Source organism: Dasypus novemcinctus, chromosome 23 (assembly GCF_030445035.2).
Source record: "Dasypus novemcinctus isolate mDasNov1 chromosome 23, mDasNov1.1.hap2, whole genome shotgun sequence".
NCBI classification, from domain to species: domain Eukaryota; kingdom Metazoa; phylum Chordata; class Mammalia; order Cingulata; family Dasypodidae; genus Dasypus; species Dasypus novemcinctus.
Genome location: NC_080695.1, coordinates 69,061,739 through 69,344,235, shown reverse-complemented (window position 1 = coordinate 69,344,235; position 282,497 = coordinate 69,061,739). Strand labels below are relative to the sequence as shown.

The following is a 282,497-nucleotide window of genomic DNA, read 5'->3' as shown; positions in this document are numbered from 1 at the left end:
AGAAAGAGGAAAAGCAACCTGATTCAAATAGCAGGGCCTCCAAATTTTTCACTGATTGATAACAACAGCTACCTCTGGAAATGGGGCTAAGGTGGGACCTGTTTAAAAAGCAGGTGGACTTCCAGATTTCCTCTCCATTTTACGAAACCTGAGCTGTGCCTCCCGTAACCCAGGCAGAGGCTGGAGATTTATTCTCTTGCTAGGCAAAAAGAGAGGGTCCTCAGGACGGGGGGACACAAGGCACAATTTAGGGCAAAGGCAGAACACTGAAAACAGAGAGGCTCAATGAAAGCTGACCAACTAATCTGGAGACTCCCTGCTCCGATCCCAGGACTGTGGTCACCAGGCTCACACCCTCCAGGCAGGAGACGGGAAAGGCCGCTCTGGGCAACGTGACCAGCCCGGGATAAAAGATCTTAAGGTGCCAGGTTTTGGCATGGAAAACTCCCACCTAGATCAACAATCACGGAAGGCGACGAGGCCCTCCCACACGCACAGAGCTTACAATCTGCTTTCAAAACTTAAAAAAAAATTGTGGTAACATATATACACCATACAATTTCCCACTTTAACCACTTTCAAGGGTATAATTCAGTGGGGTTAATTATATTCACAATGTTGTGCTACCATCACCACCACCCATTATCAAAACGTTTCCATCATCCCAAACAGAAACTCTGTACCAATGAAGCATCAGTTCCCAGTTCCCAATTGCCCATCTGGAATCTGCTCTTAGCAGCCCGCTCTCAAACACGGTGTGTGGTCAAGGATAGGAAGACATTTGAGAAAAGCATCTGATAATTGCATGGGCCAACAATATAGCAACAATTAAGCAAAAAACCAAAACCAAAAGAAGAATAAACTGGAGGAAATATAGATCATTCAGGGAGAAGAAAGTTAAAAAATTTTTTAAATCACTTCAGAGAAAGAAGATAAATTTGCTTGTTAAATGAAAAGAAGAGGTTTCATTAAACAAGCAATACTCAAAGAACATAAAAGAGCTTTTGGAAACTGAAAAGATGATAGCAGAAATGAACAGTTTTAATTGGAAAGGGTGGAGGAAAAATAAGGAAAGAGAGAAGAAAAACAGGAAGGGAAAATATGCTAAAGTTAGGGAAATGAAAAGACTCAAATAGGTGGTCCAACACACAACTAATCAGAGTTCCAGAAAGAAAGAACGGAGAAAAATGGTATAGAGGAAATCATCTAAGAAATAACTTAAGAAAATTTCTCAGAACAGATGGATGTGAATTTCCAGATGAGTGGACACTCACCAGTGCCCAGTGCCAGGGTCTGGGGCAGGAGGGTAAATGCAGCCAATATGTCTATGGTTTTAAAAGTATAAAAAACTAACAAGCTATTACAAACTTCCTTGACAAATATACCTACATGAGTACCTGAAGGCCAGGCTCTAATATAGGATGCTGAGGGCCCTTGGAGTTCTGCTCTGGAGTGTGGAGGTGTGGGGAGAGCTGCCCCCGGCCCGGTGGTCCACCCTCGTTCTCCTCCCACAGCCCAAGGGGCCTCATGGGCATGCAGGTGGACATCCGCCCCATGCCCTCCAGCTCCATCCTCACATGCCACAAGCGTGTCCCTTGGGCACCCCCTAAGAACAGGATGCATGTGGTGGTGATGGGTCTGCTCCCAGGAGGACAGACCTTGGGGGGTGACCGCACAGGTCCTGGAGTGGGCTCACAGGTGAACACACCTCCAAGGCTTCCTGAACATCACCTGCCCTATCCCTGGTACCTCTGTGTCCACTGATAGGACCCTCCTTCTCTGGCTTCCATCTCCACCCCAAACCTGCACCAATATTTCTTGGGCCTGCGCATCTGCCCAACTTTTCAAGCTGGAAACATGGAAATGTCCTAGACACCTCGCTCCCCTTCACCTGCCTTTATCCTCTCTAATTCAATCTCTACACCGCTCCCAGAAAGATCCTTCAATCAAAACAAAACAAAGCAAAAATTATGGGTTTAAAACTCCTTTAGGCTCTTCTGGTTGCTTGAGGGATAAGATCTAAAATTCTTTGCACAGCACACTGGTCTTCTGGCCTTTTTTTAAAAAAAGATTTATTTATTTCTTTCCCCTCACCCACCCCCTGTTGTCTGTTCTCTGTGTCTATTTGCTGTGTGTTCTTCTTTTATCCGCTTCTGTTGTTGTCAGCTGCACGGGAATCTGTGTTTCTTTTTGTTGCGTCATCTTGTTGTGTCAGCTCTCTGTGTGTGTGGCACCATTCCTGGGCAGGCTGCACTTTCTTTCGCCCTGGGTGGCTCTCCTTACAGGGCGCACTCCTTGTGCATGGGGCTCCCCTACGCAGGGGACACCCCTGCGTGGCACGGCACTCCTTGTGCGCATCAGCACTGCACATGGGCCAGCTCCACACGGGTCAAGGAGGCCCGGGGTTTGAACCGCGGACCTCCCATGTGGTAGACGGATGCCCTAACCACTGGGCCAAGTCCGCTTCCCCTTGTGGGCTTCTTATATTCTCACCAACCATTCCCCTACATGTAACTTGTGTGTCAGTCAATCCAACCAAGCTCCCTGAAACCCTCTCAGGTCACCTTTTTCCTCTTCCATACCTTTGCAGTAAAGTTCCATTTGCCTAGAGCGCCCTTCTCCCTCTCCATCTGCCCAGCAAAGTCCTGCTCTCCCTATAAAGTTTAAGTTGTGTGCGGCAGTTTCCTCGGCACAAGGGAGAACCCGGCAGCCAACCCCTTACCCTGCCCCACACCTCAAGCCTGCAGAGGCCGGTGCATCCACCGCCCACTTCTCTTACAGTCCCATGAGCTCCTGGAAACCAGAGAGCGGGTTTCATTGGAGCCTGACCCTTGGAAAATGCTGGCCGAATGAATGAACAAAAGTGACTGGGAGATCCTTATCAGTTAGGATTCTTTGGGTCGCAAGTGACAGAGAACACATCCAAACTGCCTTAATACGAAGGGAATCTTTGGGCTCACTTAAGCTGAAAAATCCAGGCAGTTTCATGGGCCTGTGACTTGTGCTCAGGAGGTCCCTGCCCTGGGTGGGCTGCTCTGCTGCCACCATCCTGAACTATTTTTCCATCTGAAATTCTTAATGATTTATCTTTGACCTTGTGTTTTGTCAGTGAAGTCCAATGGGACAAAACGGAGTGCGCACGGGCATGGAGGAGAGGCGTGTATCGGGCTTGTCTGCTGCTGGGCCCTCAGGCTTCATGCACATGTTGGGTTTGTGATGCCCGACGAGCACAGAAGCCGTGTAGGCCCATGAAAGGAGGGAATTCAGTGAGACTCAAGGCAGGTACGAGGTAAGTGTGCTAGACCTACCACGGAGTAGCTGAGGGACGCTGATAGCCCTGAGCTTACACGGCCCATTCAGACCAGCTCATGCTGAAAGCAGAGAGAAGGTAACAGGATGCCCAAGGCACCTGCCGCGCACTCTCACCTGCACGTTAACACCTGCCTTCGCCAAACGCGTACGAGGAAAACGACGGCACGGCAGGGAGAGACAGTGCACCCCCAGGTCCCCGTCTGCTCAGCCCCTCCTCACGCATCAGTAAGCCGAAGGCTGGGGCTGCTGATAGAATGTGCTCATATCAATAAATGAATAAAAACGGCCGAGTGAGTTTTGTGCAGTGTCTCCACCATCACGGTAGAAACAAAATGCATATGAATGTACAAGCTACAAAATCCAAATCGTGTAGTTTTACCGATTCTGTGTATGAGTTAGATGCACTCATTTGCATTTAAAATGGGCACAACATAAAATTAAAATTGCACAACATAAAGATGAATGGTAAAATTCAGGCTAATAGTTTAAAACTGTAATTTTTCTTCACTTAGAATTAAATAGCAAATAAAACATACCACAGAAGAGAGGAAAAAAGGTACATCAGTACCTTTCTTGCTTTTGTTCCTGCGTTCAGAAGAAGGGGCCCTGTGTTTTCATTTTGCTCTGGGCCTTGCGAACGATGGAGTCCACGAGCAGGTCAGGCTGCAGGCGCCCTGGGCTCCCGATTTCTTTTTTCTTTGTAAGAGAATTTGTAAGTTTACAGAACAATCACGCATAAGACACAGGATTCCCATATACCACCCCACCACCAACCCTTTGCTTTGGTGTGGAACCTTCATTACAATTGATGATAATGCATTTTTATAATTGTACTATTAGTTAAAGCCCGTGGTTTAACTTAGAATTCACTGTTCGTGTAATATAATTCTATGGATTTTTAAAAAATTTTTCGATTCAGTTATCATATATACAATCTAACATTTCCCCTTTAAAATCATATTCGGATACCTATTTCAGTGCTGTTGATTGCATTCACAATGTTGTGCTCCCATCGCCACCATCTAAAACCTAAACGTGTCCGTCATTCCAGATAGGAGCCCTGTATTGGCTTCCGAACGTTAAATGACAAATGTGGCGACCCTCCGGCCCTCTGCCCTGGCCCTCCTTGCGCTGGTTTCCATCTCAGGCCTCGTGTGGCAGCAGCTCCAGCAGCGGCAGGAATGGCTCGAGTCTCTTCCCTGGAAGCCCAGCAATGCCTCCTTGCTTTTCTTTTTCTTTTTACTATTTTCTATTTTTCCTCCTTGTGTCTCTGTGTGCCTTGGGCTCGTCCTGAACCAAACACTCTCGGGGAACGTGATGCCCTGATGAACTTCATCTGATTCATGGACTTAGCCCGAGCTGAGCGCAGAAAGGGAGAGGGGTGGTTCCCAAAGGAATATCAGGGAACAGTGACCGGAGGATGAGCGACGGGCGGCAGGTGCACCAACACTGCCCTCCGCCTTGCCTCCCTGGAGGCCCCTTTCCTCTCACATGCTCTTTTCTTGCTTACAGTTACAAAGGTGCCCTTGTCTGTATCAGATGCGGTTCCTGTCCCTCAAATTCCATCCAGGCATAGCCTCCCGCTCCAAGATCGGAATCTGTGGGTGATGTGGCCCCCTCTCTGCTAAGTAGAGTGCATGACCTCATGGTCTAGCCACCGAAGGCTGAAGGAGGACTCTGACCAACCCAGAACATCAACAAGGTGTTCTAGAAAAAGATCTGCAGGGAAGCGGAGGTGGCTCAAGCAGCTGAGTGCCTGCTTCCGAATGGAAGGTCCCGGGACCGGTTCCCGGTGCCTCCTAAAGAAGACGGGCAAGATGGTAAGCTGATGTGACGAGGAAACACAAGGAGAGACACAACAAGCAGGGAACGGAGGTGGCTCAAGCAAAGGGGGCAGAGATTAAGAAAATAAATCTTTAAAACAACAACAAAAAAAGAGATCTGTGAAACTACTCAAAGTGACTTTTACTTTCCCTTGGGAGAGGGTGGTCACCAGTCCATGGCACATGCCTTCTGCAGTCTGGAAGGGCAAGTGCTCTGGTCAACCCTTGCCCTTTGTCCTTCCTGGACCCTGGTGGTTGGTCCTTCCAGGTAGCATCTGAGTTGGGTGTTGGAGAGAATACTCCTTCTGGAGCTGTATATCTTCAGCAGCCCGCTTCTTAGTGGCACGAGAGAGCGCCTAGTTAATGAGCAGTCATTCTTTTTTTTTTGCGGTACCCGGGTGGGAGGGAGATTTAACCAGGGACTTCCCAAGTGGGAAAGAGGAACTCAACCACTGAGCCACATCTGCTCCCCTAAGCTGGTTTTCTCATTTGTTTTGCCTGTTGGTTTTTGGGTTGGTTGGTTGGTTTTAGGAAGCACCGGGAACCGAACGTGGGATCAGTCATGTGGGAAAGTTCGCTTCTGTTTGCCAGCTCCAGGGTTTCTCTGGCGGGGCAGACCCGGAAGACGCAGGCCTGTGTTCTTTCTTCTTGCTTCCTGCCAGTTCCACGGGCTGGGTACTGAATCCAGGGGTCCTGCCAGCCAGGCTCGGGCTGGGAAAGGAGGCTGGGGAAGCAACAGGCCTGCATTGCCTCTGCCCCTTGACTTGGCTTGAGGGCCGCTGTCTTGGCCTGGGTGCCCCAGGATTCCTGCCCTGGGGAAATTGGGAACCACAGCCCCGGCCGTGCAGAGGCACTGCTGGCCTGCGCCCTGCCCTCAGGCTGCACCCAGCTGCATTTTCAGGAAACCCAAGGGGGACCTTGCGCAGAGCCATGCTGCAGCGCTGACCCAGGAGGAGCCCGAGTTACTCCTCTGTGCCTGGGGTCAAACAGTAGAGAGAGGAGGGGATTTTAAAAGAACAAATGGATGGATCCCTTGCATCATTTGAAGAAATTAAGTTTTTGAAGTCCTGAAATGAACTCAAGGACTAAAGGCACCATTGTCAAGTAAAGATTAAACCTGCATGAGCCCCACGGAAGGGCGCAAGGAGTGGCTTAGGTGCCCCCAGAAGATTCATGTTCCGGGAAGGCTCATGGGGGTGGGGTGGGGAGTGGGATAAAGATCTCAGGGTGGGCTGGGCCCTCAGCAGCGATGTCGTGACTCCAGCAGGTCTCAGGCTAGGAAGAGCAGGGCCTCCTCTCCTCGGCTGTTGAGAGCACATGGCCATCCACGCACTTGGGAGGCAGAGCCTGCGGCATGCTGTGTTGTAAGCAAATGAATGTGCAACAAGATCCACCCTGTTACTTGACCGCATGCATCAACCTAATTGTGTAACCTGGCAATCAGGCCCGCGCGGCAAGCGTATGTAATTAACATCGTCGTGTTGTCAGCCAGTGTTTCCACGGTCAGCCTCGCGGGGAGGGATCCGGTGGGAGGAGCTGGCTTCTTAAGTCTTTGCACCCATTACCCAGTGTGACTCAGGCCTGTCTCCCAGCCTCGGCAGGGAATGCCAGCAGGCTTCGGCTGACAGCCGTGCCTGTCCCCGCAGGCTGGGACAGGACACACGGGGGACACTGAATTCCAGAGCTCATCTGGACAGGGCTGGGGCATCCCTCTTCCTCTGGGGTGGGAGAAGCCCTGTTCGCTGCTCAACTAACACAGATCAGCGTTTACTCATAAGTGCCAAAAAAGGAAAGCAACCGAGATTTCCTTCTACAGGTGGATGGGTAGATATACCATGGAGGTTATTCAGGGATAGAAAGATATCGGCTTCCAAGCCACGGAAAGGCACGGAGGAAGCTTAAATGGAAATTGCTCAGCGAAAGAAGCCAGTCTGAAAAGGCCACATACTGTATGATTGCAACCTTGGGACATGTTGGAAATGGCAAAACTATAGAGACAGTAAAAAGATGCGCGCGTGCCGGGGCTGGGAGGGGGGAGGGGGTTTCAGGGCAGTGGGACTCTGCTTGGTTCTTAGCGGCAGGTGTGTGGCACTGCGCACGGCCAGGACCCCCAGAATCATACAACACAGTGACCCTCGTGAAACGGGGGTCGTGCGCTGATCACAGTGATCGATATTGGCTCATCAGTGGTAACAAACGTCCCACACGAATGTAAGATGCTTATAGTGGGGAAACTGAGGCAGGAGAGGGTGGGTATATGGAACTCTCTGCACTTCCCGCTCAATTTTTCTGTAAATCTAAAACTTCTCTAAAAACTAGTCTATTAATTTTTTTAAAGTGACCCGCCTCTTCCCCCCCCCACCCTCCAACCTCTGCTTTTTGGACTGAGGGGAAGACTTAGCACCCCAGCTGCTGGGAATGCTCTGGGAAGTGCCCTCCACCCCAGAGAGCTGCCTCATCCAAGTCCATGCCCCTTTTTGGGGGAGTCTGCACCCCACGACTGGGCGATGTAGGGGTGGAAAGGCCCAGCCCCCTCACCCCACCCCAACTCTGAAGGGCCACCCCAACAGCCTGCTTTCCTGATTTCCCCACACATGGTCATCCCAGGAGCACCCCCTCGTCGGCCTCCTGCGTGCTCATCTCCACCTGCCCGGGAACCCCACCCTCCCTCTCCAGGTGTATCGTATTCAGAAGGGCTGGCGGCGTGAACACACCCACCTGTCACTGCCGGGGACCGACCCCTAAAGGGGGTGCCCAGAGCTGTGCGCAGCCATGCAGGCACCCACGCAGACCCCACCTCCCATGCCCGCACCCCAGAGCTGCAGCCAGCAGGAGCTGCTCTGGGCATAGCCTTTTCCACCTGTCCTTCCTGCAAGCTCAGCCAGGTGGCGTTGGGAGTGGCCCGCGGAGAGGGAGAAGCGCATATAGCGTGTGATACGTCCCACTGGGGAGAGAAGAAAAAGTTTTCCCCCAGAGAAGCCAGGGACAGGAACCCAACGTTGACGTGGCCCTGGGGTGGCCAGCCCAGGGACTGCTGCCAGGGACACCGGGACACCGGTCAACGCAAACGTCCTGAGCGGCATGGGGTCAGGTGCTCTTTTTAAAGGAGCCGTTAGGCACGTCCCTTGTGATGTCCTCTCATCGGTCCCTATTCTGATGTCTTAGAACGGGGCCCCGTGTGAGCCGGCGCTTGGATGCCAGCCCTTCCGCGTGATCCAGGGAGCCCATGGTGCTCAGAGGACAAACCTGAGCCGAGATGGAGAGGACAGCCAGACGCCCGTTCGTCCCGTTCCCTCCTCGAAAGCCAAAGTATGTCTCTGGGGGGCGCCCAGGGGACAAGGACACGTGAAATACTGAGACCTCAAAAGGCGGTGAGTGAGAGGGGCAGGACCCCTTAAAGGAGGAGGGAGGGATGTGCCCCCAGGAACTGGAAACGGGCGCTCACCAGCTCCTCGTCCGCCAGCGTTCACGGCAGCACAGCCACGCTCACCAAGGGGCGAAGCCACCGGGGTCCGCCGCGGGCGTGGGCTCTGCGTACAGGAACATACGACTCCAGGTAGAGGGGGACGAAGCCCCGGTCCACGCTACGACACGCCGGACCTCGGAAACGCGCCGAGTGAAACGGGCCAGACACAAAAGGACAACTACTTAGGACGTCTCTTAGAGGAAATAGTTAAAATAAGTAAATTCATAGAGACTGAACGTAGAGTAGAGATGACCGGGCGGGGGGAGGGGGAAAGGGGGTTATGGCTAAATGGGGACGGAGTCCTGTTGGGAGTGATGGAACAGTTTTGGTAGTGGATGGTGGCGGTGGGAGCACACCACAAAAGGTAGCGACGCTGCATTGTATCCTTAAAAATGGCAAATTTTATGTTATATATATGTTGCCACAATAAAAAATCAATTGAGGGGTGGACGTGGCTCAAGTGGTTTAGCACCTGCTTCCCACACGAGAGGTCCCGGGTTCAGTTCCTGGTGCCTCCTAAAAAGAAACAAAAACAAACAACAAGCAAAACAGGTGAAAGGACCAACTCAGGGGAGCCAATGTGGCTCAGTGGTTGAGCGCCGGCTTCCTTCCCAGGAGGTCCCAGATTCAATCCTTGGCTCCCAGTACCTCAAAAAAAAAAATTAATTAATGAAAATAAAGGGAAGTAGATGTGGCTCAAGCAGTTGGGCACCCGCCTACCACACGGGAGGTCCCAGGTTGGTTCCCAGTGCCTCCTAAAGAAGACGAGCAAGACAGCGAACTGATACAACAGGCTGGTGCAGCAAGCTGATGTGACAAGATGACACAATGAGGAGACTCAGCAAGGAAACACAATGAAAGATGCAACAAGCAGGGAGTGGAGTTAGCTCAAGTAACTGGGCACCTCCTTTCTGGGTTAGGTTCCCAGTGCCTCCCAAAAGAAGAAGATAAGCAGACACAGAGAGCACTACAAACAGACACAGAGAGCAGACGGCAAGTGCAAACAACAAGGGGGGAGACATAAATAAAAAATAGCAACAGCAAAAAAAAATTAAATAAATATCCTGCTACTGCAAAGGTGTGCTTTGGCCTGCAGTACGTGGGGGTCTCCTAACAAGTGGTTTCCCAGAAAACATTTGCCCTGCCGCCCCTCTGGGGTTCACGGGCCTGGGTGGGTGGGAAGGGAGGGCTGGAGGAACGGGGGGTGAGTTTGAGTGCCAGTCAGGTGCGTCTCCTCACCTGTCGCGTGAGGCCCAACCCTCCCTCTCCAGGGGCTGACCCAGGTGCGGGTCCAAACGGGATGATGGGGAGAAGGAGGAGGGGCTGAAGCTGAGCCTGGGGCTTGGGCCCGGCTGGGCAGCTCATCCCTCAGCTTCGGGCGAGGTGGGTTCCCAGCACCTCCGTTTCCTCGGGATAAAATACCGTGCCATCCGAGGAGCAGAGCAACGCTCCCAGCCGGCGGTGCTCAAGCTCCCACGAAGAGCCAGCAGCCGGGCGCCTGGCACGTGGCAGGAGCTCCCAGCGCCGGTTCTTTCCCTCTCTAAGGGCCCCCGGCTGCTCAGAGCATGCAGGAGGCGTGGGAGGGAATCGGGGGCCCCCAGGGTTGGTGGCCACGGGCGGGCTGGGGGGCGTCCCAGGGCGGGACGGCCCAGGGCAGCCAGCCTTGCTAGTGGCTTCCCTGCACGTTTAGGGGTTTACTCACCTGGATGTTAATGGACTGCCCGAGGCTAGCCCCCACTAACCCTGCAAACACGTTGGCTGCACCTGACTCACGGAAGCCTTAAAACGCAGCACCGGTGGTTTGGTGTATCCACGCCGACGTGCACAGAGGCTCAGGCTGTCTGGGAAGCCGGGAGGAGCTGCAGGGCCTGCTCCACGGAGGCGAACAACGAGCCTCTGCGCCGGCGGCCTGGCGGCCTCTTCTTGTCCTTTCTGTCCTCCCGCTCCTCTTCCCAGTTTTCTTTACCCCCTTCACGTGTTCCTGTACATGATTAGCCATGACCTTCCCCGGGTGCCTTTGTGCGTGCGTGTGTGTAGCATGGTGAAATACACGTAACACGGCATTTGCCGTTTTAGCCGCTGGTGAGTGCCCGGTGCGGTGGTGCATGACATTCAGTGTGCTCCTGTCACACTGTCCGCTTTTAAGGCTCTTTCATCACCTTGAACGGAAACTCTGCACCCATTAAGGGACAACTCCCTGTTCCCGCGCCCTGCTGGGGACCTCGAATCTGCTATTGCTGGGATCCGCCTCATTTAAATGGAATCATACAATGCTTGCCCTTTTGGCTTCGGTCCCCGAGCGCGTTTGCAAGATTCACCCGTGCCGTAGCACGCACCGGCGCTTCGCTCCTGTTCACGGCTGAGTAATAGTCCACTGGACGGACAGTGGCCTATTCACCTGAGGGCGGGCACTCGGGTGGTTTCCACCTTTTGGCTCGCGGGGATAGGGCTGCTGTGAACGAGGGCGTGCAAGTCTCTGTTCAAGCCCCTGCTTTCAGTTCTCTGGGGTTTACGCTCCAAGAGGGGCTGGCAGTTCACAGGGTAGTTCTTTTTTTTTTTAATGGTCAAACAATCTTATGTTTAGAATTAGCCAGCTGGCCTCAGTTTACATGATCCCAATTTTGTTGGCGACATCCAAAGCAGCATCAAACACAGGTGACCGCCCCTCAGGCCCGATCAGGGTGTTGACAGGCCCGGCAATGTCCAGAGCTTCCCCTCTGCCCCTCCGACCTGGCGCTGGTTGGCCTTGACCTCCACAGCAGACACAAGCGCGTCGCTGACTTCGGCCTTCTTGATCACGGGGTAGTTCTGTGCGTAACTTTTCGAGGACTCGCTGAACTGTTCTCCGCAGCAGCCGCCCCCCTTTCCCTCCCCCCAGCAAGGCACGAGGCTTCTGCGCGTCCTCGCCAGCACTGATTCTCCTGGTTGTTTTTTAATAACAGCCACCCTAGCAGCCTTGGGGTTTAGGCCCCCTAACATTCCCGAATAGCCCACGTGTAAGCCGTGACCCTGACGACAGCAACACTTGACCTGTCTAAAGTGAGACGCTCCTGCAAGTGGGAACGTGGCTGCAGGGCCCACACGAGCAAGGGCCGCTGCGCAGCCAGCAGGCTCACGGCGAGCACCCAGGCATGCGGGCGCCGTGCTCTCCTGACCCGCAGAGGGGCCTGTCCCCAGCGGGGGCCCTGGCCCCCATCCCTCTTCCGCATCCAGGCCCTCTTAGCGGGTCGGTTTGTTGAGGGTAAACTGAAGGCCAAATTGGAACGGGAATTGAGAGGAAACCAGAGCGAGGGCGGAAGAGGGTCAGGCAGAGCCAGGGCTCTGCTGGAGAACCGTCCAGACCCCTCCGTGGCTGGCACTGACAGGGGCACCGCGTGCTCGGAGCAGGGACACCCCTCTGCACGAGCCGGCGGGTTCAGACCGCGGCCCCCGCTGAGCACCCGCCGCGCGCCAAGGCCTGCGCTCTGCGCTTCGCCTCCACTGTCTCGTCCAGCCTCACTGCCGCCCCGGGGAGGAGCTGCTGCCGTGCCCGTTCCCCTGCCAGGTGGCTCACCCACTGTGCGGCGGACGAGGATGCTGGGCATCCCACGGCTCCCCGGGCAGGCGGCGCCCCCAGGCCCAGCGCGTGGGGCATTACGGAGTTGGCGGTGACCCGACAGTTTCTGTCGCAAGCCAAGACCGAGAGGCCCCTGCAGCTCTCTGGGGAGCCAGCCCCTCCCTCGTGGACAGGGGGCTGGGAGAGGAGGAGGAGGAGGCCGGCTGGACCTGCTTCCCCAGCCCCACTGGGCACCCTGAGACCCGCACCCTGGGTGCGCCCCCGGGCCCAAGCCAGACAGGCGGCTCAGTCAGGAAGCTCCTGGGTGCGTCCCTGTCTCGAGCCTCCTAGCGCACCGGGCCCCAGTCCCCTCCCTCTGCCTCCCTGTCCGGGGCTCCTTCTGGGGGATTCCAGACTTGGGCCTGGGCTGGGCCCATGGCTGCTCTCAGGCAGTTTGGGGAAACGGATCCCCAGAAGCTAGAGACCAAGGAGCCTCTGGGAAACAAGTCCCCTAGGCAGGAAGGAGCTGGGCACAGCAGGATACCCACGCGGTCGTCCACCTCCTAGAACACGCATGTGAGGTCCCCGAGAGCTGGGGGCAGGAGGGGCACGTGGGCTGCAAATACAAGCTAGGGGAACTTCCTGAGCCCGTAAAATGGGGTGGGGGCACTGCTCTGGCCGTGAGAGCCGCCACCAAGCCCAGAGAGCGCGGACGGGGCCTGGGGCGGGAGCAGCCAGCTGGACGGCGAGCACGCGCGGTCACGGCGTTTGGTGACATTGTTGCAGGGTCTGCAGAGGCCTGGACTTTGATCCCGTTCCCGCCACTTCCTTGGAGTGTGACGTTCGCCAAGTGCCTTAACGGCTCAGCCTGGGATGGGAAGGGTGCGCCCTGTATGGTGGCTTTAAAAGGCACCCGCTGGGAAGTTGACTTGGCCCAATGGATAGGGCGTCCGCCTACCACATGGGAGGTCCGTGGTTCAAACCCCGGGCCTCCCTGACCCGTGTGGAGCTGGCCCATGCGCAGTGCTGATGCGCGCAAGGAGTGCCCTGCCACGCAGGGGACTCCCCACATAGGGAAGCCCCATGCACAAGGAGTGCACCCCGTAAGGAGAGCCGCCCAGTGCGAAAGAAAGTGCAGCCTGCCCAGGAATGGCGCCACACACATGGAGAGCTGATGCAGCAAGATGACGCAACAAAAAGAAACACAGATTCCGGTGCCGCTGACAACAACAGAAAGGGACAAAGAAAAACACGCAGCAAATAGACAAGAGAACAGACAACTGGGGCGGGGGGAGGGGTAAGAAAGAAAGAAATCTTGAAAAAAAAAAGACACAGCTTCCCGGTGCCATTGACAAGAGTATAAGCAGACACAGAAGAACACACAGCAAACAACGGGGGGGGGGGGGGGGGGGGGGGGTTGGATGGGGAGAGACCTAAATCAAATCTTAAAAAGAAAAAAAAAAGGCACCCACCGATCCCTTGCCACTCTTCCCTTCAGGATGTGGAGCCTAAGCCCCGTTCCCCTGGAGGAGGCTGGACCTCGTGGCTCGCTTCTAACAGAGAGGGTAGGCAGACGCGGCGGGTGCCAAGGCACGCGGCTCCCGGCCTGTGGCCTCCCTCGCTCTCGCGTCCCTCGCCCTGGGGGAAGCCGATGCCACATCCTGCAAAGGGGCTCGAGGTCGAGGGTTAAGCAGCAGGCCTGGGCCGTCCAGAGCCTACACCTTCCAAGGCAGGGCCGGCCTCGCCCAGATCCGGCAGTAACCTCTAAGCCAGGGGAGTATCGCCCCCGGTGAGAGCGTCGTTGCATACCTGGGGCCTTGGGCCGCGCCAGGTACGTGTATCCACGCTAACGGTGTGATTTAGGGGGGACCTCCAGGGGCGCTGCATCGGCTTGACCTCTGGAGGGACAGGAGACTGAGGAAGGCCAGACAGGAGGGCGCCCCCAGGAAACAGCCCGGGCTCCGAGCCTCGCGGGTTGGCAATACTTTGCGCAGGTCGTGGGAGAACCAAGGGCTGTGCGTAGACTCCACAGAGACCCCACTCCTGGGAGCCCCTGGATTCCGCCCTCCGTGCGTTTTCCCTGGGCCGGCTTTAATGCGCATCCTGTGCTGGAGTGAACCACGCCTGGAAGTAGGACGGCTCTTCTGAGTTCTGTGAGGGAGTCCTCTAGAAAGTCACGGAAACTAAGGATGGTGTTGGCGATCCCCGAGGCTTCCACCCGACACCCACGTGAACGAGCCGTGAACGAGCCGTGAACGAGCCTTCCTGGACGCGGGTCCTCAGCGCCAGGCAAGTCTTCACGTTTTCCGTAGCCCTGACCGATGTCACAACTGCAGCCTCCTCGTGGGAGACCCTGCTTGAGGACAACCTAGGAAGGCCGTTCCTGAGTTCCGGACTCATGGAGAGACTAAGCGGTGAGATGATGTGTGTTCTTTTTAAGCCGCTAAATGTTGGGGTGATTTGTTACACAGCAGGAGATGACGGATGCACCCATCTCAAGGCATGTGTCAAAATTCACTGAAATAACATGAAAGGCTGGGTGCCCAATGAGCACCCTTACCCCTCTGAGGTCTCAGCAGTGCCCTCCCAGGGGAGCTAAGGTTTTAATCGTGGGTTAGGCCTGCTCAGGTGCCAGCCCCCCACCCAGGCCCTTTTCCCCAGCAAGGCCCAGCATGCCTCTCAGCCACGCACACAGAGACATGTCACACTGGAGGCGGCCCGCTCGCTCTTTTAAACAAAGGATCGAGGTAGCATCCCCGTGGCAGCACAGCGAAGCAAGCTCCTAACCCGGGTTTGTCTTCCCCAAGGCAGCGTGATTGAGGTGTCCCTACTGGAAATCAGTGCACGTCCCATCTGGCTCAAAACCCTTCAATGGCTTCCTTTTACCTTTAGAGTAAAAAATCCCAACCCGTTTCTGTGGCGACAAGACTCATGTGTTGCCCCCCCGCTGTACGACCGTCTTCTTCGTGCGCCTCCGACACGCCAAACCTCTGCACTTGGTTTATTTGACGTGGACGTCACCCGGGGCCGGGCGCAGCAGGACGTCGCCGAGGATGGTCCTTCCCAGCACAGATGTCTCCCTGGGACTCACCTGCACGCGGGCGCGTCGCCTGGCCCCACAGCATGTGGGCGAGAGCCACAGGTCTGAGACGCAGTGGGCACCGCCACTGGGCAAACCGCCCCCTGATGGGTCTTGCCGGCCTGTTTGCCCAGGATGTGCAATCTCTGTTGACGGGCTGCAGAAGTGGTCGACCCTCCACCACCGCCACCCAAAACAAGGCAAAAGGGAAGTGAACGGAAGACTAAGAAGACTACTGGCTAAATGAAAGCCTTGTGATGGTCCTTCTTTTTCTTTAATACATAACCAGCTTAGGGCAGCGGACTTGGCCCAGTGGTTAGGGCGTCCGTCTACCATATGGGAGGTCCGTGGTTCAAACCCCGGGCCTCCTTGACCCGTGTGGAGCTGGCCCATGCGCAATGCTGATGCGCACAAGGAGTGCCCTGCCACGCAGGGGTGTCCTCCGCGTAGGGGAGCCCCACGCACAAGGAGTGCACCCCGTAAGGAGAGCCGCCCAGCGCGAAAGAAAGTGCAGCCTGCCCAGGAATGGCACCGCACACACGGAGAGCTGATGCAGCAAGATGACACAACAAAAAGAAACACAGATTCCTGTGCCACTGACAACAACAGAAGCAGACAAAGAAGACAATGCAGCAAATGGACACAGAGAACAGACAGCTGGGGGGGGGAAGGGGAGAGAAATAAATAAAATTAATCTTAAAACAAACAAACAAATATAACCAGCTTAGGCGCGTGCTAAGGGTGGCCGGTGAGATGTTTCCCTGACTCGACTATTCCGCCGCCTAATCTGGGCATGTCCTGGCCAGGTGGCCCCTGGGACGGAGCCTCCTGGGGCTGAAAGCCGTTCTCGGCTCGGCAGCTGCTTGAGGGGGGCTCACCCCCGGCTTTGCCTCTCCTGACCTGCTGGACAACGCGGCCGAGACTCACCCGGCTGTCGGGCCCCTCCGCGCTCGGTCCTGGGCACGGCCGCGTGTCCGGCTCGGCTCACAGTTCCTGGTCCGGGCGCTGCCGGTCACCGGGAGATGAGCCCGCCGGCCCGACCCCCTGCGCACATGCCCTGGAGCTGCAGCCCGAGCCCCCGGCGTGGGGGGGTACAGCAGGGAGGCCGGAACACGCACCCAGGAAAGCTGTTCAGGCGTGGGGGAGGCTGTGCCGGGGCAGGGAGCCCAGCAAGGGGGGGGGCTCGGTGCGGGGACCGAGTGGCCTCTGGCCTCCTGGAATGGCAGCGAGATTTTCAAAAGCATTATGTGAACTGGGTCAGGTGGGCTTGGTTAACGGGGCAGGATGGGGAAGAGGTGGGGCGGAGGGCTGCAACGGTGAAAGACCCACCTGTCCAACTTGCCCGTTACAGGAAAACCTGAAACGGAGGGAGAATTCTAACCCAGATGGGAAGGAAGCCTTTGCCAGTCACATCACAAAGGGTCTGGCAGAGTCCTGCCTCCTGAGAGGGCTTGTCCCCTCCAGCTTTGGTGGATGACGGAGGTGCAGGGGGACTGGAAAGCCAGGGGAGAGACAGAACCAGGCGTGACAAACCAACGGCAGCCCTGCTCTTCCGCCTCGCCAGCCGCCAGGGAAATGCAGCCTGAACCCCCAGTGAGACGACACCGCACCGCCCCCAGGACAGCCTTCGGCAAAAACACAGACACTCGCAAGTGTTGGCGCGGAGGTGGAGCGCACTGGTAGGCGTGTAAAGCGGTGTTGCCACGTTGGAAAACAGCCTGGCGGGTCCTCCGAAGGTCAAGCACGGAAGACGCTGGCGCGAGACGCCTCAGGCGCCAGCCCCCCACGGGAGCCGTGACAAACTGGCAAGAATGGCAGAAAAATATTCCTCGAAGCTCCAGGAAACAGGGACAAGGCCAGCGCAGAATCAAGAAAAAGGCCACTGAAAAGCGGCAGCCCCCCCGATGCCCTGCCTGGCCCTGCCTTCCCCCCCGGCAGGGCGAGGACTGGCCCGCGGCCCGTGTGGAGCCCTGGACGGAGCAGAGTGACCTGGCACACACACGGGGGCAGGTAGGTCTGGCGCGGTCTGGGGGTGGCGGGAGGGACTGGCCATCCTGGACCATGCCCTGTGTGTAGAAGGCGGCTCACGGAGCTCCCCGACAGGTGCAGTGGGACAGCAGTCGAGTGGCTGCCTGGGGCAAGGACTCCGGCTATAGGACGACTGCCTCCTAGGGAAGAGGGGACACTCCTGTCCTTGTAAGAGGACTACCCGTGAACAGGTGCTTGTGCCGCAGGGCCAGGGAGGCCTCCACTTTGGCCTGGAGCCAGCCTCCAAACCCAGGGCACAGATAAGCCCTGAAGGAGCGCGTTCCCAGAGGTCAGGCTGCAAAGACAGGGAAAAGGGTTTTCCTTGTATCCTCCTCCCCCTCCCCTTCTTTTTTGTTAGTCCCTGGCCATCAAGCAAAGCACCATCAGAGCACTAGCTGGATACGAGCTTGAGGAACAAACGCCTCAGAGTCTAAATTCCATCGTTAACACATTAAAGCATCAATGTCCAAGTTTCAACGAAGATTACAAAACATACAAAGGAAGAGGAAGTGAAAGCTCAGACAAAGGAGAAGATGAACGCATTAGAAACCATCTATGAGGAGGAGCAGACGTGGGATATTCCAGACAGAGACTTTTAAAAAATGGTCCTAAATATGCTCAAAGCACTGCAGGAAAACATGGACAGAGAACTAAAGGAAATTGAAAAATAAAAGATGAACTCAAAGAGCATATCAGCAGAGAGATGAAAATTATGAAGGAACCAAACAGTGCTGATGACCACAGTAACAGAAATTAAAGATTTCCTAGAGGGGTTCCACAGAAGATTGGAGCTGGCAGAAGAAAGAATAAATGAACTTGAAGATAAGACCATTGAAATCATCCAGTCTGAGGAGCAGAGAGAAAAAAGAGTGAAGAAAAGTGAACAATGAAATTGAGAACAGAAAAGCCACAATTGAATCAACAAAACAGAAAGTTGGTTCTTTGAGAAAATCAACAAAATCAACAAACCCTTAGCTAGACCAACAAAGAAAAAGAGAGAGAAGACACAAATAAATAAAATGAGAAATGAGAGGGGGGTCGTTACCACTGACCCTCTAGAAGTAAGAGAGGTCGTAAGAGGATACTATGAACAATTGTACAACAAAAACTAGAAAATGTAGACGAGATAGACAAATTCCTAGAAGCACATGAACCACCTACATTGACTCTAGAAGAAACAGAAGACCTCAACAAAACAATCACAAGTGAAGAAATTGAAACTGATATAAAATACCTCCCAGAACCAGATGACTTCACAGGTGAATTCTACCAGTCATTCAAAGAGGAACTATTAACGATCTTGCTCAAGCACTTCCAAAAAAAGTTGAACAGGAAACAATGCTGCCAAACTCATTCTATAAAGCCAACACCCCCAAAATACCAAAACCAGATCAAAATACTACAAAAAAAGAGAAAACTACAGACCAATATCTCTAATGAATATAGACACAAAAATTCTCAACAAGATACTTGCAAACAGAATCCAAAAGCACATTAAAAGAATTACACACCTGTGATCAAGTGGGTCTTATCCCATCTATGCAAGGGTGTTTCACCACAAGGAAACCAACTGGTGGAATAAACCACACTGATAAGTTGAAGAAGAAAAATCACATGATCCTCTCAATTGATGCAGAAAAGGCATTTGACAAAATACAATACCCTTTCTTGATTAAAAAACACTCCGAAAGATAGGAATAGAAGGAAGTTTTCTCAATATGGTAAAGTGCATATAAGAAAAACCTACAGGGAAGCAGATGCAGCTCAGGTGACTGGGCTCCTGCCTACCACATGGGAGGTCACGAGTTCTAATCCCAGTGCCTCCTAAAGAAGACAGCAAGCTGATGTAATGGGCAGGCACAGCGAACTTACACAACAAGACATGCAGGGAGGAAAAATAAGGAGAGACACAGCAAAGCAGGGAGTGGAAGTGGCTCAAGTGATTAGGCACTTCCCTCCTACATCAGAGGTCCTGGGTTGGCTTCTGGTACCTCCTAAAGAAACAAGGAAGACAAGCAGACACAGCAAGTGCCAAATAACAAGGGGGTGGGGAGAAATAAATAAATCCATAAAAAACAAGACAAAAACCCCTACAGCTAGCATTTTACTCAATGGTGAAAGACTGAAAGCTTTCCCAGGAGATCAGGAGCAGGGATGCCCACTGTCACCATTATTATTCAATATTGTGCTAGAAGTTCTAGCTAGAGCAATTAGGCTAGACAAAGAAATAAAAGGTATGTGAATAGGAAAGGAAGGAGTAAAACTTTCACTATTCACTGATGACATGATCCTATCTCCAAAAAGTCCTGAAAAATTCACAATAAAGCACTAGAATTAATAAATGAGTTCAGCAAAGTGGTGGGGTTAATATGCAAAAATCAATCGCGTTTCTATACACTACTGATGTGCAACATGAGGATACCAGAAAGATAATTCTATTTATAATGGTGACAAAAACAATAAAATATTTAGGAATGAACTTAACCAAGGACATAAGGCACCTGTATTCAGAAAACTACAAAACAATGCTAAAAGAAACTAAAGAAGACTAAATAAATGGAAGGACATTCTGTGTTCATGGATTGGAAGACTAAATATCGTTACAATGTCAATTCTATCAAAACTGATTCATAGATTCAATGCAATCCCAATAAAAATCCCAACAGCCTTTTTTGCAGAAATCAAAAAGCTAATAAATTTATTTGGAAGGGCAAGAGACCCCAAATAGCAAAAAATGTCTTAAAAAAGAACTAAGATGGAGGACTCTCGCTTCCTGTCTTTAAAGCATATTACCTAGCTTCAGTGGTAAAAACAGCTTGGTGCTGGCATAAGGACATACAGATTGACCAATGGAACTGAATTGAGAACTCAGAAATTGACTCTCACATCTATAGTGAAGCAATTTTTGACAAGCCTGTCAAGTCCACCCAGCTGGGCCAGAACAGTCTATTCAACAAATGGTGCTGGGAGGAATAGATAGCCATATCCAAAAGAAAGAAAGAGGGCCCCCATCTCACACCTTATACAAAAATTAATTCAAAATGGATCAAAGACTTAACTATAAAAAGAAGAGCCATGAAACTCTTAGAAGAAAATGTAGGAAAACATCTTCAAGATCTTATAGTAGGTGGTAGTTTCTTAAACCTTATGCCCAAAGCATCAGCAACAAAAGAAAAAATAGATAAATGGGACCTCTTCAAAATTCAACACTTTCGCACCTCGAAGGACTTTGTCAAAGGGTGAAAAGGTAGCTGACTCAATGGGAGAAAATATTTGGTAATCATATATTGATAAGGGTTTAAAATCCATAATCTATAAGGAGATCATACAACTCAACAATAAAAAGACAAAGTATTCAATTAAAAAATGGGCAAAATACTAGAAAAGATAATCATCCAAAGAAGAAATACGAATGGTGATGAAACACATGAAAAAGTGTTCAAGATCACTAGCAATTAGGGAAATGCAAATCAAAACTACAATAAGGTATCATTTCACACTTATTAGACTGACTGCTATTAAATAGTCAGAAAACTGTAAATGTTGGAGAGGATGTGGAGAGATGGGAACACTTACTCACTGTTGGTGGGAACGCAGAAAGGTACAGCCACAGTGGAGGACTGTTTGGCAGTTCCTAACAAAGTTGAATATAGACTTGCCATGGGACCCTGCAATACCATAGCTAGGTATATACCTGAAAGAACTGAGAGGAGTGACATGAATAGATATCTGCATACTGATGCTCATAGCAGCATTATTCACGATAGCCCAAAGCTGGAAACAACCCAAGTGTCCATCAACTGATGAATGGATAAACAAATTGTGGAGTACACACACAATGGAATATTATGCAGCAGTAAAAAAGAAATGAAGTGAAACATGACAACATGGATGAACCTCGAGGATATTAGGTTTAGTGAAGCAAGTCAGACACAAAAGGAAAAATACTGTATGATTGCCCTACTATTATTAACTAAATATATTATGTGAAATAAAAATATATTATGTGAAATATGAATATGGGTGGAATTGTATATATAAGACCATTTTTCCTTGGAGCTGAACAAATGTAAGTTAATATTACACAATGTTAATATCAGACCAAAAAAAAAAATTATATGAAGTAAAGGAGGCCAGATATAGAGTACTACATATTATATGATTCCATTTATATAAAATGTAAATATACATCAACATAAAGATAAAAGATGTTATGTAGGTCTGTGGAAAGAATGCTAAAGGGTTTGGAGTCTTTCTTCTTGGAGTAATGAAACTGTTCTATTAGTAGAATTTTTAAGATGATGAACGTACAACATTGTGATTATACTAAAAGCCATTGATTACATACTTTGGATAGAAGAGCCAGAAACAGCAGCTACATACAGTGGGGGAAGCATAGAGAGATTGAGATGTAATGAATTTTCTTTTTTCTTGCTTTCTTTATTATTATTAATATTGAAATAATGAAAATGCTCTAATAATCAATGAAGTAATGAATACACAACTATGTGATTATAGCAAATTCCACCTTGGAGGAATTGTATGCTTTAGCAATACGTATCAATAAAATTGATTTTTTAAAAAGTGAACAGAGTCTGAGGAGCCTGTGGGACACCATCCAGCATACCAAGAAAGAGAGAAAGGGGAAGAGAGAATATTCAAAGAGATAATGGCTGAAAACTTCCCAAATGTAACAAAAGACATGAATATACACTATACACATCCAAGATGCTCAAAGGACTCCACACAGGATAAACCAAATAGACCCACACTGTCTGTTATAGTCTAACTGTCAAATGCCAAAGATAAAGAGAGAATTCTGAAAGCCTCAAGAGCAAATGCTCCGTACACAGGAACCTCAACAAACTAAGTGCTAAGTTCTTATGAGAAACCATGGAGGCAAGGAGACAGGAGGATGAGGTGCTTAAAGTGCAGAAAGCAAAAAATTGCCAATCAAGAATTCTGTATCTGGGAAAACTGTCTTTCAAAAATGAGGGAGCAATTAAGACATTCTTGGGAAAACAAAAGCTGAGGGAGTTCGTCACCACTAGACCAGTCCTACAGGAGATGCTGAAGAGAATTCTGCAGATTGAAAGAAAAGGACAATAGACAATAGATCGAAGTCACATGAAGAAATAACAATCTCCAGTGAGGGTAACGACATGGGCAAATACAAATGCCAGTATTATCGTATTTTTGTTTTGTAACTCCACTTCTTACTTCCTAAGGGATCCAAAAAGCAAATGCATAAAATGTATGATAAATCAGTGGTTTTGGACCCATAACATATAAACATGTAATTTGTGACAAAAACTACATAGAAGTGGGGGGACAGAGAGGTATAAGATATAGTCTGCGTATACTATTGAAGTTAAGTCGGTATCAAAGCAAATGAGATTGTTAGCGGTTTAGGGTGTTTAATTTTTAGCCCCATGGTAACTACAAAGAAAATATGAGAGAAGATACCAGCTCACAGAGACAGATACTGGAAAATAAGTTAGCGGGCTTGTGGGCGGGCAGGAGGAATGGGCAGTTAATCTATAATTGGAGTAGGGTTTCTGTTTGGGGAGATAGGAACATTTTAGTAAATGATGGTGGTGAGGGTACTGCAATATTGTACAGGTGATAATCCCATTAAAAAGTACGCCTGGGAGTGGTTGAGATGGGAAAGTTTTGTTGCATATATATTCCCACAATTAAAAAAAAAGAAAGAGCAACAAAAAAAACAAATTAAATTAATGCCAATTAAATGCAACACATGTTCCTAGATGGGCTCTTACAAAAGAGAAAAGGCTCAAAAGGACATCATTGGGACATGTGAAAAAATTGGAATATAGATTGTAATCTTTCTATCAATGTTAAATTTACTGAACTTGATAACTGCACTTAAGGTGGTTACATAAGGGAATATCTTTTTTCTTAGGAAACAAAAACAGAAGTATTAAGTGTCAAGGAGCATGATGCATACAACCTACACTCAAGTGTTCAGAAAGTGGATTGCTAAAATAAACGAAACAGACAGAGAGACAGATAAATTGGTAAATGGATTTATGGATATATGGATGTATGGACGTATGAATGTCTGTATGGATGGATACAACAAATGTGGGAAAATGTGGATCTGGGTATCTGGATGGGTAGGCGTATGTTGGAGTTCTCTGTTTGGGACTTGGATTATTTTTGTAACCATCATGTTAAGTTTCAAAGTACTTCAAAAATACAAAAAAAAAAATCATAGAGGGAAGCAGATGTGGCTCAAGTGATAGAGCTTGAGGCTACCATATGGGAGGACCTGGGTTCAATCCCTGGGGCCTCCTGGTGAAAAAGAAGAGGAGAAAGCGTACCCATGTGGTGAGCCAGTGCCCACACGAGTGCCCACGTGGTGCGCGCAAGTGCCTGCGCAAGTGCCCGCGTAGTGAGCCAGTGCCCGTGCAAGTGCCTGCACAGTGAGCCAGTGCCTGCGCAAGTGTGTTACGCAGCAAGATGATGATGCAGTGAACGAGAGACAAGGGGAAAGTCAAGGTGAAGCGCAGCAGAAACCAGGAACTGAGGTGGCACAATTGATAGGACACCTCTCTCCACATCAGGGGTCTCCAGGATCGCATCCCAGTGAATCCTAGAGGAGAGAAAATGAAAAGAGAAGACAAAACAGACAGCAAAAATAGCAGGGTGGAGGAGGGGAAGGGGGGAAATAAATCTTTAAAAAGAAAGCATAGAACTAAACACTTTTTAAAAAAAGTCAGTTTTACTGTATATTAAGTAAAAAAAGATAGCCGGGGGAAAAGAAAGGTTAAACACAGAGTCACCAGCAGACTAGATTATGTACCCTCTCAAAAACATGTTCTTATTTTGAACTTGCATTCCCGTGGGTGTGACAAGGACCTAGTTGTAATTAGGACCAGTCTGAAGATGTTACTTAATCCACATTACTGGAGGTCTTATAAAGAGATTTCACAGGGGAGCAGATGTAGCTCTCAGTGGTTGAGTGCTTGCTTCCTCCATACAAGGTCCTGGGTCCAATCCCAGTATCGCCTAAATAAAAAAAGAGAGAAAGAGATTTCAGAGAGAGCGAGAGAGGAGCCAGAAGCTGGAAGCCAGCGGAGAAGACACAGGAGACAGAGCTCCATGTGATGGGAGGCAGGGGTGCATCCAGCGCCAGTGTGCCAAAGACTGGGGAGAAATCATGGTCTTGCTGATACCTTGAGTTTTTGACTTCTAGTCTTCCAAAACCAGGAGCCACTAAATTCCTGTTGTTAAGCCAAACCATTGCATGGTATTTGTCAAAGCAGCCCAGCAAACACAACACAAGATGACCTAGCAGTTCCATTCTAGGTATAAACCCAAAGGAATGAAAACCTACATCCAGACAAACCCCGAACAACAAATGTTCATAGCAGGATTTTTCATAATAGCCCCAAAGGTCCATAAACTGGTGAATGGATAAATTGTAGTGTATCTGGGAAGTGGATGTGGCTCAAGCAACTGGGCTCCTGTCCACCATATAGGAGGTCCAGGGTTCGATGCCCAGGGCCTCCTGGTGAAGGCGAGCTGGCCTGTGTGGCAACGTGGCCCACACGGAGTGCTGGCTCACACAGAGTACTGCCCCCCGCGGGAGTGCTGGCCCATGCGGAGAGCTGGCACAACAAAAAAAGACACAGAGAAGATAGAATAAGAGACGCAGCAGATCAGGGACCTGAGGTGACGCAAGAGAATGATTGCCTCTCTCCCACTCTGGAAGGTCCCAGGATGGTTTCCAGAGCCACCTAATGAGAATGCGAGCAGACACAGAAGAACACACAATGAATCGACACAGAGAGGAGACAAAGGGGCTGGGGGGAGAAATAAATAAGTCAATCTTTTTTAAAAATTGTAGTGTATCAATACAATGTAGTACTATTCACCCATCCAAAGGATGAAGTACTGACAATACTACAACATGGATGGACCCTGGAAGCCTTATACTAAGGGAAAGAAGACAGACACAGAAGCACAAATATTATATGATTCCACTTATGTGAAATGTCCAGAATAACTAAATCTATAGAGACAAAAGTAGATGAGTGGGTGCCTGCAGCTGGGGTGGATGGGATGATGGGTGAAGCGATGGCTAAGGGGTGCAGTTTTTATTTTGGGGGTAGTTAAAATGTCCTAAAATGGATTTTTGTTAGGGCTGCACAACCCACTGAATATACACGTTAAATGGGTGAAGTTTTTGGTAAATGAATTATATCTCATTAAAGCTGTTGAAAGCAAGATGAGTTTTAGTAGCCCAGGGAGTCTCTTCTCGGCCTGTGTGGTGGGATCTTCTAGAATCTCTCTAGCCATCACTGGGTCTGTGAATTGACTGACCTGGGCAGACAGGGCTAACAATAAAGGATTTTTATTATTATGATAATAAATGCATAAGGTAAGGGGTAAAGATTCTACCCTGAGGAACCCACAGAATGTAAGGACCAGGGAAGAAAATGGCACCCTGCAAATCCACAACTAAGAAACTGCTGGACTCTGGCTTTTACTGCAGGCCCTGACCCGTGTGCCCTTTCTTCCAGGAAGCCCTCCGGATTGCTCTGTTCCCTGTGTACTCTTGCCACAGAATCTTTGCACACCCTAGTCTCTGGCTTGTGGATTAGCCACCTGAACATACAGAGGCTTTCCCCATGAGGCTCTGAGTTCCTTGAGGACAGAGATCTCTAGTTTATTTATCTTCAAACACTTGACATATTTAAAATAGTCAATTACACATAGTAGGTACACGATAAAAAAATACATATATTTTTTGTTGTTTTGTTCTGTGGAAAACAAGGTGGCAGTTCCTCAAAACATTCAAGGTAGAATTTCCACATGACCTAACAATTCCAACTCTTAGGTATATTGACCAAAGGAACTGAAAACAGGGGTCCCAACAAATCCTTGCACATGAATGTGGAGCAGTCCTCTTCACAGTAGCCAAAAGGTGGAAGCAACCAACAGCAAACGTGTGGATAAACAAATTGTGGTCTATCCAGACGATGGGTTATTATTCATAGATGTTCAAACGATTCTCCTTAATAAATTCCGTGAGATGGCTAAAGAGATGAAGGATATTAAGAAGACATTAGATAAGCACAAAGAAGAACTGAAAGCATACATAGAAAAATAGCAGATCTTATGGGAATGAAAGGTACAATAAATGAAATTTAAAAAACATTGGAATCATATAATAGATTTGAGGAGGCAGAAGAAAGGATTGGTGAGCTTGGAGAAATGGCCTCTGAAAGTGAACATACAAAAGAACAGACGAAGAAAAGCAGAAAAAATTGAACAAGATCTCAGCAAACTAAATGACAGCAACAGACATGCAAAATATGTGTCACGGGTGTCCCAGAAGAAGAGAAGGAAAAAGGGACAGAAGGATTATTTGAAGAAATAATGGTAGAAAAGCTCCCAAACCTATCAAAGGACATAGATATCCATGTCCAAGAAGCACAATATACTCCCATCCGAAAAAATCCAAATAGACCAACTCTGAGACACATACTCATCAGAATGTCAAATGCCAAAGATAAAGAGAGAATTCACAGCAGCAAGAGTAAAGCAATGCATAACATATAAGGGCTACCCAATAAGATTAAGTGCTGATTTCTCACCAGAAACCATGGAGGCAAGAAGACAGTGGTATGATATATTTAAAATACTACAAGAGAAAAACTTCCAGCCAAGAATCTTATATCCAGCAAGACTGTCTTTAAAAATTAGGGTGAGTTTAGAATATTCACAGATAAACAGAAACTGAGACAATTTCTAACCAAGAGAGCAGATTTTTCAGGAAATACTAAAGGGTGTGCCAGAGCCTGAAAAGAAAAGAAAGGAGAGAGAGGTCTGCAAGAGAATCTAGAAATGAAGATTATATCAATAAAATTAACTAAAAGCGTCAAAAGAGTGGTGAAAATAAAATATGACAGATAAAACTAAAATAGTCAGGGATAAACTTAACCAACAATGTAAAGCACTTATATTCAGAAAACTGTAACTCAATGTTAAAAGAAATCAAAAAAGCCCTAAATAAGTGGAAGAACATTCTGTGCTCACAGATTGGAAGACTAAATATCATTAAGATGTCAATTCTATGCAAATTGATATACAGATTCAATGCAATCCTGATAAAAAATCCACCAGCATTTTTAAAAATTGAAAACACAATTATCAAATTTATTGGAAAGGGTAAGGAGTCCTGAGCAGCCAGAAACAACTTAAAAAGGAAAAGCGAACTCTCCTCTCCATACCTTAAATCATATTACCTAGCTATAGTGGTAAAAACAGCATGGTACTGGCATAAAGACAGACACATAGACCAATGGAACCAAATTTATGGTTCAGAAATAGACCCACAAACATATGGTCAAGTGATTCTTGATGAGCCCGTCAAACCCACACAACTCAGGCAGAACAGTCCATTCAACAAATGGTGCTGAACGAACTGAGATCCATAGTCAAAAGAAGGAAAGAGGACCCCTATCTCACACCTTGTCCAAAAATTAACTCAAAATGGATCAAAAACCTAAAAATAAAAGAACCATAAAGCTCCTAGAAGAAATTGTAGGAAAATATCTTCCACACCTGATGGTAGGTGATGGATTCTTATAGGACAGGACTGAGATGGACTACGATGTTTAATGTATGTAGAAGTTTTAATTAGCTTTACTGTAAAAGTGTGGAAATGTATAAAGTGGATGTAACACATAGTGAATAACAGCTACTTTATAAAGGAGGATGTGGCTGAAATGGTAGTCTAGGTATGTAAATGCCAATTGACAGATTGCTGGAGAATAATCTAGGAACTGAATAGCACAGTAAACCAAGAGGTGGATGAGAATTGTGGTTGATGATACAGATGCAAGAGTGTCCTTTGTGAGCTAGAGCAAATGTACATTAGTACTGCAGGGTAGTGGAAAAGTGGAGAAGTATGGGAAAATACAACTGGAGTAGCTTATGGACTGTGGTAAGCAGTAATAATATAATATTCTTGCATCTGTGCCAAAGATGTACTGTGTTGATAATGGGACGGTATGGAAAATGTGCCAAATGTACTCTATGGATGTGGTAACAATCAGATGATGTTATCTCATCTGTAACAAACATCCCACCACAATGTGGTGTGTTGATAGAGGGGTGTTGTTAGGGAATTCTGCACATGTGCATGATTATTTTATAAGTTTACAACTTCTGTCATAAAAAATATATTTAAAAAATAATAATAGGGTGGGTTGGGGGAAAATACACCAATTGTAAGATAAGGACTATAATTAGTATTAAGATTTTGACAATATTCTTTCATAATTTGTAACAAATGTCTCATGACAATGCAGGGTGTTTGTGGAGGGTTGATGTATGGGACCCCTATATGATGTTATGCCTGTTTGCTATGTAAGTTCACAACTTTTACTATGCACTTATTGTTTATATATGTTCATATACAAATGATATAGAGATAATAATAATTGGGTGGGTTCGGGGAAAAATACTTTGGTAAACAGTAATATTTTGACAATGCTATTTAACCATTAGTTAAAAATGTTTAACAACAATGCAAGGTATTGATGATAGGGTGAGGTACGAGAGTCCTGTATGATGCTATATATGTTTGTTTTGTAAGTTCACAACTATTACTATACACTTTTTGTTTATATATATTTATATGAGTGATATACTTCAATACATTTTTAAAAAGCTTTTAGGAGTAATAAATGAACTTAACATGTTCATAGGATACAAAGTTAATATATAAAATCAGTTGTATTTCTATAGATTAGCAATAAACAACTGTAAAAATGAAATTAAAAACACCAATTACAATCATATTGTGAAATCTTATTTAGAAATAAATTTAACAAAATATGTGTAAGATTCCTGTGTTGACAACTATACAACATTGCTGAAATTATAAAAGACCTATGTAAAGGCAATATTTCACACTCATGAATTGGAAGACTCAGTATTGTTCAGATGTTATATCTCCCTGAAATGAACTATAGATTCCATGTGATCCTAATAAAAACCCTAGCAGGATTTTTTTTGTAGAAACTGGCAAGCTAATTATAGAATTTATATGGAAATGCTAAGAATTTAGAAAAGCTAAAACCATTTGGAAAAAGAAGAACAAAGTTGGAGGACTCACATTAGCTGATGTTAAGACGTTATATATACATATATATATATAGACATACTATAATGCTATGGTAATCAAGATAGTGTGGGGGACTTCCAGGAAGATGGCAGATTGGTGAGACACAGGACTCATTTCTCTCCCAGAAAAACAGCTAGAGGACAGGTAGAAACAGCATGGGAAAAAGTTCTAGGATTTAGGACACCAGGGGAAGGTGGACAGCACCCAGAAGAGAGGGGGGCAAAGGGCAATGAGAAAACTGTGAGTAAAAGCTGCAGCTGCAGCTGCCGATGCCCACCCATGCCCCCACCCCTGGGGCAGACACTTTGGATTTTCTGGCCCTAGCTGGTGATGACTGACAGAGTGGTCATCGGGGCCCAGCTCTCCAGGAAGGCTGGTTTAGCTTTTGACCAACAGGTTTGATCCGTGTTCCTGGAGCACTTCCATGCTGGGTGGGGCCATCGTTTGTCTCCAGAGCCAGCGGGGGCTAAAGAGATCCCACCCTCTCAATCACCTCCCTAAGGACCTGGACTGGATGTTGAGGATATGGAGGGGAATGGAATTATTTTCTACCAGGGAAAAGGGAGGGGGCTGCCAGCAAAGGTTGAAGAGCCTCTGAAAAAGTTTGATTTCCAAGGTTCTGAACAGCCTTGAGGCAGAATCCTCTGTTACAAGGTTGCTGTCAGTGTTGACCAGGGTTTCAGCTGGGAGGACTGCTGAAGAGTGCCATCTGCTGGCCAACCAAGGAAGTGCATGTGAAGAAATTAGTAAATAAGAGAGGCTTTTTACAGTCTTTACAATCTCCCTCCCGAAGGCCCTTGGAAAGTGTCTGCAATCCATTACTGCATCCCTGGCTTAGATTTGAGCAACTAAACAGGGGCAATCCTAAAGACCAGAACATGTTGAACCAAGAATCAAAGAATGGCAGTAACACACAGCCTACAGCCACTAAGCCCTTTCCAAGAAAGAGAAATTGAGCATCAGAGTAAACTCACCATCATAATCAGATGCCTAGGTATAAGCAAAAAATTACAAGCCATACTAAGAAAATGGAAGAAATGGCTCAAGCAAAGAAATTTATCAAAGTCCCAGATGAGACACAGGATTGGAGACAACAAATCAGAGACGTTCACACAAATTCCCTAAATTAAATCAACTTGAAAGACAATATGGCCAAAGAGATAAAGGACATCAAGAAGACACTGGGTGAGCACAAAGAAGAATTTGAAACCTGAACAGAAAAATAACAGAGTTTATGGGAACAAAAGGCACAATAGGTGAGATTTAAAAAAAACACACACATACATACATTAGAGGCATAAAACAGCAAACTCAAAATGATAGAAGAAAGAATAAGTGATGCAGAAGACAGAACAGCTGAAATTGAAGGGAGAACAGAACAAGAAAAGAATGGAAAAAGGTGAGCAGGGACTCAGGGAGTTGAATGATGACATGAAGCAGAGCAACATACGTGTCATGGGAGTTTCAGAAGGAGAAGGGAAGGGAAAAGGGGCGGAAAGACTATTTGAGGAAATGATGGCTAAAAATTTCCCAACTCTCATGAAAGAAATGAATTTACATGTCCAAGAAGTGCAGCATACCCCAATCAGAATAATTTTAGATCGACCTACTCCAAGACACATACTACTCAGAATTTCAAATGCCAAAGATAAAGAGAAAATTCTCAGAGCACCAAGGGAGAAGCAATCATCACATACAATGTACACCCAGTAAGACTTAGTATGAATTTCCCATTAAAAACCATGGAGGTGAGAAGGCAATGGTGTGATAAAGTTAGGACATTGAAAGAAAAAAAATTACCAGCCAAAAATTCTTTATTCAGCAAAATTGTCCTTTAAATACTAAGTTGAGTCTAAAATATTCACAAAAAAACAGAAACTAAGAGTTTGTAAAAAAGAATCTGCCCTTGAGGGAAGTATTAAAGGGAGCCTTACAGCCTGAAAGAAAAAGACAGGAGAGAGGCTTAGAGGAGAATGTAGAAGGCAAGAATAGCAGAAAGGATAACCAAAATAGTAAAAAGACAGATAAAAATAAGATATGACAGGGAGGCAGATGTGGCTCAACTGATAGAGCATCTGCTTACCACATGGACAGTCCAGGGTTCGATACCCAGGGCCTCCTGACCCATGTGGTGAGCTGGCCCACACGCAGTGCTGCTGTGCTCAAGGAGTGCCAGGTTATGCAGGGGTGTCCCCTGTGTAAGGGTGTCCCATGCACAAGGAGTGTACCCTACAAGGAGAGCTGCCCCGCACAAATAAAGCGCAGCCTGCCCAAGAGTGGTGCTGCATACATGGAGAGCTGAACAGGAAGATGACACAACAACAAAGAGACACAGATTTCCAGTGTTGCCTGACAAGAATGCAAGCAAACACAGAAAAACACAAAGTGCATGGACACAGAGAGCAGACAACGGGGGTGGGGGTGAGGGTGGAGAGAGAAATAAATAAATCTTTTTAAAAAACATATGACACATGAAAGCCCAAGAAGAAAGTGATGGAAATAAATAATGCATTTACAGTAATATCAGAGAACGTGAATGGATTAAATTCCCTAATCAAAAGATTTAGGCTGACAGAATGGATAAAAATCATGAGCCATCCATATGCTGCCTACAAGAGACTCACTTTAGACCCAGAGATACAAACCAGCTGAAAGTGAAAAATTGGAAAAAGGTACTCCAAGTAAACAGTAACTGAAAAAGAGCAGAGGTAGCTATAACAGTATCAACTAAAACAGACTTTAAATGCAAAAAGGTTATGAGATACAGAAGGCTATTATATATTAATAAAAGGGACAATCCTCCAAGAAGTCATAAATATCTATGCCCTTAACCAGGGTGCCCCAATATACATGAGGCAAACTCTGGCAAAACTAAAGGAAGAAAACAGACATTTCTACAGTAATAATTGCAAGTTTCAACATACCATTCACATCATTAGATAGAACAACTAGACAGAAGAGCAACAAGAAACAGGTAACTTGAACAAGATCTAACAAACATACACAGAACATTGCACCCCAAATCAACAGGTTATACATTCTTCTCAAGTGGTTATGGAGCGACCATATGTTGGGTCACAAAGCAGGTCTCAATAAATATAAAAAGATTGAAATTATATAAAGCACCTTCTCAGATCACAATGGAATGAAGCTGGAGATTAATAGTAGGCAGGAAAAGGGAAAATTCACAAACATGTGGAGGCTAAACAACACACTCCTAAACAATCAGTGTGTCAAAGAGGAAATTGTAAGAGAAATTAGAAATGAAATTACATGAGAGGAATGAAAATGAGAACCCAATTAATCAAAACTTATGGGATACAGCAAAGGCAGTGCTGAGAAGGAAATTTATAGCCTGTAAGCCTATAATAAAAAAAGAAAGAGCTTAAGTCAAAGACCTAACTGAACACCTGGAGGAACTAGAAAAAGAACAGTAAGCCAATCCCAAAGCAACCAAAAAGAAAGAAACAATTAAGACTGGAGCAGAAATAAATGAAATTGAGAACAACAACAACAAAGAAAAAATCAACAAAACCAAAAGCTGGTTCTTTGAGAAGATCAATAAAAGTGATAAACCTCCAGCTACACTAACAAAGAAAAAAAGAGAATATGCAAATAAATAAATCAGAAATGAAAGGGACAAAGTTACAACTGACCCTACAGAAATAAAAAGGATCGCAAGAGGATATTATGAGAAACTGTATGCCAACAAACTAGACAACTTAGATGAAAAGGACAAATTCCTAGAAATGCCCAAACAACCTACATTAACTCTACAAGGAATACAACAAACCAATCACATTTAAAGAAATTAAAGCGATTGAATCAGTCATCACTGATTTTCTCCCATCAAAGAAAAGGCCAGGACTGGATGGCTTCATAGGTGAATTCCACCACTAATTTCAAGAAGAATCAACACCAATACTGTTCAAACTCTTCCCAAAAATTAAAGAGGAGGGAAAACTACTCAACATATTTTATGAAGCCAACATTACCCTAATATGTATTATCAGATAAAGATAATAAAAGCAAAGAAAATTACAGACTAATCTTTCCAATGAACATAGATGCAAAATTTCTCAGTAAAATACTTGCAAATAGAATCCAACAGCATATCAAAAGAGTTATACAACATGGCCAAGTGCAATATTTATTCTTGGTATGCAAGGGTGGTTCAACACAAGAAAATCAATGAACATAATACACCACATTAACAAATTGAAGAGAAAAAACCACATGATCATCTCAATCAAAGAAAAGACATTTGACAAAGCCCAGCATCCTTTCTTGATAAAAACATTTTGAAAGATAGGAATAGAAGGAAAATTCCCTCAATATGATAGAGGGCATATATGAAAAGCCCACAGCCAACATCGTACTCAGTGGGGAAAGGTTGAAAGCTTTCCCTCTAAGATTGGGAACAAGAGAAGGACGCCCTCTGTCACTACTGTTATTCAACATTGTAACAGAAGTTCAAGCTAGAGCAATTAGATAAGAAAAAGAAATAAAAGAAATCCAAACAGAAAAAGAGGAGGCAAAACTCTCACTATTTGTGGATGACATGATCCTATGTTTAGAAAATTCTGGAATGTGAAGGACAAAGCTATTTGAGCTAATAAATGAGTTCAGCAAAGTGGCGGAATACAAGATCAACACACAAAAATCAGTAATGCTCCTGTACACTAGTATTGAACAATCTGAGGAGGAAATCAGGAAAAAATTCCATTTACAATAGCAACAAAAAGACTCAAATACCTAGGAATCAATTTCACCGAAGATGTACAGGACCTGTATTCAGAAAACTACAAAACAATGTTAAAGAAGATCTAAACAAATGGAAAGATAGTCCGTGTTCATGGATTGCAAGACTAAATATCATGAAGATCTCAATCCTACCCAAACTGATTTATAGATTCAATGTAATACCAATCAAATTAAAAGTACAATGAGTACATTTATGCACCCACTAGAGTGACTAAGATTTTTAAAAATTACAGTATGAAGTGCTGGTGCTCATGTGGAACAAATGGAACTTTTTAGCATTGCTGGTAGGAATGCAAAATGGTACAGCCACTTCGGAAGACATTTTGGCCATTTCTTATAAGGTTAAACATATACTACCTTTGACCAACAATTTCATCAGTGGGTATTTATCTCAGAGAAATGGAAACAGAGTCTACACAACATTTGTACATCAATGTTCATAGCACCATTATTCATAAGAGCCCCAAACTGGAACTGACCCAAATGTCCATCAACATCAAACTGGGATATGTCAATATAACAGACTGTTATTTAGCAATAAATGGAAAGAAGAGATGATACATGAAAGAACAAAATTTAAAACTTCTAGGCATCAATGAGCATTATCAAGAAAATAAAGAGGCAGCCTACACGGTGGAAGAAGTATTTGGAAGCTGTATATCGGATAAGGATCCAAAATACATAAAGAACTCCTACAAAAAGACAAATGGCGTACTTAAAAAATGGGCAAAGAGCTTGAAAAGACATTTCTCCAAAGAAGGTATACAAACAAGCACATGAAAAGATCCTCAACATCATGGGTTATCAGGGAATTTCTAATCAAAATCACAATGCTATAGCACTTTGCACCCACTAGAATGGCATTATTTTAAAAAATGAAAACAAACTAGTGTTGGCAAGGATGCAGTGAAATAGGAACTGTATTAGTCAGCCAAAGGGGTGCTGATGGAAAGTACCAGCAACCTGTTGGCTTTTCTAATGGGTATTTATTTGGGGGTAGAAGCTTACAGTTGCCAGGCCCAAAAGAGTCCAACTCAAGGTACCGTGAGAGGTACTTTCTCACCCAAAGACTGTTGCCATGTGTTGATGCAAGATGGTGGCCGATGTCTGTGAGGGTTCAGCCTGCCTGCTTCCTCTTAAGTCTCTGTGGTCCCAGCTTCTTCTGATCTCAGCTGTAGGCTGCATAAGGCTTGTCTCTTTCCCCAGGGCTCGGTTCTTTCTGGGCTCAGCTGCTCTGGTCTCTTCACAAGGTCAGCTGTGGACTGTCAGGCTCATCTCTCTTCCTGGGGCGATAGGATCCTCCGTGTACCTTCTCTGTGTCTGCTTCTCTGTGTGTTTACTTCCATGTGAGAGCCTGTTTCATCTCCAAGGGGACTGGGACTTGACACTGAGTGGCACTTTAATGCTGTGGTTGGATCACAGCCATAATCTTAACATAATTTAATCAGACATCTCAGCTGAATCTAATACAATCAAAGGGTTATCATGCCAGAAGAACTGACCAGTTTACCAACACAATCTAATACCTATTTTTGGAATTCATAAACAATACCAAACTGCTACAGGAACCTGAATACATTGTTGGTGGGAAGGTAAAATGGTGCAGCTACTGTGGAAACAGTTTGGTCGGTCCTCAAAAAATTAAGCATAGAACTACCAAATGACCCAGCAACCCCACTTCTAGGTATATACCTAAAAGAATTGAAAACAGGGACTTGAAAAAATACTAGTACACCAATGTTCACAGCAGCATTAGCCACATTAGCCAAAAGGCAGAGGCAATCTCAATGTCAAGACAGATGAAAGGATAAAAACATGGTAATACATACAATGGAATATGAATCAGCCGTGAAAAGGAATTCGGTTCTGACACATGCGACAGCATGGATGAAGCCTGAAGACATCGGAAATAAGTCAGACATAAAGGGAGAGATGTACTGTTACAATTCCACTTATGTAAAATAACTAGAATAGGCAAATTCATAGGGACAGTGGAGGGTTATGGTGGAGGAATGGTGAGTTACTGCATAGTGGGTGCAGGGTCTCTGTTTGGGGCAATGGGACAGGAAAGTTCTAGTAATGGATGGCGTGGCGGTTTGATACGGTTATGAATTCCAAGGGTGGATATTGACTGGCTTGTGCTTGTGGTCTGATCTGTACCTGGGCCCGATTGAGTTGTGACTGGGGCTTTGATTGAGCCATGTCATTAGGGCATTGAGTCCCCGCCGCTTGGTGGGTGGGGACTCACAGATAAAAGGCAGGGCAAAGAACAGAGCTGCGGGCTTTCACGGTGGGAGTTTTGATGCTGGAGTATGAGGCTGAAGACTTAAGCTGGAGCCCCGGGAAGTTCAGCACGCAGAGGAAAGAGAAGCCAGCCCCAGGAAGGAAGGAGCCTTGAACCTTGAAGGCAGAGTAAAGCGAGCCCCAGGAACGTAGGAGCCCAGGAAGCCTGAGCCCTCGCAGCCGTCGGCAGCCGTCTTGCTCCAGATAGACTTTGGTGAGGGAAGGAACTTACGCTTATGGCCTGGTATCCGTAAGGCCCTACTCCAAATAAATACCCCTTATAAAAACCAACCACCTTCTGGTATTTTGCATCAGCACCCCTTTGGCTGACTAATACAGATGGTGATGAGAATAGCACAGCATAGCGAATGTGATTAAACCCAATATTCATTGGGGTTGTGCTTGGGAGTGGTTTGATGGAAAATTTTTATCTTTTGTATGTATTTCCATAATTTAAAAAAGAGAGACTAAATAGACAATAAAAATTAAATATACTACATGCTCATGGACTGATTCTAATAATGGAAGAGAAAATGCTCAAAAGGACATTATTGGGACATAAGAACAAATGGGAATGTCGATCATGAGGCTTCCTTCCAATGTTAATTTTCTTGAACTTGTTGACTGTTAAGGTGGTTCCATAGTGGATATTCTTGTTCCTAGCAAATGTACATGGAAGTACCAAGTGTTCAAGGAGCACTGTATATACACCTACTCTCAAATGTTTAGTAAATAGATAAATAGATGGATGGATGGATGGACGGACGGATGAATAGAGTGATTTGGAAAATGTGACAAAATGTTAAAAGTTGGATCAGGGTAACTTGGGGGTGGGGGTGGGGGTACCTTGGAGTTCTCTGTATGGTTTTTACATAATTTTGCAACTGTCCTGTTTGAAATTATTTCAAAATAAATAGTTGAAAACTAAGGTCTGCATAACAAAAAAAAAATGTGGTAGGCAGATTATTTCAAAATGAAAAGCTGAAGAAAATGGCAGGGCAGATCTCTATAGCTGTATATAAGAAAAAACCTCCTGAGCACCTTACTGAATACAGGAAGCAAATTCCACCTCTGACGCATGCCAATCTGTGTGTGATTCTTACTTAATTATTCCGGAGCCAGACTCAGGCACTGGTATTTAAGCCCAAACCAGCTCAAAGCAAACAAACAAAGCAGGTCATTGCAACACACAGCCCAGTAATAAAAACAGCTCACTCTTATTTTGCCCTGATTATGCAGCAGACACTATTCTTAGCACTTGGTGGATTTTAATCCCTGGAATCCTCACAACAACGTCTGAGGTGGGTACTATTTGCTCTCCTCATTTTACATTCGGGAGGAGGGAGGCACCGGAAAGTCAAGGCGCTTGTGTATGACCACACAGCTCGCAAATGGCAGCGGGCGGATTTGAACCCAGGCAGGGTGGTTCCAAGAACCTGGTATAATTCCAGGGAGTAGGGGTGGGGATGGAAGGGAGCAGAATTCAGGAAATCTGAATGTGTAGGGGAGGGTGCCAGGAATCTAATGATCAGCCAGGTTTGGAAATCTAGCGCAGCGGGTCCCCAGTCGCTGATGAGAACTGCCTGGGTCCTCTTTAAATACAGACTCCTGGACATCATTCCTGGGGATTCAGAGTCACCGGGATTGGGGAAGAACCCAGGACTCCATCTATTAGCAAGGGTCCCGGGCAGGGACCACGTCATAGGCAGGGACTGGTGCAGGTACACAGAGCCCTACACCCCAAAAGTTTGAAGCTCTGCTCTTCCCAGCTGGAAATGCTTAATAACTGTATTTTATCTTTGAACTTGGCTTTTCTAAGCAAGTCCAATGAGACAATGGAGTGTGCCCTGCAGGCTGGAGCCTCAGCTCACCGCGACCTCCCTAGGAGGCTCCCCCACCTGGTCCTGCGCTGTGACCACCGCCGCCTCTGCCCATTGCCCTCCGAGCCTGGTGGGGTCTGGACAGGAGCGCGGAGGCCTGAGTCGGGTGAGCTGCCCCCAGCATCTGGGGGGCTGGCCGTCCCCAGTGCCTCTCAGCCACCTCCATTCGTGCACTGAGTGTCTTAGCAGGGATTTTACAGATCATAGGGGTCACCGGGTCAGGGCAGAGGGCCTCTGGGAAGAAGAGGCCCCTGGCCGGCCGCCCCAGAGCCCGTCCCCGGCCAGGCGTGGGTCCAGTGGCTGGGGGGTCGGCAGTGACCTGCAGGTCGGTACATCCACCCCCACCCCTGCTTTTACCTCCAGAGAAACTGAGGCCTGGAGATGAAAAAGGCCTGAGACTGGTCTGGGTCCCCTCCCTGCTCCTTCCCTCCCTGATGCCAGCTCCTGCCCCACGACTCTTCTCCCTCCAGCCTTGCATTTGCCTCTTCTGGCCTGCTGGGGCCCCAATGAAACACAGAAAGTCTAATTCCAGAGACTTAAATTCGGCGAGTTAAACACTCTTAGATTTGCGTTTACAACTGGCATTGCACAATATAAAGACGAATGGTAAAATCCATGCTAATAACTGAAAGGTTGATTTTTCATACATTAGCAATAGAAACACCTTGACGAGGCAGGAGAGACAGACCATGGAAGGAAGGAAAATACACCTTTCATGGCACCTTGTTCCTGTTTTTGAACAAGGGCCTGAATTTTCATTTCGGGGATTCTTAGCACTGAGGAAATGCCGCCCTAGCCTCCGGAGAAGGGTGGGCGAGCAGATAAGACACGGGACACCCGTTACACGTGAATTTCAGCTAAACAATGAATCATTTTTTTACTGTGTGTCCCAAATATTGTATGGGGTGGGACATACTAAAAGTAATTCATTGTTTAGCTGAAATTCTCATGTAACTGGGCACCCTGGGTGTTTTGTTTTTGTAAATCTGGCCGCCCCAACTAGGCAGTACCTTTATTTATTTATTGTCTTATTTATTTTCATTTTTTATTAAGCTGTAAATTCAAAGACCTGTTCTGCCACCAGCCAGGTGTCTCACCAAGACAGGTTACTGCTCCTTGGCCCCCCGTGGCTCTCAGCAAAACGTGGCATGGCAGGAGGGTACAATTACAGACCGCCAGAGTTGAGCCCCTAGGACACGTTTTCCACGTTAAGTTAATTCAGAGAAGTGACGTTGTGGAGGGAAACCGGAAATGGGCGGCGGGGCGTGAGAAGTGGGGGGCATGCGGAGAAGGGACAGAAGCTGGGACTCCACGCTTCTCGGGGCTTCAGAATCTCCTGGGAAGCCGGGGAAATAGCGAGCCCCAGGCCCAGGGAGCGGTCCCACGGCTGTCGGGGCGGGCCCGGAGGCTGGTCGTCTGCAGGGTTCCTCCGGTGGCTCCAGGGAGCCCCTGGGTCAGGAGTCCGCGGGGGAGCCTGGACCCTTTCCAAGGATGGGTGACGGCTGGAGGCGCCCCGTTCCCTCGGGCTCTCAGAGCCAGAAGAGCCGAAACGAGGCCTGGAGGGGCGGAAGGCTCGAGGCGGGCCTGGGACCCCACCCCAATCCTAGCCCGGCGCCCTTCCCACCCCCGCACCACGCCTCCACGGGGGCACCTGGCGCCCGCCAGCCGCGGGCCCTTCGCGCCCCGCACGATCCGGCGCGGCTGGGGGCTCGGGGCTGCGGGGCGGGCGGCAGGGGGCTGTGAACCCCACGTTTTCCCTGCTGCGTTACCTTGATGCGGGGGCCGGCGGCTGCCGGAGCTGCAGGGGCCACAGGGGCAGGCCCCGGGGGCGGGCTCGGCCCCGCCGCGCGTCCCGGCGCCCGCCGCGAGGTGGCGGCCGAGAGCGCGCGCTGCCCGCGTTCTCCCCGCGCTCTCGGGCCCGCGGCGCCGCTCACCTGCGCCTGCCTCTCGGAGAAGTCACTTTATTTTCTTTCTTCTAAGGAAATTGGTCAGAACGGCTTCACACTAGTTTGTTTCCACACTGGTGCTCGGGGAAGGGAGAAACACGAAGATAACCTGAGCCGTGGGCTGGCCCTGCTCCCCGAGGGGCCCTGAAGCCTCCGCCCCCCGACGCCACACGTGCCTGGAAGTGAGACGTGCTCTCTCGCCGCTCTGAGTACTTAGAAGATTTCCTTTCCAGCAACTTGAGTTACCTTTTGAAAAATGGTCTTGCCCATGTTTCCAGTCAATTTCTTTCTCCCTCCCCATTTTAATTTTTTAAAAACACGTCAGTTTTATTGATACATATTAATAAAGCATACAGTTCATCCCAAGTGTACAATCAGTGGTATCTGTATAATCACATGGTTGTGCATAGTTCACTCATTAATAGAGCATTTTCATTATTTCAGTAATAATCATCAACAAAAAAACATACAAGAAAATCTTCACCTCTCAGTCTCTCTGGGTTTCCCCTGCAGTACATAGCTGCTATTTTGGGCTATTCTTGCATAATTATTTATTTGTTTATTAAGCAGTTTTATTGAGATATATTCATATAGCATACTATCTATCCAAAGTGTACAATCAATGACTTTTAGTATAATCAGTGTTGTGCATTCATCACCACAAAAAAATTTTAGAACAATTTCATTACTCCAAAAAGAAACACTCCTCACCCCTTAGCAGTCCTTCCCTACATAACCACTAATCTACCTTCATCTTTATAAATTGATTTATATTTACATTTTATCTAAAGGGAATCATACAGATATTGCAGGGACAGATGCAGGACATTATATATCCTTCCATAACCCACTGAATGTATTGGGGGAGAGTGTGAACTATAATGTAAACTGTTATCCATGTGGTGCAGCAGTGCTCCAAAATGTGTTCACCAAATGCAATGAATGTGCCACAATGATGAAAGAGGCTGTTGTGTGGGAGGAGTGGGGGTGTGGGGAGTGGGGTATATGGGAACCTCTTACAGTTTTTAATGTAACATTTTTTGCGATCTATGTATCTTTTGAAAAAGACAAATTTTAAAAATTAAAAAATACAAATGGAATCATTCAATATGTAGTACTTTGGTTTCATTCACTTAGCATAATGGGTTTTTTTGGTCTGATATTAATCTTTCGTAGTATTAACATTTGATCAGCTTCAAAGAAAAAGTCATATATTCAGTTTTACCATGCTGTACAGTCCCATTACACTATTTAGCTTTCCTTTTAGTAATATACATGGCCTTCCCACTTTTATTTCAAAAGTGCATTCAACTAACATTTATTCAGGACCCACCATATATATGTCAGGGTCTGAGTCAGATCAAGACAGAACACAGGGTGCTCAGAGGTTTCGTGGAAATGTGCGTACCCAGAGAAATGGAGGAGCACACCGGGCAACTTTTCCATTAAGACAAAATGTAAACATAAACAAAAGTGAAACGGAGTAGCATAACGAACCCTCCTTACCCAGCAGACAACATCCCAAACCATCAATATACTGCCAGTCCTGTTTCACCTATGCCTTACTTACCTCTAACCCTTCCTGGGTTTTTCTGGTTTTTTGTTTTTCACACTGCTATTAATACCATAAAATTCATCCATTATAAATACAGAACAACGATTTTCAGAAAATTTATAGAGTTGTGTGACCATCACCACAATCCAATTTTAAAACATTTTCATCACCCCAAAAAGAAACCCCATATCCATTGGCAGTCAGTCCCCATTTCCCCTTTCCCCTGGCCCCTGGCCACCACTAATTTACTTTCCATCTTTCTGGATTTGGCCATTCTGGATGTGTCACGTAGAAAGAATGATACAATATGTGGCCTTTCAAGACTGGCTTCTTTCACTTAGGATAATGTTTGCAGAGTTCATACATGTTGTAGCATGTATCGGTCTTTCTTCCTTTTTATGGACAAATACCATTTTATTTATTTGGCTAGACTATATCTTAAAATTTATCCATTCATCAGCTGATGAACTTTCGGGTTGTCTCCACTTTCTAGCAGTTTTGAGTACTGCTTCTTTGAGCTTCACATGTAAGTCTTTGGGTGGACATAGGTTTTTATTTCTCTTTGGTGGACACCTAGAAGTGAAATTGTTGGGTCCTATGGTAAGCTTAGGTTTCACATTTTAAGACTGCCAAGCTTCTTTTTTTTCCAAAGTGGCTGTACCATTTTAAAACCCAAAGCATCAGTGAATGAGGGTTCTGCTTTCTCCACACCCTTGACAACCAGTGTCTTTTTTATTACAGCTACTCTTGTGGTAGAAAAGTGGCATTTTATTGCGGCTGAATTTGGGTTTCCCTAATGAATAAAAATGCTGAGAATTTTCTGTAATTATTAACCATTTGGATATCTTTTTGTTGAAATATGTATTCAAATCTTCTATTTTTTAAATAAACTTTTAATTTTAGAGTACTTTAAGATTTCTTTAGAATGAGTTAAGAAAAATTATGAAGACAGCACAGATTCCCATATAGCCCATACTCTATTAACATCTTACATTGCTATGGTACATTTGTCACAATTCATAAGCCAATATTGATACATGATTATTATTTGAAGTCCATACTTTATTCAGATTTCCTTAGTTTTCACCTAATGTTATTATTATTTTTTTAAGGTACCAGGGATGGAACCTGGGACCTCATACATGGGAAGCAGGTGCTCAACCACTGAGCTACACCTGCTCCCCATAATGTTTCTTTTTTAAAACATGTATTTTGGCATCATGTCTCCTTGGGCCTCTCTGGGCTGTGGCATTTTCCCAGACTTTCCTTGTTTTTGATGACCTTGACATCTTGGAGGTGGACTGGTTAGGTATTTTGTAGAATGTCCCTCGACTGGGATTTGTCTGACATTTTCTTGTAATTAGACTGGGGTTTTGGGTTTTGGGTGGGAGACCCCAGAGGTCAAGTGCCATTCTCATCACATCGACTTGTCACTGTTGATGTTGACCGTAACCATCCGGCCGAGGCAGTGTTTGTCAGGGGTCTCCACAGTACAATTACTCCCCAGCCCCCACTTCATACTGTCCTCCCTGGAGAGCATCACTGTGAGCAGCCTTCACTCAAGGAATTGCCCATTTTTAAATTGGGTTGTTTGCCCTCTTTTATTCAGTTAGAGTTCTTCAGATATTCTGCATACAAGTCCTTTATCAGATATATTTTTATTAGATATATGAGTTGCAAATATTTTCTCCCAGTCTGTGACCTGTTTTGTTGTTGTTGTTTTTTTTCATTTTCCCAATGGTGTCTTTTGAAACAAAAATTTTTAATTTTGATGAAGTCCAATGTATCAATTTTTAAATTTTTTATGTATCATGTTTTGTTGCCCTATCTAGAACACTTTGTCTAGCCCAAAGTGATGAAGAGTTTCCCCTAGGTTTTCCTCTAGAAGCCCTATCGTTTAACGCTTACCATTAGGCCTATGGTCTTTTTTGAGGTAATTTTTGTGTGGGAAGTGAGATAAAGGTTGAAATTCATCATCTTGGCATGTGGATATCCAATTGTCCCAGCCCCATCCTTTTCTCATTGAATAGCCTGGGCACCATTGTCAGAAATCAACTGACCAGAATTGAAAGGGTTTATTTCTAGAATCTCCAGTTTGTTCCATTGATCTATTTCTATCCTTAATCCATCACCACACCATGTGGATTACTATAGTTTTATTGTCAGTTTTGTTTTTTTTAATTAGAGAAGTTGTGGGTTTACCAAAAAAAATCATGCAGAAAATACAGGCTTCCCATATATCACCCTATTATTAACACCTTGTGTTGGTGTGGTACATTTGTTAACACTGATGAAAGCACATTTTTATAATTGTATTAGTAACTATAGTTTGCTGTCAGTTTTGAAATCAGGTAGTCTAAGTCCTCTGACATAGTTCTTTTTCAAAATCATCTTAGCTCCTCTGAGTTCTCTGCATTTCCAGATAAATTTTAGCATCAGCCGGTCAATTTCCACAAAAATATCTACTTGGATTTTGATATGGATTGTGATGAATCTGTAGATCAATTTGGTGTGAACTGCCATGTTAACAAGCCATGAGCATGAAGTCTCTTTCCATCTATTTAGATTTTCTTTAACATCACTCAGCAGTGTGTTCAGTGTACAAGTCTTGCATACCTTTTAAAATTAAATTTATTCCTAATTTTTTTCTTTTTATGCTATTGTGAATGGAATCGTTTACTTAACTTCATACTTGTTTGTTGCCAAGAAAAAGAAATAAAATTGAGCTATATTATTGACCTTCTAACCTGTGTCCTTTCTGAACTTGATTATTACTTCCAGTAGTTTTAAGTAGCTCAGTGGTTGAGCACCTGCTTCCCATGTACAAGGTCTTTGGTTCATTTCCCGGTACCTCATAAATACATATATATATAAAACTTAGGATTTTCCACATACAGAATCATGTCGCCTGTGATTAGACAGCTTCACTTCTTCCTTTCCAGTCTGGCTGCCTTTACCTGCTGCCTCGTTGCACTGGCTAGAACTCCAAATCCAACAGACTGGCCAGCGCAGGCGTCCTTGCCTGGCCGGCAGGCTTAGGGCAGGCATCCCTTCCCTCACCCGCCGCGCGCCATGTCGTCTGGAGTTCTTTTGCAGGTGCTCGATCAGCTGAAGACATTCCCTTCCATTCATATTTTGTTGAGAGCTTTTAATCCGGAATGAATATTGGATTTGTGAAATGCTTTTGCTGCCTTTATTGAGATAATCATGTAACTTTTATTTATTTTTGTTAGAGAAGTTATAGCTGGTGATTTTTCTATCCTCAACTCTAGTAAATACGGTTATTACATTAATTGGTTTTCACATGTTAAGTCAACCTTACATTCCTGGGATAAATCCCACTTGTATATAAGCCTTATTTAAAAAATTGTGACAACATAAATACAGCATAAAATTTCCCATTTTAACCTTGGACCTCCCATGTGGTAGGCGGATGCCCTATCCATTGGTAATTTATGTTTTTCCAGGAATTTGTTCATTCATCTAAGAGGTCTAATATGTTGGAATAAAGTTGTTCATAGTATTCAAGCCTTTTTATTTCTGATTTTAGTAATTATTGTCTTCTTTTTTTCTCTTTCAGTCAGTCTAGCCAAGGTTTGTCAGTTTTTCTTTCCCAAGAACCAGCTTTTGATTTCGTTGATGTTCTCTACTGCTTTTCTGTTTCATTGCTTTCTACTTTAGTTTGTTTGTTTTTTTTTTTTTAAAGATTTATTTTTATTTAATTCCCCTCCCCTCCCCCGGTTGTCTGTTTTTTCTGTGTCTTTTTGCTGCGTCTTGTTTCTTTTGTCTGCTTGGTGTTGTCGTCAGTGGCACAGGAAGTGTGGGTCCTGCCATTCCTCGACAGGCTTCTCCTTCCTTCGCGCTGGGCGGCTCTCCTTACGGGGTGCACTCCTTGCTCGTGGGGCTTCCCTACGCGGGGGACACCCCTGCATGGCAGGGCACTCATTGCGTGCATCAGCACTGCGCATGGGCCAGCTCCACACAGGTCAAGGAGGCCCGGGGTATGAACCGCGGACCTCCCATGTGGTAGACGGACGCCCTAACCACTGGGCCAAAGTCTGTTTCCCCTACTTTAGTTTTTATTATTTCTTTTCTTTTGCTTATTTTAGGTTTAGTTTACCTTTCTTTTTCTAGTTGCATAAGGTGGAATCTTAGTTTATCAATTTGAAATCTTTCTTCTTTATTCCTAAGCATTTAAAGCTATAAAATATCGCTATGCTGTATTTTTATTCAGTTCAAAGTATTTTCTTATTCCATTGAAATTCCTTCTTTGACCTGTGGTTTATTTAGAAGGGTATTGTTTATTTTTCCCCAATAATTGGGAATTTCTCAAATGCCTTTCTGCTATGAATTTCTAATTTAATTCTCTTGTGGTTGGAAAACATACATCATAGGATTTCAGTCCTTTTAAATTTATTGTAATTTGTTTTATGGCCTAGCATAGTGAATGTATTAGGCTTTTCCGGCCACATCCAGTGTCTGTTGCATATTCTTTGTTTCTGTCTTTGTTTTGTTTTGTTGTTTACAATACTTTTAAAAGGCAAAAAATATACTTAGTTCAGGCTGTGGGCTTGATTTGGTCCACAGGATGTATTTTACTAACACTTAGTGTAGGATATGACCTATCTTTGATGAATAAGGGCTTTGTAAAGCTCTGATATATTCTTTGGAATCTAGAAGACCATACGTATGCTCAGAATTGTGAACATGATCAGGAAAGACTTAGAAGGCCCTAAGCTCTCCCCTATGGCTGATGTTAAGGGCCTTCACATGTAGGAAGTGAAGGTTAAGGCATAACTGTAAACTGTTTGGCTGAGTGTTGTCCAAGGCATGCTACCACACATACACAGAGCTCTTTTGCAAAGACTGGGAGATTTTTTTGGTTCAGGAATTTAAGGTTATCTCTGTTGAATCATTAACTAGTCACTTAGCTAATATAACAGAGATTTCAATGACCACATACAAGAAATAATACAGACTTTATGGGAAGCGGACTTGGCCCAATGGATAGGACGTCCACCTACCACATGGGAGGTCCGCAGTTCAAACCCTGGGCCTCCTTCACCCGTGTGGAGCTGGCCCATGTGCAGTGCTGATGCATGCAGGGGTGTCCCCTGCATAGGGGAGCCCCACATGCAAGGAGTGCGCCCCATAAGGACAGCTGCCCAGTGCGAAAGAAAGTGCAGCCTGCTCAGGAATGGTGCTGCACACACGGAGAGCCAACACAACAAGATGATGCAACAAAAAGAAAGACAGATTCCCGGTGCCACTGATAAGGATAGAAGTGGTCACAGAAGAGCATACAGCAAATGGACACAGAGAGCAGACAACTGGGGCGGTGGGGGAAGGAGAGAGAAATAAATAAAAACTAAATCTTAAAAAAAAAATACAGAGTTTACTAAACTAGTTCAGAAAGGACATTGAACACCCTTCAACTACAAAATATGTCAACAAAAATCCCTGGGGTGAGAGGAGAATCCAGAATGTCCACATTATAACATTCAAAATGTCCTGGTTTTAAGAAAAAAAATGGGAGATCTTCAAAGAAGCAAGAAAGCACATACCATACATGGGGGGAGGGGAGGGGACAAAAAGTAGAAACTATTCTTGAGGAAGTCCAGACATTGGACTTACTAGACAATAGCTAAACGAGCTATTTCAAATATGTTCAAAGACCTAAAGAAACCATGTCCAAAGGAAAGCATGAGAATGATGTCATACCAAATAGAGAATATCAATAGAAATAGAAATTATAAAAATTATAAAAAGGAAACAAATAGAAATTCTGGAGTTTAAAAGTACAATAGCCGAAATGAAAAAATTCACTAGAGGATCTTAACAGCAGATTTGAGCAGGCAGAAGAAAGAATCAGTGAACTTGAAGACAGGTCAACTGAAGTGATCCCAACTGAGGAACAGGAAGGAAAAAAAAATGGAAAAAAATAAACAAAGCCTAAGAGAACTGAAAGACAAGATCAAGTATACCAACGTGTGTATAAAGGGAGCCTCAGAAGGGTAGGAGGTGGAGAAAGGAGTCAAAAGAATATTTGAAGAATTAATGGATGAAAATTTCTCAAACTTGATGAAAACTGTGAATCTACACATTGAAGATAAACTAACTCCTTAATTTTTAAATAAGTTTAGAGTTCTGAGGCTGTGAAAATGTCCAAATCAAGGCATCATCAGAGATGCTGTCTCAGTGAAGTTTGGCTGCTAGTGATTCTGAACTCCTGTCATGTGGCAAAACATAATGGTGGTTCTGCCAGTCTGGGTCTCTGCCTCCTCCTCCAGACATACTTCTTTCCCCAGCTCAGCTGTGGGCAATCAGGCATATAGCTTGTCTCTGCCTTCTCCTCCAAACCACGTCTCTTGCAGTCTCTTGGGGTTTCTCTGTCTCTACAACTTCCTCTTTGTGTGTTTCTGCTTCCAATCCTCTGTTTATAAAAGACTCCAGCAAGAGGACCAAGACACATCCTGGGTCACATCTCACTGAGGCAATCTAACCAAAGACCCCTCAACTGTATCCAATCCAATCAAAGGGTCCCACACCCATAGGAATGGATTAGCTTCAAGAACGTGATCTTCTCTGGAGTCCACAAAAAGCTTCAAATTGTCACAGAGCGCTACACTAAAATGCATCATAATCCAATTGTTGAAAGTCAGAACCAAAGAGAGAATCTTGAAAGTAGCAAGAGAGAAGCAACTTATCACGTATAAGGAATCCTCAATAAGATTAATGTCTGATTTCTCTTCAAAACTCATGGAGATCATGAGGCAGCGGCAAGACACATTTAAACTGTAGAAAGGAAAAAAAAAAAACCTGTTAAACAATAATTATATATCTTGCAAAAGTATCCTTTAAAAATAAAGAGAAATTAAGACCATACCAGATATTAAAAAAACCTGAGAGTTCATCACTAGCTGACCAGTCACATGACAAATGCTAAAGGGAGACTTTCAGACTGAAATGAATAAACACTAGGTAGTAACTCAGATTCATTAGTACGTGAATGAATAAATGAAGAACACTGGTAAAGGTACATACACACATATATAAATAGCAATACTAATTTATTTTTGTTTGTAAAGTCTTTTTTATTATCCAATTTAAAAGACAAGTGCAAGGGGGTGAATGTGGCTCAAGCAATTGGGTGTCTCCCTTCCACATGGGAAGTCCTAGGTTCAGTTCCCAGTGCCTCCTAAAAAAAGAAGACAAGCAGACAGTGAGCACAAACAATGGGGGGTGGGGGAAAGGAGGAAGAGAAATAAATAATCTTTTAAAAAATTAAGAAAGACAACTGCATAAATCAATAATTATAAACCTATGTTGATGGGCACAGGATACACAAAGACAAAATTTGTGACAATAACAGCGTAAGGAGGAAGGAAAGAGAGCTACATAGAAGCAAAGATTTAGTACATTATTAAAATTAGGTTGGTACTCATTTGAACTTGAATTTTATTAAGATGTTAATTGTAATCTGAGGGCAAAAACTAAGACAATAACTCAAAAATATATATTAAAATAAAGGAGAAGGGACTTAAACTGGTGCACTAGAAAATATTTATCTAATACAAAATAAGGCAGTAGTAACCAAGGAACAAAACAGATATAAGACATGTAGACAAATAGTGAAATGGAAAAATAAGTCTTTATCAGTAATTACATTAAATGTAAATGGATCAAATTCTAGAATTAAAAGGTAGAGATTGGCAGAACATATTAAAAACCATGATCCAACTATATACTGTCTACAACAGACTCCTTTTGGATTCAAAGACACAAATAGTTTGAAAGTCAAAGGACTGAAAAAGATATTCCATGCAATAAGTAACAGAGAGAGCTGGAGTGGCTATACAAATACCAGACAAAATATTGTCTGATATTAAGATAAAAATTATTATGTGAGACAAAGAAGGACATTATATTTTGATAAAAGAGGGTCACTCCATCAAGAAGATATAATAATTATAAATTTATATGCACCTAACTACAGACACCCAGAATACATGGAGCAAATCTGACAGAATTGAATAAATAGACAATTCATCAATAATAGTTGGATACTTTAATACCTCACTTTCAATAATGGACAGAACAATTAGAAGATCAGGAAGGGAACAGAAGACGTGAGTGATACTATAAACCAACTAGACCTAACAGACGTCAATAGGACACTCCACACAATAACAACAGAATACACATTCTTCTCAAGTGCACATGGAACATTCTACAGGATAGACTACATGTAAGGTCATAAAACAAGTCTCAATAAATTTAAAAGGATTGAATCATACAATATATGTTTTCTGAACACGGTGGAATTAAATTAGAATCAATAACAGAGCATTACTTCTTGGTCTTTTTGCTAAGACCAAGTGTAGAATCAATAACAAAGCAGCATTTGGAAAATTCACAAATATGTGGAAGAAGAAACAAGAAGATGGGTGAAAATAACAAAATTTAGAGTGAAAATAAATGAGAGAAAACAACAGAAAATAAACAAAACCAAAAGTTAGTTCTTCTGAAAGATAAACAAAAATTGACTAGTTTTTAGGAAGACAGACCAAAGAATAAAGAGAGAAGATTCAAATGACTAAAATCAGGAATTTAAGCATGTATGCTACCATGGCACTTACAGCTTACATATGTTTAAAGGATTATAGGATAATACTATGAGCAATTGTATGCCAACAAATTAGATAACCTAGATGAAAGGGACAATTTTCTAGAATCACAAACTACTAAAACTGGCTGAAGGGAAGCGGATGTGGCTCAAGCGACTGAACTCCTGCCTACCACATAGGAGGTCCTGGATTCAGTTCCCAGTGCCTCCTGGAGAAGGCAAGCTGGCACAACAAGATGATGCAACAAAGAGACAAAAAGAGGAAAGACAATGAGATACACAATAACGCAGGAAGCTGAGTGGCTCAAGTGATTGAGCATCTCTCTCCCACATGGTTGGACCCAGGTTTGGTTCCCTGTGCCTCCTAAAGAGAAGACAAGCAGACACAGAGAGCACACAGCAAACAGACACAGAGAGCAGACAGTGACCAAAAACAATGGAACGGGGATGAACAAATAAAATAAGTCTTTAAAAAAATAGAAAAATTAAAAAAAAAAAACAGACTCAAGAGGAAATAGAAAATCTGAAGAGACCTATAACAAATAAAGTGATTGAGTCAGTAAAAATAATAATTTACAAAAACTTTCAACAATGAAAGTCCAGGACTAAATGGCCTCACTGATTAATCCTAGGGAAATGTGTAAACAACAGTTAACACTAATCCTTCTCAAACTCTTCCCAAAAATTGAAGAGGAGGAAACACTTCCTAACTTATTCTATGAAGACAGTATTGCCCTGATATCAAAGAAGATACAAAGACATCACAAGAAAAGAAAACTGCAGACCAAAATCCTTTGTGAATATTGATACAAAAAATACTTAAATACTAGCAAACTGAATCTGGCAGCACACTAAAAGGATTATATACCATGACCAAGTAGATTTTTTCCAGGAATGCAGGTGTGATTCAACATATGAAAATCAGTCAATGTAACGCACTATATTACAGAATAAAGAAAAAACACATGATCATCTTGTTAGACACAGAAAAGCATTTGACAATATCTAACACCCTTTCAAGACAAAAACACTCAACAAACTAGTAATATAAGAGAACTTTCTTAATCTGATAGCCATGGAAAAATCCATGGCTAACATAATACTTAGTGATGAAAGACTGAAAGCTTTTCCCCTTAAATCAGGATCAAGACAAGGATATCTGCTCTCACTATTTCTATTCACACTGTAGTTCTCGTCAAGGCCATTAAGCAAGAAAAAGAAATAAAAGGTATTCATATTGGAAAGGAAGAGTAAAACTATATCTACTTGCAGATAACATATACAGAAAACTCTAAAAAATTCACAATAAAATTATTAGTGCTAGTACAAAAGTTCAGCTAATTTGCAGGATACAAGGTCAATACACAAATATCAGTGGTATTTCTATACACTAGCAATGAATAAACCAATAATGAAATTAAGAAAACAATTTCATTTACTATATCAAAAAGGATACAATATCTGAGAATAAATTTAATAAAGGAGGAAAAAAACGTGTTCACTGAAAACTACAAATCATTGCTGAAAGAAATTAAAGAAGACCTAAAGAAATGGAAAGACGTCCCATGTTCATGGATTGAAAGGCCTAGTGTTGTTGATGGCAGTACTCAGCACTCCCCTAAATTGATCAGCAGATTCGATGCAATCCTTATCAAAATTCCAACTGCTTTTTGCAGACATGGACAAGCTGATTCCAAAATTCATATGGAAATGTAAGGAACACAGTATAGCCAAAACAATCTTGATAAAGGACAAAGTTGGAGGACTCACACATTCTGATTTCAAAACTTTCCACAAAGCTACAGCAATTAAAACAGTGATGCAGACACAAGGATAGACGTACAGGTGCTCGCTGCACGGCGGCCCTCCACACTCCTGCGAACGCGGCGTTGTGCGTGGCGCGGAGCCTGCCCCATCCTGCCCTCCGTGGCCCTGGGGGCTGGGGGTGGGAGCCATTCGGACACTGCGTACCAGCCTGGCTTTGCTCTCGATGCGAAAATACACAGACAAACATGAATGGTAACAGCAAAAAATAGTACTGGGACAGGGGGCACCAGCAATTTTGCACAGGAAGCATTGGGAGATATTGCTTACTGTAGTCTTCCTGAAGTTGGGACAAAGTTGAACAAAATGAATTTGGTGCTTTGGAAAGTGTGAAAGCTGCTAGTAAGCTTTATTCTCCTGTCAGGAAAAGTAACAGAAAGTAATGAAGCTCTTGCAGAAAATCCAGGACTTGTCAACAAATCTTGTTAAGAAGATGGTTGGCTAATCAAGATGACACTGAGTAATCCTACAGAATTTGATGAACTAATGAGTGAAGAGGCATATGAGAAATACATAAAATCTATTGAGGCGTGAATGTGGAGTGCCTAAGTAAACTAGTCTGAAATAACTTTTTTAAAAAAGGCTAGACATATAGATGAATGGAATGGAGTTCTTTTAGTTCCTGAAATAAACCCTTACATCGGTGGTCAATTGATTTTCAACAAGGATGCCACGCCCATTCAGTGGGAAAAGAACAGTCTCTTCAATAAGTGATGCAGAGGGAAGCGGATGTGGCTCAAGCAGCGGGGTGCCTGCCTACCACATGGGAGGTCCCAGGTTTGGTTTCTGGAGCCTCCAAATGAAGATGAGCAAGGCAGTGAGCTGATGCAATGGGCTGGTGTGGTGAGATGATGCAATGAGAGGACACAACGTGAAAATGCAATGAAGAGACCCAACAAGGAAACACAGTGAGAGACGAAGCAGGGAGCAGAGGTGGCTCAAGTGATTGGGTGCTTCCCTCCCACATGGGAGGTCCCAGGTTCTGTTCCAGGTGCCTCATAAAAAAAGAAAAGGCAAGCACACAATGAACAGACACAGAAAGTAGAAAATGGGTGTGTGTAAATAAATAAATAAAATCCTTAAAAAATAATAATAATAAATGGTGCAGGTACAACTGGATATCTACATGCAAGATAATGTATTTGGACCCTTACCTCACAGCATAAACAAAAGTGGGTCAAAGAACTAAATTTAAGAGCTAAAACTATCAGGAAGAAACAGGAGTAAATTTTCATGACCTTGGATTGGCAACAGTTTCTTAAATAGGACACCAAATCACAAACACATGCAACAACAAGAAAAAGGAATAAATTGGATTCAGCAAAATAAAAAACTTGTGTGCATCATAGTATACTATCAAGAGAGTGAAAGCACAACCCATAGAATGGGAGAAAGTACTTGCAACTCATATATATGATAAAAGTTTAATAATCAGAAAATTAAAACACTTCTTACAACTTGACAATAAAAAGATGAACAATCCAATACAAAAATGAGCAAAAACTTGAATAGACATTTCTCCAAAGGAGACACATAAATGTCAATGGGCACATGAAAAGATGCTCAACATCATTAGTCATTTTGCAAATCAAAACCACAATGAGAGCCCACTTTACTTCCAGTTGTATGACTCCTATTAAAAAGAAAAACAGAAAATAACAAATGTTGGTGAGGATGGGGAGAAACTGAAATCTTGCACACAGTTGATGGGAATTAAAAATAGTGTAACTACTGTGAAAAATAGTTTGGTGTCTCCTCAAAAAGTTGAACATATGACCCAGCAACCCCATTTCTAGGTACATACCCAAAAGAACTGAAAACAGGTGTTCAAATGAAAATTGTATGTGGGGAAGCGGCTGTGGCTCAATCAGTTGGGCTCCCGTCTACCATATGGGAGGCCCGGGGCCTCCTTGTGAAGGCAGGCTCGCCCGCACGCCGTGGAGTACTGCCCGGCTCGCGGATGCCACGGAGCGCCACCCGGCCTGCAAGCGCCACCCAACCCACAGACGCCACAGAGAGCTGACCCAGCAAAAAAAGGTGATGCGCCAAAAGAAGGGAGACAAGCAAGGACACAGAAAAGCCGGCAGCAAATGAACACAGCGAGCAGAAAGCAAGCAGCAAAGGGGGAGGGGAAAATAAATAAATACAGACACAGAAGAATGCACAGCAACATGGACACTGAGAGCAGACAGCACACAAAAAAATCGCAAGGGGGGATAAAAAAACTGTACGTGAGGGTGCATAGCAGATTATTCACAATAGCAAAAAGGTGGAAAAAACCCAAATGTCCATCAACTAGATAAACGGAGAAACAAAATGTGGTCTACCTATACAAAGGAATATTATTCAGCCACCAAAAGGAATGAAGTGGGAGTGGAGGTGTCTCCAGTGGTTGAGTACCTGCCTCCCACACGGGAGGTCCCAGGTTCAGTTCCTGGTTCCTCCTGAAAAAATAAACAAGAATAAACAACAAACAAAACAAATAAAAAGGTAACTCAGGGAAGCTGATGTGGCACAGTGGTTGAGCGCCAGCTTCCTTCTTACGAGGTCCCAGGTTCAATCCCCAGTCCTTAGTATCTAAAAGGAATGAAGTTCTGATACATGCTACAACCCCTAAAAACATGATGCTAAGTGCAGTAAGTCAGACAAAAAAGGACAAATATAGTATGACTCAACTTCTTGAAATATTCAGAACAGGTAAAATCCATAGAGACAGACAGTAGATTCGAGGCTACCAGGGACTTGGGACAGGTGGGAATGGAGAGTTATTGCTTAATGGGGACAAAGTTTCTGTTGGGCTTGATGAGAAATTTTGGAATCACAGTGTTAGTGGTTACACAGCATTGTGGATGTAATTAATGCCACTGAATCATACACTTAAAATAGATTAAAATGGCAAACTTTATGTTCTCTAGGTATTTTACTATAGTTTAAAAAGAAAGAACAAAGTACTCATACATGCTCCAGCAAGGATAAATCATGAAACATTATGTTAACTGAAAGAAGCCAGACACAAAAGACCACGTATCGTCTGATTCCAGAACGGGAGAATCTACAGGCAGAAAGTAGATTAGTGGCTCCTGGCAGAGGGGGGAAATGTGGGGGCAGGGGAGGGGGGTGATGGGAAGGGACATAGTCTTTTGGGGAGGGGTTGATGGACGTGTTCTGGAATTAGACAGTAGTGACGATAGCCTGCAATTGTGAATGTCCTAAAAGCCACTGCATTGTACATTTTAAAATGGTTTAAAGAATGAATTTTAGGCTATATGCATTTTGTCTTAATTTTTTTTTACTTGCTCGTTTTGGTGGGATGAATATGCATGTGGTTATAAAAGAGGAGGGGGAGGGCTATTCCTTCCACAGCCCTTGGTCCCTGAGTCTCCCCTCCCCAGATGGAGCCACCGTCACTGGTTTCTTTGTTTTGGGGGAAGAGGGTTCAGACACATGCAAGGATATATGCAGTTTTCTTTTACACCTGGAGGCATGCCGACTGTCTGAACAGTCTATCTTAGTAAACGCAGATCTTACACTTTTAAGTTTCCGTAAGTGGATTAGCCAGCCTGTTATCGATGGACCCATAGATTGTTCCCTATAGTTTGTTATTGTAGAAGTACTGGATTGTTGAACAGCTAAAAACTGGGAACAGCATAAAGGTGCCCTAACAGGAGAAGGGAAAGATTCAAGGGACTTGGGGGTCAGTTTCCGGGGAAGGGATAGTTAAACCACACGCACACTTCACCTACTAAAATGAATCTGTGCAGTGGAAGGGGGAGGGAGGTGCAGGGAAGTTATTGCTAAATGAGCATGGGTTTTGGTCCGGGATGAGGGAAAGAGTTTAGAAATGGGTAAAAGTTACACAGTTTGTCAACATATCTAATGTCAAAGAATTGTCCACTTAAAATGTTTAAAATGATTTTTTATGTTATATATATTTGGCCATAATAAATTTTAAAAAATGAATTTTTGAAGCAATAGCATTCCTGTGAATTTTGTATAAGAAGGGATGAACCAGATATGTGTAGTAGTATCACTGCTTATTAATAAAATACATCCATTGGATTGTAGTGGATTGAGCAATGCCCCCCCCCACACCCCCCAATTCACGTCCGCCTGGAACCTCGGAATGCGGCCTCGGTTGGAAGCGGGCTCTTTGCAGATGTAATTAGTGGGGGGAGATGAGGTGAGCCCGGGCCAAGGCGGGCGCAATCTGATGCCTGCTGTTCTGGGAGAAGAGAGGAGACCCAAGGGAGAACGCCCCTGAGGACGGAGGCAGAGGTGGGAGCCAAGGACGGGGGCGCACTCAGAAGCCAGCGAGGCCGGGAAGGATGCCCGCCCGAGCCTCCAGAGGCAGCCTGGCCCGGCCCGCGCCTTGGTTTCGGACTTCCAGCCCCCGGAACTTGGAGGGGAGGCACTTCCGCTGTCTGAAGCCACCGGTCTGTGGTGCTGTCACAGCAGCTGCAGTAAACTGAGGCCCTGACGCGCCTGTCGATGGGAGGAAGGCCGGGAGAGGAGAAGTTCTTCAATGGTACCGATAATGTTTTAGCCCTTAAAGAGGCGACTGCAGAGAAGTATGGTAAAATGTCTGCATGCTTTACACGGAGAGCCTGAGGAGCAGGGCATCGGCCATGAAATTCTTTGAGCCTCTCTGTGTTTTCTGTTCCACTTTTCTGAGTTTTACTTCAAAAATAACAAATAAATAAATGAAAAGATGAGTGGAAGGAAAGACATGCTGGAGGGCAGGTCGGGTTAGAGTCTAACGAGCCTTTAGGGTTTCAGCCATTCTAGGTTGAGGCTTTCTCCCAAAATCAACAAATGGGGTGTCACTGTCAGATTTATAGGGTTCCGACAGCTGAGAGGTGACAGAAGCTGGGTGTGAGGCCCCCGCAGAATGAGAACGCCTGTGCCACGTGTGAAGTTAAAAAAACGTGGAGGTGGGAAGCGGCTGTGGCTCCATCAGCGGGGCTCCCGTCTACCATAGGGGAGGCCCTGGGTTCGCGTCCCGGGGCCTCTTGTGAAGCCAGGCTCGCCCGCACGCTGCAGAGAGGCGCTGGCCCGCAAGCACCACGGAGTGCCGACTCAGCAGGGTGATGCAACAAAAAGGGAGACAAGCAGCAACGCAAAAGAGAGCGCAGCGAATGGACACAGCAGACAGCAAGCGTGGCGAGGTGGGGGATAAAAATAACAAAAACAAAAACGTGGCGGTGTTGCGTGGGCCGGGGGCAGCAGGCCTACAGGAAGATCTGGCCCATGGCTTCAAGCCTGCATCCCCTGTCTCAACACCTGAGCAGATGTGTGTCGGGGGCAAGTGGGGGGCGAGCTGGAGGGCAGGGGGGGCAGCGGCGGCGGAGCGGGCGTGACTGAAGGCCAGTCTCTGCGTCCGCCGTGTGCTGGCCCGGACGAGGGCTCCGGTCCTCTCCTGCTCCCAGTTACCTTCCCATCATCCAAACGTCCAGCCTCGTCATCTGTCTCCCCTGTAGAGACGAACGCCGTGAGGTGTCCCCAGCCTTGTTCCGCCAAGCGCGGGGGGCGGAAGCCCAAGCGGGGCCCTCCACGAGCCCCCGCCAGGTTTCTCTGAAAAAGCCACAGAATCTTTTCCTCCTCCCTGAGCTTCAGTGCTTGAGCCGGTCGTGTATACTCCACCGTTCAGGAATGCGCTTGAACGTCAAGGAATTTAAACCACAGGCTTATTCCTGGCCTCCGTCCAAGGAAGCAGAACAGTCGGGAAGAGCTGAGAAGCGGGGTGTGGGGCCCTGGCCGGCGGAAGCCGGGGACCCCATTCCTCTTCCGAGCTCTGGAAACAGAGGTGCGTTCTCCAGTAATCGAGGCACCGAAGGAAGAGACCCTTGGCCCGGTCCCAGGGTGGCCTGGCTCCCGGGGTGCCTTAGGTACCTCCAAGCCTTCGCGTGCCTTTTGCAAAATGGGGTTCCTTGCCTTTGGGGGGATTTGAGAACCACTGATTAGTTTTAATATCCTGGTTGCCAGGAGGTTGTTGGGGTGGCAGGAACCCATCACCGGGAGAGCATTATCCCCGCAGCGCGAGCCTCGGCCAGGTCTGCTGTGGGCCACGTGCCAGGATCTCCGGGCAGGGCGCGGGTCGGGGGGCCCGGGGCCCCGGGGGCCTCCCCACCGGGTCGGTGGCCACGCACTCCTGGAGGCCGGGCTGGAGCGGCCTCGCCACAGGCCCGGGCAGCCCGTCCCAGCGGCCAGGAGGCCGGCCTCGGCGTGGCGACCCCAGGAGGGATGCGGCCAGGGGCGTGTCCCCAAAGTCCATGCCGTCCCCCGGGCTGCCCTGTTTGGCTGCCGGCAAGAGCAGGGAGCGTGTACCTCTGGAGGCTGAAGAGGCGAGCGAATGAATGAACAATGAATGGATGCCAGGGGCAGTTTCGGGACTGCCCCAGGCAGCGCCCGGGAGAAGAGCAGCCGCTCCTCCCTTACGTCCTGCTCCCGCCGGCGCCAAGAAGGACAACATGTGCCTGAGCACGCCCTGCCCGCCCTCTTCGCCCAAACGTTAAAAAAATCAGGGAGCTGTAATTTACATACCATAAAATTCACCCTTGTAAGGGGTACATTTCAATGGCTTTTGGCATATTCCAATACGCTAAACTTAACTTTGGAATAGATAAAGCAATTCATTTAACACAAAGAAATATACCCCAACAAATCAGCCTCCCGCCCGGCCCTGGTATGCTCCCCTCCGACAACCGTTATCCATGTCTCCACTACACTCCTGTAGCTATTTTACATAAATACAAGCAAGTATATCCCCCCTTTTTATATCCCTGGTAGAAAACTCTAGGCACTGTTCTGCTTCTTGCTTTCCGCACTTCACCTGCCTTGGGGCTCACCTCACACGGGTGCTGAGCTTTCTCACCCTTTCTATGGCAGCATCGTTTTCTACTCTATGGATGGGTCATTTATTGATGGTCATTTAGGTGGTTTCCAAACACTGGCTTTTACAATGTAATGGAGAACCTTGTGCATAAGACGCTTCGCGTGTCTGAGCTAAGTTCTCGGAGGGCATGTGCTTTTCTAGTTTTGACGGCTATTGCTAAATTGCCCTCCGATAGGGACTGTGACCCAGTGGCACTAGCATTTCTCAACCTACTTCAGAAGACACTAACCCTGACAAGAATCCTCTCGACAGCATTATTTGTAATAGCTCCAAACTGGAAATGACCCAGCGGATCCTCCACAGAAGAATGGGTAAATAAACCATGGTCTCAGTATACCGTGGAATAGTATGCAGCAGTGAAAAGGCACAAACCTTCACTTTGCACAACACGGAGGAATCTCACAGGCACAGGGGTATGCGAAAGAAGCCAGGAACAAAACGGTACTCGCTGTGTGATTCCATGGACATGAGGTTAAAAGGAAGAAGGATCGGTGGTGGCACCCCAGTCAGTGGGGGTATGGACCAGAGGGGCAGGAGTGGCCACTGAAGTGCCAGAAGTGTCCTGTTCTTGATCCAGGCGGGAGTTTCAGAGGTGTAAAAATTCACCGAGCTACGTGTACGTCACTAAATTACACTTTGATAAAAAATATTTTTTAAATCTGCCAACCCTGGCGTGCAAAGCCCACTGGCAGAGCAGTGGGCCATCTCCTCGGTTGTGCAGGGGCAGGCAGCAGACTCTGCCTTCAGACCGATGTGGGTTCTGGGTGTAAGGAGGGAAGGGGTAAGGAGGGGAGGCCCCAGCCCCTCCTGCCGCCTCTCGGGCCGCCCCGGATTCCCCTTGAGCTGCCGAGAAGCCTTGCTCGTCACGTCTGCAGGGGAGCGCGGGCCGGGCGGCTCTGCCTGGCCAGCCTCTGCCCCCCTTCTCAGTTTGGATTCCTGGCGCCGCCTTCCCAGGCCAGACAGCTCTCTGCGCCAGCTGTTGAGCGGCTGCCTGGTTATTTATAGCCCTGGGGCTGCGTGCGAGGAGCCTCATTCAGCGGCTCCTTCCTTCCGAGCGCGCTCTCCCTGCCCCACCCCAGGCGTCCTCAGCGCCCGGCTGTTTGTCTGGTCAACCAGGAGGAGAATGAGGATGGTGGACTCTGAACTCAGAAACTGTCTTAGAACTCAAAAAAAAAAAAAAAAAAAAGTTTCTGGAACATTCCAGGGCCTCCTGCTGGGCTACATATCCCTGTGGTGAGGGGGCCTCTCCCTACAGAGCTGATTCTTAGAGCTGACCTCTAAGAGGCCCCTGAGGCACGTGCGACTGTCGGTGACCTCAACCTTCTAAATGGCTCGTGAACCCAGTGGAAGGAACTTATTTTATACCGGACTCTGCGATCAGGCCCCAGCGTCCCTCAAGAAGCAACGCCCCACCTGCTGGTTCACAGGGCGGTACCGTCCCTCTCCGGGAAGGGCGTCCCCTCCTCTTTAAGATCGCCGGGGCCTTCTGGCTTAAGAGACTGGCCAGCGTTTGCCTGGGGAGGCGTGTGTCCCCTGACGCCTGGCCCAGGCCTGAGTCCCGGGCTCTTCTCCGTGCGCTGCTTTGTCATGAGGATTTCTGGGTGCCGGGGCCAACCCCGTGAGGATAGTTTAGCAAACGATGAAACCTAGCTCCTGCCAACCTTCTTCCCGGAAGGCCTGCCGGCTGCATCCTTGGCAAACCTTTCCTCTTTTCTCCGGATCCCATTTGGCCCCAAATGAGTCATTTGTTCCTCATTGCAGAAACCTTGCCAGTTACAGAGGAAACTGACCAAATACTTTTCCCTGTTTAGTGGAAAGCCTGATCGAGATGCCTGCTCCCCAGGGATAAGCTGTAAAAATGTCAGCTCGTTGACATTACCAGAAGGCAGGACCTGTGTTCCTAAAATGTGATCTGGAAAATGTGCCTTAAATGTGTTTTATCTTTTTTTAAAGATTTTTTAATTTCTTTCTCTCCCTTTCCCCCCCCTGCCCTGTTGTCTGCACTCTGTATCCATTCGCTGTGTGTTCTTCTGTGACCACTTCCATCCTTATCAGAGGTGCCGGGAATCTGTGGTTTTTTTTGTTGCGTCATCTTGTTGTGTCAGCTCTCCGTGTATGCGGCGCCATTCCTGGGCAGGCTGCGCTTTCTTTCGTGCTGGGCGGCTCTCCCTATGGGGCGCACTCTTTGAGCATGGGGCTCCCCTACGTGGGGGACACCCCTGTGTGGCAGGGCACTCCTTGCGTGCATCAGCACTGCGCATGGGCCAGCTCCACACGGGTCAAGGAGGCCCGGGGTTTGAACCGCGGACCTCCCATGTGGTAGACAGACGCCATAACCACTGGGCCAAGTCCACTTCCCTTAAATGTGTTTTAAAAGCACTAAAGGCATTTGCTCCTTTATTCGTTTATTGGTGACATGCAGGATCACCCCTAATTTAGGAGGAAGGACAGGTAGCCAGATCTAAATGGACTCTACTGGGTTGACCCGAGGCATGAGGTCTATATTCTCCGTGTCTGAAACACGTGGAGGTGAGCCTCCCTTGCCCGGGGCGGTGGCACTGCCCTCCACCTCTGATGCATTGAGAGGAGAAATGGTCCACCCAGGGGCAAAAGAAGTTCCTTCTGCGAGTGATTCATCACCTTCTCTGTCAAGGGTTCCAGGGGGTCACCGAGCGGCTGGCACGCTCACGATCACTCCCTGCCCCTGCCTGCACACAGCGGGTGGAGGCGGGGGATTTGTTGGCAGAAAAACAAGAGCGAAACTACTTTGTGTACTTTCAGGCTGTGGCTGCCTGCCAACGTTTCCCTCAAACGTGAATCTCGTGCTGGAAGTTTTTGTCAGGTTTATTGCAAAAGGAAGGGTGGGCAGACAGAAAACAAAATAACATTTGCTGAGCTCAAAGGACTGTTTCTCAGTCTCTCCTCAAGAACACACCAACCTCCGTGCATTTTTCTGGGGGAGCGCGAGAGGCCCTCCACGGTGATTTTAAATCCAGTTTGGATACGGCCTTATTTTATGGCCAATGCAGTCTCAGTGCAGATGCGTTTATATGCATAAATCATAACGGTGTGTGAGTCTAATATAGAGCCATTGTTGTACGCCAGTGCTGGAAGCATATGTAAGACAGATGGGTACGGAAGTCACGAGATAATTGATCCTTCTAGTGAATTTCATTGACGTCAAGTTTTTGTGTTCCTGTAAACTTCTGAAAGTTATGAGATTAAAAAGACTGCCTCAGAGCAGTACAAAAGCAACTAACTTACTCAGAAAAAAAAGAAAAGAAAAGCTCCCCAAAATCTAACTGGTAAATCAAAAGTAAAACTAAGACCTTAAAAAAGAAACCCAAAAACATTGATAATGATATCCTCACGTTTTAACGTTTGCCCATACATTCCTTTGGCAGTAAGACCTTGTTAGGGAAGTGGACTTGGCTCAATGGATAGAGCATCTGCCTACCACATGGGAGGTCCAGGGTTCAAACCCAGGGCCTCCTGACCCGTGTGGTGAGCTGACATGTGTGGTGAGCTGGCCCACGTGCAGTGCTGATGGGTGCAAGGAGTGCCGTACCACGCAGGGATGTCCCCCATGTTGGGGAGCCCCACACGCAAGGAGTGCGCCCTGTAAGGAGAGCTGCCCAGCGCGAAAGAAAGTGCAGCCTGCCCAGGAATGGTGCCGCACACATGGAGAGCTGACGCAGCAAGATGATGCAACAAAAAGAGACAGAGATTCCCGGTGCTGATTTCAAGAATACAAGCACAGAAGAACACACAGCGAATGGACACAGAGAGCAGACAACTGGGGCGGGGGGGGGGGGGGGGAGGGGAGAGATGAATAAAAATAAATCTTTAAAAAAAAAAAAAGACCTTGTTAATGCAAAGTCTCTCTTGTTTTCAAAACTGTGAGCAGGGGGGAAGTGGCTGTGGCTCAATCAGTTGGGCTCCCGTCTACCATATAGGGGGCCCTGGGTTCGCGTCCCGGGGCCTCCTTGTGAAGGCAGGCTCGCCCGCATGCCCCAGAGAGTTGCCGGCCCATGCACCACAGAGAGCCAGCACAGCAAGGTGACCCAACACAAAGGGAGACAAGCAAAAACATAGAGGAGCATACAGCGGATGGACACAGAGCGTCAGACAGCAAGCAAGTCGCGGGGGTGGGGGGGGTTGGAATAAATTGAAAAATACAGACACGGAAGCAGCACAGCGAATGGACATAGAGAGCAGACAGCAAGCAAGCTGCAAAGGGAGGGGCTAAAAAATACATTCGAGGAAGAGGAATTAAGAGCACGCTTTACATGTGCAATGTCCTGGGTTCAATCCCCAGTACCTCCTAAAAAAAAAAAAAAGACTGAGCATCAGAACATTGACTGCTTAAATTGAAGTGTCTGGCGAGATGGCCTGAAGGGGACACCCGAGATGAATTTTTATTCTCAGGGGACACACACACCCCCAGGCTAAAGAGTGGTCTCTTGGAGGGTTAGACTCTATTTTAAAAGATTATTTCTTCTTTTCACAGGAGCTTGACAACTGGATAAAAGGGAAGGCAAACACTTCTCCTGTATGAACAACAAATTTTAGCTGTGAGGGCAGTAGTTAACGTGAACATCTGAAAATCTTTCTCCAAACCTCCTGGCACAATGCTAAGTGGCTAAGAGAACAAGAGTTTTCTCTTTGGAAATGGATGTGCTGAATTAAAAGCCCAGTTTCCTCACAGGGAGGGCACAGCATCTCTTTGAATCGTGTTTGCTGACCCGCCCCACACACCTGGTTATCCAACAATAGCTAAAAGAGTCAAAACCACAGTTAAAACGACAACAGTCTACGTGGGAAATCGGATTCCGCCACACGAGGCAAGACCTTTCTGTGATTCCCGGATGCCTAAACCTGTCGGCTTGTTTTCAGCCTATTCTTAAAGCTTAGAAAATTGGCCGTCACGCTTCGAAGTTAAAAGATTGGGTAACTGGGCCAGTGAATAAATACTTACTTTGGATCTGTGCTATATATGTTTAAAAAAAAAATCACTGGAAAAATGAGCCCTTTTCTTCCTTTTGGGCTAAAAGCAGTCCAAAGAAAACAACTTTTGGCTCACCCCCGTCTGTGAGCTCAGTGTTGAACAAACTCCAGTGAAATCACAGAGAACGTGTGCACCCGATAAACGTTTCTTAATATAGAGAAGCTTAACCTTCCTTTTGGCGTCAGGAGAAAAACTACCAAGGGAGAGAGGATTCTTTGCTCTCCTTCGCTGTGCCTTTCACACAGGTTCCAGCTTGAGCAAAGTGGCTCCTGACGTGGCCAGTCTGGGGGTGGCATTTGTGGCCCTGAAAACACGGCCCATGCGGTGTGAGCAGGCTGGAGCAGGCGAGTGTGGCAGGACCTCCTTCTTTTTTTAAAAAAGAGATTTATTTATTCCCCCCCGCTCCCCGTTGTCTGCTCTCTCGTCTCTCTTGTGTCCATTCACTGTGTGTTCTGTGTCCCCTTGCATTCTTGGCAGCACTGGGAATCTGTGTCTCATTTTGTTGCGTCATCTTGCTGCATCAGCTCTCCATATGTGCAGCGCCACTCCTGGGCAGGCTGTACTTTTTTGGCACAGGGGCAGTTCTCCTTGAGGGGCACACTCCTTGCGCATGAGGCTCTCCTACGCGGGGGACACCCCTGCGTGTCACGGCACTCCTTGCATGCATCAGTGCTGTGCATGGGCCAGCTCACCACACGGGCCAGGAGGCCCTGGGTTTGAACCCTGGACCTCCTATATGGTAGGCAGACGCTCTACCAGTTGAGCCACATCTGCTTCCCCGCAGGGCCTTCTTGCCCGAAGGGGAGCTGCGCTCTGTGCACTGGATGCTGGGCTAAGAAAGGCACCAGGAGTCTTACAGGTCAATTAAGTTTCTGGTAAATACTTTCGGTTAAGCCCATTTTCTCCTACAAGTGTGCTAAGACCAAAATAAATAAATAACGGAATCTCAGTTAATTCTACTGAATTGTTGAATTATTGTCCCAGCTTTTCTCTATCCAGCGTGTGAAGTTTTCTCTGCCACAGTGAGCTACTTTAATACAGTGGATGGCCAGGTGTGCAGTAGTGGGTTAGGATGCCGTACTTTTACCTGGGGGCAGACACAGCTTGGTACTTCACAGACCCGGTTCCTCGTGGCTGCGGTTGTTGACAGGACACACGCACTGTCTGTATACAAGGCCCCTGAGCAGAACTTCACTGAAATCAAGTTCTGGCTTTGCCTCTCAGAAGTGTTTGTGTCTTTTGGAAAGGAGAAGACGGGACCATACAGATGATAAGAAGTTTCGAGAAAGAAAAGTCTGCAATTTCCAGAATATCTGATTATTAAGAAAATATCCGTGCTTTTGGAACGGGAAGACTGCTTATAGCCTGTGATTTCCTTCCGTATTTCACGACGAGCAAGGCACAACGCCCACGGGTGGGATGCCTGAGACTGCGCGTGGGGTAGGATGCTGGTTTTAGGGTACGACACACAAGCCACGAGCCACAAAGCTGCTTCAACATGCTGTCGTCACCCCACTTGCAGCTTTCCAAGCACGCGGTGTGACTGCAGCCATGCAAGCGTGCTGCTCCAAGCCGCCATCCCGAGCTCGTGCTCCTGCCACCCCGCTTTTTTACAAATGGTGAAATCAACACAGGGCTTGTCTGCCGAGAGAATGTCCAGGCTTTAGTTTCCTCTCTGGCCGCTCAGGTGGGCACTGCTACAAGTGTGAGGAGTGGGCGCCCAGAGCCCCTGCCCGGAACACCACGCCTGATGCCCACAACGTCGCACCTGCACCCGGGGCTGAGCTCAGGTGCGTGGGTCACTGTGTGCCACAGCTTCTGCCTCCCCAACATCCACTTTTCTGGTGTTCCCATCAGTTCCTCTGCTCTGTGTCAGCTCCACCAACCCTAAGTCCAGGGACAGCTCTGGGTTTCCTGGAGCCTCTGGCGGGGCGGGGGTCTGGTGAGCTTCCAAAGCTGGACCCCTGGAGCAGAGGGAGGAAGTGCCTCCTTCAGAGCTTCCTGGGGCTAAGTTCAGGAAGGCCTGGCAGGTGATTGTGAAGGCTCACCCTGGGCGCGGCCAGGGCTGGAGCATCTCAAACTTCCTAGGCCATGAGGAGCGAATCAGGCCGAGTGTTTTGAACAGATCGAGAAGCCTGTCGACGCTCGCCAAGCCATCCAAAGCAGCAGCGAGGGCGCGGGCCCTGCGTGGGGGGCTTGGGGATCGTGCACTTGCGCTTCTGACAGTCCCGTCCATGGGCTGGACCGGCTTGGCGCAGGGCTGACCATGGAGCTGGGCCTGGTGGGCTCTTGCTGGAAGCCACCCACTGGGACTATGCTGTGGACACAGGTGCGCCAGGAGCTTTGGAGCACAGGGCAAACAAGTTCTGATAAATACTGCAAGGTAGTGGCAAAATGTGACATGTATGGCATAGCTCATAAGAATATATTGTCTTCTCTCAGTGCACACAGGTCTGAGCCTGTGGCAATTCTGCCACCACCCTCCGTTTAATAAGGAAATGCAGAAAGTTGGAAATGAGGTGCTGCAAAGCACTGATTTCATTGAATTACATAAGAAAAGTGAATTGAAGAATTTGGGTCACTATCCACATGCTTCATGCAAAACATTCATTTTGTCTCAATTGAAGTCTTTCAGGAACAAGAGATGTTTTTATCCCAAATTACCTGGATAATTGCCCCAATCTCTTTTCTTGGAATAGCTCATGCTATTTTCTTAGGTTTTCATTGAATTAGTTTCCTGAAAGTATTTTATAAATAACATTCTTTAACTGAAAAAAAAAAAAGAGAAAAATCAAACCTCTCTAGGTGTTTTGCTGATTAAGATCCTTAGATGAGACTATGAAAGTCCTTGATTGTAATTTTTGGAAAGTGAAACTCGTAAGGCCATTAAGGATTGAGACATCCAGGTCAGCATCCAGCCACATCCTTTGTGCTTAATCAACATTCTAAACCTGTCTATGATGCCAGTCAGATGTTTTCACTCTTTACAAAGAATAAGTGCCATTTTGGCAAAACAAAATTACCAAGTTCCCCCAATCCAAGAGTAGCCTACCCCATGTTATAGGGTTTGCTTTTAACAAGATATTATCACTTTTCCCCCAGCGTCGGACATTACTCCTGCGGATGAGCCTCCCTGGCACCAAGGGATTACTACCAAGCACCAACTAGCAAAGCAACTGGAAAAAGACCATGACCAAAAGGGGAAAAGGGTAAAGACAAATCAGTTTATATGGCTAAGAGACTTCAAAGCAAGTTGAGAGGTCATTTCAGAGGTTATGCTTATGCACATCTCAGCAGGAACTCATTGACTGCCAAAGTAAATATAATCTCAAATAGTGGGCTCCTGAGGGCTCTGGAGACATCCAGATACTATAGGCAGGGCCGACAGCTTAGGAGTTTGGCACCTACTTTGGAATTTATGCTCCCCAGTGTGATAGAGTTGAACTCAGTTGTGGTTTCCCTACATTTGACTCTTCCACCCCTTCTACCTGAACCTATAGTTAGTACTAGAGTTGACGGATGTATGTCCAAGAGACTTAAATCTTTGGGCTGTCCATATGCCATTTGGGCCCTGAATCTCAACAGATTTGCAAAACCTACTCTCCAGTTCATTGGACTCACCCAGGACAACTAACAAGGAGATGATGATTGACAATGACCATCTCAAGGAACAGAGAGAGTCTACAACTGCAAACAAGGAAGTCCCATCCATCTGCCCCATGGGATCTAAGCCCCCTCTCAATAAGAGGTGGAGTGGGCATTACCTATCACAGAATCCTCAGGATTGGGGAATGGACAATGGACCAGAGTAGACTTACAGTTGTTCTACTATAGACTTGTTGTGATACTAGCAATGGAAAAACTTTCATCATGGATGTGGAGGCAGTGGCCACTGGAGGTTCTGAGGAGAGGGAGAGGGAAAAATAGGTATAATTTAGGGGTATTTTCGGGACTTGGGAACTACCCTGAATGACATTGCAATGACAGATACAGACCATTGTAGATCTTGTAGTTACTTGCAAAAATGTGCGGGAGAGTGTAAACTACAATGTAAACTATAATTCATGCTTAGTAGCAGTACTCCAAGATGTGTCCATCAATTGTGGCAAATGTACCATGCTAATGAAGGATGTTGTTGGTATGGGAAAATGTGGGAGGGCTAGGGAGAGGGGTATATGGGAAACCTCTATATTGTTTGTGTAACATTTATGTAATCTAAGTTTTTTTAAAAAATAAAAATAAAAAGGTATATTAAAAAAAAACCCACTAAGCTATTATTAGCTTTCTCAGTCCTTTGTAAATAGTCAACAAAGTAATTTTTCCCCCAAGATCCCAAAATTGGGGTTAAAACTTCAAATTATTTCTATGATAATTCAGGTTAAATGGCCAAGTTAATTTCTTTCCTTGTTTCCCTCTCTAAGTCCCTGAAATACTAGAGATGCATCTTCTGCAGATATACAATAAAGGCTTTTAAAAATTACCTGACATTATACATAATAAAAAGTGTGTAATAATTAGGAAAAAAATCTGCTTTCGAGATAAAGGTACATGTTCCATTTCCGTTAAAATTAGCAAGACATTTGAGATATCAAACACAATCTACATTTTATACTGATTTTCCTGAAGGTGCCAAAATGCTGCAAGCTTGACTCTTTACTCAGATGCTTTTGGTTAGCACATGGATTCCAATTTGGGTTTTTTAGAGGTCAGAGTCACTAGAATAATTTAAAATTTTCTCCATTCTAAACATAAACTAGATAATAACAGTTCACATATAATTAAAGAGACAAGTCTTATAAAAAGAGTAAGAGAAAAAGAAAGAAAAAGAAAAAAAATAAAAAGAGTGAGAGGGAGCGAGCAAGTGTAGCTCAGTGGTTGAGTGCCTGCTTCCCCTGGACAAGGTCCCAGATTCAATCCTGGTAGCTCCTTAAAAAAAAAAAAAAAAAAAAAAGAGTAAGGGAGAGAAAGATGCTTTGGACAGGGTGGGGGATTCGTTTTACCTTGTCATCACTTGCTAAAGTCATGCCTAGCCTCACAATCTAAATGTAGTGTCCCACTCCAGCACTTAGATTCTTTCTTCTGCCCTTTGAAAGAATGCAGGAGGCCAAATATTAAGCTCATTAGTTTGGGCAGCACGCTCTGCTTTCTGGCTACCGCTCCCAGCTGCAAGTCCTGTTTCAGTGGAAGGGCCATGGAAATCATGAACCTACTTCAACAAAGCATCATGAGCAGCCTAGTGAGCTTCCAGGTGCTTTGAAACTCTTGGGAAGAAAAAACAACAACATATATATATGGGGGACCACCTTAAGTGCAAAAGCTATTCTGTGAGAACTAGATTTACAGGCCAAAGAGCCGATTTCCTTAAATCAATATGGCAGCCCATCCCTGTGGAGCTGGAGGATTTCCTATTTCCTACATTCCGAAAAGGAATGACGGCACTGAAAACTCTCGGGGGCTCAGGGGTGACGGTGGAACGGACGTGGAGGCACAGGTCGAATGGAGGATGGGACGCATCCTGGGCCTTGGGGGCCAATGCGTCCTTGGAGAGGGAAGGACGACCTTGAGTTCGGCCGGGCCTGGGAGCCCCACGGGCCCAGCACTGGGGGAGATGGAAGCCCGGAGGTGGGAGGGCCCGAGGAGGTGCTGGGCAGTCGGGGTCTGCCTTGGCACGAAAACGTCCATGGCGCTGCCGAGGGAGTGCCCAGCCAACAGGGGAGTCTCCGTCCTCTCCCTTCCCCCAGCACCTCAACACCTCCCCAGTCCTGCTCTTACTCCCCGAGCCACAGGGCCCAATCCAAACTGGCCCTCCTTCTGGACGCCATTCATCTCCCTCCCAAGCCGAAGGGCAGGAGTTTTACTTGATGAGACGATGAAGGAGGTCAGAGGCAGACACTGAAGGAGCAGCTCTTGGAGGATTTCAGGAGCCGCCTCATGTGCCCAGTGCTGCGATGGGGCTGGCCGAGGCCTGTGGCTTCTCACCGGCCCACTCCTTTCTCAGAGGGGGGGACACCGCTGGACAGTCACTTGGCCCTGGAAGGCTCTCACCAGCTAAATCCATCCAAGCACAGGTTTTGTTCTGAGACCCCTGGGCTGGCCCGAGTCCCCAGGAGGAGACACTGCTTTGAAAAGAAAACATGTGGTCCCGCGGGGAGCAGGGAAAATGGGCTCGTCTTCCGTTGAGGAACCAACCCAACACGGGGCAGGTGCTTTCTCCAGACGCTCTTCCCTCGCTGCTGGTTCAGAGGGTGGCTCCAGCGTGAGACTCTGAGCAGGACGACGACCCCTCGTGGGCAGGGACGGCACTAAGTGCCGCCTGGAGCAGATGAGGAGGATGTCACCGCATGAGTCCTGAGGTCTCCAAATTCTCTTCCGAGTGGAAGTCACAATGGCAAAGCCATCACACGAAGCAGTTTCTACTCACACCTGCTCCCTTCTCAAGTTCTGAGGCAAATTTAACAACCCAAAGGAAGGCGGTGTGGCAGGATTTGGCACATTGTAGATAATCAACAAATACTGGCTGAATAGTACTTACCTGTTGGGAAGAATTTGACCGTCCTATATATGGAAATGTCCTGAGTGGCCCTTTAAATGTATCCAGGTAACTCAGACAAAACGTTCCAGAACATACTTTTGCCTAGAAATGGGCATGAATGAGCAGCACTAACACGTTTCATCGAGGTTCCAATCGAAGGTCCAGAAACGCCTGGAAGTCGTCCTTTCCCATCATCGTCCTGTGGTCCCTGCTGCAGCACGGGGGCTCTGTTTGGATCCACGAACTCCTGAAATTGCGTGTAACACCGACGGGGCTTAGGTTCACGGTCGTTCTTCTGGAGCAGGGAGCCACAAGGCCAGCACGTTCTCAGAGGGCCGTCGGTGAAGGGCTCTGCCGGTGCGGCCACGCTCCATCGCCCTCTGCTTCTCCAGGTGCCGACCTAGCAGAGGCCGAGACGGCCCCAGGTGCAGGTGACTCGAACCTTCAGTAACACCTCTGCGGGGCTACGTAAACACACCAGCCTTTCACGCAGGAATTGGATGAAAGGAGACGCTCGGGGAGATTTTACCTGCAAGAGTGTGTGCAAATGTGGAGTTTTTCTTCATGACTTCCTTTCACTTCCCTCCCCTTTCCCCAGGCACTTTCTTTTCCCGGTTCTCAGATCTGTTCCAACTGGCTGCAATGATGGATTCCCGCACAAGGGGAAAGCAACCAGATGTGAAAAAGATTTCAGATGAAAGAGAAGTTGTATTCGGTAGGTTCTGAGGCTGAGCACAAAAATTTGAGGCCACCTTTCCTGTTGGAGAAATTCCCTTCAGTCCCTGGGAGCCCTTTCTAGAAAGACCCTCACCTTCCAAGGAGAGCCCAACCCAGGGGGGCTGCAGTGCAGCCTTGGGGAGGAAAAGGCAGAGTCCCCACGCCCGTGGCCCCCCAGCAGAGCCAGAGTTTGGTTTCAGATTTGGAGATGCCGAGAGCCTCCTAAAACATGTACGAGATGGGATATGTGTTCTTCTGGGAAAAGGCCCGATGACCCTCCACAGATGGACAGGGGTTTGTGGCTTACCCAAAACAACAGCAGCCGCCCCGATACGGGTCTCCAGGGCCACTCGGGAAGGGAGAGACTCCCTGGGTGCGTCTTTTGAGAAGACCTGCTGTGTTGGCTCAGTTGACTCAAGATGCCATGGGGAACACTATTTAGAAGGCCCAGGAAAAACAGGCAATTGTCACAAGCAAAACTTGTCCTGCAACCTGATTAGTTTTTTAAAAGTTCCATGTAAAAGAAAATCCTACTTAACGAAAGTCAACGTTGTCAAATCTATCCATTAAAAAAACGTACACAAATAGGGTTGCTCTTGTCACCCTGTCGTCAAAGTCATGTCACAGAAAGCACGTCTTCCTATTTCAGCCACAGATGGCAGAAAGCACCAGCCCTGCCTCATCTCCGAAGGAGCTCTTAGCTTTTTAAGGAGGAAGTACCAGGCAGCAAGTGTTTAGATTCAAGAATATTTTAATGTCCATTTCTTCAGTGGATGCATTTTGAAATTATCAGAATTAACAATTTTAAAAAGAGCCGAGCAAAAGGAAAATAGAAAGTGCAAACAGTTTGTTCTGGCTAATTTAATTTCAGAGTCTAGGCATGATGTGATTATTTTGAAACAACCAATCAGAAATGCTTACCTTGGAAATCTAGCAATTCAAATACAGATGTATCTTTGGGAACTACAGATGATTCGTGTCCACGTGATGGGAAGCACACTGCCTTCCAGCGCTCCATGCCAGGTGCCAACGTGCAGGTGTGAGCGCCACACGTTAAATCTGGGCAACCGAGACATGCACAGGTGTGTATAATTTGGGAAACTGAGCTCTTTAAGGGTTTCAGAACCGACGCTCTGCATTTGTTTGCATTGGATGAAATTGTGTATGCTTATTTTATCATATATATAGATATAAATTTTTATCTGACCTGGAGCCAAGAAGAAAAGAACAACTGCAACTCGAAGCAACTATTTACACACATTCGAGTGTGGAGTATTGCTTCCTGCCCTACGTTGGTAAGGGGTGCGGCCACCCTGGAGAATGCAGCCATGGCGTCGGGGGCACCTGGCCCTGCTCAGAAGCCCGTCTCCAGCCACCATCTGTTCAACCCCAGCCAGTACTTCCGCTGCAGGGTCCCGGGTTCTGCACTGAGGTATGCTTCAGGGCAGGGGAGCGGGAAGGAGCCAAGGCGCTGCTGAGGAAGGCTCAGGGAGGGCTTAAGCCCTCGACGCCCCGGTCTACACCCTGGGTCTACACCCCAGGCAGCCGCCTTCCTTGGGGATTCCTGTCCGCCCAGAGCTGGCCTCGACCATCAGGAGTCAGCGACCCTCTCCCTGAGCTTCGCAGGGTCAGGAACCACGAGCGCCTCTGAAGCAAGGGAAGGAAAGGGCTCGGCGGGGAAGGGGCGCGTGAGGCTGAACTGCCGTGAGGCCCATGTGGGTGAAGGGAAGACGGGCCGCGCATCGGAGTTCCAGTTAGAGCCCCGAGAACGGGGCCCGGGGGGCCTCGGCGCCCCACACACCTTAACACTGACGGGAGGAAGTGCCTACGTGCAAGGGAAGCAGCAGGCCGTGCTCCTCGGGAAGAAAAATAAGATTCTGCGGTAGTGTGGAAGAATACATTCTTCAGAGGCAAGAGATACCGTCACAGCCCTCCTTTCTTCAGGACTGGAAGACCCCATGTGGGAGGGCCGAGGGAGGCTCTTAGACGGTTCCTGAGATGCCCCCGAGTGAGGACCCTGGCCCCGGCCGCAGCCCTGGGGGCTGCCCCCGGCCGAGCTGGGTGGCCAGGACCAGCAGGTCGCTACAGATTCTGGAAGCATTTGGGAGGGGGCCGCGAAGGGGCCTCAGTGCCTTCTGTGAAGAGCGTACAGGAGGATGCGGCGGTGGACAGGAAGCACCCAGGGGCCCGCTGGGGGCACCCAAGTGCATCAGGACCAGGCCTCAGATCGCGAGCCTCGAAACAAGCCACGTGGCCACCGGGTCCGCGAGCCGCCCCGCAGCCACCTCACGCTCACCGTGGCAACGCGGGACCCCAGACGCGGGTAGACACCAAGGCCGCGGAGGGGCTTCCCTTGGGTGGTCCGTCGTCCTCAGGCTGAAGACCTCCCTGGCACACACGCAGGTGGCTGGGGGGGAGTCTCAGGAGGGCGGGGATGGGCCTACGGGAACAAACCTGCCCCCGACCGGCCCCCCGACACCGGAAGCTGGGAAGGAACAAGGGGTCACTTCGGCCTTGGGCAAAGACTCGCCACGCGGGCCTCCCCGTGGCCCCTGCGCTGCCCCGGGTGCCCGGGAAGGCAGTGCGGGGGGCACGGGCAGCGCAGGCTCCCGCTCCGCTGGAGGGGGTGGGGAGTTCCCAACCCCAAGCGCATGGGGGACCGGGGAGCCCCCCGCCCCGCCCTACGCGTCCTGCGCGGGTGACAACGCGCAGCTGCTAGGCCTGCCACGCCCTTTCCGGGCCCCCTCCTGCCACGCATGCACCCTCGTAAATAAATAAATAAATAAAGGCAAGCCCGAGCCATCTGTTTTGTGTTTCTCGCTCAGAAGAGGCAGCTTCAAAGGCCTCCCCCGCCCCCCTCCACCGCTGGAAGGCTCGGAGGGCGGCCTCTCCGCGCCCCGGGCCTGGCAGCGCAAACCTGGCTGCCCCTTGGCCTCTGGCCCTCAGGCCTGGCAGAGCCGGAGGTGCCGGGAAGGGGGCCCTGCCCCAGCCCCCTGGGCCCGGAGGCCCCGAGAGCGCCGCGAGGGCAGGGGCAGTGGCGGGCGGCAGGCTGGGCCATCGGCCCTCGCCGCCAGCGGCCTCCCCCTCGGTCAGCGACTGGCTCTTGCCGTCAGTTTCAAAAACGCTCGTGTGCGTGCGTTTACAGAGGAGGTCAGGTGACTGTAAAACACTATTATGCATACAGAAAAACCAACCTCAGAAACATTGTATTAGCAAAAAAAAAAAAAAAAAAGTGTCTCGTGAGGAAAAGCAATACAAATGCTATCTTAACCCCAGCGTTTGTTCTGGAAGCCACATGTCACCCAAAGCACGATTTCGGCCGGGGGGACGGGGCCTCTGTCCCTAGACCCGAGGCCAAGGCCAAACCCTGAAGGCACTTGTTATCCTCCACGCTGCTGGACGGGTCACACCGAGGGGTCCTCAGGAAAGGGGGCAAAAAGAAATGGATGGCGACGAACCCCGAGAAACCGTGGTGCACGCCGAAGCCAGGCCGACGCGCCTGTGCACCACATCCAGGAAAGGCGACTGCGGCGCTGGGGGAGCACCACGGCCCGATGCAGATATTGTGCGTCGACGAGCGGAGCACCTTGCGCGGCCTCAGGCGCCGCGTCACACGCTCTTGGAAACGTTGAGCTTGGTGAGCTCGTCGGCCTCCTCCATCCCCGCGTCCTCACAGTCGCTCTTCTCCAAGGCCTTGCCCGCGCGACACCGCTCCTCCGCCTTGGCGGGCTCCTTCCAGAGTCTCTTAGAAGACGGGGGAACGTCCCTCGCCTGCGCGCTGCCGTCGGAACCCGGCGGCGCCCTGTCCAGGCTCTGCCCGGAAGGCACCAGGTTGGCGATCTCGTCCGTGGGGGACCGCCCGATGCTGCCGTCCACCTGCACGCGGATGTCCGGGGAGATGGACAGCTGGTGCTGCGGCACGACCCCGTTGTCCGTGCACCTCGGGTAGAGGTAGGTCTTCATCTGCCCCTTGCCCTTGACGTTCACCGTCCCCCTGTAGTCGAAGTCGTAGCCCATCTTGCTCAGCACGCGGTAGCTCTCCTCGCTCACCTGGATGCGGCACTCGACGCCCGTGGTGTCCATCCGGCTGGCGATGTTGACCGTGTCCCCCCAGATGTCGTACAGCAGCTTGGTGGTGCCGATGACGCCCGCCGTGAGGGGCCCGTGGTTGAAGCCGACTCTGAGCTTGAAGTTGAACCACAGCATGTTGTTGTTGAAGTCGTCCACCACGCGCATCATCTCCTTGGCGAACTCGAAAAGGATCTGCAGGTGCTCCTGCGGGTGGCTGCCGTCCTGGCCCTGCGCCGTGTTCAGCCCCGACGCGGCCATGTAGGTGGCCCCGATGGTCTTGATCTTCTCGATGCTGCCGTAGCCCGGCTTGCTCAGCAGCTCGTCGAAGTCCCCGATCAGCTCGTTGAGCACCCGGTAGCACTCCTTGCCGCCCTCGTAGTTCTCCTCGTAGAACTCGCTGAAGTTGACGATGCTGGCGAAGATCACCCCGCCGTTGTCGTGGTTCTTGGAGTAGGTCTGGGACACCTTGAGCTGCTCGGCCACGTGGTAGGGGATGATGTTCCTCAGCAGCCAGTCCGCCTGGTCCCTCATGCTCTGGATCTTGGCGCGGTGCAGCCCTGCCTCCACGTCGCCGTGGTAGTGGAGGCGGTAGCTGACCTCGAACTCCCGATTCAGGAACCAGACCAGGAGGAGCAGGAGGAAGCAGACGAGAACGGCCTCCTGGCCGAGAAGGCTGGCCGGCTGGCGGCCATCGGCCGGCCAGGAGCTATTGCACGGGCTCCTCTCGGAACTAGAGGGCGAGGGGGAGAGAAAGGACAGACCGTCTTAGAGGCATCTTTTCAGGGACAGGCTGCACTCAGCATTTCACGGTTCTGAAACACCTGGCTAACCAGCATCCCGCACAGAGTTCTGTGGAGTTAAGTTTACCAGCTAAGTGCAAATCTTCAACAGCCTCAAGCCGTGAAACGATCCGTTTCCTTCTGGCTGGCTAACCAGATGCACAGGTAAAGAAAGATTTTTGTTTTTAAACCGATTTGTTCAACGAGTGCTTTACAATGGACTTGCTTTTCAGAATTAGATTCTTGATTTTTTAAAAAATCTTTCTGCCCTCACTTTTTGAGAAAATTTCAACCCTACAGGAAAGCTAGAATATGAGTAAAGCTGACACCCATGCCCCCTTCACCTGGTTGCAGCAATTCTTTTTTTTTTTTTTAATATTTTCAGTAATTCTTAACGTTTTGCTACACAGCTGTGTTTGTGCACACAAATACACATACACATGCCCACTTTTACTGAACATTTTGAAAGTAAGTTACAGACCTCGTGACACGTCAGTCCTAAATATTTCAGTACAAATCTCCCGAGAATAGGACATTTTCCTTTCTATGTAACCACAAAACCATTATCATACCCAAGAAGTTAACATCAATGCAATCATACTTTCTAACATGCTTCTTAGATTTATAATCCAGCTTTATTTCCGCCCGCCCTCCCCGAGATAGCTCCCTTGTCTGCTCATCTTCTTTAGGGGGCACCCGGAACCAAACCCAGGACCTCCCGTGTGGGAGGTGGGCACCCAACTGCTTGAGCCACACCTGCTCCCCCAAAATCCAACTTTATTTTTGAAATACTTGTAATTTTACCAAGAATTTGTAAAAGTTCTCTATTCTCTACCTGTATAAAGATGTGGCAGTTTACCAAGTTTCCTCTGTTTTGCAAAAACCACCTAATATGACTTGAACATTTCTTAGAAGAATATGTATGCTTTCAAGAGTAATAAATGCACACTGAAAGAAATTCAAACTGTATAAACAGTGGAAAGTAAGTGCCTTTCAATGAAGGGAACTGATGCTATAGTTTCCTCATGACTTCAGGGTACCCTAGTAGACGGCTGTACCATAACTTAACCAGACTTCTACTGTTGCCCATTTCAGCTGTGTGCACCTCTAACTCCCAGAGCTCCCATGAATATTCTTGGGCCCCTATCTCTGCGCATATGAATGAGTCTATCTGTGGGATAAACTCCTAGACATGGAAATGCTGAGCCATTTTCAGCATTGCACGTTTAGAATTCTGTTAGACATTTCCACATTGCCCATTTAAGAGTCTGGATGGATTTCTATTCCCTCTGATAATTAAATCTACTTTCAGTGGAGCTGATCTCAGGTTTGATGGTGCTGATGGGTGATGGCCTGAAGATTAGTGAAAAGTGATACAATCTCTTTAAAGTTTATTTTTTAAATGCACACTTTTTTTCAATTTAACAATATTACATTCACATCAAAGAAAATTTAGGAAAAGAAAAAAAAACAGATTCACCCATTGTCCTACCATCTTAACAATTGGTAAATTTCCTTCTAGTCTTTTCTCTATATATGAATTTTTACAGCCTTGATTGCTCTGTTATAAATTCTATCCCTGGATGTATCTCTAAAGCAGAGTGGGCCACTGGATTTGCCGTAGCAACGGGCTGCGTCACTCCATACAGCGATGGATGCTTGGTGGACTGGGCAGCTCCGTGACACAGGAAGAAGTGCCTTTCTTTAATCAGAGTGTTCAGTAAGCTTCACTGCTCCCTGTAACCTAAGGATACAAGAAAATAATGGAACTGACCCAGGCGGCCTCCTCGGTGGCAGATGCCCAGCCTTGGAGCAAGGAGACCCGGGGCTGCTCTCGGCTAGACCACTGCTGAGCGTGGAAACCCTGGGCCAGCGCTTCAGCTTGCTGGGTCTCCATTTCGGCACATGTAAACCGTGCAGGTGACTGGAGGGTCACCAGGCCCCTTCCGGCCCGAGGTTCTGGCAGGAGAGTTCCCGTGGGAGGCCTGCGTCCTTAGAAAGGCTGGCTTCCAAGGCGGGCCGCGGCGGGCATCGGGGACGTTGGATTCCGGGAGGCTGCCCGCTGTTCTCCGGTCAGAGTGGCTCATTGTGCTGAAACTGGCTGTCCAAACGATGGGGCACCTGCTTCCTCTGGGGAGTCGGGGAGTCTGGTACATGCCTGTGTGGCCAGCCCCAATAAAAACCCTGGGCACGGGGTCTCCGGGGGCTTCCTGGGTAGATGGTGTCTGGCACATGCTGCCACATCTCACTGCTGGGGCAGCTGAGCAAGTCTGTGAGCCTCCCCTGGGAGAGGACCCCGGAAGCCTCCCGCCAGGTCCCCTGGACCTCGTCCCATGTGCCCGCGATCTTGGTGGGCTTTGCTGTGTCCTTGTGCTGAACAGACCTTGACCATGGGCACGGCTCTGCGTGTCCTTGTGGGCCCCCTGAGGAACTGTCGGAGCCCGACACGAGTTCTCCGACTCTACGCCTGTGCACCAGGAACCAGGAAAGCCCTCGCGGTGCGGTGCCCCAAGCTTCACTTATATCTGCTAACATCTGCCATTTAAACAAATGACAGTACACACCGTGCTGAACAGAACAACCATTGACTTTAGATGGCTAAAACACGCATGCCGAGTCCCCTAGGCCCTCTGGCTGGTTTAAAAGAATCAAGAAGAGGAGAAGGGATCCTTTCCTTGGTTCGTCCATCCTGCAGCGTGAGGAGTTACCTTCCCGGGTGACCTTTCACCTTTCTGGGTGACGCTCAAAAACAAGGAACAGCCCCCGTTGTGGGTGGACATGGTCACGGCTTAAAATCATCGGAATGGCACAGTGAGGGCCTGTAAACCCCTGTGTGGAGTCGGGTGAACTCCCCGGGGCTACTGCTTCTGCTGCTTTCCTGCCGTGGCTGTGGTCAAGGTCACAGCCCAGCCCTGGAGGCAGGCCCGGGACAGTCCCCTCTGGAGGGGCACAGGAAAGCTACACATGGGCTGGTGTGAGAGGGAGAAGGAAAACTGGCCACAGTTTCTGTTTGGAGCTTTGCTTAAAAGAAAAGGTGGTAATATGTGGAACTGACATGGGGCACCCAAAGTGGCTGGCTGGCAACACAAGGTGCCTGTAACAAGCAGGTAAGAGGCTCACGTCCCGTCTGCAACCCATCGTTTGTATTCTAAAACAGGAGCAATGGAAGTGACAGTTCTACTCCCCAGTTCAAATAGCAAACGTCGCTTTCAAAGAGAGGAAATTTATGTGAACAAGTGCAAGAGTCAATTTTACGATTTAGTAGTTGGATGTTAAATCATAAATGGAATTTAGAGTAAAAGACAGAATCCATTATTACCGAGAAGGATTGAAAAATAGGAAAAAAAAAAAAAAAAAGACTCACAGTCCTAAGCAGCTCAACGTGACATCTGTTACCATTTTGGTGCATTTCACTGCAATTTTCAAAACTACACCCAGGGAGGAGGTATAAGGGGGCTCTTCTTTTGTGGTTTATTTATTATTTCTATGATTGGAAAGTTAGAACTTGAAAGCTATTTATTTTTTCTAGATTTTGTATTTTTGACTCTATTTACAATTTATTTTGATATTTATAGTTAAGCAAGGATCTAACATCTATTCTTCCACATTTCTAGTCAGATATTTTAAAATATTTTAGAGACGGTCTGTAACAAATGTGTCACAGCAATGCAAGGTGGTGGGGGGTGACGCACAGGAGTCCTGTATGATGTTACGCATGTTTGTTTGTTTTGTAAGTTCACAACTTTTGCTATACACTTGTTGCTTATATATGCTCATGTATGAATGATATACTTCAATAAAATTTTATTTATAAAAAACAACTAAAAAAATAATGCTATTCACTTAATAGTATCATATGACCTCATTTAAAAAATCACTGATTGGCCACAGGCACCCCACCGGGGCAAGACATTAAAATCAGGGAAACTATGTGGGGGTGGGTGGATATATGGGAACTCTCTGTACTTTCTGCACAAATTTTCTGTATACTTAAAACTCTAAAAAAAAAGTTTGTTATAAAAGAAAAAAATTTATTTTAGAGAATATACTACTTTGATTTGTAAAGTCTTACACAAAATGGAACCAATTCTAGCCTATGTCTTATCATTTTACTTTCCTAATAAGACATAATAACTATGACCTGATATTATTACAAGTAGGTATTTTCCACTTCCTTTTTTAGGTGTTCATTTTATTCAAGACACAACTGTTTTCTTTTTTCTTTTTTTCTTTTTTTTATTTAATTCCCTCCCCCTCCCCCAGTTGTCTGTTCTCTGTGTCTATTTGCTGCATCTTGTTTCTTTGTCCGCTTCTGTTGTCATCAGCGGCACGGGAAGTGTGGGTGGCGCCATTCCTGGGCAGGCTGCACTTTCTTTCGCGCTGGGCGGCTCTCCTTACAGGGCGCACTCCTTACGCGTGGGGCTCCCCTACGCGGGGGACACCCCTGTGTGGCAGGGCACTCCTTGCGCGCATCAGCACTGCGCATGGGCCAGCTCCACACGGGTCAAGGAGGCCCGGGGCTTGAACCGCGGGCCTCACATGTGGTAGACGGACGTCCTAACCACTGGGCCAAGTCCGTTTCCCCACAACTGTTTTCAAGAGGCTTAGAAATAAGCAGTAATAACATCGTTACTCTCATTAAGTCAAATACTGATAGAATATTTAAAAGCTTACCTGAAATTCTTTCCTGCATCAAGGTGTGAAATTATTATGGAACTGAAATGAAAATGCAGAAAAATATTATTATACAAAGCAAAGAGGACCACATATAAAGCAACCCAAGAAGAGTTTAAACAAATAGCTTTCCTTTTTTTTTTAAAAAAAGTAGAGGTCAAGTTGGACAGTTAAGGATAAAATTTTTTATTATAAATTGATACTGTGTGTCTTTAACACAATTGGTAGAGACAACGATGCAGCTGGGAAAGTCAAACAGGAAGTGAATGTGAGCGCTCATTCACTACCAGCACGTTGGCATCCAACGGGCTAGAAATGGGCCTCGGGCTCAAACCCCGAGGCCTGCTGGGAACGGAGGTTCAGTGTGAAAAGAGCTGCTGACGCCGCGGCAGGCGATAGCTGACTTGTGACGCCAGGTTCTGCTGTCTGTGGAAAAGGTGCCCAAAGCAATCAAATCCCAATTTTAGGGAATCAAAGCGCACCCAACCAGGACAGCTACCTAAGTGAAGAACTCGTTCTGCATGGGAGGCACGAAACCTCAACACAGCGTGCTGGGGTAGGCGTGAGGCCGGCACCCACCCAGGCGCTGCTCGTCCTTGGACCACGAGCCTCACTCATCAAAACAGGGGCTAGAGAAGACCCCGTGTGCACGGGGAGGGCCGTGTGAGTGTGTGTGTGTGTGGGGGGGGAGGGGGTCAGGCAACAGAGACCCTGACCGAAATTCTCCACGGGAGCCACTTTCCTGAGTAGCAAAGGCCAGGGAAGGCTCAGAGGGGCTTTAAAGTAACACGAGGCACTGCAGGGCTTTCCAGAGGAGAGAACCGCAGGCACTGCCACCCTAGACGTGGCGGCCAAGCCTGTAGGCCCTCTTCTTGTCCTGCCCAGACACGGCCGTGACCCCATCGCCCTCCTCTTCACGAGTCCACGTCCCTTTTCCCCTGTGCCGGCTGCAGTTTTCGGAAGAGTCCCGTCCCCCTTCATACACGCTGACCTTGTTTCTTTTCACTTGCCACCTCCTAGTCCTGGCCCCAGCACGGCGTAGCCAGGGCCACAGGGTGGGTGTGCTCAGAGGACCTTCCTGTGTGCGAAAGCTGCTCAGGGGAGGTGTGCCCACCAGATCTGCTGCTGGAAGCTGCGTCGGGTCACACTCAGGGCCAAGGGCAATGGTGTGGCCTCTGGGGCGCCGAGTCCAAGTGCAGACGCCCCCACGGCCGTGACCAAACGACCCTGCAAGCAGCTGATGAGGGATCTGTGACGGATCCAAAAGGTCAAAATGTAGATTGTTCAATTTCATGCTCTTGGAAAATGACCGTAATTCCACATGACCAGGATTTCAGCGAAGTGAAAGTATACTTTGGTTTGCTTCAATGAATGAAACCATCCTTTAATGTTTCTCTTCAAATACTGAATGAGGGTGCTGCTGGAAATTCCTTCGTTGACCTTAATTTGCAGAGAACTTGACTATCTTTCATAGTGTTGTCATTTTGTTATGAAAACGAGGACGAGTACTTTGTCCATGGTCAATGCTGTTTTGTTAATGCCCAAAGGCACACTGTGGCAAGGACATTTGATGTCGCTTATATCGCTACACATTGGGTCAGCTTCTACTTCCGAATTTATGAAAGCTGTGGGTCTCAGTGAGAGCTGTACTGCCCCAAGGGGGCACTGTGGACAAGTTGGGGTCCCTGGTTGCTTATAACGAACTGGGGAGCCAGGAAGGTTAGGGGGCCCGCAAAGCAAAATGAAGAAACATCACACATAGCTGAAGTATCCTGCTCACCTAAGTCCGTTTTAATTACAAATAGGTGGTTCTTTAATACTTGGAAGTGGTGAAGCGTTTTGACAAGGAGTTTTGCCAAAAGCCTAATTTTTAAGAGAACTTTGTTGCAGATAAGGAAGATCAATGGGTCAAAGACACGACCATGAAATTACTGAATAAACTGCTTGCCAGGCACATTCTGCTGGCCAAGGTGTTATTGAATTTCCAGCCACATAATTAGTTGAAAATAGTTAAGAGCCTCAACATCAGTTGCAATTGTGCAAGAGTCAATTTGAGATTCCTTTCAACAAACTCAGAACCAAACCTTGTTAAATTAGTACCTAATTTTTGTGTCTATCTGTACCTCTACTCTTTCGTTTTCTTGTTTGGTACGAATCGGCTTCTGATCTTACTTTCTGAAATTCAAACTTAGTCATTATAGGTAAGATTCAAGCAAGTGACTGTTGCATTGTGTCTCTGGGGGCAGCCACATGGGGGGTCTATATTGAGATATATTATTTTATTCTAGTCCATTTTCTTTTTCATTCTTTTGCATATTACTCTTGGGGCATTTTATTATAGTTTAACACTACTTGTTCCGGAAGACTCAGTTTTAATGTCTGGGAAGGGAGACGATGGCAGAGGTGGTTCCGACACAGAGGGTGCCAGCCGCGGCGCCTGCTGCTTACCTGTCTGGACACAGGGAGACGTAGAGCAGGAGCAGGAGCCCGGCCCCTGCAACGGTGGCCAGCGAGGACCTCATCCAGGAGCTGAGCTGGCAGAAGTTGCAGTACTGCACGACGGAGACGAGGACGGCCGAACACAGGGACGCTGTGAACTGCGAGGGGAGCAGAGGCATGAGGCAGCGTCCAAACCCGGCCGACCGCTGCGCGCCTGGGCGGTCTGAGGTCAAATGATCCACTCACTTACCTATGCTTCTGCCAAATATGAAAACATTGCCACGAGCGCAAGACAGTGGATAGAGCTGCATTAATTCTTAGTTTTGGGGAAGTAGATGTGGCTCAACTGATAGAGCATCCTCTTTTTTTTTTTAAAGATTTATTTATTTAATTTCCCCCCCCTCCCCTGGTTGTCTGTTCTTGGTGTCTATTTGCTGCGTCTTGTTTCTTTGTCCGCTTCTGTTGTCGTCAGCGGCACGGGAAGTGTGGGCGGCGCCATTCCTGGGCAGGCTGCTCTTTCTTTTCACGCTGGGCGGCTCTCCTCACGGGCGCACTCCTTGCGCGTGAGGCTCCCCCACGCGGGGGACACCCTTGTGTGGCACGGCACTCCTTGCGCGCATCAGCGCTGCGCATGGCCAGCTCCACACGGATCAAGGAGGCCCGGGGTTTGAACCGCGGACCTCTCATATGGTAGACGGACGCCCTAACCACTGGGCCAAAGTCCGTTTCCCAGAGCATCCTCTTACCACATGGGAGGTCCAGAGTTCAAACCCAGGGCCTCCTGACCTGTGTGATGAGCTGGCCCATGCGCAGAGTTGCTGCACGCAAGGAATACCATGCCACGCAGGGGTGTCCCCCAAGTAGGGGAGCCCCACATGCAAGGAGTGCACCCCGTAAGGAGAGCCGCCCCGTGTGAGAAAAGTGCAGCCTGCCTAGGAGTGGTGTCACACATATGGAGAGCTGACGCAGCGAGATGATCCAACAAAAACAGACACAGGGGAAGCGGACTTGGCCCAGTGGTTAGGGCGTCTGTCTGCCACATGGGAGGTCTGTGGTTCAAACCCTGGGCCTCCTTGACCCGTGTGGAGCTGGCCCATGCACAGTGCTGATGCGCGCAAGGAGTGCCCTGCCACGCAGGGGTGTCCCCCGTGTAGGGGAGCCCCACGCGCAGAGTGTGCCCCATAAGGAGAGCTGCCCAGCGTGAAAGAAAGTGTAGCCTGCCCAAGAATGGCGCCACACACACAGAGAGCTGACACAAGATGATGCAACAAAAAGAAACACAGATTCCCATGCCGCTGACAACAACAGAAGTGGACAAAGAAGAACACAGAGCAAACAGACGCAGATTCCCGGTGCCACCAAGGGTGCAAACAGACACAGAAGAACACACAGTGAATGGACACAAGAGAGCAAGACCACAGGGGGTGGGGGTGGGGGTGGGAGGGGGGAGGAGAGAGAAATAAATAAAAATAAATCTTAAAAAAAAAATTCTTCCTTTTGGTTGGCTGGGCAAGGACAGATCATCAGTCATGAGGTTAATTACCTAGAGCTTTAAGTTACAAGTTCAAGTGGTACCAAGATTCTTCTCCAGATGTTACCTTGCTGGAGAGGACAGGAGAAGGGGTGCCCTGGCTTCAGCTACCTTCTAGTCCCCTGCTGTGCACAGCTGACGTGGAATTTGGGCTCAAGCATCAAATACAAGCAGCCTGCCCCAGTAGTTCATATTACACTCACTCGCACCAAAAATACACTTTTTCACAATAGGATTAGTTCAAACTTCATGGAGTTTAACTCCAAAGCTCCCTCTCGGATCAAGAGCAATGCATTCAGGTGCAACTCACTTATTTGTGCCAGTTCTAGAGACAAGCCTATTCTCTTGAATTTCTTGGAAACATGGAGCAGGTGCTTCTTGGTAAAACCTAAGAAAGGATTTGAATCATGAAGAAGACTAAGTAGAGCTGGAGAGGGTCAGGGGCCAATGGTGTAAGTGCCTGAATTTGTGAGTCTGGCCAAGGACAGGGACTGAGCATCTGGACAAGACCACAGAGCCCCCCTGCCTGCTTCTCTACGATGGTCATGCCTTCTGTAAGAAGGGCACGCAGGTGGCAAAATTGGGACCCTCGTGCATTGATGATGGGGATGAAAAATGGTGCCACGGCTGTGGAAAAGTCTGGCCGTTACTCAGAAAGTTAGAGAGTTACCAAATGACCTGGCCCCTCCACTCCCAAGTACATGTCCCAAAGAACTAAAAACAGGCACTCCACAGACACTCGCCTATGCCAATGCTCACCACAGCATCATTCACAATGGCCAAAAGGCAGATGCAAACAAGTGCCATCAACAGAGGAATGGACGAAAACACTATGGTCCAGCCACAAGTGGCACGTTCCTCAGCCACGGAGAGGAATGCAGGGCAAACCATGTGGCAACATGGTGAACCCCGAAGGCACTATGCTAAATGAGATATGTCAGACACAGAGGAGCAGATACTGGTACGATTCTGTTTTTATGAAACATCCAGAAGAACCAAATCACAGACAAAAAGTAGATCAGAGGGAAGCAGATGTGGTTCAAGTAATTGGGGTGCCCACCTACCACACGGAAGGTACTGGGTTCAGTTCCTGGTGCCTCCTAAAGAAGACAACACAGCAAGATGACACAATGAAGAGACACGACAAAGAAGCACAATGAGAGACACAACATGCAAGGAGCGGAGGTGGCTGAAGCCATTGGGCGCCTCCCTCCCACATGGGAGGTCCCGGGTTTGGTTCTCGGTGCCTCCTAAAAAGAAGACAAATGCACGACCAACAGACACAGAGAGCAGATAGCAAGCTCAAACAATGGAGCAGGGGTAGAAATAAATAAAATAAATCTTAAAAAAGAAAAAGAAAAAGAAAATAGATCAGAGGTTATGGGGGGAGGGGCAGGGAGAAGGGGAGTTAAGGTTTATAGGTGCAGAGTTTCTGTTTGGGGCAATGGGAAAGTTCCAGTAGTGGGTGACACTGTGTATGTGTAGTGCGACACTGTAATTGCCATCGACACTGCTGAACGGCACCCTTGAAAGTGGCTGAAAGGGCAAATTTGTGTTATATATGTGACCACAGCTGAACCGAAAGATGAAGAGACCAGCCCGTGGTTGGGACAGGCGCTTCTGCCCTGGGCAGGGTCCACGTTGACGCTGCTGTCCCGCATGGCCGGGCTTATCACTGCTGCTTAAGCAGCCGGGAGCCCACAGACACCGGGCAGGACCGCTGCGCTCCACTCACCTGCGCGTCTGTCTCCAGCTCAGAGGTGGCGTGTGAGTAGACGGCGAGGGCGGGCAGGGACACGAGCACGGCCCCGATGAGGTGGCGGGGCAGCCAGCCGGCGATCCACTCCAGCAGGCGCTTGGTGCAGGCCAGGACGTCCTCCAGGAAAAACACCATCCTGCAGCGGCCAGGCAGGGTCAGCCGCGCAGACCGCAGGGGGCGCCTTCCGCGATGGTGGGGGGCCCGGGCAGCGGCCACAGCCCCTTGGCGCTGTCCTTCCCGTGTCCCACCAGCACTCGGGGCTCTGGGACCTTGGCGTGGGGACCGTCTGCGTTCGACCGCGGGCGTATTAAAGTCCCAAGCTGCGGCCTCTGTGCACCCCAGCCAGCACCCGGGCCTGGGGTCCCCTGCGGCCCAGCACGCTGCTGTGGCCCCCGCTAGCCGTCTGGAGTGGGAGTTCTCCACTGTGGGGGACAGAGCCCCCCACAAGGCGTCTCGGAACTCTGTGGGGCCTTCTGGGGGCCACGAGGACTGAGGCACTGGGCACTGGAGGCACTGGGCACTGGGCACTGGAGGCTGCCAGCACCCGGCGAGCGGGAACCAGGCGCAGCTGTCTACCGCGCGGGACGTACAAGGGTCCTGTCCCCGTCCCCATGCAGGTAAAGCCTGCTAACCACAAGCCCCACCCAGACCCCGTCTCTGCTCCGTGTGTAAATGTAAAGGGCTGTGTGCGTGGTGTCAGCAGACACTGAGGTTTCCGGGGGCACGTCCTGCGCCAACAGGCAAACAACCCAGCGAAGGTCAGCCTTGGTTTTGCTCGGACATTACCAAGAGCGGCTCAACGTTTCGGAAAGCATTGAACTGCACCACGGCACGTGAGCCACCAATGCCGCACTCCTGGGTGGCATGAGGGCACTCGTCACGCCGCAGCGAGCATGCGTGTGGGGTGACATGCTGCGGTCTCAGGGTGAGGCCCTGGGGAGCGGTGCCCAGGCAGACACAGGCTGCACCTCTACCTGCTTTCTTCTGCTTCCCCTTCCCACCAGGGTCACTCTCTCTGCAAACACCTGCTCAGGTAGGCCGCGTTTCAGGATGGAAATGCCAATGGAACGGAACCTTTTTACAGAGCACAGGAGCTGGGAGGTGGGCTGGGGACCATGGCCTGGCAGAGGAACAGGCCTTGGCTAAGTGCGTCAGGGCGGGTGCAGAGGGTACACGAGGGAGACCCTCCAGGGGCCTCTGGCCACCCCCCCCAACGCTCTAAGCTTTCCGTCTGGAATCCCTGCAGGGCGGCGACTGCTCTCGCCGCACTGCCACGACAAGGAGACCCTGAGGCTCTGGCCATTCCCCGGGGCACCCAGCCACGTCTGACCCTTCCTGGCTGCAGACGGCTCTGCCCCCCTGAGCATTAAGGGGTAACGGAGGCCTGGGCGGGGCTCAGAATAACGGGGACTCTGCCAGGTGGCAGGAGCTGCAGGCCGTGGGAGAGGAGGCAGGGAGGCAGGCGGTGGCCTCCAGGGCCAGGGCGCGGACGGACGCCCCTGGGCACCGCAGCAGGACGAGCTGGCACTGAGCACGAGGCGCTTTGCGGCAAAGACTTTCTGAGCACAGGTTAGCTCTGGGCTCCCGGAAGAAGGCTGCAGAACCGCTTAATTCGGGCTCGAGAATAATCTGCAGTGTAGAGTTTCTTTTTCATTCAGATTATTTTGCGACCCTAGGAGCAGGAGCTGGGGACTAGGAAGGCAAGGAGGAAAAGCCGTGCACGGACACATCAGCAGCTGGACATGCTTTACCGCTGTGAGCCACGGGCCGAGGCCACCGGGACCCTCGAAGGCAGCGCTGCCCACAGAACTTCCTGTGATGATGGACGCGCCCTGTACCTGTCCCACACGGCAGCCCTTGAGCTGTGGCTAATGCGCTGGAGGAAGTGAGTTTTTAATTTAACGTTACCCGCCCCGTAGAGCTGGCGGCTACCCTGAAGGGCCGCTCCAAGCGCAGCTCTGAGGAGTCCTGCAGGCAGCGCAGGCTCTTGCCCGTGTGGGAGGGCTAAGCGCGGCCCCCCGAGGCGAGGGGTGCCCTGTCGAGGTGCCGCCCTCTCCCTGGTGAAGGGGACGGAGTCCCGCCCGGCACCCCTCCCCGGAGCGGGACGGCTTGCAGGCGAGGGCGCCGCAGCCTCAGCCTGTGTCTCTGAAGCATGGGTCACAGGCATCCTGTGGGGCCGAGTCCACCGGACAGAGACCGACCCTGGAAAGTTTTAAAAACAGGAAAGGTCGGGAAAGAAGGCCAGCTCCAAGACGACAGGGAGACGCCCCCGCAGGCGCGCCTTCAAACAAAAGCCTCGGAAGGTGCGGGCGAGGCGGAGGTTCCAAAATCAGATGGTGGCGACCGAGTTACTAAAAATCACTGACCTGTGCCCGTGATGAGCGCCTTTCACGGCATGTGAATTATCCCACGAAAAAGCTGCTGAACCCTGGGGGGCTATGGGTGTCGGAGTCGGGGTCCCCAGAAGCAGGCCAGTGGGAAAGATCTGAGCACGGGCAGCTGCCTGGGGGTTCCTGGGAGGCACGGGGGGTGGGAAACCGCTAGGCCGTGAGACCCTGGGGACCTGGAGGGGACACTTCAGCGTCATCTCAGCGAGTGACGGGGAGCGGTGGTGGCTCGAGAAAGACCCGGAAGGGAGAGGCCGGGCCCCCAGGGGAGAGGCTCGGCCTGGACCTGAAGCTGCTGGGCTCGAGGGGCAGAAGGCAGGGCCTGGGCCCCTCGGCTGGTTTCCGTGTGAGCCCGGGTTCCGGGAGCATCACCAGGGGGCCCTGCTGGGCAGACAGGCTGTCCTGAGAGGACAGGGCTGCGCAGGGCGGTGGGGTGCTAGGGCCTACAGCACGGCGCCGGGGTGTCTGCGTGCAGGAGTGGGACGCCGACTCCCGTCGCTGGCCGCGCCTCCCCGGGGGCGCCGGCCCCTGCTCAGAGCCTGTGTCTGCCTTTAAAATTGAGCTTCCTGCCCTTTTCTCAGCGAGCTCTTCACCTATCCTGGCTACAAGTCCCTTTCCAGTACACTCGGCAAACGCGTTCCCGTCCTGGGCTGCCTTTGCACTTTTTCCCCTGCTGGTTGGTGTCCTGCGCGGGACAGTTTTCAGCTTTGATGGCGGCGGGCGCACGCGCTGCCTTTTGGTGTCTGGGCTTCGGGGGTCATCTTCAAGGAACCACTGCCTGAGCCAAGGGCATGAAGACTGACGCCCGCCTCCTGACTTTGGACGGCTGGGCGCGTGGGTGTCGGAGGCGCCTGCTGGCCCCCGGCCCCGTCACTGCCACCCCAGAAGGACGCGCTCCTCCTCGCCACCCTTTCGTATTGCCTCCTTCCCACTCTCTCCGTTTGTGTCTCAGGTCATCCGGGGACTAGCTGGCGGCGGTCAGGCCTGCGCGGGCCCCGGCCCTCTGGCACGGGGTTCCCCGGGTGCACAGGGCAGGGTCTGCGTGGAACATGGGCTGGGGGGAGGGACCGTGCCTGGGGCCCTTGGGGGAGCCCGCGGTCAGGCTGCTCAGCAGTAAGGTGTCGCGCACATCGGGCCGGCGCTTACCTGACGGAGACCACGAGGGACAGCACCTCGAGCAGCAGGGCGGCGACGAAGACGGCCAGGGCAGCGGGCGGCGGGGCGGTGGCGGTGGCCCCGTACCTCAGGAAGCACGTGGCAGAGAGGATGAGGAACACCGTGGCGGAGAGAAACACGTCCAGGAGGGAGCTGAAGGTGGGGCTGGCGAAGGTCTTCACAGGCGAGCTCCGGACCACCTGCGGGGGGCGCGGCGTGAGCAGGACTTCCGGGGGGCTCGCCCCCAATGCGGGCGAGGGGCGCCCGGGGGGCTTGTCTCCACGGCCGATTCCCAGCTTGGCAACGCGGGAGCCGAGCCGCAGAGACAGGCTCCGGGCCGCTCGGCACGCGACCACAGGTCAGCAGCGCTCGTGGTGCGTTCTGTACCCCACCTGCGAGGAGAGCCGTGGGCTGGCCAAGCTGACGGCGCTGCCAGCCTGCGCGGGACGCTTTCGGGTGCGGGGGTGTGAGCGCTGGCTTCCGGGCGGAGACGACAGACGCCACAGCACCCGCTGTAACACACGACGCCCTCAGCCGGGGACCCGCTCAGGAGCCCGCGCCGAGCCAGGTCCGACGCAGCCCTCGTGGGAACGGTGCCCGGCAGGCGGGTGCTGAGAGCGACGGAGGGGCAGGCACTGGGGGGAGGGGCACGCCTTCTCCCGTGACAGGGCGCATCCCAGCACTGAGGGCCCTTCTGGGTGGCCCTTCTCAGGGCTCACAGCAGCCCCTGCGGGAGCCGTCCCCGCTCAGGGGAGGGCAGGGAGCCAAGGCCAGGCCTGGACCCAGGCGAGCCAACGCCAAACCCAGGCCTTCGGCAGCGTCCCTGAGCGCACCCGCAGGCAGGCGCTCTGTGCGGAGTGAAGAAGCCGCTTCAGAAAAGAAGCCCTTCAGCTGCCTCCTGGCACTGACCCGGCAGCGCCCGGGGCCCAGAAGCTTCAGAAAGCCAGCTGGTGGTGACGGGAACGGAAGGGGCCTTGGTCCTGGTGGGCGCGTGTCCCTTTGGGACCAGCGTCATTGGTGCCTCTTAGCAGCTGCTGGAGCCTGGAGGAAGGGCGGCTTTGGCCGGCTCGGAAAGTGCCAGAAGCACCTGGGAGAAGGGTCTGGTTCCAAGTTCCTGCCTGCAATTCCAAGAACGCAGATGCTCTGCAGGGTGCCACGTGCCCCAGCCGGCCAGCCGGGCCCCCAGCTCTGAAGTTCCCTCGGAAGGGTCTAGAAGGAAGGTCTGGGGCTGCACCGCCGGCCCCTGGTCTGGCTCTGAGCGTCCCCGGGCTCCCTCCAGGCTTGAGCAGGGGCTGGGCCTGCAGGGAGGCCGCGCTCCAGCCCGACCCCCGTGGCTCCTGGCTCTCATCCCCCTGGCCTGGGTGGGCCAAGCCCCCTGCTAGGGGCTTCGGGCATCCTAGGTCGGATGGCATGGCCTCACAGGGCCCTTCTGGAAGGGGCCCCAGGCAGGAGGCTCCAGGCACCAGGGAGTCCAGACAAGGGCTCGGGGCCGGGAGGGCAGAGGCCAGCGGCCACCACGCCAAGCAGCCTGGGACCCCAGGGGGCTAGCAGCAGAGGCTGGGCCAGCGTCCCTCGTGTCTGCACGGCCCTGCAGCCATGACAGAAAACCAGAAGCCCTGCTGCCATCCTCACGTGGGGCCCCCTCCTGCCTTCCCCACCGGACGGGCTCTGCAGGCCGCCGCCTCCTCCTCTGACCCAAGCTGGGTCCCTCCTGCATCCCCGCCGCGCTGCCCCCTCCCCGGAGCCCCCACCTGGCACATCCCCATCCTCTACTCGCTGTGGCCCCCACCCTCTCGGGCCTCCTTCCTCTGCCTTACGTCAGGGCCCGGGACCGCATGCCCTGACACCTGCACGTCCACCTGGACACTGCACGCCGGCCCTGCGGCCTGCACCCCCTGCCCCGCAGCCCCTGCCTCCCAGGGGCTTCAGACTGAGGACCCGCCCCACCTCCTGGCAGGCAGCACCGCCTGGGAACCCACCCTGTGCCTCAGTTTCCTTATCTGAAACAGGGATAGTTGCTACCGGCCCCTCCCGCGTGGTGGCGACGCTGACCCCTGCGTCCTCCTGCCCCAGCCTGCCCTGCGGCTCGTGGACAGCTTCTGACCCGCTGCCGGTGCCACCCTCGCCCGCTCTGTCCCCTCCCACAACTCGGCTGCGTGCTCTTTATAAAACACAACCCATCGCGCCAGCTCCTCCTCCGGATTCTTGGACGGCTCCCGGGCCATGGCGTGGGAAGCCGCGACGGATTGTGCCCACTGCTGCTGTGCCCACTCCCTGGCACAGGGAAATGACTGCAGCCCCCTGACCATCCTCCTGGGCTTTCGTATCCGTGGGGTTTGGTAGGTGCTGGTCCCTCCCTCTGGGATGTCCCCCCTCCTTCATTTACTTGGTTCCTAATCCTCCACTAAGGGGGCTCGGGAGTCACCTCCTCCAGGAAGCCTTCCGGCCTGGCCCTGCCCAGCCAGGTGCCCTCTGGGCTTTGCCAAGTCTGCTGCTCTGAACCACAATCTCTGTTTCCTCTCTCTGTCCAGCACCCGGGGCCGTCCCTGACGAGCAGGTGCGCGGTGGGAGCCCGGTGGAGAGGAGCGATGACTGTGCACTTTAGGGTCAGGCGCGCCTTTTGTTTAGGGGCTCGGCGGGCAGCCGAGGGCAGGGACAGACGGGCTGGGGTCCAGCCCCAGCTGTGGGGTTCCGGGCCAGGTACTTGGCGCTCTTGGCCTTGGCTTTCTTTTTGGTAAAACAGTAATAAGGACACGCTCCCTTAAAGGGGTGCTGTGAGGATTAAACGAGGCCATGTTTCATGTCCAGCCACGGGGACCCTCCTGGGGACGTTCACTGCTATTCGCTGTCCCCTGGCGGCTGACGAGAGGTGGCACGGACAGGGTCTACCTGGCGCCACTGTATCTCTAGAGCTGGCTCAGAGCATGGACACAGCGGGCGTCTTATAAGCACCTGGGAAACGAACGAACGGCCTTGGAGCGGAAGTCCTTCCTGCTCTGGAGCTGAGCCTGGACCGGAGAGGCTCGGCTAGCCCCAGGGGAAGGGACGCGGGCGTCTGCCTCTGGGCTCCTGCGCCTGCTCGCGGTCCCACAAGTGCCCTGGACGCGCGCGGGAGTGGCGGAGGCTGCTCTGCTGGCTCCTGGGACGCAGCGAGGGCGAGAGCCAGGGAGCTGGGGAGGGCCGTATGGACCCTCCACCACGCGGGTAAAGAGGACGGAGCGCGGTCCGTGCAGAGGAGACCGAGAGGAGAGGGGAAGCATGGCCCGGCTGGGGCCAGGGCGAGTTTCCTGGAGGAGATGATGTTTGAGCCGAGGGTTCGAGGAGGGCAGGCGTCGAGCAGGTGGAGGTGTACGTCAGCCCCACGGCGGGAGGGGTGCAGAGCTCCACAGGGAAGGGCGGAAGGTGGCAAAGCAGCCTGGAGGACGAGGGGGGCCTGGGGCTGGAGCCCTCTGGCTGTGCTGGAGCACAGCCGAGGTGGCTGGGAAGCCACGGGCACCAGGCAAGGGTAGGGCTGCACTGGGAGACAAAGGATGCCCGGAAGGCTGAGGGGAGTTTCCTCCTTTGCAAAGATACATTCAGACACAGATTCACCTGAAGGCTTGTCCAATCAGGGACCGCAATATCAGGCTGCATCTTCCTGCCGCTCGCGGAAAAAAGGCAGCTAAGCACGAAGCTAACAGTGAACCACCCCGAGGAAGCCAGGCACCTCTTTCATGAAACTGTGAGTAAAAACGCACCTCTTCTTGGTAGCTGGTCCTATAAGCTCGTTCCAGCTCCTGATCCAGGAAGTTCAAGCTGAACTGATTAATGGGTGGTTTAAAAAAATAATCTTTCATCAGGCTGGAAAAGACAATAAATGCAATCAATCAACATTCAGCAGATCAGAAGATCGCAATTAGCAACCAAAATACCACTTCATTAAGCATATCGCAAAAGCTGTGTCTAAGAGTCACCATAATAGACAGAAATTGCTTGACCTTCCCCTTTTTAAAACATATCTCGGCAAAGTCCTTCATGTTTCTAAACATAATCACATTTTCTATTTCACCCATATTAAAGAATGACCACGCACCATAATTATAAGACATCATTAGACTTTGCTTTCAAAAACACATTCCTAATATGCAGGATGAGAAGATGAAAGCAGCTTTTCTGTTCTAGGAAACTATCCTGATATGAAGAAATAGCAGATCTCTGCACTGAGAATGCTCATACTCATCTGGAGGTTTCAAATGAAAAAATAACTCAGAACTGGCAGTCCTGTCATTGAGAATACTGACGGTAATTACCACCGTAAAAGCTAACAGGTTGTTAGCACAAAACCGCATTTATAGTTAGGTACAGGTGTAATTTTGGTGCTATTGCTACAAACGCAGATTGCACGTGAAACCTGCAAAATGCTAAAGCTGAATGATTTAAGGGCAATCAAACCTGCTTTGCGTGACTCTTTCATTCTTTTATGAGTTGCTAGCAAATAGTAATATCCTTTTCATAATATAGTAAATTACCATAAATTCACGGGAACGTTAACGTGACTCCAAAAGGCAAATCCAACACTGGGGTACGGTCTCCTCCCTCACGGAGCAACCGTGAGAATTAAATCAGATTAAACCTGTGAAGTGCCGGCACACGCCTGGTGCGCTCACTGCCGCCCCGACCAGGTGCGTGCGCCCTCCTTCCCTGGCAGCGCAGTGAGGCGCCTTTTACGTGACAAGTGTGCGGCACCCTGCTACCCTCAGACTCAGGGGTTCACCAAAACAGATCACGCGTGCAGCCATAAAACAAGTCTCCATAAACGCAAAAGAACTGAAATCGCACAGCGCGTGTTCTTGGATTACGATGACGTTAAATTCAACATCAGTAATAATAATAAATCTAAATACTGTTTCTCACTTAAAAGAACCAGGGGCCTTTGGAGAAATAGCTGATTTCTGAGCCGGGACAAGGGAGGTATAAAATGAGCCCTGAACATCTTGTTGTGCTAAAAAGTAAGAAATTGCTCCAAATCAAACGATGGGGCATGTTCAAAAAGAGCCAGCCAGAAGGGGCTCCCACTGGCCAAACTCAGGACAAGTAGAGCATTAAAATATAGTAAGGACTGTCACTGTGGGCCCTGAGGGGAGGGGAAAAGAGGTATTGAATAGATGGAATCAATGTAACTGTGTGGACAATAGAAGTGTTCCACAAGATTACGCAAGGATGGATATAAGACATGTTAAATTACACCAAAAATGTATAGGGGCTGACAGGCTAAAAGGTAAATCATAATGTAAAACATAAGATAACTAAAACTTTAGAAAACTGTATAGTCTAAGATATAAACCACAATGTAAACCTCCCCCCTCCCAAAAAAATAGTAAGGCCTAAGATGGATTATAGCCCATTAGCTAAAACAGGAACCCCTGAGTCAAGGTTGATAATGGCTGCAGGGATGAATGGAGACAGGCAGTAACAAATGACGGAGCGGCTCGTCTTTACAGTAGAATGCCTGGCGCCAAAAGACAAAAGCCCAGGGAGTCCCGGAGCTGGAAAACCCCAATGTGAACCATCACAGTGAAGAGTGTTCAGGCAAGAGTATCAGTGGAAATTAAATTCAGGGAAGTCTGATAAAGAGCAGGATATTCTGCATGATCTTAAAGTATCTTCCCACAGGTCGCTTAGTCACAAGGAGAAAATAGTCGAGATTGGAAAACTGGACAATACCTTGCCCAGCTGATAAAAATCAACATCACGGATGAGGGACGAGTGGGCATGATGTGACTCTGGACACCTGAGAAGGTCACGTCCAGGGCACTGAGATGCATAACCTGAATCTCATCATAAGGAAACATTACCCAAACTCAACTTCAGGAATCTTCTCTAAGGTAACTGGGTCTGTATTTTCAAAAACATCACTTTCATGAAAGGAAAAGAAGAGTTGAGGAACTGTTCCAAGTATAAAAAGACTACAAAGGCATGACAATTAAATGAATTATGTGATCCAGATCTGTATCCTATTCTAGAGGGAATAAAGTGCTAGAAAGACCATATGGGGTTAAGTGACAAAAAAATATGGACTACAGATTAGATAAAATATTGTATCAGTGTTTAATTTCCTGAATTTGTTACCATAAATATGGTCAGGTAAATGAGCATCCTTGTTTTCAGGAAATATCTCCTTAAGTATTAATGGGTAAAGCGCATGATAGAATCAACTTAGTGTCAAGATGTTTCGGGAGAAATAGAAAAATTTCATCTACGATAAGAGAGAGAAAGAAAACGATAAACCAAATAGAGGAAAATGCTCAAAGTTGGTGAATCTGGACAAAGGGCATTATTTCTGTAACTTTTCTGCAAGTCTGGAAATTACTTCAAAATAAAATAATATACTGACAATGGAGGACAAACGCACATGGGTGATAAGGCAATCCAGAAAAAGTAGACTCTTCCACCTGCAAATTTTTACTTGCGATGCAGATGGCTGCAACCTTACCTGTCTTCTTTAATAACATCAACGAAATGGGCGTCTGTTTTCTCCCGGATGTTCTTGAACCGGAGTGGAAGGAGAGCTGACTGGTCCAAGCTCACGCCCGCCCACCTTCCCTTCTCTTGCAGGATCTCGCACAGGGAGGTCTGGCTGTTGGTGAGCTTCTCCTCCTGTGGGGGGCTCAGGAGTCCATTTTGAGTTTTGGAATTAGGTCCTCCAGAAGCCTGCCTCAAGACAAAGGAGAAACAAACACAGATTGGAGTGAAGGCATGGAGCTAACTATCTTCCCATCCCTCACCTCTCTGCCCAGGCGAGCTGCGCGCCCAGGCGAGCCGCGTGCTGGATGCTTTGACCTGTCCAAGTGGCCAGCACAAATCTCTATTCAACCCCAACCCCCAGTCTCTCCACCCACCTGCCGCTCCTTCCTGCTGTATTTGTTTCAATTGCATGCCCAGGTGCTCGGACAACCAGGAAAGGGATCTCGCAAGAAGAGCCAAGCAGGGGGTAGAGAGAAAGCTGAAGTTCTGGATACGTTTGCTTACCACGGAACTAGTGTTCCAGGGACACCATGGAAGGTGTGGGGGACTCTGGGGTGTGTCAAGACAGACGGAGAGAAAGGAAGCCCAGAGCTGCATGGGTTGCAGGTCCAGAAAAGGTAGAAGTATACAGGGCTTACATTCTGGGTGGTGACCGGCTGTGGGAGTCGCAGGATTGACCTGGCTTCCCCAAGTCCCTTGGCAGGTGGAGGGAAGGGGGAGGGTGAAGGAGACCTCCGCCTCTCCGGGGGAGCCAGCCTCCAGCAGCTCTCTCCAGAGGGCTCTTGGACTTGATCTTTGTTCTGCTTCCACTCCAGCTCTCTCTCGTTTCCTTGCTGCCCCCTGACTCCAAGCCGTGCTTCCTCATGTGCCTCTCACATGGACGTCCTTGCTCTCTGCACATCTACATTCTGCCATATTTGGAGTCCAGCTCTACAAACCCTTCCCTAGCTACTCTAATCTGCTTGCCCTTCAACTCTTACTGCCTATTGAGGGTGTCCCATCCGGTTCCCTGTGCAATTCTCCTTTCTCTCACAGCTGGTTCTGACCCTCCATCCCCTTCTTGCTGGCCTAATTGAAGGGAAGGAATGGCGTTACCTAGGAGAGGTGTTCTCAGAACCAAGCAGCTGAGGACAGAAACGTCACCTCGTGTGGAGGAGCCGGGAGGGTAGGTGACAGGAACTACATCCATGAGCGCATTACCTTGGTGCTGTTTTTGTGCTCCTCTTGACAGCCATTTTGGACTGCTCCTCCTTCTGCACCCACTTCAGATTTGGGAGCAAATGTGATACCACAGGAAGGGCAGGCCTGCAAGAAAAACACAGGTCATAGGACACAACCCAGAAAACATAACCGCTGTCTGTAGTCCCAATGCGTCCACTGTTACTGCAGCGCGCAGGACACGGGACGGCTGTACCAAATGGAAGGCTTGGCCAACCAGTCAAGGGCAAACTGAAAACAAACTGGAGAAGTGAAAATGAGAGCATGTGTCCACACAAAGACCTGCGCATGAATGCTCAAGCAAGAATTCACATAATAGCCAAGAAAGCAGCAACAACTCAGCGTCCATCAACCGTTGAGTGGGTCGGCAAAACGTGCTCTAGCCACACAGTGGGAGTATTATTCGGCCACAAGAAGGAATGAGGTACCAGTGCGGGCGACAACATGGGTGAACCCTGAAGGCATCACACTAAACAAAAGAAGGCAGACACGAGAGGCCGGCATTGTACGAGCCCATTCATGGGAGGTGTCTGGAATAGACGAGTCCAGAGAAACGGAAAGTAAATGACTGGTTGCCGGGGGCTGTGGGGAAGGGATCAAAAGAGCAGGTGCCAGAGGACGTGGGAGACGCACGTGTCCTAGCACTGACTACTGATGGCTGGACAACCCGGAGAACAGGCTAAAGCCCACTGAGCTGCAGACCTTAAGGGGCTACATCTGATGGTATGCGGACTCTATCTCCTGAAGCTGCTATTTAAAAATCAAACTGGCCAGCAGCCTCAGCTGGAACACCAAGACCTTGACCTCTATGTGACAGTGCAGCTTTTCTACAAAGGTCACAAAACAGGCTGAACACTCAGAGATACATGCTTATAGAGTTAAAAGCTGTAGGAACGAGCCGACCTAGCACAGGGAAGGCAAAGCTTAATACTGAGAGGTAGGGTAGAAGGAGCAAAGCCTTTGCTTCTCACGAACCTAGGCCCTTACTAGTTTGGTGGTTTCTCAAGTGACTTTACCTCAATTCTCTCCTCTGTCAAATGAGAGTAGTAACATCTTTCTTGAAGTTATGTTGTAATAATGAAATGCAACAAGTATGCGAAGAGCCCAGCCTAGGAACTCACGGTTCCCAGTAGGTCCTGACACATGACAGCTTGCTGCTGTTAAAGTGATCTAGAAAACTGGGAAGTCTCAGAGAGAAACAGTCTCCAAAGAAGAAGATCAAAGTGCAGCTGGAGCGATTGGTAGGGACCTAGAAACAATTTCTTTGCAGTAAGAATTGTTAAGCTTGGAAATAAATTATAGACAGGGACTAGATACTGTCTGGGGAACTTAAAATAAGTGGTACTTACTGCCGAAGGGCAAAACATGGCCCAGCTCACTCCCTATGTTAAGAGTTCAGCCCTGCAAGGTATCACATAATTCCAATAAAGAGTCTAAATGTTGTGTGCCCTGGGAACGTGTTACAATGTGCAAATTAAGTTTGAACATTTAAGTTCATTAAAAAATGAAAATAAATATGCCCAAAGAGCTGGCCAAATTGTTACTTAACATACATGAGCAAATAGCAACTGGGTAAAACGTGCTCACAGCTCTTTAAAAAGTGACATTATTAATGGGTAAAATGTGTTCTAATTGTCAATAACATGCAATAAAATTATTTCTAAGCACATTGGGATTGGCTGACTGAACGAAACTTCAAAATATTTTCCCAGTGGAGCCACGGATCTTCTCAGATGGAAAAAAGGTCCGACACCAGGCATGTGTGGTAGCCCCCCAAGGCCCCCCCCCCCCCCTCCAGCCCCCGATGTGCCCAGAATGCCTCCTAAGGGGTTCTGGGGGGAGAGCAGCTGGCCTTGGTGTTGGTGGGAGGCAGGGCTTGCTCTTCTAGGGAGCGCACTGGCCATTTCAGGGACCAGCTGGGGGCCAGGGGAGAGTGGATATGGCATGGTGGGGGGGGCAGGTCTAAATTATGGTCTGAGAGACTCCAGTCCGAGTCAAATCCTGAGGCTCCATCTCAGAACAACTGCCGATCTTGTCAAGACAGTGAAATAGCAAGTAGCTATTTCTCTGAGCACTTTTTAAAAATTAAGCCTACAGCAGTGGTATAACACATTGATGGAAAGAACTGGTTTTGGAACTAAACAAGTCAGGAAATGGAATCTGGCTCTACCACTTAATGGACAGGGGATCTCTCTGAGCCTCAGTTTCCTCCTTTGTAAAATGGGGTTAAATCTATCTCAAAGACTTATTATCAGGGCAAAATGAGGAAATGTACAAAGCAGGTTGGGGGTAAAAACCAGCCTCGTTTGTGCGCCAATTTTAACCACACGGTTCTGACTTCCTAGAAACTGCACTGCGAAGGACCGACACCACAGCGGGGACGAGAACCGTGATTGCCCAGTGACGGGATGGAGGAGGGAAAGCATCTGTGCACGCATTCGCCATGCCTGCGTGGCACAATGCCCCAGGTGGCTTCAAGTGCTCAGTAAGTGTTGACACTTATTCTCTCTGCTTAAGACGGTTCATCTGGTAACTTCCTGTCCTAGGTATTTGCTCTTAAGAACCCTGTTGTTCCACAGGAATCTAGAGGCATCAGTTTGTTTCTGTGTATTTTCTCTCCTCAAGTACCCTTGGTGTACATTAGGAACAGGCCATCTGCTCCTGAGAACGTTTTGTGCATTTAGAGCCACAGATTGGCGAAAGTGGCACTCAAGCTGATGGGCCACCAGAGGGCGCACTGAGGACAGGTAGGGACCCCCTCTCCGGAGCCTGCGACTCTGGCAACCAGGTGTCCTGGGTGGTGCACCTGCAAGCGGGCCTGATGGGGGGTGCCGTGGCGTCAAGGTGGAGCTCTGTGGAGTCTGGCGCAGGTCTCCAGGCTGGGCACGTAATGCACGTGTGTCACCTACGTGGGACACAGCTGTGATGAGCTCAGAGCAAGCCTGATGGGGCAGCCCACCAGGGAACCTCGGAGAGCAAAGGCACAGGCCCACCACGCAGCCAGAACGCCCAAACGAGGCCCAGGGACCGTGCTGGGTGGCCAGGGCCTCACGTGGTCACACATCGACCACAGCAGGTGGGACCAGCGACGGGGGTTCCTGACGGCCAGACCGTGTGTGCTGCCCACCGGGCCTCCCCGCAGTTGCTTTCTTCTCCTTCCTCAGCTGCTTTCCTCCCCTGGGAAATCTTAGTAAAACGTTAAAACCAATGGAGGAGAAGCTCTTAAAGAAATCCCTCTACCACAGGGGTTCTTAAGAAGGCATTTGTGCGCTTGAATGGAAATTCAAAACATTATTCCAGTGGGGACGAGTTGGTGCGGGTATGATAAATAGCACACGGTCTAGTGTGGACTTAGCAAGTGGTCCGTGGTTTTCACCTGACTCGCAAAGAGGTCCATGGAACAAAAGAGGTTAAGAGCGCCTGCTCTACCTGGAGGGAGGTGTTTTCCTACCTTGACATTCCCTTCTGTGCAGGCCTGGGCAGAGGTTTCCCCTCACCCACCCACAACACGCCCATTTTCCTTCAACTTTCCCAGCCTCTCTCTGCTCTGGACTAACACACCTTACGCTGGGTTTTGCCAAGCGCTCAGCACCTCCATGAAACGTGCTCCTCAACCCATTCAAGACAGACAGACCTTGTCCCCCACAAAACCGCCGGCATCTCCGCAGCGCCGAGGAGGCCTCTCGGGGACCGGCACTTCTGAGTGTGGAAACTCTCTGGGGGTAGCGTTCCACCTCGGGGATGCCACGCGGGGGCAGCCGGCTGGCAGAGGGGCAAGCTGGCAGGCTCGTCCTAGAAAAGTGACCGCGGGGACAACGGCAGCTGCTTCTGTTTAGAAACCCGCATGTCCCGAGGACAGCAGCGAGCAGGAGCCGCGGCTCACCCCGTGACGTGTGCCTTCCCCCGTGCAGGACCCCGATGAGTCCTCACAGTCACACCGCAAGGCAGGACGCGTCATCTGGAGACAGGAAGGCCGGGGTCGCATGGCTCCCTGACAACCGGCTCAGAGGCCGCGGCTGCGGGGCCCGGTCACCGCGCGGCTTCTCTGTGGCCATCCTGCCCGGCACACAGAGGGCCCAGAAACGATCCTGGCACTTTGCTCTCCTGTGCCGCCCTCCCTCGTGGCCTGCGCAGTTCCAACTGCTCTCCTGCTCTTTCCAAGCGCACTTCCAACGCGCTGGCACCAAGGGGCGTGGATGCAGGGCCAGCTTCCACAGTCCCCAAAACAGGGCCCTCTGGGCGCCCAGGAGGTGCTGGCTGTGGCTGGGAAATCTGAGACGCCCTTGGAGACTGTTCAAGAGCGAACGCTGCGTTTTCCCAGGTTAATTCTGCTCATCCCCTGAACACGGCTGGGGTCCTTGGGGGAGACCAGAGCTACTTCTGCGCACCGGGCACGACTGCGGGGCTTTCAACTCATTTCCACACACACGCCCTGCCCCGTGTTCAAAACACACGGCCGATCGCTGTGAGATAGCTTCTTCCTCGTCACAGGATAAAGCGTTTCTAGGCCAACAGCTGTCCCTTCTCATAACTGTCAAAGGAGGGAGCAGGGAACTTTTTTCCTGAGAAACGAGGAGGAAGCATCAGGGAAATCCTGGCTCAGCCTGCTGGGTCTGCTGAGCGGGCCTGGTTAGCAGGATGGCGTTCTCTAGAAGAGGCATCCCCTGCTTCCGAACTCAGAGCGCACGCTGACACGGCCGACGGGCTTGCGGCGGCAATGACCGTATCAGCCGGCGAGGGTGACTGAGGCCGCGTTCTACATTCTTGACAAGTACCAGCTGCTCAGTCCTCATGACGACACCATGAAGCAAGTTCTAGGACTATCCCCATTTCATACCTGAGGAAACTGAGGCAGAAAAGAGAAGGGACTTGCCCAGAGCCACACATGTAGAATTTGGTAGGGAGGAGAGTTTAAGCCCACTCAGGTCCTTGCCAGTCTGCCCGTGGCATCTCCACGGGTTCAAAGACAGAAGCTCCTGAGGCCCCGTGCCTGACTGTGAGCCCCGAGACGGCACAGCCAGCTGGGCATGGCCAGCTGTTGAGGCTGATGGGGCAGGAGACACAAAAGCTTCGAAAGAGGATTCCTGCTGAATGGGGGTGGGGGGGCGGGAAAGAAGGATGGAGGGGGAAAGGGAAAGAGAGAGAAAGAGGGAGGGAGGGAAAACAGTCCCATTCATTATCACAGAAAAAGGAAGCTATAACAACAGATAACAGAGAGAGGGAGAATAACGGAAGCAAAACAACAAACAAACGTAAATCTCAGACCTAAGCTCTTGCAGCGTCAAATCAAAGAACCCTGCCCTTCTTCTTAGCTCCTTCTTAGCTTCCTTCTTCTTCGCTTCCTTCGCCCTAACTGACCCTGAGTTTAATAACCGAGGCTTGGAATGATAAGCCAAGTCCAGAAGAGATTCAATTATATTCAGCAGAAGGGAAGGAAAGATGATTCCTACATTGTAGAAATATTCCATCAGAAAGGAAAAGTAAGCAAATACTTGGCATTTCATGAAATTCCATTTGTGTGCAACACGTCGGCAGCTGATGATGCTGGGCACATCTTTCTGTTCTTAATTATTCAAACTTTTAATTTTGAAACAATTTCAGCCTTAGAGAAGAGCCGCATCGGTAGTCCAGAGAGCCCGCGTACCACCCCCGGCTCGCCCTCACCCAAGTCCAGAGCAGGTAACAGAATCAAGAGGCGAACGCTGTGGAAGACTCTTCGGGAACTGCAGCCTTTACCTGGACTTTGCCAGTCTTCCCCTGAAAGTCTTTTTCTGTCCCAGATCCAACCCAGGGTCCTGGTCTGGACACTGCCTTGGTCTTTCCTTGTCTTTGAAGATTCCGGGTGTATTTTGTAGAAGGCCCCGCAGTTCGGCCTGTCTGCTGTTTTCTCGTGATTCGACGGGGCTGAGGACCAGGCGGGCACGTCCTCCTCAGCACGCGGCGCCAGGGGGTTCGCCATGGTGGCGTCTTACCTTGACTTGGGAAAAGGTGCCATCCATCGGGCTTTTCCAATGTTGGACTACTGCTGCTCTCTTACACTTGGGACCCAGTCGGGAGGAGATGCGTTGAGGCCATGCAGCACCCCTTTTCTCCCAAAAGTTCTGCCCCTTGGAGTTCAGAATTCCTCAGTGCATCTTCCTGCAACGATCATTACTTGACGCTCCAACAGTGATTTTCTACTTCCCGCAATCCCTCTACATCGAGTAACCAGAATTCCTTTGTAGAAGTGTATGTACTTTAATGTTCTTTCTCTTAATTGAAGGAAACACACGAGAGACCAAAACTAGAAATAAAACCTGGAAATCCTTCTTTAGGAACTCACTTCACAGCATTCATATTTCAGAGCCAACAGATGGCCATTTATTTATTCACTTTATAACAGCTTTATCAAGATACAACTCACATATAATTTATTCATTTCAAGTGCACAACTCGGTGGCGGACCTGGCCCAGTGGTTAGGGCGTCCGTCTACCACACGGGAGGTCCGCGGTTCAAACCCTGGGCCTCCTTGACCCGTGTGGAGCTGGCCCATGAGCAGTGCTGATGCGCTCAAGGAGTGCCCTGCCGTGCATGGGTGTCCCCCGCGTAGGGGAGCCCCACGCGCAAGGAGTGCGCAGTAGGTTCAGAGGAGAAGCACGGCGCCTTGTGGGCACAGAGCAGGGGCTGCCCCCGCTGGACCCGGCTGCGCCACTGCCTGGAAACGTGGAGAGTGGCCCGTGAAGGTGCCGCCGCCAGGCTCGGGGTAACAGGCCGGGCCGAGCCCAGAGAGGTGGCCAGGCCCGCGCCCGTCCACGGGGCCTCCGGGGCTTGGCTGTGGCAGCCCCACGGCACTCCGGGCAGGCTCGCCGGGGACGACAGCGGCGCTCTGGGCTCCCCTCACCGAGACGCAGCCAGGGGTTTCTCCTGGAGCGCGCGGCGGGCGCCAGCAGCCCCTGCCGGCTGACCTCTCGTCCCTCGGCCAGATGGCCACGCTCCTGCCGCCTCTGCAGCTGGGTCACGCAAAGCGTCGCCCTGTCCGGCCATGGCTGGCCGCAGTGCGGGTGAGCGCCTCCGCGGGCCAGGCCGGGGTAGGCGGGGCGGCGGCGCCTGTGGCACGGCCCAGCGTGGGCCTCGGCTTCTGCCCGGTGCTGCTGGCGGCTCCCGCGGCCGGCGCCCCTTTCTCCGAGGGGTGGACGCCCAGGTGTAGACTGTTCCTACCTCAGGCCGCACGTTCACACCCATCCCTTCCCTGAACCTTCGCAAAGAGCCCGCGAGGCGCCACCCCCACCTCGCGGGTGAGGAAGCCGCTGCGGAGGGAGACCCAGCTTGCCCGTGAGGAGACGAACCCTGGGGCGTGGGGTCCCGCCCGAAGCTCCCCCCAGAACGCTGGCACGTGGGTCCTTGTCTCACTGCCCGGCCCTGGCTCCCCTTGCGACCCCTCCTTTCCCCGCTCCACGCCCTGGGGTGCCCCGCGTGCTCAGGGTCGGAGCTGGGTGCCACCGTTCCGCACCTCCCCCCATCATGCAACGCGGGGTCTCCCCGGGGGGCCGCCGCACGTAGACCAGCCGCCTCGGGCGTGGGAGGTGCCTGCTGCCCTGTGTCCTCAGGGCCAACGCCCGTCCTTGCCCACTGCAGGGCTCAGCCGGTCTCAGGCCACGTTAGGGAGGGATTTTCCGGTTCTGAACAGGGCGGGAAACCGCAGACACGCAGGCTCCATCTTCCCCTTCGACGTGGCCTCGGGCCCACGCGTTCCCACCAGGGCCTTCCCTGCCTGGGTCCTCAGAGCGCGCGCGCTTTCGTGCTCTCTCTCTGTCACTAGAGACTTAAAAACTCCATCGGAGAGAAGGTGGGGATTACCTACTCCACGCCAGTACCTTGCTCGGCGCTTAACACAGAAGTCGCTTCCCAGGGGGCCCCGGCCTTCAGAGAGCCCGGGCAGGTGCACGGGAGACAGACGTAAGTGCTGCAGGCGATGCGTGTCAGACAAGGGGTAGGGGTGAAGTGAAATACGGATTTAGGGATGGGGCGGCAGCACCTGCTGGAGGGACACGGAAGCTGCAGCGGGGCTGAGCCTGAGGGCTGGCGAGGACTGTCCAGGCTGGGGGGCAGTGCACTGTGCTCCAAGAGGCCTGGCAGGCACGGGGCGGCCACAGGCTCACGCACCGAGCAGTTACTGAACACCTCTCGGGGAGTGGATTTGGCTCAGTGGATAGAGCGTCCCCCTACCACATGGGAGGTCCATGGTTCAAACCCAGGGCCTCCTGACCCGTGTGGAGCTGGCCCATGCGCAGTGCTGATGTGCGCAAGGAGTGCCCTGCCACGCAGGGGTGTCCCCCGCGTAGGGAAACCCCATGCACAATGAGTGCACCCCATAAGGAGAGCCACCCCACACAAAAAAAGTACAGCCTGGGAAACGGACTTTGGCCCAGTGGTTAGGGCGTCCATCTACCATATGGGAGGTCCGCGGTTCAAACCCTGGGCCTCCTTGACCCGTGTGGAGCTGGCCATGCGCAGCGCTGATGCGCACAAGGAGTGCCGTGCCACGCAAGGGTGTCCCCCGCGTGGGGGAGCCCCACGCGCAAGGAGTGCGCCCGTGAGGAAAGCCGCCCAGCGTGAAAAAAAGAAAGAGCAGCCTGCCCAGGAATGGCGCCGCCCACACTTCCTGTGCCGCTGACGACAACAGAAGCGGACAAAGAAACGAGACGCAGCAAATAGACACCAAGAACAGACAACCAGGGGAGGGGGGGAAATTAAATAAATAAATAAATCTTTAAAATAATAAATAAATAAAAGTACAGCCTGCCCAGGAGTGGCGCCGCACACATGGAGCGCTGACACAGCAAGATGACGCAACCAAAAGAGATACAGATTCCCAGTGCCGTTGACAAGAATACAAGTGGGCACAGAAGAACATGCAGCGAATGAAAGCCTCTCTCTGACTGCTCGGTCTTGGCACAGAGCTTATTCCGCTAGACTAGCATCCCCCCAAAAGGTGCCATTCGAGGTGCGTCCAGCAAAAAGCAATCTGTGGTCAGAGAGGACTGAGAGGTGCCACGGGCCACATCCCCGTCCTCACACCTAACAAAGTGTAGTGGTGTGTTTCAGTCTCTGAGAAGTCCTGCAGTAACGAAACCCTCTGACATACTGTTTAAGCCACAATTCCCTGAATGTGTCTGACGATGGAATTCTTTTCCTTTGTCCTTGACACCTATTTCCATCCTGAGAAACCACTGCTCAAGGAACACCACACTTTGGGAAACAACGCTGAACGCCAGGCCCCTTCAGCTGGCAGGCCTTCCCATCCCGGACAGGGCAGTGGTGGGGGGAACGGAGGAGACCTGTAGGGACACACGCGTGCAGGGCGGAGTGGACACAAAGGAAGAGAGGCCTCGGACAGTAAGAACCCACGGACCCGCTGAGGAAGTGGAACCAGCCTGCGGCTCCAGGCAGTGCTAAAAGCCAGCCTTGGCACAGAAGTAGAACAAGGCAGCAAAGCTGGAGGCCTGACAAGTTTATAGGATAAACACCCGGATAAACACCCCGAGAGCGTAAGCAAGCAAGGGATATTTTACATTTGCATTGTTTAAACACCCTGGCTTGAGGCAAGGCCGTGTAGCTCAGATTATGGCCTGCACGAGCTCTGCAACCCTCCTCAGCGTGCACCTTCCAGCTTCGGGATTATTCTTCCTAACAGCTGCCTGCCGTCCGCCGGTGCCATGGTGTGCTAGGGCCTTGCAGATGCAACCTCATCTGAACCCCATCGCCAAACCTAGAGGCAGGGCAGGCAAGACTGGGAGAACGGAGTCCCCAAAGTGGCAACGTGTGCAGTGGAAACGGTGTCATTTAACTTTTTCCCCCTCCTCCTCCCCTGATGTTCTCGCTGTCTGTGTCCATTCGCTGAGTGATCCTCTGTATCTCTTTCTCTTTTTGTCCTCTCGTCTTTCTCCTCTAGGATTCAACAGGATTCGGGAGAGAGGTTCCCTGTCAATTGTGCTACCTCGGATCCTGGTCTCTGCTGCGCTTCGCCTTGACTCTCTCTTTTGTTGCGTCTTCATCTTGCTGCGTGACTCACTTCCCCAGGCACTGGCTGGCCGCGCAGGCTCGCAGGCACTGGCTCACGGCGAGGGCACTCAGCCTGCTGCGCGGGTACTCGGCTCGCCACGCAGGCACTCGATTCACCATGCAGGCACTCACGTGGGCACCTGGCTCACCACGTGGGCACTTGGCTCACCACGTGGGCACTCACCTTGCCACGCAGACACTGGTTCACCACACCGGCACATTTTCTCTTCTTAATTTCCACCAGAAGGCCCCATCCTCCCATATCGCAGGCAGAGGCCTTATCACTTGAGCCACATCCACTTCCCTCATTTAACTCTTCACACACTTTCTATTTCAACTGTGGAATCCAAATAATTCTAATTTTCTGGGACAGTCCTGGTTGCAAAGCTCCTAAGATCTTGATCTTCCACACCATCAAAATAGCCCAGAAATTATACTTCAAGGTCCAACCCATCTTTCTCTCTGGGAGGGGGCACAAGACCCTTTTTTTGGCTCAAATTCCTTCTGAGTAGCATGGTCAACTTAAGATGATCACAAGATTTTCAGAAAACTTTCAATGATTACTTGGGAAACAGATACATGGCAATAGAATATGCTAAGTTGCTTTTGTTCATCCAGATCAAAACATGTCTATGACTAGAACAAGAAAGAGCTCTTTTGGAATGAGAGAAACCCTTCTTAAGGCAATTTAGCAGAATTAAAATTCTGTCACTAAAACTGTGAGTGCATAAAATGGTGAACTCAACAAGTCACTCAGCAGTGGACAGAAACAGACCCACACATAATCTGAAACGGCAGGCAAATGCAACAAAGCATTTATTTTTAGCTTTGAGACCTATTTCTCTACTTAAAACACAGCTCAGTTGTAAGTCTGGAGGAAGTCATTTCTGCCAAAGAAATAAAAGCTTATGTGAACGGCCGAGTCCCCGCGTCCCTCCCCCAGGCCGCTGCGTCCCTGCCCCGGGCTTGGAGTCAGTGAAGGAGCAGACGGCACTGCTGGCTGCCGCAAAAACGTCAGCCCAGGCAGAGCGGCCGTGCCTCGAGTGTGCACACGCTAGGACATCTGGATGCATTAAACGCCGTGCACATGCTAGAAAACAGACGGGGAGGCAGGGCCCGGAACCAGTAGCTCAGGGGTTCTCGGCCGAGGGCCCTGCAGGGAGCATGTGGTGATATCTGAAGACAGTTTTGATTGTCCCAACTTGGGGGGGCAGGGGTGTTCCTGGCATCAAGTGGGTGGGGGCCGGGGTGCTGCTAAACATCCCATGGTGCCCACTGTTGGCCCAAAAGGACAACAGCACCGAGGCTGAGAAGCCCTGCACCAAGTCCCCAAGCCTGCGATGTCAACAGCATGGAGTGTGGCAATTCCAGGCATTACAAGAAGCAACCCTGTGACGGGTGCCTGGGATTCTGGTGTGGTGACATAACCTGGCTAGCCAGGCTGATCACGATGCCTGCGAAGCTAAAATCCCAGTAGCTGCTGTCATATCTGTTCACGATGTTGATAAGGAGAAACATACCGGGTCAAAGCCATCATCCTAGCCAGTTCATCGTCTCGTTATTTGAGAGCACAGGCAGTGGAGGCAGAGCTGTTATAACTGTCTCTCTTTTCTTCTTTTTAATGGAAACAGTAAATATTTAAACTGCAAAAATTAACAAAAGGTACTGAAGGAGGAACTAAATCAAACATGTAAACTGAGGAATGCTGCGCTGCTTGATCGATCACCGGGGCTCAAGGTCCCTCGTGCCAATTCCTCGGTGGGTTATTATGTCGTAACATCAGTCCCTAAACGGGTACCTCCAGACGCCGCCGGCATCTCTGTTCCAATAATGAAGTACCAGAATGTTCTTGGCAGGCCTGTACACTTTCAGTAAGTGACGTCATGAGATTTACCCATACCAACAAAATTTAAAATAGTCAGAAACACTGTATTCCAAGAGACATAGGAACATGAGAAAGTGGTTTCTGAAATAAGATACAAACACACTCTCCACACAGGATGCAAGGAGCATCACATTTGCTATCATTCACCGTTAGTTTTTAGAAATCCCCAAAGACACCCAAAAGTCTCAGGCAAAGGAAACAATGTCTCAAGTGAGGAACATCTTTATGTCATATAGAGAGAAAATCAGAACGCGTAACTAGTCAAAAAAGCAAGGATACAGAAAATGCAAAATGCTGCTAACTTCATATTCATTTTAAAATTGTAGAAACCAAACTGAAGGGCACACCCCATTGTCCGCCACAGACCTGAAGACGGTTTACGGTTTCACATGATCTACTACAGGATTAATATGAAATTTTAGAAGTAGGAAAAAAAAAAAAAAACTAACCTTCTGGTTATCAAAGGCTCTGACAGTGTGCGCCAAGTCCCTGGCGCTGCCCGGCGATGCCGCGCCCCGCAAGCCGGGGCCGTCAAGGACCTCGGGGCCAGAAAGCAAGGCCCCTGCGCAGCTGCAGCGAGACTCCTTTGCTCTCTGACCCGAGATCAGGAATGTCTTCAAACCTACGGACAAAAATTACAATAAGCACAGACGGAAACCACCGTTCATTTTGACCTAGCGTGAGCTTGCTCTCCCGAGAGGCTGCGAGCCAGGTGGACAGGGGAGCGGGCCGTATTTCCTGCACCTTCCACCAACGGTCGCGCCTGCTTTCCTGATGGCAGCTGCACGTTTTACCCCTGGGGTTCAGTGTGGCCACTCAGTGAAAGCAGCAGAGCAGGCTCTCAGTTGGCTCTCTAAATTGGAGGGCTTTATTTCGATCCGTAAATACCAGGTGCTGTCATTTACACTGAACAGGCTGGATGAACCTGGGAGACCCTGAGGAGCTTCCCATTTCAGGGCGTGCAAAACCAGCACGAAAACTGAGACCCTAACGTGCGTGAACAGGGGTGGTCACAACCTCCCTAGATTTAAATTTCACACTGAGTTTGTCTAGTGGTACTGGATGTTCACACCAGGAGCACCTGGCTTTTGTTAAATGTATGGGGCATCTGATTCCCTCAGAAAACCTCCATTAAAAAAAAAAAAAGGCTGCTCAAGCGGACAATTAGCGCACACCTTTACATTCTCGTTGAAGGCTGAAATAACGGACATCCCGACACCCTGAGGCAGCTGTACCAGCCGGGCCCTGCTCTCGGTATTCGAATGAAATGTCATGCCGGGAAAATGGCAAGGAGCAGCTTTTCCAGACAGAACTCAAGGAATTTCTGGAAAAGCAGGGAGCTTCGTGTAAAGAATCCCATTGTTAGTCCTCCCCAGAATTTAACCAGACTATAAATCTATCGAATTTAACCAGTGATGATGTCATTCATTCAATAAACCTCCATTCTAAGCCTGTTCGTGCCACGCAGTGGACACAAAGCCACGAACAAGGCTGCTTCCGACTCGGGAAGTTTCGACTCCTGCACAGGCCATAAAGAAAGGCCCCTGGGGGCATCAGGGAAGATTCGGCTAGGTGGTGCGTGTCTACACTGCCGACTCTGCGACAGTGTCCCACGCTTGGCATATGTTGAATAAATGCTTTAAAATGAATTAATTGAGTAACCAAGGGAGACTCCTTAATCAATGATCCTTAATCATTTTATAATTATGACACCATTTCATCACTTAATCTTTCTTCTTCCCCCTCTCTCGTCATAAAAATACTATATGGCATGTGTTTTTACGTCAACTGTCCTCATTGCCAAGAGTCCTTGAGACGTCTGGAGATGACCTAGAGTGTGGCCGAACTCCAGCTGGGAATCAGGAGACTTAAATATTTTCAGATGTTAACAGACCCTGCAGGAGATTTTAAAAGCTCTGTCTTAGGTCCTAAACTTCTGGACTTTTTTGTTTTCTCCCACAAAAATACCCACCCCAATTTGCATATAGAACTAATTGCAGCTTTTAACTAACTGTGTAAATGTGAAATGGAAACTTGAACGGGAACAGGACAAAAGAGTCAGCATGCCTCTGTGTTAATTCCTCGAGCTATCAGAGACAACGCTGAGCGACGTCATTTTACCTCGGGAGTCAACGCTGTAACCTAAGTGGACTAAAGAGAAGGCTCCTCCTCTGGTCTGCTTGGGAGACCCTGGGCTGGCAGCCTTCTCCGGGCTTCAGCAGAATCAGTCCGAAGGCTCCCGAGCGGGGCGGGTGGCGGGGTGGGGACGCCCCGGTGTGCAGGCCCCCCAGCCCGCGGCCCCTCGCAGAGCTGGGCGCTCTTGGACCGCGCGGGTCGGAGTTCACCTTTGCGTCTCCACCTCACCCTGACCACAGGGCGGCCCCTGCGAGAGGCGGCCGGCTCAGCGCTGCTCCGGCGGCCGGGGACAGCCTGGACACAGGAAGGCCATGTGGCCAAGGCCAGCGCAGCGTCGCCCTCCTCTCAGCTCTCCCCAGCCCAAGAAGGGTCCTTCACCATGGTAACTGTCCCGCCCCCACTGTGGTCCGTAACTGCCAGAGAAGGTACAGGGGGCCTTTCCTGTCTGTGTCTGTGACTGGTGCAAAGGAAAGGCTCAGCACGGGGACCCTGGGAGGCCATCAGCCTGAGAGGGTGACCCGTGTATTCCGAACCCTGTCTTTTAAAATCCACTGAGCCCCTGCTTCAAAGGAGGGTCACAGCCGTCGCGAGGGAATGACGCCCAGCTCCACAGCCATCCCTAATGTCTGCCACTGCTGTTCGGAGCTGTGATTCCTAAGGTGCTGTGCACCATCACTTACTAAGCCCCTACACACCGTGATGGGTTCTGCGAGATCACGCGTGACCATGGGGCCCATCACCTGAGCAGAAATCCAGGTGACGAACAGGGGAAGACAGGCTGATGTCGTATCCCCTGGCAAGGAAGAGCGGGGGGCTGTGGGGTGCACAGGAGGGGGTGGGCAGGGAAGGCCTCAGGGAGAAGTGCCACTCAAGCTGAGAACTGAAGGATGAAGAGAGGGTCAGTCCAGGGAAGGCAGGACGAACCTGGGGGCTGGGACAGACGTTCTCATGCAGCGGTGTTACCAGAACATTCTGTGAAAAGGCCCTGTGGAAAGGGAGCCTTTGGGCCCCGCCCATTCAAGATGGAGGAACGAGCTGCTTCAGGGCTCTGTTCCCCACAGAAGCTTTAACAACCAGCTGCATCTGGCAGAAACGTCTTTCTCAAAGCTCCAGAAAACAGTTAAAGGACTGCAGTAACAAGGCAAGCGCTGGCTCACTTAAAAGCGGCAGGATCTTGGGGCGCCCTGGCTGGCCCCTCCCTGCCCCGCACCTGCTCAGCGTGGACAGGCCTGCACTCCACTCTGTCCCAGAACGTGGGCTGTGCGTAGAAGGCGGCTCCCAGAGCTCTCCTAGAGGATGCTTGGGAGAGCAGCCAAGGCGTGCTGCCTGGGATGTGAGGAAACTATTTCCTAGGGCAGAGGAGACACTGAAACTACGGAAATGGGAATTCCTAGGGCCACCCACACCCCCCTTCCCAAGACAAGAGGCATATGCAGAAAGGATCAGGGGGCCCTCTGGCCTGGAGGTAGTCTCTAAACTCCCCATGGAAGGGCCCTGAGGTCAATCTGCAAAGACTAGAAAAGGTGTTTTCTTTCTTTCTCTCTCTCCCTTTCTCTCCCCCATTCCCTTCTTTCTTTCTTTTGTTAGCTCCTACAATCAAGGAAAGGTCTGTCATAAAACTAGCTGGATATAAGCTTAAGGAGCAGACGCCTCAGAGTCTAAATTCCAGTGATAACACATTAAAACACCAAAATGTCCAGGTTTCAACAAAAGGTTACAAAACATAAAAGAAACAGGAAGTGATAACTCTGGCAAAGGAGAAGATTAAAGTAGTAGAAACTGCCAATGAGGAGGAACAGACTGGGACAGTCCAAAGACTTAAAAAAAAGAAAAAAAAAGGTCCTAAGACTGCACAAAGAGCTAAAGGAAAATATGGACAAAGAACTAAAGGAAATCAGGAAAATGACAGATGAACACAAAGAAAATATTAACAATGATGAAATTTATGAAAAGAAACCAAATACAGCAGAAGACCACAGCAGCAGAAATTAAATATTCCCTACAAGGGAAACGGAACTGGCAGAAGAAAGAATCAGTGACCTTGAAGATAAGACAATTGAGATCATCTAGTCTGAGAAACAGAAAGAGAAAAGAACAAAGAAAAACGAACAGAGCGTGAGGAATCTGTAGGACACCATCCAGCACACCAAAATACACATTGTAGGAGTCCCAGAAGGAGAAAGAGAGAGGGGCAGACAGAATATTCAAAGAAATAATGCCTGTTAAATAGTGGGGATCCTGATGGCTCTAGAGACATTCAGACACTATAGGCAAGGCTGACAGCTCAGGAGTTAGGCGCCCTGCCAGTGGGCCCTGCTTGGAATTTACGCTTCCCAGTGTGACAGAGTTGGACTCAGTTGTGTTTTCCCTACACATGGCTCTTCTGCCCCTTCTATTTGAACCTACAGTTAGTACTATATTTGGAGGTGTATGTCCAAGAGACTGAAATCTTTGGTCTGCCCATATGCTGGTTGGGCCCTGAATCTCAAGAGCATTGCAACAACTACTCTCCAGTTCATTGGACTCACCCGGGACAACTAATAAGGTGATGACGATGGACAATGCCCATCCCAAGGAACAGAGAGTGATGCAACTACAAGCAAGATAGTTCTATCCATCTGCCCCATGGGATCTAAGCCCCCTTTCAATTAGAGGCAGAGTGGGCATAACCATCCCCAAATCCTCAGGATTGGTGAATGAATGGACTAAAGTAGACTTACTATTATGCTACTATAGACTTACTGTTATTCTAGCAATTGAAGAACTTTTATCATTGATGTGGAGTCAGCGACCACCAGATGCTCTGCAGGGAGGAAGAGCAAAAAATAGATGTAATATGGGGGCATTTTTGGGACACTGGAATTGTCCTGCATGATGTTGTAATGATGGATATAGGCCATTATATATTTTGTCATAACTTACAAAATTGCACGGGACAGATTGTAAACTATAATGTAAACTATAATCCATGGTTAGTGGCAATGCTTCACTGTGTGTTCTTCAATTGTAACAAATGTACCACACTAAAGAAGGATGTTAATGTGGGAAAGTGTAAGAGGGGAAGGGAGTGGGGCATATGGGAATCCCCTATATTTTTTTTATTTTTTGTTTTTTTAAAGATTTATTTTTTATTTATTTCTCTCCCCCTCTCCCCCCAGTTGTCTGCTCTCTGTGTCCATTTGCTGTGTGTTCTTCTGTGACCGCTTCTATCCTTATCAGCAGCACTGGGAATCTGTGTTTCTTTTTGTTGCATCATCTTGCTGCATCACCTCTCCCTGTGTGCGGCACCATTCTTGGGCAGGCTGCACTTTCTTTCGTGCTGGGTGGCTCTCCTTACGGGGCACACTCCTTGCTTGTGGGGCTCCCCTACGCGGGGGACACCCCTGCATGGCACAGCACTCCCCGTGTGCATCAGCACTGCAACATGGGCCAGCTCCACACAGGTGAAGGAGGCCCGGGGTTTGAACCGTGGACCTCCCATGTGGTAGGTGGATGCCCTATCCACTGGGCCAAGTTCGCTTCCCCCCTATATTTTTAATGTAACATTCATGTAATTTAAAGTTTCTTTAAAGTAAATTATAAATTAAAAAAAAAAAAAGGCAGGCTGAGAACTTCCCAAATTTAACAAAAGACGTGAAAATACACATCCACGATACTCAGTGTCTTAGTTTGCCACAGGGCTGCTGATGCAAAGTACCAGAAATGGGCTGGCTTTTGTATTGGAAATTTTATTAGGGGAAAATATTACAATTCCAAGGCCATGAAATACCCAAATCAAGGCATCAGCAGAGATGCTTTCTCGCCAAAGTCAGACGCTGGTGACCCTGGCATCCTGACGCGTGGCCATCAGGCACACGGCAGGGATCGTCTCCTCAGCCTCAGCTGCTCCATGGGTGCAGCCCCTGGGGGGCCTCTGCCATGCCCCTGTGCCCCGCCAGTTCCAGATTCCAGGACCTCTCTCAGCTTCTCCGGGCTTCTCCCGCTCTGGCTCCTCCTTTCTCTCATTTGGCAGGATCAAAATGGCAGCTTCCTCTTCCTCTGGGTCTCTCTCAGTGTCTCCCTTGATATAAAGCTCCAGTAAGAGGGCAGAGACCCAACCTGAGTCACGGCTCATGGACAGAGTCCAGTCAAAAGGGCCCCTCACCCACAGGGGTGGATCAGTTCAAGAATATCATCTTTTTGGGGGATTCACCAAATTCAAACAGTCACACCCAGGGAACTTCAAACAGTATAAATCCAAATAGACCCACACATTCTCCAAGTTATAATCAAACTATGGAATGCCAAAGACAGAATTCTGAAAGTCACAGGAGAGAAGCAGCATGCCATGTACAAGGGAGCCTCGATAAGATTAAGTGCCAAGTTCTTATCGAAACCGTGACGGCAAGAAGGCAGTGAGATGAGATAAAGTGCTGAAAGCAAAAACCGCCATCTAAGAATTCTACATCCGGCAAAGCTGTCTTTCAAAACTGAGGGAGCATCGAGACATTCCCAGGTAAAGGAAAGCGGAGGGAGTCTGTCACCACTACACCGTCCCTACGAGAGACGCTAAAGAGAGTTCTGTAAGTTGAGAGGAAAGGACATGGGATAACAGACTGAAGCTGCATGAAAAAAAAAAGATCTCCTGTGAAGGTAACAGCATGAATAAATATAAACGCCAGCACTATTGTATTTTTGGTTGGTAACTCCGCATTTTACTTCCTACAGGATCTAAAAGGCAAATACATAAAATGTAATGATAAATCAATGGCTTTGGACTCAGCATATAAACATGTAATTTTGTGACAAGAACTACATAAAAGAGGGGAGATGGAGGGGTATAGGCTATAGTCTGTGTATATTGTTGAAGTTAGGTTAGTATCAAAGCAAATGAGATTGTTAGAGGTTTAGGATGTTAAAGTTAAGCCCCGTGGTAGCACGAAGAAAATATCAGAGAATAGGCAAGCTCACAGAGATAGAAAGTAGAGTATGGGTTGTCAGGGTTGGGGAAAAGGGGAAGGGAGAGTTAACGCAAAATGAGTGTAGGGTTTCTGTTCGGGGGGATGGGAAAGTTCTAGAAATGGACAGTGGTGAGGGTCTGCAATATTGTGAAGGTGAAAATCTCATCGAATGTTGCGCTTGGAGTGATTCGGGTGGGAAAGTTTATGTTGTATATATATTCCCATGATGGAGAGAAGGGAGGGATGGAGGAGCTAAAGAGACTATGACAATTAAATGCAGTATATTACCCTGGACAGGATCTAGCAAAGGAAGAGAAAAGGCCCAAAGGAACATGCTGGGAAAATTTGAATATAGTCTGTAATCTATCATTGTTCAATTTCTCGGACGTGATGACTGCCTTTATGGTGGTTACGTAAGTACCACAGGAAATAAACCCAGAAGTGTAAAGGGTTCAAGGAGAATGATGTACGCAACCCATACTCAAGTGTTCAGAAAATGGATTGACAAATAGGTGGACAGCCAGATAGATAGACAGATGGAAAGGCGGCTAGACTGATGACAAGTGTGGCAAAGCGCTGAGCTTGGTGGAGCTGTGGCTCTGGAGAGGTGGCGGTGTGCTGCAGTCCTCTGTGTGGGGTTTCCACTATTTTTGTAACTGTCCTGTAATTTGTAAGGACTTCATAATAAAAAGTTTTGGTTTGGTTTGGTTTTTAAAGAGGGACCCCTGGGTGGCCTATCTGGGGGATGGAAACGAGTTCAGTGTGGCTGGAAGAGAGGACGCGTGTGGGTGGGGCCAGAATGGAGGGTGAGGGAGGGCCGTGCGGGGCACCCCAAGTGGGCGAGTCCAGGGCGCTGGCTCAGGGAGGGGAGAGGAGGAGCGGGGTGCCAGGGCCGGGGCGGCCCAGGAGCTACTGGAAATGCCACCACAGTGGGCAGTAAGGGAGTGAGGGACATGGAAGTCAGGACGCCTGGTGGAAACGGGGAAACTGCTCCCCAAAAATGTGGAAGGAGAACGCATAGCGACGCCTCTAGCCCAGGCAGTCTCCCGCCCTTGGGTTCAGACAAGGGCTCCACACCTCCTGCCTGGGTGACAGCGGGCTGCTCACCTGTGAGGTGAGGCCAAGGGCAGAACCTGCGCCGCGGGGACGCTGGGAGGATGAACCGCTGAGTGCGCACCGCGGGCGTAACGACATCAGCTGTCGTTATCAACACGCGTGTCTGAGCTGCTTGGTCCCTGGGGATCTTTTTCTTGCTCTTTCGGTGGAACTGTTAAATCAATGATAGTTCCAAATTTTTTTCTTATTTGTATCTTTTTTTATGGCACATCTAAGGACCAACTTGTATGGATAGCACAGCCCTGCTGGTGTTACAAAGGTCCAACATGGGTATGTGCCCAAGGCAAGCAAAATCAGGGAACAAATTAAGCATCTTTTTGTTTATGCTTCATTTTGGAAAGCTAAATTAAAAATGAAACCTTTTCCAAAACTGGAGAGATCAGCACGCTCGAGCAAGGCAAGCCTTAGTGGCCTGATAGGAAATACCAGCTCTGAGAGATGTCTCGGGACTGCGTAACTGACTCTGAGCTCCGCCAAGGCCTTCAGTCACGTGAATTTGTTAAGAGGTAAGATGTAATGAATAACCACACCCGTGGGACACTGGGGCCCAAGTTCACCAGGAGAGCTCTTTTGGAGCAGAAGGTCCAAGTACGGCAGCTGGATCAAAGTCAAAAGGTTATGCTTTTTTCTAATTCCCTAAATAGAGTTATTTACATTAACATTTTATACAAATGGAATCATACCATATATAGGACTTTGTGTCTGGTTTCTTTCACTTAGAAAATTGTTTCTTTTTAAAATATTGTAATTATTATTTTTAATTAGAGAAGTTATAAGTTTACATAAAAGTTATATTAAAAATACAACATTTCCACATAACCCTCAAAAAAAAAAAACAAAGTAAGGCAGCTGAATGATTTATTTTGTTAAGCGTAGGGCCAACAGGAGAATCATTTGTATAATTTCTTATAGTTTTTCCTAGTAACGGATTTTAAACATGACCAACACCTATGCCTTTTACTGGCTCCATTTTTTAAAGGTGACGAGGAGGGAAAGGCATCTCGTCCCGTGCTCCTGTCCAGTGAGGGACTGGCTGCGGCTGCACATTCTTACGGACAGCGCCTGACCTCTGAGGACAAAAACCGTGCCTTGCACGCAGCTGCTGCTTCATTTGGTGAAACAACCCTGACGCGATTGAGCCCATTTTGGAAAAGACTCTTCCAGCTCTCACTTGGGCCGCCACCTCTCTCCGCGGGACTCTGGCTTTGGAGAGAGTCGTCATCACCACCAGAAATCAGGGACCCGCTGTCCGTGCAACAGAAAGAAAAGAACAGTCAGGAAGAGAAAAACGGCTTGAGACTTGGCCTTGGGAGTTAAGAGCATGAGATAAACAGTTAGAAGCTTACACCACTGACGTTTTGGAAAAAGTAAACCTAAGAGAGGCAATTAGTTTTGGCTAGTTTACAAACATTCTAAAAAAATTATGTGCACTTTGTATTGTGTTTTCCCTAACTACGTCTGAAATAGCCAAGTAGCATGAGAAGTATTTAAATTAAAATGTAGTAACTAATAAGGAATAAAAAACAAGACCCAAAGCACTTCTTATATACTTAATCTACCAAATAAAAGTACAAATATGGTAGTATTTCATAATTGTTTATTACTTCTGCTTAAGAAGACTAAAAGTTCTGGTGAGAAAAATAAGCAGCTTTCAACTTATTCCTGAAAACTCCTTCCTGATGGGCCTAAATCCTTTCCACGCTCACGTAAAACAATCTAAACACAAGGACTGTTTCACTCTGGTTGTCCTCAGTCCTTGACTATAAATCACAAGTCCCTACAGCAAATGCATGTTGGTGAAACTGAACTTCTGTTTGAAAAAGTCTCAAACAATCAAATACAAGACAGATCTGCCCGAGAAGGTGAAAGAAACGAAGGGCGGTGTGGTGGACCAACTCACGCCCCACGAAAGTCCTGCTCTTTGTCTTCTCCGGGTGCTGGGGGTGTGAATCGTTTGTAAAGAGGGCCTCTGAGTTAAGTCATGGTCTCGTTTGTGAATAAGATCGTCAAAGAGGAGACCAAACTGAACACAGGAGGGCCTCAATGTACAAATGGAGGCTTGCTAACGAGAGGAAGTCCAGGGGGGAGAGAGCACCCTGTGCGGGAGGCGGAGGCGCGAGCCCAAAACCCCAAGGACTGCAGCCAATGGCACCAGCGGACTGCAGGGAGAAGGCGAAGACCTTGCGCTTGATTTTGGACTTCTAGCCTCTGAAACCATGAGACAATGACTTCCTGTGGCTGAGTCGCCCTGTGTGCGGTATTTGCCCTAGCAGCCCTGGCAGACTGAGATAGGCAGGCACCAGGCTTGTTTACCTTGATCTGGATTAGCCTACAGCCCAACGAAATGAGATTTTAGGACACACACACACGTTCCACACCCTGCTCCTGCACGGGGGCTTTCTGCACCCCATGTCCCTCCGCTAGTGATGCCGCCACGGCCAAATGCGAGGGACCGGGCACCTGCTCGGTGAGCCACGCTCCCACGTGCTGTCCCGTTCCTGACTCTCACATTTGACATTAATAAACGCTAAGCTACAAGTGCCCCTCTGCTGAATTCACACACTGGGGGTGTCCCCTGGTGACATCTCCATCATGCCAGAGACCCACCCTCCCACCGCTAGAACCCTCCCGGCTATGCTGGAATACCACCTGCCTTCACAAGGGCTGCAAGCCTGAGTTCTTTGAGAGATAACTTCTGGCACCCCACAAATAGCCTGCCAGGTACTATCTCATTCATTCCTTTGCTCACTCACTCACTTACCTAATAAATTAAAAATTTATTGAATACTTACTGAGGGTTTGGGCCTGGGTTAAGTGTTAAAGAAATGGAGAGATAAAAGTATTCTAGTTTTAGAACATGAGGGACAATGAAAACTTTTACTTAGCCTCTTGACCTCAATTCTCTCATCTATAAATGGAAATAACATAACAATAATAATACCATTTCATAGGACTATTGTAACAATTAAATGACTAAATACTTTATATATATATACAGAATGCTTAGAACAGGGCCAAGCACAAAGAAAGGACTCAAATGTTAGAATGAGGTTATTCTTACTATTATCAAATTACTCCATTAAGGAACACGCAAGAATTAAAAGCTATCTTCCTTATTATGTTCAAAGAATTGAGAGAAAAGCCGTGAAAAGCCCCAATGACTAACTGGCCAAGAGACAAAGTGGCAGATGTCTAGAACAGAAAAATAGCGTCTATAAAGAAAAGAGAAATTAAGCATTAGAAAGTAAAAGTCAGTATTTCAGGGAAATTTCAAAAGGGAAGGATGCTGCTTTTCCTGAGGAAGTGTGCAGGTGCACTCAGAGTAACTCAAAGCATTAACTGAGAAAGGGCTCTGAACTAAGCTTAAAAAAATTAAATACGAGAGTCAGAGGACGGCAGTGAATTTAAGGACAGTAAGCGATGATATTCTTGAAAAACTAAACTTGCAAACATTGCAAGAGTGCAGAAGTCTGGGAGAGAGTAAACAAAATAAAAAGCTTGACCTTCACAAGGTATCTTCAAGAATCATCAACTCTGCAACTCCCACTTGTGCAGTCCAGTCCGAGAAGGCTGGGGCGAGGCACGTGCTTGCTTATTAAATTGCCAGTGCAAGTGAGGGTGTGAGGCCACTGCACGGAAACCAGCCTGGCTGAATCAGGGAGCCTGCCGAAATCCTATAACTCCTGTGCCTGCTCATAGTGGAATAGCTATTCCCAAGTTTATAGAGAGCTGTGTGGTGGGGGTAAATGTGTGTGGTAATAAGCCTAGCAGGTTAGTAGTACCAATAAATGTAATAAGTGATACTAATATAAGTGTTCATGTACGTCCTTTATTGTTGTGGATGTTCATTATTTGTTTTATAATAATATTAATCAGTCATTGTTGGATTGATACAACTTGATTAGTGATTATGCGTTTAGGTGAAGGGAATAGAATACTTGGGAATATAATAATTTGTACTACAATTGGTAGATCTATTATGGTAGGGGCAGCAAATGACGTAAATAGGTTTTCGTTCATTTTGTCTCATTTTGTTTTAGTTTTTCTATTGTTGTTGGGTGTGGCAGTGTAAAAGAGCTATGTTTAATAAATTTTAATTGTATCAGAATGAATAATGATAGTAGTATAGATGTAATTGTGAGAAATCATGTGGATGTATCTAGATGAGGCATTCATTGTGGAGAGATTTGTTACACTCTCAGTCTTTAACTTAAAAGGTTAATGCTATCATAGCATCTCAAGGAATTTAAAGTATAGATGTTGATCAGTTTTCAAAGTGTTTTAGGGGAACTAGTTCAAGTACAACAGGCATGAAGCTATGGTTTGAGCCGCAGATTTCTGAACATTGGCCATAGTACAGTCCTGGTCGTGTAGCTATTAATGTGGCTTGATTTAGACGTCCTGGGATTGCGTCTGTTTTTAATCCTAGGGATGGTATGGCTCATGAATGGAAAACATCTTCAGATGAGATTAATATACGGATTGATAGTTCTATTGGTAAGACAAGTCGGTTATCAACTAGTAGTCGTAGTTCTCTTGGTTTTAGGTCTCATGTTGGAATAATAAGGGAGTCAAAGTTTAAGCCTTCATAATCTGTATATTCATAGCTTCAGTATCATTGGTGTCCTATGGCTTTAATGGTTAACAGTGGGTTGTTAATTTCATCTATTATATATAAAATTCGTAATGAAGGTAGTGAGATTAGGATTAGAATAATAGCAGGTAAAATAGTTCATTCTGTTTCTACTTCCTGTGCATCACTGTGCTCGTATGGGTTAATTTTTGTTGTTAATATTAGTGTAATAATATATAGAACTAGGGAGCTAATTAGGAAAACAATTATGAGTGTGTGATCATGGAAGTGTAGTAGTTCTATAATTGGTGATGTTGCGTCTTGGAATCCTAATTGTAATGGGTAGGGCATAAAGGTATAAAGGATTTTAACCTATAACTTAACTTCAACAAAGTTATATAATTGTTTTATTAATACCTTATTGAGAGAGTCATAGAGGCTATGGAACTGGCTTGAAACCAGTTTTTGGAGGTTCGATTCCTTCCTTTCTTGATTACACTTTCATGAAGGCAGACTCTTCAAATGTGTGATACGGTGGTGGACATCCGTGAAGTCATTCGATGTTAGTGGGTGTTAATTCTACTATGTCTACTTCTCGTTCTGATGCAAATGCTTCTCAGATTATGAAGATTATAAGTATTACCACTGTTGGTGAAATGGATGATCCTATTGATGACACAGTGTTTCATACTGTGTATGCATTAGGATAGTCTGAATAGTGTCATGGTATGCCAGATAAGCCTAGGAAATGTTGGGGGAAGAACGTTAGGTTAACGCCAACAAATATGATGATAAAGTGAATTTTTGCTCATGTTAGATTTAAAGTGTACCCTGAGAATAGTGGAAATCAGTGAACAAATCCCCCCTATAATGGTGAATACGGCTCCTATAGATAAGACATAGTGGAAATGAGCTACCACAAAGTATGTGTCATGTAATACAATGTCTAGGGATGAACTGGCTAGTACAATGCCTGTAAGGCCTCCTAGTGTAAATAGGAAAATAAATCCTAGTGCTCAAAGTATTGCTGGTGATCATTTGATATTACCACCATGTAGGGTAGTTAATCAGCTAAATACTTTTACTCCTGTTGGGATGGCAATAATTATTGAGGCTGATGTAAAATAGCTCGTGTGTCAACATCTATTCCTACTGTAAATATATGGTAAACTCATACAATGAATCCTAGAAAACCAATTGATATTATGGCTCATACTATACCTACATAACCGAACGGCTCTTTTTTTCCTGAATAATAAGTGACAATGTGGGAAATTATACCAAACTCTGGTAAAATTAAAATGTATACTTCTGGGTGCCTGAAGAATCAAAATAGGTGTTGATATAAGATCGTCTTATATCTCTGTCTGCTGGATCAAAGAATGTAGTATTAAGGTTTCAGTCTGTTAGAAGTATAGTAATGCCAGCAGCTAAGACTGGGAGAGATAGTAAAAGAAGGACTGCTGTTACTAGTACTGATCAGACAAATAATGGCGTTTGATATTGTGTCATGGCAGGGGGTTTTATATTAATACTGGTGGTGACGAAATTAATAGCTCCTAGGATAGGTGATACTCCTGCAAGATGAAGGGAGATGATTGTGAGGTCTACGGATGCGCCTGCGTGGGCTAGGTTTCCTGCTAACGGAGGATAAGCTGTTCAGCCTGTTCCTGCTCCAGCTTCTACTATGGAGGAGGCTAATAGAAGTGAAAATGAGGGGGGTAGTAGTCAGAAACTTACGTTATTTATTCGTGGGAAGGCTATGTTGGGTGCGCCAATTATTAGTGGGACTAATCAGTTTCCGAAGCCTCCAATTATGATTGGTATAACTATAAAGAAGATTATAACAAATGCATGAGCAGTAATGATTACATTGTAGATTTGGTCATCTCCTAGTAATGTGCCTGGTTGTCCTAGTTCAGCACGAATTAATAGGTTCAAGGCAGTACCAACTATTCCGGCTCAAGCACCAAATAGTAAATAAAGGGTTCCAATATCTTTGTGGTTAGCTGAAAATAGCCAACGGGTGATGAACATAGGTAAAATGGCTGAGGAAGCATTAGACTGTAAATCTAAAGACAAAGGTGAAGTCCTTTTTTTGCCAGCAAGTAAAGCCTTGAAGAATATTTGAATTGCAAGTTCAAAGAAGCATCTTCAAACTCTGCAGGGGCTTCTCCCGCCTTTTTCTGCCTTTTAAGGAGGGAGAAGTAGATTGAAGCCAGGTGATTAGGGTGTTTAGCTGTTAACTAAAGTTTCATGGGGCTGGAACCCATCAATCTAGGCAGGATTTAGCTTAATTAAAGTGTCTGATTTGCGTTCAGGAGATGTGGGATTGGGTCTTGCAGTCCTTAGGTAAGGGATTAAGTAATTTATACTTGCTAAGGGCTTTGAAGGCTCTTGGTCTTGTTTAACCTAAATCCCTAATTTAAATTAATATTATTGGTGTCAGGAGATTTAGTATTGTGGAACGTGTAATTAATGTTGGTGATAGAGGGATGATTTTTGTGATTTGTGTTTTCATTTTATTTTAGTATTGTTGGTAGTTGGAAGTAGGGTGAGTGATGTTGAGTAAATTAGTCGTATGTAGTAGAGGTTTAGTAATGCTAGAACAGCTGTAATTGTTGGTAGTAGGAGCATATTATTTTTTGTCATTTCTTGAATAATAATTCACTTTGGTGTAAAGCCTGATAATGGGGATAGGCCTCCAAGGGACAGTAGGGTTGTTAGGACTATTGCTGTTAAGATTGGTGTGGTGTTTCACACGAGTGATAGAGACAGTGTGGTTGTCGATGAGTTGCTTATAAAAAGAATATTGTGATTGTTATTAGGTAGATTACTAGATTTAATACTATTAGTGAGGTGTTATATATATAATAGCTGTTATTCATCCTATGTGTGCGATGGATGAGTAGGCCATGATTTTTCATAACTGTGTTTGGTTTAGTCCTCCTCATCCTCCGATCATGACAGAGAGAATGGCTAGGGTTAATATAAGGTTTAGGTTTAAGGATGGGTAAATTTGATAGAGGATTACTATTGGGGCTATTTTTTGTCATGTAAGAAGAATTATCCCTGATATTAGCTGGGTGCCTTGTGTCACTTCTGGTACTCAGAAGTGAAATGGAGCTAGTCCTAGTTTCATGGCTAGTGCGATGGTTATTATATATGATGTGATAGGGTTAAGTGATTTTATGATTGTTCATTGTCCGGAGTAGTATAAATTGACGACTATGGCTATTATTAAGAGTATAGATGCTGTTGCTTGTGTTATAAAGTATTTGGTAGCAGCTTCCATTGATCGTGGGTATGATTTGATTATAACAGGGATTATTGAAAACATATTTATTTCTAACCCTATTCAGATTAATAATCAGTGGGAGCTAATTAGGGTGATGATTGTTCCTGAAAGTAGGGTGGCTGTGATGATAATGAAAATCATAGGATTTATTAGTACGGGAAGGTTATGAACCTACATTTTCGGGGTATGGGCCGATAGCTTTGTTAGCTGACCTTAGAGTGTGGTGTAATATGGGAGCACAGAGATTTTTGAACTCTCAGGTGAAGGTTCAATTCCTGCGACTCTAGGAATAAGAGGGCTTAAACCTCTATATTTTACTCTATCAAAGTAATTCTTTTGTCAGACATATTCCTATATGTGTGGTGGTACCCCTGCGAATGTTGCTGGGGCTGATACGTGAACTATGCATAGTGCTATTGTTAATGGAAGGAAGCTTTTTCATAGTAAGTGTATTAGTTGGTCATAACGGAAGCATGGGTAGGATGCTCGTACCCATAGGAATGTTATGGTAAGGATCAGGGTTTTTGTAATTAAATTTAGGGTGTGTAGTTCTGAGAATAATGGGTTATGTAGGGCCCCAAAAAATAAGAGTTGTTAGTGCGTTTATTATGATATGTTGGCGTATTCGGCTAGGAAGAATAAGGCAAATGGTCCTGCTGCGTATTCAATGTTGAATCCAGATACTAGTTCTGATTCTCCTTCTGTGAGATCAAAGGGGGCCCGGTTGGTTTCTGCTAGTGTTGAGATAAATCACATTATTGCTAGTGGTCAGAGGGGAAAAATTAATCGTATGTGTTCTTGTGTTGTTGTTAGGGCAGATAAAGTGAATGAGCCGTTTGTTATTATGATTGATAATAAGATAATGGCAAGGGTTACTTCATATGAGATTGTTTGTGCTCTATCCAATTAGGGTGTAGTTAGAGTTTGATGCTCATCCTGGTCATAGAATTGAGTAAACTGCTAGGCTTGATATGGCTAGGATGACTAGTACTACTAAATTTAGATTAACTAGTGGGTGGGGTATAGGGATAGGAATTCAAAGTGATAGTGCAAGGGTTAGTGCTAGTGTGGGGGCTAAAGTAAATATGAGTTTTGATGATGTGGATGGTCGTGATGGTTCTTTAATGAATAGTTTAATGGCATCTGCGACTGGTTGTAGTAGTCTGTGTGGTCCTATGATGTTTGGGCCTTTACGTAATTGCATGTAGCCTAGGATTTTTCGTTCTAGTAGTGTTAGGAAAGCTACTGCTAGGAGAATTGGGATAATTAAGCATAGGATGTTAACTATGTACATGATGTTAAGAAGAGGATTTGAACCTCCGGGTATAAAAGTTTAAGTCTTCCGCAATTACATAAGTCTGCCATCTTAACTGGGTCCTGGTTTAGGACTATGTTTGTGTAATATTTTAGATTAAGATTATTTCATCTATTTTGGTTTAAGGTGCGTTTTGTAAAGTTGGCCTTATTTCTCTTGTCCTTTCGTACCAGGAGAAATTGGTTATAGATAGAAACCAACCTGGATTGCTCCAGTCTGAACTCAGATCACGTAGGACTTCAATCGTTGAACCAACGAACCCTTAATAGCGGCTGCACCGTTTGGATGTCCTGATCCAACATCGAGGTCGTAAGCCCTGTTGGTGATATGGGCTCTGGAATAGGATTGCGCTGTTATCCCTGGGGTAACTGGTTTCGTTGGTCAATCTTTGTATCAATTAGTTTTATTGTGGGCCTCAACTAGTACGTCTTGGCACTGTTGTTCGGAGGTTTTGTTGTGCTCCAAGGTCACCCCAACCAAAATTAGTAGTTCATGTCATTTTGTTTTGTACCTATTGGCTAGTATGCTAGTGTTGATCTAGTTAATTTAAACTCCACAGGGTCTTCTCGTCTTATAGGATTATTCCCGCCTCTTCACCTGAAGGTCAGTTTTACTGATAGGGAATAGGAGACAGTAGAATCCTCCTTTAGCCATTCATACAGGTCCTTAATTAGAGAACAAGTGATTATGCTACCTTTGCACAGTCAGGGTACCACGGCCCTTAAACGTATGTCACTGGGCAGGCGGTGCCTCTAATAACCGTAATGCCAGAGGTGATGTTTTTGGTAAACAGGCGGGACTCGTGTTTGCCGAGTTCCTTGTAGTCCTTTACATCTTTCCATTATTATGCACGCCTGTGTTGGATTAACAAGGTGTATGTGGCATATCATTATTTAGTGGTGTTTTGGTGCCTGTTTGTTCTGTGGGGACAAGGTAGAAGGGTCAGGCTTTCTCTGGCAGCCTTAAACACTGGTGCTTCCTTGCCATCTGTATTAGCCAGCCAAAGGGGTGCTGATGCAAAATACCAGAAATTGGTTGGTTCTTATAAAGGTGATTTATTTGGGGTAGGAGCTTACAGATGCCAGGCCATAAAGCATAAGTTACTTCCCTCACCAAAGTCTATTTTCACGTGTTGGAGCAAGATGGCTGCTGATGTCTGCGAGGGTTCCGGCTTCCTGGGTTCCTCCCTTCCAGGGTCTTGCTTCTCTCTGGGTTCAAGGTTCCTCTCTTCCCAGGGCTTGTTTCTTTCCAGGCTTAGGGATCCTCTCTTCCCAGGGTGCCAGCTTAAGATTTCAGCATCAAACTCCAACATCAAAACCCTTAACTCTGTCCTTTGCCATGTCTTTTATCTGTGAGTCCCCACCCGCCAAAGGGCAAACACCCTACTGGCACAAGAGGTTTACATAATTACTTAATCAAGTAAACCTATGAATCAAATATAACCCAATATGTACAGAGAAAAGATGTTTACAAACATTATCCAATATTTCTTTTTGGAATTCATCAATAATATCAAACTGCTACACCATCCATGAATGTATTTCCTCGCAAGGGCATTTTCTTCTGACTCAGAGCCAGTTGTACCTCCACGACACGTGTTATGCGCCCCTTTGGCTGGGAGGAACGACTCCTGCAGCCACGCAGTCGGTGGTGCCACCTCTCCAGGAAACTTCACGTGGTGCAAAGGAAAAGAAACACATCTTCAAAGGCTTGACTAGCCTTGACTGGGAGTGGCCACACCAGAGCCTTCACCACCTGTTCCTTGGTGGAAACATTTAACAGGCTTCTGGCTCTCTCCCAGATCCCATTGTCACCAATCACACATTGGCTGTGAATTTCCTCACTTCTCAAGTCAACCTGTTTTCATCCTGCATGAAGGTTTTCTCTCTGTTAATGAGTGTTTTGCACGCTGGCTGGAGCACTTCCTGAAATAGCTTCCCAAACCGCATTTCCTTGTTTCCGCAGACTTGTTTGAGCCCTAAGAGCCCCTTCGCTTCTGTTTTCTGAGTATGAAAGTAAGAATCAAAGCTGTTAGTGGGGTGGTTTCTAATAACCCCCCAGGGCTGCTGCGAGGTGGACGAGAGGTCAGGAGTCCCCGCTGGGGAGAGATGCTCCCGCACCAGCCTCTGGGATGGGAATTGACGCCTCGCCTCTGGAAAACCAGTTATCCTGTAGCCTCCCACATCACCAAAACGGAAAGCGAAACCAAGGCAGTGAGTGTGTCCGTCTGGGAGAGAAGAGGACAGAGGGCCAGGTCCTGGGGTCCAGCGACGGGAAGAGAGGCGATCTGTACCAAAAGAGATGACCCGCGCCGGCAGCCACTCCACGAGCAGGGCACGGGGGTCCGCGGGGGTGCCCTGACCCCTCCCAGAAAGCCGGACTCTGCCTTGTACACACTCTACAGGCCTTCTTTAATCCACTGCAGTGTTTTCTGCTCGATTCCTAAAGGCAGTCTGTATACGTGAACGTGGGCCCCTCTGATCTTCCATGCCCCTGACGGCCCCGCGGGCACATGGCCACCTCCCGGGCACCTCTCAACGCCGCTGGAGAGGTGAAGCGGGCAAGGGGTCAGCAGGGCTGCCAGGCGCGGGCCGGGCCACTGGGAAGGCGCTGCACGGAAGGCTGTACTGCAACGCACTGTCCCCAGTACTGAGACCGCAGCCCCAGACCAGTGCCAGAAGCAGGTAAAACTTAACTTTGGGCGCCTCTGCCAGCCTCCCTTCTCCCTACCCCTCCGGGTCCCGCTGCCTCCGGGCAATCCCTAACCCCTGTCACCTACTGTCTGAACGTCAACCACAGCCCTCAGTGGCGACAACGCAGTTACGGGGAGGTATGGTGTCACATCCTGCAACGCCACGCGCAGGACAAGGAAGCCACCTCCAGCAGCTGACTGATATGGTGCTGTACAAATGTCACTAACGAATGCAAGTGACAACTGGTTCCAGATCATATCTCAGAAATTCCTATGTGACCAATATCCAAAGTTTCTGGAGAGCTGTTTAGACAGGGCAGTGCAGAGCTATGGTTCAGTTTTCACGCGTTTGCAGCCTATTGTGCGAGGCCTGCTGCGGCTGGCCGCAGGTGCCGAGATCGCTAAGCTCCAGGCGAGTGAGAGGCTCCCTTAGGATTTGTGACGGGCCAACCCTACTCTTGACGGGTTGCAGGAGCTCAGTATTTGTTGAAAGAATACGTAGGATGAGTCACTGAGAGAGCCTTTCCTTTTTAAGTTGCTGGAGTTACACAGATACACACACACATATGTATACCTAGACGCATACATTATAAAGGGGGACCTCATCTTTTTTTAATGTAACATTAAAAAGAAATAAAGACAAAAAATACATATACATCCTAAATGTATATATACAAATGAGTACCCACACAGGAAGGCTCTGGTGTCAAAGTCTTTGCCCGATACCCAGTGCCCGTCTCCAAAGGTGGCTCCATGAAAGGCGGCTCAACCAGGGTGTTTTGGAAACCTGTTAGAGGTGTGTTTGATGGTCTCAGTGATTAGGGGTTAATATTATCTATGAAATTAATTACGAGAGTGTAATAAATGTAATAAAAAAGGAGCCGTTGGGTCTGGCAGGGTTCAGAAGCAGTGGTTCCCAGCCTGGTTTCTGGAAGGTACTGGGAGGGGTCCTTGGGGGAAGAACCTGGCAGGTAAGGCAGAGATTCATGCTGGGACCTCCCACCTCTGGCGTGGAGGCTCTGGCCGTACGACTTTCCAGGAACTTTCCAGAAACTTTGGATATTGGTCACATAGGAATTGCAACACCAGCGGCCTCTAAGCGCCTCATCTTAAAAATGAACCTCCTTTACGACACTGCACCCGTGTTTCCCAGAGTGCGGTTCTCCCCAGACCCCAGCCTGGGCCTATGAATGAGAACCTCTAGGTGGGGCCAAGAGCCCACGTTTTTAAGAAACACTCCAGTGATTCCAAAACAATCAAAGTGAGAGAATACGCCTTTATCTTGGCCTTCCCTCCTTTTTTTTTTTTGGATACCAGGACCTCCTTTGTGGGAGGCCGACACTCAATCACTGAGCCACATGGGCTCCCTTGAGTTGGCCTTTTCATTTGTTTGCTTATTGTTTGTTTTTAGTTTTTTTTTTTAGGAGGCACTGGGAAATTAACTCAGGACTTCACACATGGGAGGCGGGCACTCAGACACTGGCTCCCAGCCTTCACTCTTCTTGAATTACGGAAATGACAAAGCAGTGGGATTTTCCCAAATTCTCCATTTGTTAAAATTCCATTTTAAATGCCACTCTCTACTGTGCTAGGGGTCCTAACAGGTACAGTTATGGGGAAGGAAATTAAAGGTCCAGGCTCTGGAAGGGAAGAGCGAGTATTCTCATTATTTACAGGTGATATGACTCTGTACATAGAAAAGTCAAGAGATTGCAGATAAAGTATCCAAATACTACGAGTATCCCTTAGCAAATACGAGTATTTGTTTTGCTGGAACAAAGGCAATATTCAATAATCACCTGCATTTTTATCTTTCAGCAACAAAGAAAAGGAAATATTTAACTTACACTTTGCAATAGCAACAAAAATATCAAATATCCGATTATCTAACTAAAGTTATGTAAGATCTTTATGCAAAAGCTATAAAATATTATTTAGAGAAATTAAAGAAGGCCAAAGTAAAGATGTCAATTCTCTCCAAGTTAATCTACAAATGAGTGAAATGCCAATAAGAATCTCAACAGATTCTAAAATTTATTTGGAAATGTTGAGGCCCAATAATTTGCAAACCATTCCTGAAAAAATCAAGGGGAAGACTTGTTTCAAGGATTCTAGTACCTCTTAAAAAGCCACAGGGCTTAAGGGAATGGGGTACTGACACGAAGCTAGACAAATAGATGAAATGGAAGAGCATTCAGAGATAGACCCTCAAACATATGGACACTTCATCTATCATAAAGCAACACTGCAGACCATGGAGAAAGGACGGCCTACTAAAAACAATACTCAGGAAGCAAATTTGGCCCAACGGATAGGGTGTCCACCTACCACATGGGAGGTCCAAGATTCAAACCACCCAGGACCTCCTGACCTGTGTGATGAGCCAGCCCACGCGCAGCGCTGATGCGCGCAAGGAGTGCCGTGCCATGCAGGGGTGTACCCCGGATAGGGGAGCCCCGTGTGCAAGGAGTGCACCCTGTAAGGAGAGGTGCCCAGCGCAACAGAAAGTGCAGCCTGTCCAGGAATGGCACCGCACACACGGAGAGCTGACTCAACAAAAAAGAGACACAGATTCTGGGTGCCACTGACAAGAATACAAGTGTACACAGAAGAACACATAGCGAATGGACACAAAGAGCAGACAACTGGTGGGGGGCGGGGAAGGGGAGAGAAATAAAAAATAAATCTTTTTTAAAAAGATTAAAAAAAAACAGTAATCAGATACACACATTAAAAAAGAAGAAAAAAACTTGATCCCTACCTCATATCACACACAAAACTTAATTTCAGGGGGATTATAGACATACATCTGAAAAGCTAACCAACAAAGCATTTAGGAAATAACACAGGAGAATAACTTCATGAACTTGGAGACAGGGAAAGGTTTCCTGACTCCAGGAGCCAGCACACAAATATTCACGACAATGAGCTTTGTAGAAACCAGATGGTGAAAATGACACGCATATCTGTCAACAGTAGGCTGGAGAGAGAAACTGTGATGCAGTAATTCAGAAAATATACCAGAGCAATGGAAGTGAGTAACATACAATCCTAAGCCACAGGGAAGATCTCACACCATAATATTGAGTGACAGAATGCAACACAAAGGGATAGACACTATGACACCGAAAGCACAAGCAACAAAAGATCAAATACATAAACTGGGCTTCATCAAAATTAGAATCTTTTGTGCATCACAGGATATTATAGAGAAAGTGAAAAGACACCTTAAAAATGGGAGAAAGTATTTGGAATTATATATCTGATTAGGGCTTAATATCCAGAATAGATAAAGAACTTATACAACTTAACAATAAAGAGACAAATAACACAATTAAAAACTAGGCAAAGGACTTCTATTATTAAAAAAAGAAAGAAGAGAAAGAAAAGAAGGAAGGAAGGAAGGAAGGAAGGAAGGAAGGAAGGAAGGAAGGAAGGAAGGAAGGAAGGAAGGAAGGAAGGAAGGAAGGAAGGAAGGAAGGAAGGAAGGAAGGAAGGAAGGAAGGAAGGAAGGAAGGAAGGAAGGAAGGAAGGAAGGAAGGAGAAAGAGAGAAAGAGAAAGAAAGGAAAGAAAGAAAGAGAAAGAAAGAAAAGAAAGAAAGAAAGAAAGAAAGAAAGAAAGAAAGAAAGAAAGAAAGAAAGAAAGAAAGAAAGAAAGAAAGAAAGAAAGAAAGAAAGAAAGAAAGAAAGAAAGAAAGAAAGAAAGAAAGAAAGAAAAGAAGGAAAGAAAATAAGTGTTGTCAAGGACAAGGAGAAACTAGAACCACTGTGCATGGCTAATGGGATTGTAAAATAGTGCAGCCACTGTAGAAAGCAGTTTGGCAGTTCCTCAAAGAGTTTAACAGAGATTTACTGCATGACCTAGAAATTGCGCTCCTACCTATATATGTCCCAAAGAACTGAAAACAGGGACTCAAACAGATACTTGTACTACTCAAACAGATACTTCCACACCAACGTACATAGCAACCTTATTCTCAATAGTCGAAAAGTAGAAACAACCCAAATGTCCATCAACAGACAAATGGCTAAACAAAAGGGGGTCGATCTATACAATGGAATATTATTCAGCCGTAAAAAGGAATGAAATGCTGATTCACGCTACACCATGGGTGAAACTTGAAAACATTAGCTGAGTGAAATAAGTCAGACACGAAAGACAAATACTGTATGATTAACCACTTCTATGAAATATCTAGTATAGGCAAATTCATAAAGACAGAAAGCAAATTCGATAGAGGTTACCAAGGGCTGGGAGGAGGAGGAAAGGGGTGTTATTGCTTAATGAGTACAGAGTTTCTGTTTGGTAGGATGAAAAATCTTTGGTAATGGATGGTAGTAATGGCTGCATAACACTGTGACTATAATTAATGTCACAGAATTGCATACTTAGAGTAGCAAATTTTGTTATATATATGTGTTACCACAACATTTTTTAAAAAAAGAATATATACTACATGATTTCATTCATAAGAAATTAAAAAATAGATGAAACTAATTTATGGTGTGGAAGTCAGGATAGTGGCCAGCTTTAGGAGGGAGGGAGTAGAATGGGGAGGGACGGAAGAGGGGACTTCTCTGAGATAATGGAATGTTCTATTTCTTCTGGGTGCTGGTTATGTGGATGTGTTTATTTTGTGATAGTTCTTCAAGCTGTACTTAGAATTCATGCATTTTAATGTATGCATATTACACTTCAATGCAGAAGTTTATTTTAAAAAACAGGCATCACACTCTTCAAAACTGCCAATATCATTAAAGACGATGAAGGCTGGGAATGGTTCTAGATCAAAGGACACCAAACTGACCCGATAACTACCAGCAGCAGGCCATCCCTAACTGGATCCTGGATAAAAACAATAAAAGGCTCTAAAGGACACTACTAGACAACTAGGGAAATTTGCATATGAACTGAACAGTTGATAACAGCACCACAGTGTTGTTCTCCAGTGTGATAATTCACTGCAACTACCCAGGAGAACGTCCTTGATCTCAGGACACATACGCTGAAGAAACTGAGGGTGCAGTGCCAAGATTCTCCAACCTACTCTCTAAGGCAGGGGTTCTTAACCACGGGTCCCTTTATTTTCTCTGAACTCTAGCTGAAATCTAGCATTTCCTTCACTTACGAATGTATGCAATAAATACAGTGGCATTCATTTCACCTGACTGGCAAAGGGGTCCGTGGAACAAAAAAGGTTAAGAGCCCCTTCTCTACGGCCTCAATGACTCAGCAAAGAACACTGTATACCATGCATGTTTATGGGTCTGTGTGTATGTATGTACATGCACATGCACACACATGTACACATGCATCTTCAGAGGACATGCACACATAAAGGATATGTATCTATAAAAATTAGACATTTTATATGTATACATATATTGAAAGAGAATACAAACTTAAAATTTTTTAACAATTAGTGAATTTAGGTGCAGGGCATATTAATGTGCATATTCTATTCTTTCAACTTTTCTGGAGGTTTAGAATTTTTCAAACTAAAAAGGGGAAAGAGCAAAAGGCCAGCAAAACCAAATACCTACGCCATAGTGTTAAAGGATGCACACTTGGTGAGAAGACAGTAAGGAAAACCAATAACAGCAAGACCACGGTCCCCTGGTGATGGGGATGGGCCAGGAGGGAGTGACCGGGGTGGCTGGGGTACTGGGGAGGGGTTGGGGACCTGGGAGGCAGGGGGGAGCTGTCTGAGTTTAGGCAGAAAATTCCTGGGAGCTCTCTTCCTAATACGGGGCTATACATTTGTTTTATGCAGATGTTGCAGTCTGATATGGTTATGAATTCCAAAAATAGATACTGGATTATGTTTGTAATCTGGTCTGTACCTGGGCCTGATTGAATTATGACTGGGGTTTTGATTGGGCCACGTCATTAGGGCGTTGAGTCCCTACCCCTTGGTGGGTAAAAGGCATGGCAAAGGACAGAGTTGAGGGTTTTGATGCTGGAGTTTGGATGTTGGAGTTTAATGCTGAGGCCTTTAGCTGGAGCCCCAGGAAGCTCACAGAGGAAACAGAAGCCAGCCCCAGGAAGAGAGGAACCCAGAACCCAGACAGACGTGAGACCCTGGAAGGGAGGAACCCAGGAAGCCCAAACCCTGGCAGACGCCAGCAGCCATCTTGCTCCAACACGTGGAAACAGACTTTGGTGAGGGAAGTAACTTATGCTTTATGGCCTGGTATCCGTAAGCTCCTTCCCCAAATAAATACCCTTTATAAAAACCAACCAACTTTGGTTTTGCATCAGCACCCCTTTGGCCGACTAATACAGCAGACTTCTATATCTGCCCTTTCTTTACAATTAAAGAAAAGATTTTATGAAAGAACAGACCAAGCAGGGTGGAGCTGGGTGTGCAGTAGGTGAGAAGCGAGTTATACTCGGACTCCGGGGAGAAGGGGAGGGCAGCTCAGCTCTCGGTGCAGCTCCCGCTGCCAAGGACTTCGCTCGGGGAACTTTCGCCAGCCCCACTGCATAGTTTCCGGGGCAGTTACATAATCATAACAATGCTACTGTCACTTAACTGCTAAATGTTCTCACAGTTCGGTTGCTATGAAAACACACCGAACTTAACACGTCAGACTGATTTATTAAAAGTCTTGCAAATATGGTCATTTTTTCCTGAAACAAAGTTGTTTCCAGGAAGTTATTTTCCCATAAACCACACAGGAAGCACTTTCCAAAAACTATTCAAAACTCCCATAGGTTTGGTCCCTAGTTCTTTTCTCTTCCTACTGCTACAAAGACAATGGAAACAAAATATTTATTGTTTACAGCTGCTTGGGATTCGATTCCACAAGAGTTGGTCAGCAGGCTCAGCTACTACAGAACTAAGTGCGCAGGCCTCCACGTCGGACGGGTGCTCTGCACAGAGGCTGGGGAACCTGCGACAGTGTCACGCCGGGGCCGCTCTGGCCAGGCTGCCAGTGGGCTGAGCTCTAGGTCACCTCCTGGACTCCGGAGCCTGCCTGCATTCAGGTCCCAGGTCCTCAAAGCAGCCCGTGTGGCCTCAGGCAAATGATGTCACCACTTGTGCCTCGGTTTAGTGATGACATCACCTACCTTCGAGGGCTGTTATGAGGATTAAATGAGTAAATACTCATCGAGGGCTTAGCACTGTGCCCGGCACATACGAGCATGATCTAAGTGCTTATGAAAATACACAGTCAAATAAACGGGGTGGACGGAAATACAGCTGGACAATCCCGCGCACCCAGAGACTGTGGCTGAAGGGAGCAAAGACCACTGTGAAGACGAGGGCTCCGGGACAAACGGTCCAGGCTAGGGTTCAAGAGCACGGCTCCAGAGGCACGTGGACTGGCTTTCGTACCGATTTTGCCACCTCACTAGCTATTAGTTAACACTCTGTGCCCCAGTTTACTCATCTGTAAAACTGAAACAACAGAAGTTCCTAGTTTACAGGGTTGTTGTGGAGCAGTAAATAATAGCTAAAAAATGATTAGAACAATGCCTGGCACATAGTAAGCACTCAGTAAATGTTAACCACTATCCACTAAGCTACCCCTAATCCATTATTATTATTCTACTATACTCGCCGTATGCTACCCTATTAAATAAACAGGGCTCTACACCCGACCCTGCTCTGTTAAAAAGTTTATTAGTATTTGGTCAATGGCTTGGATGAAGGCATGGAAAGGATGCTCATCAAATATGCAGATGAGCAGGGAGGAGCTGCAGACCCCACACCAACAAGGCACCAGTAACTCAGAGAAAAAGGGCTTGGGCTGCCATGGTTCCTGGTGACCCCACCTGACTTTTTGGGAGTAAAAGGAATGTGGCTGCTCTTCACTTCTGCTCTCCAAGTCTTGGGCAAATTGCCTCTTGTGGCCTGACCTCCCTACGTAGCTTCAGCTTAGCTAAAGTGACACAATATGAATTCACCGCGATTCACCTCGTCAGCCTGGCATACATATACACTCCTCTTTTTAACCAGACAGAGGTAAAATCAGGCTTCCACCTAATATAAAGGAACTAACACTCTCTCCCTGACTTATAAGTCCCTTTAAGCTCACTCCTCTTCTTGCCAAGTCATCTCCCCTCCCAGAGCCTGTGGAAGGAAGACAGCAATCTGAGCTAGGACTAGATGATGACCTTAAGGCTGCAGAATTGATGGAGCTGAGGTACAACCGTGAAGGTATACTGCTGGCCCTGCCAGCTGAAAGCAGACTGCTCCCGATGGTCTTTAATAAGAGAAGAAAAAAGCACTTGCCAGATCAGCGCTGCATGCCAGATGCCAGGAAAACCACATGTGGCACAGCAGCCACTGAAGTCACTCGTAGTTAAGTTTGCAATAACCCACGGTCATTCTCCAAGCACCACCGTCTCCTACACAGGTCAAACAGGCAGGGTGGATGGAGAAGTGGTGGACATCACCACCCTTCCATCTTTCAAGTCCTTGGTGGTGGCACTCATCTCTGAAATCCTTCCAGGAACATGATATTGCTTTTGGTTTACTATGTTGGAAGGTAGAAGCAGTTCCATCTACCTTAATTTAGCAGAATAGCCCTCACTCCATGGCTCAGAAAACCAATGCCAGAATTCTGAGGGTCTATTCAGTTCTGCAATCCAGAACTAGAGAAAGAAACACTGGATAGGTTATTATAGCAAATTAATTACTTAATATGTAATATTTGATACCATATATTATTACCTATTATATATTAAGTATTATTCTGATATTGGTAAGGGTAAGTTGACATATGTTTGGAATGTTGAATGCTTATACAGCCTCACCCAAAATCAAAAGTTAGCCATATTCATTTATTACACACAAAACCACAAAACAAGCACACGTGCATTCTCAGGTTTCCTTCCCAAGTCTGTGTGTGTGGGAGCCAATCACACACATGAAGAAAGAGAGGACAGGTAGCAGCTTATTGTCCATTGAGTCCTCGTTTCTTTCTTCCTTCGCAGGATCAAGACAATTTTGTCTTTCCTGATTTTCTTCTGATTTCATTTCCATGATTGCATCACTAGATCTCTAGCTTCCCAGGTCTTGGCTTTAGAGATTCCAAGGAAACCAAACCCTTTTGCGCTCACCAAACACATGCAGCTGCTCATAACTCACGATGTCAGGTGAGCACTCTCTATCTTCCACATCTCCCAGGAGAGTGGGTGCCATCCCTACACGGCCAGACTGCCTCACAAAGCAGTCCAGGAGATGGTGCTTTGGGCTGTGTCTGCTGATCATGTCGTAGTAAATGCTGGTCCTCACCAACTTCTTTAAGAATTCAGGAGTTTTGTGCATAATGCTTTAGACTAACCTAGTTCACATTTATCAGCTATCTTCAGGGGATTACACTACATTGAGAAGACGTATTCAAATGAGGACTATCAACTGGTGTTAGCAAGGTAAGAGTTTAAGGATTCTACTCATTTTTTAAACCTATGTAACTGCACAAACTTTATAGTACAAAGTCACCGAAGTGTCATTTGGAAAAGATGATCAGGAACGTCAGGTCTTACCACCACAAACCTGTTTTCCTCCCCCAGTTCACAGGGCAACATCATCCCCAATCATCCAAACCAGAAGCCTCCGAGTAACTTTATTCTCTTTCCTCTCCTTTACCATCAAGCCCTGACACACCAACTTATTGAATCTCTCACTTTCTTTCCACTACTCGAATGTTAATTTGTCCTGGGTACCAGCCAATACCTTCCAACCAGTCTGGAGGGTCCCAGTTTCTCTTCTTGCAATTCACCCTTGCACTGTCACTCAAGAAGCTTTCTCTAAAACCCCTGCTGGTTGCCCTCCTATATATACTTAAAAAAAAAAGAAAACAACTGCAACTAACATTTAGAGAACATTTACTGCATATCAGACACTGCACTAAGCATGTTAAACATGTATTATTGCAGTTAGCCCGACTGGTCCTAGGAAGTAGGTGCTATTAAAAATGATTGCAGGGAAGCGGCTGTGGCTCAATCAGCTGGGCTCCCGTCTACCACATGGGAAGCTCTTGTTCGCATCCCGGGGCCTCCTTGTGAAGGCAGGCTGGCCTGCACGCCGTGGAGTGCCGCCCGGCTCACAAGTGCCATGGAGAGCTGACTCAGTAAGGTGACGCAACAAAAAAGGGAAACAAGCAAAAAACAGAAGAGTGTGCAGCAAATGGACACAGAGAGCAGACAGTAAGCAACCCACATGGGGGGAGGGGAAATTAAATAAATACAGACACTGAAGAACACACAGCGAATGGACACAGAGAGCAGGCAGCACGCAAAAGCCACAAGGTGGGATAAAAAAAAAATTATTGCCACTAACAAAAAAGACGCAAGTAAATAAAATCAAGAATCAAGGGGCAAAGCTACAACTGACCCTAAGAAATAAAAAGGATCATAAGAGGATATTATGAAAAACTGTATACCAACAAACTAGGCAATCTAGATTAAATGGACAAATTCCTAGAAATTTGTCACAAACAACCTACACTGATGCTACAAGAAATATGAGAACTTGACAAACCAATCACATTTTAAAAGATTGAATCCATTATTAAAAATCTCCTAACAAAGAAAAGTCCAGCATCAGATGGCTTACAGGTCAAATCTACCAAGCATTTTAAGAAGAATTAACACAAATACTGTTTAAACCTTTCCAAAAAATTGAAGAGGAGGGAAAATTACCCAACACATTTATGAAGCCATCATCACCCTAATGCCAGAGCCAGATAAAGATACTACAAGAAAAGAAAATTACAGACCAATCTCTCTAAGACAGATGCAAGAATTCTAAACAAAATACTTGCAAATAGAATCCAACAGCATATCAAAAGACTTACATATTATGACCAAGTGGGATTATTCCTGGTATGCAAGGGTGGTTAACTTAAGAAAATCAATTAATATAATATACCACATTAACAAATTGAAGGGGAAAAAAGCACATGATCATCTCAATCGATGCAGAAAAGGCATTTGATAAAATCCAGTGTCCTTTTTTGATAAAAAAAAACATATCGAAAGATAGGAATAGAAGGAAAATTCCTCAATATGATAAAAAGCATAAATGAAAAACCCACAGCCAACATCCTACTCAAAGGGGAAAGGTTGAAAGCTTTCCCTCTAAGATTAGGAACAAGATAAGGATGTCCGCCGTTACCACTGTTACTCAACACTGTGCTAGAAGTTCTGCTAGAGCAATTAGACAAGAAAAAAAAAAAAAGACATCCAAATATGAAAAGAGGGAGTAAAACTCTCACAACTTGTGGATGACAAGATCCAATATTTAGAAAATTCTGAAGTGTCTACAACAAAGCTACCTGAGCTAATAAATGAGTTCAGCAAAGTGGCAGGATTCAAGATCAACGTGCAAAAATCAGTAATGTTTCTCTACACTAGTATTGAATAATCTGAGGAGGGAAACAGGGAAAAAATTCCACTTACAATAGCAACAAAAAGACTCAATTACCTAGGAATCAATGTAACCAAAGATGTATATGACCTATATGCAGAAAACTACAAAACAATGCTAAAAGAAATCAATGAAGACCTAAACAAATGGAAAGACATTCCATGTTGATCTATTGGAAGACTAAATATGGTGAAAATGTCAATCCTATCTAAACTGATCTATAGATTCAATGCAAGACCAATCAAAATTCCAAGAGCCTACTTTACAGAAATAGAAAATGCAATTACCAAATTCACCTGGAAGGGAAAGTACACCTGAACAGCCAAAACCATTCTAAAAATGAAGAGCTATGTGGGAGGAATTTCACTGCCTAACCTTGAAACATATTACAAAGCTACAGGGGTCAAAACAGCATGGTACTGGCATAAAAATAGACACATTGATTAGTGGAATAGAAATGAGAGTCCAGAGATAAACCCTCACCTCTATGGTCAACTGGTTTTTGACAAACCTACACATCATGTTGATGGGACAAAACAGTCTCTTCAACAAATGGTGCTGGGAGAACCGGATATACATAACCAAAAGAATGAAAGAGGACCCCTATCTCACTCCCTATATACAAGAATCAACTCTAACTGGACCAAAGACCTAAATATAAAAGCCAGTACCATAAAACTACCATAAAAAAATTTAAGAAAAAATCTTAAAGATCTTGCAAGAGGTGGTGGTTTCTTGGACCTTACACCCAAAACATGAGCAACAAAAGAAAAAACAGAAGACTTCCTCAAAATTAACACTTTAGCACCTCAAAGGACTTTGTCAAAATGGTGAGAAGGCAGCCAACTGAATAGGAGAAAATATTTGGAAATCACATATCCAATAAGGGTTTAATATTCATGATATATAAAAAGATGCTACAACTCAACAAAAAGCAAACAACCTATTAGAAAATGGGCAAAAGATTTAAAAAGACATTTGTCCAAAGAAGAAACACAAATGGCAAAAAAAAAAAAAAAAAAAAAAAACCTACATGAAAAAATGTTCAACTTCTCTAGAAATTAGGGAAATGCAAATCAAAGCTACAGAGATATATTTCATACCTATTAGAATGGCCACTATTAAAAAGACAGAACTACAAAGTTTGGAGAGGATGTGGAGAGATAGGAACATTTATTTACTATTGGTGGATATGTAGAATGGTACAGCCACTGTGGAGGACTGTTTGGCAGTTTCTAAAGAAGCTGAATACAGATTTGCCATGTGACCCAGCAATACCACTACTAGGTATAAACCCAGAAGAACCGAGAGCAATGACACACAGACATCTGCACACCTATGTTCATAGCAGCATAATTTACAATTGCCAAAAGTTGGAAATAACCCAGGTGTCTGTCCATCAACAGATAAATGTATAAAAAAACTGTAACATATTCACACTGTAGCAGTTTGATATGGTTATGAATTCCAAAAATAGATATTGGATTATGTTTATAATCTGGTCTGTACCTGCGCATGATTAAGTTATGATTAGGGCTTTGATTGAGCCACATCAGTAGGGTGTTGAGTCCCCACCCCTTGGTGGGTGGGGACTCACAGATAAAAGGCATGGCAAAGGACAGAGTTGAGGTTTTTGATGTTGGAGTTTTGATGTTGGAGTTTGATGCTGAAGCCTTAAGATGGAGCCCCAGGACGAAGGCTGAAATAGGAAACAGAAGCAAGCCCCAGGAAGAGAGGAACCCTGATTCCAGGAAAAAGAAAGCCCCAAGAAGAGAGGAACCCTGAACCCAGAGAGAAACAAGACCTTGGAAAAGAGGAACTCAGGAAGCCTGAACCCACACAGACATCGGCAGCCATCTTGGTCCAACACATGAAAATAGGCTTTAGTAAGGCAAGTAACTTATGCTTATGGCCTGGTATCTGTAAGCTCCTACTCCAAATAAATTACCCTTTATAAAAACCAACCAATTTCTGGCATCAGCGCCCCTTCGGCTGACTAATACACACACGATAGGATATTATGCTGCTGTAAGAAGAAATTAAATCGAAAAGCATATGGCAACATGGATGAACCTGGAGTACGTTATGTTGAGTGAAGTAAGCCAGACAGAAAAGGACAAAAACTGTATGTTTGCACTACTATGAGCTAAATATATTGTGTAATCTCATGGAGTTACTAACTTGAATATGCGTCACCAGAAATAGAATGAGGTTAGAGAATGGAAAGCTGAGGGTTAACTTGTACAGAATTGGTAAAAAGGATGTTATGTTTATCTTTGGAAATGAATAGAAAATGTGAAAGCCCATCATAGCGTTTGTAACTAGCAGTGCTGTTATGTGAGTAGGAAAGGGGGTTTAAAGGGAAAGTCTAAGATCATCTACGTTACTAAAAGGAAAGCTGAAAACGGTAACGGGACTGTACAGTACAGTAAAACCTCACGTGAAACATGAATATGGGTAATATCTCACATATAAGACCATTTTTCTTTGAAACTGAAAAAATATATGTTAATGTTATAAGACATTACTATCAGGCAAAAAACAACAACAAACGCCTTTACGCTAAGTGAAAAAAGCAGACACAAAGTACTACATATTGTATGATTCCATTTATATAAAATGTAACTATAAATCAATTTATAACGATGAAATTAGGTTAGCGGTTATGTAGGGCTGGGGAAGAACTGCAAAGGGCTGTGGAATTTTTCTTTTTGTAGTAACAAAATTGTTCTAAAATTTTTTGTGGTGATGAATGCACAACATTGTGATTATACTAAAAGCTGCTGATTACGCACTTTGGGTAGATCATATGGTATGTGAATATTTCTCAATAAAACTACTTAATAAATAAATGATTGTGCAAGAATAGTTAGAAATAGCAGTGATATATAGCAGGGGAAGCAAAGAGATCGAGGGTTAAAAAAGGTTTGTTCTTTGTTTATTATTATTGAAATAAGGAAAACACTCTATAACAACTAAAGTGATGAATGTACAACTATGTGATTATACCAAATACCACTGATTGTTCACTGTGGATGAATTGTATGCTTTATTAATACGTATCAATAAAACTGATTTGCTTAAAAATAATAAAATAAAAATATAAAGAAAAAAGTCATTGCTAATGGATTAAAACATGAGCTCTTACTGTGGCAAGCAGAGCCATTTACCCACCTTCCAGCCCCACCCTGTCTTCCCCTTCCCAAGGTATTTGCAGTGCTTTTTCTTCCCCTCCATCTCTCCTTCCCACTCTCCCTCCATCCCTTCATTTCTATCTTTCCCATTTTTACTTAATCAAGAAAGCCTCTACAGAAGGAAGGGACTTCTCAGGAACTCTTTTCCACTCTGGGTATCGCTGCTTTCAAGACAAATGCTTGGTGAAGTTGCAGAGCCAGACCGCATTTCCTGGTTTCTTCTTTACTTAAAAAGGAATGGCTGGCTCATGAAAATGACGTTCGTTAAACAAACACGTAAGGAGTGTCTACTGAGTGTAAAATATTGATTCTGGAAAAATAAAGTATTAAAACAAGTCTTTGTACCTAGTGATTGAACTGACCCTAGTAATTTTCATTTCCATTATCTCATTTGGCTTTCCAATGCGGGAAGTAAGGTGGCCTCCAATAGAGATGGGTGTACAGAGGCAGCACTGGCAGTCTCTTAAGCACAGAGTGTCAGTTTTAAGCCGGTGATAAATATCCATCCAAAATTTTAGGATGGAAAAGACCATGCAAGGTAAGGCAGAAAATCCAAGCTCAGTGAGTATCCTGGCATTCAGGATAAGCCACGGTTGTCAGACTTCCCAAGGAACAGCAGGTCCTACAAAAATCAAGCTTGCACAGAAGCTCACTGTCAGTAAAGCAACCCCCCCACACTCATAATTTTCTGTGTTTCCATCCTTACAGTTTCCTTCCAAAAAGAGACACTTTTCTCAGTTGTTAGAATTATTGCCAAACTCAAAGAAAACTAGATTTGCAATAGCATATAGCTCTGTATCATGAATAAAGTACTTAGCAAATCCCCTCTTTATATATCACCACTTTAACGTCAATGCTAGCACTGGAAGAAAAGAAAATGATGTGTCACGAAAAAGTTGATAATTCATGAGTTTAAACTAAAAATTTTTAATTTATCTGAATCCATTAATAAAAAGAAAAATGAAAATATACTACTCTCCCATTATTATTCGATTAGATTTTTTTAATAAACTGAATTCTTGAGATACTATACCTACTTACTTCTTTCTGAAAAATCCATTTTACACCATGACCTTAATCAGCCAGTTATGCTGAAATAGGATTTAATTTTAGATAAGTTCCCAGAGACATGCATTTACTTGCTGGCTGAAAAGAATTTCCTAGTTACCAGGATCTGTAAATATTAATTACCTGAAAGAGTAGGAATGAACACCTAGTTCTTGGAGCACAGTGTGATGCCAAAGAGCATGGAAAACTGAGCGGAAGGCCCAGCAGCCTCCTGGGTCAGCTCTGCGTGGAACGGCCCAGGGCAGCACAGGACGTGACTTTCCTAGCCGCACGTGCTTTTCCTGGGCTTCCTGGATACAACACAATTTGGACAATTCTACTTTGGGCCAGCTACTTACCAACCATACGCCTTTTGGCAAGTTACTTAACTTCTCAGAGCCTTATTTAGCTCTTTTTTAAAATAGGACTAAAACTATTAAAACTAACTCACAGAGTTGCTTTGAGAATGATAACATTTGTTAAATATGCATATGAAGTATTATTAGACAAAGGAATTTACTAATGGAACAAAAAATTTTTAAGAGCTTCTCTTATTTTCTAATAATCTGAAATATTTTACTCTTTGCCTAGAATTTTCTGTGCACTGCAGCAATGAGTACATTAAAAAAAAAGAAGTTCAAAGAACAATGTCATTCAATATCATTGTGATCTTGGACAGGGCACTAAAGTTCCATGGACCTCAGTTTCTTTCTTTTTAAAAACGGAGAGTTTGACTAGAATCATCTAAGCTACAAAGTGTCTTTTGTTCATTCTAAAATATTATGATTCATAAAATAAATAAAATTCCATGATTTGATGGAACCATTTTTATCCAAGATGTTTAGCTATACAGGGCAAAGGAAATCCAAAAAAGTGTTCCTGAATTGTAAGACATGGACTTCTTAGTCACGACCCTATGGAAACAAATCATTTAAAATCTAGTTACCAGGAAGTAGATGTGGCTCAAGTGATAAGGCCACTGCCTACCATATGCGAGGACCCAGGTTTGATCCCTGGGGCCTCCCGGTAAAAAAAGAAGAGAAAGTGTGCCTGTGTGGTGAGCCAGGGCCCACGCAAGTGAGTCATGCAGCAAGATGATGATGCAATAAAAGAGAGACAGGGAAATGGACTTGGCCCAGTGGTTAGGGCGTCCGTCTACCACATGGGAGGTCCGCAGTTCAAACCCCGGGCCTCCTTGACCCGTGTGCAGCTGGCCCATGCGCAGTGCTGACGCGCGCAAGGAGTGCCGTGCCACGCAGGGGTGTCCCCCGCGTGGGGGAGCCCCACGCACAAGGAGTGCGCCCGTGAGGAGAGCCGCCCAGGGCGAAAGAAAGTGCAGCCTGCCCAGGAATGGCGCCACCCACACTTCCCGTGCTGCTGACGACAACAGAAGCGGACAAAGAAACAAGACGCAGCAAATAGACACAGAGAATAGCCAACCGGGGGAGAGGGGGAATTAAAAATAAATAAATCTTTTTTTAAAAAAATAAAAGAGAGACAAGGGGAGAGTCAAGGTGAAGTGCAGCAGAGACCAGGAACTGAGGTGGCACAACTGACAGGGAACCTCTCCCCCTATCAGTGATCCCCAGGATCAAATTCCAGGAAATCCTAAAGGAGAAAGATGAGAAGAGAAGACAAAAAGAGAAACAGAAACAGATGATCACAGGGTGAATAGACACAGACAGCAAAAAAAACAGAGGGGGCGGAGGTGGGGAAAATAAATTTTTTAAAAAATCTACCAATAAATTCACAGTTTCGCATCAACACATATATTGCATTTAATCTTGAAAACAGAGGTTTACAGATGCTTTTCGCATAGGTCAGTTTTATCTCTGGTTACTCATAAATCCTGACATAAAAGGCTGATCTATTTTAAGACAAAGAGAGCAAGAAAATACCGTTCGTGAACCTTTTTTGCTCTTTGGCAATGTCTCTAGATGGAAAGCCCGCGTCTAGAGCCTCCCATTTTCAGGACCCAGCTCTGAGATGGCCCCAGCACCCTGGATAGGTGGGAAAACTCTCTCCATCCATCTTCTGTTGCCCCAGAACGATAAATCTTTCCCCAGAAAAGCATCCCTCGGTGACCACAAATTCCTTGAGGTGTAAGACTGTCCTGCTTCGTGTTGTTCATGAAACAAGTATGTGCTAAATATTTATTAAAATAAATTCATGTGAATTAACACAATGTCAGTGTAAGGACAAGTGCAAATTATGAAAGCATTATAAGTGACTCTGGACAAGATAGTGAATTGAAGAGACTCGCTCCATTTCAGAGTCTCTGAAAATATTTGAGGGGAAGTTAATAATAAGACCAAAATTAAAGTGATTATTTTAAAAAATTAAAGCCTAGGTAAGAACAGGCAGTCTGATCTCCGTTTGTATTAATGAGCAGTCAAACAATTTTGTCTCCCAATTCTCTCGACCGATCCTCAGGGGGGGGAAAATATACCCTGGATAATAACCAGCTTTGAAAACCCTTATGAATTTTCAATCCATGTTAATGATAAAGAAACTGAGGTTAAACTCTAAGCAACTACTCAAGGTCACATAATTAATAAGTGGCAGGGCTTAGCACAGAACGACAGTGCATGCATTTTCCCTATATTCCCCAAGTTTATATTAATCAGTATTTCTGTGCAGATCCATGTGTGAGCACTGCTACAATTTTCACATTAGCTTTTGTAAATAAAAATGCAAATTATATCAGCCAGCAAACTCTGTTCCCTGGGTGCATCTGTGTGCATATGTGTATATGTTTTAAGCATTCTTAGATGAAGAATCCAACAATATTTTCAACTCATCCAGAAGGAATCATTAATTCCAAATGAGTAGGCTAGTAGTTATTTTCAAGGCAATGTTAAATGTGTATACTTTGTGAAAAACTTGACGCTAGCTGCATTACAGCCTTTTAATTCAAATCTAGTAACTGTGCCCATCTATCGGAGCTCTGAAGAAGATCCACCAAATCTCCAGCCTGGAATATACCGGGAATGAGGTCGCCAGATGGCAGGTAAGACAGCCCTTTAGAGACAGCTAAATAAAAGGGAAGAGTCCGCCTCCTTGGAACTCTAAAGGCCGACAGAGGCTGGAGAAGGACCGTATAAACAATGAATGGAGGGGAGGGGGAAATCCCACCCCAAGGAGGTGGGGCACAGCAAGGTGGGTTTGCAGTCCAGATCACCGCCCCATCCCAAGCTCAGATGGTCAGAGGCAGGGCAGTGGCCTGCAGCCTGGTACCCTGCACCAAGGACGCTGACCAGGGCCGCCCAGGCTTGGGGTCCCATGGCACCCAGACCACGGCAGCCCAGCACCGGGCGCACGCACAGGCTCCCAGCGGCCCCCGGAAAACAGAGCAATGCAGGGCACGTCCGACACGCCGGGCACATGCACGGCAGGGGCCACAGTTGCTGGTGCAGATAAAGGAAAATGCTGGGGGTCTGTGAACCTCAACCCCATTTGGCTCTGGAGGTCGGAATCCCCTAACACAAAGTTACTGGAGACAGAAAAGCTGCATAGAAGGGGGAAGCTGAGCCGCTGGGCAGCAGTGTGGACTCAGGGCCCAGAGCCCAGGGAGGGAGGTGAACACATCACAGCTGCCAGGAGGAAAATTCGTTTAAAACCAGCAACAGAGAAGTGAATGTGGCTCAAGTGATAGAGCTTCTGCCTACCATATGGGAGGACCTGAGATTGATCCCTGGGGCCTCCTGGTGAAAAAGGAGAGAAAGCGAGCCCGCGCGGTGAGCCAGGGCCCGCGCGAGTGCCCACGTGGTGCGCCAGTGCCTCCACAAGTGAGTCACACAGCAAGATGATGACGCATCAAAAGAGAGACAAGGGGAGAGTCAAGGTGAAGCGCAGTAGAAACCAGGCACTGAGGTGGCACAACTGACAGGGAACCTCTCCATATCAGAGGTCTCCAGGACCGAATCCTGGTGAATCCTAGAGGAGAGAAAATGAGGAGAGAAGACAACACAGACAGCAAAAACAGCAGGGTGGGAGGAGAGGAAGGGGGGCGGGGAATAAATAAATCTTTAAAAAAAACAAACAAAAAACAGAACCGGCCCAGGACTCCCAGAGGAGGGACAGAGGAAACAAAGTCTTTTCCTCAAGAGGAAACAGTTGCACATTCTTGAAAGATACGCACATGCCCAGGTGAAGAGGCAGCTGCAGAAAGAGCTGAGAAAAACTGAACTGTTAATGGGTTAACTACGAGCTGCTCTAAAGTTTTGATAAATACTGGACCAAGCATTGGTGATGAGCCTTAACACACACCCAATGTACAGCAAAACGTTAGACAAGAGGGAGAAACTGACGTCCAGAGTTAGCACGTCAAAATGATCTGGTAGGTGGGCAAAGCAGAGGTAGGGGTGCTGCCAGAGCAACCCGGGCAAGAGACTGGAGGCTCGATTCCCCCCAAGTCCCTTACAGACTTTGCTCACGGCGTCACAAAATGGCAGCGTATTTTGAGCAACAAGAGAAAAGGTCTTTGTTTCTTCAATTAACTCTCATCCCTCAATATTTTATTTCTGTTGTTTCAATTACAGATTTCTCTCCGACCTATTCCTAAGCCCCTCTTACCTAGCTGGCAACGAGCCCCCTTAGGCCACAGCGATTCTCGAGTGCGCACATGCCACCTTCCTGCCCTGAGCCCACCCTCACCCACGTGGGCCTTGACATGCCACCCTCCCTCTGGGAGACCCAAGGACTCAGTTCTCCATTTCATTCATCCCCAAAAGAAACAGGTCTGAGGCTCAGAAGGGGGCTAGAGAAAGATCTTTTCATTACTGTCTGTTTCCTGTCGGCTTTGGGGAAAAAGCAAACACCCAATAATCAGAAATTGTCCGGCAGACATAAGAGAAATTTAATTAATCATAAATACTATTTCAAATTTATATCTGCACTGTTGTTTTAAAACTAGCTAACACCAATGACATTAAAATGAAGCCTCAGTTAAAGTAACTACGTATTGTTCAAATTTCAATGACTTCTTAGTTCGACAATGAAAAACAATCCTAAACTTTTTACCTACACTTACTAGGAAACACAACAGTTTATTCCTTTGTCATGGTTTCCCTCCTTTTGTAGTTTACATAATTCCTCTTTGTTCAACAAATGGCAGTACGATATTAAGATGACATTTATCATGAAAAGGGATCCATTAAAACCTACCTAAAAATAAAGTAACTCTGCAACTCCTGTATTTGAAAGGAGGCCTGGGCGAGGTGACAAGTGGGTGTGCACACGGTTTAGAATTGCTTAGACTGGCGCCTCCATCTCAAAGCAGAGCTAAATGGTGACCCAAGAACACCACTACGTCCAGCTCCCTGCTTTCCTAAGGGCTGCCCATTACTGCCCTTCCTCGATGAAGTAGGGAGTCCTTGAAGTTAGAAAACACGTATGACTATTCACTGCTCTCGCTTTCAGAGTTTAACTCAGGGTCTTGCGTAGAGTAAGTGTTCAATAAACATTGGGCTGGCCAATGTGTTGGTTAGTGTTCCCACCAACGACACTCAGGTGGGTTATTCCAGCCCCCAGACCACTCAGAATCCCAAGATTCTCAAGAAGCCACCTGGGCAGGGCCTTAGCTCACTCGGTGGAGAGGGCCTGGTAATGTTCCAATCAAACTAAATCCCTCCTCTCCAGATGATGACTCAAAGCCCAAGAAAGTGAACAGCAAGTTCCTAGGGCCATCAGGACTTGGAATGACCAAAGGTCCTGCATCAGTCAAGATTAAGTAAGGAAAAGAGGCGCCAGTGACCACAGATGGGAAAGAGTTTACATACAGGGAATTAAAGGGCTGGGGAGCTACGACTGGGAACCACTAGAAGAAGCAAGTGACTCAATAGCTTGCCTGGAAGCCACAGCAAACGGAAATTTCATGGACAGCTGCAGCAGTTTGAGATTGTTTATGAATTCCAAACATAGATATTGGATTGTGTTTGTGAACTGGTTTGTTCCCCTGGGCATATTAGATTGGACTGGATTTAGAGGTTTCACTTTTACTTGATTGAATAATAATTAAGGCTTTGATTGGGTCAGGAAGTAGGCTGTTGAGTCCCCACCCCCTTGGTGGGTGGAGACTCACAGAGAAAATGACATGGCAGAGGAGAAAGTTAGAGTTTTAATACTGGAGCCCCGGGAAGTAAGTACACAGGGAAGCAGATAGGTGAGGAGAGAGAGAAGGCCCCATTCATACCGCAGAGGCCCTGGGAAGAGAGATGAGCCAGTCACCTAACAGTCTACAGCTGGTCTTGTAGAGCGAGCAGTGCAGTCGAGCCCAAAGAGAAACAAGTCCCGGGAGAGACACAAGACTTGTCCCAGCCTACAGCTGATATTGGAAGAAGCTGGGGCCATGGAGCCTTAAGAGGAAGGGGAAGTCTGAACCTTTGCAGACGTCGGCAGCCGTCTTGCTGCAACAAGTGGCAGAAGACTCTGGTGAGGGAAGTAACTTAGTTAGGCTTTATGGTCTGGTAACTGTGAGCTCCTACCCCAAATAAATTACCCTTTATAAAAGCCAAGATTTCTGTTATTTTGCATCAGCACCCTTTGGTTGACTAATACAACAGCCACTGCCAAGCTCACCCAGAAGCTAGGAAGAACCTCACATCTGCTACCTGCCACATGTTTACTCAAAACTGCCACTACAAGACGACGGTGTCTTCTTCCCGCCTGCTATTCTCGATGGAGAATCTGCCCTGAGACCACACAGAAAAAGGGATTCTGGGAAATATGGTCCTAGGCTCCTTCCCTGGATTGAAGGTAAATCAGAATGGGGCAGCGCCCATACCCAGCTGGCAACAGATAATCAGGCACAGGTGCCCATCTCTGCTGACAAACACAATGCTCCAGGGTCCTTAGATCAGATCAGACCCAAGCCAGTCCCAAGAATTTTGGCTAATAAAATATTGAACACCTTCTGCCAGGTTCTCATCAAAAATAATCACTGGAATGTCAACTTAGACCTCTGTATTCAACTCTTTAAGCCAGAGTGAAACCAGATCTTACTTCTGGGCTATACGACAGAGCCATAATAGTGACACTGCAAAAAGACACTCCAACCAGCTCCCCTCAAACTTCCTATCCTGCTCTTCCAATCACTTTCCTCTCTATGGTCCTTCTACCAAACAGAGACAGCTGAGTCTTCAAAGTGTCAAAACTTTCTGGTTTGATTTAGAAATATCACTAAGGATGACCTTCTTCTCCACTTATGTCGGATGTGTTATTTCCTTTAGGCTATTATTATAAAGGATTATCCCTAAATTAAGGACTTTGTAAGGCAAGAGTGTATATATAAAAATATGAATATTACTTGTTGACACAGGCTGGCAGGAGTCTGCCCACTGCTGGGGGCGTGGCTGGGGGGAGGGGACTCTTGTCTGTCAGTCTGTTTGGGCCAAGGCGTAAGGCCAAGGCCTCAATGACCCATGGGTTCTTACACTGGAGAAGGCAGGTACAACCAGGGTAAGGCAGAAGGCTAAAATAAACCATACTGGATTATAATTGGAAAGATCATGGTTTTGATAGATATAGGTATAGAAATATAAATCCATGTGTGTAAACGTGCATATATGTACATACCTGTGTGTGTGCATGCACACGTGGATGGGGTACATCCACTTTTCCCAACTCTGTCCCCTGAGAAGGTCTAGAAGCCACGATACCCAGTAACAACAAATAGAGTGTTCAGATCTTGGTTTCCAAAACACATTCTCCACTAAATGGAACCAAGGCTTATTGGAGAAGTGGCTGATTACAGGGTTCGGGCAAGGAAAGTTCAAGATGAGCCTGGGCCATGCTGTACCAAAAAGTAAGGAATCTCTCAAAGAGTGATATGGACATGTTAAAAAGACACAGGATCCAGCATCAAGGGGCTCCCACTGGCCAAATCTGGAACAATCTAAGCATCAACATAAATAATCACTGTAGTGGATTATAAACCAATGAATAAAATAGGAATCTATGAGAGGGAGGGAGGCAGGAAGGAAGGAAGGAAAAGGGAAAGTTTGCCTTATACTGGGATGCTGACTAATAAATGTAGAAGAAAGGATACAACTAGAAAATCACCATTTGGAAATAATCATAGTAATTGATTCAGGCAAGAATCATCAAAAGATGCTAAAACTAGTGGGTGAAAGTTTAATGAGGGATAGGATATTTACATATTCTCAAATTATCTCATCACAAAATACTTAATACTTTTTAATTAATAAGTATAAATGCTAATTAATTAATTTTGCTGTGAAGAAACCTGGTCGACACCTTCTGAACCAATAGATATAAGTTAACATCTCTAGAAAAGAGAAGAAAAAAATTTGTGCTCCTCCTTCTACAATGAACTTAGAAAATACAGCACCGCTTCTGCGGTCTTCCTGCCAAAACCACATAACCTGAATCCAATCAGGAGGAAGATTCACACAAGTCCAAACGGAGAGGCAGTCAAAAAAGGAACTGGCTGGTTCTCTTCAAAAATATCAAGGTCATGAAAGACAAACACTAAGTAACTGTTCCAGGTTGAAGGAGACTGAAGAGCCACGGAAACTAAATGCAGTGTGTTCCTCAACCGACTACTGGGTCAAATGGCAAAATAGGAAGGAGAGCTATGGATTAGACACTGGATGGATTCAGCAACAATTTTCTTCATTTCAGTGGGTATATGGGTATACAGAAGTGTGTCCCTGCTTTCAGAAAATACACACAGAAATATTTCACATCTGAAATCTATTCTCAAAGAGATCTGGAAAAAAGAAGAGTATGTGTATGGGGGGTTGTGTGTGGAGAGAGAGAGAAAGATAAATGTAGCACAATGCGTGGAAGATATTTGGGAGCTCTTTGCATATTTTGAAACTTTTCTGTAAGTCTGAAATTACCTCAAAATTAAAAGATAACAATAGTTTCATTCAACCAAGACGTTGGTGTAAGATGCTGCAGGAGACATGCAGACATGTGACAATTAGCAAAAACTGGAAGATCTGTCTTCCTCAGAATCCTGGAAAACAGTTAAAGGGTTGCAGTAAAATGTTGTGTACATGTGTTTAAAATGCAGCTCTAAAAACAGCAAGAGGGAAGAGGATGTGGCTCAAGCGATTGAGCTCCGGCCTACCACATGGGAGGTCCCGGATTTGGTTCCCACTGCCTCCTAAAGAAGACGAGCAAGGCAGTGAGCTGACGCAACAAGCTGATGCAACAAAGAGACACAAGAAGGAAAACACACTGAGAGAAACAGCAAAGCAGGGAGCTGAGGTAGCTCAAGCGAATAGGCACCTCCCTCCCACATAGGAGGTCCCAGGTTTGGTTCCAGTGACTCCAAAAAGAAGACAAGCACACAACAGACAGACACAGCAAGTGCAAACAACAAGCTCCTGGCCCCCTTACGGGCCCTTCCCCCACCCCTCTCTCCCTGGCACGATGTGAAGCCAGCCTGCACTCCCACAGGGGGTCCCTGGCCCTGAGAGGAGCAAGCAGGATAACCACTACCTGTATACTGAGGTACCCACAGTCCCTGCCAATCTAGCAGGTAGCAGCCTGAGAGACTGAATCAGGAAACTCCCCTCTGGCTCAGGCTCTTAGAATTTGCCCTGCAGGCAGAAGTTGCTTGCAGACTGCTAAGACAGTGTAAGAAAACAATTCAGTCCAAGCAGCCTGGGACAAAGAATTAACTGGTTTAAGGCATGGGATAAAGCAGCCGGAAGGAGAGAAAGTCTACGTTACAGGGAATAGAAAGGACATCTGGCTTCCGGTACATGGGGGATTTCCTAAGGCTACAAGCAAGCGCAAGAAGCTGCTTACATTAAAAAGACGACACTGCACTTCTTCTGCCATGGGCTGATCTTGATAGAAGGAGGTCTAACTCTAAAAGACAGCACCAGCCAAAGGAGAACTGGTTTGCAAAGACTGGAAAGGCATTTTTGCATTTGTTTGTCTGTGTTAAGTTACTGGAACTTAAGGAAATCTCTCAAATTACTAGCTGGATGCAGGAACAGACAGCTCAGGGACGAAATCCCAGAATAAACACTTTAAAATATAAAAAGGTACAGTGTGTAACAAAAGAGTACAAGAAACATGAAATGATGGCCTATCCACAGGAATAAGATAAAAATCCAGAAACTAGTAACAAAGAAGACCAGTCAGCTCTTTCCCATCTTGCAAGATGGCGGGTGAAAAAGCCGAGAAGCCGGCAGGCACTAAAGAGAAGAAACCTGAAGCTAAGAAGGCTGATGCCAGTGGCAAGGTTGAGAAGAGTAGCCCAAGACCAAAAAGCTCAAGAAAGGGAAACCTCACTGCAGCCGAAATCCAGTCCTGGTCAGGGGAATTGGCAGATATTCCTGATCTGCAATGTATTCCAGAAAGGCCATGTACAAGAAGAAGTACTCAGCAGCTAAATCCAGGATTGAAAAGAAAAAGGAGAAAGTTCTTGCTACTGTCACAAAACCCGTTGATGGTGACAAAAATGGAGGTACACAAGTGGTTAAACTTCACAAAATGCCTAGATATTATCCTACTGAAGATGTCCCTCAAAAGCTGTTGAGCCATGGCAAAAAACCCTTCAGTCGGCACATGCGAAAGCTGCGATTCAGCATCAGTCCCAGGACTGTTCTGATCATCCTCACTGGTCGCCACAGGGGCAAGAGAGTGGTTTTTCCTGAAGCAGCTGAGCAGTGCCTTGTTACTTGTGACTGGACCCCTGGTCCTCAATTGAGTTCCTCTGCGTAGAACACACCAGAAATTTGTTATTGCCACTTCCACCAAAACTGACACAAATGGTGTGAAAATCCCAAAGCATCTCACTGATGCTTACTTCAAGAAGCAGCAGCTGCGTAAGCCCAGACACCAGGAAGGTGAGATCTTCGACACAGAGAAAGAGAAATATGATCTTACAGAGCAGCGCAAGATTGATCAGAAAGCTGTGGACTCACAACTTATGTCAAAAATCAAAACTGTTCCTCAACTCCAAGGCTACCTGCGTTCTGTGTTCTCTCTCACAAATGGAGTTCATCCTCACAAATTGCAAAACTTGCAAAAAAACCTAATTAAATAACTGGTATATTAAAAAAAAGAAAAAAAAAGACGAGTCAAAGATTTTTTAAAATGATCCTTGATATGCTCAAGGAGATAAAGGAAAACATGGAGAAAGAACTAAAGGATATTAGGAAATCAAAAAGTGAACAGTATGAGAACCTCCATAAAGAGAAAGAAATTTTGAAAAGGAACCAAACTGAAATACCGGAATTGAAGGCCATACTAACTGAAATGAAAAATTCTTTAGGGGATTTCAATAGCAGATTGGAGCTGGCAGAAGAAAGAATCGGTGAACTCAAAGACAAGACAACTGAAATTATTCAGGCTGAGAAACAGAAAGAATAAAAAATGACGTGAGTTAGAGCCTAAGAGGCCCAAGGAACGCCACCAAGCAGACCAATACTAAACAAACACACACACTCTATGGAAGTCCCAGAAGGAGGAGGAAGAGAGAAAGGGGCAGAAGGAATATTCAAAGAAGTAATGGTAGAAAACTCCCCCAGTTTAACAAAAGACATAAATATGCACACTGAGAAGCCCAATGAACCCCAAATAGGGTAAACTCTTAGAGAACCATGCCCAGACACACAGTAGTTGAAGTGTCAAATGCCAAGGACAAGGAGAGAGTTCTGAAAGCCACAAGAGAAAGCAACGTTACATATAAGGGAATCTCAATGAGATTAAGTGCCAATTGTTCATCGGAAACCATGGAGGCAAGAAAGCAGTGAGAGAATGATCTAAAGTGCTGAAAGAAAACAATTGCCAACCAAGGACTTTATATCCAGCAAGAAAGTCTTTTAGAAATGAGGTAAAGAGTTAGTTAGACATTCCTAGACAAACCAAAGCTGAGGGAGTACATCACCACTAAAACTGCCCTGCAAGCAATGCTAAAGGGGTTCTTCAGACTGAAAGGAAAGGAACTAGACAGTGGACCAATGCAGCATAAAAAAATAAAGATCTCTGGTAAAGGTAACCGTATGGGTAACTATAAAAGCCAGTACTGTTGTATTTTGTTTTTCATATGTAAACCCACTTTTTACTTGTTACAGTTTTTAAAATTTAAATGCATGAAAAGTAATGACAAGGGAGCAGATGTGGCTCAAGCAATTGAGCACCTGCTTCCCACATGGGAGATCCCAGATTCAATCCCCGGTGCCTCCTAAACACAAAAGTAACAACAAGCAAACAACGAAACAGCCAACTCAGGGGAGCTGATGTGGCTTAGTGGTTGAGTGCCGGCTTCCCACACACAAGGTCCCAGGTTTAATCCCCAGTCCTAGTACCTCCAAAAAAACAAACAACAACAACAACAAAACAACAAAGTAACAATAAATCTATGGTTTGGGACATACAATATATAGAGATACAACAAAAAGTGGGGGACAAAGAGTTTAGGAACAGTATAAATGTATATTATTGAAGTTAAGTTGGTATCAAATCAAATGTGATTGTTCTAAATGTGGGAATTAAGGCTTCAGCATCAAACTCCAACATCAAAAACCTTCAACTTTGTCCTTTGCCATGCCTTTTATCTATGAGTCCCCACCCACTAAGGGGTGGGGACTTAACACCTTAATGCTGTGACCCAATCAAAGCCCTGATCATAACGCAATCACGCCCAGTAACAGATCAGATTACAAACATAATCCAGTATTTCTTTTTGGAATTCATCAATAATATCAAACTGCTACAATGGTTAAGGGAGGAGCTATTCTAAGCACCTGCAACATGCCTAGCACCAGGTTCAGCTTTTACCCATGTACCCCAGTTCATCTTCATAAACAGCTGAAGTCAACCAAATCAACTCCACTGTACAGGAAATGGAGGTAACACTCAGGAGCACATTTCCCAAAGTCATACTCAGGAAAGAGCAGTGCCAGCTTCCAAACCACTCAGCTCTTGAGCTCGTGTTCCATCATGGAAACCAACAAAGATGATCATCATTCCCTGCAACTGGGGTGACTTGAAGGAGGCAGGTGAGCACGACGATCTTAATTCTGAAAGGCCCTGCTTTCCTCCCCCCGGCACACACTCACGGCTGTGATCCTTGAGTCTGAGCCTGGCGCTGGCAGGTGTGGTGAGCAAACACTGGCCAAGTTGCTCGTGGGGCCAATGGTGAGCAGGGCTGGTGGGTGCTCCAGATGCCCCACTAACCAGTCCTCATTATGCACAAGGGAGTGACTCCTAAGATAATCAGCTTGGTAAGACAATGAGAGAGAAACACCTTAGTGGTTGCTCCCTATTTTTTTTCTTTTTAAGATTTATTTTTTATTTATTTCTCTCCCCTTCCCCGCCCCACCTGCCCCCCCAGTTGTCTGCTGTGTCCATTCGCTGTGTGTTTTGTGTCTGCATGTATTCTTGTCAGCGGCATCTAGAATCTGTGTCTCTTTTTGTTGCATCATCTTGCTGCGTCAGCTCTCCGTGTGGGCGGCGCCACTCCTGGGTAGGCTGCACCTCTTCGCGCTGGGCGGCTCTCCTGACGGGGCGCACTCCTTGCGTGTGGGGCTCCCCTACGCGGGGGACATCCCTGCGTGGCCCAGCACTCCTTGCACACATTAGCACTGCGCGTGGACCAGCTCATCACACAAGTCAGGAAGCCCTGGGTTTGAACCACGGACCTCCCATGTGGCAGGCGGATGCCCTATACTTGGGCCAAATCCGCTTTCCCCTCCTTTTTTTTTTAAAGAGATTGCTTATTTATTTATTTATTTATCCCCACCCCCATGTTGTTTTTGCACTCGCTGTCTGCTCTCTGTGCATTCTTCTGTGTCTGCTTGTCTTCTCTTTAGGCTGCACTGGGAACAGATCCCGAGACCTTCTGGAATGGGAGAGAGGCACTCAATTTCTTGTGCCACTTCAGCTCCCTGTCTGCTGCATCTCTTATTGTCTCTCCTCTGTGTCTCTTTTTGTTACATCAACTTGCTGTACTAGCTCTCTGCATGGGCCAGCACTCCCCATGGGCCAGACTGCCTTTCACCAGGAGGCCCCAGGAATCGAACCCTGGACCTCCTATACAGTAGGCAGGAGCCCAATCACTTGAGCCACATCCGTTTCCCGCTCCCTGACTTTAGATCCTAGATCCTTTAGATACTAAACAGCGTCTGGTCATCAGTGACAAGAACCACACCACCACCAACTTCTTGAGGGAAAGCCTATGCCATTTATCTCGGAGCCTGCCTCCTCCCAGGGCCATGTTTAGTCCCTCAGATACTAGGTGCTCAGTAAGTACATGCTAGATGTAAGTTACTTGTAACAGGCTGGGGGTTCCCCTCAAAAACATGTCACAAGTGAAAAAAATTAAGTAAATTAAAATAAAAACAATACCAAAAAAAGGAACAAAAAACTTAAAAAAAAAAAACACAAAAATTAAATTTTTTTAAATCAAACTCACATTCCCAAGAACCTCAGAATGGGACCTGATTTGGAAGGAGGGTCCCTGCAGGTGTAACTAGATTAAGGTGGGCCCTAAATCCAATGAGAGTGTCCTTATAAGAGCTGGAGTACACGGCCACAGGAAGACGGAGGCAGAGAGTGGAGGGATGCGGCCACAAGCAAGGAGCGCCAGGGATGGCTGGAGGCGCTGGAAGCTCAGGGAGGAGCACGGGCTGGTTCCTCCCTCACAGCCTCCAGGAGGAGCCAGCCGACGACACCGTGGTTTCAGATTTCTGGCCTCCTGATCTGCGAGGACAGAAGCTCCTGCCATCCCAAGCCACCCCGTTTGCGGTTGCTTGTGACAGCAGTCCTAGGAAACTGATCTGCTAGTTAGAGGATCCTTAAGATGGCGTTTCCTACAGCACGAAACTCTCCCGACGCGTATTATCGTAACTGAGGCGAACCACTTGAACTTGTGCAGAGTTCAGCTGAATGAGTCTGAGCATCTTCCGGTACATGATGTCTAGTCGCAGTTTCTGGAATACACGAAGCTGCTCCTAATAAACCGCACTGTTAACTATGGAAACAGTCAGATATAACTAAGGTCCTGTGGTGGCGTTCTTTTAAGAGACAAACTGATTTTTCCATTGCTGACAACTAGATGAATGGCGCAGTTTTAGATGTTTTGACATGTTACAATCTGCAATGAAACTATCCTGGAATAGAGGCTAAACGTACAGGGAGGAACACGTCTATGAATTGTCCCTCAGCTATGTGTCATACATATACGCAAGCGCAGTCATACACAAATCTATTGCTCAAAATTGGGCCTTAACAACTTTTAAAAATGCAGTGAGTTAGGCCATCAAGTGGTCATTACCAAGGAAGCCCAAGATATATTTCTGATTAATGGTAAAAAGAAGAGAAAAATATCTTTGGGTAAGAATATCGGCAATAGTTAAACTGAGCATACCCATCAGAGAAACTACATTTTCTTACACCCAGTCAGTGAAAATTAAAATAACACTGATCCTTAGAAGGGCATTAAAAATGGTCCTCATCCATCAGCAGGGCGCTCCGCAGCACACGTGCTTGCCCTCGTCTGAAGCATCCAACGTGCCAGGCCTTATGTCTATTTATAACAGCCAGACGCACCGCTACAATAGTCCACTGTACTGAGCAGCTGTCGGTGTGCATCAAGAAGGGCAGGAATGGGCAGCCTGCAGGCTGACGGTCCCCTTGTTTGGAGATTTAAGATAACTTTTTAAAAACTGCCACCCAGCGAGGCTGTAGTATTTTTGGATGGCATGGGTGCTGGCTGCAGAGCTGTGGTTCAGAGGCCTGGGACCGAGCTAACCAGGCCAACTGCACAATGCCCTAAAATCACCAACTTCACAAGCTATTAGCCTCAGAGAGTGCGCACCAGGGGCTCTTCGTGGTAATAAACAACGTTCCGTCCCTTTGCAGAGGACCTCTCTGATGGGGAATACCAAAGACACAAGGATTTCCCTAACACCCTCCTTACAACTGTAACCAGCTCCCACCTGAGACTGGGCAGCTCCCACCCAGGACTCGGCTGCCGCCACCCACTCTCCCACAGAGCCTGCCCTTCCCTGCTTTCACTCTTGCCAACGTACCTACTACTGACCTACTACATATCTTCCTAATATATGCACTGAGTTTTGACTCCCACATTCTGATATTTGGTCCACAAGAGAATTATATTGTGTCTATTTTGAAGCAGGTACAAAACCAAGACTAGTGCCCTGACACATAATATTTACCGAATGCACGCTTGGGGGATTAATCTAAATAATGAGACAATGGTATCAAGAAGCACATACACACAAAAAAAAGCACATGGAAATACTGATCACCAATAGGAGATTCACCTCCTCCTCCCCCTATGCACCAAGATTTGAGTTTTGTTTACATGTTTACAGCATCAAAAATAGAAATGGATTTTAACAGTATCTGATTCTTCAAACTGGTAGAATACAAAGGCTAAGACTTCACATGGCTCAACTGGGAAACCATATTCACTCAAACTATACCTCGAAAACACTTAAGATTATCATTTGTCTACTTGACAACACTTGCTGCCACGGAAGCCCCTGTAATAATGAAAAAAAGTGTGGCCCTGATGAAATGGAGCTAAGAAAGTCACCAGATTATCCGAAAGAATCCCATATTGTGTACAAGTCTTGTTATTTATATTGTTTTCAGGGTTTTACATTGGTATTATCATGAAAACCGAACTATTTTAGGTAAATAAAATTCGACAATGCCCCATACCTGAGAAGCCCTGGAAAAGTCAGAGAGAGGCAGGGACGGCCCCAGGGGAAGGAGAGGGCGCAAAGCAGAGGCAGGCAGAGGGACGGGGGGACACTGCCACTGGCCCACATGTGAGCGGGACCACCAGGCAGGCCTCGGAAGCTGGTCCTATTTAGCAGAACTGACGAGCGGAGAAGCCTCCAGCAGTGCTTCTTTTGGAACAATTCACCAGTTGAATAAAGGTGTCAAATTCCTAAGACTGGAAGGTCCTCACCAGCAGAGTGCGACAGTGGCCAAGTCACTGAGGATCTCTGGCAAGTGGAGCCCCTCCTCTAACCAGATAGCAAGCAGAATCTGACAGCACCCATGGCAGGGCTCTCGGCCAGGGCTGTGGAATACAGAAGTCTGTGGCCCCTCAGAGAGAAGAGGTCAAGTTCACCTGTAGACTCCTTTTCACGACTAGAAGGCTGTCTTCAAAAAAAATCTGTGAGGGAAGCGGCTTTGTCTCACCTGATAGAGCACTCACCTACCACATGGGAGGTCCAGGGTTCAAACCCAGGGCCTCCTGACCCGTGTGGAGCTGGCCCACGCGCAGTGCTGATGCGCACAAGGAGTGCCGTGTCACGCAGGGGTGTCCCCCATGTAGGGGAGCCCCTGCACAAGAGGTGCGCCCTCAAGGAGAGCCGCCCAGTGCAAGAAAAGCACAGCCTGCCCAGGAGGGGCCCCGCACACAGGGAGAGCTGACACAGCAAGATGACGCAACAAAAAGAGACACAGATTCCCGGTGTTGCTAACAAGAATACAAGCATACACAGAACACACAGCAAAAGGACACAGAGAGCAGACAATGGGGGGTGAAGGGGATTTTTTAAAAAATCTGTGAAATCTTGATCTTGAGTAACTTGCTCAGCTGCAAATCTCCAACCATTTACAGAGCACCTGCCATGCACGTGGTTATCCCACCTGTGCCAGAATTCTGAGGCTTGAAGCGACGGCAGCAGGGCCGCATCTTGCCGGGAGTTGGCAGCGCCCCGCGGGAAGGCAGGCGTCCGACTTGGGCCCGGCCTCCGGGGGGCGCTGGAGCGGCGTGGGGCTGGGGGCGGCGTGCAGGAGGCCGCCGGGCGTCCCGGGGCCTCTCCGGCGTCCCCCCCTCCACCTGCCAGGCGGCTCCCGGGCCGCAGCGGCTTCACCACGGCAGCGCCCTCCGACCTGGGCCAGCGGGGCGCGCGAGGAGCTGGAGGGCGCTGTGGTGCCCGGCGGCGCCGTCCCCGCCGCGCCACCGGCTCTGCTCTTTGAGCCACAGCAGCACTTTGTTCGCCAACCTGATTCCTTCTTTACGGAGGCAGCGGTCTCGAGGGGAAAACTATGCACCTCAGAATCGGACAGAGGCCGATGTAGGCTGCACGGAAGCGCGCGAGGCCGGGGGAACTCACGGCACCGCTTAGCGCCTCGGCCGGTGCTCCGCGGGTAAACGCGAGGCGCCCTCCTCTCTAAGGCCGCTGCAGGGAGTGTACTGAAAGTACCCGAGCCCACGCTGCATCAGCCACAGGTTTACTGACTGACGCAACGAGCATTATTTCCTTTCTCCTTCCAACCCCACGCCTCCTCAAGGCAGCCTGGTGTGCCCGGGACCCCGGCTCCCCCAGTCACCTCAGACACCAGGCCACGCCGTCCTCCTTTCCACAGCCAAGGCCTTGGCACAGGCGGGGAAGGCCCCCAGACCCTCAGTGCCTCTGCCCCCCGCTTTCCTTTCCAAAGCCCACGGCAGGGAGGTGGTCAGAGGGCGAGAGGCCAGCTCTGGCACGGGGCCGAAGGGGGTTACGCGCCCAAAATGGGCCGCCGCGCTGCTTCCCACACGAGCCTCTCCACACCTACCGCCTCCTGCCAGCACCGCGCGTCCTGCTTCAGCCGACACCGAGGCCTGTGTGAGCAGAGGGGCCGTCCCTCTCACACGCTGTCCCCAGAGCGTCCCCAGGAAGGGTAACCCCAGGGTAGCACTGCCTGTGAGGACCCCAGGAGGAGGCGGCCTCTGCTGAGGGCCTACGAGGTGCCCTGAAGCAGGCAACACCCAGGGTCCCGTTAAAGTCCTTGGGGCAGCCCAGGGCAGCAGGCACTGCTGGGAGCCCATTTTATTTATTTTTTAAGATTTATTTTTATTTATTTTTCTCCCTCCTCCCCCCCCCCCCCGCCCTGTTGTCTGTTCTCTGTGTCCATTCGCTGTGTGCTCTTCTATGTCTGCCTGTATTCTTGTTAGCAACACCAGGAATCTGTGTTTTCTTTTTGTTGCGTCATCTTGTTGTGTCAGCTCTCCGTGTGTGCGGCGCCATTCCTGGGCAGGCCGCACCTTCTTTCGCACTGGGCGGCTCTCCTTACGGGTGCACTCCTTGTGCATGGGGCTCCCCTACGCGGGGGACACCCCTGCGTGGCAGGGCACTCCTTGCGCACATCAGCACTGCACATGGGCCAGCTCCACACGGGTCAAGGAGGCCCAGGGTTTGAACCGTGGACCTCCCATGTGGTAGGCGTTCGTCCTATCCACTGGGCCAAGTCCATTTCCCTGGGAGCCCATTTTAGAGTCCGAAAAGCAAGGCCCTGAGGAGCCACCTCCCGGCAGAGGCACTCCCTGACAGCAGGCCTCAGTGCTTGGCCCCCCGCCACACTGAATTCCTCCTTGACCCATGTGGAGCTGGCTCATGTGCAGTGCTGATGCCATGGGTGGCCGGGCCTCGAGTGGCTTCCCAGGGGCTGTGGCTTCCCAGAGACACGCAGGAGCCTGAGCTCGCAGGAGGACTGAGGACGGCGTGAGGAACCACAGAGGAGGCTGGGCGGGCGCCGTTAGCGAGGGAGGGAGAGTGCAGGCGGAGCTCAGCCCAGAAACGCCCCAAAACCAGCCTCTCGGGGTTGGCTAGCCTGGGCAGGAGAGGACGCCCCTGCTCCTTTCGGTCACGCGAACGCCCACCACTTAAGCCCACCTCCTTCCACCAAAGGAGTAAAAAGTCTCTCCCCGAGAAACGGCTGTGGCAAGGGGATGCGGCCCTGAGGACCTCATCAAACAAAACCCAGCGCGCACCATGCAGGCAAGACTGTGAAGTGGCTCAGGCCTTGGAACACGGGCTGTTTTAGGGGGTGGGATTCGTAAAGTCTCTTCTTTCCCATCTTCTACATTTCGATACTGCCCAGTTTCTGTAACACGCTCTACCACTTAGAAAGTAGGAAAAAGCAAACCATGTGAAAAAGAAGGCTGGGGTGCGGGGCCCGAGCTTCTGGAATAGAGGAGTGAGACACTTGGCAAAACCTCCCCTCGAGAAACAATGCTAAAACTGGACAAAATTGTCAAAAGCAACCACTGCAGGACTCTGGTACTTGACCAAAGGCGTACAGCAAACGGAGAACTATTTATTCGAGAAAAATGACTCAGCCTCGAGTTAGAACTGTGGGAGTCAGGGGCAGTTTAGCCAAGGCTGCTCCCACCCTCACCCCCCGCTGCGTCATGGGGGGGGGGGCAGCCCAGGGAGGGACGAGCTGTGAAAACTAGGGGCTGACTTGATTTGGAGTACAGTGCTCTCCCGAAGGTGGTGTCATAAAATATGATGACTGTGGAAAATGAGGGGGAGTCAACATTTCATCCAGCGATGTTGCCACGCTGCTTGGGGCAAGCAGCGGGCCAGCATACACCAATGACTGGACGGGGAGAGCCAGAGTGGCTGATGCTCAGCTTCCCACATGTCCCTGGTGTTCTGGGTTTTTGTTTTTTTGAGGAGGTAGTGAGGGTTGAACCCGGTACCTCGTCCATGCAAAGCAGGCGCTCAACCACTGAGCTGTACCCACTCCCTACCCAGTGTTCTGGAAGGATGCGCACATGCAGGGAGCTGGCCAGGGGCTGACCACCTCATCCCTGGCTGAAGTGAGGCTGACCCCTAAGTGGCCTCAACTTTGAATGCAGATGTATCAGCAAACAGTGGAAAGCCTTCCAGGCGCTGGGGTTGAAGTACAACCTGAGAGTAATTATTGGCTAGCCCCTAAACTATGCTGACTCAGTGCATGACCCCCAGGAAGCAGGTTTAAATTCTTAAGTATAAAAACAAGGGGAGAGAGAGCAGAACTGTCAGCACCTGCTGAGGAGCAGACTCTATAGAATTAGTCCAGGCAAATCTCAAAAAGCAACAACAACAACCCTGCGTTTTGCCTGGGAAGGGAGGGTTATCAGAATCTAGATTTGCTGCAATGTATTTTCTAAACCGTCCAATTCAAAAGAAATTACCAGACATACATAGCAAAATAAAAAAGTATAGTGAACTATACTTAGGGGGAAAAGTCATTGGACTTAATGGGCCAAGATTTCAAAGTTGATATTTAAATACATTCAAAGAACTGAAGGTACCTATATTTAAAGAATTAAAGGATGACAAAAATGACTCATCGAATAGAGAATATCAATAAAGAGATAGAAATCATAAAAAGGAACCAAGTGGAAATTCTAGAGTCAAAAGTACAATAACTTTTGTCCCTTAGGAAGTCGTTCAGGCTGAAAGGAAACGATACCAGACAGTGAACTACAATCCATGTGAACAGAGTACTAGTAAAGGCAATCAGGCATGGAAATGTAAAAGAGAGTGCAGTATAAAGACAATTACATAAAACAAGAATCACAGGGAAACGGACTTTGGCCCAGTGGTTAGGGCATCCGTCTACCACATGGGAGGCCTGCGGTTCAAGCCCCGGGCCTCCTTGACCCGTGTGGAGCTGGCCCGTGCGCAGTGCTGATGCGCGCAAGGAGTGCCCTGCCACGCAGGGTGTCCCCCACGTAGGGGAGCCCCACGCGCAAGGAGTGCACCCATAAGGAGAGCCGCCCAGCGCGAAGGAGGGAGCAGCCTGCCGAGGAATGGCGCCGCCCACACTTCCCGTGCCGCTGACGACAACAGAAGCGGACAAAGAAACAAGAAACAAGACGCAGCAAAAAGACACAGAAAACAGACAACCGGGGGAGGGGAGGGGAATTAAATAAATAAAAATAAATCTTAAAAAAAAAAAAAAAAAAAAAAGAAATAGAAGAATAAAAAAAAAAAAAAGAATCACAAACCTTGATGATAATAAAGATGTAATATATGTGACAATAATACCACAGAGGCAGATGGACCTTTATAATGCAACAAACTTTCTATATTTTACTGGAATTAAGTTAGTATTAATCTAAAGTCGATTATAGTAAAATGCAAACAGCAATCCCTAGAGCTCAAGAAAAATGGGTTTTAAAAGACCCCAACAAATGAATTACAACAGAACACTTGGAAAGATCTATTCGCACAAAAGAAGATAGTAAGGAGGAAGAGAGGAAAGACATCAGACAGAAAACAACTAGCTAAGTGGTAGCTGTAAATCCAACCATATCAGTATTTACATTAAATGTAAACACCCCCATAAGAGGCAAAGGCTGTGAGGCCAGATTATTAAAACAAAAATCTAAGTATATGCTGTTTACAAGAGACACAAAGAGGTTGACAGTAAAAGGACTAAAAATGAAATGCCATGCAAACAAAACCATAAGGAAGTTGCCATGGTTATACTAAAACATGAGACAAAATAAACTTTAAGGCAAAAATTATTTTTTTTAAGATTTATTTCTTTTTCTCCCCTTCCCCCACCCCCACTCTAGTTGTCTGTTCTGTGTCCATTTGCTGTGTGTTCTTTTTTTTGTCCACTTCTGCTGTTGTCAGCAGCATGGAAACCTGTGTCTCTTTTTGTTGCGTCATCTTGTTGTGTCAGCTCTCCGTGTATGCGGCACCATTCCTGGGCAGGCTGAAATTTCTTTCGCTCTGGGCAGCTCTCCTTAAGGGGCACACTCCTTGCACGTGGGGCTCCCCTACGTGGGGGACACCCCTGCGTGGCAGGGCACTCCTTGCTCGCATCAGCACTGCTCATGGGCCAGCTCCATACGGGTCAAGGAGGCCCAGGGTTTGAACCACAAACCTCCTATGTGGTAGACAGATGCCCTAATCACTGGGCCAAGTCCACTTCCCCAAAAATTATCTTAATAGAGTCAAAGCAGAAATCTGTATAATGAAAGAGTCAATTCATCAGGAAGATACAACAATTAAAAACACATAAGCAGTTAACAACAGAGCCCCCCAAAAATATGAGCAAAAACTGACAAAAATGAAGGGAGAAATAGGCAACTCAACAGTAATATGAGATTTCAACACCCCATGCTCACTAACTGGTAGAAAACTAAAGAGAAAATCAGCAAGCATACAAAAGACTTGAACAACACTGTCAGCCAACTTGACCCAACATACATATAACACTTCAAGCAACATCAAAATATACATTCTTTCCGTGGCGCATGAACCATTCTCCAGGACAGACCACAGACTAGGGTCATAGAACCAGTGTCAGTATGCTTTAAAAGGATTAAATTCACAGGAAGTATGTTCTCCACCACAGTGGAATTAAATTAGAAATCAACAACAGAAAGAAATTTGGAAATCCCCAAATATTTGATCTAAATAATCTATAAGTCAGAGAAGAAATCAAAAGGAAAATCAGAAAACAGCTTGAGTGAAAAGAAAAACACAGTGTATCAAATTTTATACAGCTAGGGAAAGTGAATTTTATAACTTCAAACTCCAGTATTAGAAAAAAGGAAAAATCTCATCACTAATGTAAGCTTCCACCTTGAGAAACTAAAAAAAGAAGAGTAAATTAAACCTAAAATGAGTGAAAGAAGGCAATAATAGATTAAAGTAGAAATCAATGGATTACAAAGCAGAAAAACAATAGAGAAAATCAATGAAACCCAAGGTTGGTTCTTTGAAAAGATCAATAAAAAAATCGATAAATCTTTAACTAGACAGACCAAGAGAAAAAGAGAGAAGACACAAATCACAAAATCCAGAAACAAAAGTAGATATCACTATAGATGGTAGAGAAATTAAAAGGATTGGAGGGAACATTATAAACAACTTTAGCCAACAAATTAAACAACTTAGAAGAAATGCATAAATTCCTAGAAAGACACAAATCATCAAAACTGCCTCAAGAAAAATTTTAAAATCTGAATAAATCTACACCAAGTGAAGAAACTGAGTCAGTAATTTAAAATCTTTCCACAAAGAAATGTCCAGACCCAGACAGCTTCTCTGGTGAATTTTATCAAATACTTAAAGAAGAAATAATGCCAATCCTGCACATGCTTATAGAAAATAAAAGGCAAAGCAACCCTTCCCAACTCACTGCAGATCCTGATACCAAAGCCAGACAAAGAGCACAAGAAAATATAGCTATAGACCAACATCCCTCATAACACAGATGCAAAATCTTTTTAAAAATTTAGCAAAGCAAACCCTACATGAAAAAGGATTATATACCAAAACCAAGTGAGGTTTATCCCAGGAATGTAAGGTTTTGTATGGTTTTTTTTAACATCTGGAAATTAATGAAACACATTAATAAATTATAGAAACCACCTGATCATAATAGACACAGAAAAAAGCATCTGAAAATACCCAACATCCATTCATGACAAAAATTTGTGAATAAAGTAGAATAGAAAGGAACATCAACCTGACAAAGGCCATCTATAAGAACCTGCAGGGAAGCGGATGTGGCTCAAGTGATAGAGCTTCCGCCTACCATATGGGAGGACCCATGTTTGATCCCTGGTGCCTCCCGGTAAAAAAGAAAAAGAGAAAGCGTGCCTGCATGGCAAGCCACATGCCCATGCAGTGAGCCGAGTGCCCACACAAGTGCCCACGTGGCAAGCTGAGTGTCCATGCAGTGAGCCAGTGCCCACACAAGTTAGTCACCCAGGAGATGATGATGTAACAAAAGAGAAAGGAGGGAGAAACGGACTTTGGCCCAGTGGTTAGGGTGTCCGTCTACCATATGGGAGGTCCGCGGTTCAAACCCCAGGCCTCCTTGACCCATGTGGAGCTGGCCATGCGCAGTGCTGATGCGCGCAAGGAGTGCCGTGCCACGCAACGGCGTCCCCCGCGTGGGGGAGCCCCACACGCAAGGAGTGCACCCGTGAGGAAAGCCGCCCAGCGAGAAAAAGAAAGAGCAGCCTGCCCAGGAATGGCGCTGCCCACACTTCCCGTGCCGCTGACGACAACAGAAGCGGACAAAGAAACAAGACGCAGCAAATAGAGACCAAGAACAGACAACCAGGCGAGGGGGGGAAATTAAATAAATAAATAAATCTTTTAAAAAAAAAAGAGAAAGGAGGGAAGTGGATTTGGCCCAACAGATAGGGCGTCCACCTACCACATGGGAGGTCCAAGGTTCAAACCCAGGACCTCTTGACCCGTGTGATGAGCTGGCCACATGCAGTGCTGATGCATGCAAGGAGTGCCCTGCCACGCAGGGGTGTCCCGTATAGGGGAGCCCCATGCGCAAGGAGTGCACCCCGTAAGGAGAGCTGCCCACCGCAAGAAAAGTACAGCCTGCCCAGGAATGGCACCCCACACACGGAGAGCTGATGCAGCAAGATGGTGCAACAAAACGAGACACAAATTCCAGGTGCCATTGACAAGAATACAAGCAGACACAGAAGAACACACAGCAAATGGACACAGAGAGCAGACAACTGGGGGGGGGGGGGAGCAGAGAAGGGGAAATAAATAAATAATAAATCTTAAAAAAAGAGAGAGAGAAAGGAAGGGGAGAGTCAAGGTGAAGGCAGCAGAGACCAGAAACTGAGGTGGCAGAATTGACAAGGAACCTCTCTCCACATCAGAGGTCCCCAGGATCGAATCCCAGTGAATCCTAGAGGAGAAAATAAACGAGAAGAGAAGACAAAAAGAGAAATAGATAAAGAAGATCACACAGCAAACGGACACAAGACAGCAAAAACAGCAGGGCAGGGAAGGGGGGGAAGGGAAGAAAACAAAACAAAACAAAAAAACCCTGCAGCTAACATCATATTGAATGGTGAATGACTGAATGCATTCCCCCTACCATCAGGAACAAGGCAAGGATCTCTGCTCTTACCACTTCTATTCAACACTTTCCAGGAGGTTCTAGCCAGTTCAGTAATGCAGGAAATGGAAATTAAAATCATAAAGGGGAAGCAGATGTGGCTCTAGCGATCGGGTGCCCACCTACCATATGGGAGGTTCAGGGTTTGATTCCTGGGGCCTCCTGGTGAAGGCAAGCTGGTCCAAGCAGAGAGCTGGTACAGCAAGATAACACAACAAAAAGAGACACAGAGGAGAGGAGATGCAGTGGACCAGGGAGCTGAGGTTGCGCAAGAGATTGAGTACCTCTCTCCCACTCCTGAAGATTCAGGATTGGTTCCCAATGTCACCTAAAGAAAAGACAAGCAGACACAGACGAATGCACAGTAAAGGAACACAGAGAGCTGATGGGGTGGGGGGAGGGAAATAAATGTATAAATTTTTAAACAAATAAAAGCATAAAGATTGGAAAGGAAGAAATAAAACAGCCTTTTATATAGAAAATCCTAGGGAGAGTAAAGAAACCACACACACACACAAACCTACTGGAACTAATACATGAGTTTAGCAAGTTCACAAGCTACAAGATCAGTACAGAAAAATCAATTATTTTTCTATGTATTATACTAGCAAGGAACCATCTAAAAAGGAAATTAATAAACAACTCAATTTACAATGGCATCCCAATTAAGAAAATACTTTGGAATACATTTAACAAAAGAAGTGCAAAACTGTACAGTGAGAAAGACAAACCACTGTTGAAGTATTTAATAATACTTTATTAAATGGGGGGGGATACCATGTTCATGGATTTTGGAGGACTCAGTATTGGGATGACGGTATTTCTTCCCAAGTCAATCTAAAGAGTCACTGCAATCCAGCAAGCTTTTTAAAGAAAGTGACAGGAATAGCCACGAGAAGATAATGGTTTGAATGGGTGATGGATACGTGGCAGTTCATTAAATGATTTTCTTTACTTTTGTGTGTGTTTGAAAATACCCATAAGAAAGTGGGTTTTTTTCTTTTTTTTTTTTTAAGTTTACTAGAGGAAAGAAAAAAATTGACAGCAAATTCAAGGGCTCCCTCTCCGCCCTGGCTTGTCATCCTCTGCCCACATCACACACACAGGCTGCAGGCTGGTCCCTGCCAGCGTCCACTCCTGCCCCAATGGCTGGTGGACGGGCGGGTGGATGGCAAACGAGGAGAGCGGACGCAAGGGGAGAGTGCACGGGAGACACAGGCACGAGCTGCAGTGGCTGCTGCGGTCCTGACCGCCACCAGGTCCAAGTCCACGGCAACTTTCTGCAACATCGCAGCTGCACACACCAATCTCTCATGACCCACGTGCCAGACGGAATCTACCAGACGATGTTGGTCATTCCCGTGGACCCGAGCTAAGTGCAAGTCAGTGGCGCTCTAAGATCAAAGCATCCCGGTCTTTAAGGTCACCATTTCTGACTTTTCATCTTCACTATCTAGGCCCACCCCTCTTGTCCCAAATACCTGCACCTTCCTTTCACTTTCACTTCCCAAGTGCACGCTAGAAAGAATGGGCCGAAAGAGAAAGTAAGCCCTGTTTTAGTTTCCTTCCAAATATTTGGTGCTTTCCAACTTTATTCCTTTCCTCCCAATGGAAATAATGCTTGACATTCCTAAGCACCATCCTCTCCCCAAAGACCCTCACCGCAAGGCCAGCACAACGTGGGCAGGGCGGGTACCTGGGGCACGGGTTAAGTCTCAAAGAGTGGGAGGACACTTACGCACCCCAGCAGCCCCCGGCCTCCCCCACCGTCCCCCCAGACCCATGCTAGAGCAGGTGGGTGGGTTTTCCACTCCACGCTGCTGCGCCTTAAAGCGCACGGGCGCCTCCTGGCAACGGAGAAAGGCCCGTGGGCTTTGGTGCAGCAGCACCATAAGTCCATTACCACTTCCATGAGAACCAGGAAAAAGGTTAACAGCCCACTCTTGAGAATAACAAAGAACTCGAAAAAACTTAGCTTTGAAAGATTCCCATTTGTAGGCACCCGGCAGGATTTCACACAAGCCCAGTTAAACTGAGCTATTTCCATCACGACTTTATCATTTACATCAATTCAAAGAACGAATTTACTTTTCCATAAATTTCCATTTTCTCTAGATGAAGGAAAGATTTATTACTTTAAAGCAAATGCAGCTTCACTAGTCACTTTTCTTAACTTTTACTCAATTAGAGTGCAAGTCATCATCTGAGACAGAATTAGAGAAAATTGCTGCTGGTGCCCAGCTCTTAGGGAAAGGGTGTTAAGAACTCAAATGACAACTTTTAAAAAATCATTAGAATGAGTTGGGGGAGGGATGAGAAAAAGCGCATCCCAGATTAGAAACAAGAGCTGCTGCCTGACGTGCAGGGTTTTTCAAAAATGGATTTGGAAACAGACTGAAATCATACTTACAACCAACACTACCGCACAAGCACGTTAAAACACTAATTTTTTAAATCCTTCCTTGTGTTCTACGGCTGTTTTTGTGTTGGCCGACAAGTGGCTTCCCCACCCAGGCATCTACCGATGAACACAACATAACCTGACAGTGTCGTGCACACCCACACTGACTGGCAGGCCAGGGTGACTCTGGTCCAAATTGCAAGAGTTATCAAACTGAGCCGGTTCTGGCTCCACTGAGTGTTCCTTCCCAGGCGGCCGGGCCAATGTCAAGGCCGACTGTTGCGGGGTGACCCTGGCATCCCAGGCAGTACTGTTTTATGGTCTGTCCTAAGCAGACCCAGACCCTCTGCATGAAGTCCAAAAACCACCGCCGCCTCCAGGGGGACCCTCTGGAGCTAATTCAGGACCGTGAGAAGCCACCCCAGAGGCCACCTGCCCACTCTGAGCTAATGTACGCAAATATTTACTTTGTGAATTCGCACAGCTACACTAAGGCAGCTGGATCAAATCACTGGCTATTTTTCAGGGATCAGTTAACTGACAGGTGTACTTTCGGTGAAAAATTGATGCCTTCTTTAATTAAATGGTCTTGGAGGAAAAAAATTATCAAGAAATTTTTTCCCCTCTTTCTCTTTTGAGATTTGAAGGTCTTTAAACAAGAAGAGCTTTTTCTAGTGGTGGAGAAAGCAAAGTCTTAAGATTATGATTTATGATTTAAGGAGCTTAGCAAGAAACAGCGAATGCCAAGCTCACATCCAGGCAGACCCAGTACACACTGAGGATTATTTCTGTGTTCAGTTTCTCTCACTCACATGCCTTGAACTCATATATATAATGGCTTTTTAAAAATCTTAGTCGTTTTTCTGTTAACAAAAGCAATGCAGATCTATTGTGGAAAAACTGCATATAGGGAAATTCGCTCACACCTAACAATCACTCTTTTATATAGATACTAAAAACACATACTCTTAAATATATGTATTTTTATGGAAAATGAGACCATGTCTTACATATCGCAAAACTACTTGATTTTTTCAAGACACTACAAAATGGCCACAGGGCTCTTCCTAAAACACAGCATCCACCCCGTCCTCAGACATGTTTGGAAGGATCCCGTTGCGCAGATGGCCATTGTTTACCTAGACAGTAGTCACTTGACAGATACTCAAACTATTTCAGAAATTCCCGTTAGTACAAATAAGATGGTAACAAAGATCCTCACGCATGCACCTCTCCACTCACGCAAGTATTTCCATATCCGAGTTCCTAAAAGCAGGGTGACTCAAACAGTGTGTGCACGTCAAATGCCCTGCAAAAAGGTTCTCTCCATTTGTTTCAGCAGGCCTAATTTCCTTACACCCGTACCGACGATGACAAGAATCAGTCGTTTCATTTCATTCTTAACTTCGTTTCTTTGATTATCAGGATGCTGTGCATTTAAATTTCTATGACTAGCTATGAGACCTTGGGAAGTTATTTCATCTTTCTTTGTTGTAATATGGGGCTAAGAGGACTTGTGAAGGCTTAATGAGATAAGGCACACAGGACACTTAGCAAAGAACTGGCACACAGTAAGTACTTGGCAAAGGTTTGAACAATTAATAAATATCATATTTTACCAGGTTAACTTGCTCACGTTTCCTCAGCAATCACCTGTGGGTGGGAATTTGGATGCTGTTCAACTCTTGATATTACCGATGGTACCATCTGTGTGTAAATCACTCCACTTTGCTTTAGGATTGTTTTCTAAGTTAATCTCCCAGAATCTGAGGAGTGTTAAGTTCTTGATACTGCTTTTCTGAACCAAAAATATGTCACCTATCAAGTTCACATCTGTTCTTTAACTGCTAATAAAAATGTATGTTTTCCATATTGTTCAGTCTTTGTGTTTGGAAAATAAGTTTTTATCAGTTATAATTATTAGGTATATATTTTCTCCAAACCATGACCTGCAAAAGAACTTACAAAGTACTGAAATTCTGGGCAGCTTATATATTTATAAATATATATAAACACATATTCTTTTATACATGGCTCTACTAATAAAGAATTAAACATGAATCAAAATTTTCAAAGAATATTATCTCATGAATCCCATATTATTTCTGAGCTCAACTAAATTTATGAACGAAAAAAAATGAGAAGAGGTTAATTTTAAAAAACTGGAAAGAGTGTCACTCCTACCTTAATAACAAGTAAAACCAAGAAACCTATAAAACTGTAACTTTTCTTGAATCCAACAGAAAAGTGAGTTCAAAAGACAAGCAAGTAGCCTGAGGCCAAGGAAAGGTAGCACTCTCCCAGGCAAGGAGAGAACGGACACCCAGACCATCCCAGCTGTGGCAGAGCACAGACAGAAGGCATGGTCACCATACAAACAGACTCTGGTGGGCAAGATGGGACAGTTGCATGAGCAGACTGAAAATGAGAGCAGAGAGATGGAGAACAGGAGAAAATCAAACAGAAAGACAGGGATAAAAAAACACGGCACCAGAGATGAACTCCTTCAACAGGCTTCTTGATGGACTCAGCACGGCTGAGGTAAGAACCAGTGAAGTCAAGAATAGGTCCACGGAATCTCAGATGGAAACAAAAGAAACAATGGAACAGAAGGAAATACTTGAGGAGATAATGGCCAAGGATTTTCAAGCACAATGGAAGACATCAAACCACAGATCCAAGAAGTACAAAGAATGCCAAGCAAGATAAAAACCAAAAGCACATCATGTTCAAATAGTGGACAACTGAAAATAGAGAGAAAATCTTAAAAACATCCAGAGGGGAGAAAACATATTATATACAGTGGAACAAACAGAAGAATCGCAATGGAGTTCTCATCAGGAACGATTAAAGCCAGAAGACAATGGTGTGACATCTTCAAAATACTGGAAGGAAGAGTACTTTCCCTGAGAAAGTGTCTTTTAAAAATAACTTGGAATTTGCTCAGAAAAACAAATGCTGAGATAATCTATTCACAGCAGGCTTGTACTGTAAGAAATACTAAAATATTAAATATTTTAATATAAAGAAATATTAAACTCAGAAGAAAAATGATACCGGACACAAACCTGGAGCTATACAAAGAAATGAAGAGTTCCAGAAATGGTTGCAAGAGAGAAAGAGAAAGGAGGGAGGGAAGAGAGAAAAAGGAAAAGAAAGAAAAGAAAACTAAAGAAAAGAAAAAATGGCAAATAAACATAAATTATTTATTTTTCTTATTTTTAATCATTCTAAAACTACTATTACAGAAGTAGCTAGTTAAACTTAAATTAATTAAAATAAAGTTTTAAATTCAGTTCCTGCATCACAATTTTAAGCACTCAGCCACATGTGTCTAGTGGCTACCATTTTGTACAATGCAGAAATAAAGTATCTCCACCATTACAGAAAGTTCAACTGGACAGCACTGCTCTAAAAGATAATTTACAGTCTAAAACAAAAATGATAATACTATGGGATTTATAATATCTGTAAAATGCAGTATTAAGATAATAATAGCACAAATAACTCTTAAGGGTTCTTAGGCAATAAGCTAAATGGCCTAATATTATTTGAAGGTAGATTGTGTTAAGTGAAAGAAATATATTGTAAACCTTGGGGCAGTTACTAAAAAAAGTTTAGAAAAACAGCTATAACTAATAAGTCAGAGAAGCGGACTTGGCCCAGTGGTTAGGGCATCTGTCTACCACATGGGAGGTCCACAGTTCAAACCCCGGGCCTCCTTGACCCATCTGGAGCTGGCCCACAGGCAGTGCTGATGCGTGCAAGGAGTGCCGTACCATGCAGGGGTGTCCCCCGCATAGGGGAGCCCCCACGCACAAGGAGTGCACCCTATAAGAAGAGCCGCCAAGTGCAAAAGAAAATGCAGCCTGCCCAGGAATGGTGCCGCACACACAGAGCGCTGACACAAGATGACGCAACAAAAAGAAACACAGCTTCCCGTGCCACTGACAACAACAGAAGCAGACAAAGAACACGTAGCAAATAGACACAGGGAACAGACAACTGGGGCGAGGGGGAGAAGGGGAGAGAAATAAATAAATAAATAAATAAGTCAATAGGAGACTTAAAGATGGAATCATTAAAAAATACTCAATTCAAAAAGAAGCTAAAAAAAGGGGAAGTAATAAAGTACATACAGAATCAGGAAAAACATCTATTCAAAAAGCCACACTATACACCTAAAAAGGTTTAATTTGACAGTATTCAGATTGTGCCTCACAACATCTGGCTTTGTTATTTTTAATGAAAGAGAAAAAAACCAAGGAATCTTTATTCTGATAAATTAATTAATTACAGTCCCAAAGCAGAGGTATAAAGTTTAACACTTATTTTACTATGATATATACAGAATGATTTTAAATTTGAAAAGTGCTGGGCTGTCTTAGCAGCTGCAGAATTCCCAAGAAGCATGCAAGTAGAGGTGTCCCTTGCTTTAAAATGGGGGGTGGGGGGGGAGTCATTACCATTCATTGAGAGATGCCTCAGCAAACGCTTGTGAAGGAGCAACTGTTTTCAGATGAGCAAAGCAAGGGTACAGAAAGGTCAGGAAACTTGTTAGCGATCACAGCTGGTTAAGTGGGAAAGTGAGGATTTAACTTAAGTCCAGATTTGCCTAGCCCCTTTTAATCATGACCCTAAATTCAACAGGATTCTGAGTTTGGAGAGCGTGTGACCTGAGTTGCCAATGTGCATTCAGAGCTGGGCAGGGGGCTCCTATGGTCACCGGAAATGCCAGTGTGATTAAAACTTGGCAAAACTCAGTACTCTGTGTGCCCTGTAGGTCCAAGTTTTTAGGTGATCAACAAGACATGAGATTGGGACAGATATGTCAGCACATGTGCTCGCTGGCTGCCGGGGCACCCCCGGTGTGGGCGCGCAGAGGCCCTGCTCCCACCATGACCCCCATGCACCACCCCCTTAGCCAAGGACACGGAAAGAAAGGTGCCGGCAAACTGTCGACAGAGAGGTGAAGTAATGACAGCGGGGAGAAAGAAGTCGACTACTGTTTTATAAGGTACGCTGGAAACTGCCCACAGCCTTGGTAAAACCCCTCGACTTTCAGAACTGCTCTGTGGGGAAGATGAGCAAAGCAAGCCCAGGCTGGCACTGCCGGCCTCAGGAGTCAGCACGAAAGGCACTACCTGCTACTGTTGTTCACACAGTTCAGAGAAAACAAAGACGGAGATGATTCTCAGTATTGTTAATCTAACGCTTAACTGCACTTGTTTGAATCCCCAAATTAATTTCTTAAACCCAAGGGGAGCATTACCTTATAGTGTAAGTGATGAGGGGAAACAGGCAATATTTCATGAAATCGACGAACATATAAACACGGAGTACCTGCCGGCACCACCTGCCCCGGACACAGAATCATCAAATGAGGCCCATGAAAGCTCAGAGGCCAGCGAAGAAAACGCAATCGCAGCCCTGGTCAACGCAAAACCGGGTGTGACCAGGGAGGCGGGACCCCTGCTCTGCAGAGGGTAAGGGAGGCTTTAAAGCAGAAGGTGTCCGGGAAGCGGATTTGGCTCAATAGACAGAGCATCCGCATACCACATGGGAGGTCCAGGGCTCAAACCCTGGGCCTCCTGACCCGTGTGGTGAGCCGACCCATGCACAGTGCTGATGCGCTCAAGGAATGCTGCCCCACGCAGGGGTGTCCCCCACGTAGGGGAGCCCCACGCGCAAGGAGTGCGCCCCGTAAGGAGAGCCGCCCCGCGCGAAAAAAGTGCAACCCACCCAGGAGTGGCACGGCACACACGGAGAGCTGACCCAGCAAGATGACGCAACAAAAAGAGACACAGGTTCACAGGGCCGTTGACAAGAATGCAAGCAGACACAGAAGAATGGACACAGAAAGCAGACAACAGGGGGGCAGGGAAGGGGAGAGAAATAAAAACAAATGAAAAAAATTTTTTAAATTACAATTATTAAAAATAAATAAATAAATAAATAAATAAAAGAGAAGGTGTCAGAGCTGGTTCCAAGAAGGAAGGCTCCGGAGCACTGAGTGAGAGGTCAAACATGGAGCAGAACTGGAATCAGAGCCCAAGGCCCTCGACCCGGTGATGATGAGCTGCCCATCTGTGGTGAAAAGCGAGAAAAGCGAATCAGAGCCAAAAACAAAAGTTAAACCCAGGATTCAAGTAGTAAAGAATGTGCAGTCACGTTCAGCAAAAGAAGAGATTTAGGTTTTGCATCTTTTCTGTATAAAAACCAAAAGCTCCAATTTTCCTCCTCCCATTTGATCTGCTTGCATCACCTACCAGCTTGTGCAGAGAAGATGAGTGATTGAACTTGCAGGCAGAAAACAGCAAGCTTTTACCTCCATGGTTGAGCAGATACTGTGACAGTGGGGCAGAGGTGAGGGACGCTGGGGATTTAAGAAAAGACCTGAAACGGCTACAGGAAAGCAAGAGGCTACAGGAAAGCAAGAAACGTATCAAGGGCCCTCGATTCACTTGACTGATAAAAGCTACACTGTCAAATTAAGGAGATGGTTATTCGTAAAGCTTCTAAAAGAGCTAAATGGCAGCAAAAAATAAGAAGCAGTCTCCTTCCTACCTAGATAAAATACTTTTCAGGCTTGTGTGTGGAAAAGCTATTTTAATTGACGGTATTAGGTAGTATAAAATGAAGCCAAAATACAAGCCTTATTTAGGGAAGTTATATCGTTTTGTTCAAAACCCACTCACCCAAGATCACAGCAGTGGAGCAGCACAAACTCATTTGATTCTAGAAAAACAGCTCCAAGGACAATTCCTAGCACCACTTTTACACAAGAGCAAGGCCTCTGGGTGTGTGTTGTTTCTGCTTGGCCAGGGAGCCTTTCTGTGCAGGTGAGATCAAACACCCTTCCCAAAGCCCTTCAAGAGTTAAATGACAGTTTAGACAGCAATGAGCACTTAACCAATAGGCCAGCCTTTCCTTTATTATGATTATTTCCTGCACTTCACATCACCCTTTTCTTTTCTAAGGGAGCAGAAACACATGGGCGTGCACACCTAAGAAGTAGCGAATCAGGTATTACTATAATTCTAAGGGGAGAACATGCATATTTTGGCCTTTACCTTTCAGTGCAATAAAATGAAATGAGGTATGACGACCGAAAAGGAAGAGATTTTAAATTTATACGATTTTCAAAGAGAATCTAAGACAATCTGATTTTTAAAATTCAGACCAAAAAAGTATTCAATTAGGTGGCCATTTAAAAAAATTTTCAGCTTTACAGTTTCATGTAAAGTTAAATGCACACACACCATACAACTCAGTAATTCCACTTCCTTATATTTTATCCAAAACTATGAAAACATATGTCTACCAAAGACTTTGAATGTTCATAATAGCCAAATACCGGAAACAGTCCAAACGTCCATCAATTGATAAATGGACTTAAAAAAGAATGATACATCCATACAAAGATTACATACCACACAAACCATGAACCCTATTGTAAAAGATGGGCTACAGTTAACAGTACAATTATCAAAATGTTCCTTCATGAATTGTAGCAAATGCACTAATGCAAGATGGTAATAATAGGATGGTAAATGGGAACTCTGTATTTTCTGCATGATTTTTCTGTATACCTACACCCTCTCTAATAAAAAAAAATAGAACCAGTGTAAACCTAATGACCAATAAAAACAAGGTAACTTTAAAAAAATACCCCTGGGCAATAAAAAGGAATGCACTATGGGTATGTGCAAAGACACTGAAGAATGCCAAAAGTTCCCATTCACATAACATTCTGCAAAAGGCAAAATAATAGTGATGAAAGCGGATGATGGGGCCATTACCAGGAGAAGGGAGGGAACTTTAGGGGAAAAGGAAACTCTCTGTGTCTCCACTGTGGTGGCAGTTAGCGCAACTACACATTTGTTAAAACTCACTGAACTGTGCACTTAAAATGGGTGAACTGTATTGTGTGCAAATTATAACTCAGTAAAGCTGCTTTTTAAAAACTGACAGCTTTCCTGTATATCACTAGTAATTAGAAAAGACGACAGGAAAAAGACCCTATTCATATTAGCAATGAAAAATATTAAAACTTCTGAATAAATTTAAGAAATATATAAAAGTGCATAGGAAAAAAAAAACTTTACTGAGCATAAGTGGAGAGATAGCCCAGTTTGCAGGATAAAAACACTCAAAATTGTAAAGGCGTCAAATTAATCTATAACTCGGAAGAACTTGAATCAAAATGTAAGCAAACAGGGAAACGGACTTGGCCCAGTGGTTAGGGCATCCATCTACCACATGGGAGGTCCACAGTTCAAACCCCAGGCCTCCTTGACCCGTGTGGAGCTGGCCCATGCACAGTGCTGATGCGCGCAAGGAGTGCCGCGCCACGCAGGGGTGTCCCCGCCTAGGGGAGCCCCACGCACAAGGAGTGCGCTCCGTAAGGAGAGCCGCCCAGCACGAAAGAAAGAGCAGCCTGCCCAAGAATGGTGCCGCCCACACTTCCCGTGCCGCTGACGGCGCAGAGGCCGACAAAGAAACAAGACGCAGCAAATAGACACAGAGAACAGACAAACGGGGGAGGGGGGGGAATTAAATAAATCTTTTAAAAAAAAAAGTAAGCAAACAATAAGTCTAACTTTTATCTGGAAGAATAAATGTAAAGAAAACATAAAGGGAAGAGGATTTGGCTCAACTGATAGAGCATCTGCCTACCACATGGGAGGTCTAGGGTTCAAACCCAGGGCCTCCTGACCCGTGTGGTGAGCTGGCCCACGCGTAGTGCTGACGTGCGCAAGGAGTGCCCATGCCATACAGGGGTATCCCCCACGTAGGGAGCCCCACATGCAAGGAGTGCACCCCATAAGGAGAGCTGCCCCACAAGAAAAAAGAGCAACCCGCCCGGGAGTGGTGCTGCACACACGGAGAGCTGATGCAGCAAGATGACACAAAAAAAAAGAGACACAGATTCCCGGTGCCACTGACAAGAATACAAGCAGACACAAAAGAACACACAGTGAAGGGACACAGAGAACAGACAAGAGGGGAAAGAGGAGAGAAACAAAATAAATCTTAAAAAAATAAATTAATTTAAAAGGACCTATAAGAAAAGGCTCACATACAAACTGGAATTCAGTATAGAAAGTAAGAGGACTTTTCAATCAATGGAGAAAGTATGGTTATTTGATAAATGGTATATAACAACTGCCTCACCACTTGGATCACCCATACCTCACACTAAAATAAATGTCATTTAGATTAAAGATGTAAGTAGATTAAAAAAAGAAAAAACATAAAAGCACTTGAAGAAAATATAGGTTAATATTTTATATAATCCTTGGGTAGGAAAGGTTTTTCTAACCATGTCACCAAAAGTAGAAACCATTTTTAAAAAATGATAGATACACATAATAAATGTCATGATTGAAAAGCAAATTACAACCAGGAAATTTTCACAACATATATGGAAGACAAAGATTTAAGATCCTTATTGAATAAAGAGCTTTTACAAATCAGTAAGGAAAAGACAAACATTCCGATTCACAGGCAAATCATAAAAGAAACGGAGCAACATATAAAAAAGGGTTGAGTTTCATTAGTAGTTAATTAGTAATAACCAATAAGGAAGTTCCCACAGTGCTATAATTTATAATACTGTATTTCATCAAAGACGCCAGTGAGCATATTATACCATTATTTTATGTTCCAAAGAAAAAGAAAGTTCTGCCAACTAAACTATGACACATCATCAAATTGTAAGATGCGTCCTGATTTGAGAGCTGGTGGAAAATGTGCATCTTAGAAGCATAATATATAGTAATGCAAAACTGGAAGCTATCTACATTTCCAACAAGGGGGATTTCCTGAATAAATTACAGAACTCCATAATAAAATAACACCATCATTTATTTTAATATAGATGTGTAAACAGATTAATTGTGGAAAGATGCTCATGATCAAATGGCTGAAAAAGGTCATAAACAATATGTTCATTTGATTCCATTCACGTTAAAATACACGTACAATGATAATTACATACGCACTAAAAAAGGTCTAAAAGCCTTACATCGAAATCTTCACGACGCTTATCTCTGGGTGGTAAGCATTTTTTATCTTCTTTCCCTTATCTGTCTTTTCTAAAAATTGGACCACAAACATCTTCTATTTTCATAATAAAAAAATAAATTAATGTGTTCCCCCTCCACTCTGTCTAAACGTGGAGCTTCAGAAGTCACAGATTCCTTAGAGCTGCATCATTTACAAGGGGAAGAACCTGAAACAATCCAAAAGCACAAACAGGAAATGGTTAAACAAATGATGGTACATTAACTCAGAGGAACATTCTCCTTTCAAGTAAAAATATGTGAATTATGTACATGCCTAGAAAAATCCACATAAATTATCAAGAGGAAATCAACACACAAATTGGTTCACAGCATTTTCAACCAAGAAAAACTTACTGTCTTACGTAAGAAGATGAAGAGATTACAAAGTATTTTATGAGGCGTACGTCATTTATGGTAATAGGCGTCATATAATTATTTGACCTTTCAATCAATCGTTCATATAAAATTAGTTAAATAGAGACGATTTTAAAAAACCACCTTTCTGAACAATGGCAGCGTTCTACAGGCCCCTAACAAACTCTTTTGGCATGTTGTTAGGATGATTTTACACTCCAGAAACATTCCACGTGGCAACAAAAGGCCAATCAAAAGCACTTCTCTAAAGTCCTGTCTGAAATCACAGTTTTGTTTTTCAATAACCCATTCAACAGTAACAAAAAGAAAATCTCACCTGGAAATGCCTGTACTACGGTGACACCAAGAAGCCGCCTTGATGCCTCTGTGTGCTTTTTTTCTATTTTCTGGTTAAGGAAAACATTTCCCAGTTCACAAAAACAAGGAACTAAAATTAGATAGACGAGAGCTAAACCTCAACTCACAGTAGGAAAAACATTATTTTTAAAACAGAAATATTTATAAAATCTGTGCTTTATGAGAAAGGAAGAAGCAAATACATGTCTGTGGGAGAGGCTGAGTAAGGGACAGGGAGGGGTGGGAGAAGAAAATACTTTCATTGTTCCAGGAACTGCTGGCCCTTCCCAAGTTTTCTCTCGCTGAGCATGAATGAGAACTTTTAATTACATAGGATTTGAGAAATCTGTTCCCTGGGCATTGAGGAGAAAGTCATCAACAGCTCGGAGCAGGCCATAAACCCAGCCCCACCTCCTTGGGGCTGTTGGCAGCGCTTCGCCAGGAGCGCCCTGTGCCCTGGGCGCTGCGCCGTGCCTGCCAACAGCACTTCCCAGAGCCCCGACCACCGTTTAAGAACGAGGCGTGCTAACAAGGTCGCACAAAAGGCTCTTCTAAAAAGACACATCGGTGACATCTCAGTCCTTGAACAGGTGGCTCTCAAAGGAATAAGTCTCTTAAACCCGTAAAAACCACTTTAATCTTGAGGTTCATCGCGCTGCTCAAAAACCTTTCAGAGTGCTTTACCTCCCACCGCGTCAAGAAGAAATATCTTCCTTTTATTCATTCACGCCCACATGTTCGACACCACCGCACCTGCCTTGAGCCCTCAGCCCCATCGGGGGGAGGGCAGCTGTGTCCGGGCTGGGGGTCCTCAGCTGGGAAAGGGGTTTGGGGAGCAGAGGGGACGCCCTAGCAGTTCCCCTTTGGAGGCAGGGGGCTCGTGCAGGCTGCAGAGAGGCAGGTCTTTGGGTTTGCTGCTGGGGACAGGGCTTCTAGGTGGAAAGAAGAGAGGCCCGAGGGTCAGGAGAACATTCCAGAAAACCGCAGGAGAGCGACGCAGAGGCTGCAGAGGCTGGGGTGTGAGCACGATCCACCTTCACAAGTGTCCCGCCAAGAACAAGGCCAGTGTTCTCCTTTTATTTATTTATTTGTTTTTATTTCTCTCCCCTCCCCAGCCCCCCATATTGTCTGCTCTCTGTGTCCATTCACTGTGTGTTCTTCTGTGTCCTCTTGCATTCTTGTCAGCCGCACCGGGAATCTGCCGTCTCTTTTTTGTTGCGTCATCTTGATGCGTCAGCTCTCCCTGCATGCAGTGCCGCTCCTGGGCGGGCTGCGCTTTTTTTGCACAGGGCGGCTCTCCTTGTGGGGCGCACTCCTTGCACATGGGGCTCCCCTACATGGGGGACAGACACCCCTGCGTGACACAGCACTCCCACAGCACCGCACAGCACAGCTCAGCTCTGCGCATGGGCCAGCTCATCACACGGGTCAGGAGGTCCTGGGTTTGAACCCTGGACCTCCCATGTGGTAGGCGGACGCGCTATCAGTTGAGCCACACCCGCTTCCCAGTGTTCTCCTTCTAAAAACACTCCATCTCAACAGAAGTCCCAGCCACCAGTGCTCGGCATCCCACAGCGCTGCTCCCTCCCTGCGTGCCCCTTCCCCTGGAAAAGAAGCCTGACCACATGGGCGATCCGCCTCCCACGTGCTCAGGGAGGAGTGGCTCTGCTGTGTGCGGGGGCCTGGCTCCTCTTGCAGGGGCGGGGAGGGCATGGCACGTGGCCCCACCCTGCCCACAGGGCCTGAGGGCAGTCCACCCAGGAGACCCGGCACACCAGGGGAAAAGGCCTCCTCCTTGACAGGTGTCATCGTGCCACCTGGAATGCCGCGGCCCCTTGGGCCACCAGAGGAAGGCGTCTCCCACAGGCCTAGGGCGGCAGCGAGCAGAAAGAAGCACCTGCGCCCTTGAAAATGGCACAGAACCTCTAAACCAATCAACCCTGGCACTGCCGCACTGGTTGTTCCGGGAGATGATACTTTTTTTTTTTAAACTACTTTTAAGTTAGGCCTTCCTTAACTTGTGGTCAAAGTACACTCACCATATGCTTATCTTGTCAAAACATTAAATCTTAAGAAAAATCACCAATGCATATGTTTTACATCTGCAGTTTATGTTTGATACAAAAATAAATGTCCTCCCATTAGGATGGCTATAATTAAAAAGTCAGGGGGAACGGATGTGTCTCAAGCCGTTGAGCGCCTGCTTCCCACACGGGAGGTCCCGGGTTCAGTACCCAGTGCCTAATAAAAGCAAAACAAACAAACAAACAAAATAACAATAAGCAAAACAAATGAAAAAACCAACTCAGGGAAGCAATGTGGCTCAGTGGTTGAGCACCAGCTTCCCACATACGAGGTCCCGGGTTCAATCCCCAGCCCCAGGACCTCAAAAAAAAAAGAAAAAGTCAGGAAAGTGTTGGTGAGAACGGGGGGGTATTAGAGGAACGCTCACCACTGCTGGTGAGCAGCTACCTGACAAAAAGCCACAGCTTGTATGAGTCCGTTTATATGAAATGTCCAGAAGAGGCAAATCTCTAGAGACAGAAAGCATCTTAGTGGTTGCCGAGGGCTGGGGGGCGTGGGGGGTTAGGGGTGACGGCTAATGGGTACAGGGTTTCTTTCTTACTATTGTGATAACATGTACAACTTAACCTTCCCGTTTTAACCACTGCTGAGCATACAATTCAGTGGCATTGCTCGCATTCACAGTGTTGTACTCCCATCACCACCCTCCGTTACCAAAACTTGCCACCACCCCAAAGAGAGAGCCCACTAAGCGAGGACTGCCTTTCCCACTCCCCACCCCCCCGCCTGGTAACCTGTACTCCGCCTCGTGTCTCTATGGATTTGCACAATCTACTTTTCTCATATCAGTGAAGTCACACAGTCTCTGCCCCTTCGCGTCTAGCTTATTACACTCAGCTTAATGTCTTCAAGGTCCACCGCGTCACAGCTCACGTATCGGACTTCATTCCTTAGTACAGCTGAGTAATAGTCCACTGTGGGAAAGGCCATGTTTTCCTTATCCCTTCACCTGCTGATGGACCCTTGGGTCCCTTCCACCTTTTTTGCTATTGAGACGAATGCTGCAGTAAAAAGCTGTTTGAGTCCCTGCTTTCAATTCTTTGGGGTACATGCCTACAAGTGGGAGTGCACGGTCATATGGTAATTCTATGTTGAGTTTTTTGAAGAACCACCCAACTGTTTTCCACAGTGGCTGCACTATTTTACGTTCCCACCAACAATTTACAAGGGTTCCCATTTCTCCGCCTCCGCGCCAACACTTGCACGTTCCCATTTTTTAATAATGTCCATTCTTGGGGGTGTGTGGGCATGGTTCTGCTTTGCATCCCCCTGACGGCTGAGCACCTGTTCAGGTGCTTAATGGACAGGGCTTCTTTCTGGAGTGATGAAAAGGTTCTAAAATTGTTTGTGGTGATGGATGGAAGACTGTGAACTGTACACTTGGAATGAGGGACTTGCGTGACATGTGAACTATATCTCCATAAAGCTGTTTAAAAAAAAGAAGTGAATGCCGAGATGGGATCTGGGGTAATTTCCATGTTCCTACCACAACCAAAGCCACCCACTGGTCACCTAGGAAAAGCTCACCATGGGATGGCTCACCTTCTTTTGACTTGTTCGATAACTTCTTCACTTGGGTATTTATAACATCCAAATCAACTCCCAGTTTTCAAATAGATTTAGTTATATCCAGAAAAAAATGTGGTTTTAAATTATAAACGGTATCTCTCTAAAAATGTCTTACTCTTCTTAATGTCCCTATCAGAAAAGGGGGAAAAACTAATATTGCAAAGATCAAAAGACTAGAAAAAGTAAAAGGTAATTTTTTTATTCTAAAGAGAAGTCTCCCTCTCCGTGGGCTAATTGGCTCGCTGGGTGTAAACGGACGCTAAGTGGAGGCGATCTGCTGCTAACGCCCCAAGACTGGACCTGGGTGGCAGCTGGCGGAGCTGAATGGGAAGCCCAAGAGCCCCAAAGATGAGGGCACAGGCGGCCCGTGCCCAGCCCCGGCGGGGCCTCTGTCAACATGAGCGTAGTGCACTCACAAACACCCAGCACAACAAAGAAACCACAGAGAGAGCAGGTCAGGGACAGGCAAGGAGAGACCCCCTGCCAGGCAGGTTTGCCAAGTGCTCTGAGGACAGTCCCGGGGGATTCCAATCCTACCCAGGCGTGTGGGAGCCAGAAGGACTCTGCCTGGGGGAGAGATCCCCTGGGGTATACCCGGAGCAGCGCTTCTCAAACGTGCTCTCCAGACCGGCAGCACCCGGGAACCGAGCGCAATGCAGATTCCCAGCTCCAGCCCAGGCCTGCGGGAGGAGAAACTCCAGGGCGTGGCGGGGACAACCCGAGGCGTCCAGCCACCCTCAGGCGTCCGGGGACGGGGAGTGAATGCTGGGGTTCCGAGGTGGTACCGGATCCTTTTATCTATTCCACAATAAAAAACATCCAGAGTACCTACTATGCCCTTAAAAGAAGAAAAAGAAAAAAACCCGACCCCACGGTGCCCGACAAGAAGTTCTCTGTAGGGACGACGTTTCCTGGCCCAGGTAAGCATCCCCCAAAGGAGGCAGATGCCATGAACAGAAAACTGAAATCTAAGCTACTTACAGTGACATCTTGTTCATAGCATTGGCCCAAGATTGGAGATCGTAGGCATTGCTACTTCCATAGATAACCTCTAAATAATAAGGACTCTTTTTTATTTAAACATAGCCCCAATACCACTGTCATACCAAAAATAAACAAACACACCGACCAAGATGACAGCTGTTCCCCCAAAGCATCTTTGAACGATTAGCAGAAACTGGAGTTTTCACCAAGACGCCAGGAAACAGAGAAAGGGCTGCAGTAACTGAGTGAGCTCCAAATCAATAAAACGCAGCTTTGAAACGGTAGGAGCCACTCCCAGCGCCCTTGCTGACCCTTCCCACCCCTCCCCCCCACCCCCATCTCACTCCCCACCCCGAGCAGCAGCAGCGAGGAGCCAGCCCCGTGTGGCCTCTTCGGGATGAAGCAGTCGCCCCTGAGCAAGTACTGCCATGCCTGGGTGTCCATGCCAGTCTATCAGGAAACCTGCCTCTAGCTCATCCTTCCAGAGCCTTCCTGCAGGCAGAAGCAGCTTGCAAACAGCTAACACAGTGTAAGAAGCAATTCAGTGCAAGCACTGGGGGGCAGAGGATGACCTGTTTTAAGACATCCGCCAGAGCACCCAGGAAAGGGGGAAGGCCATGACACAGGGAATGGGCAGGCACTCGGATTCCTTTAAGGGGGGAATTCCTAAGGCCAGGAGCAAGCAGGGGCCCCGGAGAGACCCAGGCTCAGAAAAGACGGAGGAGCATCTGCACGTGCTTTTGTCTCAGGCTGATCTTGATAGGAAAGCACCAGTCCGTGCAGAGCCAACTTGCAAAGACCATGAAAGGTGGTTTCGCGCTGCTTGTAAAACTCCCCCGGTAGATACTGATGAATGGCTGTGTGCAGAAACGTAGCCAGGACGTTACAGAGGCAATCCAAAAATTGAGATCCTACCGTGGCGACTGAAAAAACAACCAAGAGTAGCTCGGCTGCCCACTGCAGAAATCTGTTCCACTAAAAACACGGAGCTTCAGAGCAGATGTGTTCACGTCTCCACCCTCTGCTCACACATCTGATCCTGCCTTGCTCGACTGGATTAGCCCATCTCCCACCCTTTCCTCCCTATTTGCGCCCTATAGTCGGCCTTACCTCCTTATCAACCCAAATCTCTTTTTTTCCCCAAATCTCTCTTTGGCACTATCTATTCACCAAACCTGAAGTCCCGTTCTCGTTTTTATTTTTCCAATCACCCCCTCTCCACTTCAAAAGCCTTTTCACACTGGATTCCGAGCTGAGGAGTGCTTCTGGCTCTCTAACCCCAGGTGATGCTGTGTCTACATGACATTAACACAAGACTGGTAATGGGCGCGTTTCCCAGCATCTGCTGGACCATTTCTGAAGGTCTCCTCCCAGAGCTCTTTCTGCTCCTGCAGTAAATCTGCCTCCCTTCTTCAAGCACTACCGTCCTAGCCCTGTTCTGTTCTGATTCTGTCTCTACATTTCCTCAATTTATGTACTTTACCTACACACTACGAATCTGAAGCCACTCTGACTTCATTTGTATGCTTTCCCACATACTTTTGCATCCCCTACTGAGGCAGGAGGCAGAAAACCTAATAAGCCTGGTAAGAGAAACTGAGGCATTGGCCTGGTTACTAGCATCTCCCTGCTGAGTCACACAGGCAAGTTAGGATGGGGCAGCTTGCAGCACCCACCCTGCAGCTTGCAGCACCCACTGCAGCTTGCAGCACACACAGCAGCTTGCAGCACTCTCTGCAGCTTGCAGCACACTCTGTAGCTTGCAGCACCCACCCTGCAGCTTGCAGCACCCACTGCAGCTTGCAGCACACACTCTGTAGCTTGCAGCACACACTCTGTAGCTTGCAGCACACACCCTGCAGCTTGTAGCACACTCCCCCCAAGAAAGCTGCGTTATCAGAAGGCAGCCAGTACAGAGGGAAGGGATGAGAGGGGCACCACCACCACCCACCCAGCTTTCAGATGACCTCACGCCTCCTGGACAGTGACCAGAAGCTAATCACTGCAGGTCAGCACACCCACGCCCTGCAGAGCTCACAGTGAGCAGCCAGAAGCTAATCGGCACCGGAGAGCAACCCCCACGCCCCTAGGCACCCCACATCCGTGGGTCCCTGCATCCTAAGCCCCTGCTCGTCAGCGCAGACCCTGGAGTCCTTTACCTGCATAAAACAGGGGACCCCAGGGCAGAATTTCGCATTCCTCCCCCTGGAGAACGCCCGCTTTCATCTCTGGAGGGGCACTTCTGTTCTCTTGCCTTACCCCCCAGTACATCCTCTGCTCGTTTAATTAACGTGTGGCTCGTCCTTGAATTCCTTCTTGCTACGAAGCCAAGAACCTATAGACGCGCCTCTGCTAACACCATGAAGCAGGGCTGTTTTCTAGTTTACAGGAGGGCTTGCTCTCTCTTGTCATGCATGCTTACTTTTTTTAAAGTATCTCCTCGGCTTGGAAGAGAGCGAAAGGTAAGAGCTTCGGGGATGCTTACCCTGCACAGACGCTAGACCTGCTGGGTCTAAGTCCTTCAGTGTCTGGTGAGATGAATATTCGCTGATTTCCCCAGGAATGACTCCTTTCAGAGCCTTTGCTTAGATACATCACTCCTTAAGCAACCTTGTTACTATTAATTAGGTCTCCCAGAAACCCTGGTATCCTGGCGGAGGTGCCCCGGGCAGTAGGTAAGAATATCCTAGTCCCCGGAAAAGTACACAGTATTCTCCAGTAGAAACTAATACACTGGCACCTTGTTTCCACATCGGGCTCATGGTTAGCAGGAATCAGTCCTCCTGAACTTGCACAATGCTGAACACTGGCGGGGAAAAGATTCCACATCTCCAGAATTGAGAACAAGATATCCCAAGCTCAGGGATCCCCCGTGACCTCCATCCCTCCCAGAAGGCTGCGACTGCGCAGTCCACCGCCTCCCGCTCTGCTCCACCAACTGCAAGATCTCTTTTTCCAGTCCTGCTGCCTAGTTCTACCATGTATCTAATTAAATGTTAATGTTAGTCTGCGATTGTTTTTTAATAACAGCTTTTTTTCAAGATATAATTCCCTCCCCCTATAATTCACCCACCCATTTAAACTGTTCAATTCGATGGTTTTTAGTATAGTCATGGAGTTGTGCAATCATCACCACAATTCTAGAACATTTTCATCACCCCAAAAAAGAAACCCCGCACCCACTAGCGGGCACCCTATTTAGCCCAAGCTCCCCACCCCCCAGCTCTAAGCAACCACTAAATTACCTTCTGACTATGGATTTGCCTGTTCTGGTCATTTCATACAGATGGAACCCTATCGAATGTGGCCTCTGGTGCCTGGCTTTTCTTTTTTTTTTTTTTTTTTTTTTTTTTTTTTTAAAGATTTATTTATTTATTTAATTTCCCCCCCTCCCCTGGTTGTCTGTTCTTGGTGTCTATTTGCTGCGTCTTGTTTCTTTGTCCGCTTCTGTTGTCGTCATCGGCACGGGAAGTGTGGGCGGCGCCATTCCTCGGCAGGCTGCTCTTTCTTTTCACGCTGGGCGGCTTTTCCTCACGGGCGCACTCCTTGCGCGTGGGGCTCCCCCACGCGGGGGACACCCTTGCGTGGCACTGCACTCCTTGCGTGCATCAGCACTGCACATTGGTGCCTGGCTTTTCACTTGGGCAGGACGCCTTCCAGGTCCCTCCACACCACAGCACGGATCAGCGCCCCACGCCTTTTCATGGCTGAATCATAACCTACCGTATGCATCCACCACGTTTCATTTGTCCACCCATCCAATGACGGATATCTGGGTTGTTTCTACCTGCTGGGGACTGCATCATGCCCCCGACAAAAGGCAAGTTCGGGTCCCAACCCCTGTCCTGTGGGTGAGCACCCATTCGTACCGGGGACCTCTGAAGACGTTCTTACGACAGTTACGGTGCAGCCACGCTGACCGGGGGAGGCTGCGATCTAATAGGGCTGAAGTCCTTATAAGCAAAGGAAATCAGACACAGAGAGCCCGGGCGGGCAGCCAGGGCTGGGAGCTACAGGGGCCGGAAGAGAGAGGAGAAGGCACCGCCACGTGCACTGCCACGTGACAGAAAAGCCCAGGCCCTAGGATGCCCGACGCCCAGAACGCCCCGGTCTGCAGGGAAAAACCCTGCCCGTGCCCCAGCTGTGGACTCCTAGCCTCAAAACCATGAGCCATAAATTCCCATTGGTGTGAAGCCAACCCCGCGGGTGGTATTTGTTTTGGCAGCTGGAAACTAAAACGCCACCTTTGGGCTATCAGGACTACAGCTGCCGTTAGGCACTTGGGCCCAGGTTTTGTGAGGTTTCCTTCGAAGGTCCACTCATCCTTGAGTCCACAATCCTAGCAGGTAACTCGAAAACTTTGCTCAGGGGATGGAAGCGGGCCAAGGCGGCTGAAAAACAAGGAGGTGAAATGACTCCCGGGGCATCTGCCAGGAACAGCTCTCTCCCTGGCACCTAGAGACGGGATCCAGACCTCCGTGCGGTGCTCCTCGGCCTGCGGGAGAGGCCGCCGCTGACCTGCGTGTTTTCACTGGCCTGCCCACCTGCCTCCCAACGGAGAGCAGGCGACACCTGCTGGGACTCGTGGGCCCCGGGGCTGCCTGGAGGTGTGGGCAGTCGCCCACTTGAGGTGACTGGTACCCCACCGCCCCCTGGAGCATTCTCAGCACCTCTGGAGGGGACCGCTAAGCGTGGGCTGGGAGCCAGGCCACTGACCCGGAGGGAGCGCGGCCAGCGCAGTGGGGGGCCGCCCCTCACCGCACAGGAGCAGAGGGCAGGCGGGAGGCTTTCCTGGCTGACCTCTAAGCTTGTGCCTGCAGCCAAAGCAGGTCCCCTCTGAGCCGAAGGAGAGTTTTTTCCCTGATTGGAAACTCAGAGAATTCACTCTGTTTTCCCCTCTTCTGCCCTAAACAATCCTGACACTGGGTAACGCTGACAAGTTTACATACTACTGCTTGTTTTCACGACATAAAAACCAACTAGAAACCAACTAGGAGCTGATGACCATGTTTGGGAGCTGAGCTCTTTCGGTACCCAGAGTTTGTTTTTTTTAAAAAATAAATAAAGGTTCTATATTAAGGAAGCGTTGTGGGAACAGCCCTGGCCATGGAAACGCTCCCACAGGCCGGGCTCCGAGGAGAGCCAACAAGCAGACAACGTCCCAGCCCGGCTCGCCGGCCCCACTGAAACCAGAGGGGAAGCCTAATTTTACCACACTGTATTTAGACAGTTTGAATTCCTTCGGACCAAGAAAGTTCCTAGAGTTGTGGGGTTTTTTTGTTTTTGTTTTGTTTGTTTTTTGTTTTTTCTGGTCAATATTTAAATAAGACTTTTTTTTCCCCCAAAGCTTGCCCTAGATACCAACTGTTTATCTAATACACAATTCCAAAGTTGCCAAATCCAATGCCAGCTTGGAAAGGACAACCAAATTCCCGTATGTTTATCAAAAAACTGAAGGCAACGAAAAGAAAAAGGTCTCTAAACATATTGCATCTACAGTTTAATTTTAGCCAATTTAATCACAAAACTATTCCAATTCGTAGTGAGCAAAGCAATTATTTCAATCAAACACACACTTCATAGCATTATCCATTAACAGCTTGAGTCTCGAATTGGGGGGGTTCTGAAACATCTGACTGTCAGATGTGATTTTTTACAAGTTCCTTCTTACAAGTTTCTCATTTTAAAAAGGGGCAGAGGTTCCTCAAAAAGTTAAACACAATTACCATATGACCCAACAATTCCATTCATTGGTATATACCAAGAAAACTGAAAACAGGTTTTCAAAAGAAACTTGTACACAACAATCATAGTAGCATTATTCACAATAGCCAAACGGTAGAAGCAACACAACTGCCCATCAACAGAGGAATGGACAAACAAAAATGTGATGCAACCACACAATGAAATCTGATTCCGCCATAAAAAGAATAAAATTCTGATTCATGCAAAACATGGATGAACCTCGAAAAGATTATGCTGAAAATATATTAGGCTTCATTGTTGAAGAAGTTTTGGACCACAGAGAGGTTCAACTAAGGCAGGGGAGGAACACTGGTATGGGGTGTTATTGATGGGGGGCACATGGTTGGGAGGGAGTTTGCCAGGGCATGTATATAGGGGACATAAAAATGTTCTGATATATGTTGGGTATTTTCAGAGTAGCTACAGTTACAAATGACAACTGAGGGAGTGCTGAATTCCTAGCCAGGGGAGCTCTATCTCGTTTCCCAATGGAACAGCAACAATCCCCCAAATGCAACGGCAAAGACCAACAAAGAAGGATTTTTCAACAAAGAGTCCTTGATCCTGATGACTATGCTTATGAGCCTGTGTGCCTGAAATATAAACTAGGCCTAGAGCTGCAGGGTGCCCTAAGAGTTACCTCCTGAGAGCCTCCATGTTGCTCAAATGTGGCCACTCTCTAAACCAAACTCAGCATGTAAGTGCATTACATTCCCCCCAGCGTGGGATATGACTCCTGGGGATGAGCCTCCCTGGCACCAAGATTGCTACAAAGCTCCAGCTGGTGATGTAAATAGAAAAAGACCTTGAAAAAAAGAGTCAACTCAGACTGGCAGAACATCTCAACCCACATGTAGGATCATGTGTTAAAAACTGCTTTTTTGACCTTGAATAAAAGGGGGAAGTGGCAAAGACAAATGAGTTTATATGGCTAAGAGTCTTCAAAAAAGAGTCAGGAGGTCATCAGAGGGGTCACACTTATGCACTCCTCAGGAGAACCCCAGAAACAGCCAAAGTGGATACAACCCCTGGTACTAGTTCTTCTGAGGGCTATGGAGACCCACAGAGATATGGTCATGGTAGATAGCTCTGGAGTTCAGTGCCATGTCAGTGGGCCCTACTCTGGAATTTGTGTCCCTCAGTGTGATGAAGTTGGACTCAGATGTGATCTTTCTACACATGCTTCTTCTGTCACTTTTACTGAACCTTTGGCTGATGTTAGGGTTGGTGTATACTCAGGAGACTTGAATCTCTGGACTGTCCATGTGCCAGCTGGGCCCTGAGCCTCAGCAGAGTTGCAACTCCTACTCTCTGGTTCATAGGACTTACGCAGGTCAGCTAACAGGGAAGTGAGGATGGTCAGCCACCACACCAGGGAACTGAGAGTGCCTACAACTGCAAGCAGGAGAATTGCATCCATCATCCATGTATAATCTAAGGCCCCTCTCAATACAGAGATGGAGTGGATATCACCATCCCAGAGCCCACAGAATGGAAGAATAAAATATGGATTAGAGTGGACTTACTGATATGCTACTATAAAACTACAGGGACTACTAATAGAAGAAATTGTATCACTGATGGGGAGAAAGTGGCCACAGTAGAAGCTGAAGGCAGGGAGTGAGAAGAAGATATGTGATGAGGGGGCATTTTTGGGACTTGGATTTGTCCTAAATGACATTGCAGGGTCAAATGCCAGACATTATATATCCTGCCATAACCCACTGAATGTACTGGAGGAAAGTGTGAACAACAGGGTAAACTATTATCCATGTGGTGCAGCAGCACTCCATAATGTATTTGCCGAGTGTGACGAGTGTGCCACAATGATGGAGGAGGTTGTTGGTATGGGAGGAGTGGGGTGGAGGGATGGGGGTATATGGGAACCTCTTATGTTTTTTATAATGTAACCTTTCTTGTGATCTATGTATCTTCAAAAAAATACAACTTACAAAAATGATGGGGGTTATTATGGGAACCTCTTAAGTTTTTTTAATGTAACATTCTATGTGATCTATTAATTTTAATTTTAAAAAGTGCTATTTAAAAAAAAAAAAATTATGCTGAAAGAAGCCAGACACAAAAAGATAAATCCTATATGATTCCATTTCTAGGAAATGTCCAGAACAGGCAAATCCATAGACAGAAAGTAGATCAGTGGTTGCCAGGGCCTGGGGTCAGGGGGCAACGGGGAACGTCTGTGTAATGGGAACGGCGTTTCCTTCTGTGGGTGATAAAAATGCTTTGGAACTAGATAGAAGTGGTGGCGGCATGACACTGTGAATGTGCTAAACGCCAGGGCAGCAGGTGGCAGAGCTGGCCCGGGATGGGAGGAGGGGCTCCAGAGCCTTTTCCCCACCACCACATCTTCTGTGAAAATAAGATTAAATGACGTTAGTGATTCAAAAAACTCAAGGCCTCAAACCAGCGTTTAACCACTGATGTGGGATTAGCCAAGGCCTGAGGGCCGCTCAGCCCATCTCCCACACCCTCTTCTCTGCCTAAGGGCTCACACACTGCCCTTTGATGACCACTGATGGTCACACATACTTGGTTAGTGTCCAGTGAATGTGGTCCTTTGGGAATGGCCCATCTACAACACAAAATGTTTCGGTTTGGGCTTCTCTCCAAACGTTTAGTGCTGCAGCACACAGGATTTTTGAAATATTCTTGAGTCTTACTCTTGATTAAGCAGGCACTTGCATCTAAAATTTGTTTTGATAAATGTCTCTCTTTGGGATATACCAAAAACCCCACTACTGTTTAATCCAAGTATATTTTTAGAATTTAATATACTATTTAAGTGAAATCACAAAAATACATGTGATTAGTGTAACTGGGAAATATAAAACAACAATTGCTTTAGGAGAAACATACAGTACATAGAACATATAGTAAATGAAAAATAATTCTCCCAAAATTATTGAAACCCCATCTCAACAAATGTCAGGTTAAACCAGCTTACCCCAAGCTTTGCTGAACCTTCTTAAAATAACATTTTGAAAAGGAGCTCCTACCTTGGGGTCCTAAGAAGCAGCTTCCTTTTGCCTTTAAAATGCAAATGCCCCCAATCTGTACACAGTGAATGTTTTCACATCCTTCCTTCAAACAAATAACTAGACATCTCTCCTGACCCCTGCCAATCTTAAGCCTTTCCCATGTTCCCTTCTCAACCCCCGGGGTCCAGAGCTCCTCTCACCCTCACACTGACCAAATTACTATTACCATTTAGGGCTCCCTAAACCCCTTTCTTTGGGCCCATCAAGCATTTAAAAATCTAAAGAGTTGTAAACTTTTTGCACCATCTTTAATGATGTCAAATACGTGTTGATTACTTTGAAAATTAAGACACTGACAACTCATCCGCCTAAAATTTGAATCTACTTTAATTTTTAATCCACGAGAACAGCCTCACCATCCTGGAAAGCTGATCCCTGGAGAACTCCCAAAGGTGACTTGCAGGAGGATATCAGTGAGCAGATGATGTCACTGAGAGCAGGCGGGAAGCGCAAACCTTCCGGAAACAAAAACAGCAAGAAACAACCACAATGAGCTAGCACTGCCGCAGCACTTCCCACGGCCTGACCACCATGTTTCTGGGATGAAAATCCACACCCTTGGTTTAAACCAGAGAGGAAGCCGTGGCTCTTTCTTCCTTGTCAGTGGAGAACATACAGAACGTCCAAAGAAAGTTACTCTTAGCAGATGTTTCTTGGGAAAGCCTGCAAAATACTTTCCCAAAATCCTGGTAAATTTCAGTAACAATCAACACCTTCCTGATTTAACATACACGTTTTAGCTTTGTAAGGTAAGTACATCTACTGAAGAATCTAACGTGTAATGCCCCTTTTTTTTCTACGTACACAAAAGAAATCCACTTGGTCTTGTGGAAAAGATGCTTCATGTACTAAGATACAAGTTTAATTCAAATTCCTTTCTCTGACCTTTTAAAAATATGCTTTAAAATTTGTAATAGCATCTTACTCATCCCGAACTCATGTACCCAGTAGGCTCACTTCTTCAGAATACAGCTGACAATCAAAAAAAAAAACTGCACAGGAAGTGAATTCTTAGCCCTTTCAATCAAGCTTTATCTGCAGGGTTAATGAGTTTGATTGTTTTTTTATGGAACAATAGTTGTAACAGAAAAGCATGTTAATAGCTACGTACACGGCAGCCGATAAGAGAGAAAACAGAAAAATCTTTTTTTTAAATATAAGAACTGGGAAAATAAGGTAATCAAGACAACTTGGTTTATTTCAAGACAGCTCAGTTTATTTAAAGTAGGGCAAAAAGTCCTATATTCTAAATATAGGGGAATGACCACATTAGTAAAAGCTGAAGAACAAGTAATAAAAAGAACTGAGTCATCAAGAAAGGTACGTTTTATGTGGCATATTTTTTTACGAAGGTAAGGAAGTGTTTTATACATTTCAGAAATGTGAAATCAAATGTTTAAACTGGTTAAAACAGGAAAATGTCTGATTAACCAAAGGGGGAAATCCTCAGCTCTTAAGAAAACGCAACTACCCACCAAGATTTACTATAATTGATATTTATATCTAACAACATATCAAATGAGGTTGGGTTTCATATTCAACCAGATGCTTCCCCTAAAGCCCTCTAGTAAGGAGGATAAGAGGATCAGAGAGTTTAAGTATTTAATCAACCTGAAGCCAACTCAGCGAGCAGACCAGCTGTTTAAATATACGTGCACACAGCCTATGAGCTACTTACACCCCATTACAATTCAGAGCTAAATCTCATTTAATCAAGCTTTTCAGGAAAACTTCTGAACACCAGTGAAAATGAAATGACTACATTTTATTCAAGGTATATTATTAAATAATAAATTTTTTATCGTTTCAACTTATTTTCAAACAGCTTGATTGCTGACTTTAAGAAGAAAAAAAAAGCTCTTCCATCAATGGATAAATAAAATACGGACTACCCATACCAGGGACCGTTACCAGCAATAACAAGAAACGAAGACCTGAGTCCAGCACCACGTGGGTGAGCCTCGAAAACATCATGCTGAGCGAAAAAAAGCCAGTCTCAAAAGGCCACATAGTGTGTGAGTCCATTTATATAAAACGTCTGGAACAGGCAAATCCAGAGAGAGCGAGCCAAGTGGTGTGGCTGCAGGGGCTGGAGGTGGTGAGACCGGGAGCGACAGGTAAGGGGGCAGGGCTTCTTTTTGAAAATATTCTAAAGTTGATTGTGGTGATGGGTGCCCAACTCTACTAAATCTACTACTAACCACTGAATTGCACACTATAAAAGAGTGAACTGGTCTGTGGCTTACATTTCAATAAAGCTATTATTTTAAAAAACACACTCTTAAGGAACAGCTTAAAATCATCACCTTGATCACATACGGGAAGCCGGGGGAAACCTACTGCTCGCTACAGCAGTGTTGTGGAAAGAAGTAGAAATCTTAGTGCAAACTGGAGCTTTGCCAGAGGAGTATATGGAATTGGAAATGTAATAGCTACTAAATAAAGCAACATCATGACTAGAGCTATGAAAGCAAACATTTCTATTTGAACTTCAAATGGCTAAGGGACAAGGTTGATATCTTAGAATCATCAGCTCATAAGTGTTCACACAATGGCAACTTCTTTGAGGAACCAGAAAGAAAATGGAGTTAACTAAGTTGTTCCAGCTGGGAGATTTACTGTGAAATGTGTGTTAGAGACAAGTTGAAATTGTTGTTTGCATGGTAGTTCTAAAAGTTTAGGCTTCTGTAATTACTTCCGCACTGCGTAGGTCGGTTTCGTCCTTAGAAAACATCTGACTCCAACAGGCTCTGAATAACAGTTTCTCTAAGGGAAGCTACGATTTCACAATTTGGGTCTTTGTTGAGGTAAAATTCTCGCTCAGGTTGGGTGACAAGGTGCCCACACACAGCATCTATCTTTCAGAACAAAGGAGAGGTTTTTTTTGTGGGATTTTTTTTTCCTTTTCAACTTTGCGTATTTCACCAGTCCTGCAAATCACAGCAAATATTATACTGCTTTCCGTAAGTTTCTTTGCTGTACATAGGAAAGGATAAGAGAAAATAAATCTTTTACAAATCCTTTTTAAAATCTAAGGGGTTTGCTTCTAACACAGATGAGTTTTTAATTTTGAATTACAAAGTCCAAATTGGCACTTTCCCAGGTACATTAACTGTTTGGGACTATTAGAGGACTAACACCTCTAATTATTTAGGATTGTATATTTAGCACCCTGGCGTCCAAACAACACAGTAGAGAGATGCAGAAATTCACTCTCAGGAGCAAGCCAGTCCTTTATTAATAGAATAATAGGTAAGAACATTATTAATCCAATATTTGCTCTGATCTACTAGTGAAAACTTTGCCAACAGTGAAATTAGTTTTATTAACAAGTGTAGTAGTTTATTATTTATGAATTCCAAAAACAGATATTGGATTATGTTTGTAAACTGGTCTGTCCCTCCGGGCATATTAGATTATATTGGATTCAGAGGTTTCACTTTTACTTGATTAAACAGTGATTAAGGCTTTGATTAATAGTGATTAAGGCCACATCAATAGGACATTGAGTCCCCGCCCCCTTGGTGGGCAAGGAATGACAGAGAAACCACACTGCAGAGAAGTGAGGTTGGAGTTTTGAGCTGGAGCCTAGGAAGGAAACACACAGGAGAGAGCAGAACAGCTGTCCCAGAGGAAAACAAGCCCTGGGAAAAGAGGAACCCGGAAGCCTGAACCCTGGCAGCCATCGGCAGCCATCTTGCTCAACACGTGGCAACAGACATTGGTGAGGGAAGTAGCTTATGCTTCACGGCCCGGTAACTACCCCAAATGAATACCCTTTATAAAAGCCAACAGATTTCTGATATTTTGCATCAGCACCCCTTTGGCTGACTAAGACAACAACTAACCCTCCAGTCTTGCTCCAATATCATTTTAAACCAGAAACGGAAGCATATTTTTTAAATGTTTTTATTCACTTCACATTTTTTCCAAGTCAATTCAAAAGTGCTTCTTTCTGAAACTTTCAAAGTCAACTGCAGATAATAATATCCTGCTTTATACAAATAAGATTCTAAAAAAAAAGTATAAATTGGGGAAACGGACTTTGGCCCAGTGGTTAGGGCGTCCATCTACCACAGGGGAGGTCCACGGTTCAAGCCCGGGCCTCCTAGACCCGTGTGGAGCTGGCCATGCGCAGCACTGATGCGCGCAAGGAGTGCCGTGCCACGCAAGGGTGTCCCCCGCGTGGGGTAGCCCCACGCGCAAGGAGTGCGCCCATGAGGAAAAGCTGCCCAGCGTGAAAAAGAAAGAGCAGCCTGCCCAGGAATGGCGCCGCCCACACTTCCCGTGCCGCTGACGACAACAGAAGCGGACAAAGAAACAAGATTCAGCAAATAGACACCAAGAACAGACAACCAGGGGAGGGGGGGGAATTAAATAAATAAATCTTAAAAAAAAAAAAAAAAGTATAAATTGTATTCCTATGACCCTGTTTTATTTATATTTAAAGTAAAGAATCTGACACAGGCCCTACAATTTAGCAGTTCTGTAAATCTGAATTTCCCTGTGTTACGTTTGTCTAAATTAGGGTCCACAGTTAAAGCAAGTGAAGTCAGAGAACTACTGCTTCGTATTAAGAACGTTTACTATTTCCCCTTCAGATACAAATCCCAGCTCTTCTTAGAGAACTTTACATTTTACAAATCTAAGGTAACCGAGAACCACAGAGATTAAATTTGCCCAAAAGTTCTAAACTAGTTTAATAGAGAAAGCATCTTAAAGCAGACAGCTGGGGAGCGGATGTGGCTCAAGCGGTTGAGTGCCTGCTTCCCACAGGGGAGGTCCCGGGTTTGGTCCCCAGTGCCTACTAAAAAACAACAACAAACAACATGTTAGGTTTAGGCTATAAATGTCAGTGTTTCTTGCTGTTTGGCTGCCGGCCATTTTATCCAGGTTGCCTGCCGGTTCTTGCAAGTTCCTTTATAAAATTCTTTTCTCCTCCACAATCGGGTGAGCTTTTGTTCTATTACAGGTGCAACTAACTTTCTTTCTAACAACTTTTACAAATCATCAGCAAATCCTATCAAAGTGCTTTCCTTTTCGACAACTCTCCATTGTTAAACAGCTCATTCACAAACGACAATTAACATCAGTGCCCATAAGCAGGAGCCACACGTTCTCGTGGGCAAAGGAACTCAATTACGAAGTTACAGAATGCAGTGTAAGGCACAGACTTGGAAAATTAACCCACAATAGGGTAAAACTAATTGAATCAATGCACAGTAGACGCTCTGACTTAGGAGGCCACAGCCTTAATGGCATGTTGTATTTTAATACGCACAGACAAGAAAATAAATTATGTGCACATGGGTTTATGCCTTCTCTCCTAACCAGATTATGAAAAAACTGACTATTTTCCAAACAACTCAAACACAAATATAAATGACTCAAAAGCTGCTTTCACTACGTTTTTCTTTGGAAGGAACTGAAAAAAAATGAAAAGAACAGAATTCAATAACATTACATGAAAATCCTGGAAATTATGCACAAAGACTTCCTGGAGTTCTGCCCAAAAAAGGGTATGCTGATTTTTTCCTATGCACAAATGATAAGCAAATAAGAATTGCCAGGAGCTACAGTATTATTAAAGATAAATATGCTTCTTGAAATCTCCATTTTCAAAGGCTTAAAAGGAATTGCCTAAACTCAGTCTTTCCAGCCCACTTTTCCTAGCACTTGGGTTTTCACCAGCTGCACTCGCCCCCCACCCCCGGCTGCGCGGCCACCAACGCTGCCCGCTACACCGGCAGGCCGTCCACTCTCCCTCCCAGGCGGCTCTCCCTTCCATCTCCTGTACAAGGTTCTTTTTTTTTTTTTTCCCTCCAATTTTTTATTATAGTTTTTAAATTTTTTTTGGCTTTTTTTTATTGTTGTTACATTCAAAAAATATGAGGTCGCCATACACCCCCCACCCTCCTCACCCCCCTCCTCCTATAACCACAACCTCCTCCATCATCATGGGACATTCACTGCACTTGGTGAATACATCTCTGAGCACTGCTGCACCACATTCTAGGTTCTTTTAAGACCCTCTCAAGGCCTCTATTTAACGAACCACTCAACTATCCCTAGCAAACGGGTTTGTTCTGCGTCCGTGTTTGGGGTGTGGATTTCCACCTAACAGAAGGCCCAGTGGTGGAAAGAGAGTACTTGGAATATTCACCCAGACGTTCCTTCATTCGCTCAACAAGGATCACTGAGCATCTACTAGAGGGCAGGCCAGGCGCAGGGCGCTGGGAAGAGAGCAATAAACCAAGGTGCTCTTGAGACGCACTCCTTCTAAGTGGGTGGAGACAGACCAGGAGCGAATTAGTAAGAAACAGAACATGGTACTTAGGAGGGAGAGGGGGGCAAGGTTATCATGCCGTCCAGTTCTGGAGGGCACTCTTCACATGGAGTTGGACCTTCCAGAGCCTTCCAGAGCTTTCCAGAGCCTTCCGCAGCAGCCCTGGGCAACTGGGGCTTGCTTGGCTGGGGGCACTCCCCAGTCTGCAAACAAGTAATCTACATTTTGGTTTAGCAGTTTTAAAAATATTATTGTTCTTTATCATTATTTACCAACATTCTCAAGTAGTTGTCCCTCTACAGGCAGGAAGATACGTTAGAAAGAAACACTGCATTACTCTATAATTGTCAATTGTATGAATGCAAATTAAAGCTTTGAGGAGCTTCAAGGTGCAAGGAAACTGTTTCTTCTGTGGCATTATGAAAATTCATCAGACAAACATGCATATGATATTCATTTTCTTTTCACAAAAGGAGAGGGCAAACTTGGCTCAGGCTCTCAGAATAAACATATTGGGCAAACAGAATTCATGAGATCTCAATACCTATAATTTCTTCACTCCTTAAAAACGTTACTGAGTAAGGAAGCTCTCCAAGACGACTCGGCTTGGATGAGGAGCGGGAGCCAACCTGCAGGGGTTCCCACTGGCCCCGGATGGGACCCCTGGAGCATCCAAAGGAAAAATATTTGTATCCATCAGAAATCCAACAAATATGCAGGCTAAAATCCAAGTGTTTCTTTGATATTTTAAAAAGTCCCTGGTCTTTTTAATGTTAGGAAACATCTTCAGCCTGAAAACTAGTGGACGAGGAAAGAATCAAGCAGACAAAATGCAGACTTCTAAGCAGGCAGAGTCCCCCCCACCCTAAAACTTGACCACGGTTGGGAAAAGCATGCATGTGGACTAGAAAGTACTGCACAAAGGGACAGCTGTTATTTCTGCTGCGGAAACTGCTGCTAAGAAAACTATCCCCGGGAGCGGAAGTGACTCAAATGATTGGGCGGCTCCCTGCCACACGGGCGGTCCCCGGTTCAGTTGCCAGTGCCTCCTGAAAGGACAAGCACACAACGAATGGACACAGAGAGCAGGCAGCGAGCACAACACGATGATGGGGGGAGAATTAAATGTTTTTTAACCTTTAAAAAAAAAAGCAAATTAGCCACATTTCTGGAAAAAAGGAAAGAAAACTGTCCCCACTATAAGGAACACCAGCCAGTAAACCACCCTCTGTTGAGGGTTACCACGCGCCAAGTCCTGCTCTGAGTGCCTACCGTGTGTCTACTCTCTTAATCCTCACAATTCTCTGAGGTGGGTACTCCTATTTTCTAGCATCCTTTTGGGTTTAAACACAGGCTCCACCACGTAATAGCTCTTTCAGCTGTGTGACCAAAGCAAGTTGCTTCGCCTCTGTGCTTCTGTCGCCTCACCTATAAAATGAGATAATGAGAGGATCTACGACCCGCTCCACCCCGCCCCAGCCAGATTCGTAATTCAGTCAGGAAGTCAGCACAAGTTTGTTTAGGGGACTGTCCAATAAATAGCCGTTTCCCCTTCTAGGCTGTACGCTTTAAGAGGGCAGGGGTCACAGCTGTGATTCCAGAACCTAGCCCAGGCCTTGCAAATAGTTAGAGCACATTCAATATTTTATTGAATAAATAAATGAGTTTATAGTAGAATACAGAGCTGAAGAGCTGCTTTAGTTAGAATCCCAGCCAATATCTCCGGAGCAGCAAAGCTGAAGGTCTGCCCCTAATTCCTCAACTCTCCAGTGCCACATCATCGGAAGCACCTCCCAGCTCTGGGGACCTGAAGCAGCCCCAGAGCAAAACTGCCTGAACTCCCTGGGGGTGCTCGAGAGAGAAGGTGCCAAACTTGGCAGCCAGTTTCACCAGGGCAAGCCATCAGTGTTTTCTATTTTGGACACTCGCCCTTTTTAATTCGAGAACCTGACACAATCACAGTCCCCGGTGTGTTCTGGGTTTCAGGACCCAATTTTACAAGATGTGCGCCAAACAGAGTGTAAGGAAAAGAGAAGCATCACCCAGGTGGAATGATTAGTCATCATTTAGGGAATGGATCGTGCATTCAAGTCCCTGTGCTAATAAGTGCTTCACTTGAATTAGCTTGCTTAATCCTCCAACAACGTTCTTACAGAAGCAGTCCATTCCCATTTTACAGGTGAGGAGAACCAAATTACAGAGCCCTGAAGCAGCTTGCGTGAAGTCCCAGAATGAGGAAGCAGCAGAACTGAGAAATGATCTAAATGTATCGGGCACCAAAGTGCCAAAGGGTGAGCCCTTCAAAAAAAGAGAAAAAAAATCTGTTTTTCTAAAAGGCTGGGGGGGGGGGGGGCGAAACAAAACAACAATAAAACAAAGCTTCAGGCCTTCATTGTGAACCCTAAACACCAGAAAAAAGAGCTGGCAGAATCCCAAATGATTTTGAAGGATTAAGAAAAAGTTAAGTATATGAATTAGTCCCTTGCCACTGCATAATAAACGTGAAATGCCTATCACAATGCCAGTTGGAATTGGGTCATATACAGGAGGCTGTATGTGTGGGTGGTATTTAAACCTCACTCTTTCCCCCTTGGGGTCCCCGAGACCTTCATAGGGAATCTGCGAGGCCAAAACTATTCTCATAATAATGCTAGACATGACATGCCTTTTTCATGGTGCTGACATTTGCACTGACAGTGCAAAAGCAATAGGAGGTGCAACTGCTGGAACCAATCAAGGCAGTGGCACCCAACTGCAGTGGTAATATTCTTTGCCACCAAGCACTTACAGAAGGAAAAAAAAAAAGTTTCACTTATGAATGTCTTTGATGAAGCAATACATATGAATTGTGTTAAATCTGAACCTTGAATATATGTCATGCTATGTGATGCAATGGGAAGCATGCCAAAAGCATTTCTGTACAATGGTTGTCCAGAAAAGAACTTATGCAATGGTTTGAGTTGCAAGCTAAACTAGCCACTTTTTTTGATGGAACAGCATTTATACTTGACCAACAAACAAATCATGATCATTGATAATCAGGTTTGGCAGACTGTTCTCAAAAATGAACAAAATGAGGCAAGGAAAAAAATGACAGTATTTGTTGCCAGTGATAAAATTCAAACTTATAAGCAAAAACTAGAATTTTAGAAAACTTTTATATCTGCCCCTGTGAAGATGACATATTCTCAGTATTTAAAAATTTGTTCTGATGTCAACATTTGGAAGATCTGAATAACTCAGGAAACGAATAGTTTCCAAATGACCAAAGCATGATGTTATAATATCACACCTGGGTAAAAGATCTATTAAAAAATCTGATGGATTTTACTGTAACAGAGTACAAAACATTCGTTAACCAGGATCTCAGATCCCATATGGCAATAACCCTTAAGAAACTACCATTTGTTGAGTGTTGGCGCAGTATCAATGAAAAATACCCACAATTATCTAAAAAGGCTACTAAAATGCTCCTCCCTTTTCCAACTACACATTTCTGTAAGGCCAGATTTTCTACACATTCTTCAAACAAAACATACAGCAGCAGATTCAATGCCAAGGCAGAAAAGAGAATCCAGCTGTTTTTTATTGCTCCAGACATTAAAGAGATTTACAAAAATGTAAAAACAGTGCCACTCTTCTCGCTAATGTTTTATGTTTGAAAATATGGCTATTTTTATTAAAATATGTTATTTATACCAAAATGCAATGGATTTAGTATTTTGAAATGACTTTTTTTTTTAATTCCTCGGTTCGTTTTAGTTGCTAACCTGCTGCAGTTTAATAGATAACTTACATAAACAAAAGCTCTTGAGTGTCCCCAGGAGGCCTGTAAAGGTGGTCCTGAGACAAAAAGCCTGAGTGCCAAAGGCTTATGGTAAGGTCTGGAAGTCAGTCATGGCTCTCCCCGATTATCTCAGACCCAGAATTTCACCCCATTCTGTCCCGGGTTCTCTACCCGCTGGCTCAACGCTAAGCCACCAACTCTCACCACCACTACCGCCTCTGCCTCGCTGCCACCACCAGCCTCAGGGGTTTGCGCTTCCCTTACCTGGGTGGAGATGACGCTGGACATTTTTTTGTTTGTTTTAAAGATTTTTTTTTTTCTCTTCCCTTCGCCCCCAACCCCGGTTGTCTCTTCTGTCTATTTGCTGCGTCTTCTCCGTCCGCTTCTGTTGTTGTCAGCGGCCCGGGAATCTGTGTTTCTTTTTGTTGCGTCATCTTGCTGTGTCAGCTCTCCGTGTGTGTGGCGCCATTCCTGGGCAGGCTGCACTTTCTTTCACGCTGGGCGGCTCTCCTTACTGGGCGCACTCCTTGTGCATGGGGTTCCCCTATGCGGGGGCACCCCTGCGTGGTAGGGCACTCCTTGCGCACATCAGCACTGCGCATGGGCAAGCTCCAAACGGGTCAAGGAGGCCCAGGGTTTGAACCACGGACCTCCCAAGTGGTAGACGGACGCCCTAACCCCTGGGCCAAGTCTGCTTCCCATGGGCACTTTTTATGAGTAAATGTTGGAGAAACACAACCAAAACCTGACTGACAAAAGCAATTAAGTTTTTTTAAGTTCAATTTCCTTCACCAAAATTAACTCTAGTTTAGCCACAGACTGGCTCGGCTGGCACGGTTTGCCAAGCACATTAACAAGACTGGCAAAAAAAAAAAAAATGGCATTCTCATTACCCCTCTTCCCAGGGGAAGGCCACCTCCCTGTTCTGTGTCCCGGAGCCCTTGGCAGCTGCAAAGGCGACTGCCCCCCTCGGAGGACGGAGGACGCTCAGCTCCTCCATTTCCTGTTCCCTGCCTGTTGCAAAGATTCGCACTTCTTTACAAAATCCCCTCCAAGGATGCTAGTTCCGGTAGGGAAAAAAGGCATTAGGTGTCACATAAGCAAAGTACAAACGATGCCCGGAGCCACACGGATGCCCAGTCCCCGGGGCTCCTCCTCCCACTACCAGCAGGGCAGACCTGGGCACATGGGCAGAATTCAGATAATGAACGATCATATTTTTACAGCACTGAAAGATCATATTTTTACAGCAAAGAAAGGCCAAGGCTCAAATCACCAACAGAAAGAATTTGGAGCGTGCATGCCCACACATGGAAATGTGCTGTATTTTTCCCAAGATGATTATTCTACAGCAAGGTCCACAGGTGACAGGGACCGGTAATTAGCAAGCTGGTTATTCTGGGAAGCAGACTGGCTAGAGAAGGGTGCACAGAGCACCCTCACTTCCCTATTTGTTCCTTTTCCGGTTTCCCTTTCTTTGTCATTCTATCTGAAGAGATCCCCTTTCTTCCTTCCACCAGCAGATCTTACCCTTTCTTTGCCCAAGGCTAACTGCACTCAAAAACCTGCCTTCAGAATTAACAGCTGTATGTTCCTCGCTGGAAGACAGAATTTGGTCTGAAAAGGCCTAACATGTCCCTGGGGCTTGCGTGAGCCCCGAATCCACAGCCGCCTCTTCTTCTCCCACACCGGCTGTCAAGCCCAATTTTCTGCTCCATCTCGTCCCCCACTTGCCACTGGGAAGGCTGTTTCCATGTGCACAAGAGACCCGGCCTCAGAAGGCAGGGAAGTGCTGGATTTCTCCCCAGCACGACTGACCAGGAGAGACGTGTGCTGCCGGCTAAGAAGGTGGCGTCTACACCTGCAAGGGCATCCAGTCAGGTTCAAGGGGAGCACGGCGCCTCAGTCGGCTAACTGCACGGAAGACGGCGCTCAGCTGTCCCCGGCAGGCTGCTGGGAGCCAGGGAGCCCAGGCTTCCAGTTTCCAGAGGGCGTAAAGGAGGCCTCGGGCACTGTCAGCTTGAGGAGTGGCCGCAGGCCGGGGCTAGATGGGAATTCTTCTAAGGTGTCAGTAAAGTAGCCTACAAGCGACAATCTGCCCAAGTACACATCCTGAATCCCTCCTGGAGGTGCTTCCCACTCTGGAAGCCTGGCTGGGGAAATGCACTTTTTATATTTCTGCACCTGACAATGCCACGGCTAGCCTCTCTTCAAAGACAGAACCGCCGGTGTGGCCTTGGAGCGACACCTCCGTTTGCCCTTCCTAATAAGAGTGGAAAGCAAGGTGTCTATAGATTTTCTGACAGTTTCACTGTCTGTCTTTGACCTATGATATGAAAAACCAACAGTTCTGGATAAAGTCTTACCTACGCTTATGGCCCAAGGAAGAAGAGCCAGTACCCCCTCAGGCACAGGGGCTCCCCCCCGAAAGGCTGTGGAAGGGCCCTTCTTTCCATTGCCCAAATCAAGCATCTCTCCTTAACTTTAAAAAACTGTCGCTTTTTAGGTCATTTCCAGAAGCTTACCCTATGCTGAAAATCTCTTCAACCCTCCCTCCCTTTCAGTGAGGAGTCGCACAAAACTTCACACACACACACACACACACACGCTGTACTCCATATGGCTGGCCCTGCCGCATGTCTTCCCCTTAAAAGTTCATGCTGACACACTTGACATTTTACTCATTTGCTGATGGCCTGCCTGCGACTCCCTGTTAGGACGTCAGCGCCCTGGGGCAGGAACTGGTGTCTGCTTTCTTTTCTGCCATGTCACCAGCCCCTGGCACTGTGCCCGGCACACAATAACTATGAGTTAGTGAATGAACGCGTGAGCCAGGGGCTTCCTGCATTCTCCATGCATACCGTGGAAACTTCAAAGGCCTCTCGCCCATTCCTGACTCTAGCCCATCTCCAGGTCAATTCCAAAACCCTAAAAGGCCACCTTCCATCCAAAAGGCAAGTCTCCCACCCACAGTCCTCCGTCCCATCAAGGGGATGGCCGCAACACCGCTCACACCTGTCCCACCCTCTCCACGGCCACTGCGTCGCCTCTATCACCCCCCACCTCTGCCTGGCACTTACTGGCACAGCCACCAACCTCCAGTCATGCACCCTTCCAACCCACACTCCCTAGAACTGCAGGGTGCACTCTCTAAAATCGCCACCCAGGCCACGCGCCCTCCCGCGCCCTGCAGTGGCTCCCCGTTGCCTGGAAAGATCAAGTCCAGACTCCTCTCCAGGTTGCCCATGCCTTCCTTGCCCATCGCCCCGCATCCTAGTGAACCACGTGCCAGTGCCCCCACCCCAAGAAGCACACGCGTCCCTCTGCAGGGGACTGCTCGGCTGCTGCTCCCTCTCCCGGCCCACCCCAAGCGTCCCCGCCTCTCTCTCTGCCCACGGCTACAACTGTGAGCTCACTGAGGTCGGGCACCGACGTGAACCCACCTCTGCACCCGCGATGCCAGGCTCGTGGCTGGGAGAGCAACTGTGCAGAGCTCATGAGTCCCACCCCCACCCAAGCCTTCTCAGGTAAATCGGGCAGCAGTGGCTCCCTGCTGCCCGGCCAGGCTGGTTCTAGAATCTCCTGTGTGCGTACCCTGCTGCTGTTCACTTCGACAGGGTGTCCCTCCTGTTAACCCCATTACCTGAGAAGGGAGCAGGAGGTAAAAGCTAACACCCAGCACTGGACAGTGAAAATGCCTGCTGCAGGCCCAGAGACGGGAGGCTAAAATAAACCATGCGTGGATGGGTGGAACTACACGTCTGAAAAGGGTTTCTGCCAAGCTTGCTATCACCTCGCCTTATCAGCTCCACGGCATTAAAAGAACCACACTGCGTAGTTTCAGAAGGAGTCAGGAAGTTCTGCAGATGTACTCCAGAGAGCCCTGTCCAGAAAGGTTTCTGAACGAGCCAATTCAAGCAAAAATCATGGTCTCAGGGAAACAGTCAGAGGGATAACGTATTTTAAAAACTCACCAGTTTAGCTAAGCCTTCTCTTTCTTTTCCTCCAATCCAGTCTTAAACTTTTCCCTTATAAATATACATGTACACATAAGTTTAAAGAAAATTTTAATTTACCAAATTCACACTAGTTGAGGGGGGGGAAATCAATAGACCCACTCCAGCATTTTTTTGTGGAACCCTTGATCTATACATTGAACGTAAGTCCATAAAAAACACAAGGGGGTATGTCCAAATATTCAATGACTTGAGGATTTCCAAACACACTGAGTGGTTGCACCTGCTCTTATTTCTGAAATCCAAATAACACCCTGTACAAAGTACAACCTACAAAACAGCGATCACCGTCCTTTGGCCCGACCTACCCAATTTAACGCAGCGTAGAGCCGTTGGATTCTCTGGAATCTGTCCCACAAAGCCTGAGGGCAGTGCCTGAGCACTTAGTCCTTGAGACGCCAAGACCTCAAGCAGGTGTCCCCTCCGCCCCCCACTGCGCTGATACGTTCAGTCTGGAGAGCAGGCTCCAGCCTCCTGGACTGGATTGTGACACGGCAGAATCTTCCCAGGGCACTGCCCAACTAGCTTGAGACCGCGTCACGCAGCACGGAAAACTCCAGGTCAAAGCACTTGGCAGGTGAAGAGGTTTTTTTAGTGTCTAAGTTCTTCAACAACTAGCAAAATTTATGTAAGGAAGGAGATGCAAGAGAAGTAGAAAGCACTCTTGCCGGATTACAGATCAACAGCATGGGACTCCCAATCCCCAGCAAAAGAAAGGAAACTGAGGCAGCACGGAGCACCGTTCAAGGCTGACAACAGGCAGGCCCGAGGACACAGCCACTTGCCAACTCTGCCTTAAACTCCTTCTGAGGATTCCCCTTCCCAGGGCTTTTAACGACGTAATTATGCAGTGTGCGGCACCACAAAATACAATACAGGCCGGCAAATTTAGGCTTTTAAAGATCAATGTTATTTTCCCTGCCCACTTCCAAAATAGACGCTCCCCTCAATTAGGGAGACCTGAGCCCAGGAGGAGGCCTGTTTAAAGAAGGGGGAGAAAAGGAGGGCTTGGCGATGCAGCCAACAATTTCGATTCCTTAAGCTTGGTCCCACTGATGTCCTATCTAAAAACAAGAAAAACAACATAACATACATAGGAAACAGCCCAGTGAAGAATCAAGACCAGCAGTAAGGAGCTCACGACCAAGGACAAGGGGCCAGATACAAATCCAAGGGGTGGAAGGGGAGGGCAGGAAGGAGGTACAACAGTTCTCGGGGAGCATTCCTCACTTTCAAATCACCCCACGGCTTGAGAGGTTCAACAGTCTAAAACGCTGGGATTTATATGGGAAGACAAATGTTAGGGGAGTCAAACATCGCCAAATAAATGAAAGCCGCACGCTGCAAATGCAAACATCTTTCAAAAAGGGTGACCTACGCCAGAGGCAGGGGGTACGCACCCAGTCCTCAAAAGAGCCCTGCAGGCCCTGAGCCCCTTCCCCTGCTCCCATTTTGACAATCAAGGGCAGCCTAGAGAGGAGGGGGCTGTTACTCTTCACACTTTTGCAAGAGGGCAGAGAGAAACCTTCTGGCCGCCAAGGGAATTTTGCTTAAAGTCCTCACTGCCCAGGGCTGTGATATCCTGACATTCCCCGGCCATGCCCCCCGCCCCCGGAATTTCAGAAACCTTAGCAGGCACCAGCTAGGCCCCCCAAGCTCACAGCCAGCCTTCCAGCTCGGATGTGTGAGATCTGAGTCGCTGGAGGAAACGTCAGGCTGACCCCCCCCGCCCAGACATCCCCCCTGGAAAAGTGGCCTGAGACAACTGCTCTGCCTCGAGAGGGTGACACTAGAAAGAGACTTTTTTTTCCTTTTAAAACAGAAGTGGGGAGGATGGAGGGGGGGGAACACGAGGCAAAGCCACCCGTACCTTTCAGCTGCTCTGCCACCACGCTCTGGCCCAGGCGCTCCATCACCCTCCCGTCCTCCATCTCGTACCGGTCGTCGAGGTATTTCGCGGTGGCCTCCGAGATGTGCACCTTGCCGGCCACGCCCAGCTGCTCCATGAGGTTGGCCAAGTTCACGTCGTTGGACCACACGTCGAACTTGAACCTCCTCATGCCCAGGATGCCACACAGGACGGTGCCGGTGTGCACGCCGACACGCATGTTCACCATCTCCTTCTTCTCCTGGCAGAACTGCTCGATGGCGCGGATCATGCCCAGCCCCATGTCGATGCAGCAGTAGGTGTGGTCGGCGCGCGGCTCGGGGCAGCCGGCCACGCAGTAGTAGCAGTCCCCCAGCGTGCTGATCTTCTCACACTTGGTCTCCTCGCACAGGCGGTCGAAGCGCCCGAACAGGTCGTTGAGCAGCCCGACGAGCGCGTGCGCCGACTTGTTGGCGCTCATCTTGGTGAAGCCCACGATGTCCGCGAAGAGGATGCTGACCTCCTCGATCTGCTGCATCTTGAAGGGGCGGAAGGCGATGGGCGCCTTCTGGATGGACGACTTTTTCTTGCGGCTCTTGGGGCTCGAGGTGGCGTGCCTTTTGACCGAGTTCTCGCTCTCCTCGTCCCCCTGCTTCATGAGGTCGTCGGCGATGATCCTCGGCATCACCGAGTGGATCATCCTCTCTTTCAGCGCCTTCTCCACCTCCAGGTCCTTGCCGTGCATGATGGACTGCCCCACCTTGAGGAACGTGCTCCTGGATCTCACCTGCGACATGACGAACAGGTGGACCCCGACTGCGTGCACGCAGACGTGCAGCAGGGCCCGGCCCAGCAGCTCCCAGCGCAGGCCCGGCGCCCCGGGCAGGCAGCCCTGGTCTCGGAAATGGTAGCCCAGTGTCTCGAAGAGGACCGAGTAGGCCACCCCCAGGGCCAAGCTCAAGTACAAGGGTAAGTGCATGACGGTGTAGAGCAGCAGGAGCACTTCGATGCACATGGAGAAGCTGCCCACGCGCGACAGGCATGCATCGGCGGGCCCCGCAGCGCGGGAGTGGTTGGAGGCGGCGGCGAGCGGCGGCGAGGCCTGCAGCTGCACGGCCAGGGTCAGCGCCACGGCCAGGAGCGTGAGCAGCAGCGCGGTGCCCACGTACTGCCGCGCGTACAGCTTGGTGAAGGTGAAGACGAAGAAGCCGGCGCACACGGCCAGGAAGGCCAGGGCGGGCGCCGCCAGCACGGCCAGCCGGGCCCGCGTGTGCACCGCGAAGTACCCGCTCCAGAGCAGGCAGGCGAAGCCGAGGTAGAAGAGCGCGTACCGGAAGCGGCGTCGCGTCTGCGGGAAGCAGCGCTCCCGGCACGCCTCCTCCAGGTTCACCGAGTCGAACTTGGGGTCCCACCAGCGGCGGGAGGCCCTCTCAAACAGCTGCGGCAGCTTCTTGGGCCGCCTCGGGCGGCCCCCGGCCCCCGCGCGGCGCGGCAGCCCCCCGGAGTCCCCGGAGCTGCTGCAGCTGGAGATGCTGTACTTGCAGCGCTTGGCGTGGCTGTTGCCCGCGAGCTGCCGGGGGTGGATCTTGACCCGCACGCTGCCGCTGTCCCCGCTGGAGTCGCAGCTCACCTCGGTGCCGTGCTGATGCAGCAGCTGCTGGTGGGGCGGGGAGGCCATGTTGCCGCGCGCCCTCCCGCCGGGCCGAGCCTGCAGGTGACGGAGAGAGAGGGGCGCCTGAGCACCCGCGGGCCCCGCGCCCTGGCCACCCGCGGCCTCCTCCCGCGGCTCCCCGGGACGGCGGCAGCCGCCCGGCCACGACTGGGGGCAGCGCCGGGGAGCCCGGGGGCCACGGAGGCGCCGGCCCCTGTCCCGTCGGCGCGGACGGCCCCCGAGGCGGCCGTGCGCGCAGCGCTGCCCCTGCGCCCTGGCTGCGGGACCGAGGCGGGACCCCGAGCGCGCTCGGCACGGCCACCCTGCCTCGCCGCGCGACCCTGAGGACGCCGCGCGGCCCCTCGTCCTGCGTCCAAGGCCGCCGGGCCGGCCCCGTCCCGCTGCCGCCCGGAGCCCGCAACGCCGTCCGCCGCGCTCCGGGCTCGGGGCGGGCACAGGGGCGGGCCCTCGGCCCCCGGGGGCGCGAGGCTGCGGGGCGCGCGGGCGCGCGGCGGCCGCCCCCGTCGGTCCGGCCCGTCTAGCGGGGCCTGCTGCGCTCGGCCGCGCGCCCGCCCCGGCCCGAGGAGGCGGAGGGCTCGCCCCGGCCCCGGCCCCGGGCCCGCCGAGCGCAAGGAGGGCCGACGCGGGACCCTGGGGCGCGCGGGCCGTGCCCGGCGCTGCCGCAGAGCCCGGCCTCCCGCACCCCGGGGCGGCCTCCGGACCTAGAGACGCCGCCGCGGCCGCGGCCGCCGCCGTCCCTCGCGCCGCCGCTGCTTCATGTCGGAAGCGCCGCCGCCAGCGCCGGCCCCCGCCCGCTGTCACTGACAGACTCGCGCCCGCGCCGCCCCTCGCCCGCCGCCGCGCGCACGCCCGGCGCGCGCACGCCGCCGCCGGGCCCCGGCCGCGCGCACGAGCCGCGCCGCTTCCGTGCGCGCGCCGGGCGCGCGGGGGCTGCGCGGCGGGGGCGCGCGTCCCGGCTCCGCCCGCCGCCCCCGGGGCCGCGCCGCGCCCGGGCGCCCAAGGGGGTTGGGCGCGTCGTGCACCCGTGGCCGCCGGAAAACCTCCTCCTCCGCGGGCTGGCCCCGGGCCCGCCCTGGGACGCGCCGGGCGCCTGCTGCCTCCGGAGCAGCCGTGGCGCAACGTTTGGGGAATCAGAACGCCAGCCCGTCCCCGAGCAGACCTTTCGACCAGCGCTGGGCTTGCCGAATCCCCTGGACTTGCCTGAATCCACCTGGTCTTGGCCTGAATCCCCCTGGACTTGGCCTGAATCCCCCTGGACTTGGCCTGAATCCCCCTGGACTTGCCTGAATCCCCCTGGACTTGCCTGAATTCCCTGGGCTTGCCTTAATCCCCCTGGGCTTGCCTGAGTCCCCTGGGCTTGCCTGAATCCCGCTGGACTTGCCTGAGTCCCCCTGAACTTGGCCTGAGTCCCCCTGAACTTGGCCTGAATCCCCCTGGACTTGCCTGAATCCCCTGGACTTGCCTGAATCCCCCTGGACTTGCCTGAATCCCGCTGGACTTGCCTGAGTCCCCCTGAACTTGGCCTGAGTCCCCCTGGACTTGCCTGAATCCCCCTGGGCTTGCCTGAATCCCCCTGGACTTGGCCTGTATCCCCCTGGACTTGGCCTGTATCCCCTGGACTTGGCCTGAATCCCTCTGGACTTGGACTTACCCTCGCTCTGCAAGCCGAGGACGCCTGTCCGCGGGTGCCCCGGTCCCCGGCCTTGCTGCAGTGACAACCTCCACCTGAGAGGGCCGCTCCCGCCTGAAAGGCGGGTGCTGCCAGCCATGCAGCCTTCCTTCCCGTCGGTGGGCCCCTCTCCCACCCCTCGGGAACAACTGTTCCTCCCTGTCCACTGAGAAAACTTTCCAAAGCTTCTGCTTCCCAGAGTGCAACTCTACCCTGGCCTCCACAGACAGGTCCACACCTTGTAAATCCAGTCCTGTGCCCTCGGGGTGCCGGTCCTGACCCCTGCCTGTCCTCGGCCACAGGGTCTCCGCTGGCTCCTTTCTCCTTCCAGGTCCAGCCCCAGGCCCACAGCCAGGTCCGTTGTTGATTTAAAAGCTACTAGTAATCCGATAGCTCTGAGCCGAGTGCCCAACCTCAACCTAATCAGGAGAAAAATCAGACGGCCCCAAAACTTGTACAAAGAAATTGGCCAGGACTCATCGAAAGTGCCAAGGTCACCAAAGACAAAGCAAGAACTGAGGGAGGAAATGTGGGATCCTAGTTTGGCTCCTGGGACAGAAAAAGGACATTAGAGGGAAAGCTGGTGAAATTCCAGGCTTGGTCTGCAGTTTAGGGGAAAGCAGGGTGCAGGGATTAATTTCCTGGTATTGATCCTTGTACTATGGACTTGCTAACATGAGGGGAGCTGGGTGGAGGTAGAGGGAACTTGACTATTTTTGTGGCTTCTTTAAGTCTAAAATCATTTCAAAATAAAAAGCCAGATGTTAGTGAATACCAGCCCTGTTCCAGGTCCTCTCACATAGCTCATTTTTACAGACAAAGAAACTGAGATTCAGAAAAGCTGAGTGAGTTGCCCAAGCAATCAACCAAGTTACCAAATATGTCGTAAGTGCCAGAAACTACCGGATGCTTTCACTTGTGACCTCTTTGGGCCTCACCACAACGCCTGGAGGTAGATATTATTGTCCCAGTTTTAGAGATGTGAAACTGGGGGGCTGAAGACCGACTTGCCCAAACTCACCAGAAGCCAAGAACGGAGGTCAGATTCACAACCAGATCTGGCTCCTGTGGCCTCGGCATGCTGGGTGAGTTTGGGGCCACCCTCTGTAGTCTTCAAAGTACCCCCCCTCACCTGCCCTCCCCGTCTCCTACGCCCTCCCATCCAGACTGCCAGCGCCCATAACTTACATTTCCCCACTTACTGCAACACTGAGCACCGCCCCTCCTGATCTCCTTCAGCAATCTGCAAGGTCGCCTGTCTTGTCTTTCGAGCTTGGCACCTACCTCTCCCCTCCCCAGGTCATTTCAGCTCACCCACGGTGGTGACTTTCACACTTGGAAATCAGTCACATCCGATTTGCAGACACAGGTAAGGGTCCACCTGCCTCCCCTCCTTCTTTCTTGCCATGAGATGTCTGCTTCTGAAAGCAATTTGACTGCATGCCCCGCTGTTGAAACTGCTGCCGAAACCCCATTTCCAGGTTGGGGTGAGTTGTTCAGTGGGCCCTGGGGGACCAGGGGTGCTGGGCCTGGCACCATATTCTGCCCTGGGGACACCACAGGACACCAACTCTGCCTCTTAGGGGCTTAGCATGGCCTGGGAGCTCTCTCCAGGGATGGATGGAAGGTGGGCTCAGGCTTGGTGACAGATTGAACACTCAGAGGTGGTTCGCTGCGTCCTCATAATGCCAAGGCTTCGAGGGGAGTCCCCAGACCCTCAGGAAGCATGAGTGGTGATAGCAGACACAGGTGGCTGCCACCGGCTTTCTCCTCCCACGTTCCTGCAGGCAGCATGCGGGCCTCGGCATCTCAGCCTTAGGGGCATGGGAGGAACTGCCTTTAGGTCTGGGGAGATGAACATGTTTTGGAACCAGGTAAAGGGGGTGGTTGCACAACCTCTTGAATGTACCCAATACCACTGGATTGTTCACTTTAAAATGGTTCATTTCATCTTAGCTGAATGTCACCTCACTATTAAAAAAACAAACCAAAAAAAAGCCCTCGGGAGTGAGAGAAGTAAAATAACGCCTGTGCTCTGGCCATTCTCATCACACTGCCCCCTGAAGTCTCATCGTGCCCACGTTTGTCTTGGTGGTCAGGTGGGTGGAGAGTTTTAAGAACCGCCCCCTGGAAGATGGGATTTGCTGCTCTTATCAGATGGTGTGGCCAAAGCCGCATTACGAGCTGTGAGTCCTTTTTTCAACTGATGAGGGTGAGTTAGCAGGAATCTACCCATATGTGTTGTTTCACCACCAATGTCTGCAGTACCAGTGGCTCATTACACGTCTCACACATCTGCCTTCACGTCGGGCAGAGGATAAGGTATCTGGACAGAGACAAAGAAGACTAATTAGAGAAGACCACAAGTCACTCACAGGCACCGCCCTGGTTGTCCATCTGGCTATGGGCTCTAAATCCTAGTGTGCCTGGTACGTAGCCCAATAAATATTTATTGAATGAATGCATGTGGGAATTGAAAGAGGTGTGGTGTATCCAGCTGCAAAAAGGAATGAAGTTCTGATTCACAGGACAACATGGATGAACCTTGAAGACACTGTGTTGCGTGAAACAAGGCGGACACATGGGACAAATATTGTACAGTCTCACTTGTAAGAAATAAGTAACATTTTACACAGTGCTTATGAGTTGACAGCCCTTTTCACCCACATTTATAGAAGGGGCTCCAGTGTGAATCTAAACTTGGGCACAGGGAAGTGGACCTGGCCCAATGGACCACGTGGGAGGTCCGCGGTTCAAACCCTGGGCCTCCTTGACCCATGTGGAGCTGGCCCATTCACAGTGCTGATGCACACAAGGAGTGCTGTGCTGCGCAGGGATGTCCCCTGCATAGGGGAACCCCACACGCAAGGAGTGTGCCCTACAAGGAGAGCTGCCCTGTGTGGGGGAAAAATGAAAAAACCTAGCCTGCCCAGGAGTGGTGCTGCACACACGGAGAGCTGACACGGCAAAATGATGCAACAAAACGAGGCACAGATTCTGGGTCCTGCTGACGAGAACACAAGCGGACAAGGAAGAACACACAGTGAATAGACAGAGAGAGCAGACAATGGGATGGGAGGAAGGGGAGAGAAATAAATAAAATTTTTGAAAAATAAAAAGACTCTAGGGATACCAGAGTTTCCTGATCTCTCAATATTGTGCCCGTTTTACAGATGAGAAACTTGAGCTAAGAGAAATAAAAAACTCTTCCCAAGTTATGCGTATATCCTTTCAGTATGTTTAAATACCTGGGTAATCATCAACTTCACCTTCATTTTCTCAAAAATGTGCTTCTTGGAGCCATCTGACCCACTCCCAATTGGACTCTAGGCTTACTGCACCAATGTCATCTTAGGATCTTCCCACATCATCCTGAGAGTTGCCATTCTCTCTTTGTTGAGCTGGATCTCCTGTTTTGTGAGTCCTATCCCTTCTTCTTAATATATTCCTTGATTTTGGTGGAGTACATCCTTCAATAGTATCCCGAGAAAGGTTTCATAAAAGATAAAATTTTCAAGGCCTTATATATCTAAAAATGTCACACTTAACTGAGAGTTTGAATAAGAGTAGAATTCTACGTAGGAAGTCATTTTCCTTCAGAATTCAGAAGTCATTTGCTCCAGTGTCTTATGGCTACCACAGTTGGTGCCTGGAACTCAGATGTCATTCTCATTCTTGATCCTGTCTGAAATCTGTTTTTTTCACTCTGGAAGCATTTAAAATCATCATTCTCTGTAATTCTGAAATTTCACCATGCTGTATCTTGGTGCAAGTCTTTTTTCATCCATTTGCTAGTCTCTTTCAATCTGGAAACTCACATTCTTTCCTTCTGGGAAATTTTCTTGAATTGTTTCTTTGATGATTTCTCTCCTCTGTTTTCCTTGTCTTTTTGAAATTCCTGCTATTCAGATGGTAGACTTCCTGGACTGTTCCTCTAATTTTCTCATGTCTATTTATCATCTCTGACTTTCCTTTCTCCCTCTATGACTTTCTGCTCAACTTTCTGGGAGATTCCCTCAATTTTACCATTTAACTTTTGAGATTTTTATTTCTATACTTTTTTCCTTTTCTCACTGAAAAATTTACATAATAGTAATTCTGCTAATTTCTTTTAATATCCAAGAGATTTTTTGTGTGAATTGTGTAAACTCATCCTTTTTTCATTATGCTAGTGTGTTAACATCTCATCTCTCTAAATATATTAAGGATGAATTTTTTTTACATTCTTTTGCAGATCCTCCATGTTCTCCTAGTAGCTTTTTTTCAGTTTGTTTTGACGTTTTTCAAGATAGAGGTTTTCCTTCCAGTCTGGTAGTCCTTGACTGTCTAGTCACAGTTCAGAGTGAATCACTAAAAAGCTGGTCTGAAAGAACATGTGGCAGGACTTGTCAGCAACAGGCCAGAACATTCTAAAGCAATAGATGATCCCTGAAATCACCTGGGAAGGTTTTAATGCCTGCCTGTGCCCATCCCTCCTCCCCAAACAGTTGAATCACTCTCTGTAGTTGGGGTCCAGATGTTAGTATTAAACAGCATCTCAAAAGAAGCCACACTCAAAAGTTCACACATTATATGACTCATTTATATGCAATATCCCGAATGGAGACCCCATAGAGACAGAAAGCAGATTGGTGGTTGCAAGGGCTGAGGTTGGGGGGTAGAATAGGGTGCAAATGTTTTGGAAACAGAGGTGATGGTTGCACAACATTGTGACTGTACTAAATGCCACTGAATTGTTCATATTAAAATGGTTAATTTCATGTTGTTATTTCAAAAGCATTACAACTTCCAAATGATTCCAGTGTCTATCTAGGTCCTCTTGTAGGGACCGTTCACCCCACCTTTGTCAATATCTTCAGGTGTTTTTTTTGGGGGGGGTTAGTCAGGTTTTCCAACGAATCCTCTTCTAGCCTGGCTGCCATTCAGCTGAGAGGTGTAAGAAGGCTAGAAGTCCCACCATTCAGTTAGCAAGCCATTGTTAGGGATCATTTCAATCTTGTTGGTCAAATGCTGCTGACTTTTACCCTGGAACGTTACTGTGACGGTCGCTTACAAGATGTTGGTGTATATATCATGGTGAACCTGAATCTCCATAACAAGCATACATCATACAAAGAAATTATCTCAGAATGGATCAGTGACCTAAATATAAGAGCTAAACCATAAAACTCTTGGGGAAAAAAAAAAACATAAGGAAATCTCTCCAGGACCTTGTATGAAGCCATGGGTTCTTAGACTTTACACCAAAGACATGAGCAACAAAAGAAAACTTTCAGATAAATTTTAAAATTTTTATCAGAGGAGATTTTCAAGTAAGTGATACAAGATGGGAGAAAATATTTGGGAAAAAATATATATATGAAAAGGATTTAATATCCAGAATATATAAAGAAATTCTGCAACTTGACAACAAAAAAAAAAACCCTCTTAAAAATGGGCAAAAGACTTGAGTAGATAGTTCTCCAAAGAAGATATACAAATGGCCAATAAGCACATGAAAAGATATTCTACACCATTAGTCATTTGGGATATGCAAATCAAAACCACAATGAGATACCATTTCACACTCACTAGAATGGCCATTATCAAAGAAAAAGATAAAACAGAAAATAACAAGTGTTGACAAGGATGCAGAGAAATAGGAACACTTGCACATCACTGGTGGGAATGTAAAATGATGCAGACATTGTGGAAAACAGTTTGGAGTTTCCTCAGAAAGTTAAATATAGAATTACTATATGACCTGGCAATTCCAGAAACCTTTAGGTATGTACCCAAAGAATTGAAACAGGGACTCAAACAGATACTTGTTACCAATGTTCATGCCAGCATATTCACAACAGCCAAAAGGTGGAAGCAATCCAAGTGAATGAATAAATAAAATGTATATCCATATAATGGAACATTACTCAGCCATAAAAAGGGATGGAGTTCTGGTACATGCTACAACACAGACGAACCTTGAAGACATCAAGTTGAGTGAAATAAGCCAGATGTAAAAGGATGGGTATTATATAATTCCATTTATATAAAATAACAGAATATGCAAATTCACAGAGACAAAAGTAGAGTATAGATTACTAGGCCTGGGGGAAAGGAAATAGGCGGTTAATGCATAATGGGTTCAGAGTTTCTGTTTGAGATGATGGAAAAGTTTTGGGGTGACTAAAGAGACAATGACACTTAAATGCAGTGTATGATCCTGGTCTGGATCTAATAATGGAGGAGAAAATTCCCAACAGGACACTACAGGGACAAATGAAAAAATTGCAATATAAACAGTAATATCGATATCACTAGTAAATCTCTTGAACTTTTTCATTGTAATTAATGTGGTTACATTGGTGAATATCCTTGTCCTTAGGAAATGTACATGGAAGTATTAAATGGTAAAGAAGCATGATGTATGCAATCCACTCTCAAATGTTTAGAAAATAGATGATAGTCAGGTGATAGCTAGCTAGCTAGAGACAGAGGGAGGGAGCGAGAGAGAGACAGAATGATATATTGAATGTGGCAAAATGTTAAAAGTTGGTAAATCTGGGTATCTGTGTAGGGGGTATTTTGGAGTTCTCTGCATTATTTTTGTATTACCTTTGCAACTTTCCTGTAAGTTTGAAATTATTTCAGATAAAAAGCTTAAAAAATGAAGCATCCACCTGTATCTACCATGGTGGAGCTATATATATTCCTTATGATGACATGAATCTATTTTAGATGCATAATTTGATAGCACATACTTTATATAATTAACATTATAAAAATATTTGTGAGCCAGACAAATATGACTTCAGCTTCAAGAATTTTGAAAAATTTTTTTCAAACATAGGAAAACTCCAGGAGGAAGTATCCACCATAAGCAATATACAAGAAGGTCTAAGCTGTTGACTCCAGGTTGCATAGCACAGTTCTTTCTGGATCTCTGCTATTATCATTTATTTTTCTTGTTCTGATAATTCATGCCAAGATCTTTATAAAAGTTATGATAAAAAGCCACCATTACAATAATGTGCTGGGGACTGTTTTGAGGGAGACAAGCCTTTGTCATGTGACGTGAGCAGCATAGTCCTATATAAGACTTCAAGATATTTCCAAAGAATACTCTTGACTAGTTACACTTTTTGTTATACATTCAAGGAGACGTTTGGTTTTGAAAATCTTATTGCTCTTGGCAGCCACTTGATTATAGTTTCTAGGAGTAGTGTTGTAATTTGGGGCATCATCCACACACCAGACAAAATCAGGAGACAGCTAAGGTATAATGAGAAGCCCTGCTTTCACCTTTTGGGAGTGGTTCAGTAGGGTCTTCTTTAGCAATTTGTAGTGTTGTTGAGAAAGACACACATTTGTGGGATAAATCACTGGGCATCCATCTGTGCTACAAACTCAGTGTCGAAGTGCTTGCACTTAATGGACCTCATTCAGTGCTCTGAATCGGTCTGAGAGATGAGCTCTCTCTTCTGAGAGTGGAGTGAGTGGCAGGGAGGAGCTGAGCAGGGGGCAGGAGGTGGAAACTGGATCACTTCCCAGCTCTTCATTAGTGTGGCTTCGTTATTTTGTGTGAAGTTGATTCCCAGAACACCTGGCATACCCATGCCCAAATCAAAGTTGTCTCTGTTACGTTGGGGCTTACCTGCCCACTTTCTGCAAGGACACTATTTGACCCCTTGGCCTTAGTGACCTAGGATACTCATCTTCTCATTTGGAGGAATTTAAAGGCAATTACAGGGAATTACTTGGCCCAATGGATAGGGCGTCCACCTACCACATGGGAGGTCCGCAGTTCAAACCCTGGGCCTCCTTGGCCCATGTGGAACTGGCCCACACACAGTGCTGATGTGCACAAGAAGTGCCCTGCCATGCAGGGGTGTACCCCGTGTAGGGGAGCCCCATGCACAAGGAATGCACCCTGTAAGGAAAGCCGCCCTGTGCGAAAAAAGTACAGCCTGCCCAAGAATGGTGCCACACACACAGAAAGCTAATACAACAAGATGATGCAATAAAAAGAAACACAGATTCCCGTGCTGCTGATAAGGATAGAAGAGGTCACAGAAGAGTGCAGTGAATGGACACAGAGAGCAGACAACTGGGGATGGGGTGGGGGGAAGGGGAGAGAAATAAATAAAAAATAAATGTTTTTTAAAATAAAAATAAAGCAATTACAACTGAAAATGAAACTGAGAGTCTCTAATAGTTGTCTTGTGTTCAAGCTTCATTCTGCTTATCCAAGAGAAGCCCAGGGAAACGGACTTGGCCCAGTGGTTAGGGCGTCCATCTACCACATGGGAGGTCCACGGTTCAAACCCCGGGCCTCCTTGACCTGTGTGGAGCTGGCCCATGTGCAGTGCTGATGCGCGCAAGGAGTGCCGCCCCACGCAGGGGTGTCCCCCGCGTAGGGGAGCCCCACGTGCAAGGAGTGCACCCGTAAGGAGAGCCGCCCAGCACGAAAGAAAGTGCAGCCTGCCCAGGAATGGCGCCGCCCACACTTCCCCTGCCGCTGACGACAACAGAAGCGGACAAAGAAACAAGACGCAGCAAATAGACACAGAGAACAGACAACTGGGGGAGGGGGGGGATTAAATAAATAAATAAATCTTTAAAAAAAAAAAAAGAGAAGCCCAGGGTTTTGGGCCTTGACTGAAAAACGAATCTTTTCTATATAATACCACCACTCCCCCAAAGACTTCCAAGAGACTGAGAGCTTCACTGTAGCTCCTCTGGCTCACTCTGGCTTCCCATTGGACTGAGGGAATCCAAAGAGCTAGTGAGCACCTTGTCAAGATGGTGGAGTGAGCTGCACCAGGCTCTGCATGCCCGTGGAGGTCTTGAACACGAAGTAGTACTGGCAGAAAGATCTTTCTCAGAGCTCCAGAAAGCAGTTAAAAGATTGCAGAAATAAGGACAGTGCCGAATCAAGAAGAAGGCAACTTAAAACATAGGCCTTCATACACCCATGCTGGCCCCTCCCTGGCCCCTGGACTAAGTTCCGGAGGGAGCAGAGTTAACCCTCATGTACATACTGGAAGAAGGTATGTCTGAACCAGGCACTCGTCGCAGCCTTGCAGTCCCAAAACTTGGGCTGTACATAGAAGCAGTTCACAGAGCTCTAGAACAGGCAAATCACAGCTGCCTGATGCAAAAAGATTTGCTGCCTGTGGGGCATCCAGTGCGGTGCCCAGCACAGAGAGGAGACATTGTCTCCTAGTGGAGACAGGAAATTTGGATCTGTGTAAATGAGGAAACTGAATTCCTAGAGCCATGGGAGCATTCCAGGACAAGATATACATGCAGAAGTGACTAGAGAGGACACTTGTGCCTTAGGCCAGTCTCTAAGCTTACCATCAAGACAGCCAGGCTCTGAAGGAGAGTACTCACTCGGGCCAATCTGCAAAGACTGAGAAAGGTGTTATTGTTTTATTTTCCACTTCCTTTTATTTATTTATTTTTGTTACTCCTGACGTTCAAGGAAATGTCTGCCATGACACTAGTTAGGCTCATGCTTAAGAACAGAGGTCCCAATGTCTAAATTTCAGAGATAGCACATTAAAATATCAAAATGTCCAGGTTGCAACAAAAGACAACAAAACATAGAAAGGAACAGGAAAAAGAATTGGAAGCCACTGATGAGGAAGATCAGAACTTGGACGTAGCAGACAAAGACTTTTAAAAAATGGTGCTAAATATTCACGGAGAGATAAAGGAAAGTATAGACAAAGAACTAAAGAAAATCCGGAAAACAGTGGAGGAAACAAGAGATTGTCAATAAAGAGAAATCATGAAAAGGGACCAAACAAATATGAATACCACCACAGTAAAAATTCCCTACAGTTCAACAGCAGATTGGAGCTGGAGCAGACAGAAGAATCAGTGAACTTGATGATAAGACAAATGAAAGTAGCCAGTCTGAGGAGCAAAAAGAAGAAAGAATGAAGAAAAGTGAACAGAGCCTGAGATACCTATGGGACACCATCAAGCCCGCCAATATACATTGTAGAAGTCCCAGAAGGAGAAGAAAGAAAGGAACAGAGAGAACATTCCAGGAAATAAATGGTGGAAAGCTTCCAAAATTCAATGAAAGACGTGACTATACACATCTAAGAAGCTCAAAAACTCCAAACAGGATAAACCCAAACAGACCTGTACTGAGACATACAACAACCAAATTATCAAATGCCAAAGATAAAGAGAGAATTCTGAAACCATGAAAGAGAAGCAACATGTCATAAAAGAGGGAGGCTCAATAAGATTGTATAGATTTCTCACCAGAAACCATGAAGGCAAGAAGGCAGTCAGGGCGGCAGACTTGGCCCAGTGGTTAGGGCATCCGTCTACCACATGGGAGGTCCGCGGTTCAAACCCCGGGCCTCCTTGACCCATGTGGAGCTGGCCCATGTGCAGTGCTGATGCGCGCAAGGAGTACTCTGCCACGCAGGGGTGTCCCCCGCGTAGGGGAGCCCCACGTGCAAGGAGTGCGCCCAGTAAGGAGAGCCGCCCAGAGTCAAAGAAAATGCAGCCTGCCCAGGAATGGAGCTGACCCAACAAGATGACACAACAAAAAGAAACACAGACTCCCGGTGCCGCTGATAAGGATAGAAGTGGTCACAGAAAAACACACAGCGAATGGACACAAAGAGCAGACAATGGGGCGGGGGGGGAGAGAAATAAATAAAAAATAAATCTTTAAAAAAATTAAAAATTAAAAAAAAAATAAAGTCAGGTGTGTAGCTGATTATGTAACTAGAAAAAGACCTCGAATAAAAGGGTCAACTCAGACCAGGAGAATATCTCAGCCTACATGTAATATCAGGTGTTAAAAACTGCTTTTCGACCTTGGATAAAAGGGGGAAATGGAGAGGACAAATGAGTTTATATGGCTGTGAATCTCCAAAAAAGAGTCAGGTGATCATCAGAGGTGTAATGCTTACACATGCCTCAGTAGGGGCCCAGAGACAGCCAAAGTAGATAGAAACCCAGGTGCTGGTTCTCCTGAGGGATACAGAGACCCACAGGTTCTATGGTCATGGCAGATGGCTCTGGAGTTCAGTGCCATGTCAGTTGGCCCTACTTTGGAGTTTGTGTTCCTGAGTGTGATGGAGTTGGACTCATGTGATCTTTCTACACATGCCTCTTCTGTTACTTTTACCAGACCTGTGGTTGGCGCTGGGGTTGGTGTATACTCAGGGGACCTGAATCTCTGGACTGTCCATGTGACAGCCAGGCCCTGAGCCTCAACAGACTTGCAACTCCTACCCTCTGGTTTATTAGACTTACCCTGGCCAGCTAACAGGGAGGTGAAAAAGGTCAACCACCACAGCAGGGAGTCAAGAGTGCCTACAACTGCAAGCAAGAGAATTGCATCCATCTTCCATGTGGAATCTAAGCCCCATCTCAATATAGAGGTGGAGTGGACATAACCATTCCAGGGTCCACAGGATGGAGGAATAGAGTATGGATCAGAGTGGACTTACTAATAATCTACTACGGAACTATTGTGATTAGTAATGGAAGAAAATGTAGCACTGATGTGGAGAAAGTGGCCACAGTAGCTGCTGAGGGTAGGAAGAGGGAAGAAGAGATATGATGTGGGGGCATTTTCAGGACTTGGAGTTGTCCTAGGTGGTGCTGCAGGGACAGTTGCTGGACATTGTATGTCCTGCCATGGCCCACTGGGTGGACTGGGGCAAAGTGTAGACTATAATGTAAACCAGTATCTGTGTGGTGCAGCAGTGCTCCAGAATGTATTCACCCAATGCAATGAATGTCCCATGATGATGAAAGAGGTTGTTGATATGGGAGGAGTAGGGTGAGGGGGGTGGGGGGTGTATGGGGACCTCATATTTTTTTAATGTAACGTTTAAAAAAATATAAAGAGAAAAATAAAAACAAATAAAAAATAAAGTCAGATGTGTGTCTCTCCTGAGGCTCCAGCATCTGTAGCACAGAGACTAGATCCCACTCATTTGGCCTGAGAGAAAATCCCCAGGAGGCAGTGACCCAGGGGACTCCGAGAGCCAGGCTTGTCACATGCAGTGGGAAGGGATGGTGGGCGCAGCCCGGGGCTGGGGGCCTCCTGCATACACTGTGTCCTCTCCCTGCACCTGCCACTGGAAGCCAGTTGGGAGTCCGCGGGAAGCATGGGCCACTGACGGGGAAGGCGTGTTTGCAGTTTCCTTCCCCTGGTGGGCAGCCAGGTTTCCTTAATAAGGACATTTCAAGTCCCGGTAACACTGACAGCATGGCAGCCACCCCCACCCCGGAGCCAGTTCCACTGGACTCAGCGTACACGCCTGGTACACACAAAGCGCTCGGCATCCCGGCGACAGGCTGGCAGGCTCAGTTTCCCCAGAGCAGGACAGGGCGGGGCGTAAAGTGGATCTTGCTTCCCAGGCCGCAGACGCGTGGCTGGGGAATAGCTCAGCTTCCTGTGGCTGCCCTAACAAAGGGCCCTCGAGTGGGTCACCTGAAACCCCAGGACTTCAGCCTCTCCCAGCTCCGGGGCAGAGGCCTGAGCTCAAGGTGCCAGCCGGGCCAGCTCGCCGCAGAGACTCCAGGGAGCGCCTTGCCGGCGGGGGCGCCCCTCAGCTTGCAATGCCTCACTCCCACCTCTGCCTCCATCTCCCCGTGGCCTCCTCCGTGTCTTTCCCTCTGTTTCCCTTTTATAAGGACCCCACTGGGTTGAGGGCCCCCCTGGATAATCCATGTGGAGCTCAACTTGACATTCTTAAATTAATTCCATCTGCAAAGATCCCCTTCCCAAGTCAAGTCCCATTCACAGGTACCAGGTATTAGAAGTTGGGACTTTTGGGGAGACCCAGTTCAGTCCACTTTAGGGGGAGAGGCAGATTTGGGCCTAGAGCAGGGGAGGGCAGGAGAGGGGCTGCTCCTGCCGGAACCCCAGGAGGGCCCGGATTCGGGCTGGCAGGCAGCAGGCAGACAGCGTCACTCGTCAGGGGCCAAGGCTGGACAACCCGTCGGTCCTCGTGCCAGGGACCAAGGCCAGCGTGCCGGTCCCCAGGGCAGGAGTGAGTGTGACACAGCGGGTCAGGGCAGACACGGGCCACTGGTGAGGCTGGGCAAGGCTAGGGAAGGAACGCTGAGCCTGTAGAGCTCAGGGCAGCGTCGCCAGGGCAGAACTAAAACCACGTCCCCTGATGCTCAAGGAACCCAGGAAGGCGGAAATCGTGTGACTCTCCTCCTGCTGCGGCCAGGCCACTGCGCCCTGCTGAGGACTGACCTAACCAGGCTCCCCAGGCCCCAGCCGGGCCTGCTCTTGAGGCCTCATCGGCGGAGCAGGTGAGCCGGAGTCCACACGGCCTGCAGGAGGGACAATGGCTGTGCAGGACGGGGCCTGATGTGGAGCTGGCAGGTCAGTGTCCCTCTCCCCCAGGGACTCCTGGCCACTCAATTCCAGATTTCAAGTCCATTCAACAGACCTACGGTCCGCTCCCTACAAGAGGGAAAATGGTGGGGAAAATGCCTCAAAGGCGCCCAAATTATACAGATGACAGCAGGAGGTGGGCCTGGGACGAGGGGGTGGAGAGCCTGCGGGTTCTGGAAGCCCCACGCCCTGTGGCTCCCCATCTCGCTCCACGGCCTACTGGCCGAGCTGGGGCTGGTTACTTGATCTCTCTCAACCTGGGCGTTCTCGTCTATGAAAGGAAGATCAAAATAGAACCTGCTTCATAGGCTGCTGTGAGGATTCAATCAACCAGCCAAAGAAAGCACCTAGCACAGTACCTGGCACGGAGCAAACATGCCCCAGCGCCAGCTGTTATAAACCGGCAGCCCTGGAGGTGGACCGTGACGGGGGGAGGATGGGTGGCTGGGAGGCCACAGGGTGCCCATCTCCCGCAGAAGCCGTGCAGCGGGCACTAGGGGAGGGGACGGCGGCAGGTTGAGGCCGTGGGGAGGGGCGCCTCTGAGCCAGGTGGAGGTCTTTGGAGGCCGAGGGGCCCTGAAGGAAGCAGCCCCGTGCAAAGCGAGAGGCGCTGGCAGAGCCCCAGCTTGCACCTGCTTGGAAGGAGGACCCGGGATGGTTGTAGAAACCTGCTCCAGAGGACAAAACCCCACTCAGCTGGGGCAAGCAACGCCGTGCCCAAAGGCAGGAACGCACAGCGGCCCAAATGCCGGGCAGAGGCGCCTGGGGAGGCAGGGAAGGCGCTCTGGTTTGGAATCCGGGAGTGGCCGCCCTAGGCGGGCACCTGGAAAGTGCGGCGACGCCCTGTGAGTTGGGGCACATTCTCCAGGCTCAAGGCCCTGAGAGGCGGCCGGGGAGCCTGGCGCACCACCCAGTGTTGAGAGGAGGCTGAACCCACCAGAAGCTCCAGAGCCCACCTCAGTGCCTTGGTCCCAGGGCCACCAGCTGGGCTTACACCCACCCATGTCCCTGCAGCCCAGGAGTCTGAAGTAGGGTGCCAGAAGGGCACTCCCTCTGCAGGCTCTCAGAGCCCTGCCTGCCCCTTCTTGCTGCTGGTGGTCCCAGCCAGCCGCAGCACTCTCTGACTTGCAGGAGTATCACTCCAGTCTCGCCCCCGTCATCACATGGCCTCTCCCTGTGTGTCTCTGTGTCCCTCCTCCAACTCCTGTAAGGACCCTGTCGTGTAGGCTAAGAGCCCACTTTACCCCACTATAACCTCGTCTTAACAAGTCTGTCGGCAATGATCCTCCTTTCAAATAAGATCATGTTCTAAGGTACTGGGGTTAAGGCTTCACCGTGTCTTTTCAGAAGATAAATTCAATCCATAAAAGTGAATAAGCCTGGGGGGTGGATGTAGCTCAAGTGGCTGGACGCCGCTTCCCATGTGCAAGGTCCTGGGTTCAAGCCCCAGTACAGCTTTTAAAAAAGTGAATAAGCCTGACTCACCAAGAATGGCCTCCTTCCTGGTGACGGGTGGACTTTCAGTTCTAGGGGCGTCTTGCTGGCAGCAGAAGTTACGCCTGTACTCCCTAATGGCAGACTGCTACGACGCCATATATTCGTACCCTTCTTTCTTCCAATTGTATAAATGACAAGATGGGACAAGGACAGAGCAGTGTCACCCACCTAGACGTTACAGGCTGTCAGGGTCAGCGTTCCCTTTCTGGCAATATGGAGGTCTAGCCATGCCGAAACTTCCCTACTCCAAAACACCTAAAAAGAAAGCACCGATGACGTGAAAATATATAAAGTAAAACCTTGGAAACCAAAAAGTGAAGTAGGAACAACAATTCAAAGAGGCAAGCAAGTGCCACAGCCAAGAGTCACCCTAAAGATTTATGCCAACCCCGTGGGGGTCAGAAGATAAGGTCCAGGATAAGCGCAGGGCGAGGGACCCAGATGAGGCCCACAGAGAGCTGAGATCCTCAAAGGGCAAAGCCACAGTGAAGGGGTGAACGGAAACTGTCCTTGACTCCCTGAAAGGAGCCAGAGAGGGAGAGGTCGCTGCTCTAGATCAGGCTTTTGGTGCAGGGGACAAAGGTCTCCTCTGGGAATTAATAACCATAAATTCACCCTCCTATGTTTTGTGGCATGAATTCAAGAAACTACATAGTCAAAAAATCCTCAGGCAGAGAAATTTATTAAGGAAGGGAGGGAAGAGAAATGGGAGAAAGTAACAGATCATGGGTCCCTGGTAGAGAGGAAGGGGCTGGAAAGCAATAGAGGGCTGATTTACAGACGACAATTCCCCATTACAGATTGCAAATGCCCAGGTTTTACCTGCGAGTTATTCCAGACAGTGGGGAGAAAGGCAGCTCAGGGGGCAGAAGGCAAGAACAGTGGGTAGAAAGCAAGAACAGGCTATTTCTTTTTTATCTGAATGTGAAAAGTTATTGATATAAGGTGTTTCATTTTTTTTTTAAGATTTTTTTTTTATTTAATCCACCCCCCTCCCCGCCCCATTGTCTGTTCTCTGTGTCTATTTGCTGCGTCTTGTTTCTTTGTCCACTTCTGTTGTCGTCAGCAGCACAGGAAGTGTGGGCGGCGCCATTCCTGTGCAGGCTGCACTTTCTTTCGCGCTGGGCGGCTCTCCTTAGGGCACACTCCTTGTGCGTGGGGCTCCCCTACGCAGGGGACACCCCTAAATGGGACGGCACTCCTTGCGCGCATCAGCACTGCACATGGGCCAGCTCCACACGAGTCAAGGAGGCCCGGGGTTTGAACCGTGGACCTCCCATGTGGTAGACGGACACCCTAACCACTGGGCCAAGTCCACTTCCCTTCATATTCTATCTTTTATAATCTCTGATGCATTCATAGTCAGGCCCCCTTTTCAACCCTTACAATATTTATTTGTGTCTTTTCTTATTTCTAGATCATCTTGTCAGAGATTTGCCAACTGCATCAACTCTTTCAAATAACTAACAATATTAGCTAGTCTTGGGTTCACATCTGAGTTAGCGAAAACTTCCAAATAACAATAACTTAAAACAAGACAAATTTTTTCCTCATTATCAAAATGTCCAGAAGGTTCAGTCCAGGAAAGGTATGGTGATCCCCAATATCATGGAACTAAGCTCCTTAGATCGTGTTGCTCTTACATAGTGGCTTCATCATTGGCAAGGAAAAGTTGCTGGCCAAGGTCCAAAGGTTATTCTTTTGTTCAAGATGCCAGCCAGAATTCCAGGCAGGAAAGAGGAGGAGGGAGGGAAGGCAGGGAGGCCTTCTCTGTTTATGCCTCCTTAGAATCCCACGCACCACTTCTGCACATATCTCAGCCCGAGCATAGTCATAAGGCCATATCAAGTCACAGGAGAGCCGAGGAAATGCTTTGTTGTTTCTCTCTCTCTGATCTTTTGTGGTTCTGTTGTCATACCTTTTATTGCATATGTTCTAAACTCACAATACAATATTTATTTGACTCTAATTTATTTTATTGTATTTATTCCCACCCCCACATTGTTTGTGCCCACTCTCTGCTCTGTGTTCTGACATGCATTGTTTCTGATAAGAAATCAGTAGTAATTTATCTTTGTTCCTCTGTATGTAGTATATCTTTTTCTCTGAATTCTTTTTTCTCTTATTTGTTTATTTTTGAGGTACCAGGGCTGGGGGTTGAGTCTCAGACCTTGTATGTGGGAAGCCAGTACTCAACCACTGAGCCACATTAGCTCCCTCTGAATTCTTCTAAGATTTTTCTCTTCATCACTGATTTTCAGCAATTTGATTATGATATGTTTTGGAGTGGCTTTCTTTATATTTATCCTGTTTGGGGTTCATTGTGTTTAAAAGTCCTTGTCTTTTCATCACATTTTTTTTTGTCATTTCTGAGTCTGCTTATATTAACTGATTTTTCTCTTAATTATGGATCACATTTTTCTTATTGTTCTCACATCTGTGTTTTATTAAATGCTGGACATTATAAATTCTACATTTTTGAGGGTTGGGTTTTATTGTCTTCTATTAAAGAGTGTTGGATTTTGTTTAAGAGCAATTAAGTTACAGATTAGGTTGAATTTTCTCAAGAAGTTTTTTTTAAATTGTGGTAACATATTATAGCAGTTTGATATTGTTTATGAATTCCAAAATAAATACTGGATTATATTTGTAACCTGATCTGTCCCTCTGGGCATATTAGATTATAGTGGATTCATAGGTTTCACTTTTACTCGATTAAATAATGATTAAGGTTTTGATTGGGCCACATCAGTAGGACATTAGTCCCTGCCCCCTTGGTGGGTGGAGACTCATAGAGAAACTACTGCAGAGAAGGGAAGAGAGAGTTTTTGATCCTGGAGCCCAGGAAGGAAACATTAAAAAAAAAAAAAAAAGGCGACGGACTTGGTCCAGTGGTTAGGGCATCTGTCTACCACATGGGAGGTCCACGGTTCAAATCCCAGGCCCCCTTGACCCGTGTGGAGCTGGCCCATGCGCAGTGCTGATGCGCGCAAGGAGTGCCATGCCACGCAGGGGTGACCCTGCGTAGGGGAGCCCCGTGAGCAAGGAGTGCACCCCATAAGGAGAGCCGCCCAGCGCGAAAGAAGTGCAGCCTGCCCAGGAATGGCGCCAGACACACAGAGAGCTGATGCAACAAGATGACACAACAATAGGAAACACAGATTCCTGTGCCACTGACAACAACAGAAGCGGACAAAGAAGACACAGCAAACAGATACAGAGAACAGACAACCGGGGTGGGGCGGGGTGGGGCGGGGTGGGGAGGGGAGGGGATAGAAATAAATAAATTAAAAAAAACAAACAAACGGAGAAGGCTCCATTAGACATGGCAAAGGCCCCGGGAAGAGAGATGAACTGTTCACCTGACAGTCTACAGATGGCCTTGTGGAAAGAGTAGGGCAGCAGAGCCCAGAGAGAAACGAGCCCCAGGAAGAGAGGAACCCAGGAAGCCTGAACTCTTGGCAGACGTCAGCGGCCCTCTTGCTCCAACACGGGCAACAGATTTTGGTGAGGGAAGGAACTTATGCTTCATGGCCTAGTAATTGTAAGTTTCTACCTCAAATAAATACCTTTTATAAAAACCAAGAGATTTCTGGTATTTTGCATCAGCACCCCTTTGGCTGACTAGTACACACATAGTATACAAAAGGTTCCCATATTAACTATATTACATGTGCTAAAGTAATTCCACTCAAAATGTTGTGCTACCTACCATCACCACCATCCACTACCAAGTTTTTTCATGACCTCAAATAGAAGCTCTCTATATATTAAATATCATCTCCTCATCCCCCCACCTTTTGCTCTGCCCTGGTAACTTCTAATCTACTTTCTGTCTCTATGTATCTGCTTGTTCTAAATATGTCATATTAATGGAATCATATAATATTTGTCCTTTTGTGTCTGGCTTATTTCACTCAACATGCTGTCTTCAAGATTTGTCCATGTTATGGCATATATCAAAACTTCATTGCTTTTAATGACTGAATAATATTCCATTGTATTTTTTTTAAGATTTATTTATTTATTTCTCTCCCCTCCCCTCCCCTCCCCACCCCACCCCACCCCGGTTGTCTGTTCTCTGTGTCTATTTGCTGCATCTTCTTCTTTGTCCATTTCTGTTGTTGTCAGCGGCATGGGAATCTGTGTCTCTTTTTGTTGCGTCATCTTGTTGTGTCAGCTCTCCGTGTGGGCAGCGCCACTCCTGAGCAGGCTGCACTTTCTTTCGCGCTGGACAGCTCTCCTTACGGGGCGCACTCCTTGCGCATGGGGCTCCCCTATGTGAGGGACACCCCTGCGTGGCACAGCACTCCTTGCATGCATCAGCACTGCGCATGGGCCAGCTCCACATGGGTCAAGGAGACCCGGGGTTTGAACCGCAGACCTCCCATGTGGTAGGCGGACGCCCTAACCACTGGGCCAAGTCCGCTTCCCTCCAGTGTATTTTTATACTACGTTTGGTTTATCCCTTCATCTGTTGATGGACATATGGGTTGTTTTCACATTTGGGTATTGTGATTAATGCCACTATGAATTTCGGTGTACAAATATCTGTTTGCGTACCTCACATTCAATTTTCTTGAGTATACACCTAGAAGTGGGATTGCCAGGTCCTATGGTAACTCTATGTTTAACCTTTCAAGGAAATGCCAAAATGCTCTCCACGGTGGCTGTACCATTTTACATTCCCACCAGCAATGCATGAGTGTTCCGATTTCTCCACATCCTTGTCAACACTTTTTATTTTCCATTTTTTAAATAATAGCCATTTTAGTAAGCATGAAATGACACCTCCCATTACCCTGATGACTAATGATATAAAACATCTTTTCACGTGCTTATTGGCTTTTTGTATATCTTCTTTGGGAAAATGTCTATTCAATTCCTTTGCCCATTTTTAAAATTAGGTTGTTTGTCTTTTTATTGTTGCATTGTAGCAGTTCTTTTACATATTCTGGATATTGAACCCTTATCAGATATATGCTTTACAACCATTTCTCCCACTCTGTAGGTTGTCTTTTTGTTCTCTTGATAATGTCCTTTGATGCACAAAGCTTTTTAATTTTGATGAAGTCCAGTTCAACCTATTTTTTCTTTTGTTGCTTGTGCTTTTGGTGTCATACTTAAGAAATCGTTGCCAAATCCAAGGTCGTGAAGGTTTTCCCCTATGTTTTCTACTAAGAGTTTTATGAGTTTAGCTCTTACGGTCAAGGTGTGTTTTTAAGCTTTGTTTGGACAGGTGTTTAATAGCTTTTATTCTATTAACAGTTTACCCCTGCTACTAAAGCATGACATTTCTGGGTTTGCTACTGAGTTTGATGAGGACTCTCTACTCTGGCTGGTTTGAACATGATATGTCCCTATTCTGTGTGGGCTCTAGGGATTGTTCAGTTTATATTAATAGTTTGCCAGTTGTTCTTTGCTCACCTTACGATTTATGGGTTAGTATTCAGTAATAATCTCCAGATTTCTCAAACTCTTTCTCTACATGGGATCCTCCTCTGTGGGATTCTGCTCTGCAAATGCCAGCTGCTTCAGCCTCCCCAGATTCCTATCACTTTCTCCTCATCTCACTGAGATTGTAATGCTCTGCTTACATTCACAGTCAAGACTAGCCTGGGTATTCCAGAAATGCAAGGTTGGTTTACTGTTAAAAAACCTATTAATGTAATTAACCATATTAACATTTTAAAGGAAGACATATACAATAATTTCAGTAGACAGATGCAGAAAAATCACTCAGTAAAATTCAACAACTATCAATGATTTAAAAAAAAAAACCTCTCAGTAAACTAGAAATAGAAAGGAACTTCCTTAATCTAATAAAAAGTAACCAAGAAAAAAACAAAGCCAAAAGAAACAACAAGTACCTACCAAGAAACTTACAGTAAACCTAATACAAAATAGTAAAATGTTAAAAAGCAATCCCTTGAAAATCAGGAACAGGTCAAAGATTACAGCTTTCCTGCTTCTTTTCAAAATTGTTCTGGAGGTTCAGGGCAATAACAAAGTATGAAAAACTAAAGGTATAAGTTTGAAAAGGAGGAAGCAAAATGGTGACTTATTCATTCACAAATGTGTATTGAACGCCTACTGTGTGCTGGGCATTTTCTAGACACTGGTGATAGAAGAGTGAAAAAAGAGAAAATTCCTGTCATGGAACTCACGTTCACGTCACAGGTGGAGAAGGGACGGGCAGGAAACAAAATAAAGGAAACCGTGTAAGGGTTTAAGGGCGCTAAGTGCTATGGAGAAAAGTTTAACTAAAAGAGGGACAGAAGAGCCCTACTCCACGTGAACAGCACCCCAGCCTTGAAAAGCAGCGCTGTGCTAGGGGTGCGAGAGCCCTCGGAGCAGGTGAAGACTGGAAGCATGTGGGAGAGCTAGCCAAGGGGTCCTGGGGAGACAGGGGTCTCGGCAGAGGGAACGGCTATGGGATGGGCGCCTACTGGTGAGTCCCAGGAACGGCAAGGAGGCCAGGGGGTTGAGGGTACCCACGGTGCTTCCAAAGATCAGGGAGGAGGAGTCGGAAGGCTCTGGGTTCCTCTAGATCCTTGGCTATGTCATATAAACGAATTTAAGAATATGCCAGCTTAGGCCAGTAAAAAGTTTTCTGAGAAAGGAGAGGAATGTACACACCCTGGAGGCCGGCTACCTCCGGGGAGGAGAGCACCTGGGGCGGGCGCTGCCTTGACCAAAGCCGTTCTGCCCTCCTCCCTTCCTGATGTTGGGAAGGGGCCCCCGCTGCGCAACGCTCTGGCTGGTTGCCTTACGAGCCCCACCTGCTGGCTCTCCGGGGCCCATGAGGAGGACCAAGGGGGACGCCTGTCTGAAGTTATCAGGGCTTCTTCTTGACCCCGGCCGGTCCCAGGGTCTTTCCGGCTTTGCTCTTAGGTTCTCCACTGGGTCCCAGCTGTGGCCCTCTTTCCCTGTGCTAACCTGCCTCAGGCCTCGGGGGTGATGGCCACAGCAAGGTCTGGGAAGCTGGAGCATTCTGAACAGAGGAGTTTATGGCTTGTCGTAAATTTTTGAAAAGGGGAAGTGGATGTGGCTCAAGTGATAAGACCTCCACCTACCATGTGGGAGGACACAGGTTTGATCCCTGAGACCTCCTGGTGAAAAAGAAGAGAACGCATGCCTGCACAGCGAGCCGGTGCCTGCGTGGCAAGCCCGCACGGTGAGTCGATGCCCAGGTGAGTGCCCGCGTGGTGAGCCAGTGCCCACACGGTGAGCCAAGTACCTGCACGAGTACCCGTGTGGTGAGACGAGTGCCCACGCATCAAACCTCGTGCCCACGCAAGTGAGTCACAGAACAAGGTGGTGACGCAACAAATGAGAGACGAAGGGGAGAGTCAAGGTAAAGTGCAGCAGAGGCCAAGAACTGAGATGGTGCTATTGACAGGGAAACTCTCTCCACATCAGAGGTCCCCGGGATCAAATCCTGGTGAATCCTAGAGGAGAAAAATAAGAAGAGAAGACAAAAGGATAAATAGATACAGAAGATCATACAGCAAATGGACACAGACAGCAAAAATAAAACAGCAGGGAGGGGGAGGGGAAGAAAAAAATTTTTGAAAAGGATCACTCTGTCTTCCTTGTTGAAAGTAGATTATAAGAGAGCAAGGAAAGAAGCAGGAAGTGCTTTCCCTAGCTCAGGAACCAAAGGACAGTAGTGAATTTATTTTCAAAGGAGAGCCGACAGGATTTGCTGATGGGTCTCATAAGGAATGTGAAAGAAAGACAGGAGTGAAGGTGACTCCAAGGTTTTGAATCTAAGCAACTGGAAGGATGGAATTGCCATTCCTGAGATGGGAAAACACTCTTAAAGAAAGAGCAAGATGAGGAACTTGACCAACCAGCTCTCGAGAATAATGAGAAAACGATAGCCTTTTAGACGCTATGTCTCAGATAATTAAGGAAATCCAAAAACAGACCCATTCAGATATGAAAACTTGATATAGAGCAGAGCCAGCACTGCACATCCCAACCAGATGATACCAAGCCTGCAAAAGAGTGCATCTCCCTGTGGTGGGAGAATAAATTGTATAAACGTCTTGAAAACACTTTTGCACTGATTAGGAAAATTCAAAATGCATATATCCTACAGTTCCACTCCTAAGGGTACGACCCTGAGAGACTCTTGCCAGTGTGTACCAGGAAACAAGTACAAGCATAATTGTAAGGGTAGATAGAGAGAAAACAAGACCATTTTGAAACATGGAATAATTATAGAATATGCAGAATTTTTTTAAAAATTCATCATGGGGTGTCAAAATCCCAGTGATCGATTCATTAAGTTGGCTTAACTCCCAGACTTATTTAATAAATATTTTATTGAGAACCTACTATGTGCCTCCTTCTTGAGGACCGAGGTAAGGCTGGTGATCATGAACTGATTATCAAGACACCCATCTGCTCACACAAAACTTATCAAAACTTTCTTAACACATCAAACTATCATGCTCCTTCATCTTTAAATGGGCGTATCTATTCCACATGCTGCAAACCCAGCTCTTAGCTGTATTTGGGGTGCCCATCATGACTGCTCCGCTTTAAATCAACTACAGATTTTCTCAAAGAATCCCCGTAACGCTGGCACCGAGGTCAGATCTCAGACGCACATTCATCCTGACACACGCAGGCGTAAAGAAATGAATGAGCTGTTTGGCTTTCTTCTTTTAACCGTAATTTTCTTCTGTCAAGGCTAACAGAACACTCACTTGGATATGGGTTTTGTTTTGTCTTGTTTTCTTCTGTTTTGCCGTGCAATCAGGCTGGATCATCAGGAAACAGCCATTCCTCGTGTTACTTGTGTTCAGGGAGAGGAAGATAGAATCTGACTTTTGCCTATCTAGAAAGTCCCTTCAGAGAGCAGACTGCCATCTGCAAGCCAGGCTGAGAGCTCACACACAAGGATGCGTGCTTTGGGAGATAAAGGCTGTGTTGATCACGTCCATGTCGGGGCTCTTGTAAGACCCCGTGGCGGCTCCTCATCTCACAGTCCCCCATATACTCCCCATGTGGGAAATGGCAGGAAAACCACAACAGCTGGGCTGGGCAAAACCCAAGCACACGAAGTCCGTCCTTAGCTTTTCTTTTTGTGTACCTGACTCCTCAATGAACAGGTGGCTCCTTGACTGCAGCCAGCCAGTGGGGTCGGGAAGTGGACTGAGATGGGACCCCTGCTCTGCAGCCTGCCAGCTGGGTACCTTGGGCAAGTCATTGTTTACGTATCTGGGTCTCAAATTCCTCTTCAAAATGGGGGTCATTCTAATACCTGCCTTGCCCATCTCACAGAGTTTTGTGAGACCCAAAGAAAAAGATGGGTGAGAGTGCTTTGTATACAGTGACGAAATGTAGGCTAGAAAAATGTAATTCTTGTTATTCTTAGCTCTGCCACATACAGTGAGACCTTGGGCAAGTTGCTTAACTACTTTAAGTCTTTTTCCTCATCTGTAAAGCAGAAAAAACAATTGCCTATCTTTTTATCTAAAGTGTTAAATGAGGTTTCAATAAAATAACATAAAGCAGATAATGTTGGTTGGTGTATTAGTCAGCCAAAGGGGTACTGATGCAAAATACTAGAAATTGGTTGGCTTTATAAAAAGGTATTTATTTGGGGTAGGAGCTTACAGACACCAGGCCATAAAGCATAAGTTACTTCCCTCACCAAAGTCTATTTTCATGTGTTGGAGCAAGATGGCTGCTGATGTCTGCCAAGGTTCAGGTTTCCTAAGTTCCTCTCTTCCAGGGTCTTGCTTCTCTCTGGGTTCAGGGTTCCTCCCTTCCAGGGTCTTGCTTTTCTCTGGGCTCAGGGTTTCTCTCTTACTGGAGCCTCTTCTTTTTCCTCTGTGTTTACTTCCTGGGGCTCCAGCTTAAGGCTTCAGCATCAAACTCCAAAATCAAAACTCCAATGTCAAAACCCCTCAGCTCTGTCCTTTGCCATATCTTTTATCTGTGAGTCCCCACTCACCAAGGGGTGGGAACTCAATGCCCTACTGGCACAATATAATCTCATATGCCCAGAGGAAAAGATCAGTTTACAAACATAAACCAATATTTCTTTTTGGAATTCATCAATATCAAACTGCTACAGTTGGCTTACCCAAGCCCTGGGGAGGACATCCCCTCTTGAATGAGAAGTTAAGGGCTTGCTAAAGGAGCGCTCTTCATTCGTTCACATTTCCTCCTTCTTCCTGCCTAAAACATAGGTGAGAGGCCTGGAGGTACAGCAACCATCTTGCAACCATGAGATAACAGGCTTGAGAACGAAGGCTAAAGATAGAGACAGAAGTAAAGAAAGAACCTGGAATCTTGATGGCATCAGGGATCTGCCATATCAGCCCCAGAGTACCTACCTACCCATGAGCTTTTTTTAAAAAAATTATTTATTCTGCCCCCCCCCACACACAGCTTGTGCTCTCTGCTCTATGTGTCCATTTGCTGCACGTTATTCTGTGTCTGCTTATCTTCTCTTCTCGTCTTCTCTTTAGGAGGCACTGGGAACAGATCCCAGGGCCTTCTGACATGGGAGAGAGGCACTCAATCGCTTGAGCCACCTTAGCTCCCTGTCTCTGTCTCTCCTCTGTGTCTCTTTTTCGTTGCATCATCTTGTTGGGCCAGCTCTCCGTGTGGGCCAGCTCACTTTCACCAGGAGGCCCCAGGAATCAAACCTGGGACCCTCCATATGGTAGACAGGGGCCCAGTTGCTTGAGCCCAGCTGCTTCCCCCCATGAGCTTCTCATTGCAAAGAAAAAACAATTCTTATATCAGTTTAAGCCTCTAAAGTAAGGTTTTCTGTTACTTGCAACAATATACACCCCAAACTGATACCCTGCCTTAATTTATATTAACTATGGTCCCTACAGAGCACAGCCAGGGGTATGGGACCTGGCTGATGTTAAAATAAAAATATTCAGTTACTCAAATCATATACTTACATAGTCATATATATCATATGTATTTATGTTTGTGTGTGTGTATGACTTTCAATACATGGATAAAATTGTTGAAGTTAAAGTTTAAGGGTTGGATGAAAAATGTTGGTCATGGGACTATGAATAATTTGAAAATCCTCATACATTTTATCGGTGGTGAAAATTACAGCTTTAATGTTAAAGAAGGTTATCAGCCAAATTTTCTTCTTAATAAATACTTTGATTAAAGTAAATGAGTTTGGAACCACACATTCAGGATGGCTAAAGGCGACATGAAGCCAATGGGCAAAGATTCCTGCTTATGCCTTCTTCATGCAGGCATGCAGAGGGGAACATAAGAAGAAAAACCCCAAGGTCCCTGTCAACTTTGCAGAATTTTCCAAAAAGTGCTCTGAGAGGAGGAAGATGATGTCTGGGAAGGAGAATAAAAATTTATTGAGATGGCAAAGGAGGATGAAATATGCTATGATTGGGAAATGCAAGCTTATGGGCCAGCTAAGGGAGACAAGAGGAAGGGTTCAAATGCCCCCAAATGGCCACTGTCTGATGTCTTCCTGTTCTGTCCATAATTCTGCCCCAAGGTCAAAGCCACAAACCCTGGCATCTCTATTGGAGACGTGGCCAAAAAGCTGGGTGAGTTGTGGAACAACCTGAGAGGTGGTGAAAAGCAACCTCACACCAACAAGGCGGCAAAGCTGAAGGAAGTACAAGAAGGATGTCACCAGCTATAAGTCTAAAGGGAAGTTTGGGGAGTGGATGTGGCTAAGAGCAAGAACCTGGGACCTCCCATGTGGGAGGCTGTTGCCCAACTGCTTGAGCCACATCCACTCCCTGCTCATTTTTAGGAGTTTTTTTGGGCTTTTTGTCTGTTTGTTGTTTTGCTCATTGTTTTTGCTCATCTGCTTGTTGTTTTTGTTCATTGTCTGCTTGTTTTCTGCTTATAGTTTGTCTTCCTTAGGAGGCACCGGGAACCAAACCCAGGACCTCCCATGTGGGAGGTGGGCGCCAAACTGCGTGAGCCACATCTACTTCCCTCAAAACTGTTTTTAAACAAACTGTAGAACTCTTCGTTGTCAGCAAAGTGAAGAGGGACCGCATTAAATTCAAGAGCCTTCTATTCTTAAATACACTTTGTAACATTCTGTTATTTTTAGAATGCTGAAATATTTTTAGTGTTAAACAGTATTAAATTTTCTTTAAGTAAAAGAATTTATTTGGATGAATTGTATGCTTTATTAATATGTATCAATAAACTTGATTTTTTAAAAAGTAAATGAATTAACAAAAGAACAAGACGTATACACTGAAAACTATAAAACATTGTGAAAGAAATTTTAAAAGGCCTAAATAAATAGGTATTTCATGTTCATAGATCAGAAGACTTAATATTGTTGATGGTATTCTGCCTCAAATTGATCTACAAATTCAGTTCAGTCCCTATTAAAATCGCAGCTGGCTTTTCTGCAGAAATTGGCAAGCTGTCCCTTAAAATTCATAAAGAAATTCAAAGGACCCAGAATAGCCGAACACTTTTGGGGAAGAGGGAAGCCAGAAGATAAATATTTCCCAATTTTAAAACTTACTACAAAGCCTCAGTGCTCAAAACAGGATGGTGCTGACTTAAGGATAGACATATGGACCAAGGGAATGGTAAACTAATCTCAACAAGGATGCCAAAACCAGTTAATAGGGAAAAAAATAGTCTTTTCAACAAATAGTGCTGGGACAGCCAGATATCCATATGCCGAAGAAGCGGATGTGGCTCAGGTACTTGGGTGCCTGTCTACCACTTGGGAGATCCCAGGTTTGGTTCCTGGTACCTCCTAAAGAAGACAAGCAAGATGGCAAGCTGACACAACAAGGTGGTGCAATGAAAAGACACAACAAGGAAACAAAATGAGAAACACAACAAGCAGGGAGTGGGTATGGCTAAAGCCATTGGGTGCCTCCCTCCTGTATGGGAGGTGCCAGGTTCAGTTCCCAGTACCTCCTAAAAAGAACATGAGCACACAATGAACAGACACAGAGAGCAGACAGCGAGTGTAAACACTGGGGGATGGGGGAAGAAATAAAATAAAAAAATAATAAAAATTTAAAAATCTACCCTGTGTTTCTTCTCCAGAACCAGACTGGAAAGCTTAAAAAAAAAATTAAGTTGGACCCTTCCCTTACACCATATATGAAAAGTAACTCAAAACAGATCAAGCACCTACATGTAAGAGCTAAAACCACAAACTCTTAGAAGAAAACATAAGAGTAAATCTTGGGCGGCAGACTTGACCCAATGGTTAGGGGTTTGTCTACCACATGGGAAGTTCACAGTTCAAATGCCGGGCCTCCTTGACCCATGTGGAGCTGGCCCATGCACAGTGCTGATGCACACAAAGAGTGCCCTGCCACGCAGAGGTGTCCGTCGCCCCCCCCCCCCCCCCCCCCCCCCCCCCCCCCCGCATAGGGGAGCCCCAGGTGCAAGGAATGGGCCCCTTAGGAGAATCGCCCAGCATAAAAGAAAGTGCAGCCTGCTCCAGGAACGGAGGGCTGATACAAGAAGATGATGCAACAAAAAGAAACACAGATTCCCGTGCTGCTGACAACAGAAGCAGACGAAGAAGACACAGCAAATAGACACAGAGAACAGACAAATGGGGCGAGGGGGTTAGGGGGAAGGGGAGAAAAATAAATGAACAAATAAATCTTTTTAAAAAAAGTCCAGAGGAAGGTTTGGTTTAAAAAAAAAAAAAAGTAAATCTTTGTAATCTCATATTAGGCAATCGTTTCTTAGCTATGACACCAAATACATGAGCAACTAAAGAAAAAATAGATATATTGGATTTCATCAAAATTTAAAAAAACAAAAACTTTTGTGCATTACAGGACACCTTCAGGAAAGTGAAAAATGCAACCCACAGAATGGAAGAAAGTTTTTACAAATCATATATCTAATAAAGACCAAGTATCTAGAATGCATAAAGAACTCTTATATCTCGATAATAAAATGACAACTCAATTAAAAATTCATCAAAGGATTTGAATAGACATTTCTCCAAAGAAGATATACAAATGGCCACGAAGCACATGAAAAGTTGTTCAACATCATTAGTCACTAGGGAAATGGAAATCAAAATCACAATGAGATATCCACTAGGATGACTATAGTTAGAAAAATAAAAACTCAAAAAGAAACAGAAAAAAAATGTTGGCAAGGATATAGAGAAACTGGAACCATCATACACTGCAGGTGAGAATATAAAATGGTGCAGCCACTTTATATTCACTGGAAAACAGTTTAGCTGTTCCTCAACTGGTTAAACATAGAGTTAGCACATGACCCAGTAATTTCAGTCCTATCTAAAGGGGTGCAGATTGCAAAGTACCAGAGAGCTGTTCGCTTTTATAAAGGATATTTACACTTCCTGTGCTACTGACGACAACAGAAGCGGATAAAGAAACAAGACGCAGCAAATAGACACAGAGAACAGACAACCGGGGGGGGGGGGAATTAAATAAATAAATAAATCTTTTAAAAAAATACATAAATAATAAAGGGTATTTATTTGGGGTAAAAGTTTACAGTTACAAGGCCCTGAAGAGTTCAGCTCAAGGCTGCTTTCTCACCAAAGGCAGTTGCCATGTGTTGAAGCAGGGGGCAGGCGAACTCGGCCTGGTCTCTCCTTTCTTTCTCTTAAGGCTTCATGGGCCCAGCTTCTGAACTCAGCTGTAGGCTGGCACAGGGCTTGTCTCTCAGGGTTTCCTATATCAGTCTGGCAGAGGGCTGGTTTCCTTCCAGGCCTTATCAGCTGCTCAGCTGCTCTGTTCTCTTCAGCTGCAAACTATCAGCTGAATGACTCATCTCTCTTCCCAGGGCTTAAGGATCAAAACTGACAAAGTTCTCTCCTGTGGTATCTATGGAGCTCTCTCTCTTCTGTGTATCTTCTTTTTTAAAGATTTATTTTATTTATTTCTCCTCCCACTGCCCTGTTACTCCCCTTGTCTGCTCTGTGTCCGTTTGCTGTGTGTTCTTCTGTGTCTGCTTGTATTCTCATTAGGTGGTTCTGGGAACCAATCCTGGAATCTTCCGGAGTGGGAGAGAGGCGATTACTCTCTTGAGACACCTCAACTCCCTGTTCTGCTACGTCTTCTTATTTTCTCTCCTCTGTGTCTCTTGTTGTGTCATCTTGCTGTGCCAGCTCTCTGTCAGCTGGCACTCCTGCACAGGGCAGCTTTCCCAAGCAGGGTGGCATTCCCACACATTCCCACATGGGCCAGCACTCTGCGTGGGCCAGTTCACCATGTGGGCCAGCTTGCCCTCACCAGAAGGCCCTGGACATCGAACCCTGGACCTCCTATATGGTAGCGGGGAGCCCAATTGGTTGAGCCACATCCATTTCCCCCGTGTGTCTTCTTGAGTGAGTGTCCGTTTATATCAGCCCACCAAGAGGGCAAGGACCCAACCCTGACACGCCCTTCTGACATGGTCAAACCAAAGCCCTCATCTTTTTTTTTTTTTAAGATTTATTTTTTATTTATTTCTCTCCCCTTCCCGCCCCCCTGGTTGTCTGCTCTCTGTGTCCATTCACTGCATGTTCTTCTGTGTCTGCTTGCATTCTTGTCAGCGGCACTGGGAATCTGTGATCTGTGTCTCTTTTTGTTGCATCATCTTGCTCTGTCAGCTCTCCATGTGTGCAGCGCCACTCCTGGGCAGGCTGTGCTTTTTTTGTATCGGGCAGCTCTCATTGCAGGGCATACTCCTTGTGTGTGGGCTCCTCTACACAGGGAACACCCTGCGTGACATGGCACTCCTTGCACACATCAGCACTGCACGTGGGCCAACTCACCACATGGGTCAGGAGGCCCTGGGTTTGAACCCTGGACCTCCTATATGGTAGGTTGAGCCAAATCCACTTCCCTAAAGCCCTAATATTAACAGGTAATTTAATGAAGACATATCAGCTGAATCTAATGCATTCAAAGGGTAGCACGCCAGAGGAATAGACCAGTTTATGAATATAATTTTTCTCTTTTTGGGGGATTCATAATATCAAACTGCCACACCTAGGTAAATACCTAATGATTGAAAATATATAAGATCACACAAAAAAAAACCTGTAAACTAATGTCATATTAACATTATTCATAGTAGCTGTTTTAATTTGCTAAAGGTTGCCAATACAAAAATACCAGATATGGGTTGGCTTTTATGATGGGAATATATTAGGGTAAAATCTTACAGTTCTGAGCCTGTGATAATGTCCAAATCAAGGCATCATCAGAGATGTTGTCTCACCAAAGTTGGCTGCTGGCAAATCCTGGACTCCTGCCACGTGACAAGACAAGGTGGCAGCTGGAATCTGCCTTCTCCTCCAGGCTCATGTTCTCCCCAAGCTCAGCTGTGGGCCATCAGGCATATGGCTCATCTCTTCTCCAGCCTCATCTCTTCAGCTTCAGGCTGCTCCGCTAATTCCAACCTCCGACCTCTCTCCACCTCTCTGGATCTCTGGAGGCTAAACTTTCTCCGGGAACTCAGCTGTGGGCGATCCTGGAGTCCTCTCTCACGGCAGGGTAAAAAGGCAGTTCTCTTTCTCCATGTGTCTCTTCATGTTTCTTCCTTTTATAGAGGGCTTCAGAAGAGGGCTGTGGCCCACCCTGGCTCATGCCCCACTGAAGTACTCCAAAGGCCCCCAACAGAATTCAATCCAAAGGGTCCCACACCTGGAGGAATGGATTAGCCCCAAGAACCCGATCTTCTCTGAGATTCACAAAAGCTTCAAACTGTCACAATAGCCAAAAAGTGGAAACAACCCAAATGTCTATCAAATGATGGATGGATAAACAAAATGTGACGTATCCATGCGATGGAATATTATCTGACCATAAAAAAGGAATGAAGAATTTATACATGCTTCAAGATGGATAAATTTTGAAAACATTATGCTCAGGGAAAGAAGCCAGTTACAAAAGGCTACCTATTGTATAATTCTATTTATTTAAAATATCCACAATGGGCAAATCCATAGAGACAGAAAATAGAGTGGTTGCCAAGGCCTGGGGGAATGGGAGAATGGGGAATGACTGCAAATGGGCATGGGATTTCTTTATGGGGTGGAAGCATGTTCTGGAACTAAATAGTGGTAATGGTTGCACAACTCTATACTGAAAACCACTGAATTGTATACTTTAAATGGATGAAAATTATGGAATGTGATTTATATCTCAATTTTTTAAAAAAGAGTGAATGAAGAGGAAAAACAGAAGTAAATGAGACTGAGTAGTCAATCAGAGCCCTTTTCCATAGGAGCCCAATCAGTTGACCTCTTAGCCCAAACATATCTGTGGAAATTTCCACCAATCATAACCTGAACCTTTTGTTCCTATTTGGCAGCATTCTAGGCATCTTTCCTCAGTGGTTATGCTGACATGGCTCAGGATGAAAATGAAACAGTCATTTGTGTCTTCATGTCTGCGCAAGTCTGAATTCTTATGATGCCAAAGCAGAGAAAATGGCCCGAATCCTTGCATCGATTTGCAGTGCCAATCCTCTTTGATTCGATATCTGTGGTTTCCACTGGTGACAGTCACAGCCCTGTTAATAATATTGCAGTTCATAGCCTAGACTCATAATTGAAGGAAATGCTCAACAGAGTTAGGAGTTAATATAAATAAAGATGTGATTTTTTTCCCCACCCAAAACATATACGGATAGATATAAAATACTTTGCGTGGTTCCTGGCATGCAGGAAATGCTCAACAAATGTTGGCTATTACGCTATTCTAATTATTAGCAGACTCTCAATAAATGCGTATGGGAGTCAAAGTCCCTCCATTCCTCTTTCTGTGCCTTCCTTCCTCTCTCTCCTCCAAGGCCCCAGGGTTGCTAAGCCCGCTCAGGCTCCCCGTGGTCCCAAGAGGTGACTGCAAAATCCAATTCACTGACCCCAGCCGAGGCTGACGCCGTCACTGGGCTCCTTTCCCCACAGTCTGCACTCTCGCCTCTCGCCTCTAAGTCACCCTTATTCTCACCCCCGGGGCGTGTGGGCGTGGGAATGCACTGGCTTTCATTGACTAAGCGACCCGAAAGGCCTCCCCACCGCCTCTCCCAGAAGCAGGACGATGGATGGGTGTGTGCTGAGGCAGCATGGTCGCCATGGCAGCCGAGCAGCCTGGCCCAGCCTGGGGCCCTGGGCGCCTGGCCTGGGCCTGAACTGCTAACCAAGGAAAGAGGCCGGCCACACGCTCTGGCAGCCACAGCACCCACCCCTTCCAGCCCCCCGGGCTCCACCCATCTCCTCACCCTGTCTTCCCCCCTCCCACTTACTCGCTGACAAAGAGGCTGGGCTGGGGAGACCGAGGCACACCCAGGGCGTCCTCACCACTGCCCAGAGCCAGATGCGCCACTGGGAACATAGAGCGTTCTCTGTGCATGGACAGACGTCGGTGGAGACGTGGACAGACAGCTCAGTTCAACGCTGCACAGATTTGCTCATTGAGTCTCCACCGGGACAGAAGCAGCATCTCTGTTCACGGATGAGAACACTGAGGTGTCCAGAGATTTTTTTTTTTCCCACTGAGCCGAGGTCCCAGCTGACAGAGACTGCGGTGAGACTGGCACCCAGGTTGGGGGGCTCTGCAGTCGCCCTGCGGTGCGCCTCCCATCTCGTTTTCAACGCACACCCGGGGCATACCCTGAGCCTTGCCAGGCTTCCTGCTGTTTCCCAGACTTGCCTGACACCGCTCCCACTCTGCACCTGTGTCCAGGGCTCCCCACCTTCCTCGCATTATCCTCTGACATTGAAATCCCTGCTCAACAATAGGGCCAGATAAATGCTGCCTCCTCCCTGAAGCCCTCCTAGAACACCAGGTGGAATCAATCAGCTCTTCCCATCTCTCCCACCAGAGTATAAGCTTCACTCACTGACCCTGGGGGGTTTGCAGGCTCGGTCTCCTGCATCCTCACCCTCAGAACCTGGCTTGGGAAGAATAAACGTGTCCTCAAGCTCTCCCCCGAGCTTGAACGGAGCAGGCAGCCAAGAAGCGGTGGTTGGATAAATGAACAAGCCCAGCAATATTTTTACATCACACAAGTGGTAGTTCGTGGTATTTCCTTAGACAAAATATTGACTATACCACACTTTTTTAATTTTAGGATACTGACTAGATGACACACACACACATATACACACCTATAATTTATAAAGACATTCACTGGCTCATCAAAAACGTTGGGCCCAGTCCCCGACACCCCCAGTGAGAAAGAGGCAAGTGACAGCATCTCTGCACTAAGGTGCCAGTCGGCGAACCCCAGTTTTGAAGGGGCCAGCGAGCCCCTGGCTGAGCAGGAGGCCCCATCCCTGGCCTTCCTCTCCACCGTTGCGGAGGCTTTCCACAGTCTAGCCTCTCGCCAAGTGAAACTATGGATTCCAGAAGACGATTTTTAAAATGAAATGCTACCAGGAGGAACTTCAGGCCACCGTGGGGTAGCGAATAAACAAGCTGCAGCTGGAGCCTGGTATCCTTACGCCATCCTCTGCAAGAGCAGAAGGCAGCCGACCATCCAGTGAGACACTCCCTCCCCACCCGTCACTGCTGGTGAACCTGCTGCGCAGCTGCCGAGATGGAACGAGGGTCAGAGTTCAAGGTAGCGGTGGGAAAGCAGAGTGAGGGAGGGGGCGCTTAGGAGCTCCAGCTCAGGCCAAACCCCACTCGAGGTGCTCTCACGTTCAGTACCTCATGGCATAATCCCCACCACCCTGTGCAACAGATCCCATCGCCTCATTTTCACAGACGAAGAACCTGAGCCTCGGATGAGCTCCCTAAACTACCCAAGGTCACCTGGCTCATCGGTGTCCGTGGCGAGCAAATTCAGACTCTTTCTTTACCCCAGGATGCTTCATTTCCTGTTGGGGGAGCCATGTGTTCCTCCTCTCTAGCCCCCTGCTTGAGGCCCCAGGCCTGCGTCTTGGAAAGGACATTGATGGTAGGACCAGCCAAGGGCACCAGAAGAGGGTGTTGTCTTCCACCCCACAAAAGACCCGAAGGGTGTGTCCCTCCCAAGGGAGAAGATGAGTCTCCTTTGAGCCCTGAAACGAGAAAGGAGCAAACTCCAACAGCTTGAGCATGGGCAGAGCGTCTGGCCGAAGTGAAGGTGCTCCGGCAGTTGTTCTCATTACTGATGGCTGAATCATAAGCAGAAAGAAAAGCTGGCCCGGCGCCGAGGCTGAGAGGACACCCTCCTTGAGGAGCCTGCGTAGGCATCCCCTGTAGCCTCCTCCTCCTCTCTCTCCTCCCACCCTGATGCCGCACCTTCTGGCAGTTTTTCGTGGAAAGAGGCTGCAAGGAGGCAGGAAGCCTGGCCCAAGCGGCTTAGGTGAGCTTGCTTCAGCCAAACAACTGGCGATGCTGGTGATGGGAAAGGCATTTCCAGGTGGTTGGAAAGTTTTGGGTCTGGTCTTATATCCAGCTGCAGTATAATTTGAGGGACAATGGCATGTCCCCGGCCAAAACGCCTCTCCGCATTGCTGTCACTGCTCCTGAAATTCCACCTTCAAGGATTTCTTTCTTTGGGTTCCTCTCTCCTCTTCTGGAAATACTCTTGGGAGAAGATGAAGGTGTTCAGCACAGAATCGAATGGCCCCTGAGGGTCACACGATCCTGCCCAGTGCAGGAGCCTCTGAGTGCACCTGCTTGTAGATTCCAGGGATTTGGAAACCAAGGTCAGGAAGCCCTACCCCACGGTTGTACCATTCCTATAAAGTTCTTTACATGCAGCCGAAGTATTTTCCCTGTAGCTTCTTCCCTCCCCATATGGCATTTGGAACTAACGGGCTCCTTCCTCAAGGCAGTCTTGCAAGGCCCCCCAGCATCTCTCCTGGGTACCCCAGTTCTCTCAGCCCTTCTCGTGGCATGGCTCCAGGCCTCGTGTGTCCAGGGTGCCCTCCGATGGACCAACTCCACATTATCAAAAAGACCCTTGCCTGTGTGTGACAAAACTGCAGAGACAAAGTTCAGAGATGCAGTCATCTGAGTTGGTGCGCACTCACACAATGGGGGAGAACTAAAGGCTCCAAACGAAGGGAACACAAGAGCTTCAGACGTGTGAGTTCCACACTGCCGGGTACAGAAACAGCAACCCCCTCAAGTTCTCTCCTGCACACCAGTGGGTGGTACTGTTAGGATACTTGCGAAAATAAGGAAGAACCTTCGCCAGGAGGCCAGCTCCCAAAGAAGCCTTTAAAAAGCCAAGCAACCAAGCCCAGTCGAAAGAGCAGGAATCCCAGAGTGAGGCCTCCAGACACTGGAGCTGCAAGGCCACTGCAGACCTGAGGCGCCCTGGAGGACAGGCCATCTGGCAGAGCCCAGGCGGTCGGCATTCACGAGCCCCTGCTCCAGGGCTCAGCCACTCGAGTCGCTCTGCTCCTCTTTCTGCCCTGCTGCTGCTTGTCCATCCCTTTGTTTCTCCACCACTACCAAGTGAGTGGTTGACGCTGCTCCATCTTCCAGTTGGCTGGGCAAGGCTTTCCAAGCCGGCTGCCCACTACCGCAGATGTCACTGGCCACCGCAGCTCAGGGAACAGCCTGAGGAGGCTTCTCTCATCAGGAGCTGGGGCACCGCTGTTTCCCCCAGGAAGGGACAGTGACCACGGCAAGTCTGTGAGTGACCTGTGTCGTAGACCAGGTGTCCGGAAGGAGGGCTAAGAAGCTGTTCATGTCAGTGGATGGAGGGAACATGGGAATCCAGGCTGCTTGAGGATCGTGTCCCCTGACAGAGAAGAAGCTTGATTCTGACATCCAAACGGAGGGGGCTCAGTGAGAGCCTCCCGTGTGAGCAGCTGCTTCTCACTGGTGATCATTTGGGGGGCCAGATAGGGCTCCGACGCCCAACATTAGACCCATCACTGTCCATTCACCCCTTTGGGGTTTCCAGATTCCTTTAGGAAAATAAAAATGCTACTTAGGAATAAATTTAATGAAAAATATGCAAGACTCCTACACTGAAAACTACAAAAAAAAAGAAAGAAAAAGATAGTTGAGAGAAATTTAAAAACCTAAATAAATGGAAAGACATCCTGTGTTCATAGATTAGAAGACTCAATATTGTTAAGATGTCATGTCTTCCCAAGCTAATCTATAGATTCAATGCAATCCCAACCAAAATTCCAGAAGGCTTTTTTCAAATAGAAATTGACAAGCTGATTCTAAAATTTAAGTGGAAATGAAAAGGACCTAGAAGAACTAAAACAATCTAAAGAACAAAGTTGGAGGGCTAAAAATAGTGATTTTAAGACTTACTATATACAACGGTAATCAAGACAGGATGTGAAACAGTTAGGAACACAGATCTCAGAACTGAAAGCAGAGTCTAACCACATATATTGATTTCCAACAAACGTATCAAGATAATTCAATGGAGAAAGAAAAATCTTGCCAACAAATGATGCTGGAACAATTGTTAATCCATAAGGGGGAAAAAAAAAACCTCAAGTACTTACATCATACCGAAAAAATTTAATTGAAATGGGTCATAGACCCAAACAAAAAACTCAAACCAGACAGCTTCTAAAAGAAAACATCGAAGAATATCTTCATGACCTTGAGGAAGGCAAATATTTCTTAGACAGGACTAAAAAACACTAACTATAAAATTAAAAATTAACAAACCAGAAGTCCTCAAAATTTAAAATTTCCAACACACCTACCAAAATGGCTAAAATTAAATGGACTGACAACACCAAATGTTGGGGAGGATGTGGAGTAACCAAAACTTTCCTACATCGTTAATGGGAATGTAAAATAGTAAAAGCATTTTGGAAAAAGTTCTCGTAGTTTTTTATAAAACCATAAGAACCTAACAGTTTCACATAAAACTACAACCCAGCCATTCCATTTCTAGGTATTTAATTAAAAGAAAGGTAAACATATATCTATGAAGAACCTTGCACAAGAATATTGATAGCAAATTTATTCATAATAGTCAAAAACTAGAAATGGCCCTGAGTCCATCTGGAAAGAAATGGCTAAAGAAACTGTGCCAAAGTCATTCTACTCAACAATAAAAAGGAGCATACTCCAGGAGTGGGTATAGCTCAATGGTTGGGCACCTGCCTCCCACATACAAGTCCCAGGTTCAATCCCCAGTACCTCCTTAAAAAAAATCGTTATTTAAAAAATTAAAGCTAACCTATTTCAACATATCTGTATTTTGCAAAGTGGATGTAGCCCAGTGGTTGAGCACTTGCCTCACACATACAAGGTCCCAGGTTTAATCCCTGGTATCTCCTAAAAAAAAAAAAAGGAGCATACTCCTATCATATAAAGTAGGTGACTCTCAAAAACACAGGCTGAGCAAAACAAGGTTTACACGAATGAATACTTAATACGATCCTATACATATGAGGTTCTAGAATAGGCACAACTAGTCCATGTTGGGGGGAAAAAAAGAATGGTAGTAGCCTTTTGGGAATAGGGGGTGGGATGGGATTGACAGGAAACTGGAAGGAAGGCATTTTCTGGGGTGAAGATGATGTTCTATATCTTACCATAATAACAGCTTTATTGAGCTACATTTCACATAACATAAAGGTCACCCTTTTAAAGTATAGAATCCAGTGGTTTTAAAGTATAGAATCCAGTAGAGAATCTATAGTCACTGAGTTGTGCAACCATCACCTATCTAATTCCAGAACATTTTTATCACCCCCAAAAGAAACTCCGTATCATTAAACACATTCCCCATTCCTCCCCAGCTCCCTGCAGCCACTAATCCACTCCTGTCTCTATGGATTTCACTCTTCTGGACTTCTCACATAAACGGACTCACACACTAGGTGGCCCTTTGAGACTGGCCTCTTTCACTCAGCAGAATGTTTCAGGGTTCACCCATGTTGCATGTATCAGTACTTCGCTCCTTTTTTATGGCTGAATAATATTGCATTGCATGGACAGGTCACATTTTATTGATCCAATCATTTCAGGTGATCGACAGTTGGGGAGGGGCTTGACTGGAAAGGGCACAAGGGAACTTTCTGGGTAAATAATTCTATATCCTGACTGACATAGTAGTTACATAGATGTACCTTTGAAATATGTGCATTTTATTGTAAATAAACTATTACTCAAAAAATAAAGAAAAAAGCCCCATAAGACAGAAAGACATGAAGTGAGACAGAAGTCAGGAAGGAAGAAAGAGAAGGAAGGAAGGAGGGAGGGAGGGAGGGAAACGAAGAAAGGAAATGTTCCAGAAGCACTTTCTCCTTGTTTTAGCCGGGGTCATCATCGGGGCGCTGAGGGGCATAAGCCACCTGTGTCAAGCACCCCTGACTCTCCGACTGGGCTGTAGGCTAGCTGCTCTTCAGCGGGGACCAGGCTTTGCCTCAGATCGCCCCACGGCCACACCATTGTCCACATGTGCTCCAATGAACCCGGACTGCCTGTGGCAGGGCGCATTCTGTCCCACAGAGAAAGCCACGTCGTTCCTGCAGAGAAGGCCTGTGGCCTGCCTGCTTTGGGCTGCCCCGCGAACACACTCCCTTGGAAATCGCCTGAGTCCTTTGCTTACCAAGTAACTCTGCAATGCCAAGGTGTCCTCATGGGTAGATTTTCCAGCTATAAGATAGACTATCTGGTAAGCCCTGCAGTTAAAATCTCTCGAGGTAAATCAATAAATTGGAATCTGGTTTGACGTTAAAAAAAAAAAAAAAATTTGGTCTATGCTTGAAGGAAGGTCGTGAGAGGGAGGAGTAAGGAACTTGACAGAAGGAAGAGGGAAGTAGCTCCAGGCTGGGAGAGAGCAGCAGCAGGCAGGGAAGGGGCCTGCAAGAGTGGCAAGTTCACCTGGCTCCACCCAGTAGACCGCCTGGGGGCTGCATGGCCCTGGGTGCCGTGCTGGAGACCACTGTCCTTGCCCCCTAGGCCGGGGGCAGGGCAAATAGAAGAAACCTACTAAACTAATACAAGGCAGCAGCTGCCACATGCTGCGCACGTGAAGTGGAGGAGAGGCCGCCTCATGGCCATCCCGTCCACACATGCTGTGCACCAAGCCTGTGCCAGTGTGTGGGGTGCCACCGTTACTCAGATGTGGCCCCACACTCCAAGGAGCTTGCCCATTGTCCAGGGGCACAGACCAACTTGCAAGCAAAGACCTGGGATGCCTCCTGCTAGTTGTGAAAGTCAAGGGATGTCCCCGTTCTGCCCATCTAGGGTGTCTGCCAGAGAGAGGGGGGAGGGGTGGGGTGGGCATTGTGGAAGAGAGAAGGCAGGCTGGGTCAAACTGGGGAGCTTCCAGGGAGAAGGAAGGTTCTTAGAGTAAAGGTGCAGAGGTGGAAACATGCACAGACCAAAGAGAGGCTCCATTTGGGCAGAGAAGCACTCGGGGTCAAGAGCAGCAGCAGGAGCCAAAGCTGGGAGCATCCAACAGGAGAGAGGGGGCTCAGGGAGGCTTCATGGAGGAGGCAGCACCAGGTCGTGAAGGATGGGAAGAAGCTAGACACATAGCGATGAGGAGACACCGCAGACACTGGGTCTGGGCTTTCTGCATGTGGTGTGGCCCCAAAGACATCCACCCTAAACCCCAATAAGAACTTATGCCTTACATGGTAAAGGGCTTTGCAGATGTGATTATGTGAAGGATCCTGAGATGGGAAGATGCTCTTGGATTATCCAGATGGTCCCAATGTAATCACAAGGGTTCTTAGTAGAGGGGGAGCGGGAGGTCAGAGTGGGTAGCTCCTGTTGTCACATAGCACTATGTGACAACAGGAGCAAGAGGTTGGAGTGATTTGAAGAAGGGGCCATGAGCCTCCGCAAGCTGGAAAAGGCAAGGAAATGACTGTCCCCTGAAGCCTCTAGAAGAAACACGATCCTCCTGACCCCTTGATTTTAGCCCAGTAAGTTCCACTTTGGACTTTGGACCTCCAGATGCTGAGACAGTACATTTGGGTTATTTTAAGCCACTAAGTTTTCGGCCATTTGTTAGGCAGCAACAAGAAATTAGTCCCCTGCAGGATCCATGAAAGGCACTCACGTTTCCCCTTCCCTGCATCATTATATTTTCCAATGGAGACTTCATTCCATCAAAAACAGTTAGTTCCAGTTCATTGGATTCACCCAGGACATCTAACAAGGAGCTGATGATGGACAATCACCATACCAAGGAACTGAGAGGGCCAACAACTGCAAGCAAGAGAGTTCCATCCATCAGCCATATCGGACTGAAGCCCCCTCTCAATTACAGGTGGAGTTGGCATCACCAGCCCAGAATCCTCAGGATTGGGGAATGAAAATGGACTAGAGTAGACTAACTGGCATTCTACTATAGCCCATTGTGATTCTAGCAATGTAAGAACTTTTATCATTGATGTGGAGGCAGTGGCCATTGGAGATTCTGAGGGCAGAGAGAGGGAAAACAGGTGTAATATGGGGGACGTTTTCAGGACTTTGGAATTACCTTACTGACATTGCAATGACAGATACAGGCCATTATATATCTTGCCATAGCCTACAGAATTGTGTGGGAGAGTATTGGCTACAACGTAAACTAGAATCCATGCTTAGTGGCAGTGCTCCAAAACGTGCTCATCGATTGCAGTGAATGTACCTCACTAATGAAGGATGTTGTCAATGGGGGCAAATGTGGGCAGTGTGGGGAGCAGGGCATATGGGAATCCCCTATATTTTTTATGTAACACTTACGTAATCTAAATATCTTAAAAAAAAAAAAAAGTTAGGGTGCATATACCTGTTCAGTAAATGCAGTTACATGAGCAGCTACTTCACTCGTTCACTTAGCAAGTGGCAGGAACAGAGTAGGACAAATAATGTCCCTGCAGTCCAAAAGCTCAGAATCTAGTGAGGGAGATGGACATGTCCACAGGCAGTCACAGCCAAGGGGATGGATGCTTTGAGGGAGGTGGGCAGAGGAGAAGGGAGGAGCACAGAGGAGAGGCAACAAATCCAGCTTCCCAAAAGACGTGGTGTAGGTTCAGCTAGGCCAAGAGGTGGGAGGAAGGAGAGTCCAGGCGGAAGGAACCGCGTTTATTGAAGTGGAGGCAGGAGGAGATGTGGAGCCTTGGGGAACCACAGAGGAGTTGGGTAAATTGGGTATGGCCAGAACAGTGCCCAGAGGCTGGGTGGGTGGTTCCTGATTACAAAGAGGAAACAATGGCTTCATTGCTGCTTTCTGGGGCATTTCCTGATAAGAAAGGTAAGAGCTGCAGAGAGATTCATGGCAAAGCTGGGTGAGGGCTCTAGGGACACCCTCTCTAAGGTTCAGGTGGAAACATAACCTGAACCTTCAAACTTCAAGGGACAGCACCAGAATGAGACGCTCCAGGTGGGGAAAAGCACTGGGCAGAGAATTCTGCCCCTGTTTCTGCTGAATGACATCTTCCCCCAGGATTTGCCTCACTCCAGTTGCCATTGTCCCTACCACATACTGGTCCCCTTTACTCCCTGTTTCAAGAGGCACAAAACCTTCCCATTGGTTACCTTCATGATTACAACAAGAAGGGATTTCTACCCTGGTAAATAGTTTAACTCCTAGAGCTGGTTTCTGGATGTCACATATGACAATGAATGGCTCAACTGTATTATAATGTCTGTGCAAAAATTGCCACATCTTTGCTACAGCATTATATGTGGGCAGTAACTATAATTTCATTTGTCACAAGGGTGGGAAAATAGGGAGATGAAAAGAAAAGATGAAGAAGCAAGGAAGGGAAGGGTGGGAGAGATGAAGGACAAAGAAAGAGAGGAAAGAAAGATGGAGTTGGAAAGAAGGAAAAATGGGCATCTCCCTTTTGCACAAAGAATACATGCCAGACTTTCCAAGACTATAGAGGGCTTTCTAGCAAGACAGTTTGTCTGACTTGGCTTCTCCTGACCTCAGAGAATCAGATCAGGGGCATGGCAGAGGAGCGGGCTATGAGACCAGAGAACAGAAAAGCCCCTGACCACTCAGGTATCTAACCCCTTTGAACCACAGAAGTGATTCTCGGTGCAAAACTGGGCCAGGGACAGTGTATCTGCAGAGGAGATTATGAGGAACTCAAATTAACACCAAGGGGAAGACTTTGCAAATGATTTTTTTAAAATTGCAACTATTTAAGTGCTAAGACTCTGAAGCCTGTGAAGCAACATTTCTCTCCCTAAGCAATCAGAAATAAAGAACTCTCTGTACTTACTAAATCTGGAGTGCAGTACTGGCATGGGCGCACGCTCCACAGAACATGGTGACAGAGCCGGGCAAAATTATCAAGATCCTGGGAGTGGATGTAACTTGGTGGCTGAGAGCCTGCTTCCCAAGTATGAGGTCTTGGGTTCAATCCCTGGTGCCTCTTTTAAAAAAAAAAAAAGGGAAGGGGTTGGTTTTCTTTTATTAAAAAAGATTATCAAGATCCTTAGTAGAGTCACAATTCCAGATGATACAGTCATGGAGAAGGCTGTGGCAGAAAAGGCAGAAAAGAAAACACAAGAGACCAACTGCTCCAGAGAAAGGTCCAAGGGCACCACATGGGGAAAGTTAGATGTTCACTGCTCAGCTGGAGAGAGATCCTCTGGAAAGATCTGCAGTCGGTATCAGTTGTCCCGTCTCCTCCTCAGCAATGGAAATTCTGGAAACACGGGCTGTTGACTTGGGTAAATGTGTGGGGCTTGAGCAGAACAAGCTAGAAGCTCTGACTCAGCTACTAATTGGCCATACAAACTTGGGTCCATCATTTCCTCTCTCTGGATCCTCATTTTTATAAGAAGGACATTGGGTGGAGAGGTGACTTTCTATTTGGTAATGTCTTAGACCTATAGTGGTATCATCATTGGAAGAGAGATACTGGACAACTTTCTGCCCAAGCTCTACCAAAATATGTTTTTAGCTCCTCTAACTTTGAAATGTGTTGCATCTTTCCTTCAGCTTTTTTTTTAAAAAAGATTTATTTATTTATTTATTTTTCTCCCCTTCTCCCCTCCCCCCACCCCGGTTGTCTGTTCTCTGTGGCTATTTGCTGCATCTTCTTTGTCCGCTTCTGTTGTTGTCAGCGGCACTGGAATCTGTTTCTTTTTGTTGCGTCTTCTTGCTGTGTCAGCTGTGTATGCGGTGCCATACCTGGGCAGGCTGCACTTTCTTTCGTGCTGGGCGGCTCTCCTTACGGGGCGCACTCCTTGCGCGTGGGGCTCCCCTACGGGGGACACCCCTGCATGGCAGGGCACTCCTTGCGCGCATCAGCACTGCACGTGGGCCAGCTCCACACAGGACAAGGAGGCCCGGGGTTTGAACCGCGGACCTCCCATGTGGTAGGCGGACGCCCTCATCACTGGGCCAAGTCCACCACTCTTTAGCTTTCTTAGTCACTTATTTTTCTTACTAGGCCAGAAAGTAAGATTGTAAGGGGCCACCTCTCCAGATTTTCCAAAGAGAGGCCTAGAGAGTGGTGCTTCAGAGAGGTTCTTCACACAAATGCAAGTCTGATACTTAAGCCCAAAGACTCCAAAGTCTGGGAAAGCCCAAGGACTCGGATTTTTTGGCTGGCTACAGACTTGCCTTACCCCATGGCGATACCACTTAAGGTTTCTTCTTCTCCAATTCCCCAAAATCTTGCTTGATTCTTTTATCTTCAAAACCTGCTCTATAGTTAGGTTAATATGACAAATTTATTGAGGGCTAAGGGGTTAGTGGCCAGTGTCTTAATCTACAAGAGGGACTAGTGGTGGAACTTCGGGTACCACAGAAGATGAAAGGGGAATAACTTAGGTGTGGGATTGGGAGGGCACTTTTTAAGGCCCTGTGGAGGAAGCATATGTAGCTCAAGTGATTGAGCCCCTGCTTCCCACATGAGAGGTCCCGGGTTCAGTTCCCAGGTCCTCCTAAAAACAAAAAAAACAAGCAAATAAATGAAAAACTAACTCAGGGAAGCTGATGTGGCTCAGTGATTGAGTGCCAGCTTCCCACATAAGAGGTCCTGGGTTCTATCTCTGGTCCCAGTACCTCAAAAAAAAAAAAAAAAAGGCCTTATGTAACACAGTTTGGGCAGTCACTCATCCCACTCCTGATTAGGTCCCAAAACCATGATGCTCTCCCCTCTCATCAGCTACTGCAAATCTGGGATGAGGGGTGGGGACAAAGACATACCACACTGGCTTACTCTCCCTGGCCTAACTTTCTACTTGTGTGTGAAAAGGAGGTTTGCTTGCCCTCTCAAGTGAACTAAAGAGGTTTCCTGGGTTAGAAGAAACTTAGGTACACTCATGTAAGACAGGTTCAGACTGAAGGAATAAGAATTGATTTGGGAAACTGTAAAATGATAAAGGGTGACTGAAATTCTGAGTAGGAATATAAATTCACCAAAAATGTATTATATTCATACCTACTCAATAGAATAGGCTAATGAAGTAGCAATATACTATTACAACATTATCACTTGAGTTCTACTTTCAAAAGGTAGCATTTTAAAACAGCTTTATTGAGATATGATTCATATATTATAAAACTCATCCATTTAAAGGGTGCAATTCAATGGTTTTTAGTACATTCACAGAATTATGCAATCATTGCCGCAATCTAATTTTAGAATATTTTTATTACCCCAAAAAGAAACCCAATACCCATTAACGTTACTCCCCATCTCTAGTCTGGAAACTAGATAGAGGTAGTGGTGGCACAACATTGAGAATGTACTAAATGTCACTGGTTTGTTACTCTAAAATGGTTAATTTTATGTTGTATGAATTTCATCTCAATACAAAAAAAAAAAAATGGAAAGACCACATCCCTTACAACAAAACACCTTTTTTTGAAATTTGGTTAAGTGTCTTTAAAAAAATGAATGTGGTTTTGGAGCAGAGACAGGTGAATAGTTCTTAAGCAAGTTCAGCACCTCTAGAGGCCTCTACTGTAAAACTGGCCAACCTACGCAGTGCTAAGGACCAGAAACGAGGCAGGCCCATGTATTTTATATGGCTCCTCCAGTAACCAGATTCCCTGCCTCAGGCCCCAATCATCTCTACAAAATGTCTGCAGTTCCATGAAACATGAAAATCAACCCAATAACAATAGGTTGTTGGCAATCTGCCCAGTTTTGGCAGGAGGGCCAATCGACGGAGGAACCTTCTACAGGAGAGGCTTCCAACAGCCCAGTTTGTGTTTCTTTCTGTTGCTGCATCATCTTGTTGTTGTGTCAGCTCTCCGTGTGCGCGGCACCATTGTTGGGCAGGCTGCACTTTGTTTCACGCTGGGCGGCTCTCCTTACAGGGTGCACTCCTTGTGCGTGGGGCTCCCCTACGCGGGGGACACCCCTGCGTGGCATGGCACTCCTTGCGCGCATCAGCACTGCACATGGGCCAGCTCCACACAGGTCAAGGACGCCCGGGGTTTGAACCGCAGACCTCCCATGTGGTAGATGGATGCCCTAACCACAGGGCCAAGTCTGCTTCCCGCCTGCTTCTTGATGACTGTCCAGCTCCTAGTTCAAGCCCCTTCCTGAGACCCAGCAGTATTCCTGTACTCAGATCCCATGACATATTCCTTTGAAGGAAATACTATTCTTTGGATTAGACTAATTCCAGCTGATTTCTGTACTTGTAACAGCAGAATCCTAACTATTAGAGTAATGAACTCATTTCCTCATGATGTGCAGGATCCCTGAAGCTATTTTTTTTTAATGTGGTTAGATTCCAAGAAGAGAAAGGAATCTCCAGCTCTCCAGCCAAGTGGTCCCCAACTGCCTGGAGAGGAAAACTCTCCAAACCACTGGGAACAAAAATAGGCCCCCGTCCTCCTAAGCTCCTCTAGAAAATGCACAATAATGAAGTATATGAGCTATAGCCATGGTTGCCAGCTCAGCTCAGACTGGCAGCCTCGTATCCTAAATGTTTATCGGGCTCGTTCAAACCAGCTTGTCTCTGCTCAGCTCTCACCCCTGCCTGGAAAGCCTTCCCTTCTCCTGAGTACTTAGCCCAATCCCATCCTTTAACACCCAGCTGAAGGGCCCCCTCCTCCCTGTCATCTGCCTTGTCACTTTTAGCCCCTAGAGAGATCCCTGTCAACTAAACTCCCAAAGCAGAGAATCAGGATTGGGACAGCCCTTAGAGAAAACATCCAACATAGTTATATCTCCCATTTAACCTTTTAACTGAATATTGTTTAAGAGGGTTGGTGTTGCTGAACTTATAAAACAAGACCACGGTAAGGACAGCATCACAAAGAAGTTCCATGTTCCTATGAGTGACAAAGACTCAGCAATCTGGAGAAACCAAGGTAAAGGAGCAATTTAGAAGCACAGTAACACATATGAATCACCTAATAAATCAAGCCACATTTGTAGAAAAGGATCTTGCTGTTGTGGAGTTCACATTTTCCATCAAAGCTCTTTTGTAACCATTACCTACCAGAAACAGACTGGGGAGAGAGAGAGATGGAAGGAGAAATATGAGTTATCAGTGATTTAATTTATTAGGAGGTCTGCCCAGAAACGATCATCCCAGAGGAGATACCATGGAAAGGTGCCAGGACTTCTCACAAACTGGGTACCAACATCACAGATGATCCATCTGTGTGATCTCTGCATCAGAGCACAAAAAAGTCAAACCAGCCTGAACACTGAGTGCTGCCCAGAGCGCTTGGCAAAGAAGGGTTTCTGTATTCAGTTCCAGATACTACCATTGGCTAGTGACAATACCAGCCCCCTTCACTCTCACCCTGTTTGGATCTAGCCTCTGCAGGGTTCTCAGCTAATCTTAGGCCTTAAAAGTTACCAGAAGTCAAGACATAAAGCCAGGTGCACTTACCCTCTCCTTGCTGGAAGGAGAGTTTCTCTAGAGGCAGAATGTATGGATTAACAGAGCTCAGGAGTACTGAATATTTGAAATCTGCAACCTTGGTACCCCTCTCACTACCGCATTAGCCCTTGGATATACTTCTCCTAATGATAACACCAACCTCCCCATCCTCCAGACTTAGTGCTTTAGCATCACCTTAGATCCCTCCCTTTCCTTTGCCCTATAGCAAATCAGCTGCCAAATCCTTCCACTTTATCTTCGCAATATCTATTGTGTCCTCTTCTTTTCCGAGATGGTGGAGTAGAAAGAGGAAGCTTTGGAATTAGAGCTACCATTTAGTAGCTGGGTCACTTCTTTTTCCTTTCAGCCTGAGTATTGACACTAATAAAATGAGGATAATAGCTTTCATGCAAGAATGGAGATGGCATTTCTGAAAATGCCTTCTATGTTGTCTGCCATATAGCAAATACCTGCCATACCTTACCTTCCATCCTCTCTTCCATCCTTACTGCCGATGCCTGAGGTTAGCCCTACATCATTTCCTTTCTACTAATGTATCTGTGGTAGGCAGAATCCTAAAATGCATCCCCACACACAAGTTTCCCACTCTAATCCTTAGGACTGTGATTTTGTTAGGTTACATGGCAAATGGGATTTTTTTTTTTTGAAGTACAGGGACTGGGGATTGAACCTGGGACCTCATACGTGGCAGGCCAGCACTCAACCATTAGCTACATTGGCTCCCCTGAGTTGGCTTCCTTGTCTGTTTGCTTGTTGTTTTTGCTCACTGTTGTTTTTTTTTTTACTTGTTGTTTTGTTGTTGTTTTGGCTCATTGTTTGCTTGTTGTTTGCTTTTGTTTGTTTTCTTTAGGAGGCACTGGTAACTGAACCCAGGATCTCCCATGTGGGAGGTGGGCACTCAACTGCTTGAGCCACATCTGCTCCTGGCAAAGGGAATTTTACAGATGGAATTAATGATACTAATCAGTTGACTTTGAATTAATCAAAAGGGAGATTGTCTTCTAGTGTCCATCAACAGACGAATAAACAAAATGTTGTCTATTCATACAATGAAATATTATTCAGTCATAGAAATGAACGAAGTGCTGATATATGCTACAACATGGAAGAACCTTGAAAATATCATATAGAGGGAAGCAGATGTGGCTCAGGTAACTGGGCTCCTGCATGGGAAGTTGCTGTTTTGGATCCTGGTGCCTCCTCAAGAAGACAGTGAGCTGGCACGATGGGCAGGTGCAGTTAGCTGACACAACAAGAGACACAGGAAGAAAAAAACATAATGAGAGGGGAGTTGATTTGACTTAACTGATAGAGTGTCTGCCTACCATATAGGAGGCCCAGAGTTCAAAACCAGGGCCTCCCAACCTGTGTGGTTGGCCCACATGCAATGCTGATGTACACAAGGAGTGCCGTGCCTCGCAGGGGTGTCCCCCACATAGGGGAGCCCCATGCACAAGGAGCGCACCCTACAAGGAGAGCCACCCCGTGTGAAAAGAGCGCAGCCTGCCCAGGAGTGGTGCCACACACAGAGAGCTGACGTAGCAAGATGACGCAGCAAAAAGAAACACAGATTCCCGGTGCTGCTGATAAGAATGCAAGCCGACACAGAAGAACACACAGCAAATGGACACAGAGAGCAGACAACTAGGGGGGAGGGGAGAGAAATAAATAATAAATAAATAAATACATACATACATAAATAAATCTTAAAAAAAACATAATGAGAGACATAACAAAGCAGGGAGCAGAGGTTCCCAGTGTCTCCTAAAGAAGACAGCGAGCTGACAAGACAGGCAGGCACGACAAACTGACAGAACAAGATGACGCAACAAGAGATGCCGGGAAGGAAAAACATGAGAGTAAACAAAGCAGAGAGCAGAGGTGGCTCAAGCGATTAGGCACCTCCCTCCTACATCAAAGGTTACAGGTTCGGCTCCCAGTGCCTCCTAAAGAAACAAGGAAGATGAACAGACACAGCAAGTGAAAAACAACAAGGGGGTGGGAATAAATAAATAAATAACACAAATCTAAAAAAAAAAATCACGTTGAGTGAAACAAGCCAGACACAAAAGGGCAAAATTGTATGATCTCTCTTATTTGAAATACATAGAATAAGCATATTATCATAGAGACAAAAAGCAGACTAGAGGTTACCATGGGGGGAGGCAGGGAAAGAAGGGGAGTTGTTGCTTAATGGGTATAAAGTTCTGTTTGGGATGATGAAGATGTCCTGGAAATACTGGTGAAAGTTACATAATATGGTTGATATACTTAACACTACAGAATTGTTCACTTAAAATGGTTAAAATGCTTTTTATGCCATATATATTTTACCAAGGTTTTTTTATTTTAAAGGGGGAGGTTACCTAAGAGGACTTGGCCTAGTCACATAAACCCTTTAAAAGAAGAGAGTGGGAAGCAGATGTGGCTCAACCAGTTGGGCACCTGCCTACCACATGGGAGGCCCCAGGTTCAGGTCCTGGTGCCTTCTAAAGAAAACAAGCAGATGCCTGCACCCACAGCAATGAGCACATGCCTGAACGGGCAGATGCCACAAGCCAGCACATGCCGCAGCCTGTAGGGAATGGATGTGGCTCAGGCCATTGACACTTGCCTCCCACATGAGAGGTCCTAAGTTCAGTTCCTGGTGCCTCCTGGAGAAGACAAGCAAACAATGAGCAGAGAGATGACAAATGAGAGAACCATCTGGGGGGGAGGGATAGATTAAAAATAAATAAAGTAAATAAATAAAAGAAGAAGTGTTCTTCACAGAGATGCAGAGAGGAAGTCAGAGATTCAAAAAAGTAGGGGAATTCGATGAACCTTTGGTGGCTTGTAGATGGGAGGGGGGCATGTGGTCAGCCTGAAGGAGCTGAAAGTCCCCAGCAGAGAGCCAGCAAGGACACAAAGACCTCAGTCCTACAACCACAGGAACTGATTCTGCCGGTGACCCGGATGAGCTTGGAAGTGGATTCTTTCCCAGAACCTTCAGATAAAAGCCCAGCCAGCTCACACCTTGATTTCAGTCTTGGAAAACCCTAAACAGAAAACCGGTCAAACCTAACTTGACTTCAGACCTACAGAACTGTGAGATAATAACTTTGTGCCAATTTGTTAGGTCACAATAAAAAAAAAAAAAAAGCATGTAATCTTTTAACTGGGAAATAAGACATTTTGGGGGGAGAGGTAAATCTCAGTGCCTGGCTTAGTCTACTTCACAAACATCTACCTCCTCTAGAAAGCCTTACCAAACCCCTAGAGGATCCTCCCACCTCAGCCTGCCTGTGTCACCAATCACCTACCATTCCCTTGGCCCTGTGCAAATACGACAAGTGTGAATGCTCTGTTCTACCACAATCATCTTGTCTTCTCAACTATAAGTACTTCCAACCCAGGGGGCACAACTTGACCTTTGTCATAGTCCCCAAAGCATTCCCCAGTACAGGGCCAAGCACACAATTGAAACTCATATTCTTTGATTAAGCCATTTTCTTTCATCTCCAATGACCGGCAGGGCCAGTGAAGGGGTCCACAAACTAGCCAGCCCCAGGCAGAGATAAAGCCTTTCCCATTAGACTCTGGCTTCATATTTTTCAGGATTAACAAAGTGCCCAGATGATGATACCCCATTTCTGAAGCTTGGCCTTTCATAACCACTGGCCTGTCACGTTTTAAAGCACAAATCAGGATACTGTTTGTCTGAATCATGTCCTAGATTTTTTTTTATGCTTATCTACAACTGGAATTTGCAGACAAAAAGGTCAGAATAAGAATGAAAAGGATGTCTCATAAAATGTACTATCTTGTTCTTATATCTTCTTCAACAGAAAACATACCCTGAATGCCTACTATGTGCTGGGTACCAAGCTAGACCCTGGAGACAGAGAAATCAGCATGGCCCTACTCTTGAGCTTTAATCAAAATATCCCTTAAGCGCCATAGCAGTTTGATATGGTTCATGAATTCCAAAAACAGATATTGGATTATGTTTGTGAACTGGTCTATACCTGGGCATGATTAAATTATGCTTAGGGCTTTGATTGGACCACATCTGTACGGTACCAGGGGGTGGGGATTCACAGATAAAAGACATGGCAAAGGACAGAGTTGGAGTTTTGATGTTGGAATTTTGATGTTGGAATTTTGATGCTGGAGTCTTGAGCTGGAGCCCCGGGAAGTAAGCACACAGAGTAGCTTGGTCGTGAGGAAAGAGAGAAGGCCCTGGGAAGAGAAACAAACCATTCTCCTAATGGTCTACAGCTGGCCCTGTCAAAGCCTGGAGAGCCTCATAGTCTACAGCTGACCTTGTGGCGAAAACAGAGGCACTGAGCTGGAGAGAAACAAACCCCAGGAAGAGAGGAACCCAGGAAGCCTGAACCCTGGCAGATGTCAGCAGCCATCTTGCTCCAACACACGGCAAAAGACTTTGATGAGGAAAGTAACTTACGTTTTATGGCCTGGTAACTGTAAGTTTCTACCCCAAATAAATACCTTTATAAAAACCAACCGCTTTCTGGTATTTTGCATCAGCACCCCTTTTGGCTGACTAATACAAGCACAGAGGTCATAGCAGAGACTTTTGACAAATTAAAAACCAAGAGACCAAGTTTCTTCAGGTCAGAAAAATGAGTGACAACAGAATCATGTCTTCTACAGGCAGGCAGGCAGTAGGCGGGGTTCCCTTCTCTATTCTACCCTGCCCGCAGGACTCTGGGCCTGTGCTCCGTGCCCCACCCTGGACTTTAATAACATGTATATGATGTCACTGTCTAGATTTGCAACAGCCTTGGCAAATTTCATCCAGAGCCCTCAAGCACAGAATAAAAAATAAATCCATAGATTTGAACAGACCTTTACAGTTTATGAGGCACTGTCACATTCATTGTCTCATTTGATCCTCCCATTAGCCCTAGAGATAGGTGGGGTAGAGATTAGTATAAATGAGGAAATTAAGGCTCAGAGATGTTAAATGATTTTCCCAAAGTTGCCGGGCTTGAAAGTCAAGAAGCCATGTTCTTTCCTATCTACCACTTTGGATCTAGTCTCTGGGCCTAAACGGGAACTCAGATGGAGATCAACCCAAGCTCTTTCAATCTGACCTTGGTGGTTAGTGATCTGAAAGCTTTCTACACAGAAACAATGAAGAGGAAGTAGGGATCAGGAGACAAGAAGAAAAATATAAGGGCACCTAGTATTCAGGTAACACTTAGGAATTCACACATATCTTTTCTCCTCTGATTCACAGAACAACCGTATAAAGGTTAACAAGGCAAATTGTAAGACTGGATCAGAACTAGCACACCTCTTGACTCCCAGCCCAGTACTCTTCCCACAAGCTAGGGGAGAGTGTTCTCACCACTCATATCCTACTTTTGTCCTTTTGGACTAGAAGAATGACTTTCTATATTAGTCCTACTTAACATGCCTTTTAATCTATGTGGGTTCCTCTGCCAGAAATTGGCCCCAAAAAGCTGGCACTCCCTTCTGGTTTTAGGATTACATTAAAGAACTGATTTTATAGAATTCAGATGCCAGGGAGAATGGAAACTGTTAAACTAATGTTCATCCATTTAACAAACATTTTCTGGCAGGGTACCATTCTAGGCTAGTCACTGGGAGTTAGAAAAATGAGTCAGATATAGTCCCTGCTATCAAGAAGCTCACAGTCTAGTAGAACAGATAAAAACACTCACAAATACATGACAAGATGAAAGAAATATCACAACAGGGTTATAGGCAAAGGGCAGTGGAGGAACCAAGAAGACAGAAACAATTCTGACTGGTGGGAGGAGAGATTTCTCTGTGGGGAAAAAAAAAAAAGACATTTGGGTTGCGCCTGGAAGGATGAATGGAAAATCTGGACAAATGGAGAGATTCAGACTGAAGAAATGTCATGAACATTTGGAAAATAGAGACGTAACCCTGCTTTGGAGTAGCACAGGATGCCACTGGCCCACCAGAGCTGGAAGGAATCCAGCTCAGACCCTTAGAGGCTAGATCTAGATTGAATCCTACTCCCTATTTGAGGCAACCCAAGAGACTGAGACCACTTGCTCCTTCCTTTCTCAGGTTCTATGATACTCGTAGCATGTGCCACCAAATCAACTGCCCTCTTAACAACACGTCTTCTCTAGCTGGTTTTCATGTATGGTTTGCCTTCCCAGCTGACTAAAATACCAGTGTCCTGATTCTTTGAGTACATGGCAGAGGGAGGGGAGGGTTTTTTATCCCATCCCAGCTAGCAGTAAGTACAGTAGGCACCAAGCATCTATTCGCTGGCTGATCAGAGAAGTCTATAGGACCACAAGAATCATGAGATGACAGTTTACAAATAAGTAGAGAAAGTAGAGACAGTACTTATAAACCTAGCCTGGGATAGGAACAGTGAAGGGATTAGGAGAAGGCATGTACTTATAATGATCTAAATTTAAGTCAATATGCTCATACTTGCTGGGTTACTATGTGGGACTGCCCTGTATTTTACCTTGTGCTCTCTCTTGGACCAAGGTCCGAAACTTAGTCTTTAATCAGTTTTTCTAGTTCCTGCTTGTCAACATCTCATGAGACTGGTATCTCATCCTTCCTCTTGAAAAGAGTAACAGGAAGGATGGTACAGATACTACTGCCAATGTGGAGGCCCCAGCTTCAGTGCCAGAGGAAAGAGCATAGCCAAGGACTGGAGGTGGGAGTAAGATAATAGCTTCCTACTAGTTGGCTTCCAAGGAGCTGGGGTCTCATATGAAGTATTGGACGGACAGAACTGAAAAACAGGAAAATTGTATAGGGTCAAAAACCAAACGGGTCATGCCTTCCAGTGTGGAGCACAAGGAAGCAATCAAGGTAATCAAGTAGACATGGGGTGAGAAGGAGACAGAAACAAAAACCACTAATGGTACATTTGGGTTCAGGAGCAGAAAACTTTAGTTTTAGGGATTATCTAGCCTAAATGTCTTCTCTAATCCCATAGTAAAAGTCCTTAAACTTTATTTCCTTTGAGATTCTAACCCTCTTCTAACCAGTCTCTCTCTCTTCATCTTTGACTCTTCCAATTCATCCTCCACACTGCTGCCAGAATGATCTTTCTAAAACACAGATCTGACCATGTCTTGCCCTGCCCAAAATGGTTCCATGTCTCCCCTCACCCTAAGGATAAGATCCAAAATCCACATGCTATAACAAGGCCCTTCACTGCTATACTCAGCTTTATCTTCAAGTCTTACCTCCTTTTTCACCCTTACCCCTCTCTAAATTCCACTGACATTATACTGTACAATATTCTCCAAAGACGCAATTATAGTCTCATTTGCATCTGCCAGAATTCCAATTCAAGCCTATCTCAAGCATCATCTCTTCAGTTAACTCTTCCCTGACTTGCTCAGGCCCCCTAGGAAGGATGAGTTACTTTCTCTTTCATGCTCCCCAAACACCTCAGTATAGCATTTACTGCCCTGCTTTGTATGTATTTACAGAGACTGAGAGATCATCAAAGTAGGGACTGGTTTGATTTCTCATAACCCTCCCTGCCCTTAAATTAGTACAGTATCTGGTAGGAGTAGGAATTCAGAAAAAAAGACACGTTTATCTAAAGAATGAAAGCCCTTCCATTACAGACATACAGCGAACTAGTGGCAGAACCCAATTAAAATCTAGGTATTCTGATGACTAGGTCAGGACACCATTTTCTAGGATACTTTCTCCACTTCTTTTCCAAGACCATCCAATTGGATGGCTCCTCACTGACCTGAGCTTTTAAACATTGGGAGAGCGACAAACATTTGCAGAAGCAGGAACCCAAGCTACTACCTCTAAGGAGAACCTTCTGTGCCTCTCCTAGGAGAACGTGTTGATTCCCAAAGGCTTTGAGCTGAGCTGTAGGCGGCGACAGAGTAGGTGAGTCATCCCAGCCCACATCAGTTCTCTGCTGAAAGGCCGCATCATCTGTCTCTCTTGGGTGATATTGGAAAAGGATGCTCTGAGCCAACTGAGGTTCCAGAGAGGGAAGGCTGACATTTTGGCCAAGGTCTCCCCTCTCCCCAACTCCAGCAGTGGAAGAAGGAATAATGGCCTTTGTCTATCGAAACGAAAGGGGTACAACAACGGATGGCCTCAGAAAAGCTGCAGCACGTGACAAAGATAAAGGGACACAACCTGGAGAGAGGTGGGGGGACTGGGGGCCTTCCACATAAGCAACGACTGTTCTCCACTGCCTGCCCTCAATGAAGTCTCTTCACTTCTCCAAATTCAAAGCTCCTCAAAAGAAACAAGGAATTTCTTCCTTCCAGGTGCCCATTCCCCAGATTCAACTAGGACATTTACCTAATCGATGAATCTCATTTTAAGCAGTCAGCATATGTAGTTAGGGGAGATGTCTTCACTTTACACATTTTTTCCTCCAGAAAAACTCCCCTAATGTATTCATGAATTGGTCGTTTACTATATGCAAGGTCAACTATTAAGAATTAGAGAGATCCAAATATTAGTATAATCCTGCCTCCAATAAAGGAAAATAAGTTACATACCAAAATTACTGTAACATAAGGAGTCATTTAATAAATCTTTTCTAGGGGACGCTCACAAAAGTGAGCTTGGGAATCTGGAGACAAATGAGATCAGGGGAACATAATGGGGAAGGCAGCATGTGAGCTGGGTTTTAGAGAATGTTACCATTTAGGGGTTGGATGTTGCCATTCATAAATAAGTGACATGGCCTTCTACATCAAGGAGACATTACCAGCAAAGAATTGTGGATAGAATCAAATATTAGGCAAAACCATGTGGAAATTCTCAAGGAGTAGGCTAAAAAGAGTATTTTCAACATGCACAGCCCCGGGGAGATAGACAAGGGAGCAAGGAAAGACTCTGAATAGAAAAAGTACAAGAAGTACCCAAATACTTCAGCAGCAGGATTTATTGAGTGAGATGCAGGTCAAGATAGGCCTTGGTATTAGACCAGAGTGCAATTGCGAGCTCTACCCTTAAAAGCTTGGACGAAACTGCCTAGCCAAATTCTTAGTTTTCTCATCTGCAATGTCCCTACCTAATTCTTTCTACCTAATAGACTGCTATGAAATGAAATAATGAATATGAAGCACCTGGCAGAGTGCCTGGCACATAATATGAGATTGATATATATTAGGGTTCTTTTCCATGCTTGAGGGGCTACAAACAACAAATGAAAAGACTTTATGAGACCCTCCAGGAAGGAAGATATCAATAAAAAAAAAAAAAGATTCTAAAGAGAGGAGATAGCAGAGGGAAAGCATGGAAGGAAAGGGCCCCAATGCCTTTAAGCTGAGGTTTCTGCTTCCCAGCTGGTCATTTTAGGGGTGCTGGTAAAACTGTCCCCAAAAAACTAGTCCTTGGTTCACCCCTGAGGAACAGTGTTCCAGTAGCGGCACCAGTAATGCAATTAGCAAAACTGAGCTCCTGAGCGAAGCAGTGAAAGTGGGCGTTAAGCAGAAAAGAGAGGCAGCAACCTGGGCCCCTGCCCAGACTGTGGGGGAATCAGAAATCACAAGGTTGATAAAAATGGCTTTACAAAGAGAAAATTTAAAACTTCCAAAAGCCATCCTCCATTAGGAAAACCAAGCAGAAGTCCAAGGTTTCTTTTTCAGATGTACATACCTGTTCTTTTAATCTGAAGAGGCTGGCCTATTACCAACCAGCAGGGGAATACCAACGTATCACCTCTGTAGAAATCTTCCAGTCCCTATAGCTGTCCCTCCAAATCTCGTGGAGAACTGGCACAGCTAAGGCTCCTCAGTGAGATTTACCACCTAACCCTAGCGATGTTGCCCATTCATTCCACATTCAGAGAAGAACCACTAGACTCATGACAAGATTCCAGAGGCAGATGCCAGCCAGCTCAAGCTGCTCATAGCTCCATCCCTCAAGTTGTTTCACTAGCCAGTTTCTTCATCTGTCAAGCAGTAAAAACAGGGCTTATGGGAAGTTCCAATGAGATCATGGACAAACCTGGCACATTGTAAATGCTCAACAAATATGTCTTGGGCAGCTGATATGGCTCAGTGGTTTAAACACTGGCTTCTCACATACAAGGCCCACATACAAGGTTCAGGGTTCAATTCCTGGCCCTGGTACCTATTAAAAAAAAACAAAAACAAATATTAAGTCTTACTCAATTAGAAGTAAGATTGCTTGGTATACTGGATACTTTCACTTGGCCCTCCAGGTACATTCGTCATCCTTAACACTGCACTGTGCCGTGGAATGGATGGGTACTTTCTACATGAACAGACTCCCTCATCCTCTGACATCTGGTTAGGTTCAGTCCATAGACAGCCATGGCCAGAGATATGAAGGAGGGAGGAAAGTAAGGGCAGGGATTTTAGTCCTCTGCCTCCCTTCCTGAGTCCTGTGACTCAGTAAGGAACCCTCTCCACTGAGCCTCTCTGCATCCAGACAGACAGATGGTAAAATCCCAAGAATACTTCATTATCCGTAGTTGTTTCCCTACACCCCACCTCAAATAACCCAATTTAAATGTGCCATCTGCTTTCTGCTGGACCCCAACTGATATACATGGTGCAGTAGAGTAAGAACAGGCCAGGGAATCAGGAGACCTGAATTCCAGACTCATCTCTACCGCTAGCTCACTCTGTGACCCTGGGCAAGTCCCTTTCCTTTTCTAGGCCTCAACTTCCTCACTTGTACAATGAGTGGGACCACGTAGCTCTCTTGTGCCATGATTCCCTGCCATTACTGTTCTGAGAAGGGAAGGCTGAGTTAAATCCAGGAAAAGGACAATATTAGGGAATATAGTTCCTTAGTGCAGAAGCTGACAATGACCAGGTTAGCCATCTAAGCGGCTCCTCCCTCACCCCGTACCGGCTCATTCTTATCCAGTAGTCCTACATCACTCCTTTCTAAGGCCTTTTCTTTCCTTCTTAAGCCTTCAAGATCCCAGGTACCTAAAATAATCTCCACTCCAAGGCAAGGCAAGGAAAATGAGAAAGGTAAATTCCCTTTCCTCTCAGTAACCAACTAACTAACCCTGGATTAGCCACAGAGGTCCCTTTCCAGGTTCTGGTATACCCAAGGGCCTAGGCATGTTTTCTTCAAAGGGCTGCAAAGTAAAGTGAAGCTGTCTCTCCACTGGAAAATGCTGAAGACAGCTGGCTTCTAGGGCAGAAAGAGCAACCTAAACCAGTACTCTGACAGAAAACATGAAACGCCCTGTCACTGGCCATGTTTCAAATAGAAGCTAATGACCACTTGATGTGACACTGCAGAATCTCGTCTCGCTCAGCTCCTACAATTAGTGACTCAGGGAATCCCAGCGCTGAGAAGTGAGTACGCCAGTAACAACTGCAAAGAGGTGTCTGGGAGTCCTTAGGGGAGGAAGAGGAAGAAACAAATCCTTAATTATTTCCAGGAAAGAATAATACAGGACAAAGGCAGTAGCCACAAAAAAGATATTCTAATGAGAATCTCCTCCTCGCTGACCCCCCTAGCTGGAGTTTTCAGCTGCCCTCACTGGAACTCGGGGGTGCAAGTGAGCAGCTTGGGTTTCTGTTTTGCGTGACTGACTGGAAAGGGGAGGTGGCAGTTTGGGTTTCAATCTTCTCAACTTCTGCCAGGAAAGGGAGGTGGTACTCAGTCCTTCCCTTAAAATCCTCTCTTAAAACCCCTCTCTCCTGTTTCACCTGAAGGCTGGCCTCAGGGGAAAACCACATAGTAATAACTGCAACCACCAGTCTGTCTCTGATGTTCTTTACATCCCCCCAAACTCCTCCAGAAATTCGTCGTCTCCATCTACAGAGTGCCAGTGATAAATTCCCCTTCCCAAACCAAAACTTCGGGGTCTCCACACCGAGGAATCGAGAACCCACAGAGGGATGAGCCGGGAATCGGCGGGGTCCTGAGGTCTCGAGTGCACAGAGCAACCCTGGCCTTCAGAAAACCACCTCGGCCCCAGGGGGTGACATCGCGGCTCGGCCCGTGGGCGCCCCCTCTACGAACGTCGGTGAAGGCCAGAGGGGAGAAGTTCGTTCGCGGCCCCGCAGGCTCCTCCCCGGGGGCTGAGAAGGGCAGGAAGCTGCCCGCACACCCCGGGAAGCCGCGGGCGTGAGGCGGCGGCTGGCCAGGGAGCAGCGTGGCGGACCTGGGTTCCCTTGACCCGGCTGCGGTCGCCTCAGCGGGGCGGGGAGGGCCAGCGCTGGCGCCCATGAAGCTCGCGCCCTGCTCGGCCCGGGGCTCGGGGACAAGGTCCCGCGTGGGGAGGGGACGGAGGGGCCGCTCAGCCCTCCCGGTCAGGCGGCCCGCCCCAGCCCCTTCCCGCCCCCAGCGCTGAGTCACCGCACCACGCGAGGTTCCACCGCGCGTCGCGTTCCCGGGAAGCGCCGCCGCCGCGCGCGCCTGCGCCTGCGCGGATCCGGGCGCGTGACCGAGCGGCTCGAGCGCGCGGCCCTAAGGGGGCGGGGCCGAGCCCACTGGTCGCGGGAGCGGGAGGCCGGGCGGGCCGCGCGCGCAGGCGCGGTGCGAGCCAGGCCGTTTGGCCGGGGGCAGGCTGCAGGCGCGAGGCTTTCCCCACCGACGCAGGCTCGGCGTTCGCCACGAGGTCTGTCGCCTTGTGCGTTACTGAGGAGCAGCCACAAGGTCAGTCCCTGTCCGCGAGCCCGGGGCAGGTCGAAGTGATGAGCCGCTCCTCATAAGGAACCGGGCTCGAGAGGTGAGAGGCCACGTTCACCGGCTGAGCTGGGGCCAGAACCCCAGACTCCCTCCCCCGCCCCTCACGACCCTGACCCAGAACTGCCGCTCTCGGGTCTCGCTTTCCCCTGTTAGGCGACGGGGTGCCCTTGGGGAGGCTGAGGCTCCTCCAGCCGCGACGTTTTCCCTCAGACTAGGGACGTGCCCGGAATCGGGCCGCGGCGAGAAAACTGGCTGCGGTCCCCGAAGGCGGAGAGCGCGAGCCTGGGACACCGGTGCGGGAGTCCGACTCAGCCCCAGCCGGCTCCCGGGACGGGACCGCTCGGCGAGGAACGCGCTGCCAGCGCCGCCCCGGGCCCTGCGCTCGCCCGGAGCCCGCTGGGCCGCGCCGGCTCAGCCGGAGAAAACGAGCCCGAGGGCCAAGAGCGGCCCCGGGGCCAACAGGCACGGGTCGCCTCGTCCTCGCTGGCCCTGTGGGGATGGAGGGACCCAGACTGTCAAGAAGGTCCAGAGAAGGGGGTACACAACAGGGCCTGCCCAGTGGCGGGGGTCCAGGTCCAACGGGAGCGCCAAGGTAGGGCCAGGCTGAGGGGGTGGGCTTCTGCTCGCCATCTCCTGACGGCGTACCCACCACCTAGCAGTGGGCAGAGTCACGGGAGGACAGGCCCCGAATGCCCACCACCCAACAGGCCCAGGAGCAGGTGGTGGATCATTGACTTCTGCCGGAGGGGCACTCTCCGGACGGCCAAAACAGGCGCCTTGCTGCCTGGCTCACACAGCTCCGTCAGCCCATTTGCTGCTGCCACCTGGATCTTCCCACGTCCTGGCTTCCTCGGGGCGCTGCCCTTTGGGAAGTGGCAGTGGCCTGGAGCCCAGCCTCCTTAACTTCCATTTCAGGCCTGGTCTTGCCTAACTCAGCTCATCTCACCTTGATTCCTCTCCCCCTTGATCACCAGCCACACACAGATCTCTTCCGTCCTCTGAGTCTGGGCCCATCATCTTCCCCCAGGAGCCATTCCCCTTTTTTTCTGACCTTCCCTCAAAATGCAGCTAAAATTTCACTCCTTCCCCAAGCTTGGTTAACCCATTGTGTAAGTATTCTCAGAAAAGTCCTGATATTACATAAATAGACTCTTCTCAAAAGTGATCCATGAAATATTGAAATATTCAATTGGTCAGACTTTTCAAATAATTATATTTGCAAATGAGAAAGAAAATTCTTGGCCAGAACATTACCCCCACTTATGACTTATAAAATATGGTCTCTTTATCCCTGTAACCTTCCCTGATCACTCCAGTTTCTGTGCCTTTATCCCTAACTAGATTGTCACCTCAACAGCAGAGTCTATGTCTTAGTAAATATGCAGAATTCCCAAATACTTTGAAATTGTGGGGAAAAAATCCAGAAGTTTGGAGAAAATGGAAATTTAACAAATATTTTTACACTCATCACAAATACAAATTCACTTTTTTTTAGAATGTCAGAAAAATATACTATGCACAACTTGGTTAAGACTCCAAATTAATACAAATCAATGTGATAAAATATAGTATAATATTGGGATGGGGAGAGAATTGGGCTTTTAGTTTAGTCAATCATGTATTAAATAAATGAACTTGGGCAGGCTTAACATCTCTGGATGTGCAATCTCTCCATGTTGAATTTAGGGATAATGTAAACACTTGTCCGCAACTACTTTACAAGATGATCATGGCAATGATCAAACGTAAAACGGAGTTATGGTGTTACGATTTTCTTTTAAGCATTTTTTGTTCAGAAAAAAAAACTTCAATAAATTTTCTAATGAAAATTACTTTTAAATGTTTTAAATTTTGTTACTAACAAGCTTCAAGGTGCTGATTGACCATTTCAAAAATCAAGCAGTTCTGATTTTTCGCCGGTTTATGAAGAGTAGGGAAAACCCTTGAGATCAGAAGGTGACAATGTTGCCTAATGTGACCCTGGGCAGATAACCTAACATGACCAACAGGGTGAGCCAGGCATCAGAATTCTGGCCCTCCTGCTTACACATGCCATCGTTGCAGCCACACTGACCTTCAGTCTCATCAGTGGAACATGAAAAATAATAGTGATAATAACTAACATTTATTGACTGTTTTCTGTAGGCCAGGTGCCATTTTGATCATGTCGAATGTATTATGTCATTTAATCCTTACAACCACCCCATCAGGAAAGGACTTTTACTATCACCATTTTACAGGTAAGGAAACAGAAGCACAGAGAAGTCAAGTCATTGCCTAAGGTCGTCCTGCTAGTAATTAGTCACCCAGGCAGACTCCAGAATTTGTGCTCTTAACTGTACTGAACCTCCCTGTGGGGTAACTGAGGATTAAATGAAGTAATGCACATAAAGCACTCTGCTTAGTGCTTGAGCACAGCTTTTATAATTACCGCATCATTGTAGGGATAGGTGTGGTAATGTCTGTAGGTGCCTAGCCCCATTCCTGGCACAAAGGAGGAATTCTAGAAGTTGGTTCCCTTCTGTGTTGACATTATGGGAAGACAGAGAACATGTTCCATAGTGCAAGCAGACTTAGAAAATGCTTGTTTATGCATGTTATTTTATCCTTAGGATAAGAGGTTGGTTGGTATAGACAAAAGCTCAAAACCTAGTGACTATACCTTTGGCAACAAGCCGTCTTAGGTCACTACTCTGTTTCTGTTTTTCTGATGCTTATTGCCCTTACGGTCTTCTAAAGAAAAATTAGTTTTCCTGGATTGAGAAAAGCTTAGACCTAAAGTTACAGAAAGTGGAATTAGCATGAAATATTGCCAGCAGTTGTGACTTCTCTCAGGCTCAGGCTTTTGCCTCCGTTCACTGAAGTAGGATCCAACTCCTGCAACTCCCATGGACTGGTAGAATGAAATCAGGGGCTCCAATGGCCCTGATTTCATAGCCAGCTGAAGGATTGTCATCTTTAAGTGCCTGGAAGGCTTAGAAGCAGGAGGGAATGTGCTGAGAGAAGGCATAGGGGACATGTAACATAAGGGTAGGCAATTTATAAATTTTCAATTTATCCAAAAAAAAACTAAGAAATCAATAGACTCTACAAGATAGAAGGAAGATACAGAGACTATACTGATTGGAGACAGCAAGTACAAGGTGTTAAAGAGAGATTGGAACTTTATTGAGACTTTCTCCCTGATAAAATCAGAATTGAAAGAACATTGGAAAGGTTCAGCTTTGGAGAGAAAAGCAACTGTTCAGACACAAATACTTACAGATGCTTCTCTTACGGGATCTTTAAGGTCCTAAATTTACCTCAGACCCCAGTACCCCAAAGAGTCAGAATTCTGCTTGAAAGCCACCTCCACCAAACTGGGCCAAAAACAGGTACTTAATGCATGTGCTGACTGACAGGCCTGCAGCATAGGGAAAGGTAAGTCAAGGACTGAGGAGAAGAGGAACAGAATTCAAAGGAGGAAGGAATAAGAAAAGGAAAATAGATGGAGAAAAGTCCACAAGAGAAAAAAGAAAAGAGTACTGATAATGTAGCCCCTCTGTAAATATACTGATTGAATTTATTAGCCTCATTCTACCTGCTTTCCCCAAAGCAATGGTGACATCAACAGCTATGACAATGCCAATTCAATTACTGCACTGAGAAAAGCAGATATGCTGAAAGTAGCTCATGAACACTAAAGAGAATGGTGGGAGGGCAGACCCTAAGAGGGTAAGTGAGGGAGAAATGAAGCAAGTTTTATTTTCTTAGAAGAAAAGTCTAGGACAGATTATGGCTCGTCTGCCACTGGTCAGCAGGTTCCTTAAATGCCATTTATAGCATTTCCTTTCCTTTTCTGGTTGACTCTCTCTTTAGAAACAATATCCCGGAGGCTTTGGAACTCTGGTTTTCTTGTGCGAGGTTCCAGGCCCTCAGCAAAGCCAAAAGCAGCAGCCTGTATTGCAGCATGCACCAGAGTGCTAATCATTCAGAAAAAGGAATTCCTAAATTACACTTCTCCATGTGGACCTAATCTGGTTGCCAGTTTGCTTACACTGCCTACTCCTCAGATCGTCTCTCCCTCTGCCTTCGTTTTCACTTCCCCCCTGGTCCAGGAGGACTTCATGGAACTGGTGGGTCCTGACTTATACCTTGGGGTTAATCCCCTGGGATAAGTGGTTCCCAAGAGGAGCTGGCTCATATGCTGAAAGGAACCCTTCTAGACAGCCCTAGCCCAGGTCTCCTCAAACTATGCAGACTATGTCACCCATCCAAATTTCATCAGAAGGCTTCTTCCCTCCAAGCTCTTCCTCTTCTCTTCATCTTACCCTCTGAAGTGGCAGTGTGTACCAGCTAGGCAGGGTTCTCACAAGGAGAAATTCTTTCTCTATGCCCGCTAATATAATCTCCCTAATCTCTCTCTTGGACAGTGTATACACATATTCACACTCATTGGTATTTGAAGGCCCTGGCTTTCCTATGGTGCATTAAATGGATATCCACATCAAGGTCAGGTGGGAAACAATGTTAATCCTAGGTTACCATCGACACAGAGTGGCTGGTGCTAGTTTTGACTCATAGGAAATTGTCAGATTTTGAGTGTTGATGCATCAGGGAATGGAGCAGAAAAGGAAAGGAAAAGCCATGTTAATGAAAACCGGAAAGGAACAACTCTTGGGCCAAGTGTTCCCACAGAGAAGTTGTGGAAACACTCTCCTCTTAAGTTTATCAGAGGCTGGCTGCCCAGAAAAGTCCCTAACAAAAAGGAGCAAGATCTCCACCATCTTCTCTAAAACCCAACGCCTTTGGGATTTGAGTTTTCCAAGACATGCAATAGACAAAGATACACTGCAAACCAATTAACCCTCTGAGCCCTTCCAATACTTTCACTTAAGTCACTTTCAAGAAGTAAATTACCTGAACACACTGAACACTCACACTCCTCTTGGGACTGATAAAGGGATGGAGCTTCCTGGCTGGCTTAAAAGACTACATCAGAGAAACTGCACAGGAGGAGGCAGATCCTAACCGGGGAACTCTTGTTCTCTCTTAGTGTTCTGGTATCCTAAATCACTCCCCCACCCCTTGAGGAAACATAGAAAAGGTCCTGGGAATAAGCTCAAAGCACAGACTCAGACCCAAGAGATTGC

General features: G+C 47.2%; 1 protein-coding gene and 1 pseudogene across 2 annotated transcripts; one reads left to right on the top strand and one right to left on the bottom strand.

Moving 5' to 3' along the window:
* Positions 1-72,166: 72,166 nt before the first annotated feature.
* ADCY9 (adenylate cyclase 9) lies at positions 72,167-216,334 on the bottom strand. 2 transcript variants are annotated; one of them, XM_012517947.4, is made up of 11 exons: positions 216,158-216,334; positions 213,788-215,492; positions 110,327-110,499; positions 97,933-98,037; positions 96,701-96,918; positions 93,966-94,068; positions 90,220-90,428; positions 86,663-86,822; positions 83,406-83,554; positions 80,958-80,999; positions 72,167-76,234 (listed from the first exon to the last, which is right to left on the bottom strand). In XM_012517947.4, the coding sequence occupies exons 2-11, from the start codon at positions 215,460-215,462 to the stop codon at positions 75,043-75,045; spliced, it is 4,026 nt and encodes a 1,341-aa protein (XP_012373401.1). In that variant the 5' UTR covers positions 215,463-215,492; positions 216,158-216,334; the 3' UTR covers positions 72,167-75,042. The 2 variants fall into 2 exon arrangements, with proteins under 2 accessions (XP_012373401.1, XP_023439198.1); XM_023583430.3 differs by lacking the exon at positions 216,158-216,334 and having other exon boundaries at positions 213,788-215,563.
* On the top strand, positions 155,704-156,604 carry LOC139437478 (large ribosomal subunit protein eL6 pseudogene; annotated as a pseudogene).
* Positions 216,335-282,497: the final 66,163 nt, after the last annotated feature.

Excerpts from the sequence above, each read along its gene's own strand:
- ADCY9 (XM_012517947.4), bottom strand. The coding sequence starts at position 215,462 with ATGGCCTCCCCGCCCCACCAGCAGCTGCTGCATCAGCACGGCACCGAG. Across the intron at positions 90,429-93,965 it reads GGACCAGCTACCAAGAAGAG|GTGGTCCGGAGCTCGCCTGT; the intron begins GTGCGTTTTTAC and ends CGCCCCCCGCAG. Across the intron at positions 76,235-80,957 it reads GATGCAGGAAAGAATTTCAG|TTCCGAGAGGAGCCCGTGCA; the intron begins GTAAGCTTTTAA and ends CTCGCCCTCTAG.